The 287,534-nt window shown below is 45.0% G+C and overlaps 3 protein-coding genes, 1 non-coding gene and 2 pseudogenes across 4 annotated transcripts; 3 read left to right on the forward strand and 3 right to left on the reverse strand.

Moving 5' to 3' along the window:
* Window positions 1-76,456: 76,456 nt before the first annotated feature.
* On the forward strand, window positions 76,457-119,176 carry Kcnk12 (potassium two pore domain channel subfamily K member 12). Its single transcript, XM_003473076.4, has 2 exons — window positions 76,457-76,857; window positions 114,297-119,176. The coding sequence occupies exons 1-2, from the start codon at window positions 76,473-76,475 to the stop codon at window positions 115,181-115,183; spliced, it is 1,272 nt and encodes a 423-aa protein (XP_003473124.2). The 5' UTR covers window positions 76,457-76,472; the 3' UTR covers window positions 115,184-119,176.
* A 3,001-nt stretch (window positions 119,177-122,177) lies between these two features.
* On the forward strand, window positions 122,178-122,307 carry LOC111757788 (small nucleolar RNA SNORA2/SNORA34 family; annotated as a pseudogene).
* A 17,482-nt stretch (window positions 122,308-139,789) lies between these two features.
* Msh2 (mutS homolog 2) lies at window positions 139,790-222,636 on the reverse strand. The gene is made up of 16 exons (XM_003473075.5): window positions 222,327-222,636; window positions 217,675-217,829; window positions 208,468-208,746; window positions 207,832-207,978; window positions 205,464-205,613; window positions 204,811-204,944; window positions 177,720-177,919; window positions 169,929-170,038; window positions 154,222-154,345; window positions 152,161-152,311; window positions 149,940-150,037; window positions 147,777-148,022; window positions 146,562-146,766; window positions 145,007-145,254; window positions 142,874-143,049; window positions 139,790-140,496 (listed from the first exon to the last, which is right to left on the reverse strand). The coding sequence occupies exons 1-16, from the start codon at window positions 222,535-222,537 to the stop codon at window positions 140,326-140,328; spliced, it is 2,805 nt and encodes a 934-aa protein (XP_003473123.1). The 5' UTR covers window positions 222,538-222,636; the 3' UTR covers window positions 139,790-140,325.
* LOC106028304 (E3 ubiquitin-protein ligase RING2-like) lies at window positions 208,884-209,904 on the forward strand (annotated as a pseudogene).
* A 12,633-nt stretch (window positions 222,637-235,269) lies between the features above and the next one.
* On the reverse strand, window positions 235,270-235,406 carry LOC111757748 (small Cajal body-specific RNA 11). The gene has a single exon (XR_002792042.1). It is a non-coding gene; the product is annotated as a small Cajal body-specific RNA 11 (non-coding RNA).
* A 13,114-nt stretch (window positions 235,407-248,520) lies between these two features.
* Epcam (epithelial cell adhesion molecule) lies at window positions 248,521-261,268 on the reverse strand. The gene is made up of 9 exons (XM_063229058.1): window positions 261,089-261,268; window positions 257,799-257,903; window positions 257,292-257,532; window positions 256,521-256,586; window positions 254,305-254,368; window positions 253,623-253,724; window positions 252,900-253,100; window positions 250,227-250,271; window positions 248,521-248,969 (listed from the first exon to the last, which is right to left on the reverse strand). Exons 1-9 carry the CDS (start codon window positions 261,162-261,164, stop codon window positions 248,928-248,930), a joined length of 942 nt encoding a protein of 313 aa, XP_063085128.1. The 5' UTR covers window positions 261,165-261,268; the 3' UTR covers window positions 248,521-248,927.
* Between the last annotated feature and the right edge of the window lie 26,266 nt (window positions 261,269-287,534).

Consider the following 287,534-nt stretch of genomic DNA (forward strand, 5'->3'; position numbering starts at 1 on the left):
GCTAAATCTCCAGGCCCCCAGGATCATATGTGAATGTGCTTGCAGTTTCCACTTAGAAAACCAAATCAAGAGCTTTTGCAAAATTCCACCATCTCAGTCCCTAGCAACCCTTACTTAGGGCCATGTAGTGGTTGATTAATTGTGTCAACTTGAGACATTTAGAAGCTTAACTAAATGGGGTTAGCAACTCTACACCCAAGAGGGGAGAAGACCCACCCTAGGGTGTCTCATCACCTGGAGGTATAAAAAGGAAGGAGCAAAGACCAATGCATTCCATTCTTTGGAGAAGCTCCAGTCTTCGCCTTTGGTTTGGACCTTGTCTCCTGGCTTCCAGTGTAGACTCTTCAGTCTTCCATCGTAGAGCCTTCGGCCTTCTGTCACAGACCCGTCAATCTGCTGGTGTGAACTTGCAGGAGACACAGGGTGAACTCCGGACCTTAGATTGAATCCTTCAGCCTCCAGTGTGTAAACATCCTCTGCACGTTTCCTCATCTGACTCTGTGGCTGACCATCGTAGGCCAGTCTTGTAATTTCTGGTACATTTGCATATCTCATGTTATATCCGTTTTCTCTAGTAAAACCCTGACTAATACAGGCCAAAAACTCTGTCCTTCTGTCAGCGGCTACAGATGAATCTCCTCAGCCTCTACAGGTCCGCCTCATCTGTCCTTCCCATTCATGTCAAGACCCCCGGTTCCTGTCACCATGCAAGCACACAGCAGCTGTCCTGCCTCACTACAGTTCCTGCTGTACGGGAACCTGCACAGAGGTCGTGCTTCCTCTCACCTGAAATGTTTCTTGATCTTGTCTCCCCTTTCAGCCCATTTCCTCTTTGTCTCTGTAATGAAACTCTTCAAGAATTGTGTGTACTCCCCGTTACCAAGTCCTTGCCTTCCACATCTTTTGAACCCTGTGATCAGGTGAACGCCCTGCCTGGTGTTACGCCTGCCAGTGGCCTCTGTGGTGCCAAGGTTCAGTTTTCTCAGCCAGGAGTAGGTGCTCTCTGCCACTTCCAGCCAGCCCTTCTGCTTCTGTAAACTCCAGTTGTCAGAACAAGGTTCTTTGTTTACACCTGGTCTGCAGTAGCTCGATGGAATTGAATAGACCAGCAGCCTGCAAAGCTGAATATACTTTTCTCTGGTCCTGCACAGGAGAGGTTTGCAGATTCCTGGTCTAGACAGTGGGGTGCTCCAGGTTCAGGCCTTGTCTTCTCAGACCACCTGGTCCTCTCAGGTAACCCCATCCAGATCAGGCCTTAGATGTCAACCTGAGGCTGACATGGTGCACTGTCCCCAGCCCAGAGTTTTTTTTTTTTTTTTTTTTTTTTTTTCTGAATTCCCAACTGCACTTACACCCAGCTCCCTTGACACCTTGGACCCAGTACAAACTGAACAGTGCCCGGCACAACTCCTCCCCTTCTTCTAGCAGGAAAATAGCATTTCTCCGGCATGCTGCCTACATCTCAGCAAGTGGCAGGTCCATTCTTCCAAAACTCTCTTGTGTAGAGGAAAAGCTGCTTCAGAAACTTCGGTCTGAAAATGATTGTGGCCTCCGTATCAACAGGAAATCTGCAGAGTAACAGGAAAGAGGACACTCAAGTGTAGGAGTTGCTCAGAAGTGTCTGGTTGGGACCTGGGTGTCCCGCCTGAGCCCCCCACACACAGCCGTGGGGCTGTGGAAGGTGATCCCATTGTGGAGGTGCCACAGCTGGCTTGCTATCAAGATATAGGGTCTGGTCAGAAGAGGTGGTCCCCTGGGGTGGACAGGAAAGGACCTATCTGCCCCCCTAGCTCTGCCCTCCACTCTCTGCTTCCTGGCAGCCATGAGGTGAGTGGCTTTTCCTCCACCATTCCCCACAGCCATGTCATTTCTTCTTAGGAGACAGCAGACCACGGGCTGCAACAGGAGCCAAGATAAATCTCGCTTTAGATTTGGGGTCGGTATTTTGCGCCAGTGACAAGGAAAGTGACTAAGATGAGGAGCGACTGTCTGAACAGGCAGAGGTAAAGGATTTTATAACGTATTACCTAACAGGTGGGAGGGACACAAGGACAGACTTGGAGGGAAACCACAGACAGGGCTCTGGATGCACGACTCCCAATACAGCGGCTTGGCAGGTTGGGCATTTCAGGCTGAAGGGATTTGAGAAACAATACGTGCAGAAGATACAGCAGAAGTTAAGTAACAAGTGTGGCTTGAATTATGACCCTTATACAACCCCAGCTATCACTATTACCCTCAATAGGGGTGAAACAATGGAATTGTGGTTGTGTAGCACAGACAAAAAAATGTGAGATGCACATTTAACTACGTAGGCATAAAATAACATGATATCCAAAATTTTCTTTAAAAGGCTTAAGCAAAGAAAAGAAAATGATAAAGCAAATCTGACAAAATCTTGCTAACTGTGGAATCTGGGTACATGGGAATTCATTGTGTTCTTTATTTTTGATTAGTTTGAAATCTTCATACAGCATTTTAAGTGATTAGAAACGTAGGTTACATTGCTTCCCTGCTCAAAACTTGCACAAGAACTGTGGCCGCCTCTCCTCTCTGCTCCCCAGGGCTCTGCTCCTGCAGCTCCTCCTACCCAGCCCTCTCCTCTCATCCACCTCATCCACGTGGCTTACCCTTTCATCCCCTGCAGGCTGCTGCCTCAGAGCTCCTTGTCAGCCACGGGGTTCTGGACACTTTATTCCCAAACTGGGCTTGTTGGCGTTTGAGAAACAGCAGAGGCAGGAAGAATGCCCTAGGCCAGGGGTGGTGAAAGGTGGAACACATGCCTCTGCGGCTCACAAGCTGAGTCTCCCCAGCAGCCGAGCATCGGAAAACAGTTGTTTTTTCTAAACTAAAACTGTCGTGTTCAGGTTTAATTGCAGTGTTGTCACTTTGCAGTCCGTAAGGGTTTTGAGCAACAGTGTAGGTGCTCAGTCTCTAAAAGTTTCAACATCACTGCTCTGCGAAGGCACTCTGACCTAGGAAGGTCACTCTGACCTCCTCCTGTCCTCCTCTGAAGTGGATCATAAGACTCATTAGCATCCATGTCAACAAGGCATAGTGACCCAAGCCTGTCACCTAGCTACTTTGGAAGCTGAGGCAGGAATACAGTGAGTTTGAAGCCATCCTGAGGAGCTCAGTGAGTGTCTGTCTCAAAATTTAAAGGGAAAACAGTTGAAGGCATGTGGCTTGGTGGTCGAGCACCCCTGAGTTTCCAGTACCACAAAACAAAACCACCGCATATTTTGAAGATACAGAAGAACCGTTACCACTCAACTCAGGACGGTGCGGGCTCATCCAGCCAGTCTTCCCCAAGGGGTCAGAGGCTCCTGCAGTCGCCCTCACTGGGCACTGTGCCTCTTACCCTTCCAGCCTCAGTCCAGACCTCCGGGTCCCTAAACCACCCATCTTCAGGTTGAATCAATACACTCTCTTTTTCAAGAAGCTCTTGTTTATTGGGAGGGTGAGGGAATAGAATTGTAAGCCCAGTGTGGGTCATTTAGTGATTTAATGAGACCTTGTCTCAAAATTAAAAAATTTAAAGGGCTGCAGTCAGGAATGGTGGTACATGTTTGTAATTCCAGTACTCTAGAAAGCTGAGGCACTGGTATGACAAGTTCGAGTTCAGCCTGGGCAATTTAGCAGTTTATCAAGACCCCGTCTCAAAATTTAAAAAAAAAAAATTTTTTTTTTAAAAGTCTGGGGTAAGTAACTCAGGGCAAAGGTCCTGGGTTCAGGCAATCAGTCAATGGTTAGAAAGATAGATAGCTAGGTAGATAGATAGTTATAGATAAACAGAGGTCAAAATTATATACATATATATATGTTTATATATATATATATATATATATATATACAGATCAGAGATAGGTATATAGTAATCATGGCGTTCCTGTTCTGTAGTGCACCACAAACCTCACTCCCCTGCATTGTCAAAATGATGATGATGATAATAGAAATATAGATGTTGAAATGATAGATAGATGGGTAGATAAATAAATAGATAGGCAAAAAGCTAGGCATAATGGTACCTGCCTATAATCTCAGCACCTAGGAGGCTGAAGCCAGGGAATTGCAAGTTTTAGCTGGACTACATAGCAAGATCTTGCCCCCAAAACAAGCACTAACAATGACAATGACAACAGCAAACCCAGGGCACCCAGAGCTCAGCTGTAGCTCAGTGGTTCTTTACTTGCTTTTAGCATGTGAGACCCTGGGTTCCATCCTCAGCAAGCCTGGCCAATCTGCACTACATGGTGAGACCCTGTTGCAAACAAACCAACCCGGCCAACTAAACAAATAAACCAAGAAGAAAAGACTCTTCGTGCTGCTCTCAACTCTTCTGCTTACACAGCATTGGTCAGAACCTTGCCACTGATGGCCCCCAACTGCAAGCAGGGCTGGAAAGTGCAGTTTCTTTTCTGGATGGCCATATGCTCAGCCATATGCTCAGCCAGAAACAGGGCTGCGTCACCTCAGAAGAAGGGGAGTGTGGATATTGGAGAGTAGAGATGCTGGCAGAGATCCAGTTTGAGCATGGCTCCCTTTTCTGCAGGGCTTGGAGATGCCAGCTTCTCGACATGCATCATCCTCTCCTCTCCAGCTGTCTTACCCCACGGTCAGACCCTGCTCCACACTCCTGTCACCTCCCTACTGCAAACACAAAAGGACGCTCACCAGCTCTGGCCATCTGGGACATTAAAATTAAAACCACAAGATACAATTATATACCCACTGGAGTGGCTGAAAAACAGACAATGAACAATGTGGTAACAACAAGTGTCAGCACTCAGCAAGGCTTTCCTCAAACACCCACAACAACTGCTTCCTTTCCTTCTGATGTAGTACTGTAGCCTGACAGGACTTCATTGGTTCTAGGCACAGATCTCTCCCCACGGCCTGACTTGGGGACATTCAGGAATGGATGAGAACCCTTCTAGGCTCACCTGAAGATTCCCTCCTCCTGGAAGCTCCAGCATCCAGCCTTTTCTGGGTCTTGTTCTTCTCTTGCACATTGTCCTGCATGTCGGAGGTGGACATGCGTACACACACCTCCTTGAGGGCAGGGCCTGTGCCTTTGCCTCCCCTGGCATCTGGCACAACTTAAAGGATGCTGGATGTCCAGGAAGCACTCACTTCTGGTTTCTTGGGGAAGGGCACTAGACAAGCCTTGGTGTCAGGGAGAAAAAGCATCATCTTTTCCTCGCCAATACATAGGATCATGGCTGAAGCTCCCATCTCAAAACACAGCTCCACATCTTGTAACCTAAGAGCAGAATGTCTTCCTAATCTAAACTTGCTTGTTTGTAGGGTAACAATTTGCTTGTTTGCAAGGATGTGCCTTCCCCAGAGGATGTTTGCCTAATCTAAACTTGCTTGTTAGCCCACCTGAACCTTGTGATTCCCAAGAAATGTAATCATGGCGTTCCTGTTCTGTAGTGCGCTGCAAACCCCACTCCCCTGCATTGTGAGACCAGCAGCTGTTTGCAATTTTACAGGATAAAAATCCTGCCCTTTAGCTGTTAGGCGTGCAGTTTTCCATATTGGCTACTGGAGGCTGCGTCGCTAGGCCTGTGCTTTAAATAAATAATTTTTTTCTTTCCAAATTACTTTTTCTGGCTCCTTCATACCTCAGGAAGGGACCACCACACACAATTTCTTTAATATGAATTTTATGTGACATGGAGCCTTCAGAAATTAGGATGCAAAGAAACAGGTAAAACTGTCTATGTTTATGATTAGGTCTAATGAAGAATGGGCTGTAGAAAGAACTATGATTCAAAGAACAATAGAGTCTGAGCTAATGGCAATAAACTGGTGGTGGTGGTGGTGGCTGTCAGTTCCAATTCTTGGCATCTCTCCATGACACTCCCTGTGGGCAGGACAGGAGTCTTCAGGGAGAAAGGGGAGAAGGTCAGAAAATGATCATTAATCTTGATATGTCAAATTCACTGGATGAAGAAATGCTTAGCAGCTTAGTAAAGCAGCTTCCTGGGCATGTCTGGATGTGGTCATGGAGACGTGATTTTGGGGTATTAAATATGATTCCTGCTTTTTCCTCTCTGGCACTGTTCTCCTACTCTGCTTCCTGGCTACCATGAAATAAGCAGATATAGCCGGGACAAAAATACCTGACATTCACAAGTTAAAGGAGGAAATGCTCACTTTAGCTCCCAGTCTATAGAGGTTTTAGTCCATCGTTGGCTGATCCTAACTAAAGCAGAGTGGCAGGGCAGAGGGTTATTGCAGAGGAGAAACAGTCCATGGCATGGCAATCAGAAGGCAATGAACAGCACACAGCCAGTATTTTATCTTTTCTTTTTATCTATTCAGGCCACCAGCTTTTTGGGTGATGCCACCCACACCCAGAATGAGGCTTGCATTACCCACACCTTTAATCCCGGCATCATGCACCCTAATTCATATTTACACACTCATGATTCAGCCACCTTCAAAAAACCCCACTTATTACTGAAGTCCTAATATTATAATCCCAACAGTAATTCCTTATAATACTGTGATTCAGGTATTATATCTTTTTTCTTTTTTTTTTGTCTTTTGAGTCAAGGTCTCTATGCAGTTCAGGTTGGCCTTGAACTCATTTTGTAGCCCAGGCTGGTCTTGAACTCCCAACGATCCTCCTGCCTCAGCCTCCTGAGTGCTGGGAAGTATTGTATCTTATGATAGAAGTATTGTAATCCCTTTTCCAATCCTTCTCATAATCTTGAAAGTTATATTTGTAATCCCTTTGAAATGTTATTGGAATCCCAGCAAGTTAATTCCAATCTACCACCTCCAGTGCAATCCACAGAGAGAGTAAAGATACTAAGATTATTCAAAGTTATGGGCAGCCACGGGGTCCTAGATCTGATCCAAGTGAAGATACACAGAAAAAGGCCTTGATACAAGGCATTTCCTAGAATTTATTATCTTGTGAAGAAAGGAGTGGTTCAAAGATGAGTGACAGTGAGTACAGTGGGAACTACATGAGTAACTTGAGCTGGCTAGGTAAGGTGGGGAGAAAAGCATCTTTGCAAATGTAGGAAGAATGACATGCAGAAGGACTAGTTTGCATAACTCAATTGGAGTAGCATTTGAGTAGTTTTAGGAGGCTGTTGCTTTAGTTTATGATATATAAACTTTTTGCCCTGGGGAGTCATAGCCTCTTACTTTGAGGCTTGTACCCAGCTGACATTGCTGTAGCTGAGTGACTCTGCCATCGTTCTGCATCCAACTATTTAACAGGGAACACAATGCAAGGAAAATGGTTGTCCTTAAAGATTACTGTCGATGTCCGCTCCCGGCCGGCAGGAAGGACACACGACAAAGTCTGGTAGTGGACAACCTTTTCTTTTTATTTTCCTTCTCCGTACAGCCTGCCCTGGGTTCTCCCAGCTGAAGCCTCCTCTGGTCCGCTCCCCGCGGCTCCTTTTGTGCTTCAGTCTGCCCCAAAGCCTCTACCGGTCCGCTCTCCGCGGCTCCTTTTGGGCTTCTACTTCCGGGCTTCTACCTGGCTTCTTCTTCCGCCCAGGGGTGGCACCGGTATATATACGGGTACAGTGTCCAATCATGTTAAAGTAAGCAAGGCAAGCTGATTGGCTAACATCATCAGTTGCCAGGCAGACTATATTGTTGAGCGGGTTGTTTACGCGGTAAGCAGGAAGCTAACATATTCGATGGGAGGGGTAATCTACCTCAGGCTTTGCTCTTTCCTACAGGCCTCACATCCGCCAAGTGAGGCGACCGGGCTCGGGGCTGCGGCTCCCAACATCTCCCCCTTTTTTATTTTTTATGAATGTGCGCATCGTAGCCCTTCCTGGACTGGGTGCAGAGGCTTATGCCCTATGCGTAGGCCCACCGTAGGTCCTTGGCTTAGACCCTGGTCGGCCGTCCCATGGTCTGCCAAGGCCCTGAGGCCCTCGTCCTTTTTCTAGGGCCAGGCACAAACTGGACGGAACCTGGATGCACACAAGCTTGCACTCATTTTCTCTCCGTAAAGAAATCCCCTCGGAGAGAAATTTAGACCTGGGCAGCATCTAACAGTCCAGCGGCTTACGTGCAGGATGGGGTAGGGCCTGGCTTAGGTCGAGTCGTGCTGGGGAGGCACGCTCTTACCCGTCATTGACTCACCTACCCTGCTGTGTATTGTCACCTTATGGAGGAGAATGAGGGATGCCCGCCATATCTAGACTCGGTCGTGGGCCAATTGAGCAAGCCATGCATATGCCTGAGGATCTTCTTGTCCATTTCGGGCTACCGCTATTTCTATTCATCTTGTTGGTTGGTCTGTGATGGATCTCCGGTAGGGCAGGTCTGATCTTCAGTCGAGGGCTTTGTCGCCCGTGTCAGTCTCTCCGGTACCCACAGTGGTTCTCGTCCCGATTCCTGTGGGAAAACACAAACCGCGCCTCGGTTCCAGCTGACCACTGGATCCGGGCCCATCCATTGTCCTGTCAGGACATCTTTCCACTTCACCCACCCTTTATGGTTGGGGGAAGGGTTGCAGTGCTCCACAGCTGGGGAGCGATTATCATTATTTAAATTTAAAAAATTGTGTGTGAATAGTGCCATGGATAATCGTGCCTTTGGAGGCAGGCCTTGGCTTACTCCCCCTTTTTGTTTTTTATTTTTTATTTTTATCTTTTTCGTTTTTTTTTTTTTTTTTTTTTTTTTTTTTTTATTGGTACCAGGGATCGAAAATCCCCAGCCCCCGTTTATGCCGCTGAGCTAAATCTCTAGCCCCCGTTTTTTCGACCGGCGTTTTTCTCAGCCTGCTCGGCAGAGAACTCTGCGTACCAGGCTCGCCAATCCAGGTAACTGCCCGAGGGCAGACACGCCTTTGCCAGCTGAATCCAGTCCGCGGGGGTGAGGGGCCCAGAAGACAGGTTCTCCAGCATGGCAATGGTGTAAGGCGCAGTCGGCCCAAAGGTTGTAACTGCATTTTTAAGTTCTCTAATCTGCTTTATCTCAAAAGGCTCCCATGCATTGCGTCCCTGGCCCATAGCTACTTGTACAGGAAATATCCCGTAGGGGCCACTATCTATCCCAGGTGGATGTACCTCATGAGACAAGCGTCCCCCCTGCCAAAGCCGCCTGTAAAAATACCGACCCGCCGGCGGCGGAGCATAAGACAGCGGCCGTGATTGGGCGGAAAATGGGGGCCCGTGCATCACTTCCTGTTCTGGCAAAAGGGGAGGGAGCTCCCAGGCGGCCGCCTCGTGGCGAGGGATCGCCTCCCTCTCGCGCCGGGGAGCGCTCAGGAGCTCTCTACTCCTCCGCAGACCAGGTTGAGCAGAGCGCAATTCGCGGGGCAACGCTGGAAAAGAACCCTGCGACTCCTTATTGAGCGACTTAGGCTCCTGACAGCTGGTCTCTTTGGCCTCCTTGCCATTCAACTTTTCCTCGTCCTCGGAGTCAGACGACTCCGAGGCTAGAGCCCTGTCCTCCTCCTTAGCATCCTTGTTCCCCTTGACGGAACCCTCTCGGGAGCTCCCTGACTGGGCCTGCTCAGATACCCTGCGTACTTTTGTAAGCTCTTGAGAGCTTTCTCCACAACCACCCTCGCTCTTAGTGTTGCTACCTAACATGTTTCCCATCTTTTAATATGTTACTCACCGCGTGAGGCCCAAGGAATCCGCCACTTACGCGTGAGCCTGAGGGGAGTCTAAAAGCCCTGTAGGTGCGCGCCACCCAGAGCCCAGGCTTATCCCCAACTCACCTGTCTCGCAGCTCTGTACTGGAGCGTTGTCCACTTCCACGTCTCGGGGGTGATCAGTCCCCGGGCGGGCCTCCAAATGTCGATGTCCGCTCCCGGCCGGCAGGAAGGACACACGACAAAGTCTGGTAGTGGACAACCTTTTCTTTTTATTTTCCTTCTCCGTACAGCCTGCCCTGGGTTCTCCCAGCTGAAGCCTCCTCTGGTCCGCTCCCCGCGGCTCCTTTTGTGCTTCAGTCTGCCCCAAAGCCTCTACCGGTCCGCTCTCCGCGGCTCCTTTTGGGCTTCTACTTCCGGGCTTCTACCTGGCTTCTTCTTCCGCCCAGGGGTGGCACCGGTATATATACGGGTACAGTGTCCAATCATGTTAAAGTAAGCAAGGCAAGCTGATTGGCTAACATCATCAGTTGCCAGGCAGACTATATTGTTGAGCGGGTTGTTTACGCGGTAAGCAGGAAGCTAACATATTCGATGGGAGGGGTAATCTACCTCAGGCTTTGCTCTTTCCTACAGGCCTCACATCCGCCAAGTGAGGCGACCGGGCTCGGGGCTGCGGCTCCCAACAGATTACTTATCAGTACCTCAGCTAGCCTTATTTGCATTACTTATAGCCAATTGAAGGGAGAAGAAAATACCATAGCCAGCTCTGGACATATCAGTGCATGGGAATAAGACTCAGCTTAATGCTGAAGCAACAGTTCTGCATTCAAGGGGAGCTGCTCAAATTGTCTCTTAAAACCGATGAGCACATGAGGTTTGGGGGACATCTAAATATAAGCCATAACAGATGGCTTGAGGGCATTTCAGAAATCAACAAGATTGGTTCCACCCATCACAAGCTCAGGGGTACAAAAGTAAATACACTTTTCTTTTGAGAAGAGAGCCCCTGGACCTCCTGCTCAAGAAAGACTTCCTAAGGAATGAGTTCCCTAGGATTCATTTCACTGTACTTAGCCTTATAAACACACAGAACCTCTGTAGCCATCATCTATGGGGACCTGACTACTACCCTCACGACAGCAGACCTTGGCATCATCCACATACTCTGGTTTTACAGGGATGCAGGATGCAAGAGTTGTGGGTCAGGGAAGCTTTTACCAAGATTTCAGAGGAAGGCCTGGAAGGCCAGGCAGGAAACTCATGAAGTTGTGAAGATAAAGTCAAGTACAGTAGAGACCCTAGGACAACACAGGTACCAGGAACATGGGATGTCTACTGAAGGAAGCCTCAGGCAGTGAGTAGAACCAGATGAAAGAGAGGCCATGCGGATTACAACCAGCAAGGGCACCTAGAGGCATGGCTGCCCAAGCCCCTTGGAAATCACATTTTATCACCATGTACCCCATAGTCCAGATATAAAGCTGTAGGAATTAATGTTTGTCCTGCTGGGTTTCAGTCTTGTTTTGGTCCTATTTTCTATTCTCCATTCCTCCCATTGGGACTGGGAATATATACTCCATGGTATTGTATTTTGGGAATATGTAAACTTGTTTTTGATCTTCACAGAGAGGGTTCACAGCTAAGAGTTAGCCTTAAGTCTTAGAAGACACTTGGACTTGGACTTTTGAAAAGTGCTGGAGCTGTTGAGACTGTAGGGAAGGGATTATTGCATTTCCTGCATTGATTGTGTGCAAAGTAGTTGTATTATGTTAGGCATAATTGTGAGCTTTCTATTTTATTCATTTGGAAATTAAGCATGGTTTAAAGAGATGTGTTTGATTGAGGCTGGGGATGTAGCTCAGTTGGCAGCATTTGGTAGCTGTGCAAGCTAGATTTGATTCCCTACCAAAAGCCTCGAAGATAAGTAAAACTTGCTCCTGTGAGTCTGGGTGGGTCATGGAGGCAGGACCTCGAGTACTATACATGGTCCCTTGCCCCTTCCTCTCTAGCACTATTTTCCTTTTCTTCCTGGCCACCATAACTAAGCAGACCTGTCCTTCTGCATGCTGATCCTGCCTTAGAAGTACTGTAGACTGAATTCATCAAGTTCAATATCCTCTAAGTCATAGGTGTTGAGTGTTGTGTCTTGGCCACAAGAAAGGTGGATAATACAGGACTTTCCTGATGTTATGGCATGTTTTAGGGCAGAGGGGCGGGAGAAGATGTGAGCGGCCTCCTGCACCCTCCGTTTCCCCATTCCAACAGTGCCATGTTTTCGGGTAGCGCTTTTTGCATCCCATCACTGTGAAATCCCACTTTAGTTAGACAGTTGCACCTTTGCTTAAAGCCTTGGCTGCATTTGCTGAGAAAGACTATATACAGGCCAGTGACGTCAGTTAGTCCTTTCTGAGGAAGTGGTTCTTAAGTAAAGGAGAAATTGAAAAGGAAAAGTTAATTAGGGGTGGAGACGGCTGCTCTGTTTCTCCCTTCACTCAAGTGGGTTTTGATTTGCCTGGCCTCTCCGAGCTGGGGCAGAATCTAAAGAAGTCCATTTTTCTTTCTTTGCAAGGAGTAGTGTTTGTGGGAACAAAAGAATGGCCTTTGGCTCTGCATTTCTGAAAATGTGGCCTTGGGGATGAATGTGCAGTAATTATCCTGCAACCAGAGTCCTTTTTGAGAAGGACAAATCCCAGATTAGTGGTTAATGCTGAATCTCAAGGAGCCCTGCCCTGAAGTCAGAGGAAATCACTCCAGTACAGTGGTATTTCCAGCTCAAGCCGGCTGCACTTTCAATGACAAGAGAAGAAAGGAGTGGCCTCTTTAGAGGGGCTGGTGGTCTGTCTTTTAAGGGTAGTCAACCAGGCCCAGGGGTGTAGCTCAGTAGTACAGTATATATCTTGCATGTGTAAAGCCCTGGGTTTGATTCCTAGCACTGAAAAGAAAGTCAGCCGTGGGCGGCCCCTTGCTCCTGTCTCGGCCTCCATGGAGTCAGGAGGTCTGAGGCCCTGCTGCTCTTGCTATCCAGACTCCACGTAACCAGGGTCAGACCCCTTGTGGCTCGCTGGGTGATCTTCAGGTCAGTTCCCCACACCACTATAACGGTGACTGCCAACTTGCTGGCTGTGTTCTCTTAAGGTTCTGGAGGCCAGAAGTCCTTAGTGACAGTGCCGGGGCTCGGGCTGAGGAGTGGAGAGGTGGGGTCATTGAGTGGTCTTGCTTCTGTCAGCTCTGGCAGCATCCTCCTATCTGACAGCCACAACATAGAAGATGCATAGAGGGCGTCCAGGACCATCTTCCACTTCAAGTGGGCCCCTGGCTGCTGGGCAGCCCTGCAGCTGACCAGGTCTCAAGAGTGGTCAAGGTATAATCTGGTTTTCAGTTAGGACACAGAAAGAAAGCTGGGGAGTGGGTGGACCCTCCACCCAAATTCCAAAATTGGTTGGAGGAAGGGGCCAGGCCTTGGACCTCTGATACCAAAGACCACTGTAGATTCTTCCACCTGATTCTGCAAATGGCCATCATGACTGTGACTCATTATCTCTGATCCTGTAGCCCACCTCATAAATCCCTTCCATAATGATACAGATGTTTTATATGAATTCTATCCCCGGTGAACCCTAACGAATACAGCCCTACTACACACCATACAACTAGGGCAGAGTTTCGAACCTTCCTATGAGCTGCTTCTAAGGTCTCATGGGAGAGGTGCCCTTCTGAATCCCAGGGGAAAGCAGATCTGTGTCCCTGAAGAAGGGAGAACAAGTGGACGTGAAGCACAGGCCTCACTCACCAAGTGCCTCACACATGCTCACCGTGGGGTCAGGCTATGACCTCCGGGTTCCCCACGACAAGTTACCCTTTCTCAGACCCAGATAAACATATACAGGTTGAGCCAGGAGCATTCCTGTGATCTCAGGAGGCTGAGGTAGGAGATCACTGCAAATTTGAGGCCAGCCTGGGCTTCATCACAATTTCAAGGTGAGACTGTGTCTCAGAACCAGCCAACCGACAAACAAAACCCCACATAACTACAGGGTCATCTGGGGTTTGACTCAGTGGTAGAGCCCATGCTCAGCATGGCAAAACCAAAAACAAAACCACCCAGGAAGAAAATGGTAGAGATTAGGAAGGAATCTGGGGGAGGAGGAAGAGGGGACAGCAAGAGGATGGGAGAGGGGGGAGAAAAATGATCCAAATGTGATAAATATATGTACAGTTTCCCCAAGATGAGTGTAATTACTGTTTTACAAATATATATTAATAAAAAATCTAAAAAATATGGAGCTTCAAGCAAATTATATAATCTTTGAAGAAAACCAAGAAAATCCTCCAAAATACTGAGACCAGCAGTAATAGTGAATGCCTATAATTCCAGCACTCTGAAGGCTGAGGCAGGAAGATCTCTGAGAGTGATTTAGGGAAATGAGACTCCTGACCTACTATGTGTGCGAGTTCATGTTCTCTAAAAGCAAAGAATGAATTTTAGGAACAACAGAGGTGAAAAGTAGAATATATTTATTGAGAGAAAGCAAGCTTCTGTCTGAAGAGAGACAGAAGGGGTTCCAAGCGGGTTACCAAGGACTGTCTTTTTCAGGGACTTTTGTAGAGTAAAACCATGGGTTTAAGGTGAGGGAAAAACTGGAAACTCACAAGGCAGATGGGCATGAGGTGGCACATAACTATTGTTAGCCAATAAAAGCAATAGTTCAGGTAAAATTGATTACATTAGGGACAAATGGGAAAGCAAGTCACGTAGGAAGCCGGCATTCTTAGAGAGCAGTGACTCCTCCCTAGGGGCTGGAAAGGTGACTCCTGACTTCAAGGTGATCCAGACTTAATCCCTCAGGATTATACTTAAGGTGTGGTTGCATTTGTTTTGCCTTTTGTCTTGAAATCTGGCCCACAGCAACAGGTGTGTGTCCCCTCCAAGGTCATCAGATACCTGGTCCTCTTCCTCGAGGGCCTAGCCCTGTCTGACTGTCTATAATATTTCTAACTGGCTCAGCTGCCTGTAACAAGATTTCAAGGATATCCTAAAGTACACATGGAGATCCTGTCTCAAGAAACCAAAAACCCAAGCAAAACACAAACCAGAAGCAAATGCACACAGAAACTTTATGGTATGTATACTCATGCACATGGGGAGATACCCAGGGAAGAGAGCAAATCACGATGAAGGCTCTTGAGATCCGCACTGTGCCTGGACAGATATGACCACAGAGGACACCTGTGCTCCCAAATCACTCTCCTGTAAGCCACCTCTATCCTAACCCCTAAGGGAGTAGAAGTTAACTAATTTCCCTGCTTGGGCACTCCCTGCCCCTCCTGAGACACCCCCAGCACCTTTCTCCACTGTTCAGCCTGTGGACAGCTACGGAAGCCTGGAGGCAGAATCCAGCCCCCCTCCCCACTTTCCCTCTTCTCTTTTCCTTTCCCACATTCCTGATGGAGCAGCACACCTAACTTCCTCTGCCTCACCCCAAATATTACTGGTTGGGCAGGCTGGCCACTCCCACCCTGAGTGCCTGAGGCGAGGGGTGGTGTAGGGAGGGCTGGGCTGGAGACAGATCACACACTGGGCTAGAGCAAGCCCAGCCTGAGCACATGGAGCTCCAGAGGTGAGCCATGTGAACGAGTCATTGGGATTAGAGCCAGGCCAGTCCAGCAGGTCTGTGGCTTGGCTTTCCTCCCCGTTACCTGCAGCACAGAGCTCTGAGAATGCTTCGCTTTCAGTGTTCTCAGCAAAACACTGAGACGTCACACTTTTCAGCCCATCATGCACTTCCCCCTTTTTATTGTGTAGGCATAAAGACGCAGGCCGTGCTGGACTGTCACTGCCTCTCCAGCTGAGAGGTCAGGTCCCGCCCAGGCCCAGCTTTCCTTTTATTATGTGCCAGGTTTTTTCTTGACCACTCACACCCCCTCTCAGGACCCCACCGGCCAGGTAGGTGGCAGCAGGCGGGGGCCCTCCGTGCTCAGTGCATCCAGAAGGAACAATAAATATTTGTTGTTGAACTAAAATTCGCAGCAGAACTTGACTTAGACCCCCACTCTCCTATTCCTTTACTTTCCTCTCCTTTTTCCCGCCCAGGTCATGACTATTACCAATTCCGAAGAACCATGTAAACAGAACAGATCTTAATTCCTGGCTTTGCTACGAGAAAGCTGCATGATGCAGGGTCAGCTCCTTAACTGCTCTGGGCCTGCATTTCTCATCTGAAAACATTGTTATGTGGATGACAGGGATGTCCAGCTGCTCATGCAAAGTGCTGCAGAATTCCTGGCACAGGGTAGTAACAGATAAACACAAAGTCCTTTTCAGGTTATCTGGACTGCAGGTGCCAGGGGCCAGCAGGTGGGTGTTCTCTCCACGGCATCCAGCCCACTATAGGACACCTAGTGGGTGCTCAGCAAATCTTGAGTCAGAGCTGCCTAGGGTTGGCCTGGGACCCTCTGGGCACCCAGCTAGCACAGTAGCCTCTAAGCACTGTCACCAGCTCTAGGTCCTTGTCATCTGCAGCTTGAACAACACATCCCCAAAGGGTTTAGCTGTGAGAGCTTGGTCTTCAGTATGGAGACATGGGAGGTGGGGGGCTTATTGCAAATGTAATAGGTCCCCAGGGGCTGCTGCAGGAAATGACCAGGACAGGTCCCACAAGAAATCATTGTTACCAAAGTGGACCCTGATCACAAATCTCTCTTTGGCTTCCCGCCATGCCAGGTGATCCTCTTGCATGTGCTTGCACCCTGACACCTTCTGCACAAAACCCTCCCCAGAGCAGAGCTGGAGCTCAGGTGGAGTCAGCACCATGACCTTGAACTTTCATCATCCTAGACTCTGAGCCAAATAAACCTCTTTTCTCCAGTCTCAGACATTTTATTATAGCAATGCAAAACTGACTGAATCATCACTTGCAGGGACATTTGCAAAGGTCACTCTCACTGCCTCTCCTGGGTGTGGAGATCTGTTTCCCCAGACCTCCACCACAGGGCCTCACTGGTTTCTCTGCCAGCCTAGGGCACAGTTCCAGGGACAGTCCTGCACCCGTCTTGCAGAGGATGCTGCCTGGGTTATGCCAGGTGATTCTTGAAGACAGCAGCTGCAGTTGAGCAGTTGCCCTGGGCTCCAGCACTTCTCCTTGAGAGACTCCCAAGTTATCAGCAGCAGTGAAGTCTTTGTGGATCTAGAGGATGGCAGGTGTGGTAGATTAATTAATGGTTGATTTAAGTGGGACTGCACGGCTGAACTGAGTCAATGTGGTTGTGGAATGGAAGACCCATCTGAGAATTGTTGTTAATGGCATGAATAGAAGAAGGGAAGATTGCATGCTGCTGATTTTCCAAAAGATATGTTGTGGCTGGTTTTTTTCAATACAAACTTGGCTGTTCTTGTTGGAAGAAGATCTCAGGTCCCTGCTGTCACAGAGGATGGCTGCTGTTCTCTTCCGGGGAACTCAAGGTCTTCACCTTGAGCCTTGAGCATTGTTTCCTGGTTCCAGTGCAGATTCTTCAGGCTCCTGGCACAGATCCTTCATCCCACTGGCACAGACTTTAGAGCTTCCACCACTAACCTTTGGGCCTTCCTGGTGCAGATCCTTGATACAGACTTGCATGAGGCATTGTTGTGGGCTCTAAACCTCCAGCTGGACTTGTGGAGGACATTGCCATGGGATCCAGGTCCTTGACTGGATTTTTTTGGTCTTTGGCACAGAAAGATCTCTAGCATTCTTCTGCATTTGACTTTTTTGGGTGAATATTAAAAATAATCCTAAAAGTTATGGGTCCTGTGTAAAATCTCTTCCCTTGCAAATTCTGACTACAATAGAAGAAAATCCAGAACCCAACAGTTCTTTGGGTTCTGGTAGTCAAACTCTGCTGCAAAGAAGGGAAATAAAGCAGGCTATATTGATACACAGTTGTAATTCCAGTATGCTGGCAGGAGGATCACAGGTTTGAGGCTAACCCTGGCAAATTAGTGACTTAGTAAGACCTTGTCTCAAAATAATGGAAAGAAAAGAAAAGATGGCTAAGAGGATGTAGCTTAGTATGAAGGCCCTGAGTAAAAGCAAATCAGAAACAACAAACAAAAACCACATCTGTTAGAATTATTGAACAAGTGATCTTAAACCCAGCCTGGCAGTATGTGTCTACAGCTCTTGTGATGGGGTGTGGTGTGGAAACCCTGTCCTCCTTCCTGGCCATCATGCACTCACCATTATGGGTTAGTAAAAGGGAGAGGAAGGTGCAAAAGACAGGCGACCTCGGCTGCACCCCATGGGCCCCCTTAACTAGCTGAGGCTCATGACAGAGCATTTGGTCTTTAAGGGGGTTCAGGGGGTCACTGACTCAGGAGCTCAGTGGTTTTGCAGCGTGTTCTGCAGTGATTCTGAGTCACCCAGGAGTGACCTACATCGGACACTATCAGTCAGAAAGGACCCTTGCCTTGGTCTGTTCGCTGTTGCTGTAAGATCATGCTCTAAAATGCTCCCTCTGCTATGTCACAGCCTGGGGAGGCAGCTCACAGGCAGACACAGCAGGCCCACTCTTCCACTTACCTTCCCAAGGCCCCACTTCCCAAAGCCCCACCACCAAGTACTATTAACATGGGAATTTGGAGATTAGGTTTCCAACTCACGAACTTTGGGGATCACAGCCAAACCACAGCACCCTACCTCGGGATTTAGAGCTCACATGCCTGGGCAGATGGGGCGGGGGAGTAAGGGCTGGGAGAGGTCAGAGGTCAGGACCGCCCCCTCCTTTCACCCCGTGCAGCCCCTGAGATACAGGGATGTCAAGCTTCTGGTGTCCCTCAGGGGCCAGTGGATGCCATTGCCCCATCTTTGCCTGATGTGAGCACTTGGTGTGAGCAGAGCTGCTTGTTCCTCCAGGGTGGGAGATAAGGTCAACTGCTCTATCCTCTGGACCCTAGCTGTTCAGTGCCCATAGTAGCGGGAACCAGCAAGAGCTGTCCCCAAAGGAAGAAGATATCCACTCCTGCTCAGGCCTCATGGGGCTGGAGTGCAATGGTAGGATGTGGGGGGGATGAGGGTCCTACTCCAGAACAGGGTCCAGAGCTCTGAGGTTGTCCAGAAAGAGCAGAACCCCTGGCAAGCCAAGCCTGGGCAGATGGCCCCTCCCATCAGGCTTTCTATTTGGGTCCTCAGCTCTGCCCGTCCAGCAGGACAGGGGCTTAAGGCCACCATGGGCTTCAGCTCCTGCCTTTTGGTGTCTCTCCAAAGGCTCATTATTATGGAAGCCATGACTACAGATTTGGACTGCAATAAACTAGGCTCAGAAAGCACCTGGTTATCAAGCTGAGCTAAAAAAAATTGCTGACAGTCAGTGAAAATATGTGACCTTTTCCAGCAGGAGCGGTCCTGTGGCGTATACAGCTGTCAGCAGAGTGTGTGCCAAGGGACTGGAGGAGGCTGAGGGCTATGCAGAGCAGGCCCTGGATGACAGTCTCTGGGGAGGGGCACATCCCAGTTGCTGGGTCTCTGGGTCTCATATACCAGGGAGGGTAAAATTCCTGGGCTGGGGGCAGGGCAGGGCAGGGCTCCCAGCAGCATCCCCTTCCTGGCACTCTTGACCCAGCCTTCTGGCATCAGGACTAAGCAGCTCCCCGATGTGTGCTCACTGAGGTCCTTGCTGCTCCTTATCCAGGGGTCCTGTGCAGTCTGGAGCTGACTCCTAGCTCCCACTTCTGTGGTACCCCTTCCCTCTGTCATTCTGGCACTCCTGCCCCCTGGGAGGACCCTGCTGTTTGGACAACACTTTGCAGAGCACAGATCTTTCCCAGAGGTTCACACATTGAGCTGAGCTAACCAGGCAGACTGAGGCTCAGCTGCCCAAGCCCTGTACCACCTGGCTGCAGGCAGGTGCAGATGCACCTAAGGCCACCCGCAGGTGGCCACGGGCATTAAGCTTCTCCCACAGCCTTCTCATGCCTGGCTACCTAACCGACTCCCCTGAGAAGCTGACAGCTACCCGAGACTTCCCACTGCCTCCAGCTGAATTTGAGTTGCTGGCTTTAAGGCACAGTATTTTGTCACAGTTGCTTAGGTGTGGGGGTCTTGGGGCCAAGGAGGCAGAGCCTGCTCCTTGAAGAGCAGCCCAGGACAGCAGCATCCTCAGCCCCGCTGCTAAAAAATGCACCAGAGCATTGGGGACTGAGTGGGTATTTTGACAAGATACTTGGCAGTTCATACTGATGAGGAATTTCTTCCTAATTTAGTTGTCTGTAATATTATAGCCAGTAAAGTTCCTGGTGCATTTATATAATCCCAGCACTCTGGGAGGCTGAGGCAAGAGGATCACAAACTTGAGCCCAGACTGGGCAGTTTAGCAAGATCCTGTCTCAAAAAAAAAAAAAAAAAAAAAAAAGTAAGAAAAGAAAAGACATCTAAGATGAAACTCAGTTTCACCAAAACAGACAAATGCACGTGCCAGGAGCTGTGTCTGTGTCCTGTTGGGCTGGCCAGGATGCTGGGCCAGGCCTTTTCTCACTCTGCCTCTCTGCTGCCAAGTCACCTGCAAATTGCTCTCTCTACCTTGGCACATGCAGAGGCTGGACAGTGATGCCTGGGGTCCCTCTAGCTCTTCCATTATCCCCAACACATCAAACCTTGTCCTGAGGATCAACTGCACCCAGTGTTGGGCAAAGCCCTTCAGTGCCACATCATTGTCTGAGTTTTGCCAACACCCCACTGGCTCCTCGAGGTGCCCCTACAGCAGGCTCAGTCATGTAGTGCTGGCCTGGCCACGCTGCCTCAGCTGTCACCCACGTCTCTCTTAACATCTTGTTTCTACTGAAGACCTCTAAGACGACTAAGTATTTATCAAAGGAAGCATTGTTTTTGTGTTAAAGGGGCCATGTGACAGCGTAAAGGGTGTGGACTTCAGTACAGTGTGTGCTCTGGATCCGATCTGCCCTCGGTACCCATGGGCTCAGTGCTGGGGACACAGGGCATCACCAAGACCCACAGAGGGCCTGTGGGCTGAGGGTATGATCTGAGATGTATGGATTGTTACAAACAGCTGAGTTAGGGAGAAATATTACAGGCAGTCAGACAGGGTTGGGCCCTTGCAGGAGCCAGTACAGAAGACAGATACATTACAGCTGTGGAGGAGACACAGACACATTCACTGAGTGCCAGCCGAAAGATGAAACGATGCACCCGCGTACTTCCCCTCAGGATAAACAACAGGGATTGATGCTCTAAATAGCTATCCATCACCTTGGAAGGCCAGGAAGAGCCCCTGTTCTATTCCCTGCACACTTGCTATGTGACTTGTTCCCCACTTGATTTCCATTTAATCAATATTACCTGAGCAATTATGCTCAAAATCTTATTGGTTGACCATAGCTTTATCCCACCCCATGCTCACCTATAATTTCCTACTTTCCTCCACCTTGGCCCTGCCTCACCTCATGCTTTTGCTCTATAAAAATTCCTTGAAAAGGCAGGGTCCTCAGCAACCCATTGGGGACCCCTTCTGTCTCTCAGACAGAAGCTTTCATTCCTATATATATATTCTGTTCTTAATGCCTGTTGTTTCTAGAATTTGTGCTTCACTTTTAGTGAACATGAACTCGTACCAGACTTCTAACAGGTTGGGAGATTCCTTCCTTAAATCCCGGTAGCTGTGTGAGGGCCGATGGAAAGACATAGGTGGCCTTGATTCGTGCTCAGCTCCCACTTCCCGCCTTCCTCATAGGCAGGCAGATGCTTTTGGTGACCCCAAACCACAGTGGGCTGTACAAGGTGGCATGACAGCTGCTCTTTTCTGCCCCCTCCTCAGGACTGAGGACACCCGCCACGGTGTCCAGGGGCAGGTTGGCCTCCCGCTTTGTCCCTCCTCCCTGGTGGTTGAGGCACAGGGTCTCTGATGAAGGGGCGCTAATGCTACCGTAAGAGATTTGCAGGAGCGGCACAGGGATGGGTCCATTGTGGGAGAGGGGGCAGTTCAAGGCAACAGCCAGCTTTCCATCTGGCATCTGTGTCAGGTTGGCTGGGCCGGCTGGCTGTGGGATCGTGTAGGGTCCCAGGCTGAGTGTCCTCCCTGTCCTCCCTTCATTCCTTCCTGATTTCCAAGCTGCAAGCTTCACATTTATGGCAATTCTGCGAGCTATCTCCCCACAGATTCTTTTTCTGCTTAAATCTGTGTAACCAAGACTTTGATGAGAGCACATATTAATGGAGAAATGGATGAGAAAGCATTTTGTAAGGTGGAAAGCACAAGGAAAATGTTCCTTGTTGGGATCTGAGGCCTTGAGACAGAGGAGCCTCAAGATATCCCCTCCCCGGCCCTGGACGCTCCCTGGATCTGCCCTGCCTGGAAATGTGTGCCTTTAACCTGTCTTTCTCTCAGAAAGTCAGACACAGAGATGGATGCATGTACAGCAGAGAGAAGGGAGAAATGGGGGCTAATTTCATACCAGAGCCACTGTTTTTAATGGTTACTGAGAACTATAGATTGGACCAAAGGCCTTTATACTACATCCCCAGCCTGTTTTAAAAATTTTTATTTAATTCAATTTAATTTTTGAGACAGGGTTCTCAGTGAGTTGCTAATTGCCCAAGCTGGGGAGGACTTTCGATTCTCTTGCCTCAGCCTGGAGTGCTAGGATTACAGGAGAAAGCCACAACACCCATTTATTTTTAATAAGGAGGATGTGGTATCAACTGGGAGTGTGGTGTGCGGTGGGATACGTTTTCCTATCCACCTCAAGTCTCGGAGAAAGAGAGTGACAGGGATTAACATCCCTCTGTCTCAGAGACGGTGAGTGTCTTGCCAAGGTCTCAGGGGACAGAGCTGGAGGAGCTGAGACCTAATCCCTGCAGCTCTTGGCCCCAAAGATGTTGATGTAGATCAAGCACAGAGGTAAGGCTCTTGTGCCCAGCAGATTTAAGAACCGAGGCATGGCAATCGCTGTACAGGGTATCACATCCGAGTTCACAGGCTGCATTGGCAACCACCACATCCAGCTGGGTTTCGCAGGTCCACCTGCAGAACACTCATCAGCACCATACAAGCTCGCCAGGAGCTTGAAGATATCATTCAGCCCAGGTTTTGAGGTTTGTTGCTTAGCAGGAAGCCTGCAATGCCTCTTCCAGCAACACACCCCATGCACCTATTTCCACACGTGCCTGGCATGCTGCACACACATGTGTCCCCTCAGCCTTGTCTGCAGCATCAGGAAGCTGATGCTTCCTGCCTCTCTGTCCATCAGCGGAGGCCAGTACTGCTCACGGGACAATGGATTACCACCTAGATCACCAATGAGGACTCCTTCAACTTAATAACAATAGGCTCACTGGGACTGATAGGGGAACTATCAGGAGGAAGAAACAGCAAGTTACACAACACAGTATAGTAGCTCCCAGTTGTCCCCATATTTCCTGAGAATACAAAAGACCAGAGATGGAGACATCCCCTGTGGCAGCTTCGGGGGGAGGTAACCTGGGTGCTTGGGAGACAGATGAGGGAGAGAGAGTTTTCACAGAATAGCCTTTTGTTCTGTTTGAATCTGAAATAATGAGAATGTGTCACCTATTTAAAAATACACATGACAGTTTTATGGATTTTTTTGGTTTTTTTTTTTCTTGGTTTGGTTTTGCACATATATATTGCAGTGGTGGAAATCAAATCCTGGTCCTCATGCATGCAAAGTACCACTATACTCTCAGTCTTGCCCTTGAATATTATGTTAAATGAAATGAAAGCAAGGACTAAAATAAACAGATTTCAGAAGATTAGACTGCAGCCACCAGCGAGGGCAAGGGGACTTGAGACCCTTCCAGAGCTGTAGGTGGCTGTCTTGTTTGGGAGGACAACCTTCCCAGGACCTAGGAGCCCCTTCCTATCCTCCTGGCAAGTGAGCTGAACCAGCAGCAGGGCACCTAACCCATCTCCGTCCTGCCTCCAGAGGCAGGAGGCCCCACCTGTGCTCTGCAAGGAACAGAAGGGAGTGTGGGAGCCTCGTGCCGAGAGAGGGAGGTGGGTGTGCCTCTCCTCACAGGAGAGGTCACAGGTCCCTGGGTGACCACCATGCCTGAGATTCCACCATGATCAGGGCTGCATCTTTATTGGTAAGGCATTGACTTGTCCCCAGCTCTGCTTTCAAAATGTTGGCTGTGGATTAACAGTTACCCTACAGACTGTCCTAACAGCCCAGCCTCTCCTCCCCAACAACAGGAGCCTAGTGACAGCACAGGTCCCTACGATGGATTGGACAGTGGTTCTCCCAGAAACGCGGCACCAAGAACCACAGGATGTGGTCTTCTTTAGAACAAGGGTCTCCTCAGATGTAAGGCAGCGAGGTTCTCACAATGAGACTGCCCTGCATGGCAGGTGATCCTAAACCCAGAAGAGATGGGGCTGCGGGACTTAAAAGCCACATGGAAATGGAGGGAGAGGTTGGCGTGATGCATCTGCAGGCCTAGGACACCCACTAGGAACTAGGGACAGCCACAGAGGGGTCCTCACTCTGAGCCTCCCGAAATGAACAGGCCTGCTGATACCTTGACAGTGGACTTTGGCTCTCTAGAACTGAAGAGATTCTGTTGTCGGGCACCCAGGCACTGGGATTCTGCTGTGCCAGTCCCAGGACCTGGATGAGGAGGAAGAGGGTCCCTTCAAGAGCTTTGCAAATTAATTAACAGCTGGCCCTGCTCTATGTGACATGAGTGTGGCCTGGTAGGTTGGGAAAAAAAAATTGTTCAGGGAAGGCTGGGTCCCACCGCGGGTCTGGCGCTCTGGTTCCTTTGCAGTGTGTGGGCCCAGGGCCCTCTGCAGTTGCTGAGTCTCTAACAGCGAAGGTGTGCCTGCCCTTCCCTGTCGCTAGGCGACAGGGAGCTGGGCCTGTGGGCTCCCAGCCTGGAGCGCAGGCAGATGGTGACAAGATTAAATAGTGCCTTTCATTTCAACATAGGAAATGTTTTCCGTTCTCCCTTCATGTCTCTAAAAAAAGGCAAGTGGCGGAAACGTCCCACTGGAAATTTATTAACAAAAGCCCAAGCAAGCCCAAAAAAGCAGACTTTTTTCTTTTCAAGTGTCTTTCCAATCAGCCGACAGGAGCTGTGAAGGTGGGGGCCCTGCCTGTACAACGCGACCAGCCAGCCACTCCACCGAAGTGTCTCAGTGAAGTGTCTCACCTCACCAAGGAAGGAGCTCCAGCCTACAGAGCAAAGGATAGGCATCCCCCTCAGCTTGGGGTGCATCCCGGACCACCAGGGATGCCTAAAACCTCAGATGGTACCAAGCCCTGTACATACAGTATACACCAGTTTCCCTGTACACATTGTGTTTGTTTGTCCCCTCCTGTAGCTGGGACAAAACACCCAGCATCCACAGCTTAAGGAGGAGAGGTTGATTTGGCTCTCAGTTCACAGTGGCTCAGTCCATGCCCAGCAGGCTCCAAGACAGAAATGGCATAGTGGAAGGGCATGGCGGCCAGGAAGCAGAGAGAGAAGAGAGGAGCCAGGGGCGAAAACACACCCTTACTGGTCACCCAGCAGTGACTCACCACTAGCCAGGCCCTATCTCCCAACAGCACGCTCAGCCCTGTACTCACCAGCACAGGAATTGGTGATCTAGTCATCTTTTAAAAGCCCCACCTCTTAATATGAGATGTTTGGAGGACATAAACTAAAATACCCACATATCTATGATAAAATTATATTATAAATTAGACACAGAAATCAATAACTGTAATGAAACAGAACACTTATAACAATACACTAAAATAAAATTTATGTGGATGCGGCCTTCTATTTTGCTCTCTTTCAAAATATATTATTATACTGCACTCACCTTCCTGTTCTTGTGATGTTGTGTGAACGGGTACAAAGTGAAGCCGCACTTGCCTGGTGTATCCACTCTGTATACACTACCCACCCACCAGCCTTGTGCTGGCCCTCTTGGTTAGCAGTTTGCCTGTCATGGCATTTTAAAAGTGCATGTTCTAGTGGCCCTCAAAAAGATGTATAATTTAAAACCTTTGCTCTGCTTTTTTTCTGGAATTTTCCATTTAATATTTTCTCTCTCTTTTTTTTTAAGGATACTTATTAATGCTTCTTTATTTAGTTCCGTTCACTCATGCTCTTATACTCTAGAGTTCTAGCCTACAAATACATGGTGAGGATAGGAACTTTCCTTTTCTAATTAAGCTAGTGTTTCCATTCTACAAGAACATGCCCCTCTAGCAAATGTTTATTTATTTTTGTATTTTTGATTAGTACATGTTTGTAGTACATAATGATTATGTTCATCATGAAGAATTGGTAAATGTACATAGCAGATCTTAACTTTCTTTCTTTTGTGAGACTGGTCCTCATTATGTAACCCAGGTTGGCCTCAAACTCATAGCAATCCTCCTGCTTCATGTTGACTTTTTTTATGTTCCCTTTCACTCCCTTGCCTCCTGGGTACATTTTTTCCCTATCCTAAGCGATAACAATCTTGAAAGCAGCTGGATGTGATAACACCAACACAAATCCAGAACCTCGTTAGTATCAACCTGTCTCAGCCTGCGTGGCCAGCTGTAACAGGATGGTGTGCACTGGCTGGCTTACAGGCAACAGCATTTATTTCTCACAGTTCTGGATGCTGGGAGGTCCAGGATCAAGACTTAGCAGCAAATAGGTGACCAGTGAGGGTCTGTGCCCTGGACAATTGTCTTTTATTGTGTCACCACATGGCAAAAGGAGGCAAGGGAGTTCTCAGGGCCTCTTTGACAAGGCCACCAATCCCAGTTACGAGGCAGTGGGCCCCAGCTCCTCGCACATCACACGGGGTAAGGGTGGGGACGTAGACACACTCGGCCTATACCACAGGATAACTCAGGAAATAGCTTTGTTTCTCTACAGATTAGCTCGGGGGAAGGAGCATAGTGGACGAAGAGAGTGGACAGATGCAAAGGTCAGATCCTGCCGTTCAGAGCCCGCTGGCTGCCTCAGTGTCTCTTCTGACCACGTCATTTCGGGTACAGCTTCAGGCTCCATCTGACCTAGTCTTTCGGGCTGGGCTGACCACAGTGGACTAGAGCAAAGGCTATGCCTGCACAGTCTTCTGACTGTGGTGTTTGCAGCATGACAGAGGGAAAGGGAAAGACTGTGGGTCCCCCAGACACCTGGTGTCCAGTGTCCAGACTGAAGCTGGGCAACTGGCTGCTCATTTATTTAAAAATATGTTTGGAGCACTTAGGTTCAGGGTTTTGTGTTTACCAAAAGGAGCAAAGGAGAAGCTTGTGATCTTACCTTAAACAAGTTATTACAAAGATATATAGGTGGTCACCATGTAAGTGCTATGAATAAGCACTACAGGTAAGAGAGAAAAGGAATCTTGTGTATACGGGGAAGGGAGTGGTTAAAGCAGCTTCTCTGCAGAAGTGACATTTAAGAAGAAGCCTTAAGAATGCATAGCAGTCACCCAGGTACCAGAAAAGGAAACAAGAAGCATTCAGGAATGTGTGGCTGTGACAAGGCCCCAGGGCTTTTGTAGGAAGTAGAGTGAACTGGGTGTCACTGGCATGGGACAGGATTGGGGAGGGGACTCTGGGCCCGATCGTCTGGAGTCTTACAAACCATGTTAGGCATTCTGGGTTCTGTCCCAAGTGTATGGGGTGTCACGGGAGGCATTCTAGGCAGGGGTTCCCTGTCCTTAGGAGGGGTTATGCCGATGATGTTCAGAGATGGTGAAGAAAGAGGCTGCAGTGACAGGGTCAGGAGTTCTGCATCATCCTGGGAAGGATGACAGTGACCCATGGCAGGACAGTGACAGTGGGAACCAAGAGAAGTGGACAATTGTGGGAGATATTTTGTAGCAGAATGGACAGAAAGACAAGAGAGCAAGAAAGCCAAGTTATTGATGGGCGCTGTCCAGTCCTGCAGCAGATGGGCTACAGAGCACACCACGGCTGGGCCCTTCTCATCCTGGAATGAGGGCTGACCCCTCCCTCTAGCCAGGAACCCTACCTGCACTTCTCTGAGACTCCTTCCAGTTCCACGAAGTTCTGTTAGCCTCTGCCCAGATCTCTGTCTGCCCGCCAAGGGAGGGAAGAATACACGGTTTTACTCATGATCATATGGCCAGGGACCAGCCCAGTGCCTGGGGCGACGGTAGCTAGTTACCACTGGGTGAATGAACGTTCGCTGAATGAATGAGTGCATCTGTGCCTTCTCACCTGCACCCCAATGCCTCTCCCTTTGGTCCTGTCATGGAGATTTAATTCAGCTATGAAGAGCTCCCAAAGGCCAGAACACTGGGCCTTGAGGACTGGCTTGAGAGAAATAAGCAAAGTCTGGAGGAGAAGGGTCACAAGTCCTCTGTGGCATTTCCTGACATCTCATCCCTCCTAGACCTTGTCCTTGGATCCTGGTTCTGGCCTCAGCCCTCTGGTTTCATATCCTGAGATGACTTCTCACCAGTTTTGCTCAGCTCTTTGCAGGACAGGACGCAGGGTCTGTGGAGCTCTGGTTCAGACGCCTCATTGTGTATTGGATCACCAGGAGCTTATGGACAGCACAGCTTCCCAGGGCCCTTTCCCAGACAATGTGACACTTATGCCCCATGGCTCTGGCAGTTTCTCTTTATCAAGCACCTCAGATGTTATACTGGTTGCTGGATGGTGCTGTACCAGGCTATGCTATGGAGCACAGGTGATGCCCAGATCAGACGGGCACAGCCAAATGCCCTCCAATACGTGGTAGCAGGTGGATGGGAATCATCTAAGGATCAGGATCTTCATGGATATTACGGGACACCTGGAGCCAGGCCTGGGGCTGCTGACCTGGAACTTCCTACATCAAAGCAAACACCCACAGCCCATAATACATGCATCTCTTTGATTTAGAAAACTGGAAAAGCCTTTGGTATTTTTAACTTTTTAAAAATAAATTATCCATATTATTCATATAATCCCATGTAACTATTATAACTACATATTTATTAGATATATAACAGAACAAAAGAGTTGAATTGGAGGTGATTGTTGATATTTTATGGACATTTGAGTGACATTACTAATTTCAATTTAGAAATTTTTGTGTCTTTGAGCCTCTACATTTTCAATTCCAGCTCAGACATTTTCTGCAGGCTATTAAAAAGCCAGCAGGCCCAGGGCCTGTGCCCATATAGAGGCACAGTGGCATCCAAGGCTGCTTCTCCTAGGCCATCTGGGTTAGGGAGGGAGGTGCCAGAGTTGGCAGGGGGCAGCTCCCCATACCACATGAGCCCTCAGGGGTTGTCCTGACACACTGCGGTGGTGAGCATGGCGCTGGGCTCAGCATGGCCAGGGTGATGACCACCCATCGCCCAGGTGCTAAATATAGACCTGCACAGAGGCCTCTCCGCCTGAACCTGCAGCGTTGGCTTCACTGAATGGAATTGCTAGGGACAAGCTCTGCTAAAAGGAACGGAAAGCAGGCTTCTCCAAATTCAGGATGCTGAGGCACAGAATTAGACAATGGATTTTTCCTGCCGGCAACACAACATCACTAGTTTTAGTCACTGAGAGCTCTCCGGCTTAGTTGCTTCAGGCCTTGAGGCCAGGCCTGGGAAACTCTTTCCCCAGTGACTCCAGGAAGCAGGATGCTGCCCACAAGGTAATGCTCCCAGCGTTGGGGTGGGATGTTTGTGTCCACCCCATCCTAGTCCCCAGTGTGTCTGTATGGGGAAAGGGGACCTCTGAGGAAGTAATTAAGGTTAATGAGGTTGTAAGAATGAGGCCCTGATCTAACAGGGTCAGCGCTTTTTTTTTTCCAAGAAAGGACCAGAGGGCTTGTCATTCATCACCTCACTCACACAGGAAGCGAGGCGCACACATAGCAGGCCTCCGAAACTGTGAGAAATGAAATTCTGTTGTTTACGTCAGTATGTGGTATAAGATATAACAGAAAATACAATGAATATTTAAAATTTTAAAAATGCATTACAGTAAAACACGTTACCATTGGTTTCCCTCGAAGCACTCCTCCTTGCTTCAAACACACTTGTCACGCTTGCCACTTTCTTTTTTATTTTATTTTTTTAAGTTCCTTTTTATTGCGTTGGTACATGTTAGGTATACATAGCGGTACCCTTCACTGTGGGGAATGTGCACTTGAACACGGTGTGTCTTGCTTCTTCTTTCTTTCCCGTTCCCCTCCCCTTCAGCCCCTCTTCTCCCCTTTGTTTCCAAAAGCTTTGTCTCTTTTTTTCTCTTGTCCTTTCTTTCCCTCTTGAGCCACTTTCTGGAGCAGTTCTAGAAGTCCACTCTCATGAGTGTTGTACTTGGGCTGCTATGGCTGTCTCCCTATCCTGAATCCATTCAAAATGTTTGCCTTTTATGATTGTTTTGAATTTGGGGAAGAGCCACAATTTGCATGATGCCAGCTGCAGTGAATCAGGTGGATAAGGGTGCACTGTGATGTTTCTATGAGCCTGCTTTTCCACTGGACAGCACTTGGCAGGAGCGTTCACCTTGTTTTTGATCACACCCTGTAAAGACACTCACAAAAGGAGGACTTATGGACCTGCTTCACAAAGTGACAAGAGCAAGGGAATAAGTGTGCTCAAAGTGAGAGGGAGTATTTTGAGGGGGACTAATGGTAATGTATCTTTTGCTGTATTAAATATTTTTATGTAAACATTCATCATATTTTGATCAACTCTTATCTTTTGTTACAGCAGCTGCTGCTGACTAATACACTTTGCTTCTCCAGTCTGAACCAGAAACACCAAGCCCAACTCCAGGCCTACCCGTCCCAGCCTGCATCAATGCAGGGTACCCGGATGATTCACAGGCTTAAAAGGTGTTAGGCCTTCTAAGGAGGGTCTAACAGACCTAGGGATCATTTATTCAGGAGTAAAGGCTACTGAATACCATAGGGCAGGAAAAGAAACTACTGTAAAACTAAAAACAGTTGCCAGCTCTCAGTCTTGCCGAAGAAAAGTCTTATGTGACCCTGGTTATGTGTCAGCTGGATGGGGGCTCTGAACCCAGCTACCCTGGCTGGCACAAGTGGGGATGGGGAGTCTTTCAATGTCCTTCGTTGATATGGTGTCACAATCTTTTCCAAAGGAGGGGCAGCCATGCTCAAAATGTGCATCCTGCCTTGCTTAATAACTGGTAACTGATTCAGAGTCCCCTGCCTTTCACCGCCACATGACAGGGATGGTTGCTGTCTGGGGTGTGGTGAATTTAAGCCCATGCACCAACTCTGATCAAATAGCCACCTGGGAAGCTGTGTTGAGAAAGAAAACTCCTCCAGTACCCACAAAACCCAAAAACTTGATAGATTAGCAATGTCTGCCAAGAGCATGCATTGGGAGGACCACCAGGGATTTAATTCCACTCCTACAACTGATGCATGAAATAATTAATCAAGCGGTTAGATCTGGTTCTGCTTATGTTGCTATTATCATTCATTTGCCATTTATTGATATTGGTCTATTGATTTAACTAATCATAAAAAAATAAGAAAAGCAAAACATTTTGGATAAAAATGTAGGGCAAGCTGGCCAACCACAAATTACCATACTTACAACAGCCCTCTTTCCGCCCCTTACATTTCATCCAAGCTACCTTTCCTTTAGGGTATGGCACCCTTAAATCCAGCATTGCACCACTAATCCCAGCATCCCATCTTTAATCTCTAGATGCAGGGAACCTAGGTCCAGCCACCTCCAAAAAGTCCCACTGCATGAGGCAGATTCAAATCATAATGGAGCATGTCCTGCAGAGGAAAGCAGGCTCCTTTAAGAAATTCTAGAACATCAGGGACTTGGGGGTAGCTCAGTGGTAGGGTAGTTGAGTGCTAGGGGCTTGCCTAGCATGCTGGAGGCCATGAATTTGATCCTTGTGCTCTCTGCCGTATAAAAAGTAAAAAAGTAAAACAAAACAAAATAAAATAAACTTGTATCATCAAACTAGCACTCTTCAAGACACAATATAGAGAAACAAAGGTGTTAATGCTCAGAATCAAAATATGATTCAGCAGAGGCAGATTCTGAATTTTGGGACTATGTATGCAAAATAATTTGGCTTATATTTTCCTGGTATGCCTAAATGTCATATCGCTATGTGATATCTATGTCAATAAACATCTCTGTCTATATCAGCCTAAAAAAAATTTTTTTTCCAATGAGCATAAGACAAAATTTTACATGGTAAGAAAGCATTATGCCCCGGCTTGATTTGCAACAGTTTTTTCTTTGTTTGTTTTATTTTGTTTTAACTTTGTGGCACTTCAAATGTAATGAAACTTTCAACCAATGATATTTGGGTTAAACAGAAAGTAGGTATCATAAAGTAACAACAAGGCACAAAAATTATCACATATGGTAGAGATGAGATTTTGAACTTTGGACTCCACATGCTTCTATGCCATCACTGCAAGGAACATTTATTCACACTGACAAAGATACATAGTAGGTGTGGTGGCTCAATGTAATACGTGCACGTTGGGAGGCTGAGGCAGGAGGATCGCAAGTCAAACCCAACCTGAGTAACTTAGTAACTTAGCTAATTAACAAGATCTTGCTCTCAAAACAAAAAACTAAACTAAAACAAAAAAGGTGGTTGTGCTCAGTGGTAGATACCCATGGGTTCAATCCTCAGTACCCCATCATCACCACTACCAAGGTAAACTACGCAACCACAGCTCTGTATCTTGTCAAGGCTTTTCACGGAATCACTCCAGTCCCAAATCAGTCTGGCTGTCCTGCTGCAGAGATCTCATGGAGACCCCATAGGTTAAGCCTCTGGAATGATACTGAGAGACCCGGTCATCCTGGGATCCCAGTGGAGCCGGTCTTGCCAAAGAGCCAAGCCTGAGAGAGAAGCCACCGCCAACACGGGGTCCACACTGCACCTCAGTGCAGCCACTTGAGGGAGCCCCAAGCAAGAGCAGCAGATGAACCATCCAGCTAAGCCTCAGGCAGCTCAGAGTCCTGAGCAACAGGGTAGTGGTGCCTGTTTTAAGCCACCGTGTGTTGGAATGCTGTCTCTGCAGCAATAGGTAAGGATAAGGTAAAGCTTCTTTGGAACGGTGGCATCTTAGGTAGGAGCTGAGGAGTTGAGGCGGGAATGGGGCCCTGGGGAAAGCAAGCCCGGGGGAGGCCCAGAAAAGATCGCAGCACCCAGGAGGAACTGAAAAGGGAGAGCGGCACAGATGCTGCGGAGAGAGAGGGCAGCAGGGCCCGCATCACACAGGACCACAGAGCACACGAGGAACCCGGACTCTAACTGCAATGGACACCACAGAAGGGTTTCAGCAGGTGGAATCCATGCACAGATGACTCTCTGGGAGAGTGGGAGGAGGGGTTCCACACAGGCAGGAGGAAGACCAACTAGAGGACCATCAAATGGTCCCCGGGAGGAGAGGAGCCGGTGATGGGAACAAGGAAGGCAGACAGGAAGGAGCCCTGTGCACACGGAGAGCAGAACGCACAGCACAGGGCGATGTGGGCTGTGAATGGAAAGGAAGTGCCGAAAATGACTCCCAGACTCCTGCCTTGACAACTGGGTGGAGGCTGGTGCCATTTTCTGTGATGGGGAAACCGTGGGAGGACAAGATTTGGGTTAGAGGGTGCAGAGCAAGAGTTCACTTGCACACGCGAAGCTGGAGATGTCAGGCAGATATCAGGCGGAGGTGTGAGTGGGCAGCTGAATACACAAGTTTACATTTTAGAAAAGCGGTCTGGGCTGGGGCTGTGTCTTCGGCAGTCATCCGCCTAAAGATGATATTTAAAGCTGGGAGAAGGATGAGGCTGCCTAGGAAGAGAAGGAAGAGAGAAAAGGCTCCAAGGAACATTAATGCTAAACCACTAGACAGAGGAGAAGGAGACCCCAGTGAGTAACCTAGCGACCGCTAGGGCTTCCCTGCAGAGCGCCAGGAAGCAACTCGAGGGCTTCTGCCCCGTCACCCTCTGGGCACTTAGCAAGAGGGGCCGTGTCCTCAGGAGGCTCCCCCTCCAGGTTCCCCTCTCCACCTAGTGAGGCGTGTTTAGAGTCTGCCCCCATGGGGGTCATTCGCCTCCCAAAGTTCCTTTCTCTGAGCATCACACTCCAGGTGGGGCCGAGCAGCCCAGACTAGAAAACGCCTAGCTGACCAGCGCGACAGATCCTAAACAGAGAGCAGATGAGGACAGCGCGGGATAGTTGAGCCCACTTTGTGTTGCTAAGAGATTCTCCATTGCTTGTCCCATCTGTAGGGGAGGGGGTGGGTTTCAGAGAAAGCCTCATAAACAACTGTGTGAGCTCAGATACTCCCGCACTGCCTGGCAGCCTTGGGGGCAGAGAACGAGACTGTTTCCCAGAGGAAAAGATAAATAGTGTAAGATTTCCAACAAGATGTGCAGGACAGAGGCTGTCACCTGCTCTATGATGAGAGCTGGAGATAGAGTGTTTGGGAAAAGCCAAAACCTATAAACACAGAGCAAAGTTCTCCACCTTTTACTCATTTACTCCCCAAACTTTTTTTTATTGTGGAGATGCCAGATAAGTTTGTGATCAGTGCCATGTTGCCTGCTGAGTCCTGGCTGGAACAGGAGGCCGGTGTTCTCCACCACACTGTGCAGATGCACCATACGAGGGGGTTTGGCTGTGTTTTGATTTACTCCTTTTCTGTTGAGCTGCAGATTGAACCTGGGCCTCGTCATGCTAGGCAAGCACTGTCCCACCAAACCGCATGCCCAGCCCTAGCATGTGAGCTCTCTACCACACACACACACACACACACACACACACACACACACCCCTCCTGGTATGCAGTGTAAGAACATGTGTCCAATATTTCTTTCTTTCTTCCACTTTGCTTCCCTTTTCACTACCAGCTGGAGTGGGTGGAGTCTGCCCAGCCCAGACACAGGCCGGGTCAGCAGAATAAGGCAGTGATTCCCCAGAGGCCTCAAGTGCCATCGAAACCAAAGTTGGCTTGTCTTGTAGACGCTCCCGTTCACGCCGAGAGGAGGAAGCTGTGTGGGTCCAGCAGCAGAGAAAGGCTCAACGCTCCCCGAGAGCACTTCGTTTTATATACTTTTGATTTATTTATTTACTTTTTCTCTCTTCCACGGCTGCCCTCAAGCCTCTAGTTTGCTGCCACAGCAACATCAGATGCCCCACAGCAGAACTGGGAGACATTTGCTTCTGTTTCTGGTCTGTCCCAAATGACTCCACCTAAAGCATCTCTGGACAGCTCTGCCCCCTCAGCCGTCCTCCATCAGCTCCCTACCTGTGACCAAACAGAAGCTGACACTACCGTGCGGGGTCTGCCTCTCCTGGCTCTCCCCCGTATCCCCAGGCCATCAGTCCATGCACTTCTCCCCCTTAGGTGGCAGTGTGAGTCCCAATAAAGTTTCTTTCAGATGGAGCACAGCTGTCTACTCATGTTTTCTTCTTTCTTTCTTTCTTTCTTTCTTTCTTTCTTTCTTTCTTTCTTTCTTTCTTTCTTTCTTTCTTTCTTTCCTTCTTTCTTTCTTTTTTTCTTCCAGTACCAGGAATCAAACTCATGCCCTCCCTCTTGCCAGGCAGGTGCTGTGCTGCTGAGCCATATACCCAGGTCTACTCATGATTTCTATCTCCAGTAGAGCAAACTGAGCTGGTAACACCAAAGTGGTCAGGAGCAAGAGCTGGTAACACTGAGGGCAGCAGAGGTGATGACAGGCAGCAACGGAGAACTGCTGGGCGCTCCTCTCCTGGGTCACCTGAGCAGTTCCGAGGCCTCTCCATAGCTCTCAGCTCCAGCAGCAGGATAGTGGCAGGGGCCTGCCAACACTATGAGCTGATAGCTGCTGGCATTCAAAGCTCAGGGCTCTTAACAATAAAAGAGCCATGATTTTACCCACTTGTGATTTCTCCCTGATGTGAGCAAAGAACCCTACGTGCTCAGATTCCTGAGGACCTGGGTGCACATCTGTCCACTGAAAGGCCCATCCATCCTGACTCTGTAGGGGGCAAGTGTGAATGTGATTATTCAAGGGCAGTGACTCTCCAATGGAGCTTCTTGGCAGTGGAATTTCCCTTCTGCAATAAGCTACCTTTATACCATTCCAAATGCCATCTGCAGGTAATTTTTAATTTGGAAAATGAGGGGAAAGCTTTGCTTTTGTAACACAAACTACAGACCACTTGGGAGGCCAAAAAGAGGGGAAACAATGGCACAAGAAAAACTCAGAGGTTTCTGTTCACCAAAGTGAGCAAGGTTTGAAAAGATTGTAGAACACTGATTTAGAGAAAGGAAAGAAGATGTCTCTAAAGCGGGCTGTGGGCACTTGGAGCACAGGACTTCACGCTGCAGGACAATAGACTTTGGTACACACTACCCCTAAAGACGGTCCTTTGATGTTTGAGGAAGCAGCAGAAACAGGAGAGTCTCTCTGCCTTTCCCTGCCCTTCTGCCCTGCAGCTGACCCTGGAAGAATTCCCACTCTCCATCCAGAGGCAAAGGGCATCTGTGTCTCTAAAGACAGGGGGACACAGAAGACTCTGAACAAGTGGGCTGCTGAGCGCCCCAGCTCACCCTTAGACCATGTCCTTTATGTCTGTTCACACTTTTGCATTACACCAAAGCAGAAACACACAGGTGTCCCCGTTTCTTTGGGTTTTTGTTTCAGAAGCCCCTGTTGTCACGTACGGCAGTGAACCTTTCAGAGCACTCAGTGATGATAAACAGCTGGCTGTGGCATGCTTGCTGTGGGTTCACTACCACTGGCTGGGAGTATATCGGCGTATTAATTCATCTCTTATTAAAGGTGCCTCAGCAGTAAATCTAGGGATGCCGTGGAAAAGAAACCTCCCCTGTCACCCACAAGGACTCGTGAGAGAAGACCAGGCATTCATCCCTGGCCCATGACCTGGGAACAGGCTTGGAAGTCCAAAAGCAAGCTTTCCCTGGGCTAAGGACCTTCTGAGCAGGTGGTATGTGCCGTGGGTATGTAACTGTGTGTACACTCGTGTGTTTGTGTGCACATGTGTGCGCATGTGAATGGGTGCGTGCACACACAGGTGAGGTCAGGAGAATGGGAGAGAATGGGAAACATATTTTCACTCTGCTACCACCAGCTCCCAGCATCCTGCTCTTAGCCCCAGGGGTAACGGGTGATGCAATATTCCTGAGACCTGGGAATGCATAAAAAAAAGTGCAATTCTGGTCTCCAGGGGACCCTGGGCTGTGTCCTTGCAGCAATTCAGTGTACCTCACCCAGAGGCTCCCCCTCTATGGGCCTGCCCCTGGGAAGACTCCTGCCTTTGAATGAGCCCTTCCCACTGGGTTACCCCGACAGGAGCTTTCAGGCTGCACCTTGGATGCCCGCACACAACTCTTTTCTTGTGTGATGGTGATGCTGGGAAGCATGGGGTGGCCTCAAGGAGGAAAGGGGAATTCTGGGACACCCACAGACAGCGGGAGAGCCCAGTGCAAAAGGGTGCAGAAGGCTGCAGCCAGGGGGGTACATCAGGCCAGCTGCTGCTCCTGGGGCTGCAGTTGCCCAGCCATCACCAGAGGCCATGCTCTTCCCAGAAAGGAACTTTTAGCATGGCCCGAGGCCAGTCCTCAGTTTGGGAAAGAAGCTTGGGGAATGAGCATTCGAGGCCTCCGAGCATCAGACAGGTAGGAAAGTACTGTGGATCCCCCAGGGAAGGTTGATAAAGTCACCAAGAGAGCCAGGACAAATGTAGGTGTTTTGTCCCATGCTGCCCCACAAGGCAGCCAGCAGCCACAGGTGGCTCTTGAGTTCTGGAGACGTGGCTAGTGCAACTGAAGAGATGGGGTTGTTTTTATAGTTTTTTCTGGTACCTGGGGTCAAACTCACGACTTACTGTTTGTCAAGCAGACACTTATAGCACTGAGCTAAACCCCCGGCCCATTGAAGAGATAGGTCCCCCCCACCCCGACCGGGGATCAAACTCATGACCTCGTGCTTGCCAGGCAGGCACTTATGCCACTGAGTTAAATCCCCACCCCTGAAGAGATAGTTTTTAAACTTCACTTTTCAGTACACTGTTTTTCTTTGAACTCACTATGCAGTTCAGGCTCACGTCAAAATCACAATCCTCCTGCCTCAGCCTCCCAAATGCTGAGATTACAGGCATGTGTCACCATGCCCGGCATTACTGTTAATTCATTTACATTTAAGTTTTAATTTAAGCCACAGGGGGCTATGACAGGAGGCTGTTCCAAATAACCAGCCCTACTGAGACTCTCTAGTTCTCCACCTGGTCTCCATACTGGGACACGGACAGCTCACCAAGGGCTTCCTCAGGTGGGGGCATCGCCCCGTGCCATGCCAGGCAGGAACAGAGGCAGACGTGCGGCCTCCCGGCGGTCTGGCTCTGCCCTGCTCTGGTGGCACAGCAGCCCCACTCACTCCCGGGTGAGCCTCAGTTATTCATTCACTGCAACACAACAGTGCCAGCGCCTTCAGCCTGGCACCACTCAAGGTCAAGGGCTTCATCCGCAGCCGGCCGGACCTCAAGCCCAGCTCTGCAGCTTTGGACAGAAGGTGCCGGCAAACTTGGGGGAAAGGAGCTGCGTAGCCCTTGCTTGGGGCACAAGCAAACCCCACAGTAACCCTCACACTGCCCTCCCCATTCTCTACTAAAAAGATAGAAAGGAGTAGCAAACATATAAGAGGAGAACACCACGTAGGGCTGTTTTGTTTTGTATTTCGTACTGGGAATTGGTCTCAGGCCTTCACATCGAGCTGCTGCTAATTTCCCAAGCTGAGCTGAACTCTCGATCCTCCTGCCTCAGCCTCCCAGAATACTGAGATAACAAGTGTAGGCCAGGACCCCTGGCCTGAGGGCATTTTGCAAAGGTGGTGCACAGATATTGCAAACATCCAGTTTTGGGAAAGGCAGCCAGAGGGGCTGCCCAGAGGGTCATGCGGGCCCTCGGCTACTGCAGACGCCACACTCCTCTGACCAGATTGGCAAAGGCCTCCAACATCAGCCTCCAACATGCAGCAGAGGGTGGGAGCAGATCCCAGGAACAGAGTGGGTGCCGTGCTGGGTTGGGGGACAGTGTGACCAGGAGACCACAGAGCAAACTGAGGAAAAAGCGGCCCAAACCTCATCACCCATAGCAGGGCCATGTCCCACTACCCCTGGGAGGGTAAATGGTGCATAAATACAACGCTGTCCCTGGGCTCTGGAGGGTCTGAGGCCAGCTCAGCTTGATGGCTTGGTGCTCTAGGAAGGATGCAGGAAGGTACTCCCCCAGCCCCAGCCCCAGCCCCAGCTCCAGCATCCCTTTGAAGGGCTCTGAGGAGCTGCCCACCAGCTGGTGGTGGGCCTGGGTCTTGCCTGCAGAGCAGGAAAGGCCTCCCCTCTGGTAGCAGTCCTTGGCACAGGCCATAGGTCCCCTCTGTGCACAGGCAAACAGGCTCTGGAGCGAGACAGACTGCTGTGGACACAGTGACAGAAGTCCTGCCTCCCTCTCAGCGTCACACAGCAGCCCTGCCGCCTCACACAGAGGAGCCTACGAGATAGGTAGCTCCAGGGCCGAGGGTGCTCTGCTCCCATCACTGTCGGAGGACACAGCCCTGCGGTTCACAGTGGGGCTACTGGGGCTTATGAGTAGCAGAAGGACTGTGAACAGAGGTCCCAAGCATGCAGCTTGCAAAGGATGATAATGACAGATGACAGCGTTCTCAAGCCACCGAGACAGCCTGACATTTGGAGCCCCCGGTGCCACCTCCCTTTCTGCCAGGGAGACTGGGTGCTGCCAGGTCAGTGTCTCAGGGGTGACTCATGTCTCAGCCTCCCTGCCGGGGACACTAGCAGCCACCCCCCACCCTCACAGGCCTGCAGGAGACACGTCTGCCTGCTCTCTGTATTTATTCCGTTCCTCCAGCTCTCCTCACTCCAGCCCATGACTCACGGGCTCCCGGCACCCCGGGCAGGATGGGCGGGCATTGCCACCACTGCAATTATCTAGATCATTCGAGCTATAGAAGTCGCTCCACCTCCACCCCAGCAGCAGCAGTGCTCCCACATCATCTGCATAGCCCCGTGACTCAGAAGCATGGTCTACACCTGAGAAGAGTGCCCAGCCCCAGTTGGGAGGGCCTGCAGGGAGGTGGGGAGTCCTTTATGTCGGCTGTCCTGCCAGCTCCTCATGCCTCAGAAACATGGTCTCTTTAGAGTTCAGGGGACCCTAGAAGTGGATTAATCCAGTGAGGCATGTGAGGCCTGCCTGGGCCCTGCCCCAGGGAGGCGCCCCAGCAGGACAGTTTGGAAGGAGAGTGCTGTTCAAGAGCATCCTGTCCTCCTGGCTGGGGACCTGTGTGTGGTCCAGTGGAGTCGCCAGGCAAAGGCTCAGGCAGCAGTGGCAGGGCCAGGTCAACAGTCATCTCCTAACTCACTGGACAGGCAAGAGTGCCAGATCCCCAGCCCCTGCCAGGCCCAGCCACTGGGTCTCTGAGCCCTCCCTCGTCCCGCCTGGGATTCCTGCTTTGCCCTCAGCTTCCTGGGTCCCAGCCAGCAGCCCTTCAACCCTTCCTCCAGCAGACCTCCCTGTTGCCCAGGGCACTGCAGCTCTGTGATGCCAACCGAGGGATTTCACAGGCTCTGAATTGGTTGTTTTATTCTGGGAGCTCCAGAGGGCAGAGAGCCTCCCTACCTACTGGGCACTGTGCCCCAAGGGTGCCAAGTGGGTGTGAGGATGCAACCTATATGACATGGTGACACCCCACTCCGGGGAAGCTCACTGCACCCACAGATGTTTGCTGTTGGAGCACCTGACCTGGACCACTGGACAGATTGCACGCTGACATTTTCTGACAAGGGCTGGGAGTGGGGGGAGGTACACAAGGACTGTGTCACCCGGCAGCACAGGAAAATGGTGATTTTCAGACATATCGGAGGCCCCGCTGGGAGCCTGCTCCCTCCTTCTGCCGGCTGCATCTGCGCAGGTGCAGGTGGCCGGGCCCAGGAGGCCACCTGATGAGAACGCTGGAAGGGACACTGCCAAGGCGCACATCTGAGAGGGCACTGCCAGTCTGGCCAGCTGTCCGGGGGAGGCCAAGCCCTGCCGCCCTGCCCCGGGGCTCAGCCCAGTGATTCCCTCTCCAGGACTCGGTCCCCAAGAGCTTGCTGGGAGAGGAGGGGAGTGAGGCTAAGATACAAAGCGGCTGCCTGCCAGCCAGGGCCATGAGGCCACCTCCTCCACACGCCTGTGGGCCCCAGGACTTGGCCGTCATTAACACCTGCCTTTGCTACCACCAGGGAGCCCTTTCCTCCTCCCTGGCCTGTCCTCAGTCTCCCAGCTGGCTGGGCACACTCTTGTCTTTTCCCCTCCCCCAGGGACAGCTTCCTGTCCCAACACAAGCCTCTCTGGGCTTACCCAGTGCCTTTGCTTCCACTGTTCCCTCCACCAGCAGGAAGTCTTCCCTAGTGCCTGGAAAACTCCTAGGCATGCCTCAAGACCCAGCTTAAATGTTTCTTCCCCAATGAAGCCTTTCCCCAACTCACAACACAGAGCCAGTTCCTCCATCTGTGTACCTGATTTTGCTTCTATCGTGGTACTTACTGAATTTTTTACTATTTGTTCATCTATGCATTTTATTGTTTCCCTCTTTTCTCCCCCCCCCCCACTTTCTCTCATCTCATTATATAGCCCATGTGGGCCTCCAACTCATGGCCATCCTCCTGCCTCAGCCTCCCAAGTGCTGGAATCACAGGTATGTGACACCATGCCCGGTTCTTTCCTTCTTTTAAATAGTTAAGTCCTTGGAGGTAGTGATCATGTCTCTAAACCCACTACACGACACAGCGATTGTTTGTAAATATTTGTTGGGCAGAGGGTGTAGCTCAGTGATAGAGAACTTGCTTAGCATGCGCAAGGCCCTGGGTTTGATCCCAAGTGCCAACAGTTAAATAAATATACAAATAAGTAAATGAATGTTTGCTGAATGAATGAATGCAAGTCCTGGCCTTCATTATGCCAGCTGTTACTTGACAACTGTCAGTGGGGCCCTCTCTCTGGATATGAACTTTCCAGCAACTCGCTCCACCCCCTTCCTGTGTACATGGTAATTTACTCTCCTGTTTGGCATTCTAGAGAAATACAAAGAACCCCAATGGAGCCCTGAGGTAGCCAGAGGGGCCCTGGAGTCACAGATGGAGGGCAACCTGGACTGTCTCCCAGAGGCTGGTCACAAGCAAGCCTCTCTGGATGCCCCTGGAGGAGGGAGGCAGGCAGGGGACAGGGCTGCATGTGCCAGTGGCAGAGTGTTTGGGACATGTCCTGGGCCTGTCTGACTGGAGCGTGGACCACAGGAGCGGCCTGTGGAAGGACAGGGCTTGTCCACAGATAGCCATGGAGCTGCCCATTTCCACAGGGTCACAGTGATTCTCATTGGGAGGGTGAGTTCCCAAGGGACCTTCTCAGAGCTGGCAGCCACGCGCCTCTGAGGCCTGGAGGGCACAGGACTTCCTAACCCACGCCACGTCGCAGCCCAAGCAAGAGTGAGTGACAGGAGCAGGTGGGCCAATGGTGAGAGTCCAGACTGTCGGAGTTTTTCCACCTCTCACATGTCTGAAGCCCATGCCTCAGGAGAGCCTGGCCCAAGAGGGGTCTTAGTCCACCCCACAGCAAGCAAACCCACCGAGCTCCCCGAGCTTTTCTCCCTCGGTGGGTTAGATTCTGTGAGCTCTCAGCCTTGGACAGCTCTCAGGTGCTGTCTCAGAGCAGTGTCCCCAGTGGAGAGGACCCAGGCCTTGCATCATAAGCCTCACACCGTATAGACATCCGTGGAGCCAGGCCAGGCCAGAGTGCTGAGCATCTGGGGAACACAGGAGCTAGCATTCTCCTCGCTTAGGTGCCTCAATCACTGTCCCACCAGGACCTGTGAGCAGCAGAGCTGTAGTGCCCACACCGGAACTCTAGCAGGGCATGGCTGTTTCTGCCCTCCAGGACGGTGCTACCCACCCATCCACCTCCTGAGCCTCCCCATCTGTCTCCAGGCCTTCAGCTAAGTCTGCTGGCTACTTCTGTTTTGATGTCCTGTGGGCTACTCAACCACAATGCATCAGACTCTGAAGTCTCTGCCCAGGTGCCCATCCACCTCCACTGGACCACAGGCGGTCCTCCCTGCCCAAGCTACCCTGTCATTCTTGCCACTGACTCACTTCCTGGATCTCTGTGGCTGATGGCTGAGGGTTTTACCAAGAAACATAACTGCTCAGACAGAGAAAGCAAATGTGACCCAAACACTGTGATCCATTCGTCTAGGTGAAAGGAATCTAGCTGCTGATTGTACCACTCTTGACACTTTTCCATGGACTTTAAGTTTTTCAAAATACACAAGTACATTTGAAAAAAGAAAAGAGCCAGGGGCCGGGAATTTAGCTCAGCAGCATAAGCACTTGCCTTGCAAGCACACAGTCATGAGTTCGATCCCCAGTACCAAAGGAAAAAAAAAAAAAAAGAAAGAGCCAAGTGTGGGGGTTCATGCCAATAGCATTCTCCTCACTTAGGGTGACTCAATCACTGTCCCACCAGGACCTGTGAGCTCTGCAAAGAAGACTGCCAGGAGTTGAGGCCAACCTGGACCACACAGTGAGTTCAAAGCCAGCCTGAGATGCCCAGCAAGACCTTGTCTCAAAAACAGGAAGAAAAAAATGTGGGCTCACATAGTAGAGTTAATTCAGGCATAATGTTTACCAGCGTCCTCAGGTTTCTGTTATAGTTCCGTCCTTACTGCCAAATTCATTGTGCTTAAATTGAAACGTAATTAATTTTGGAGAAAAATTAGAAAAAGTCAGATAAACACAAGACAATAAAATCACCTAAAACTTCACCACCCAGAGATGACAGTTCTAATGATTTCAGTGTATGCCTCCTAGACAATTCTGATATGTATTTCTACATACTAAATGGGTGATGCTGTATTTTTAACCTGCTTTTTATCTTCCATGTATTATAAACACCTTTTATTTTTATTTTTATAAACACCTTTTCATATGGAGAAATACACTGACATTTTAATAGTGACCCTGCTTCCCCTGGAATAGGGTCCCATAATTTAGGTACGCCTGTGATCTTTTCCCTATGTGTGTTATATCAGAAGTCCTAACTCTGATTCTGGCACCTTCCGTGCTGCTAATCAAAGAGCAGAATCAAAGTCACCGCTGGCCCTTTGTTTAGGGAGGTGGCGCACTGCTCTTTGAACTTCAGAGAAAACAGTGAACACTGACAGGTCAGAATTAGCTGGACCACGCACTTTGTCTCAAATGCCACGAGCATTTCAGCAGGTAGCAGCACTCCGTCTGCCCCTCTGTCCACGGAGGCCCACAGAGTTTTAGGCCACACCTGGGCCACTGAAGTTTGAGAGGAGCTAAAAATGGACCCAGAATAGAGCAGAGACTTTTCTGAATTCATAGGCACAGGACTTTGCCAGAAGGACCTGCCTCTCCGGCACTTTCTGCCTAAGGGCCATGGCTTCTGCAGGCCCTCAGAAAACAGGCAGCCGTCTTGGGGGAGCAGAGCAACTCCCCCCTCCAGACAGAATAGACCGAGCTTTGTTTACTTTGGAGTCAAAGCAAGGGCTCCTGTTCTGGGCCTGTGCATCACCAGCTGTGTGATCTTGGGTCAAGTCCTCAACCCCTCTGAGCCCTTATCTGCACCAAGGAGCCGCCTGGCACCTCACAGGGTGTGAGCTGGCAAGGGATGAGTGCTGGAACAGGCACAGGAGTGATGGCTCGATGCTGCTATGAGCACTCAAACTGTTTCCCAGAGTAGCTGGTGGGGCTCAGAGAGAGCTGAGGCTTGCAGGAGCTGAGCTTCACAGGGCAAGATGGCGCCAAGCTGGGGGCCACGCCTCAGCCATCAGCAGTCACAGATTCCCGCAGCGCCGAGGGTTCCCTAGTCCTCCCTGAAGGCTCAAGACCTGTCATAACTTGCTAAGACACAGAGCACGTTCATGTCATTTAAGTGAGTGCCATGGGATGTGGCTGCTTTTGCCTCCCTATGGTGTCCTGTGGCTGCAGAAATGATTCTGCAAATTCGGTGGCCCCAAACTAACAAAGGTAACACCTTACAGTTTTAGGGACTGAAAGTCAGAAGTGAAGGTGTCACAGAGCCACCCTCCCTCTAAAGCCTGCCAGGACAGCAGGCGCCAGGCCTGTTCCCACTTCTGGTGCTACTGCAGTCCTTGGCATCCTTGGCTTGCAAAGGCATCACCCCAATCTTTTGTCTGTGCAGTCACAGGGCTAGCTTCGGCCCGTTGACTCTGTTCTTTCATGAGAACACTGGTCATCTTAGAACAATGGACCCGCTCTATCCCAGTATGACCTCATTGTAACTAATTACACCAGCAACAACCTTATTTCCAGACAAGGCCACATTTGGAGGCACTGGGGGCACAGCCAAGCCCCCCACCTCAAGTCTAGCTTAGTGGCAGTAATGGGCTCCACAGCCCCACAGCTTGTCTGGGACGGACCTCGAGGTGAAGGAACACAGACAGGCACTGTGCCCTCCCTATCCACTCAGCCCTCTCTAGTCTCTGTTCCGCCCTGTCCTGGGTCCTCTGGGTGTGAGGCCCCAAAGTCCTGCCTTCCACACTACAACAAGCACAGGGTGGGGGACATAGGGAGTCCCCACCCCTTCTCCTGTCTAAAGTCTGCAGAGCCAGGCTGTGCTCTGAGGGACGCAGGGCAGGCCTGGCACTTGCCAGGGTTTCCTGATCCAGTTGCTCAGCGTGTGCGGAAAGGGAAAACAATGGTAAAGTCATTTCTTCATGCTTTTCAAACCCTTACCACGACAGCAACCGACCTGAATAAAGCAGCTCGCGATGCTGCCCGGAAGAGGCTTGCAGGACAGAGCAGCAGTGGGAGGGGTGGCAGCCAGGGAACCACAGTCCCCTTGCCACAGTGCCAGCTTCTCCCCACCTCCTGTTTATGAAAGCAAGAGAATTAGAACAATCTGTTTGATTAACAGCTAATAATCGGACCCACTTATGAGGCACAGTCGAGTGTGTGCTGACAGAATCAGAGTGGTCAGCGTTTCTGTCTCCTCTTCTGTATGTTGGCTTGGGAAGGGGGCACAGAGGGCAGGATAGGAGGTGGGATGGTGGCACCAATACCTTTAGAAGGAATGTGTCCTAGTGTCCCTCAGAACAGGGGGGTGGCAGCAGCTGACAAGCACTTGTGATACACACTATGAAGAGCAAGTGACTTCTGAGCAAGGCCCCTCTGTCCAGGCTGAGAGCTGGTCGCGCCAGCGCCTGCAGGCAGGGGGAGGGTCCTCTGCAGCCAGGTGTCCCCCTCATCCCAAGCAGTGCCAGGCCAAGCCCTGGCAGTGGGCCCTCACCAGCTGCAGGGCCATGGATAGGCTGCTGCCCCAGAGAGCACAGAACAAGGACCAAGGCTGGCTTCCCTCTCCCAGAGGCTCAGGAAAGCCAGCCTCAACATCACCCCAGAGAAAGGGTCACCTCTGAGGCCTAGGGGAAGCCACTGGGTGATACACAGGGAGCGGAACTGACAGGGCTCAGCCCAACCCTCTCATCTGTGACCCTTTTGCAGTGACAGCAGCAGAAGTGGGGGCCCTTCCATCATGGATCACCACCCCCCAGCTCAGCCATGGCTTCTTCCCTAGCCCGGACCCCAGAGCTCTAGTGTATGTGCTGACATGCAGGCTGTAGCTGGAGGTGGGGGCGGGGTATGAATGGGAGGCTGAAGTTAGGGGTATCCAACTCACATCAGGACAAGATGGACCATGGGCACTGAACTAGGGCGAGAGGAGGGCTGGTGTGGTGCGACCTGTACCCTTTGGCAGCACTTCCCAGGACTTCTGAGGACAGCCTGCCCCACCCTGGAGCAATAAGGCACCATCACCTGGGCACTGCAGACCTTCTCTGCCTGGCCCGCCCATGCAGAGGGAAAAGCCCACAGCTGTGTGTCACAACCAGAAGGGAGATTTCATAAGGAATTTGTGACTAACCAAAAAAAAAAAAAAAGGAAGCTTAGAAATTATTTGCTTTTTATTGAGTCTGTTAAAGGTCATCCATATCATGTCACTTTATCTCACATCCTGCTAAGCAGTCTGGAATGGGAGAGAAATGACCAGGGTAAGCGTATTTCGTGAAACCTGCAAGGTGGTTTTTAAGCAGTGCCATGGGTCAGTGACAGTGCAGGGTGCCCCGGGCTCCTTGTCTACCTGAGGGATGATGCTTTGAGGGTCTTCATGGCCAGTAAATGGCTCACATTTGCTGTCCCCTTTGCACAGTTCTGTGACACAAGAAGTCTGGCCACATTAAAAGTCACCAGGGAAGCACCTGACCCGCTGTGGTTGTGTGGCCACCCCTAGAAGGTCATCTTAAGGCACAGTGCATGTTCTCTAGTTCTTTTTTCTTACTTCTTTTTGTCTTCTGCAGTACTGGAGATTGAACCCAGGATGTTCACCCTGAGCTACATCTCCAGCCTTTTAATTTTTTTTTTTTTTTAATTTTGAGTCAGGGTCTTGCTATGTTGCCCAAATGAGGCTCAAACTTGGGATCCTCCTGCCTCAGCCTCCCAGAGCACTGAGATTACAGGTGTGTACCACCACACCTACCTTCTTTATACTCTCTTTCCCATCTCCACAAATGGGAGCAAAAGAAGCCTGAAGCCTGGCTTCAACCCAGAGCAAAGCCAGGGTAATGGTAAAGAAACAAGATGAAGGGAACCCAGTCTCTCTCAGTGAGAGTCTCACACAGCAACCTCCCAACCAGGACCCTTGCCCGTATCTCAGGTCACTTGGCTGGGAGCAGACTCCATCCTGAGGCTCACTGGGTGTCCTGCAGGCCATGAGGCAAGCAAAGCTGACCTCAGTGAAGCTGGACAGAGTCTCTGCCAAGCGGCCATGGGGAGCCTCAGCTGGGGTGGCTCTTCTCTGTCATCCGGAAGAGGCAAGGGGTGGACTCCTGGCACGCCTGGCCCTAGGCCGTGGATGCAGCTGTTTGCTGCTCAAAATGCAGGACTTGGGGGGAGGCAGCTCGCTTTGCCCAACAGCAGCTCCCGGAAGGGACACAGCCAGGCCCCCGGCTGTCTCAGTCTTGCAGAGGGCTCTGCATGGTACGTGGGGAAATCCGCCGGGGGCTGCTGCAGGAGGGAGACACTTTCTCTCCCCTAACCTGGGATTTACTCTTGGGTCTCCTCTTCGCGGCGGCTTCCCCTCATCTCCATCTGACAGAGCTCCTGCACCAGAAGGAAATACCCTGACACCAGCCCACTGGTTCAGTGGCTTGCAAAGTGCACCTCCAAAGCATCAGTGTCACCCAAGAAAGAGTCTTTACTGAAAATCTCATCCCTACCCCAAGACCTGCTGGCTCAGATTTTTTTTTTTTTTTTTTTTTTTGGTTGTGTGTCTTTTTGAGACAGGGTCTCGCTATGCAATTCAGGCTGGACTTGAGCTCACTTTGTAGCCCAGGCTGGTCTTGAACTCACAGTGACCCTCCTGCCTCAGCCTCCTGAGTGCTGAGATTACTGGCATGAGCCACCATGCCTAGAGAATTTTTTTTTTTTTGTACTTGGAATCGAACTCATGACCTCACGCTTGCCAGACAGATGCTTATGTCGCTGAACTAAATCCCCGACTCTGGGTCAGAAATTTTGGAGATGGACCCAACAGTGTCTCAGCAAGGCCTGAGAACACCCATGATTCTTAGGACACTGCGTAGGTTTCTTTTCTTCTGCACTGAGCTCTGACCGCTGTCCCGAGTGCTCGGCAGTCTCGACCATGGTTCGGAGCATGCGCACAGCCTGCAGCCAGCTAGCCTGCTGCTGCATCCCCTGTTCCTGCTCGCCTCTCTCCTGGAATCTCAGAGCCTGAAAGGGAGGGACTTCAGTGACACCAAGGGGATTTTCCTGGTCCCCAACCACCCTACTAGTCAAGAGGGTGACATTTCTACTCTGCATCTGGAGCACAGGTGCCCTAGGAAGAGGCCAAGTGACTTCCATTCCCATCAAAAATGAAGTGACCTAGCCAAGTGTGGTAGTCATGCCTACAGTTCCAGCACTCTGGGAGGCTGAGGCAGGAGGACTGCTGGTTCAAACCCAGTCTGGGCAACTTAGTGACCTAGTGAAACCCTGTCTTAAAATTTAAAAAACGTTTCAAAATGGGGCTGGGGATGTGCCTCAGTGGAAAGGCTATGGATTCAATCCCTAGTTGGGGTGTGGGGGACTGACTGACAGCAGGCCTTTCCCAAGAGTTAGTTCTGGAAGGTGGGAGCTCTGGGCAGCTGAGGGGGAACAGTAGCCCGGTCAAACCAGTCGTAAGTTTGGGTTCACTGATCCTATCTTGTCATCTGGGATGATGCTAGCATTTCACCCCAACTCCCGCTCCTCTGAGGTCTATGTTAACTCCAGGTGCTGATGCCCTGTACTCTGTCAGGCTGGTTACAGGAGCAGGGCATTCTGGTCGCCATGTACACAGCCCACCCTGACCACGCTGCTCTGAGATCCTGCATGCCTGAGCCGACTGAGGGGTGTGTGGAGGAGTCTGGGTCCAGGGCAGCACAGAGGTCAGCTGAGAACGCTCAGGACCTGCTCTGTGCAGTGCCCCAATGGGGAACCTAACACCTTGTTCTGAGCCAGTGCCATGTGTAGCCTGAGTTCAGACAGAGCACGGAAACCCATGCTGTTTGCTCCTGGGTCACCTTCTTGGGTCCATCTCAACCCTGGGAGGCGGAGGAAGCTGACTTGGGCAGGGAAGCTGGCTCACCCCACAACATAGCTTGGGGTGACTTGGTGCATGTTCCATTGTTCAAAGAGCATGATAGCAGCGAAGCCTAGAGCAGGTCTGGACATTCCCATGTGTGACCAGGACTGCAAACTTATCCTCTCTTTATCCCTTTATTGGAGACTATTATTTTTGAATTTGACAGTCTTGACCTAGAGGGGAAAAAGCACCTAGCCATGGAGGTCACAGCCTCAAACCTGGGGTCCTCAGGTGTCCACAGCCTGACAGTGGCAGAGACCCTGACTAGGTGGCAGCAGGCAGGGCCCTGTCCTGGGAGACCCTCGTGGAAGTGTGAGGCATGGACAGTGAGCACAGTGAGAAGGGTCCCCTAAGTGTCCTCGTCTCATTGGTGTCTCTTGAGGCTGCTGCATTGAGGAAACTGAGGCAGATTAGAAGGTGGGCTGCCTTTGAATGCAGCTGATTCAAGGCTGCTTCCCAGGGGACAGGGCATCTGTTTGGGCCTGGAATGGCTCCCAGTACTCCCTGCCTTCCTGGACCTTTGGTGAGGGCCCTCTTCCTTCCTCAAGGCTACACTGAGGCATAAGTAGGCTTCTGGTAGTGAGAGAAAAACTTCTAGGTTTGGGACAGAACATGTTTTCTTTTTCTTTTTCATATTGAGACAGAGTCTCACTATGCAGTTCACTTCATAGCCCAGGCTGGCCTTGAACTCACTGCTATCCTTCTGACTCAGCCTCTCAAGTGCTAGGATTGCAGGCATGTGCCACCATGCCTGGCTGGGACAGAAAAAAAAAAAATCTATCATAGAGTGGAAACTTGTATTTAAATTTCAAAGCATCAAGGCTTTACTAGAGGTATATTCTTTAGTTATTTTGTGTCCCCTTTCCTTCCTTCCACTTGAGGGAGGAAAAAAAGAAAAGATCTTTCTCCTTGTTTTCTCAGAGAAGCTGAGAAATAACCCCGTAAAGCCTTTCAATGCATGGGGGCTGCTATTCTGCTATTACTGGTTCTGTGGATAAAGCTTCCCTTTCTTTGCATGCACGGGGCAAGTCCACACTTAAACACTGAATGCTAGGTCTCCAGCTTCTGCTGGATCAGAACAAGTCACAGCTCAGTGAAGGATGATTTTGAGACAGCCACAGGCACATCCCCAAAGACAGGAGGGATGTAAGAGGAAGATGTGCTGGGTCTTGGGGCTCCACTGATCTTGGGCTCACAGCTTCTGCCATTTAATGTTCCCTACAAGGAACTGAGGTACCATTTCAAGTAAACTGGGTGATCTTCTTGCTGGGCTGAAGCTGCTAACAGATCATATTTTTGGCTGGGTCATGGGATCTGGAAATAGAGACACCAATGGTGATTTTCCTCATGATGATGATGAACGACTTGAGACCCACTATATAAAAAGTCTGCTGAAGCACAGCAATTCCAAGTCATAGCTATACCCGCAGCAGGATCTCAGCCTAAATCCTGGACTATCTCTGCCTTTATACTTTCCACATCTTCTCTAAATATCAAGTCCAATATGAGTTTGCAGCCCATTACTTCAGTGCCTCAGTTGACTGCTTGATTGTGAATTCCTTCCATGCTCTTTCAATCTGACTGGACTGCATCTCTTGAATATATTTCAGTCCACTTGGATTCTGAGCATCCCTCCTGTCTGGCTGGCTCCCCATTCAGGTCACTTCAATGACAGACAGGGAGCACAAAGATGATCCCTGTAGCACCAAGCCTACTGTAACAGCCTACCAAAGGGAAACAAATGCAGTGGCTGGGGAGGAGGTATGGCATCCAGCCATGCCAACTCAGGGCCAGGTGGCAGAGGTGGAAAGCACCAGGTGCCCTCTAGGCCTAGGAAAGCCCAGAGATCAAGCTAAGGCCCCTGAAACCTTTAGTCAAATGCAGCTCTTGGTACTGAGACCACATAGCTCTTTGAACCTAGTGCCGCCCATGGTGAAGTAGAGTCTGGAAGGGTACAGATCTGCCTGCTGGGTTGCACCCAGAGGTCTTGGGAGCTAGTACCCAGAGCTGGAGAAACGTATACCCCATTGCCACAGAGAGGCTGAACCTGGGTCTCCTTGGTGTGGATAAAGTCACAGTGAAGGGTGGCAGTGGGTCTGGTATGCCTATTTACACAGGCTTTGGGGAGGGTACCAGGATTGTTATGATTTATATCTAGAGGCCCCCCTGAAGCCTCACGGTGACTGGATTATGGGCACTCACAGCTGACTTGCTGTTAAAAGGTGGGGGGTCTGGTGGGAAGAAGGGTTCACTGCAGGCATGGCCTGGGAGGGTCCACCTCCCTTCTTGGCTCCACATTTTTTTTTCTCTCTGCTTCCTTTCTCCTCTTCTCTACTGTGTCCTTCTGCCATGCCTGCTGTTCCAGGTGCCATGTGAACTGAGGTTGGAGAGAGGCCTGAAGGCAGAGGCCCCTGGCACAGGGCTCAGGAAAGCCATGGTCACACTCAAAGCACTGGGCAGGCAGTGAAATGGGTTTTCTTGGCCTCTAGCTATCAGGAAACTGGGGTTCCAGGCCATTCTGATCCAGCCTTTTGACACACGATGTTACACTATGACAGATAAGACATCTTAAGTTGCCCCAGTAAATGAAAGGGTGCAGTGAAAGAACCCATCTCATGCAATTTCACATCTTTGAAATGTCCAGAAATGGCAGATCCAAAGAGGCAGGGAAGGGGTAACAGGGATGGGCTGCTAAGCAGGACAGGTTTAGCTCCTGGAGTGATGGACATGTTTCAGAACCAGATGGCGGTGATGGATGCCACCGGATTGTTCACTCTAAAACGATTAAAATAGCACATTTTATGCTAGGTGCTTTTCCCATATATTTTTTTAATGGAAGTGCTCTTGGTTTTCCTGTGAGAGCATGAAGGGGCCTCTCTGTGCTTCAGTCCTCTTCCTCCTAGGCAGTCAAAGAATGGGAGGGACACAGGTGGGTGCCCCAGCCCCTCCTGACACTCAGCTGCCATGGGGCGGGGCACATCTCATGCTCCTGGTTTCTGTAAAAAGAGGGCTGCTGGGGGCTCAGGCTTCGGATGTTTGAGTTAGAAATGACTCTCCCAAGGCAACCAACTTCTCTAAGCCAATCAAAATGTGGAAGTGTGTTGGAATGGGGACACACATTTGTGTCTGGTGTCTAAGATACACAGACTCATTAAAACAGAGCTAATACAACTAATAACTACTAAAGAATTACTAGAGCTAATAAAAGCGAAGGCAAATTATAAAATAAAGTCTCTGGGATCACATGCCTGTGATCCCAGAATCCAGGAGGCTGATGTGAGGTCAAGGTCACCCTGGTATACAAAATGAGTTCAAGGCCAGCCTGAACTACATAGTGAGACCCTGTCTCTAAAAGACAAAAATAAAAATACAAATAGCCTCTGATTTAACTTATGAAACAGAAGATGGGGCTGTAGAGATGGAGGGAAGGAGGGGACAGGGAACAAAAAGAATTAAGATGTCACGCACATGTACCTACTGCCCACAGTGAACGTAATCATTATGTCCTAAAACATGTATGATAAAAATACTTTAAAAGGAACAGAAGATGGCCAAGTGACGCATCACTGTCAGGAAGACTTCACAGAAAAATGGGATTTGAACTAATCCTTAAGGAGAGGTGTGATGCAGGCAGGTCAGTGTGGAGAGGGCCAGGAGTGGGCACAGGGGAGCCACAACATAGAGGGTGGAGGATCCTTGGGCTAGGGGAAGACTGCTCTGGCTGGAGTAGAGGATTTGGGGTGCACAGTGAAGGGCCAGATTTGAGGCTCTCTTGAATGCTAGGCCAAGGAGTTTGAAACTTATCCTGAGGATACTAGGGAGTCATGGATGGTCTGTGAGCAGGGCAGCAGTATGATGAATCTTGTGACATGAGAGAATAAATCTATCCCTCACTGTGCAGAAATGATCTGGAAATAAGGTCTAGAGGCAGGGAGACCAGCCTGGCTTCTACGCCCTTAACCCAGCACAAGGTACAGGTGAGGAAAAGAGACCAATCTTAGAAATACCCAGTGGAATAATCCATACATGTTCTTCCCTGTTCCAGACTTACCCGACACCACTGGTCCTTGGCTTTTGGCACTAACAACAGTTGTGCAATTATTTCTCATCTGTGGGTATTTTCCTGGAAAGACTGAGGATGGTGGCCAGGAAAGTGACCCAGGAGACACCTGAGACAATGAGCCCGAGTTGGGGAGGATGTGCACAGGGCTGGGTGAGCCGCTTGCTGGGCTTTGGGACACAATACCCCAGAATGTGACTGCCTGGCACTTCCAGAATCAGAAGCAGGCAGCCACGCTCAGCTCCATTAGGACTCTAGAAGAAACGCCCAGGACCTAGGAGGGAGTTTTCCAACCTGGCCCTAAAGCAGGTCTAAAAGAAAGAAACATCCCATCCCTGAAGACACGGGTCACACAGGCATCTAACCCCGTTTATTACCACTGGATCAAGCTTGTTTATCCAAACGTACTTCTGTCTCTACTTTTCATCAAACAGTACAGAAACTACCCAGGTTTCCCTGTTTTGTGGGCTGAAGAAGTCCCTCATGTCATGTAGGACTTGTATGAAATACACCGTGCCTTTCTCTTGCTAACCTGTCTCCTCTTACAGGGGCCTCAGCCACAAGCCTAAGATTTGCAAGGGAGAGATTCTTCTCCTTGCCTGCTGGCCCAGCCCTGCTTCCATGGAGCTAGGTGCCAGGTCAGGGATGGCACGATGCTCCACCACGCTTGGCCTCCTCTGCAGGTCTGCGGTGTAGCAGCCGGCAGGCTCATCGATCCCCAGGTGGCAGTGCACTGGCAGGGGAAGCCAGCAGCTGCTGACACTACACACTGATCACTGCCTCATGTCTCTGGCAAGTGGCCCTGGAGAGAGTCCTTGCTCTGTCAGATCACTTGTGCAACAGGCTTGGAGCCCACCCAATCTGTTCTATTCTAGGGAACACAAAGATATCCCGCAAGGACTTGCAAGCTGGATGCCACAAACGTGGAGAGCAATTAAGGAAGACCTAAGCAAATTGGAGAAAGGCTGTGTTCATGGCCCAGAAGGCTTGGGATTGTTAAGAGGCCGATGAACCCCAAATTGTTCTATAGAGTCCATGCGATTCCCATTAAACCCCACAATGCTTTTTCTGTAGAAACTGCCAGATCTAAAATTCACCTGGAAGGCCTAAAACAACTTTGAGAAAGAACCAAGTTGGAGAAACACTGACTGAATTCCAGGTTACAAAACTAAACAACAGAGCGGCGCTTGTAGGACGACAGACAAATAGATCGATGAAAGAGGGTGGAGGCCAGAAATAGAGCCCGCACAGGGGAGCAATTGATTTTCAACAAGGTGTGAAGGCAACACAGTAGAGAAACAAGTCATGTCACCAAATGGTGCTGGAACAACTGGCAGAAGAATGAACTTGAGTCAGGCATGGTGGTGCACGCCTGCACTCGGGAGGCTGAGCTCAAGGCCAGCCTGGGCTACATAATAAGACCTTGTTGCAGACAAACCAGAAAAAGAAGAAAAAGAAAAGAAAACGTGCTTCAATCTGCATCTTCTGCATCTTACCACACACAAAAACTAACTTAAAATGGGTCATAGATCTGATTAGAAAGCATAACTATAAAACATAAAAGAATATAGGACTAAATCTTAGTGGCCACAGGGGAGGCAAAATTCTCTTAGCTACAACATCAAAAGCATGACCCACTAACGTGTAATTAACTTGTCTGTAATTCCAGAACTCAAGAAGCTGAGGCAAGAGGATCAGGAGTTTGAAGTCAGTCTAGGCTACATAGTAAGTTTGTGGCCAGCCTGGGATACACAGCAAGACCTTGGCATGCTTCAAAAAACAAAGGAAGAAGGCAAGTTCTCTGCTGGTACCAAACGGGGGTCCTACAATGTAGCCTAATTCTGATCCTAACTGGATGAACTGCCCAGGTTTTTACATTTTTCGGTGTGTGTGGGGGGGTATGCTAGGGATTGAACCCCGGGCCTTTGCACTGAGCTACATCCTCAGTCCTTTTTTTATTTTTTATTTTGAGAGAGGGCTTTACTAAGTTGTCCAGGGTGAGCTCAAACTTGTGATCCTCTTGCCTCAGCATCCCAAAGTGTGGGATTACAGATATGTACTACTACCATACCTAGAGGGGTGTGCGTGTGTGTGTGTGTGTGTGTGTGTGTGCGTATTTTGAAACAGTCTCACTGTGTAGCTCAGGTGAGCATCAAACTCTCCATTTTCTGTCTCTGTCTCCTGAGTACTGGGATTATGAGTGTGTATCACCATGCCTGACTCAGTATGGCTTCTTTAGCTTGGCATAATTATTTTGAAGTTCATCCACATCGTTGCTCGTGTTAATAGTTCATTCTGTGCTGGCTATGGTGGTGCACACCTGTAATCCCAGAACTCATTCCTGTGTGAATTTGTATCAGGAAGCTGAGGGGTCTGCACTGGAAGCCTGCAGACAGATGTCCAAGGCGATGGAGAAGACTGGAGCTCCTCCTAAGAAACAGAAATGATACTTCCTCTTCCTCTCTTTTTATTCCATCCAGGCTACCAGCCTGTTGGTTGGTACCACCCATACCTGGCTGGTTCTTCCATCCGTCACTCAGTCACACCTGGAACTGGGCAAAGTCAGTCAGAGGGCACTGAACTGTCACACTGACTGTCCAAAGCCAGTGCCAGTCATGCAGGGTAAAGGTGCAGGCCATAACCTACCCCCGCGCCAGAGGCCCACTTGCAACTTCCAGGTTATCACCTGGACCTCTGACCAGCCAGCTGTATGTGAAACCCTTGTGACCACACCAGCCCTGTTTTCATCTCATAGGCTGTTAATCCTTGAAATCCTTGAGTTTTGCAAAATTCAAAGGTTTCATTTGTAGAGAAGCCAAGGTTTGAGACTGGAGAGCGTGATGAAATCTGCCTCCTTAGAGACAAGGTTAAGGAATGGCTGTGGGACACAGAAGCAGGGGGCCAAAGACACAGGGAGCAGTGGCTGGAGGAATGGACAACTGAAGGAAGCAACGGTCCGCACGTGCACAGCCAAACTTCCTGCCTCTTCATGGGGAGCACAGTCAGAAAACATGGAGGCCTTACGTTGACCAGGGCACGGTTTCTGACTCTCCGACATCAAAGAAGTCACCACGGACACTGGCACAGGCCAAAGTGGCAAACGATTTGAGCTGGACAAAAGCTGCCTCCACACTGCGGAGGACCACTGAGGCAGAAGTGTCACCTGCAGCAGGCTGCGGTAGCTCACATGAGGCAGTGGAGAAGGCAGTGCTTCGGTCACTCTCTGGGCATCCAACCCCCATCTGCCTCTGTGTGTGCACGCTGGGCAGCCCTCCAACGCCCAGTGCTCATGGGTAATGGAGGCGCTAGCACATGGGTATGACCGACCAGGTCAGTGGCCAATAGGGACTGAACTCCATCTCCAGCCCCGCTGCTGTCCAGAGGTTGTGCTGGGCTAGAAGTTCATCCCTAATCACAGGGCTGGTTCCTCCGGCTAACACCCCTCATCCTCCAAGAGTCAAACATTAGCATCAGCTAGGGTGTGTTGGGAAGAGGATTATTATCAATAACAATAAATGCCCCAATCACCCCAGCCTCTCAGGAAGTTGCAGGGGTTCTAGAAGCTTGGTGCCAGGAACAAGAAACAGAAACAAGTATCTATTTCTCATTAGGTCACAAGTATGTGTTCTGATCCAAGCCTTTATCAGATACACGACTTGCAACTGTTATCTCTCAATCTGACTTGTCTTTTAATTCTTAACAATGTCTTTCAAACAGCAGACATTCTTAGTTTACTGAAGTCCAATTCTCACTCCTGGCTCTATTCCCAAGAAAAACAGGAGCACTGGTCCATCCATACAGAAGCCTGTTCACAACACCCAAGGAAGAAATGACCAAAGGGCCATCAACTGATGAAATGATAAACAGCACAGAGGCAACAGGACATAGTACTTGGCCATAAAAAGGAGCAGAGTAGTGATGGTATTGTGTGCACCAGAACACGTGTGAACCTTGCAAACAGTATGTCTAGTGAAAGAATCCAGTCACCAAAGAACACATATGCAGCCAGGCACGGTGGCACACGCCTGTAATCCCAGCACCCAGGAAGCAGAAGCGGGAGGATCCCAAGTTCAAGACCAGCTTTTGCAACAGAGCAAGTTCCAAGACAGCCTCCACTACATAGATAGACCCTGGCTCGAAAAACAACCAAGCAAAACAAAACAGAACACATGCTTATGAAATATCCGGAATAAGACTCAATGGGGTAGAAAGAGAAGCTGTGGCTCCCAGCTAGGGGTAGCAATGGGAAGGAAGCAGAGGTAACAGTTAAAGGAAATGGGGTTCCTTTGTGGGAGAAGAAACTGTTTTGTCATGCGGCATTGGCTGCATCTCTGAGCACCCTAAGAACCACTGAATCATACACTTTAATCAGGGGTGAAGCGTACATTATGTGAATTGTGTCTCAACACAGCTGTGTTAGGAAAGGAACAACTCTCACTCAGAGGAGAGCGGTGGGTGCAGGCAGTGCCCTTCTTCTGTGATTTTCCCAGCGTGGGTGAGACCTTGTGAGGATGCTGGTAGGGGGTGCCCCCTTCTTCCAGGCAGTGAAGGGGCTACAGGCCAGAGAGCACATGGGCTTGCTCCGGTCACCCCTGGGTGGGCTCCTCCTGGGACAAGAAGAAGAGAGCTGAGCCGGGAGCCAGAGCTGGTCCCGCAGCTCTGCAGCCCAAGGCTGTGGTTCTGGCTGTGTCTGAGCTACACTGAGCTACACTGAGCTGGGACGCCTCGGCTGATAATACCTTCTATTTATAACAAACACCTCTCCTCCCAGGGGAGCCTGTGTTTTCCCAACACTGATTCAGCAAGTCAGACAGGCTGAATTGAATTAAAACTCACAGCGGCCACTCACACAGCACACCTGGCCCTTTCCCTGCCTGCCTGCTCCTTGCAAGACTGTGGGAGTACCAGGCTTCCACAGGTCTCCAACTGCAGGCTGCAGGATGGGGCAGGGACACCCCCCCACCGTGGCCTTTTTTTTTTTTTTTGAGAGGGTCTCACTTGGTAGCCCCAGCTGGCCTCAAATTCATGGTTCCTGCTCAGTGCTGGGCCCCTGTATCATGCAATGCAGAAGAGCAGGGCCTTCAGTGTGACACTCTCCTTTCTGTAAACATGCATTAAAACTCATTAAGACTCACAGTGAGAACTGCTAATGAACAGATCTCAGTCCCAAGAGTCACACAGAGCGAGGCACTGGCTTCTCTTCCCATTCTTACATAAGCCTCAGAGGCAGCCATTTGTCCTGCCTCTGCCAAGGGCCACAGCATGGAGGTTCCCAGGGCAGAGCCTGGCTCAGGGCAGGGATGAGAAGAAAGCTGCATGGGGCTGCACCTGCCCTTTCCCCTTAGTACAGGCAGTGGTGGCAGGGTGCCGATGGGCAGAGGATCCCAAGTGCCCACTCCCCACACAGAGCAGACAGCGGCCCCGAGGCTGAGGGCTCCTACATGTCCCCACTCCTCACACGCCAGTGTCTGGTAAGGGAGTGACCTTTGGAGGACATTGGGTGCTGCTGTTTGTCACCTTCTATGGAGAAGATCATCCCTTGTCCCAGCTTAGAGGGGAAAGCCAAGAGAACCTGCCTGGCAAAGTGACCCACATGGCACCAACCCTCAGGGTCTGGGTCCTGGAGAACCTTACTTAGACCCCCATCTCAGGGTGAGGCACTTCTTAGGGATCTGCCCCCACCTCACCCCATCCACCACTGCACACCCTCAGTGACTCCCATAGCCCTTGTAGAGCAGGAGGCCACTGAGTCACCCTTCACTGCCTGCCTTCCTTACCGGTGCCCTCAGTGCTGCCTAAACAAAGCCTTCACCCTGCAGCAGCTATGGTTACCTTGGCTCCTTGAGAGGCACCAAGTGATGGAGCTCAGAATCCGTGGAATTACACAAAGGCCATCCTTTAACAGGACAATTTGCTGGTGCTTAGAAAAGCAAGGGTCAGTGACATACGTAGAACATTCCACAAACTACAGGCTGGCTCCACTCCCCTAGAGAGGGAGCTCAACACTGGCCTCTGTCAGTCATATTTAAGAGACCAGCTCAGGGCTGGTGGTGTGGCTCAATGGTAAGTCACCTGCCTACCTGTGTGAGGCCCTGGATTCCATCCCCAATCATCAATCAATCAACCAGTTAATCAACTAAAAATACCAGTTCAAAAGCTAGGTGTAATGATGGCACATGCCTGGAATCTCCAGCACATACTTGGAAGGGACTGAGACAGGAGGATGGAGAATTCAAGGCTCATCTGGGCAACACAGGAAGACCGCTCCCATCTCACCTCCCACTCTAGCCTCAAAACGAAAGCCAAAAATGAATTAATACCAGTTCAAGAATATTAGGTTTCCCGAAAGAAACGCCAAGTATTTAGACATTGAAACTCCTCTTGAAATCACAATCATATCTTGAAACTCATCTTTGCAATCCTTGGATTTGCAAGAATTGGGCAATATAACAATAACTACAATAACAAAACACCTTACTCTGGCATTTTCAGCACAGGGAGTGCATTTATACATGTTGCACACCAAAAGCACTTATACGCGTCACAAAGCAGAATGAACACCTGATCCAGAGACCTGAATGTTAAGAAGAGACATTCTCAGGTGGTACTTAGCACACAAGGAGCAGGCTGCATGATGGCTGTCATCGCTGGAGGTGACGTGTACCCACTGCAGAAGGACACCAGGGCCCATGAAAACATTCAGCTGGTGAAGCCAGCAGTGTGCATGAGACCTGTGAAAGGAATCCATGCAATGGCCTGCATTATGCCCTGGGCTCCACAAGCTGCAAGACCTTAGACTTTCATGAAGATTCGGGAGGGGGATGGCTTAGAGCTTGGGAGCTAAGGTCAAATGAGAGGCTCCCAGGAGACTCTCAGTGTGGTCATTTAAGAGGCCCTTGATTATTTGACACTTAGGAAACTGAGCCCTAGTGACAGGAAGAGACTGCTTACAGTCACATGCTGGGCAGGTGAACCCTCAGTGTCCTGGCCCTAGTTCGGCTCTCTGCACAGGTGCTCAGCGTCTCAGTCCATGAGCTGGGTATTTATAAACAGCAGACGTGGTTACAGTTCTGGAGGCTGGGAAGTCCACAAGTCTGAATAGTCAGCATCTGGTGACGGCTGTGTTTCACGGGTGACACCTCCCTGTGTCTCACACAGTGGGAGAGGCTGGTAGCTCTCTGAGGCCCCTTTCAAGGACACTAAACTCATTCAGAAGGGATCCACCCTAATGATCCAAGGACCTGCCAAAGACCCCTCCTCATACGATCACCATGAAGGCTAGGATTTCAACACATGAATGTTAGAGGGACTCACACATTCAGACCACGGCACCTCTATCAGGATTCCCACAGCCTGTGATGGATGAGTAGCTGTTACCATGCCAGCTCAGCCCCCAAGGCTGGATCTGTGGGAAAATGTCACCCTACAGCTTTGTTCTGATCTAAAGCTCAGCCCTAAGCAGCCTGCAACCTCTCAGTCCAGCTCTCTGGGAAGCTGCTGAAGAACATTTTGTTTTGGGACGTGACTCCTGATCCAGGATCACTCTGGGGAGATGGACCACACCACCACTGACCAGCCCAGGAACTATTCCAAACCATCTATTGAAATGCATTCCGCTGGAGGCTCTGGGGCAGTAAAAGGTACAGCTTTGCCCAAAATGTGTAAATATTGTAAAAAAGAGAGGGGAAAAAAAAGTGCTCTAAAGGATACAACTGCAAATGTGTTTAGGTGTGTTAAGATAAATGACCATATTGCTAAGTTTTTGTTGGATCATTGAACACAACTGTGTGCAGTCTCACTGTTTGAATGTCTACTTTGTATGCTTTAATCCTGTAACTTGAACAACTATTTCTAAGATGGCAATATGTAATCTATTAACTAGTGCTTTCTTACTTTCTTTTTTTTAAAATTCTGTATTACTTGTACCCTTATACTGTTTTGTTTTGCTTTCTCCTTTAAATAAAAAAAAAAAAAAAAACGATTAAAAAAAAAAGGTACAGCTTTGGCACAGAGCAGCCTCGTTGAGTCAAATGGGACAATAAAAAAGGAATTTGTGCTCAGCCACTGTGGAAAAAAGGCTGGCAGTTCTTCAAACTCCTGAACATGAAATTATGGCATGGCCCAGCAGTTCTATTTCTAGGGAGGAGTCCAAAAGAACCGAAAACAGGTGTTCAAACAGGTACTTGCACAGAAATGCACAGAATGGCCCTTTTCATGAGAGCCAAAAGGCAGCAATAACCTGATACCCATCATGCAGATGAATAAGCAGAATGTGCTCTACACACAGTGCAAGAGCATCAGTCATACACAAGAAGGAAGAACTGACATGCGCTACCGTGCGGACGAGCTGCTGAAACACTGCGCTGAGTGAAAGAAGCCAGCCACCAAGGGTTACATACTGACCGATTCCAGTGAGAGAGACATCAGAATCGCAAATCCATAGAATTAGAAAGGCGACTGGCGGTTCCTGGCATTGGGGGTAGAGCAGTACCGAATGTCACATGGTTGGGGGAGTGTTTCAGAACCAGGTGGACATAGTGCCCACAACATTCTGACTGCACTGTCACTGATTTATTCTCTAATTGTTAACTTAATAAAGAATCCGTGGATTTGCATAACTGAGAAATCCAGGCCCTCCGGGGCTGAGTGGTCAGCACCCTGCCCCTTATGGTTCTGCTTCTCTTCAGGAGGCTTGGCTACATGCTGGTTCATCCCAGGGTCCCAGGTCCAGGGAACCCACTGAACGGCAGCACCACTTTTCCCTTGAGAGCCATCAAAACTCTATAACTGAGTCACATTCACCTGAACCAGTCCCTGAGGCCAAGCAGATGGCACCTGCAGACTGGCCAGTGGGGTCTTGGCCCATCAAGTAGCAGGAGGTGGACCACGAACTCCAAGATCTACCCCACCCAAACCAGAAGGATGAGGTGGGGAGGAGGCATCCCCCCACCCCAGGCAGTGAGCTCAGGTGGGCAGCGCTCACCAATGCCCCCTCAAGGACCCTGGAAGGACAACGTCTCTTCCTGTCCTCACACTGGACATTCTGAAGGGCACAGCATATGGGGAAGGGTGTAGACCTGGTGACAGAACTCGGGTGCCCTGAAATACTGCTCTTTCCCAGCACCCCGCCCCAGTCTGCAGATCAGACCACATGTCTGGATTTCAGCTTAGAAAACATGGGCAGGGCCCTAACAGCTCTGCCAACTGCATGCACCTTCCCGGTTCCCTCCCCTCCAACCATCTTGCAGCCTTTGCCATGCCACGACAAGCCTACTCTCTGGAGTTTTACTTGGAAGATGAATAATGAATTTTAAACCAGAAGACTAGAGCTAAATAGAGCTGGAGAGAGAGGGAGGGGAGGAGAGGGTGGAGGCCAGGGGCGAGGGTTGCGACAGGGACCGACAGAGACAGAGACAGAGAATCTGCTCCTTCCTCCCAAGGTGCCATGGTGACCCAAGTCCAGCTCTCATGGACACCCTTCCACAGTCTATCCCAGGACCTGTCCCCCCCAGCCCTTGTGCAACACGGTTAGGATCTCCACGGCCCAAATGAAGGTAGCAGTGGGTTGACTGGGGAATTTGACTAGCGGAAGACAGTCATTCCCAAAGGCTTGTGTCCTCTGAGGTCTGTCTCAAGTATCCCCTCTCCCTCAGACTCTAGGTGGGGATGAAGGATGACTGAGCTCAGAAAGTGAAGACGTGGGAGTGGGGATACACAGAAAAATGTGGGTACCAGGCCCTTTGTCCAGGCCCAAGTCAGGCAAGATGCTACTTATATTCAGAATGTGTAGTTTTGTTTTGTTGTTGGTACCAGGAATCTAAACCAAGACCTCATGCTTGCCAGTCAGGTGCTATGCCACTGAACCATATCTCAAACTCTGTGGTTTGTTTTTCAAACATGATCTCATTACATACTTCAGGCTGGTATTGAACTTGCTATGCAGCCCAGAATGCTGACCTCAAACTTGTAGAGCTCCTACTGCCTCAGCCTCTCCAGGGCTGGGATTACAGGTGTGCATCAACATGTTCAGCTTCCAACACTCTCTTCAAAGAATCAGGACTGATCTCACACCAGAGAACTAAGGGAACCTCACCTATTTACTGGCAAGGTCTAACTAACCCTAAGAAACACAGCATGTCCTCTTAGAGGACCGGGTGACTACTGTCCTGGGGAAGGACAAAGGTCAGTGATGGGCAGTCTTGGGAGCTGTACTTAAGGGAGGGCTGCCCTTGTCTCCTGCAATCCCCTGCCAGCACCAGCCCCAGCCACAGCACAACCGAGGTCTATGTAAGACTGTTTCCTCCCCAGGGAACTAGCCAGCTGCAAAGAGAAATCAACAGGGCTGGGGAGGCAGCTGGGTGGTCGAGCACTTGGCTAAGATGGAAGGGGCGCTGGGTTCCATCCCCAGCTAGCAAAACACACAACAAACAGACAACAACTCTTCCTTCCGGAAAAGCCTACCACACGCAGTCCATCTCTGGCTGCAGCCTCCTGCCTCGGTTTCGGCACCAGTGGCACTCCACTGCTTCGATGTTTCAGCATCATGCATCCGGAGGCTCCACGTTTGCACTGACTCCAGAGCCAGGCTGCCTGCTCCCAGCTCTGCCATTTTCCGGCTGTGTAACCTGGGACAAATCATCCAGTCTCTCTTTGCCTCCATTTTTAAGTGGGAACGACAGCATTATCTTCTTAGAGTTATTGTAAAAACTAAACAGTAATTTTCCCTTCCAGTTGTGCATGCAACATAGTGTGTACTCCGAAAAACGTTTGTTTACAATAAATTACTGACATAATTTGCCCACAAACAATGTTATTGAAACCCTCTGTGTAAGACAAGTAGCTTTCTTATTAAACTGCAGGAAGGTAATTACAAAACTTTTCAAAATTAACTGGCTTTCCATCTCTAGAGTTTTACTTTCTTTTTTAAACAGGGTCTCACTGTGCAGTTTCACTGGAACTTGCTGCCCTTGTCCTGCCTCAGTCTCCCCAGTGCTGGGAGTACAGGCGTGCGCCACCACTCCCGGCCAAACTCCACTGTTCTCTATCAGGTCTTAAACTTATTATCTGGGTACTCTCCAAGCCACAGAATGTTCTGGAACATTTTGGGGTGAAGGAAGGGTTTCATAGGTCTCTGGGGCTGAAGATGGAGACAGGTCCGAGGGTCCCTGTGGCCCCTCAAGCCACAACAGGTCACAGCTTCCTTTCTCTGTCCCCAAGGGCTTTTCCTGGTGAACCCATGAGTCCCAGGTGTGTGAAGGGCAGTGAGAAGTTATTTTTGTCTCCAGCTCTTCTCCAGCTTCTCCCCCGGCTGGTTCTGTGTTGCAGGCCCAAGTTCGAATGTGGTCGAGGGTGGGGGATGTGGGGGTAGCCCATGGTATACACAGGTCTAGAGACCCCCTCGGTTTGGTGATGCGAAACTTTAGCATGTGTGACTCCATTTCAGTTTACTGGGGCCTGGTACAGGAGCTCAATCCAAATCAATGGGTTTTTTAAAAATTTAATTTAATTTTATCTTGACTTATTTTATTTTATTATTTACAGAGTCTTACAATGTTACCCAGATTGGCCTCAAACTCATGGTCCTCAGGGACCTCAGCCAACTGAACAGCCAGCATTACAGGTGGGCACCACCTTGCTTGGCCTCCCATATGTTGTATTTAACATTTCTTTTATACAAAATATTGAGATAAAATTCATATAACATAGAAGTCAGTGTTTAAATTATTATAAAGTATACAATTCAGTTGTTTGTAGTATATTCGTAACACTGCGCAGTCCTGACTGCTGTCTAATCTCAGAACATTTCCACTGTACCAGGGAGAAAGCTGTGCCTTCCAGCTCCTTCTTCCCCCGGTTCCTCGTGACAAATGGAAGACTAGCGTGGAGGAGCAGGACGCAGAGGTCCAGGGCAGAGAAGGCCAGAACTCGGGCTCAGGGAGCAGGAAAGTCCAGGTGGGAGGAGCGTCAAAGGTGGAGCAGACAGGAGGTGTGCACCAAACTAGACGCGCAGACACAGGAGAGAGAGTGACGGGATCCGGACCTCAGGTAAGGAGACCTCGGGAGAGGCCTGTTAATGCAGGGCCCTCTGCTCAGAACCCAATGGCTTTCCTTCTTCTTAGGATCCCAAGGGTTCCGAAGCCCTGCAGGGCCAGGCCTCTGCCCGTCCCACCCACTGGCCACGGTCTCCTTCGTCCTGCCTTCTGCCACGCATGGCCCCTCTGCCACTCATACACCCACCCTGGCCACTGCCCACTGGGTCAGGCCTTTCCGCATGGATTGCCCCAGAACCCTGGGATCTCCCTTCAGTGCTGCCATCACAAGTTACTTGTGTCATTTTTGGTTCTGAGGCACTGTGAAGGGAAAGGGGGGCCAAGACCATCTTGCATCCACATCCTGCATGTGGTCACTGTCCCATTCTACTTGTTGGAAACAGGAGCAAAGCTGGACTCTTCCCAGCAAGCCGAGGGCCCTCCGAGAGCTGCTGCTGTTGAGGGCAGTGGAAAGATCGTTGCTGGAGCCAAGGCACTGTCTCTACCCCTGCCCCAGCTCAGCCCCAGCCTTTCTCCTGATGAAATCTGCTTATAAAGAATGCCACAGGCAGCCGCAGCTCCCAGGATGTGCCAGCTGGTGCTTGGCTGGCACCTTACCCTCTGGTTGCAGTGTGCTATGCTTTTTTACATTTAACACAATGGGGGCACAATGAGCAAACACTTCCCAGACTGTAACTGTGTTAAACAGATAATTCATTTAGCACTTTGCTTCCTGCACATGCTTGGAAAGACTTCACTTTCTTCACCTTTCTGGAGTTGGTCCCTCTGGTCTCCCTCTTCATCCTCCATCTCTCCAACCTGAGGATTCTCCTGCACTTGATTTTAAGACAAGGGAGCAATTTACTGAGGATGCTCCAGGGATCCAGGATGTAGGAGGTCAATCCTCTCCAAGCCCTGCCTCCCACTCAGTGGACACCCGATTTGTGAAGACCGCAAATGAAGAAAGACAGGGTGGCTGCCTCTGATTGTGCCTCTGGACGTTGGTATCCTTATTGTGAATCCAGCTGCCACTGATGACACACCTACCCTCTCTCTGATCCAGTCATTAAAACAAAGGCAATTTAAGCCTGGCATGGTAGTAATTTTATCTACTTGGGAAGCTGAAGCAGGAGGATCATAAGTCTGAGGTTTCCAACAACATAACACAAAGGCTGAGTCTGTAGCTCAGTGGTGAAGTGCTTGCCTAGCATGCACAAGGGGCTGGGTCTGATTCCCGGCAGCAAATAATCAATTTGTAATGTGCTTGATTCCTTAATAGCACAGTGTGTGGCACACAGTAAATGTATGGAGACACAGGTTAAAGCAAGAGGAGGGAGTCATGAACCGCATTCTGCTCAGCATCCAAGCAGACCTCCTGCTTCAAGGAGCATCACCCCCGGAAACCCCACTGAGTCACAGGACACTTAGAAAAGCATCTACGTCTCTTTCCCTCCAATCCCACTTCTGCCTCCACCAATCCTTACCCTACAGACCCCTCTCCCCCTCTCCCCCAGCCCTCAAATTTCCCCAATCCCAAGCTCATCTCTGGGCTATAATCCAGGAGAACAATAGCCCCGGTTTCCCTCTCCAGTCTTTAACACGATGTTCCGTGCTATGATCTCTCCTCAGCCTGGAAGTGCTAATTAATGTCTAATGAACACATCTCTTGTCTTTGCACAGGCTTCATAGCCCACAGCCATGCTGATCGTGCAAACACGATTTGCTTCCACGGTCTCTGCTCTGCAGTGGCAGCTTCCCTTCCTTCTTCCCTGGGCTTTGTTCCTTTCTAAGTTTTCCAGCAAAAAACAGATGCCCTATGACTCTACAAAAAACAACAACAACAACAACAACAAAACCCAGTCTTCAATCTTCAGACCTCCAACTTGTTCCAACAATGAGATATTAGCTAAGGCAATCCCAACACATCTCTCTCCCTCGCCTTCCTCCTGGGCTTTGTTTGCTCTTGGTTCTGAGAGCCTAGTATTTTAGATTTAAAAAATCAACAGCATTCACCTCTTCTGATTGCAAGCATATGGAGGAATCAAGGGGCTGTAAACCACAGGAAGATCAAACAAGAAAACGGAGAGAGCCTAGAAGACTGGGCCATGAGAGGGAAAACTTCAGGCAAATAAGCAGGTAGGCCTGTTGGATTTAAATTTTCAACTCCTACATCAGAAACTTAGAACATTCAGAATAGTAACTAGTAAAAAAGCCTGGGCCACAGTGGGTCAATATATCAAGGTTAATTCTTTCCTATAAAGGAAGTAACTTATCACTTGCTCCTCTTTGTGGGCTCACATATATTTCCAAACCTCTACTCATGATTCAAGATGGCAGCTGGAGTTCCAGCCCTCACACTCGCATCTAGGAGGCAGGACTGAGTAAAGAACAACGGTATAAGTAGAAACCACCTCCAACCTGGCCCCTACAGATGCCCCAGTGGAATTTAACTTCCTTCATGCAGCGTTACTAGAAATCTCATGTTATTTTGCTGGAATTTAAAAATACAGTCTCACCTCGAGGAAGAGGGTGTACCCCAGAAATAGAGTTTGGACTTGGTAGGCATCAGAAAATAATCATCTAACTCTGAGGGAGGCCGGAAAGTGGGGTTTTTATATTAGGCCAATTGACACCCAAATATAACAGGCATCTCAGACTTGGCTAGCAGTAAGTTTCACTAAGAAGCTGAACTCAGCATCCACTAATATTTTAATGAGGAGGAAGAGGGATGAGGAAGGACAGCAGGGAGGAAAAGAAAGGAACCTAAACACTGCGGCCAGCCCTGCCAACATGGCTCCCCTGGGTGGAGGGCGCCACTTGGTGAGCAAGCACGACTTCCTATGTGTGTCCTGACCGGAGAGCACTGTGAGCACAGGGTGGGCTGAGTGACTCCAGGTCCCTCACACAGTGCTTGGTGTGCGGCGGGGGTGCAACACATATGTTTGAGCTGCAGTAGATCTGAATCGCCTATAATAAATTTTTAAAAAATTAAATAGCATGAAAATATCACATAATTTTATTTTATTTTTATCTTTTATTTTGGTACCAGGGACTCAACTTATCCCTTAATTTTAATCCAATCAAATTTGTGTGTAACGAGGTGCGATGGCACGTGCTTGTGGTCGCAGCTACCTGGGAGGCTTAGGCAGGAGGACTGCTCACACTCAGGAGTTCAAGGTAGCTAGGTGACACAGCTCTGTATGTTGCAGAAAAGAAAATAAATTTGGGTTCAGATTTGTATGTGTGTAGATAGTTAGATCACATAAATGATAAGTTATAGCCAGCCAACCAACCAGGTACAAGTCATTAAAATGACTGATACAGGAATTACCCCTAGATAATGAGATAGAATTTGAGGTGGTTAGTAGTTTTTTTGCTTTTCTGAACTTTCCAATTATTCTAGGTTAATTACACATTATTTAAATGATCTTAAAAGTTATAATAAAATTCATCAGGGACAAACTCAACACATGTATTACAGCCTCACCCATGAAACATCATTCTGGTTCAGGTTTTAAGAAAAGAAAGTTGAAATCAACATTTAAAAGCCATTTCTCAGCCAGGCGTGGTGGCCATCACATTTGTAATCACAGTACTCAGAGGCGAGGCAGGAGGATTGTTTCAAGTTTAAGACCCACCTGGGCTACAAAGTGAGCTCAAGGCCAGTCTGAACTGCATAGTGAGACCCTGTCTCAAAAAAACCCACACACAGACACAAAAAGCCAACCAAACAAACAAAAAATCCCCCACTTCTCTGTACGGAATGAGATGAGGTGGGAAAGGAGGGCTCCACAGAGCTGTTCAGCCAAGGAATTCTGCTTTGTGAACAAGACCAGCTAAGCATACAGAGAGGCTGAGAGTTCAGCCAGTGGGGTCACAGTAATAAGGCAGAGCCTCTTCCCTTTCTTCTCTTACTGAGCTCCTGAATACAGTGTGCTTTTCACCACTTCCACACTTACACCCAGGGCAGTTCTGCTGGCTGGAATGTTCCTTCTCTTCCAGTTCACCCAGGTTCTCGCCCATCCTTTGTCCCACGACCAGCTCTCGCCTGCAGTCCAGGGCTTCCTCTGCTGCTGCCCTCACTGTGGGCTCCCTGCTCTGCCCCAGCCATCAGCAGCATACAGTCAGCTGCCAATTGTGCCTGCCATGTCACAGCACTCACTGTGCATCCCATGTGTATCTTGTCTCTCTCATAGAGCAGGGTTCATCACACATAAATACACACTCAGGATTCCTCACACACTACATTGCATCTGGTAGGTTCTCAACAAATGTCTGCTCATTAGTTATTTATAAATATACCAGGATGCTATTATGGGTGAGTTTGCATGGTAGCCTGCACCACATCTGAACACAGCACATACAAAAAAAAAAAAAAAAAGAAAGAAAGAAAGAAAGAAAAAGAAACATAGCAGGAGATAGCCAAACAACCCAGGAATTATTTTAAAAGTTGGGTTTTAAGACAAAGTGACTCATGGTCCAACTACTTGTGTTCTATAAGAGAAGCACTTAATATCCAAAAACACGTGTAGGTTGAAGGTGAAAGGGTTGGAAGGGCAGTCCTCGCAGGCAGTAATCCAGAGTGTGGGGTAGTTTTACTGCTTTCAGTCAAAACAGACTTATATGGAGACAAAAAAGGAATATTCTACATGACTAACAGGGTAAATTCATCAAGAGGCTGTAACAATTATAAATGTATATGCACCAAACAACAGAGCTCCCCTCTCCTCATATATGAGTTAAACACTGATGGGTTTGAGGACAGAACTAGTCTCACAATGGCAGTTGTGCTATAGGGAAATGCTCAGATATGCTGAGCTGGTGTTCCCCAAAGTCAAAGAATTAATTCTAAGGAACAACAGATGTTAAGAGTAGGAAAATGTATTGGGAAAAGGGATGGGGAACAAGAATAGCTCCTAAGGGACAGGAGAGATGCTAAAGGAGAAGCCAGTGAGCTCACTTCTCAAAGGAAGTCCTGTAAAGCAAAATCATGAGAAAAGTAAGACATGAGTCAAAATTAGGATTAACCAGTAAGATTGCTTAGTTAATAGTAAGTTGCTTAGATAATATTGACCCAATGGTGGCGAGGGCATATGGGTGACATTATTAACATTGATAGATAATCTATCATCTTGGTCTTGTCTTTAGTCTTAGCAGCTTTAGTCTTAAATCTTAGTGTCCTTAGTCTTAGTCTTACTGGGTGGGAAAGGATGATTCACCCCAATGGGATAATTTTAAATCTTAAAATGGTGATACCAACAACCTCAAATTTCTGTTTATCCCTTAGGGGAGCATGTAAACTAGCCATTGTGACCTTAACCTTCAGATGCATCTCCAGCCACAGTCTTGTTGGATTCTTATATTCTGCACTGACTCCCTTGAGGGCTCAGCTCTGTCTCTCTGCCTACTATATTTCTACCTAACTTAGCTGTCTATAATAGTTGGAGATGTCAATATTACCCTTTAAAAATGGATAAAACACCTAGATACAAGATCAATAAGGAAATAGAGGTATATTTTCCATGGGGTTTATTCTACCTAAAAGAACCCCCTCTTTTAAGTAACAATTGGAGAGAAAAGGTGCAGGGTGTGTGCTCTGGTCAGCAATACCGCACCATTTAGACAGTGTCTGTCTGTCACCATTTAGATGCACTTTCTGTGTGAAGCTCCACTTTAGACAACAAGGTTGACCTCGTTTCAAGTCATAAGCTCAGGCTTCAGCCGGTCATCAAACCCCATATAGTTTGGAGAGATGGGCATATGGGACCTCGTATGCCCTGTGCTAAGCCTGAACTTCATGAAATTCCCTCTTCCTCAGGGTAATTTCACTTCAAAGGATATTTTTTCCCATGGCCACACACACAGACACTCCTGCTTTTCTTAAACAAGAGTCCCTGGCCCCAAATTAGATCAGATGTCTTTTTCTTCCACCCCAGAAGGTCCTGGGTAAAAGTGGTTCACTCCCCCTCAGCCACCAATTCTGTGAAACATGGTGTGGGAAAACCCTTGCCAAATCACTTAACACAAAACATTTTAAAAATCCTTAATTCAAAGAGAATGGAAGAGGGCTGCTGCATTTTGTACAGTGGAGAAGGCAACTAAATTGACCTCCCACAGGATAGAGATGATTGACTTTCCCAGACATTTTAAAAAGTTGTTACACAGCCAATTACCACCAAGTAAGACAGACAGCAAGCAGAAAAAGAGTTCTGAGAAGAAGAAAATCAGTAATTAAGAGGCACCTGGCCAAGGATTTAGCTCAGTGGCATAAGCGCCTCCCTGGCAAGCTTGAAGTTGTGAGTTCGAGGCCCGGTACAAAAAAAAAATCAATGTTAAATCAATAGGGCCAGGGATTTAGCTCAGCAGTTCAGGTGCTTGCTTGGTAAGCACAAGGTCATGAGTTCGATCCCTGGTACCAAAAAAAACAAAAAAAATAGACAGGAGGAAAAGCGGCACCTGGCACATTTTGAATTTGCTTCTTGGAATGCAGAATTGTTTCTAAATTTACCAATGCAGATTACGATTTAATAGGAAGTATTTTCTGGAACAAAGTCCTTTATTGAAATCCAATTTCATAATCAATTTTCTCTTTAGCACAGCTAAACTGGTTCCCCTTTCCCTCATCATCTTGATTTAAAGACATTATTTTCTTTGAGATTAATTATTTCAAATTCTATTTTTAAATAAAGATTCACCCAATTGTTGCATTTGTACTTTTTTAAACAGCAATGTTGAGAGGCAGTTCACATTCCGTACAATTAGGCCATTTAAAGTATATAATTTGAAATCAGGCATGGTAGTGCCTGCCTATAATCTCAGCACTTGGGAGCTTGTGGCAGGAGGAGTCCATTAAATCCAAGGCCAGGCTTGGGTATATCACAAGTTCAAGACCAAAATGAACTACACATCGAGACCACATCTCAACAAAACAAGAAGACAAAAAATACACAACTTGATGCTTTTTAGCTTATTTATGAGCTGTACGATCATCACCATGGCCAGCTTCAAAACTTTTTTTATCAACCTTAAAGGAAACTCCATATCCATTAACAATCATTCCCATTTTTCCTCAACTTCCACAGCTACTAAGTCCCTTCTTTCTCCCAATTTCTCTGTTCTGGACAGCTCGTTCAAATGGAATCACATACCACGTGGCCTCCTGTGACTGGCTTCTTTCACTTCGACATTCAAGATTCCAGTGCGTGGATCAGCACTGCACTCCTTTCTACAGCTAAATACTTCACTGCAAGATGCACTGCATCTCACTGTCTCATCCACCAGTTAGCAAACCCATTTGCTCTTTTGCTTCCCTGCACATCAGACTGCAAGTTCTGTGTGGACGCTCATTTTTGTTTGTCTTAGTTTATATCCAGGAGTGAGGCAGCCAGTGGTTGCCCATGACCTTACCTAATTTTCCTGGATAATACTCCTGCATTCTATTTTCTTTCATAAAAGACAGAAGTGGGGGAGGGGGAGAGAGAAGGAAGCTATACCAATTCAAGTGTCTTGTATGAAGTTTTCTAGTGCATGGCAGATTCAAGAAGCCTGAGGCTGAAATGATGGCATGAAAGTAATTGGGTTAAAATAGCCCACAAAGGAAGTATTTTCTAGAAATAGTGTAACCTGGGTTGAGCTGCATATATGAGGAACTGGAGGAGAAAGAATTGGAGAAAGAAATGAAGAATGGAAGAGAAAGATGTCCTTCCAATAAGGGCCTGTCATGGCTTGGGTCTAGATGTGCCTCCAAAGCCCTATGCAGTCATAGGTAGGTCTTTTTCAGAGGTGGTTGGATCTGGGACTGACTCAAGGTACAATGTGAGGATCGAGGGCATGAGGATTAAGACTGAGAGTGTCACCTGCCCTTAGCAGCCTAGATAAGATATAAGGGAGAGAAAGAGGTGGTGTCACCCCTTGTTGCTTTCTACCTTCTTCCTTCTAGGATGCTACTCCACCGTGGAGTCAGATGATTATAGGCAGAAACCGCTACAAACTGTGAGCTTAATCAATCTTTTCTCAGTTAACTTTGCTTATTGGGTATTTTGTCTCAGCCATGAGAAAAATAATTAAGACAGGCCAGTAGCACCATGCAAAGGCCTGCTGGTTGGGTGGAAATGGAATACTTCAGAAATAAGTAAGAGGTTGTGAGCAAGACTTGAACAATTTAGTGGGAATCACTTCATTAAGAGTTTGAATGGAGGCCTGGAGTTTAAAGACTAAACTTTTACAGTTTGAGGAAAGCCATTAGAGACTGTGGTTTAGACACAGTAGTACATGATGAGATGCTCACAGCAGTGACTGCCAGGCAGTCAGGATGGACCTAGCGGGCAGAATCTGGAATCGTGAGCCCTATCCTATCTTCAGGAGGCTGCTGCAGCAGCTCCAGGTGGGGGTAAAGGCTGTGAAGCTAGCCAGCTGGCAGTTAATAGCTTAAATTATTTATTCAGTGGGTAAAAGCTACATTCATCACAGGGTGAATTTCCTAAAAGACCCATGCCTATGTGCAGGGAAGTCATCATTTCCCTATTACATAAATTGATTAGGTCATTCAGAATTGATTGATGTCAGAGGTTTGCTGCTAATCAAGCTAGGATAACAAGCTGGAGGACAAGGCAGGCCCATTGCCAATTGGGCAGGAGCTGGACCCACAGGCATGGAACACTGCAGAGAAGCAACCTGTCTCTGTTCTGAAGTCTGGGCAAAGTTAGCCATACAGAGGCCAGGCAGTGCCCTTCAGCTATATGTAGAGGTGCCTGCATAACTCCTGAAATGATTTCTGTCTGGACTTCTTACAGAAATGACCAGCCAGGTGGAATTCAGTCCCAAAGGTCCATGAATAGGCTGTCCTCAGAGTAGGGCCTGGAGCAACACTCTGGAGAGCCCAAGAGAAGAAACTGGATAAACAGCCTTGATAACAGTGACAAAAGTGTACAATGACAGCAGTTCACATTTGTATAAGGTTCCCACTGTGCTCCAGAAATGGGATGGTGGACAGATGTCAGTGGATTAGAGGTCCCCCACAGTTACACGCAAAGCTTCCCCATCCCCTTCTAAAAATCACTGCAGAACTCACCACATGCCCTCCCTCCAGTGCCAGGAAGCCCAGTTCTAAGTGGTGGTGGTGGTGGTGGATTTCTCCCCTTCTTCAAAGACACGGACAGGAATGCACGGACACAGGAGCAGCATTTCCGGGAAGCCCCTGGGGCTCCTGGTTTGGCATAACCCACATCCCAAGTCAGATGCTGACATTCTGCTCCTCCCTAAGTGGGGCTCAGGTGCCAGGTCAGACAACTCCATACTCAAAGCTGTGAAAGGCCCAGGGAGAGATGACTGCTCATTCAGGACAATGCTGAGCACCCCAATGCATAGGAGACTGACACTGCCACCCCACTCTGAGCAGACCTTAGCTTGGAGTTCTACAGTGGAGTTTAAGGGAGCTTGGGGTTGGGGTGGCAAGGCGTGGGCAGTCTGACTTCACCACCTCCACCTGAGCGCTTAAGCACCTGCCCACCATCATCTTTATTTTCTGTCCTCTGTACTGTATCATGATTATCACGGTCCTCCCGAGGCTCAGAGAAGGCAGTCAACGGAGGTGAGGCGTGGGAATGGAGAAGGGCGGCTACCCAGAACGCAGCTGTCTCTTGGGATAGAGGATGTTTCTCACCTAATAACTTTGTGCCCCAGCTCGGTCCGGTGGAGAAGCGCCCTCCGCAGGCGGGCCACGGCTCATCCCCGCTGCGGACCATCTATCTCCTCCGGACTCGCCAGCGCACACCCTCCCTGCTTCTCCTGAGCCTCTTCCACCTCCGCCGCAATGGGGTGCGTGCAGCCTCACTGACCCGGGTGGAGGTCTCAGTGCCCAGGGGCGACGAGAGGAGACCCACAGCCCCGGGTTCTGCGCGCCCACGGCCCCGGTGACCTCAGCCCCCACTGCGCTTATGTCCTCTTCTGGCTCTGTTCCGCATTGTCTCCACCCTGTCAGAGCGCTGCCTTGGCAGCCGCACTTGCCTCAAGAAGAGGACAGCGCTCAGAGGTAGAGCTGAGCGCGGGGCGCGTGGGGAGCGAGGAGCTCTGCCAGCAACCCTGCGGCACGGTGCGCTGTCCACGGTGCTGACGCCACCGCTCAGCGCTGGGGTGGGGGCAGCGGCCGCCTCTCCCCGCTCCAGAGCGCGCAGTGTTCCCGAGGGGCCCTACTAGTGCCGGTGCTGCGGGTGGACGGTGGACGGAGGACCCAGGACCCAGGAGTGGGCGAAAGCAACTCGGAATTCGGGCTGGGGTCCGAAGACCGGTGTCAGGGTTTCGCAGTCTGCAACCCTCCGGCCTCGGAGACCTCAAAGAGCTGCCAAGTTAGGCAAAGTTTCCCAGTGGCTTGAGACGAGCAAGGAATTCCAGAACCAGAGCGCAGAGAGGAGCAAGACGGGGCTCCGGAGCGCGGTGGCCGCCGGCGCCGCAGTCGCCGCTCGCCCAGTACCCCGCCTTGGGGCCGCCCCCTCTCCCCCCCTCCCCCAACACCCCGCCCCAGGCTCTGCTGGCTCCGCCTCTCGGCGCCGGGCGGTTCTCCGGCTGGAGCTGGGGAGGCAGCGCGCGCGGCGTCCCCGCACTCGGCTCGGCTCTGCGGCCCCCGAGGCCAACGCCGCGCGCCCAGCCCCGGGGGCGCGAGCAGGACTTCCCGCGCCGCCTGTGCCCAGGACCTGCCGGGCCGGGGACGCCCCCTGCGAAGCCCCCGGGGCCCTCTGCGTGGCCGGCTACCGCACCCGATCCTAGGCGCCCGGGCTCCGCGGCCCGTCCCGCGCGCAGCCCGCGGCCTGTGTGGGGAGGAGTATGCAGTCCGGGGCCCCGCGGACGCCGGCCACAGGACGGCAGGGGCCTAGCTGTGGAGCCCCGCGCCCAAGGGCGGCGGGCCGGGAGCCTCGGGGACCGGCGAGGCGTCGGGGCGCGGAGGGGAGCGCCCCTGCCCTGGCGCCCTCCGGCCGTACGCCCTGAGCGCCCCCGTCCGGGCCCCGGGGAGGCGGCCCTGACCACGGCAGCCCGCCTCGCGTCCTGCTCCCGCGGTGGGATGTCGCGGCCCGGGCTCCGCGCGCCGCCCCAGCCCCGCGGCTGAGCTCCGGACCATGTCCTCGCGCGGCCCCCGGCCCCCGCCCCGCCGCCGCCGCCCACCGCGCCCCTCCTGCTGTTGCTGCTGCCGCCGCCGCTCGCACCTCGACGAGGACACCGGTCGCTTCGTGCTCCTGGCGGCGCTCATCGGCCTCTACCTGGTGGCGGGCGCCACGGTCTTCTCGGCTCTGGAGAGCCCGGGCGAGGCTGAGGCGCGCGCGCGCTGGGGCGCCACGCTGCGCAACTTCAGCGCGGCGCACGGCGTGGCGGAGCCGGAGCTGCGCGCCTTCCTCCGGCACTACGAGGCCGCGCTGGCCGCCGGGGTCCGCGCCGACGCGCTGCGCCCGCGCTGGGACTTCCCGGGCGCCTTCTACTTCGTGGGCACCGTGGTGTCGACCATAGGTGAGCGGCGCGCCTGGCGCGCTTCCCGTCGCCGCCCTTCCCCGGCCGGGGGCCCGGCCCTTGCCTGCCCTTTCCGCGTCCCGTTGCCTACTTCGACCTCGCTCCCTCCTTTCCGCGGTCCCCTCTTCCTGCTCCTCTCTCTTTTCTGACTTTCTGCACGAGAAGTACCCTGAGCTGCCTGTCGGCGGGAGCCCATTCAACGGGGTCCAATGGGCAAGGCCTGGCCCGTCAGGCGCCTTGTCCTAACGTCTCTGCGCCTTGGGCGTCTGTGTCCCAGGGGATTTGTGAGGATATGGATCAAGGTCCGCGGGCTCCCTCCTGTTTCCCACCTCAGCCCTGACCGATGATTTGGAAAGCGTTTACCTACCCCGACTCTGCGCGTTTTTTGTTTCTTCTTTCGCACTTTCTTTCACCCAGCATTTTTCCTCAAGCAGCCTTTGCGCAGGGTAGAGTGACCACTTTCCCCAAGTCACTTTCTCTAGGTCCCCTTCCCACCACCTTCTCCTGCAGTTTCCTTAGTTCTGCAGCCCACCTCACCCAGGGTTCTCTTCTCAATCCGGCCTCTGTTTCTTGACCGCTTTTCTTTTCTTTTTGTTTTGTTTTTTGGTACCAGGGATCGAACTCATGACCTTGCACTTAGCAGGCAAGCGCTTGAGCCGCAGAGCCAAATCCCCAGCTTGACTTCTATTTTTTGTTCCTTCACCACTTGCCACTTTTTCCAACCAGTAGCCGTGTCCAGGCGTAGCGAGAAGCAGGGACATTTTCCCTATATTCTCCATTACCACTTCTCATTTTTGGTATAAACAGTTTAGTTTTTTTTAAAAACCAAACCATGCCTCCATTTCCCCTTTTTGGCGTGTTTGTAGTCTCTGAGGCCCTCCCAGGAAGAGATTCTAGAACCACCCTGGTATGTCCACCCCACCTCTTCTACCTTCCTGCCTGGCCCTCACCTTTCCCTTCCCTGGACTCCGGTGAAACAGCCCACCCCACCCCTGTATTCACCTGTACAGAGCACAGAGAAATACAAGCTTTCACTTTGTCAGGACTTGGTGTGTGTTCCACCCACTCCAGTACCAGTCCCGGGATGGGAGAAACTTGACCCATCAACTAGTTAGGCACTATCTCCCGTGATGCAGTTTGGGATGAGGAGTGTACTTACTGGGCTGAGCAGTGAGGGATTTCTTGGACACACCTTCCCTCGGTGGGTTCTGGGGGTTTTGCTGTGCTAGCCCAGAGCCTGGGCATTGACCAACTGCATGGGGCTGCTCAGAGGCCTGTGGAGTGATTGTGTCCATGTGCAGGGATGAGCAACTGGAAACATCTCTCTGCATGGATGTGTACGGTCTGTGAAAGGGCTTCCTTGTCTTCAGGGATGCTTGATCTGATGCTTTTAAATAGAAAAGGCAAATATGGCCTGAATCCAAAGTGTACACAAATTGGATAAAAATACCCTTTGAAAGCTATATCGTGTTGTTATGGTGATTGAAGATATAAAATGACCCCTCAAAAAATCCCCCTTTAAGAGCTGCATCAAGTTGCTATAGTAACTAGAATTTCTTTTAAAAGTGCTTTAAAAGTACTAAAGATGCTTAATGCTAGAGGGTGACGCCATGCTTTCATAGCTCCTCTGTCTCTTGTCCACATTCCCTTCTACTTTTTGTCGCCTAGAGCCACACCTGTGAGCATGTCGGTGGTCACAGCCTTTTTGTCCCATGATGTGGTGTGAGTTCCTAATGGAAACCACAGGCCAGAGAGGAAGCTGTTGGCAGTGTCCTCTTCCCATACCAGCTGTGAGCGCATCCAGATGGGACCCCATTCGAGTGATCTGTGGCCTCTGTAGCTCCCTGAAGAGCTCCCATCGATCTCGGGTTCACTGCCTCCGTGAAGGTAGTGATTTTGAGCTTAATCATGGTTTTTAAAGCTTCTCTTTGAGCTCTACACAGAATTAAGTTGGCATGTTGGAAAACTGTTCCATGCCCCAGCCTTTAATCTGCTGGCAGAATTGGCTATTTTTTAGCTAAGCAGAAAGAAACTATGTTCTCTTTCTTGATTTGTGTTTTTAAATGTAGGCAAGCAGTGTAGGAGGGCTACACTGAACCATGTGGCTGTGTTATGAGTGACCCAGCACATTGCTTCCAAAGTCTGCAGGATAACATCAAACCTGTGCATGGCCAGCTCTGGCCTGAACTAGCCCTGTGTGGGTATCTCTGCCAGGTGCCCAGATTCTCGGGTAGTGGTTTAGATTGTCTCTTTGGTCAGCAAATGTGTTCTGCTAAATCCTCAAGAAGCACAGTTATCATTTCAGCCTTCTCTCAGTAAAATGCACTTGGATGAGATTTAAGTAAAGACCTATATCTGTCAGTTTCTCTTCTGCTTAGGTAGTTCCCTCCCCTTAAATGTCCTGAATTTGCAGAGACCATATTATTACTGATGCTATTATGGATTCAGCAACTCAGGGCACCAAACTTCTGTCCAAAACGGGCAGTCAAGATTCTCTATCTGCCACCTCATTTGGTGAAAAGGAAAGTCAGCACATACTCAGTTTTATATAGTTCAGGCAGCAATGTGGAATTCTGGAGACCAAGATGACTTGGTTCAACTGTTTATACTGCCTAATCAAGCAGGGTATTTCATTGTTCTGTTATGTAAGTCCAGCTAAATTATTCATCTAGTCTTTAGTATAGAGAAAATACAAGTATGATGTATTTTTGTGTGTATCAGGTCCAGTGTTATGTGTTGAAGAGTTAAAGCTTATAATGTATGGCAGAGGTCAAAGCATATCCTCACATGGACAGCTGGATTGTACCAATTATGAGCAACATTTCCTGACCATCCTGGCCACAGATGATTAGGGTAGGAAGGGGAGCCTTGGCCTAAGGCCATGTGACACAACCTTAGAGAATTTGTCCAAGGTCATACAGTTAATGAGGGGTTAGCTAGACCCCATTGATCCAGAAGCCAAATTATACTTTCTATTTTCCACCAATTTCATGCATTCACTGCACACATTCTTTTCTGAGACTGTAAGTGTTTAATAAGGGATATATGTCAATCTAGGGTCTGGATATGTGTGCCTAACATCAGGGCAGGGCTGTGTCAGGCCAGCAGCTGGTTCAAACCAGAGAACATTGAGGGACCACACAAGTTAATATAGGTGAGACAGGGCAGAAGCATTTGTCGACCATGGCCACTGTGCAGGCAGGAACCAGGCTGAAAAAAGTCAGAGGCAGGGCCACTTGCAAGTAGAAGACATTCTGATAGACTAGGTCCCAGGACAAAAGACGCGTTCTACCTTCGTGTGTGTCTGTGCACTTGCATTCTGGATGGCCTGTGTGAAGGGGAAGGAAGAAAGGGTAAGAATAGGCCTTCAACTAGTAGGGATCATGGAGAGGTTGGTTTGGTTGTATGTGCTCACGGTTATAGGGACCATCATAATGAGACGGATTACTGGTGCTGACATTTGGGTTGAAGGGGATCCCACATCCAGAGCTGGACAATTTGCAATTGTCTATGCACAGTGTGGTCACATAGCAAGACCTGGTGGGGCAACTTGCCTGTGACTATTGAGCAGTAGTTGAGCTGTATCGAAAGTCAATCTGAGTAACTCAAACAGAATAAGAAGTCCACTTAATTGGTGCTGTAAATTATTTATACTGATTGCTTACCCTGTACTGAAATCCTGGATAATTATTATGGCTCCCATTTATGCTATGTGACCTTCCCTGAGGATTGAAGTTTGTTTTAATGTGAATGCATCTGAATATTTGTTCCTCCATTTAACAGACATCCAAGACAAGCATAGCTTGTTGAATGTGCATGTGTGGCCTTTGGTGTGTCATTATATCTTCTGTGATCACATGAACCAAAGGGAAAAACAGAAGTTTGTGTTCTGGTTCTGAATAATTTTATTGGAGGCAGCACTCTGGCTCAGAGGTATTCAGAACAACCCAAAGAGTGTTAATCCATCATTTCACATCCTGAAGGATGTTTTATTGTTTTACTTCGAAAAAATTAAAAGGAAGCTCTCCATTGGGGTTTTAATTATGCATCTGCTGTCAGATTTACACATAGGGAAGAACATATTTGAAAGTCTTTCTCAAATGGCAACTTGATGGAAACAGAAATATTTTTGCTTCCTTTTGTTAGGTTTTCTGGCAGCATATTTTAGCTGTAGAGCTAAAACCATGCCGGTATAGACGGGATGGTGTAGGTATGAGAGTTGTTGCTTTTGGCACTGCATAATTTAGCTTGCTACTTTCAGAATTAGGCATGCTTAATTATTCAGCCACGAGATTAGTAACAAGTCCTAACTTTTTTCCTCTTTTTTAACATGCAGAGTTTTTTTTTTTAATGCTCTTGCTGCAGAGGAAACTAAGACATTATAAGACTGAAATGTCACTACTGTATTTGCATTAGGGTTTTTTTCTAACATGTGTGTGACCTAGCTGGAGGTGGCTCCAGTACCTGGAATGAAATACATTACCCAGAAGGAGCCAGGCACAGTGGCACATACCTGTAATTCCAGCACTTGGAAGACTGAGCCAGGAGGATCACTGCAAGTTCAAGGTAGCCTGGGCTACATAGTGAGTTCAAGGACATCCTGAACTTCATAGGTAGATCCTGTCTCAAAAACAAAACAAACACCACCCAGCAGGAGGGGAGTACTCTTCCTGGTTTATCTCTCTTGGTAACTTTTTTATTGAAATATGATGTTGTAATAGGCTTGAAGGACACACTGGGTGGAGGGGAATGTATCACTGGGCTTGAAACTGGAGATGGAGAGCAGGAAGTGCATTTCCATTCATGCTGCATCCTGAGTGCCAGCACCGGTCCCGAACAGTGTAAACACCCAGTGATTATTTAAGCCAATCAGAGAACAAATTGCTCATCAAACCATCACCCTAAAAACTCTTCATTTCAAAGTAGCTTCCCCTGTACTTTCTTGTCATACTTTTCAAAGAAGGGGAACTAACCAGTATGGGCCAAGCTGCTTCCCCTTCGTTAATATTTTATCATCTATGTTGGTTCTTTGTTTCTGAGACAGCCTTTGCATGCAGATTTTAGTGGGTACATAATACTCCATGTAGCCTGTGTTTTATATTTCAGTCCCCCATTGCTGGGGAGCTGAGTGGTTCCCAGTTTGGTGCTATTTTGAGTAATGCCGCGATGATCATCTTTATGCATATGGCTTTTTCTGTAGTTTTCCTTGGGACAAATTCCCAGCAGTGATTGCTGAGTCAGTGGTACTGCTGTCTTCCCAGTGCCTGGGTCCAGTCCTTTGGAGGGACTGCCTGGTCTCTCCCAAGCTGCAGTTCTGCCAGAGAAGCTTCTGAGAGGTTGCACAGCTACCTAGCTAATTGTTCCATGGAAACTGGTTGTGCACCCACTTGGTTTTTCCCAGGATCACACTCAGATCCTGGTGCCAAGCTGCCTCTCGATCAAGCCTGTGGTTCTGGCATCTTCAGTCACCCTGCCTTTAGTGAGAGCTGCTACCTCTGGGAAGAGGGGCCAGGAAGAGGAACAGAGAGAGTAGCAATTGCAAGGCCAGCAGAAACTGAGACAAGATGCCTGGGCCCTCTTCCCTGTGTCCTCTGGTCTCCCTCCCAGGAACGGCTCACCACTGTTCAGGGCACAGCCAGCTGGGGGAGTCTGAAAAGCAGCACTGACTGTGCTCAAAGGGCCCTCATCTTGAAGAACCCAGAAATGGGCCACATGGAACAAAGGTGCATCCTTTGGGAGTCCAGCTGGGAGCACCATAAAATTCCAGAACCTTCCCCAAACATTCAGTCCATTTGCAACAAAAGCCAGTGGGCAGCCTTTAGAGAACACAGCAGCAGAGCTGCTGTGCCTGGGAAAAGGTGGGAGCCCCAGGCTTTGGGCACCACATATGCATCCATCAGAAGGCTTTTCTGAGGCCCTGGTGCTCCTCCAAGACAAGCCTGGGGAGCACTGACTGAGTTCACTCCTCATGAGGCCTGGAGCAAGGCAGGGGCTTCCTAGCCACTCAGCACCTCAGAGGGGCCCTAGCTTGAGCTCTCACTCTACCCTGGAAAAGTTTTGTCAGGGTTCCTAAAGGTAGATGGATATGTACATGTACATGCACACATATGCACACTCTGCTCAAGGGTAGGACCTGAGCTGTCAAAGCCAAAGCCCTGGGGTACAGTCAGTACCGAAGGCAGACTGCTTCCTAGCTCCCTAGCTGCTTCTCCCACTGCTTCTCCCCTGAGGAACCCAGGTCTCCAGCAGAGCAAAGGCGATCCTTCTGCTCTCTGTCTCAGGGAAAGGGCAGCTGGGATGAGGAGGCCCTGGCCCCGAAGGGCAGGGAAGGAAGCCAGGGACGTAGAGGGGCCTGGCAGGGAAAAGCTTCTGCTGGTTCATGTCAGGAGTAGTTTATTAAGTGTCCCTGTCCCCAGATAGATTCAGGGAAGCTGGGAGACAGCCAAAGGCCATTGGTCTGTTGGGCCTCAAGCTTTCAGGCTCTTCCCTTGCTTCTGTCCAGCTCTGCTAACAGCATAGGAGCAGAACTGGGGTGTAGAGTGAAACCAGCAGCCCAGGATATGTAGAGCCCCGGCCCCTGATGTGAACTTTCTGTGCAGGGGGTACTGGGGGAGGCAGGAGCGTCACTTTTTCCATGAGAGCCAAATCAGAGTTGGGAGGTGAAGGAGGAACTGAAACCCCTTGGCCTTCACCTGAGCCTACTCTTGGCTGCTGCTGCTGCTGTAAGTGCTGGCCCCTAGGAAGCTAGGCCCCAGACCCTGCCACCTCCGTCAACTGCTGGTCTAGTTCTTCTTGAGGGCCATCTGGACCCCCTCTAGTTGCCACTGGCTGAGGTGAACACGCTCTGGCTGTGCCTGCAGGTGTCCCCTGCTGGGCACAGTGGAGGCAGCTTGACCCCACTCCCTCGGGGGACGCATCCCTGGTGACTCTGGTGAAGCATCCAAAATTGCAATTTCAGGTTTTATGTCAGTGTGCAGTGTCTGCTCACAGTGATAGACTGCAAACGCCAAGGGCAGGGCCGCCATGCAGTGCCCCAAGGCTGGTCTGAGCCCGCAGGTTCCCTGTCATACGGCTTTCTATGCAGAAGGTCAGGGGTGGGACCTGGATTCTGATTCCTCATGAGCTCCCTGCTGTGCCCAACCTCCTCTCCCAGACTGCAGTGCAAATCACAGGCCAGGGAGCCTGGGACCTGCTCATTGGCTGGTGGCTCTGGGGAAGACACATCACCACCAGCTGCTTTGGTTTCCCCATCCCTTACAGGAGTACCCAGGGTCCCCCTTTGAAGCCCCCATATATGGGGGTCCATTTACTCCATCTCCCAGTGTGGGTTGGTGTGCATCCTAAACATACCAGCCCAGCACCTGCTGGCCACTTCCTGAAAGGCACTTTTCTGGCCTCAGCTTCTCCTCTAGAGTGAAGATAGTGATGGCTCTTGCCCCATGGAGTTACTCCAGGGGTTGAAGGAGCCTGGCCATGTGTGCCCACCTGGCAGACCTGCACTAGCACAGCTCCTAGAACAGGGCACATCTTGCTGGTATGTGGGTGTGCAGTGGGAGACTGAGGCACTCCCTGACTGCACTTAGCCTGGCCACACTGCCCTGCAGTGGGGCATCTGCTGTGCCCTGGTTGGCCACTGTTTCTAGACACACTGCTCTCCTGGGCAGTTACAGAAGTAGCCTACAAGGGTGTTTTAAAAATGTGTTCTCTCTGGTCCTCAACTAGAACATCTTAGTCATTCCCCATGATGTAGTCTTCTCTTCTCTTCTTCTTTTTTCTTTCTTTCGTTCTTTCTTTCCTTTTTGCACCAAAAATCAAACTCATGACCTCACGCTTGCCACACAGGACCTTATGCCACTGAGCTAAACCCCCTGCGGGTGTGGTATCCTCTAACCATGGCAGAGACCTGCTCAATGACAGCAACTGGGTGGCCAGTTAGACCAAGCACCCCCAGTGCCTCTCTCCCTGAGCCCCCGCCATCCTCACCCACCACCCTTTGGCTCTCCAGCTGAGCCAGCTCTTGGCTCTGCAGAGGAGGCGGCTGGGCAGAGGAGCTGGCCCTCTGCTCCCCACTCTGCATAGCAACCCCTCCCCTAGGACACTGGTTGAACCTGGTGATTCCATCTGGGGCTCCCCTGGCTGACGGTGCTGTCTTCCTCATCTGGGGCTCCCCTGGCTGACGGTGCTGTCTTCCTCATCTGGGGCTCCCCTGGCTGACGGTGCTGTCTTCCTGGCTCTCTGAGTTAGCTGACACTGCTGGGACCCTGCAGAAGTGACAATGCTGGCTGCACAAACCAAGTGATGCAAACCAAACTGGATAATCTCAACCTCAGCCTCTGTTACCACCGGGATGGTGGACACAGTGCTGAACAAGGAGATCTGGCTCCAGGTCCTGCTTCTCTTACGGACTTCAATTCTCCCTCTGACCGTGGTCTTTGCCCTGTCCCCAGCCCTGGGGCCCCTGCTGGATTCTCCCCACCACTCCCCCAGTTCATCTCCTTCAGCTGCCCTGGACACAACTGTTGGAAATGAAAATAAGATGTCAGCACACAAACTTGACAGAAGTTTCCTCAGTAACAAAGTGCAGTTCCACAGCCCAAGAAAAGCCACTCCCACCCACGTAGCCCAGCTCCTCCACAATGCCTCCAGAAATACTTAGGGAGCTTTTATTGGAATCGGGTGTCCCAGCTTTCTGAAAAGATAGTTGAGATCAGCGCACATCCCCAGTCCTGTTCCATGTGACTTCTGCATTCTTTCCAAGTGACCGCCAGCTCTTTGGTGCTACCAGGTGTTCTGAATTCTGAGTGCCTCTCTGGAGGCTACTTCGCTGCTAACACTGGGACCTGCCAGAGCGGCTGCAGAGTCAGCCCAGGCCCAGGGAGAGAAGACACGGGACTCTGCTGGTGCTGCACTGGTTTGCCCTTGCGTGTGGGGAGAGGGCAGTTCTGGCGCAGGCTGGGCTTTTGTTTTTGTTTTGTTTTTTTTAGTCTCACTGGGGATATAGTTCAATGGCATAAGCAACTGCCTGGCAAATGCAAGGTCATGAGTTCAATTCCTGGTACCAAATAAAAATAATGTCTCGCCATGTAATCTAGGCTGGCCTTGAACTCACTATATATCCCAGGCTCAACCGTGTGATCCTTCTGCCTCATCCTCAATGTTGAGATTATAAGTCTGAGTCACTTTCCTGGCTTGGAAGTAGTCTGTGATTGTTGGAGTCTCTTCTAATGTGGCAAATTGAAAGAGAAAGCTGCGGTGGCCTGGGAGCCTGTCCTGAAGGAGTCTGGCACACCTGGTGGTGGGCAGAGAGGAGGCCCTGCCCATGTCCACTGGACGTGGAGTACCGAGCCGATCCTGCCAGTGCCTTCCTGTCACCCCCACACTTCCTGTTGCATGGCTTGTGCCTGCCGATGGACCTTAGCACCTGCCTCCCCTTGCCAGACTCTGAGCTCCTGGAGAATGAGGACCCTGTCTCTCTGCTCTCTGCTCCGCCACCCAGTGGCCTGGCACCCAGCATGGCACATAGGGTAAATTTCAATGAATGAAATGAGTATAAATTTCAATGAATGGCTGAGGTTCTCAACTCTGCTTAGGCACCTGTTTAAGAAAAAGTGGAATACAAAAACCTCCACTTACAAACCAGCCGATGATTCATTTTGTGAAAGGAAGTTTCCCGTTTTGAGTAATTCCCTACCTCCATAGCTTCTGTACCTGCCCAGGCGAGCCAGCACATGCACAGTGAGATGCAGTGTGTCATGAGCTCAGCCCTGGCAATGTCCAATTTATTGCCGTGCCCACCTTCACCCAAGCCCCTGGTCCTTAGCCTCCATCGCTAACCAAATACACAGGGCACTGGGTAGTTTGTGGCAGACTCAGGGAGCAGTGTATGCATAGCGTGGAGATTCCTTTTCAAAGCTCCTCAGTGTGCACCGTGCAAGGGGCAGGTGTGCGTCATTCATGTCACTATAGCCTGAGCCCTGGGTTGGAGCCTCAACTCTGACATTGGGGTGCCCAATGTCTTTCCTGCTCATCCACCAACGTCTCTCCTACAGATGACCTACCCACCACCCGGGCTCCTTGACCATCTTACCTGCTGGGTTTTCTTCATCTCACCTGCGTGCATCCTTGCAGTTACATCATCTGCACTGTCTTCAAAGGTTTTGACTGCAAACATCCAGCCCTCTAACTTTTGTCCTTTGTGTCCCCCAGTACAGTAATCCTGAGTGCAGATCTGAGTTGTCTGAACTCTGATGGTTCTGTTGTCTTCCTTGCACCCTCATTTCTTTTCTGATCCTGGGTTTGTTTTTTTTTTGTTGTTGTTGTTGTTTTTTTGGTTTTTTTTTTTTTGGTACCAGGGATCGAACTCACAACCTTGCGCTTGCCAGCCAGGCGCTTTACCATGGAGCTATATCCCCAGCTTCTATCCCAGTTTATATTCCCTCCCAGGATCTTAACTTGGTTGGCCCTTGTTTTATGTGTCATGCCCACTCTGCCACCATTAAAATGCCAACTTCCCATCTATAAAACAGTAGCTCCAGTGATGAAGAGTTGGGTGTGGTGGCGCACACCTGTAAGCCCAGCACTCTGAGAGGCTGAAGCAGGAGAATCAGAAGTTCAAATGCAGCCTGGGCAACTTAGGGACTTAGCAAGACCCTGTCTCAAGTCATTGAAAAGGGGCTACAGATGTACCTCAGTGTAAAGGCCCAGGTTCAGTTTCCAGGACTGTGAAAACAAAACCCAGAGGGGTCATTTTCAGGGCTGGAAATGTAATTCAGTGGTAGAGCCCATTCTTAACATGTGGGCGGCCCTTAGTTCAATCTCTAGCATTAACAAAAGAACAGGTAAGAAAAAAAAAAAAGACAAGTCATTCTCTTCTGGTCCAGGAAACCAGGGAAGACACCTTGACAAAAGGCAAATTATACCCTACCCTGCCTTTAGGCAGATAGCAGAGGATAAAGCATAAAGAACTTTGTTTTGCATCTGCTGTTTCTCAGTTGCCTGCTGCTCAGAATAACCGTATACCTCAATGGCATATTGGGGGTGGCGTGCTCTGACCCCTTCTCCATGCCATGGCTTTGAGCCCCATCTGCCTGCTGATGTGTAACCCAGGCTCCCTCACGAAGCTCAGAGCATAGGTCCAGCCGGCTCCGTGGCATCTCCACACAGGTCTTGCATATGAATCAAAAACTTTAAGACCAAAATAGAACCTTTGATGCCTGGCCTGTTCCACATTTGACTGTTCCCCTTCCAATCTTTTTTCAGTTTTTTTTCCCCCCAGACCTGGGGGTTGAACCCAGGGCCTTCACACTGAGCTATATCCCCAGCCCTTTAAAAATAAAATGTTGAAAAAATTGAAACCGGCTCTGACTGAGTTGCCCATGCTGGGTTCAAGCTTGTGATACTCCAGCCTCAGCTTCCCAGAGTGCTGGGGGTTATTGGGCTGTATTACCACACCTTACTCAAAGGAGATTTTTAAAGATGTGAATCAGGTCAATTATTTCTTCTCTTTGTTTCCCCCTCCCTCTTCTCTTCTCTTCCTCTTTTTGTTCACTGTTATTTTCCCTTTGCCTAAATAAATAAATGACTTCCAAAGCTTTGGTTTTGACATCTAGGAAATGGAAATAATAATACACCTCTCAGCCAGCAATGGTAACACATCCCTGTATCCCAGAACTCAGAACGCTGAGGCAAGAGGATTGCCATGAGCTTAAGGTCAGCCTCACCTACAATAGTGAGTTCAAGGCCAGCCTGAACTATGCACAGCAAGACCTTGTCCTCAGAAGAAAAAAAAAAAAAATAGTACCTGTCTCACATGGTTGCTGGGAGAAATCATGAGACAATGGGTGTTTTCATGTGGTCTGGCGCTTGTATTTAGTGAGCAATCTGATGTAGGCTCGTGGTTTTATTAATAGCTAATTTAGCATCCGTCACACGGTAACAAAGCTGGCCCTGGTGGAGGTGCCGGATACATGTCTTGCTGACTGCTGTGTATGTTGATGCCACCCCTCTTGCTCTAGGATGGATGGGCCTGGGGAGCAGCGTGAGTAACGTCAGAACCAGCCTGCCTTCAGCGTGTTAAGGAACAGTGACAGGAATTTGCTTTAATGGGTTGTATGTGATATTGGATGGCCTCGAAGGCCAGGCACAAGTGCTCAGCCCAGGAGTCGAGTGATCAGGAAGCATTCAGAGCGTGTGAGCAGGAGTATAATGGGATGGCGAGTGTTTAGAAGAGCTTTCTGGCTCTGCAGGCACCATGGAGTTTGGCTGTTGTATCAGGCAGTCCAGTTAGCCTAAACGTAGCCTCCAGCCTGCCTGGAGACAACCAAGTAATTGTAAAGTCCCTTGTTTTGACTGTTCACCTCCAGTATTTAAATCAGCCTGCAGGCAGCTGCCCAGTTGCTTTGTCAAGAACGTGTCTCTCCAGTGGCAGTCCTGGAGGACTGAGTATGTGCTTGGCTTATACATTCATCTCAGAACTGCTGTAGGTCTCTGCTCATTCAAGAGGATTGCAGTGGGTATAGTTCCGTGCGCTCAGTGGCTCAGGATCCACAGCGGTTGTACGATTACAATGGCACGCATTTTGCAGAGAGGATTGGCAGGATCTGACATGTTCAGCTCAGAAGTTACATACAGGTCTTTCTCACAGCAATGCCTCAGGGTCCTGGGGAAACTGCTCATGTTTCCTGGGGATCAACATGTGTTTCCTTGCTTCTGTGCAGAGGGAATTGGGTGGAGGGGAACAGGGGATCGTGTGGCTTTTGGAAAGGAGCAGGGGGAAAGAGTAAAAGATGTTTTCAGGAGCCAAGTGGCAGGATTTGCAATTCCACGTGGCCTCCATAAATCTGAGTCCTGCTCCGCGCACCTCTGTTTCTAAACATCCAGGTCACACATGCAGAGAAGGGACAGGCAGTAACCTGGGAGGTCTCTGCAGTGCAGCTGGAGCCACATGCGCAGGGCTCATAATGGCCTGGAGGCAGCTGAAAAGTGCAGCCCCACAGGAGGTGGGGAGGAGGGAGCCCTGCACTCCCCTCCATGCCCAGAGATGTGGCGAGCAGTCTGGGTGTCCTGCAGATGGGACAGGCACTGGGGCCAGGCTGGGAGGCAGAAGTTGGTGTGCAGCAGTGGCCTCATTAATTCATGGCATCTTTGTCCCTAGAATCTTCACTTCCTAAATCCCTGCTTTCCTTTTTAACGTTTTTCCATAAAACTTTTTTTTATAGCCATTTATGTTTGAAGGGCACCCTTGCTGCTGCTGACTGCAGACTGGCACTGATTAATTCTACCCCAGCTCCTGGCCCTGTTCCTGTGCAGGGCTGAGCAGGAGGAGGGAGGTGCTGCAGGGCAGGCAGGGCCAGCCCTGCTTCCTGGTGATGGCCCCTCACAGCTCCTCCCCATCCTTCTGACCTCTGCACAGGGCAGTATGAAGCTAGAGCTGGACCTTAAAGCAACAGCTCGCCTTCCCTAGAACTGGCACTGGAATGTTTTCATGGCTCAGGAGTCTAGAACTAGAACATTCCAAAATATCTTGAGTCGGGGACACACAGCGTGTGTGCATATTGTGCTGACCACCCATCCACAGTTTGCAAACACCTAACCAGGCCTGTATTCCAGTTCAGCATCCAACATGACCCTCACTCATTTCTTTATTCAGCGAATATATGCTGGGTGCCTACTACATGCTTGAAATTGCTAAAATCTCCAGGGATATAGCGATGCATGTATACATGAAGTTCCCTATCCTGTGGCGCTGACGTTCTGATTGGAGGAGGTAGTAAACAAGGGTTAGGTGGTGACAAAGACAGGGCAAGAGTGATGGAAATGAGATCCTTTTTTTGATAGTGTGATCTGGACAGTGTCTGATAGGACCTTGGTGCAAAGGCTGGTTGTGGTGGTGCACACCTGTAATCCCAGCACTGGGGAGGATGAGGCAGGAGCATTGTTGTGAGTTCAAGGCCAGCCTGAGCTACAAAGTGAATTCCAGCATGAACTGCATAGGCAAACCCTGTCTCAAAAAGACAAAAAGTGAAAAGAACGTTCTGGCAGTGCCAGCATCCTTAAGCAGCCAGTGGGGCTGGGAAGCAGATAGGCGAGTGAGAGTGTTAAGGCCCCCCAAGTCACAGGGGTCTCCAGCTGGGACCAGGCCTTTGACTTCACTGTGTGAGATGGGGAGCCCCCTCAGGAGGGTCCTGAGAAATGGAAAGATATGGTCTGACATGAATTGCTGCAACCGCTTGCTACTCGCAGACAGATTATAGGATGGTTACGCATAGAAGCAGGGAAACCACTTCACTGACTTTCACAGCATTCCTGGTGAGAGGATGGTGGCCTGGAGCAGGGTGCGATTGGTGGAGCCAGGAAATAGGCTGCAGGCTTTCAGCAAAGATCTCTTCACAGAAAGTGGAGCTCTGGGTTGCAGATGCCTTGTGTTTTGTGTGAGCACCTTATACATTGTTTTCTGGCTTGCATCGCTTTCAAGAAACCTGTGGCTATTTTTATCTTAGTTTATCTGTAATGAATGTTCCCTTTTCTTCAGATTTAAGATTTTGTCTTCATCATTGATTATCAGTAATCTGATTTTTATGTGCCTGTGTGTGTGTGGAGAGAGAGAGAGAGAGAGAAAGAGAGAGAGAGAGAGAGAGTGTGAGAGAGTGAGTTTGTCCTACCGGAGGCTTAGTAAGCTCATTGGATTTGTATTTATAAATTTTCTCAAATTTGGAAGAATTTTGGCCATTGTTTCTTCGAATATTCTTTACGCTGCTCTCTTTCTGGGCTCCAGCTACACGTTAGACTCCTCTATGCTGCTGTGCAGTACCGTGTTCCTTTCCCTTCTTCTCCTTTCCTTCTTCACTCTTTTTTCCCCTTCACTGTGCTTTAGTTTCGATTGCTGTATCTTTGAGTTCAATCTTTTTCCTTCAGTCTTCAATCAGTTATTAATCCTGTCTAGTAAAACTTTTATTTCAGATATTCCCCATCTCTAGAAACTCTACTTGACTCCTTGCTTTCTCCACTTCTCTCCTCATGTTTGTCTTTTTCTTTAAATCTCTGGTGCATTTAACATGTTTACAACAGCTACTGGAGTGTCTTTGCTTATTCTCTATATATCTCTGGCCTTTCTAAGTCAGTTTCTCTTTGTTGTTCTTCCTGTTGTTGAAGGTTACATCCTCCTGCTGCTTTGCATATCTGATAAATTTTTATTGGGAGAGAAGCACATTATGAATTGTGCATTCTTTTTTTTTTTTTTTTTGGTACTGGGGATGGAACTCATGACCTCGCGCTTGCCAGACAGGCGCTTATGCCACTGAGCTGCATCCCTGGCCCCTGTTTAACAACAGATCTAAGGAGGCTGTTTTTGGGGCCGGCTCAGCCATACTTTAAGGTGTCTGAGGAAGCTTCTCAGGCTTCTCTGGTGGCCACCCGGATGAGTCGTGCTCTGAGTGCCTTAGGAATTGTTCCTTCCTAGGACTTGATTTTACCTGGTCTGAAGAGCTTTAAGAAGCTGCATGGATCTCTGGGACTTTTTCTCGCAGAGTTTCCCTCTGTTGTGGCAGGCTGTGGCTGCACTGTCATCTCTGGGCTCCAGTCCTGGTCTCTTCATTCCCCTGAACTAAAGGCTGCAGGGCTCTGTTCAGATCCCTCCTGTGTCTCTGTCTGAAAACGCCCTCCAGTTAGAAATTTTAGGGCTCACCTTGTTCCTTCTCTCAGGAACCACAGCTCTGCACTGCTGTTTTTCATTGTCTGGAAATAAAGAATCCTAGTAATTATGGCAGGAGAGAAGCCTGCACACAGCTCCTCCGTGTTGGCCTGAGGCATGTCAGTAGTTAGAGTCTGAGTAAAAGCAGAGAATTAAGACTTGTTAATGGTCAGATGTAGGAAGAGAAAACAAAAATAGCAATCCAAAAAGGACTCCAAAATTTCTGACCTGAGCAACTGGAAGGATGGATTTGCTACTTAGAGAGACAGGGGAAGTACAAGTGGGGCCAGGGGAGGGGATGGCTGGGAAGAACCAAGAGCCAAGAGCTTAGCTTGCAGAATTTTGAGAGGACTCTGGGGCTTTCCCGCTGGATGCCAGCTAGAGAGTTGGATATGCAAGTCTAGAACTCAAGGGACAAGTCAGGACTGAGTCACAAATTTAGGATTTGTCAGTTATGGGCCACTGGTTTGTAATCTAACAAAATCAGGCACGTTCAGGGTGATAATTGCCTTTGACAGTTTATAATCTTAATTCTGGTTATAGCAATATTAAAATCACTTGAGGAATATTAAAAAACAAAGCAAAATAACATACTGACCTGAGTCAAGGCCAATTTAATCAGAACCTCTGGGCATCAGGCCTAGGAATTGAAATGTTTAAAAGCTCTTCAGATGATTCTGATGTGCAGCCACGAGTGGGAACCGTTGGACTAAGTGTTATTTAGAACCTGTCATGATCAGGCAGCACAGTGAGTCTTATCTCCAGCTGTGTATTAAAACTACCTGGGGATGGTTTTGCTCTTTTGTTTTTTGCAGTTTTGTGAATTAAACCCAGGTCCTCACACATTCTTAGCAAGTACTCTACTGCAGAGCTAGAGCTACACTCCCAGCCCTTACGTGGGGAGCTTTGGTTTGGTTTTGGTTTTGGTTTTTTAATTTTGGGCTTCTTGTGTTTTGAGACAGAATCTTGCTGTGTAGCCCAGGCTGGCCTTGAACTTGTGTTATGTTCCTGCCTCAGCCTCTCAAGTGCTAAAATTATAGGCATGTACCACAATGCCCAACTTAGGGAAATTTGGGTTGTTTTTTTGTTGTTGTTGTTGTTTGGCTGGTTGGTTTTTTGAGACAGGGTCTCAGTATATAGTCCTGGCTCTCTTGAACTTACTGTGTACCCCAGGCTAGCCTTGAATTCATGGTGACTTCCTGTCTCAGCCTCCTGAGTGCTGAAATTACAGCTTTGTGCTACCTTGCCCAGCTGGGACATTTTAAAGGTCTTGATGCCCATCTATATGGTTCCCTAGCCCTTCCAACTAATTGAGTCATTCTCTCTGTGGAATGAGGCTTAGGAATTCCTATTTTGTACAGCTTCTTAGTGGATTCCACTTGCAGTTCAGTTAGAACCATTGAGTCCCAGGGTATGAAAGCCAAACGAGTCAAGTCCGAAGACTGAGCCTCAGAGCTGTCGAAGACAGGGAGCCTTAGCTAGGAGGAGAACAACAAGAGGACAGATTGCGGGGTTTCCTTGAGAGCCTGAGCATGGCAATCTACTGTTATTTAAGGCTTAAAAGTCTGCCCCAAAGCTCAGGGTGCCCGGGCTATGCTTGTGGAGCACCGGCTCTCTCTGGGTCAGCTGCTGGCTCCATGGCTGTGCCTGCCCTGTGTCACTGTTGTTGCTGGTTTACACCATTGTATCCTTTTACCATCATTTAATAAGGGGTTTTTTGTTTGTTTGTTTTTGGGCATTTTGTTTTGTTTTCTTTTTTGTTTGTTTTTGAGACAGGTTTTCACTATGCAGTTCAGGCTGGCCTTGAGCTCACTTTGTAGCCCAGGCTGGTCTTGAACTTGTGGAGATCCTCCTGCCTCAGCCTCCTGAGTGCTGGGATTACAGGCATACACCACCACCCCTGGCACATTTAATAAGGTGTTAAGAGGAATAATAGATCAATTCTGGACGTAGAGGATCCCCTCAATCTTTTATAAAGCAACCATCACTGTAAAGGGTAGACTTGCACTATAGCTCCATGGTTCAGCCTTGCCTAATTTGTGTGAGGCCCTGGGTTCCATCCCCAGTATGGCACGCATGCAAAAAAGGCTGGAAATATTTTCACAGAGAACCAGATGGTAGAAATTATATATACTTCCACTATCCATTAATTAATAGGGAAAATACATATTGAACCACTGAACACATACTGCTCCTCTGAATTAATTCAATAACACTTTTAAGGACATATTTTCCTCACCATAAAACAATTTACATATATTTGGAGATTAACAGCTCAAGCATGCAGGAGAAATTTAAGGCTGCAGGCCTCCCAGTACTGGGAGAAAAAGACACTTCGTGCATCTCTACACTCGTCTCCAAGCCAGGTTACGGGGACTCACAGCCCCAAGCTCTGGGAAGCCAGTGGCAGGGTCTGCATGGGAGAAGGACTGTACCCAGGTCCTCGGGACACTCGTGACATGACAGCTTCCCCATCTATGGCTGTCTCTGTCTCTGGGTAACAGCACTATGAGCCAGGTGAGTAACTCCCCATCTGGCCTCAACCCTGTGCAATTTGCTCAAAAAAACAGTAAAGTGAAATTTAAGTGTTTTTTTTCCTACCACCTCCTCTTTCCAGTTCTTCCAGTGCTTTATCTTTGGGAATTCTGCTCCTCGTTCTCCATCACACCTGGGCCAGCACACCTGGGCAGCATCTCCAGGTGTCGCTTTGCTTCACTGTCATGTGCAGGGTGACCTACCTGCTGCCCCCGCTAACCCTGCTCACATCCTGTGGGGAAGTACAGTTCCCATCACCAGTTACAGATACAGAAACTTATCCTTTCCTTGGATCAGATTTGCAGTGACAGAGCTGAGATTTGAACCCAGCTGTCCCTAACCCACAGCTGGCCTCCCCACTATCTCCCCAACATTGGTGCTGCCTGAATGAATTCAACACATAAAGCTGCTTGGACACGATGGAAGTGAGGGTGATCGGTGTCCAGGTCCCCTCTGATGGCAGCCTCCCCGGCTTCCCCTCGAAGAACTCACCTTGCATTTCAGGCTTCCACAAATGACCCCAGCCCGCCAGAGGGTAGGAAGCTCTAGCCATGGGCATCAGACCTCATCCAACACCCCCTAGGGCTTTCCCACGGCACGGCCTGCGCACTTTCCTGCCCTGCCACACAGCCAAAATCCACACCGTGCTCCAGGCCGCTTCCTCTGCCCAGTGCACCTGTCATCCAGGCTGCGTGACCCTCCTGCTGCGTTTGGCTTCTGCCAGTGCTCATCTGACCTTCCCGCATCCTGCTGCCCAGCACACACGTGTGGCTTCCCTCCCTGCCCAGACTGCGAGGCCCTGCCCTAATGTGATGATAAAACGAGTTACCTTCAATTCGTTAAAATAACATATGCTTATTATGGAGCATTTTAAAAAGAAAGAAACAAACATGAAAGGGGAAAAAAGCCCACAGGTTTCTACCACTAAAATAATATGACTTAGATTTGCCTTCGAGTCTTTTTTCTGGATAAAAGTTTGGTGCCTTGCTTGTCCTTGCTTGCCATGTATTGACATGCAACATAGAAATGCATTTAAAAAGCACCCTTGTTGTTGAGCACATAGTATTCCTTGGAAAGGATGTGCCATAGTTTGTCATAAGCATGACTAGATCTTCCATAGACCCTAGCAAGGGGACGGGGGGAGAGGGGGGGTTTTGGGGAAGATGTGAGTAATTGGGTTGTCTGGGAGACAGAAGGTGGTGGTTTTTGTTTGGTGTGTGGTATGTCTTAGCTACAGGGGGCCTATTTAGAAGGCTGGAAAATTACTGAGTGCTCATACCAAGCCCACGTCTGCCAGCAAAGGGTACTTCAAACAAACCCCACAAAATTACAGCTTTTGCAATGCATGAGTTACTCAGACAGGAAAGTACACAGGACCCATGTGTTTTAATAACTCTGGGGACAATGGTGCTGGCCGTCACCAGGACCAGGGAGGGAAGGGAGTGGGGAAGGAGCATGGTTTTCCTAGTTGCTGTTTGTAGCTCAGAGCTAGCAGGGCTTCCATGCAGGGGGCCAGGCACCCAGCGTGAGGCCTTTGGAAGAGAGATGGCCAACGCCAAGGCTGTCTCAAGGGCTGATGAGCGTGATGAGTGTTCCTTTGGCCTAGCGTGTGCCTGAGACCATGGCCTCGTGGCAGTGGCAGCAGAGGCCCAGGTCAGCGTGCGATGCAGGTGTTCACATGTCTGCCCCACGTCTGAATGGACCTCTGTCTCCACCTTTAGCGCTCTGCTCTGGCAGCAATGCCAGCACTGTAGAAAGAGCCGACGTGAGGACGTGTTTCTAGGATGTGTTGGCCTTTTGCTGCCAAGAACTGACCAAGACATGCCCTGGGACCTCAGCACACCACCCCCATTCCCAGGAGCAGTGACCACCCGCTGCCAGTAGGGACTGAAGCTGGGTGGCTGATGCCCTCCCTCCTTGGCAGAGGGATGGGAAACAGGGACTGTAAAACCAGGGCTCCAGCATCAAGGAAGTGAGCTGAGCAGAGGAGTCCCCCCGCCTGGACCAGCTGGTGAGCCCAGTGCCCAGAGAAGCAGTCCACCAGGACCTTGTGCCTGTCCTAATCCTGCCTGTGTGCTCCCAAGGAGCCCACGGAGCCCACACCTTGGGGACTCACTCTGTTGTTATCCTGGGTGTCCATCACAGAGCAGAAACACTCAGCACCCCGAGCCACTTCTGACCCCACATCACTGCTCACTTACCCAGTGACCTGAGACCATGCTTTTCCCAGCCTCAGATCATGCACCTGAAAACCGAGGGTCCCCCACCTTTGCCTGGTGACTAAACCATGTGTGAAATGATCATGAGCCTCACGGGTCAGAAAAGCATCACAGGACAGTGATTGGAGCTAAGGGAATAGATGCAATCTCTGTCTGCACCTGTAGCAGTGGTTGCTGCTGCAACAGGGTCAGTGATACGATGCCTGGTGGCTTTTTTCCCCACAGTTGCATGGACGAAGCTGCTCAAGTAAAGCTCCTGCCCCCAGTGACTCCTTTAGAAAGCAACCCCTGTACCCGGCCCCGAATACCCTCTATAAAAATGAGATCTGACCAGTGTTTCCTTAAGCAGAAACGTCAAGTGGGTTCCCACTGGTGAGCCCCTAAAGCCTGAAGCCTGGCTTGTCACCTGTGCAGTGGCTTCTTCCAAACCACAAGCCACACACAGCCAAGTGACACCCCCTGGCATTGATACTCCCACCTTATGCCACCCACTGAGCGTCTCAAGAGTCACAGTGCACAGTGATTTCTCTGCTAGGATGAAAATCTGTCCAGAGAGGCTGAGGCCCAGCTGAAAACTCTTGGGGGCAGCAAGACCCCAGAGGAAAAAAATTTTTTAAATGTTTAAAAAATGTGGCTGGGGATTAGCTCAGCGGCGTAAGCACCTGCCTTGCAAGCAGGTGGTCGTGAGTTCGATCCCCTTTAACAATAAAAAAATAAATAAATACATTTTTAAAAAGACCCCAGGATAATCCCAGGGTTGCCCACCCACACATTCAGGATCCTCCCCGCAAGCATCTAAGAAGAGCGAGGAGAGAGGATAGGGAAGGGATAGAGGCAATTTAGAGGTTTATCAGCATGAGTACGCTTTAATTTTAATTTGTGTGTGTGTGTGTGTGTGTGTGTGTGTGTGTGTGTGTGTGTGTGTGTGTGGCTGCCAGAGCCAGCCTAAGAAGTGCACCACCAGAACCTGGGTGAACCCAGCAGGTCTGGGAGAAGCAGCAAGTCCTTGGCTGTCCTCTTCACAGGGGAGGTTGCTTCTGGGGTGTCTCAGGAGTCCCCTGTAAGTCAGCAGAATGAATATAAACACAGCCCAGGATCCAAACTTTGCATCTGAAACCCTGCCCCTCTGGGGCTGTAGGAAACAGAACCAGTGAGAGGATGCAGTGCATGGAGTTTCTGCTGCCAGACAGGCGGATATGCAGGGCTCCAGCACAGACAGACTAGATCGTCAGGCTGCAGGCATTTGTTTACTTTGCAGTTCTAAGGCAAGAAAGTCAAGGTCAAGGTATCATAGGACTGGTTTCTTTGGACACCTCTCCCCGTGGCTTGTCGGTGGCCATTTCCTGTATCTCCTCACCTGGTCCTCCCTCTGTGTGTGCTGGTGGTCTCACCTCTTTTTGCAAGGACACCAGTGGGATTAGATTAAGGCTGCCTTGTAGAGGAGCTGCATTTCCAAAGCAGTCACGTGCTGCATGTCAGGACCTCCACGTGTGAATTTGGTGGGATGGGGGGCCACAATTCAGCCTGCAACAGGAGCCCAGGGGGCCACAGAGGCCACCCCTTGTTTTCCGACTGAAGCACATCAGCACTCTCCTGGCAGCAGGAGTCAGTTTGAGTTTGAAGGCTTCCTTAGAAAAACCATTCCATGTCTTTGGTTGGACTTCTGTGACTCGGCGAGTTTTAGTAATCATTAATGTGTATATGGCTGAAAGCCAGGTGCATCCATGAAGGATTCTGATCCACTGCAGCAAGAGGTCTGGAAGAAGCTGGGCATTGCCTCCAGGAGGACAGGGCAGGGTCAAGCCCAGGGGCGTCCTGTGGAAAAGGGGATGGGACCGAGGGAAGGGAATGAGGAAGGACGCTAAGAGACGGCAGCAGGTGCTGGGGGAGAACCCACAGCCATTTCTGTGCTGGCTCTGAGCTTCCCACAGGGGTGGTCAAACTGGACAAGAGGGAGCCAGGTTCTCTAAAAGGAAGCAGGTGAATAAGCACCCTAGGAAACCAGCTTTGGGCACTGGTTCCAGGAAGAAGAAATCTAGAACTTTAAATGAGGGACATAAGCAAAGACTGCTTGTTTTGGTTTGGCTGAAGTCAGAAATGGTCTTGAGAGTTTCTGTTAGGCTTTCCTAATGGCAGAGAGGTATTGCTAAATTAGAGAGAAGTTACTTCTCTTTGATTTGGGCAGGAGCAAGGACACCAGTACCACAGTTGCTATTTTTTGATTACCTAGCTAAATATAGAGATAACATTTGGAGTCCACCAGTGGAAATTGGCAGCCTACAGTCACCTCATTCCTGTGCAGACTCCAAGGAGTGAGTGTTGGCCCTCTCACATCCCAGGCCAGATGCTAAGCCTCACCTTGTGATGGGCACATAAAACCCTTCACAGTGCAGAAACACGACTAATGGGCAAGTGTCCATGTGAGGAAGTCAGCAAGCTGGTGGCCATCTTCCAGACACAGGTGAGGCCTTCTCCTCCCGGCTCTGCCCTCTGTGGAGGGAGGACCTAGCCTTCGTGGGTGAGGCATCACACTGAGTGTTCACTCTGTGCCAACCACTCTGCTAGGTGTACTGGCTGTCAGGTCTCTATGTGCTCCCTGTGAGATGACACTGGCTCCATTTACACGGCAGGACACTGAGGCCTCCTGAGTAACTTGCTGAATGTCCTGGTGAGGAACAGGCCCTTGGCTAGGCCCAAACCTGGACTCCACCAGAGTGGTACAAGGGCCAGGTACTCAGCCTCTCTGCGGTGAAGGAAGGGAAATACCCACCCTGGCTCTGAGCATCCCCAAAGTGGAACGTCCTTGGCTCCCCACCAGCATGCTTTCTTCTCTCCGCTGCACACAGCCAGCTGTCCACAAGGCTGTGCCCACTCTTCCCAGACCCAGAGCTCACTTCCAGGTGCCAGACCCCAGTAGACCCTTCCAGAAGCTTTAGCCCCCTTCTTGATCAGTCTGCCTTCTTTGAATGCCCTCTCTCGTGTTTGCAGCTGCCCTGTGGCTCTCTTCCCAGCTGCTACCTTGGTCTGGGCCATCTCACTTGTCACTCTGCAGCCTTGGACCCAGACTCCCTGCTCCAGCCCCTGGTCTGTTCTCAGCAGCTGAGACACACACTGTTTTGTTTTGTTTTTTAACTGCCACATAAAAATTTTAACATGTAAACCTTGGTTGAGAGCCTATAAACACCACATGCAAAATACAAACTGATGTTCCTTCAGACAGTTCCCTTGTTATGACTGTACTATCTCGGAGTAGAGAGATGGTGAGGAAAGGGGAGCGTGGCGGAACACAAATGTTGGCTTAGAGACAAGGAAGTCAGATGTCCTGTAAACCATGTTATTTCTCATGGATTCAATTTCCTCACCTGCCAAATGGGGACAATGGGGACGTTGTCTTTACTGGGTTATAACGATGATTAGATTAGATAAGACATTCGAATTTGCTCCACACTGTCCGAGCTATTAAATATGTTGATGGCTGTTCTTTTAATCTAATTTTCTCCTAAAATTGCATGAGATTCTGCTGATAGAGGAAAAAAGACAAATATGTCAGATAATCAAATATATTCGGCATCTCCGCTTGAAACCAACTTAAATATTTATTATATTTCTGCTCTTGTAAAACTGTTGGTTTATCTGTTTAGCCTTCATGCTAAAAACATTGAGAGTGACAGTTTTTTTCATCTTCTGGACATCTGTGTTACCTGGGCTTTGGTCTGGGCGTGTGGGGCGGGGATTTGCCAGTTGTCTTTTTGTCCACTGTTCTCTCCCTTTTCCTTCTCCCTGTCTTCTCAGTCCCCAGCCCTTCGAACTGAGTGAGCACTCTTACCCAGATACCCCTTCCACACCCTTGATCAAATGCCGTGTCCTTCACGAGATCTGACCCAGGTTATTCTGCAGGCCACCTCCTCTCACCCCGTAACGCTGCACCCTCCTTACCTGCTCTATTTTTTATTTTCTGTTTTTCCATAGCACTTTTAACACCTTCTACCATGCCACATAATAGACACACATATTGTTTTGGGTTTGTTATTCATCTTCCTTGCTGCACTATAAGCTTCGAGGGGGGCAGAAGACTTGGTATAGTTGGGTTGTTGGTGAATCCCAAGGGTCTAGCTCTGTGCTTGGCACATCGTTCTGCAGGAAATATGTTAAATGAATAGCATCTCTTTCATAGGGCTCCACCCTTTAAATATCGGGGTGCTAAGGGCCCTCACTTTTATACTATTCCCTGAGAAGTCTTATCCATGTGATCCCAGAATCCCTGTCCAATTCAGACCTCCCAGACCCTATCCCCCTATCTCCACCTGCTTGGCAGAGGTGTCTTCGCTACCTGTCTCCAGCAGCACCTCCTTTGGGAAGTCCTCCTGGCCTAGCAGCCCTGACCATTTGCCTTACTGCTGTTTCCATGGGACATTATGGTCACTGCTTGTCCTCAGCACAGGACCCTTATCGTGTTCATTTTTACTAATAAGCTTGAAAACATAACAGCATTTGTTGGGAGTGAACAGCTTCAAAAGTAGAAACTACCCCATTGGCACCCCAGAAAATGTGAAATGTTTATGAAAGCTCATGAAAGAAACTTAAAAACTATCACATTGGGCTGGAGGTTTAGCTCAGCGATATAAGCACCTGCCTTGGAAGCAGGCAGTTGTGAGTTCGATCCCTGGTACCGATAAAAAGGAAAAAGTCAAAAAACAAAACAAACAAACAAACAAAAACCTATCACATTAAAAAAAAAGGGGGGGGGTGGCTGGGGATTTAGCTCAGCGGCATAAGCACCTGCCTTGCAAGCAGGCAGTCGTGAGTTTGATCCCCTGTACCGATAAAAAGGATAAAGAAAAAAAAATTAAAATTAAAAAAAAACTATCACATTTCCACAACCCAGAGGCAGGCTCCACATACAGAGTCAGGTGTGCACATGGATGCATCACTGAGTAAATGGGAAGACTAGAGAGAATTTCTTCTACAGTAACAATGAACAGCACAGTGAGAGGCTGTGGGGGACACTGAGTGTGGGGCCATTCAGAGAGAGGCTAAGGCAACCCTTGAGAGCCAGGGGCTGGTCCAGCGCTGACCTGCTGGACATCGCAGTTCCCCAGCACCGACAGGGTCATTTTTTTTTTTTTGTCTTTTTCCTTTTTATCAGTACAGGGGATCAAACTCAGCACTACCTGCTTGCAAGGCAGGCGCTTATGCCGCTGAGCTAAATCCCCAGCCCCTGACAGGGCCATTTTATAACCACAAGGAGAGCCATGAACAAGGCCACTTCCCCCACGTCAAGTCCAAACAGAGATCAAAGCAAGGGCATCGCTCAAACCAGAATGACCAAATACCCCATCTCATTACTACAAGCATCTGGCTGCTCACCAGTGCCTCCGGTTTTGAGCTAAGGGATATTAAGATGCCCATCCACATCACCCCTCCCTGGCAGCCTTCAACCCCAAGTATAGCCCGCTTCTGTGAGCTCTCCCCTGAGCCACCTGACTTGAACCACCTCATGCAGGTGATTCCTCCTGGAATCCACCAACAGAGAAGCCCCACAGCTCCCACGACACGGAGTGAGCCAGTAAGCCCACCAGTGTCCAGCTCCGCGCGTGTTCCCAGGCGCAGTGTGCAGATGGTGTTCTGCATTCCAGTGTGCATTCTTTGCACCTTGTCTCAAGAACCTGTTATACTTGACTTCCCCATGTCAAAGGTATAAAACCAGCACCAAGATGGAAGCCATGGTTCTGGCATGCTGTTGCTGGGGAGCACTAGATAAGGAAGGGGTCAGTCTGTCCGCATTGTAGTCCTTGCATCACAGTGAGCATCAGAAGTCTGAAACATGGGCCTTTGTCTTCCTGGGCAGAGCAACATGGAAACTAGCAGAGGGTTAGGTTAATTAACACTGGGATAGTAAGCATAGAAGGGGCAATCACAAGGCAGCCAGAACCAATAGCTGAAAGCACTGCTGGGTGATAAGCAGGACCCAGGCAGGTGAAGGGGAAAGGATGTAAGTCACTCCAGATGCTGAAGGTAGCTCGGGGGGCTCAGGGGAGCTGGAGAAGGACGCTGACCAGCTAGCCTTTAGTGACACAAATTGTGGGTGGCTGTGTGCAGCATGGTCCAAGAGGAGACATGGTATTTCCAGGTCCCCAGAGAGTCTGGGTGCCAGCTCTGCGGGTCTGTCTGCATGTGGAGAGGGTAAGGAGGCAAGGTCTCGAGGTGGCAGGAGTGTGGACAGGAGTTGGGCAGACCTGCATTGCGATCCCAGTGGTGCCTTTTTGCTGACCTGGAGAAGGTCGTTAGTGTCTCTGAACCTCAGCTTCTGCCTCCTGTCGTGCAGTAGCGGTTCAGACTTGTATGTCAGACCCAGGGCAGGCGGTCTGACCACAGCGAGCCCCTCGGCACGGTACCATTGGGTGCACATGTCAGAGAAGAGTTTCAGGGTGCTCTCGACCTACAGTTCAGTGAGGCCTGGGAACAGGACGGGAAGAGCAGCCTTTAGGGGCCTGGGCCTTCTGCTGGTCTTGCACTTTTTACTCCTGTTGCCCTGCACCATGACACCTCCACAAGCCGCTCTGGGGACTGTGCCTTTGAAAGCACCAGCAAATGCCTGCCGAAGGAGGGATCTCATTTCCTACACAGAGCCACCAGCTGTCCATCTGTGGTGGTAGAGATGGAGGTAGAGTTAGGAGCATCAACTGTGGGTTTTTCTTCTGCCCTCTTTGCTCTGTTACTCTTCCGAACAGCCAGCCAGGTCACCTGCTGTGGAAACAGGGTAGAGATGAGGGGACTGTGGTAGAGACACCTCAGTCAGGACTGGCTTGGTAAGTAGCCTTTCAAGGGCAGTGCCCACCCAGCCAGACAGGGAGGCCGTTAAAGGCAACTCGAAGCTGCAGGTAGTGGGGAGGGAGAATGAAATGTGTCCCAGGTACATAACTGGGACCTGACTGAGGAGCTAACTGTCCACTGAGAACAGGAGCCTACTTTCCCGAGTGACCACCTGTTTCCTTGAAAACCTGCCCTTTGTGTAGGCCAGGAGGTGGAATGTGAGACCAACACTCCGAGCAGGGCAGATGTGACTGTCTTCTCTTGCAGCCTTCATGATCCCCTCTTCTGGGACTGCTGGATGGGGCGCTTTTCCTGGGGCAGCCCAGGCTAGGAGAACTACTTCTCCTACAACTCTACAACTCTACAGTTGTCACCTCCAGGGCATCTCTGGGTTTGGACTCCATCTTCTCCCAAAGTTCTGGCCTGAGGTTCAGGCTCTGCTCTTTTTGTTGGGGGCAGGAGGGGGTGATCTCATTCCTGGAGCAGATTAGTCATCAGAGAGACAGGGCTGATCTTGGGGGCAGGATGGAGCCAGCTCTATGTAAATGAGTCATCTTCCCGCCAGCTCCACGGGGCCTGGCTTGACAGCTGCTCCCCAGGAGAGGTTGTTAAGCAGGAGCTTCCCAGAGGCAGGAGTAGTTAACTGGCTTTTAATAACTCATTTTGCTGAATGATTTCTGGTGAGGAGAGAAAAGTTTCATCCCAGAGATGAAGGCAGGTGGGGGTTGAAGCTGGCCCCAAGCAGCAAAGCTGTGCCTGGCGCAGGTGACTCCAGGGCAGCACTTTCCTTTGCTCACAGATCATCAAAACCTTTCTGTGTTAAGAAGCACTTGGCTGCTTTGCATGCACAGGGCCCAGGGATCCATCCCCAGTGTCAAGGGGAAGAAGTTACTGTCCCACACCTACAGGGTTCAGCCCTATTTTCCTAGTTCCGTGCCGCTCCAGGATCCCGCCCTCCTGTCATTAAACAGAGAAAGTTGTTCCAAAGGCTCCAGAGATCAAGTCAAAGGCTGGCAGTGAGCAAGGGAGGCTTTCCCATCGCCTTGCTGACTGGGCTCTTCATTCCGAGTCACTGGGCATCTGTGGGGAGATGGAGGTCTCCTTACACCCGCACCTCTGCCCTTGGGAAGCTGATCATCTAATTCTACCCATACACTGCACTTTCCTCCAGCAGTGCTGTTTTTAAATACACAGACACTGGACTTCAGGACTGAAAAGATGGTGCTTACCTCCAGGTGGGCTTCCTACCCAAGGCAGGGACTTCGGTGAAGAAACTGAAGTCAGGTTAGGTGGAACGACAGACAGCAAGTCGCTGGCAGCACCAGCTTGAGCGCATACACAGGGCCTCTGCCCTGCAGCTCCGGGGTGCCACACGATTTGCTCTCTCCTTGCCTGCTTTACCTGGGCACCTCTGATGTGATGTAAGGGCCTTGCCTATGGCATTTCCCAGTGAAGCTTGGTGCTTTGGGCAGTGCCTATGACCTGGGAACCCCTTCCTCAGTCATCACATCCCGAGGTCAGCCATGACTCTGCACCTCAATAAAGGGAAAAGCCCCAGCTCAGTTAGTGTCCATGTGGCTCCCAGCGTCCCTGCTCCTAGCTGCCCACACTGTTGAGAAAGGTGGCACTGGCCCTTCCCACACCACACGGAGTAGAGACTCCCGAGTTGCTCTCCTGAGCCCCAGCTGTCACAGGCTTCTGGTTCCTTCCCCCTGAGGAAGGGGCCACCCACTTCCACTGGCTGGTGCGAGGTGGACAGAAACTTCTCCCAGGCCTTTCCTGTTCTTTCTTTCTTACATTCACTTGAACAGCCAAGCAGGCACCAGCAGACTGAGTCCCACAGGTGTTCCAGGCCCTGTGCACCCTCCACTGGGCCTCTGCTCCCTCCATTTTGAATCCCCAAGTTCAAGACTGAACACAACGACCCCTTCCTCTGCAGGCCTCCCTAGTGCTGCCCTGGGAAGGCCTCAGCTCTGGTCAGCACCTAAGTGGCCTGGGCGCACCTGGAGGTGAGATGTGTTCTGAGCTCCCCCAGGTGATCCTGCTGTGCTGTGAGTGGAGCCGTATGCTAGCCAGAGGCAGCCTCCTGCCTGTCCTCACAGAAGCTGGTGATAATGACATTCTCCTGTCTGTCAGCCATAGCAGAAGTCAAACCTCTGAATTGAAAGGTGGCACTATTTTCTAGACACCAGCATCGCCAAGTCTAAGTCACAGTAGGTTTAAATCACGGTAGGAAAGGGGTTCAGGGGCTCATGCAGGTAGTCCAGAGGTTACGCAGGCAGCTTGGCTGCTTTGATTGGATGAAACTGGGGATATTAAGACCTCCTTTTTCCCACAAAGCCTTCTGTAATGTCAGCTTCATGCAAAAGCTGGCTCTTCTGTTTCCTGACAGCTGCCAGCCATTCCTGGGACCACCTCTTCCCCTAGGTTCCCTGGGCAGCTCTTCTAAGAGGAAGAAGCCTTTAACTCACAAACACCTAAAACTCCTCCCATCGCATCACCTTGAGTGAGGCCACAGGCCAATTACAGAGCCAATCTCTGTAGCCAGGGAACTACCCTACCCTGGTTGTCCTAGGCCACCTGTCCTTCAGCCAGTCATGGTAAAGGACTGGATTATCCTTGGCTGGCAAATAGAGCATATCCCTGGTGTTGGATCAGTTTTGCAAGTAGTCTAGCTGCAGCTCAGTGCATAAGACAGCTACCGTGTCCACCAGGAGAGCGTCAGGCTAGTGGAAATTCAAATCGAATATTACCAGTTGGGCAAGCTTCCAACCAGGAGGGTCACCTGGGATACTTTATTAACTTTGTATCTTAAATGACTTTGGTCCACATCTATCTGGGAAATTAACCCAATACATGAGGAGGCTGAGAAAGGAGAATCATAACTTTGAGCTTTGACAAGTCATCTTATCCAGATCCTGTCTCAAGAAACTTAAAAATGCAGGATGTTGCTTAATGTGAAGGCTCTTGGTTCACTTCCCAATGAAAAAAAGGAAAAGGAAAAAAGCAGGTTTCTGTGTCCTGGATCACCATTCTGAAAATGTTAAATAAACCCTGTGAAGTAGGCAGTTAATCATACGTCCCAGTATATTGGGCCAGCCCAAGCTATACTGCTTGTCCTGAGGTAGTTATTAGCAGTGCCATTTTTGCTCTCAAAGTATCCCAGGTTGGATTACAGATGCATCCTCCCAACCCTGTGCCCAAGGTGACACTGCACAGCCCAGCAGGAGGTGCCAGAGGGCCATGAGCAAGTCTTCCCATCTGTCCCGTGCAGCGGGAAGAGCATGGGCTTCTGAGCACTCCAGCCTCTGACGAACTACCAGGGGCCTGCATGAAGGGGCAACAGGGCCTCCTTCATGGGGCAGCTGCAACCCCCCGGGAAGGGAGCGTCACATGCCCACCGGAGGCTGCCACCATGCAGAAGCCTGTTGCAGATCCAGGCTCCCCGTGCTGCACCCTGAAGCCCTGTCTCCTGGCCCTATTTGCGAAGGCAGCAGCAGACAGGCTGTGGGATGAGCTTTGCAACTTTCGTCAAGTGGCATAATAAAACCCGCAAGTGTCTGCTCCCTGCAAACTGAGATCGCAGATCAATTGTGGCATAAACAAACTAGCAAGCTGGGTGCAAACCTGGAGCTGGATTACACCTCTGTAGGATGTGACAGGGAGGAGGAACCAGGTTTGCCTTTTCCCTGGATGAAGCTTCGAGAGCTTACGAGCACTGTTCCCCAGCTCTGGAAGCAGCTGCTGGGCAGCAGTGCCACACCTAGGCCTGACCCGTGACCTCAGCCTCCCCCAGCCCCTGATCCCCCGATGGTGATGGAGAGCAGACCATCCGTGGTCCCTTGGGCAGAGCTGGCTGGTCAGCAGGGTGGAGGAGAAGAGCAGGCAGGAGCCAGAGCGTAGGACTCAGGCAGCAGAGGGACACTTTCAGTGACTGCCCTCTGTGCCAGCAGAGCTATCCAGACCTGCCTGGCCCATTTCCTGGGCCAGGGTGCCACAGAGCCAGTCACATACCTAGTGTTCATTTGGGACCCGAAGGCACCACCTGACAGAGTGACTGTGCTGAGTATTGGCTGAGCCCCGTACCTCAGATGTTCATGGAGGGGCGAATGGCTGCATGTCTGGTGCTGGCCACCCTGCTGAGGCCCCATCAGAAAGTGTCCACCATGGGAGGCGGAGGGATGAGCCTCATCTAGGTTCTGTCCTCCAGCAAGGCAGATCCTCAGCCCAAATCCCAGATTCCCATGGAGGCTCTGGGCAGACAGAGGAGCAGCCAGCCTGAGGGCCCTGAGGGTGGAGTAATGGCCTTGGCCATGTGGAAGAGGCCAGCAGGGCAGGACTGGGAACCAAGGAGCAGACGCATGCCCCGCCTGGGGTCAACCAGACTGTTAGCCAGAGGCAGGACCCGCTCCATGTCTCATTCTGCGTGCCACCCCCGAGCCCCAGGTCCAGGCCTGTCTAGACATGCAGACAGGTGATTAAGGGAGAAATTGAAGCCTCTCCCCTCTCCCCAGGCCAAAGAAGCAGGGATAATCAGTGGAAGAGAGCCAGGGGGCAGACAGCCAACCCTTGGAGATAAGCACCCTCGAGGGTAGCCCCTCCCTATGAAAACACTCTCGGCTGCAGCCCTGAAGGACTGTGGGTTTCTAAGAGCAGCAGAGGTCCCTGTGGGCTTCCCGTGTATCCTGTCAGGAAACTGCAGAGACAGCACAGACTTCACATGCCAGCAGAAGCAAGAGATGGTAGTTCAGCCTGTAACCCCAGCACTGGTAGGCTGAGGCAGGAGGATCAGCAAGTCTAACTAGCTTGGGTAACTTAATGAGACCTTGTTCCAAAATAAGAATCCTAAAAGGTACAGCTCAGAGGGAAGGCCCTGCATTCAATCCCCATACCTCAGAGAAGAGGTGCCACTAGACATGGGGTTTAGTCTGGGCTCCATTTCCAAGCTGGGTGGTCCTGGCAAGTGCCACCCTGGACCCTCAGTTCCCTCCTGGGAGCTTGCAGAGAAGCGAGATGACACCTGGGACTGACACTGGCACAAGGCTGGCTCTGTTCATTGGTGGCCCTTTCCCGGTGCAGAGCAAATCCAGTTTGTCAAATGGACCAACATGGGAAGCTGCATTGGCTCTTCTGCCATCTGAGAACTCTTGTGATTTCCTTAGCAGTATCTTCCATAAGTGTCAGACTTCCAAGTAGTTTGGTTTTTTGGAGGAAAAGTGTTAGTCTTGAATGTGAATCTTTGGTACCGGGGATCGAACTCACGACCGCCTGCTTGCAAGGCAGGTGCTTATGCCACTGAGCTAAATCCTCAGCCCCTGAATGTGAGTCTTATTGTTGGATGTTAAATCCAGGCTTCAGGAGCCGGGGATATAGCTCAGCAGCATAAGCGCCTGCCTGGCAAGTGCAAGGTCTTGAGTTCAATTCCCCATACCTAAAAAAATAAAAATAAAAAATAAATCCAATCTTGAAATTCACTTCTCTCAAAGTTTATCCTCTTCCTGCAGCTCTTGCCTGGCCCGTGCCTCAGGAGCTTGCGGTGTGGGCAGGGGACGTGGCAGTGTTTGCCTTGGTCTTTCATTACGGGGCCACATCCATTTTTTCTTAGCTTTGCTGGTGGTACTGAGATGTCCACAGTTAAAACAGGCAACTCTTTCATGGAGCTGAGCTGAAATCCTTCAGAATCCCCCTCCCCGAGTGGGTGTTCCCCCTCCATCTCCTCTCTGAGTTACCTCTTATGAGGTTCCCAAACCCCTGGTCCCCAGCCTCTGACTGCTGTCACCTCAGGTTCCAGAACGTGGCCCTTTGGGATGTTCCCCAAATCTCTCCTTTCAGGTCCACCTGACCCCTGTTACTCCCCTATACCCTGAGGCTATAAACACGATGCATTCGTTTCCTGTCACATAATGAATTACTTGACAGTGAACTTACAAAGGAGTATTATTTTAGCTCACGGCTTCAGAGGTTTAAGTGCATGCTGTTTGGCCCCATTGCTTTGAGCCTGTAGTAAGGTAGCAGATAGGAGGGGATTGGGGGAGCAGCCCTGCTCCCCTGGGAGCTGGGGGTCCAGCTTGGTGGTGGAGCCCACAGTTAGCAGGTACAAGATCTTGTGTTCAATCCTCCCTAAAGAAGAAAAGAAAGATGCAGACTACAACACTCTAGAGGGTAGAACACCCCCATCGCTGCCCTTCTCTGCTCTGCTGTGTGACAGCCCTGCGAGCCTCTCACCCTGACAGCTCACCAGCACAGCTTCAGGCGTGTGTCAGAGGACCCTGGCTGGCTCACAGGACTCTCCCCATGTCCCAGCCAGCAGCTCAGCAGCATCCCACTGGGAAGTAAGCCTGGACTAACCTCTTGCTGCAGCCCTGCAACCATGACATGGCCTGGCACAGGAGGATGCATCAGCACTGCACCTCATGCCCATCACCACCAACCCCAGGACAATTTCCAGCCTCCAGTACAGCCTGGGGAGTCAGAGGGATGCAGGTGACCAGACGCACTTTGCTGATTCTTGAGTCCCACATGGATGTGTCTAGAGCTTCTCTTCACAATGGGGAGACACAAACCATTGTATTTGTAGCTTTAAAACTTTAGCTAAAAATCCTGAAGAGTAAGAAAGTCCCACTCAACAGTTTTTAGCAAGACAAAGCATTCATATTGTGGGGTCAGGATTTTCAGTTTCTTTAGGAATTTACAAAATCATCTGGCTACTGGAGGTTTTGATTCCCTCAAAGGATAGAAGCAGTGTTGTGTACATCAGCCTAAGGCACCAGGCTCAAAACTAGAACCAAGAGATCCCAGTCTGTCCCCAAGCAAGCTATGAGGCATGTCCCTTCTGCCCTTCCTCACCAACACAATGAAGGGGAAAACTGAATTAAGGTCTCCTGCACTTTTTAACAGCCTACAAATTTAAGCCATTTTTATCATCAGACTACAGAAAACTCATGAAGCACATAATTTGACAAATCCTACACAGCTGGCTCCTGGTCAAAAGAACAGTCCAGCACCCCTCAGGCCCCAGGTACCCTGGCATCACCCAGAGGAAATCCCAGCTCTGACTTTCATCAAAATCACTATCTCACTTTTCCTCATAATTTGATCAAGTATATACATCCCTAAAAAGTACTGTCACTTGTTTTTTCCTGATGAGATTTTCTGATAATGGAGCAGTGCAGAATGTATCACTTTGTGTAGTTTCTTTGTTTAACATTCTTTGGGGAGACTCACCCATGTTGTGAGTAGCTGTGGTTCATGCTTTTTTGTTGTTGTTCTTGCTTTTTCATACTGTGTAGCATTGCTTTATAATGAATAGACCATGATTTAGTTATGTTGCAGGACATATGAGTTCTCAGTCCAGTACTTTTAACAAACACACTCCCATTCCACGTACAGCCATATAAATTCAATGCTGATTTCTTTATGAACTCAAGAACTTTTTTTTTATTTAAAGAGAGAAGAAAAAAAAAGAAAGGACATAAAAAACAATGCAGTAAAAGGGTACAAATAATACAGTATTTCTAGAAAAAAATATATACAGTACGAAATCACCAGTTATCAGGCTACACATTATCTTCCCAAAAACAGTTGTCCATATCACTAAATTAAAGCATATAAAGTAAACATTCATACAGCAGAATTGGAGACAGTTCCGTTCAATGATCTAACAAAAGCTCAGTTATATGGTTTTCTGTCCCACACTCTCGAACATACCTGCGGTTATATCCCTTAGTCCACCTTACTTTCCTCTCTTTTTTTACAGTAACAATTAGACTTTTAGGGTTTTATTACTCTCACGGTTCTTATTACTTTTTTGAAGAGAATAAAAACAAATGTGACTAAGCAAAACAGAGTCAGTTAGAACAGAAGGGTGGGCATAGCACATGATGCAAAAATAGAATACCAGGTGATCAAAAGTGGTTACTATTGTGCCTCTTGCTATTTTCAAATTGAGTTGTCTATATCATCAGGTATAATAGAATTGATCAAAACAATATGGAACAAAACCAATAAAATCTACACTGAGGACCTTACAGGACTTCAAAAAAAAAAAAAAGATGATAGTCAATCCATATTGGGCATCATAATATATCTTATTCCCTTCAAAGTGATTGCCTATACCCTTAAACTTGATACTATCAAACAAAATAGAATATATAATAATCAGACAGAATAAGATGGGAAGAGCAATACTGGGGTTCAAGTCAGGTTAATAGGACAACAAAAAGGTTACTATAATATGTCTCATTATTCTTTAATTTAGTTTTCCCTTAATTAAAAAAATGAGAGAAAATAGATTAATTTAAAAATAGGGGGAAGATTGAGATAAGAGAGGACATTGTAATAGAACAACACAGGGCAGAACCGAGCAATTCAAGCATCATTGTGTTTCACCACCAGATAATCTAACATAATAGTAGTCACCATAGTGCCTCTTTCCTTAAATTATTTGAGTGTAACTTCGCGTGCTATAATATCAAGCGTATCTAGGCAGTGTGAAGCCTTTCAAGAGAATGCAAGAATTACAGAATATAGAACCTGCTAAACTCAAGAACTTGAGTTTGCCTTTCAAATAGCCAGGTATAGTGCCATATGCCTGTAATCTCAGTACTCAGGAGGCTGAGGCCAGAGGATTACCACAAAGTCATCCTGGGCTAAATAGCGAGGTTCAAGGCCACCTGAACCACATAGTGAGAACCTGTCTCAAAACAAAACAAAAAACAACCCATAGGAAAATCTCTTTATCAAGTCTCAGGGTGACTGCTAGTTTGTTGTTTTTTCTACTCTTTTTTGGCAAATTCTGATTGTAGGGACATAATTCATGTTCCTCAACATAAGTAATAGCTTAAGATTTTTCCCCAGACTTGGGTCATTAAACAAAATGAATACCATGGTCAAACAATTGGGCGTTTTCTGCAGGTTATCTAGAGAATGATTAAACATATACATCTTAGAAATATACTCTGAAAGTATAGCATTATAAAAAGTGTTTTCTGGGGCTGGGGATTTAGCTCAGCGGCATAAGCGCCTGCCTTGCTAGCAGGCAGTCGTGAGTTCGATTCCTGGTACCGATAAAAACGAAAAAGACAAAAAAATAAAAAAGTGTTTTCTTTTTTGGCCTGTTTAGGCAAACTCTTCACGCCTTTTCTGGGGCTGGCTCTACCCAACTGGCAATGCACAGGTATGAATTAAGCAGGAATGACCCTAAAGTTTTGCTGCCAGAGGTGTTGAAAGGTGCCACAGACTGCTCACACAGGCCCACTTTCAGCCTAAACAGCAAATGAATTCCCCCATCCGGAGATTAAATCCCCTCCATAACCTGTAAAACAACCCTGGGTCCCACAAAGAGACCATAGCAGGCAGTGGGCAGTGAGCTCAGGAAGGAAGGACAGGACCACCCCTCTGCAATGCCCTGAGTGGCACAGGCAAGCACTCCTGCAGAAATCAATTGATACTTTTAAAGCTAATGCTTTAAACATGTGTAGACTAAGGCTTAACTATAGATATTAAAAAGTATAAGTAGCTGCCCAAGCCCAGGCAGCACTGCCCAGGATAGAACCTCAGACAACACCAGCTAAGCCAAAGCCTTTTTCCCTGGGCCAGTGTGAGCATGGGGCATTGATGGAGGTCCTTGAAGAAGGGACTGACACTCAGTGGCAGAGTCACAGTCACACTCTGAAGGCTGTTGGTGGACTCACTTGCAGTCCTTTTGTCGACTACATAAAGCCTTTTTCTGGAACCATGGACAGTGGCCACTTGATCCCACTCTCTAGGGTCCTTGAGTGAGCAAGCCTAGCTAAGGTGAAAGTTTTATGGAATTTTATCCTAAGGAGGCTGTCCGATCAAGTGTTCCCTGGTTACTTTTAAAAGTCTGTTAGGGTGGAGGTGCAAAAGCCCCACCTCCCTCGTTGACTTTGTGGCCATCTGAGGGTATGTGCCTGTGAATAGTTTCTGCTCTTTGCATGCCGCAGGGCCTTTCGGGTGACCCTCTGGCCCCATCCTTGTTGGTTGATTGGACACCCCCACCCCCAACCCCAGTACATCTCCATCAGTACAGAGGCAAGCAAGAATAGAAACATATCTAGTACCATCTGGGGATGGCTAAGTCCCCACTTCCACCCCGCCTGCTCCACCCCCGTGCGTCCTGGACACTCCGCCATCGCCGACCCCATGTGTCTGTGTCCCCGCAGGTTTCGGGATGACCACGCCTGCCACCGTGGGCGGAAAGGCCTTCCTCATTGCCTACGGGCTGTTCGGCTGCGCGGGGACTATCTTGTTCTTCAACCTCTTCTTGGAGCGCATCATCTCGCTGCTGGCCTTCGTGATGCGCGCATGCCGTGAGCGCCGCCTGCGCCGCAGTGGGCTGCTGCCCGCACCGCTGCGCCCCGAGGCCGACGGGCTGGCGGGCTGGAAGCCCTCGGTGTACCACGTGCTGCTCATCCTGGGCCTCTTCGCAGTGCTGCTGTCCTGCTGCGCCTCGGCCATGTACGCCAGCGTTGAGGGCTGGGGCTACGTGGACTCGCTTTACTTCTGCTTCGTCACCTTCAGCACGATCGGCTTCGGGGACCTGGTGAGCAGCCAGCGCGCCGCCTACCGCCACCAGGGCCTCTACCGCCTAGGCAACTTCCTCTTCATTCTGCTCGGCGTGTGCTGCATCTACTCGCTCTTCAACGTCGTCTCCATCCTGATCAAGCAGGTGCTCAACTGGATGCTGCGCAAGCTGAGCTGCGCCTGCTGCGCGCGCTGCTGCCCGGCGCCCGGCGCGCCCCTGGCCCGGCGCAACGCCATCACGCCGGGCTCGCGCCTGCGCCGCCGCCTGGCCGCGCTCGGAGCCCGCCCCGTGCCGCGCGACCCGGACGCCGAGGGCCGCCGCCTGTCGGGCGAGCTCATCTCCATGCGCGATCTCACGGCCTCCAACAAGGTGTCGCTGGCGCTGCTGCAGAAGCAGCTGTCGGAGACAGCCAACGGCCACCCGCGCGGCGCGTGCGTTCCCGCGCGCCAGAACGGCTTCTCGGGCGGCGTGGGCGCGCTGGGCATCATGAACAACCGGCTGGCGGAGACCAGTGCCGCCAGGTAGAGCGCTCTCCGGAGCTGGCGCTTTCTTAATCTTTATCCAATAAAATGAAACCAAAAAAAATTTTATTTTTAAAGAAATGCTATTTGGCCAGGTCCGATGTTATGAAGGGCAGATTTTAGAGGATCCTGCCTCCCTCGTGAGTCCCCTCTTGGAGAACCGCGGTCCCCATCCAGCGGGTTCTCCAGGGAGAAAAAGTGGCACCCCAAGGCGCCCACCTGGCGGGAGCTGCAGCAGGGAGAACGCCACTCCCGGGCTCTGCAGACTGGCACCAAACCCTTTCTCATCCTCATAAGCAGCTGGCAACCCCAAAGCATATGGTGCATCTTTTCATGGCTCCGAATTACCTCCGCAGCATTTAGAATCCTGGCCCAGCCTAGCAGCTTCCTTCTGGTCGTCAGAAGTGAGATAGTCACAGTTTTGACAGGTGGGGGTGGGGACAGCCATATGTTGCCTCCCGTGTGTGTATATATAGAAGAGCCACTACACACAGAGAATGCTGTAGTATTATGCAAGGAGATGAGGCATAGCACCCACTTGCGGACTGTGGCATTTCCCCCACATTTGGAAATTGCAAATGGTAAGGGGCTTAGCTGGCCTTTCCCAGCCCAGAGATCGCACGATCGGCACAGCACACAGGGCGGCAACCAGCTCAGGAGGAGAGCGAGTCCTCAGGCACAGGGTCCTAGCTCTGCTTCATCCAGAGCCCCCCAGTCCCCCCACACTTGCGAGATCTATCCACGCGCAGGAATTCTCTGCATTATTGATGAAACTGTGTGACACGTCTCGAACAAGAGGGTTTTTTTTTTTTTTAACTACTGTTGATCAGTTCAACTTTTTTCCTTTTTAAAGAGCACAGCCCCCCACCCCCGTCCCTGTGAGTCAGGTTGCTGCTAACTACACCAGGAATCCAAAGCAGCCATCTACAAATATCAGGGCTTTTGGCTCCAGAGCCTGTGGAGGGCACGGAAGGACAGAATCAAGGAGTGCATGTCTTCAGTGCAGTCTGCAGTGGGGGTGGAGAGAGGTAGGAGGCAGGGAGCTGGCAGCCGGGAAAAGAACTTGAGGGTTATCGTCATGGTGTGTGTGATCCTTAAGCTGAGGGACAGATTCTCCTGGACTCTGCAACTTGTGGGTCTAGGGATGGAGAATGTGCTTTGAAACAGTGCTTTTCCACTCTTGTTTTTTACTTAAAGAAATGTTGACCCAAAGGACACGATGTGACCACATTTGACATGAAGTGTTAGAAAAGCACCAGCTTGCCTGTCTCCGGCAGTGCCGTGACCCCTCCCTCATTGGCACTGTGTCTGTAGCACACACGCACATGTCCACACTCACATGCGCGTGCTCACATGCAAACAGTATTAAGAGTCGTGCTTGAAAGTCAAGACTCCCAATTTACAGCAGGAGGGAAAATGAGTTGGAGTCTCTGGGACTCTCAAGCCCCTTGGAGATAATTTCTAAGCAGGTTGGGATTGTGTTTTAAACACACGATCTGGGGTAAAGCCAGTGAGGGGTAGGCAGTAGGCTCCTGGGGGAGCTGTAGCTCCTGGACTGTGAACCCCCGTCTAAATGGTGGCTGCAGTCACACGAAAGGGGCACACACCGGGGAGCATGTGTCTTTAGTACAGGCCCTGTCACAGGACTTAAAATCAAGTTCCAGATCTATCCCTTTAAAAGCAGGAACCACTGAAAAGCATCCAATTAGAGATATCACCTAGGCAACAGAGAGTGACTGGGGATCTGAGCCATCCCAAAGGGAAAGTGGAGATCCCATGGTAGGGGTATCTGGACCTTGAGGACTTAGTCTGCAGGCAAAATAGCAGCCCACCCAGGGGAAGAGAGTTGGCAACGACACTCTAGGCCTAAGGCCGAGCTCCAAGACTCCACAGCTAGACCGACATAATGAGGTGTTTGTGCTGCCCAGCGAGCAGCCAGCACGCATGGCAGGCTGAGTCCGTGGGGAAGACCAGGACCTGCCTCCAGAGAAAGGCAGCATGTTCCTTAGCTGTCTCCTCTGTCTGCCCTAAGTTGCTTATGCTGCAACCTTAGCTGTTTTTTATTTCCTTTCCTGCACCCTGGCTTTGGAAGGTAGCAATGATGGGCAGTTTGAGCAGGCTTCTAACAGAACCATAGCATGGTTTGAATCCCACCTCCCTTCCCTTTGACAGTTTCCTAGAGAAATGCTAGTCCTCTAAGACAGAATGATGGCTCAGGATTCAGGGTCACATGAGCATTTGTGTCTACATTCCCCTGGTCCCCACCCCAACCTCAGTGGCACTGCCTACTACAGCATACTGTCATCCTTCCCAGAAGGCCTGGGGTACAGTTCCCATGAACCCTGACGTCCTGGGTCAGGAGACTTATGAGCTATAAGGGACAGATAGTTTGGCCCATGCGTGAGGGTAAGCACTGAGAAGGGATAGGTCCCTTCCAGCATCTGGAGACCAGTGACATTGACAGAGACCCTATGCAGGTCCTTCAGAACCTCAGGCTAAGAAGGCCTCCATTTTCCCAGCTGCCAACGCCTCCCCCACCACCAGGGAGGCCTCTAGTTGACCACAGCTGGTAGCTAACTGCAGCCGGCAAATTGCTCAGCTCGCAGAGCTGCTCCCCCACTTCAGGCCCATTCCCTACCACATGCCGAGCCTATGGCTGCCATAAAGCAGTGTGGTCCCAATGCGCTCTTACCACCCAGCTGCGGCTGCACAGGAGCCAGGGTGTTCAAACTAGGCCTTTGCAGGGTTGAGCGGGCAGGTGAAGGGTCAGTCTCCTCAGCCTCAGAGTAAAGCCTGAGGCCCCAGGCCTGGGGAAGGATCCAAAGGCTCAGGAGGTCTTAGGCCCTCAGCTGGTGGAAAGTATCACAACCAGGCATTTATGCAGCATCATGGACAAGCATGCACACGTGCACACTGCAGCCTTACCAAGAGCTCCCAGGCCTCTTCCCCCTAGACAATCCTAGTCCAGGACACTTGAAGAAGAAAGATGCCAGCCTTGTGTATTGGTGCATGCCTATAATCCCCAACTATTCAGGAGGCTGAGGCAGGGTATCACAAGATGAAGGCCAGCCTGGGCAACTTAGTGAGACTCTGTTTCAAAATAAAAAGCAAAAAGGGATGGGAATGTGGCTCAGTAGTACAGTGCCCCTGGGTTCAAACCCCAGTGCCACAAAAAAACAAGAAAGGTTTCTCATGTTTCACTTTCCAGAGTTTCTCAAGGGCCTTGGGGAGCTTTTGTGTTTTACCTAGAAGCCATCAGCTGTACCCCAAGTCCAACCCTGAAAAAAAATCACTGCTCCAGGCCTCAGGAGCCTCTGTCCCTTAGACAGACCCCCAGAAAACCCCGCTTTCCACAGCCTCTGGGGCAAGGAAGGGGTGCTAAACCCCCGACCTGGAAGAAGCTTCCAGGGAGCTGAGGCAGACCTAAGCCCCCTGAAGGGGCGGCCACAGGAGGTGAGAGGTGAGCTTTTCTGTCTTACTGTAACTTTTTACTCTTAAAACACAAAAAGCACAATTCTCCATTCCATCTGGAAATCATGTCTGGATAGCACCTTGGGCCCTTCTGGGTCCTGAAGAGGCACCAGGTCTTTGTCATCTGTCGCAGCAGTGGTTGTGTGGTGTAACTACAACCTAACACTCCTGAAGGCTGCTGTGCTGGGTGGGATGGGGTGGAACCCTGCTGATGCCACTTCTGAGCCCCAAAAGGCTCAGCAACATGGATTGGGGCCTGGACTCTTGGCGTGGAGCAGCTGTCCACCCTCAGACTCCTGGAGCAGCTGTGCCATGGAAAACGAGCTTGGGCACTGACCTGGCCGAGCCTGCCTCCCTACAGAAGCTGGTCCTGGCTTTATGACTCTCACTCAGGATGGGGGCTGGAGCATGTGGCAAGCCTGCGGGGGTTCTGGAATGGCAGGTGGTTCTTTTCCAAGTGACCCTTCAAGAGAGGGCTGGAAGGGTGATTCAACTAAGGATGAATAAAATGCAGCCTGCCACCCCCTGCACTGTTTGCTTTCTGTGTGTGACATGCCACCTCTTTCCTCCTTCCTGTTCCATCTCTTTTCTGCAGTGCCTGGAAGCTGATGGCAGCCACAAGGAGCCCTGCTCCAGAGCCAGGGACTCCAATCGAGCCCAGGTCACCCAGGCCAAATGATGGTCGTGGGCTCCGGGCTGGCTGTGCTCTTTACTCTCTTCAAAGAGCACAGAGGCCCCGGCCCACTCAGAGTTTCTGATTCCATGGGTCTAGGAGAAATGAGACAGCACTGGGCTATTATTATAATTGTTGTTTTTGTTGGGATATTTACTATTATTTTTGTTTTGAAGTTGCCCAGGTGATTCTACGGGTCAGCCATGGTCTTGAACCTACACTATCAACAAAGCACTGTATCTGGGTGTGGTGGCACACACCTGTCACCCCAGCCCTTGGGAGGTTGAAGCATGAGGACTGCAAGTTTGAGGCCAGCCTGGGCTGCATACTAACACCCTGTTCCCAAAATAAACCCAAGATAACACAGAACACATTATTGTGGGCTGAGAAAAGCACCTACTTAGAAACAAGGAGATCTGGACTCTGGTTCTGAACCTGGCAGTCACTGGACTGGTGCAGCTCCTCAGTTTCCCCATCTGTGAAATAGGCTAATGATACCACCCACACACTTCCCAGAAAACTTAGGAGAAGTGAACAGTATAACACGCTCCACAGATGAAGGTTTCAGTGTTTTGATTTCATGAGGACGAGGGTCCAGGTAGCCCCTCTCACCTTCTGCAGACCTCTGCTTCAGTGCCATCTTAACCATCACCCTAACAGTACAAGCACCACTGATGCTTCTTGACCCCGTCCACATTCCCCCACCCAGGCACCCTTTCCCTTTCCGTGTCCTCTCAAGAGCTTTTCTAGATGAAGCTAATGTTCCAGCCCTGCCCACCACAACCAGAAGCCCACTGCCCAGCTCTGTGCTCCCCACTGCTGGCCACATCTGCCCAGATGCACAAGCCACCCCAGCTCAGTCTGCACCAGGGGATTTCATGATACCATGTGATAAATGGAACAAAACGTTTCCTAAAACCACACTGTTCAGGCAGTGGATTCCATTATTCTCTATTCTGGTGTTTTGTTTTATTTTAATGGTAGGCAAAGCTACCAAACTGACCTCATGATCCACCCACAATTCGCACCCAGTAGATGCAGACCACCGGCCTACAGCAGTGCTAAGGAGGGGCTCCCTGTGGCCTTGCTTATAGCCAAGACCAGTGAGGCCCCAGTGAGGCTGGGGAGTCCCGAGAACTTCGGTTCTGTTTACCTACCACTCTCCTCCCTGTTGGAGTCTCCAGCTGTGGCCCAGCTGTGTTTTATCTCCATCAGCTTGCCCTTATCTTCCTTTCAGTTTGAAAGGCTGTGAGTCCTAGGATGTTTTAGACCCCTAGCAGGCCAGACCCGCATGGACAGCCACCCTCTATTTGAATATCTGCTTTTCTGACAAGGAGAACTTGTGTTTACCAAGCCAGGCCCATGAACAAAGCAAGTGCAAATCAACCTCACTTACAAAATAAAAATAAAAAAGAAAGAAACCCTGGGAGTTTTGGCTTCTATTTCATCATAGATCAGATGAGGTAAGTAATGTGTCCAGTGGAGGCCACACACCCTTGAATTAGGGGCTGCGGAGACAAAGGAGAGGGACGGGACACTTCTTGCAGTCTCTGCCTCCAGAAGGGATAAGGTTCAGTCTCACTACTGCTTGTAGATTAGAGTAGTTTGCTTAAGTTCCAGGAGCCTGAGGAGCAGGTCAAGGAATTTGTGCTGCAGAAAAGTGACTTGGGTCACAGGAGTGGAGAAGAGGAAATGAGGGGTGACAGAGGCAGGAAGGGAAGGGTGACAGAGGCATGGCAGACCAGAGAGCATCTCTCTAAGACAGCAGTCAGCAAAAGCTGCCATTTGCCTGGAATAAGCAGAAGACTGACAAAAAGCTTTGAATGGCAACAGGTTTCAGGTTGGCCCCCTGGGATGGGGTTTCAGTGAGGCCGCCTCAGAGTCCTGGAACCCAGGAGGAGGAGAAGGCTGGGATGGGAGAGAGGATGCGCTCAGCAAGGAGAAGATGGGTTTCAGGGCCCCTGAGGTGTCCTGGGTGGTTTCCGCCAGGCAGTGGTCTTCGGAGTCCAGAGCTCAGAGCAGTGCCCTGGGCCGTCCTGAAGTTCTCAGCCTCCGGATGGTGATGAAATACAAAGCCTACAGAGCTGGGCATGTAGAAATATAAGAAGAGGATTGGAAACAGGACTCAAAGGATGGGCAGAAGAAAAAGTAAAATAGACTGGAATGAGGGTGAGAGGTAGAGGCCCAGGGTGTCAGGGTTCTGAGAAGAAATGAGCTCCAAGTGCCACCAGGAAAGAGAAAAACTGGACTGAAGGAGCACCCTGGATTTAGTGGCAGAGAGGACATCAGTGGCCTCAGCAAGAAAGCTGCAGAGACCCCTGGGCTCCTTTGGACCAGGCCCACGCTGTGTCACACCTGAGGGATATTCCTTAGGGTACAGGCTCAGCTCTGCTGACGGAGAAGCTTCAGCGGGTACAATTTCATGCTCTCCAAGAGTCCAGGCAGGCGTCTGGTCACTTCTCCTTTATGGCCCCAGCAGCCCTCATGGTGTTACCAATGTCCACTGCTCAAGAAATTGCACCGTTTCATGCACGTTTCAGCAAAGGAGCTAGAAATGAAACAGTGCATACATCCTGCCTGTCCGAGGACGTGGCCCCCAGAATTCCACACTCACATTCTCTCCCAGTGGCTGTGGTTTGTCACATGACCCGCTATAGTGTTACAGGGATCTGAAAACACAGTTTTTTCTTCCAGGTAGCTGTGAGCCAGGTGGGCCTAGGGCTCCTAAGAAGTGGAGCAGCAGCTTCCGTTGAAGCCACACAGGGGACATTGTGAAACTGCAGTGATACTTCCGGGGCTCACAGGACGCCTGGCCGGTGACTCAGACCTCAGCTGGAAACACGAATGGAGTCCCCTGGCCCTGAATCAAGACCAGCAGTTCTTTTGTAGCTGCTGGTTTCAAACAGGAGCCTAAAGAGAAGTCTTTCTAGGGTCTGTTGGCCATTTCAGGACCTTGGAAATGTAATGGTTAGAAAGAAATAGCTTAGAGCCCAATGCCAGCCCCGAGAGGAAGCCACGCCCAGAGGCGCCCCTGCCCTCAGGGGAGCATTAGTGACGCTCCACCCCACAGGAAACCTGGAGCAGAGGAGCCAGGTGCCTCTTCCAATCCACTGCACCTCGCGAGGGACCGGCAGCCAATGTAGGAAGCACCCGGGATGCAGCGATGGGCTGATGTAGAGAAACACAGAAAAATTTCAAGATGAAGGAGCAAAATACAATGTCAGACCCCAGCACACACAGAACAAGTTCAGGAGACATAGACAGAAAAGAAATTAGAAGTCAGACACCTGAAATTTCTACTTAATTCTTGTATTGTTTGGTTAATTTTATGTGGGTATGTCTGATGGTCTGAAGAGCTATTTTGAAGACATGAGGCAGTATAGTAGCCATTGTTAATTTCCTATTATCTTGTTTTGAAGTCCTGTGTCATTTTCATTGTTTTGTTTTGTTTAGGTTTATTCTGATTTGTTTTGTTTAGTTTTATTATGTCTGATTATCTGAACAGCTATTTTGGAGATAACAAGATATATTATGATAGCCATTGTTGGTTTCCTATTGTCTTGTTTTGAAGTCCTGTACTGCTTTCATTGTTTTGTTTCGTTTGGTTTGGTTTTAATCTCTTTAAAATAAAACATGAATAAATAAAAAAGAATTGAGTCCTTCCCTTCCCCTGGCTCCCCCTGCCCTGGCTCCCATTGGCAAATCTATTTGGAAGGAAACTGGCAAGGAATTTTGGGAGATGTAGTTTCCAGGCTTGCAGCCTCAGTAAGCACAGAGTGAGTTCAGAGGCTGGAGGTATAAAACAACACACCTCAGTTATGACACCTGATCACCGTGAATTTCCCAGAAAATGCCTTCTTATTAGAAGAACTGGAGTCTGGGCCAAGACACTTAAAAGTCCTTTTTTGTTTTTTGCTTTGGTTTTCATTTTGAAGTGGGGTCTTGAGATGTTATTATCCAGGCTGGTCTCAAACTCCTTGAAGTGAGCCTCCTGCCTCAGCCTCCTAAGTAGCTGGGACTAGGCACATGCCACTGTGCTCCATGCTGGTCCACTTTTTTTTTTTTTTTTTTTTTTTTGATCTTTTTCCTTTTTATCGGTACCAGGGATCGAACTCATGACCGCCTACTTGCTTAAAAAACAAAAAACAAAGAAGAGTCCCACGAGCTGGAAATGGAGCTCGGTGCTTTGTCCTTGTCCAGCAAGCTTGACGCCCTGGATTCGATTCTTAGCATCACATAAAGCAAACAAAGAAAGAGCTCCACAGAGATTTCCATCAAGAGCCACACATTTGCCCAGCACCTGGCTCCGGGTGAACAGTTGGCGCCAAATCTTTCTCTGTGGGATGGGTGGAGGAGGCCCAGCCACCTGGACACAGGAGGGAGGAAATGTCCTCACCCAGGAAGGGACAGCTTTTTGCTGGGGCTGTGTTTCCAGTACACATTCCTGTCCTGGGAGAAGCTCTGCAAACTCCAGGTCCTTCCTCATCAGTTTCGGTTTCCTGGAGGGCATGTACAGGACGTTGGCTAGATTTGCGCCACCAGGGTAGCCATGCACAGCCATCTGAATTTAAATAAAAAGAAGGAGACTGCCAGCTCTTTAATCACACTGCTCACATTTCCACGATTACTGCCGCATGTGGCTCAGAGCCACCATAACAGAGAGCACAGACATGGAGCAGAGATGTCGATGACACTGCGTTGGTTACAGAGAGCCTTAAGAGCAGAAAGCATGAACTCCAGCGCAGCCGTGGGTCTGGAGGATTGAGGCAGATGGCTCTGTCCTACCGCCATGCCCTGCTCAACCGACCTCTTCTTCTATCCCTCTGGGATGTACCCCCATTGTTTTTCACCATGAGGCACCCACCATCTCCCGTCCCCTCAGGGAGAGCAAGTGGTTACCCTGAGCCTATAACGGGTGTGTTACCGTGAGTAACGGCCCTGTAATTGGTCAGCTTTCCTATCACTGTGATATATTACCAGACACCCCCAGTTTAAAGGAGGGTTTTAAGGAGGGGTTCAGTCCATGGTTGACTAGCTTCAAGGAACAAGCATTTGGCAGAAGGGCGTGATGCAGCAAAGCTACTCAGTTCACGGCAGCTGGGAAGCACGGCAGGTAAATGGTGACAGAGGAAGGGGAGAGGAGCAGACACAGACCCCCAAGGCCATACCTCCGCAGCCCACCCAGACTCACCCGGAAGTGTGTCCACCAACCTCTGGGGCAGATCCCAAGCCCCAGTGGACCCTCCACCCTGACCTCCACAGCCTGTGCTCTGTAGACATCTCTGGGTGAAGTGGGTGCCCTCACAGCCCAGCTGTGCTAGCCTCAGGGTTTAGGTAGAGATTTTTGGAATACATGAACTTCATACATGAGAGTGCTGGTCCAAATAGTTTTCCAGGCACACATTTATATTATATTAAAGACTCCAGTTCACGAACTGCATGTATTCCAACACTAAGCGAAACTTGCTGGGGCTGCTCCCTGTGACTCACTCACTATGCAGTGCAGTGGAAGGGGGGAACAAAGAGAGGACAGATAGGTAGACAGATAGATACAAGTGAGCAAGGAGAAGGTCACAGCGCCATCCACCAGCCAGACGAGTAGCGGTCTCCACCCAGAATTCCAAGGTCAGGCTGAAGGGCCTTGAGCCTGCAGCCTTATGGGAAACTTCACCTGACCAACTCCCGGGGGGTGGGAAGAGGCATCTCTGTGTTCTGGGACCCAAGCACCCACTCCAAGGCCCACGAGACCCTGGAGGATCCTTGAGCAAATATATTTTAGTGCTGCCTGGGGCTGCCAGAGCCTGTCGCTCCCATGAGGATGTGAGTAAAACGGGGCTGTGCTCATCCATCCCCAAATGACAAAATATGTAAACAGAGATCATCGGCTACTGGAAGCCATAGAGACAGAAATGAGAGAGGATTGCTGAGTTTTGTTTTGTTGTTCTGTGTTGTGTTTTGTGTGGGTGTTGGTTGGTTTGTTTTGCTAACAGAAACTTTTCCCTCAGGGCATGACTTATGGAATAAATGACAAGGGAAGGACACACCTTGGTCCACTTATCCTACACTGCAAATGGCTAGTAACAGAGCTGCTGATGACAGGAATAAAGGAAAACACAGGGGGGACACAGGCAGGGAGGACGTGGACTAAACGGCTTTGCGGTTTGCGAGGAAGGACAGAGCAGTCACGGTGGTTTTTTCTGTCAGGGGGGGACACCTGCAAATGGGTGCCTCGCCTCGAAGGTCACCTGAACAGGGCTTCTGTGAGAGACGCCTGCAGCCCGAGTGGGCAGTCACACCCCCAGATTCAGTCTCCAGAACCCAGTCCGTACTCTGGGCTCCCAAACCGCTGCTCCTGCTGGCTTCCACACCTAATCCAGGCCTGGCAGATGTGGCTCTTGGGCAGTCTCGGCTCCAGCAGTGTGGCCCCTTCTGTCCCCAGCGAGGCCTCTCCACCCAGCTGACCCCTGCTTTCAGCTCCCATGGGAATGTGCAGAGAGCGATGGTGGCTGACACGGTAGACAAAGCACGCAGCTACACCGGTCCTTGGACATCGCTCAGATGACAGGAGAGGACATGTGCCTGAGGCTGATATTTGCATCGCCGCCAGGCCTTGGGGGCGGCCAACTGTCCCTCAGCTCCCACTGCAGACCCTGAGTCACCGCTGAGCCCGGCCAACGCGCTCCTGCTCCACTCCCCTTCTGCGTCAATGCTCTGGGTATCAGCACCATAAAAGTCAGTTGTTCGGTGTCTGCTTGGTGCCGGGCTGACCTGTGGAGTGTGGTGAGTACTTTCATCCGCACTGACCTTCGGACGAGGTTTCCATCATGCACATTCCTTCGCCTCTCTGAAAATCAGTTGCAGTCTATCAAAATGGGAAAACAAATCCCCTGACTACGCAGTGTGAAGATGATCGGAAGCGAGGTTTATAAAGTGTCAGACACGATGTCTACCACACTCAACGAGTATCAGTTCCCTTCTTCCCTTCTCACATGGGTCCATAATTTAACTTTTCTTGTGTCAACCAGACTAACCGGGGTCACCCATCCATCCACCCCTTCCTCTCAGCTGCCCAGCCAGCTGGGCATTTACATCATGACTATGCATTAACAGCTGCACGTTTTCCACAGAAGTAGGCACGGGACAATGCAGTGCAGAGCACAAACTAAATATCCCGAGCTGGACATCAATAACATGGCAGGAAATGAAAGCTGTCAGAAGAGAAGCGCAGGGAGAGTATTCGGAGATCACCCATCCAGGCCTCTTCAAGCTCCACTAGAAGCAAGGCCAAGATTTCATTTTATTTGATAAAGCATTTTCATGTTCTTAATGAAGACCACCAGGATGCTTTTTTCCTTTTACACGAGGAAAATGACTCAAATTCTAATTATCTTAAGCTAGGCAAGGGCCCTATCTCGCCTTTCATTTGACTGTGCTCATTGCTTAGCTGCTCCACTGAGGACAATAGACAGAGCCCAGATTCTTCCAAGATTTTAATTGGCCCTTCCACGGGGGACTTTGCAGCCCAGGGAAGGACGGAAATGAGAAGGTCATGGGTACAGTGCAGGCGGCTCCTCAGCCTGGGGTCCAGCACAGCCGCGTGGGGGCAAGCTGCAGGCAAGGGACCCGAAGCCTCAAGAGCTCCCCCTCCCCGTCCTGCCCACATCCCGAGTCACCCCCAAGAGGAATGCCAAGGAAATATGTCCCCTGTAACTCCCTGATGGGTGGCTGTGGCCCCCAGGCGACTACAAGCCTGTACTGAGGACGAGGGCTCAGAGCTCAGCCCTGCCCCTTGCAGAGTGCGTTTGGGTGCCGCCCCAGCTCGTTTCCAGTCCCCCAGGAAATCGTTGCCTTGCCTACATGACCAGCTTGCTCTGACTTTCTGAGTGACAGCCACAGGGCTCTGTGGGCCACCGGCAGGAGGGAGAGGCTCTGCGGAAGGCCAAGCCTTTCTCTCCCTCACTCAGAGATCTCAGGTGAGCACTCAGGGGTCACCGAGGCTGCACCTGCACGATCCAGGTTCTGGGCAGCTGCATTTCCTAGGCAAGGCATGAGCGGCTGGGTCTCCCTATTCTTCCCCCACGATGTTTGCTGTCCACACTCCATAGAGACCCCTGCCTTGGAGGAGGACAGGAAGTGGGGCTGTCTGCACTCACAAGCTAAGGCTGACAGGACGTTAGGGGTGCCCAGCCCCACTCACAGGCCAGTCCTGCTCAGCAGCTTCTGCCTCCTAGTGAAGGATTTCCCAAAGCCCTTCTGCATTGCACTATGCTGTCAGCCACAAATTCATGCTTCACTCTGGCCTTCCACCCAGCACATGGGAGGCTGAGGCAGGAGGACTGAGAGTTGGAGCCCGGACTGGGTAAAGGGGGAATTTAGAATGACCCTGTTTCAAAACAAAAGATCTCAAAGTGGAGCTCAATGTGAAGGTTCAATCCCCTGTACCACAAAATAAAAACAAAAACCTTCCCAACTCAGGTCTTTGGTGGGCTTAGGGATTTAGCTCTTTGGGTGTCAGTCTGAGCAGACCAAGGCCTACACCCAGCGTGCAGCCCAGTGAGGGCTGGAATGTAGCTCCACTCAGGCAGCGACTGGGTACAGAGCACACAATGTCCTACACCCCATCCTGCACTTCTCCTCACCTTCATGCTGTGCGACATCTCCAGGCCTTTTTATAATTTTTATTTTTGCGACAGGTCTTCACTAAGTCCCTAAGTTACCCAGGTTGGACTCACACCTGTGACCCTCAAGTCTGCCAGAGGGCTGGGATTACTGGAAGGAGTCACTCAGCTCCATCTTCAGGCTTTGGATCAGGCTACTGTTAAAGAGTTATCACTGACATGTGTTGAAGACTAACAACAGGCAGACATTCAAGGGCGCCCTGGTCATACGGGGAACCGCGAAGGGGTCTTCCTGCAGAAGAGAGGGCATGAACTCACTCGAGCACAATGTGAGCAAGGGGGGATTTGTGCCAAAGGGCCCAGATTGGGGGGGGGGGGGTCACTGGGTGCAAACATGGTGAGTGGATTCTTCTGGAAGCCAAGCCAGGGTGCTGGGGGATGGCTCTGATCAGGAAGAGGTCAGGGATTCCCCTCACCTGGTTTAGCAAGGCTCTTGCTTGAACCACATTCTCCAGGAAGAGAAAGAGAAGCCTGGTCAGCCTGGGCAGAAGGCAACTCGTGGAGTTCATGGAAGCTTTGGTTGAGGAGTGGTTCCAGTGTCCTCACCTCCCTGAGACCTCTCCTCCTGTCTGCAGAGATCTGCTCCTGCCATCCCAGGGGCCCTGCCTCCGGTGCCTGGGATCCTTCCTGAGAATTACCTGTGGGGAGTTGGCCTTGTTGTTGTCTGTTGGTGGGCAAGTCCCCTGTCATGTGAAGGGACACAGATAGATAAGGGTGACACCGAATAGGCCAGAATGAGAGAGTGACCAAGGGAGGAGGACACCATGGGCCATTGCTCTGGCCCCTGAGCCCCCGGGGCCTGAGGTCAGTACCCTGCGCCTGCCCCGAGCAGTTCTTTTGATCTAATTATGGACTTTCTTTCAATTGAAAGTAAGAGTTCTGATTCCTAACAAACAGGTAATTATGCAGATTCATGTCTTGGAAAGCCCGTTAGGAGTCCATTGTTAGGGGTTGCATTTTGACTCAATCAGTTCCCGAAGCACCCAGGGATTCTTTGTAGTAGCTCTGAAATAATACAGAATTTATTTGGTCTTTTGTCCCCAGTGTTTGACAAAGAGCTCCTAAAACCCTTCAGACCAGCAGTGCAGGGGCTGGTGCAGGAGGGCTGGCCAATGGCAGGTAGAGGACAGGCCTGGCGGAAGGACTGAAGGAGGCCGAGCAGAGGCAGAGCCAGGCAGCACCTGGGCAGGGGCACAACAGGTGAGGAGCCAGGCCAGGAAGGAACCGACACCAGCATATTCCGAGAGGTAAGGCTGCCATCATCAGTGATCTCAAGCCCTGGGCTGCAGGACCACGGGGCAGGGCCAGTGAGATAACAGTCCAGAACAGGCACCGGAGATGGCCAAAGCTGAAGGTGCTGGGTATTTCTCATTCAGGACCCAGGTAGGGTGCACGGGAGAATGAGGTAGGCTGGGGTGCAGCTCAGTGGTGCATGGGTGCAGTGGTGAGCACTTGCCTAGCATGTGAGGCCCTGGGTTCCATGCCCAGTGTCACAATGGGGAGAGGGAGAGACAGACAGACAGACAGACAGAATACGAATCGAGACATCACCTCCAGGGAGGACAGCGATGCTCCCATAAGCTCACGGTGGGTGGTGAATCAAGTGGAAGGAGCCACTCGCTGAGCCCTGAGAGGCTTGGAGAAAAAGCTGCCTTGAGACCCGTGCAGGCCAGCTGTGGAAACGTAGGGGACTCCGCCACCTGAGGACGAAGCAGGAGACAGCCGTGGATTGATTCCAAGAGGGTCCCAGAGAGAAGGTCTCTAAGTGAGCCACCACAGTCTACTGAGAGAAATCTGAAGAAAGCGATAATAGCCCCAAAAAGTTCATGACAGCTAGGTGCTGAGATGCATGCCTGTCATTCCAAAAAACTAAGAAGGAAAGACCTCACGATCAAGCCCAGCCAGGGCAACTTGGCAAGTCTTGTCTCAAAATAAAAGTAACAAATGTTGAGGATGTAGCTCAGCATGAAGACATGGGTTCAATCCTCTGTACAGGGAGAGGAAGGGAAAAGCCCCACGCCATGACCTGGCTCCTCTGGCAGCAGATTCTGGGCAGGAAGGAGTGTGGTCAGTGCTCACCTGCTAAGTCCCGCACCGCCATTCTTCCCCGGGCTGGCTGCTCTCCCTGAGGTGTCTGGGAGCCAGTTACTTCCCTGAAGAGAGGACAACTTACAGCACTGCTCGTTAAATATGGAACACACCGCTTGACATGGTGGTACACATCTCCCAGCAGGGGGGAGACTGAGGCAGAAGGTGAGAGAGATGAGTTCAAGGCCAGCCTCAACTACACAGCAAGACCCTGCCTCAACCCCATGACTCCCCTAAAAAGCAATATTATTCCTAGGGAAAAAAAGCAGGGAGCTTTACTTCCAGCCAATTGCTTTTCTGCTGGTCAATTCTCACACAAGGGAAAAACAAGAAGAGGAGAAGGAGAAAAAAGGACCCTGTGACTGAGGACCACACACTGCCAAAGACAGTCTATAATAAGGAGCTCGCCCAGGAATTACCACCTGGATCTGGTGCTCAAAAACTCAGTTCAGGTTCATTATTTCCAGTTAAGATAATCAACCCCAAGAAGAAGGGAAGAGAGAAAGTTTCTGCATAAAAATTAATTCCTCCTTTTTGTTACTCCTGAGCCCTGAGGGAGGAGGCTCTGCCTGGAGATGATTGTGCTTAGCTCTGTGGTAGGAAGACGTGCTGGAGGGCTGGGATGGCCGCCAGCCAGCAGGGCCAGAGGCCTTGGGCACATTGACACCCGAGCATTCTGCCTTTGACACTCTGCGGGGACAGACTTGTGACTTAATTTTCCCAGGGTAGGAAGGGCATCCTTGTACTGCTCTCCTTCCTGCAGCGCAGCCCAAACTATGAGTGCAACTGTTGGAGTCATAGCAGCAATGTTGGCCAGGAGGGACGGACATTGGTAGGAGAAGCCATGCAAAAGGACAAGCAAAGGAGGCAGAGTCCCTGGTGCCCACCGAGCCACCCCCTAGCCCTAGACTGCCACCTCCAGGTCTCTTTTGTGTGCAGGAGAAATGCCTTTTATGCAATCTATTCCTGAATCTTTTTTTTTCTTTTTTTTTTTTTTTGTCTTTTTCATTTTTATCGGAACCGGGGATTGAACTCATGACCTCCTGCTTGCAAGGCAGGTGCTTATGCCGCTGAGCTAAATCCCCAGCCCCCTGAATGACGATCTTAGGCAGCCACTTAGCTTTTCTGTGCCCCAGTTCCTTGTCATAAAGCGGGGTAATAATAGTGTCTACCTTATAGATTGTTGAGAATTAACCAGGTGCCAGACATACAGCACTGGTGTAAGGGGCTGGCCATCATATCTCATCTATGCTACTATTTTTCAAATAACTTTATTGAGACATGTCATTCACATACCATATAGTTTGCTATTTTAAATCTATAATTCAGTAGTTTCTGGCATTTTATAGTTTTGTGATTATCACCATGATCCAATTTTATAACAGTTTAGCATGCCCCAAGGAAAGCCCGCGCTCATTACCAGGCCCTGCCCTCCTCCCAGGAGCAGGTACGGGGTTTTGTTTTTGTTTCTTTGCTATGCTGGGGGGTCCCAGTTCCTCAGATATCCTAGAATATCCAGCTGTAGTCCTAGCCCAGGGTTTTTTTAAACAGTAAATTCCCTTTAATCACAATTTTTAAGTGTGCTTGAAGACACATAGCTCAATGGTAGAGCACATATTTTCACGTGCAAAGCCCCCAGTTCAATCCCCAGCACCACAGAAAAAATTTTTTCTTCCCCAAGAAAAAGAACTTGCATTAAAATACAAATTTATTCTTATGTTGTGGTATACCAGGTCTTTCTTAATGTGTCAATGTGCAAAATGAATATCACTATTTAAATAGTTTAGGTAGTTTCCTATGTGAGTTTTCCATCTAACACTGATTACGATATACTATCGTAGTATATATATATATATATCCCTTTAAAAAAACTGGAGTTATGCTGGGGATTTAGCTCAGCGGCATAAGCGCCTGCCTTGCAAGCAGGCAGTTGTGAGTTCGATCCCCAGTACCGATAAAAAAGAAAAAGACAAAAAAAAGTAAAAAAAAAAAAAAAATGGAGTTAGGTTAAGTGAAATAAGCCAGATATGGAAAGACCAGCACCATAAAACCTCACTCATATACAGAATATAAAAAATTGATCACATAGCAGCTGAGAGAGGAAGCCAGGCAGGGTGGCACACACCATGTACTCTGGGAGACTGAGAGGCAAGAAGAGTTCAAGTCTGAGTCCAGCTTGGGTAACTTAATGACTCAAGGGGATCCTGACTCAAGATAAAAAAGGGGATATAGTTCACTACGAAGCCCCAGGGTTCAATCTCCAGAAATGCAAAAATAAAAGAAAAAGATCAAAGCTGAATGCATGGCAGTGAGAGGGGGGTGGAGAGCAGGCAGGAGGGAGCGACGGGCAGGGACGGTGAAGGGCACCAAGTTCCGGCAAGGCGCAGGGAAGCCCTCCCGGGGGGCTACTGGACAGCAGGCAAACCGCAGACGTCCGTAACACAGTAGGTATTTCAAAGCCAGCCGAGAGGACTGCGAATATTTGAATAAAGAAATGATAGGGGTTGAGTTGCAGCTCAGTGGTATAGACTGGCCTAGATGTTCAAAGCCCGGGGCTCAACCCCCAACATGGAAAAAAATGAAAAAAGACATACTTTTGAGGGGACAGATACAGTTCATTTGAACACTACACAACACTACATGTGGTGTCAAAAACATCACACTGCCCTATAATGTGGATAATTTTTATGAATCAGTTAAAAGTAAACTTGATAATGAAACGTCTCCCTAATTGCTTTCTCTTGTAGTGGTTCATTCACCTCCAAACTCCCCAGTGCAAATGGCAGCACCATCCGTTCCTTTGTCCCCCCGGCATGTCTTCCAGCTGGCTGCTCTGCAGGCTGCGAGGGCGGCTGGTCCTGAGTCTGGCAAGTCACCAGTGTCACAGGACACAGCTGACTTGTCACCTTCGCTGATGAACTTCCCCCAGGCCTAGGATGACGCAGGCCCTGAGTTCCAAAAGCCTGAAAGGCCACTTGGCCCCACCCACCTCTTTTCTTTCTCCAGGGGTCCTTCGCTGGTTCGTTCAGTCCGTCCGATTGGGATGCCTGAGTCCACTTGTTCCTTTCCCGCGAAGTGGCCCCCAAAAGGGTTTCAGGGAGAGGCACCATCAGTGAAGGTTTCCAAGCCCCAACAGCCTCAAGCTGAGATCATGACTAATAAAATCTGAAGCAGACAAGTGCTCCTCTGCTGATGACACACTGGTGAGCTGTGCTGCTAACTTGACTCTTACACAAGGGTAGTTCAAAAAAAAAATGGTAGGTTGGGGTGGGGACCACTGTGCAGCGGTTTTGGGATGCTGACATAGACCCCATGCAAGGGGGGTTGAGCTCCTTTTCAGGGTGAATGGAAAGTCATTTTGCCAAACTATCAGCCATCAGAAAACACCCCAGGGAATACAGATTGGGGGCCCTCACCCGAACTCAGGCCTCAAGGCATAGTAGCATGGCCAGTGATGTTTGAATGCTTTTAGTTTGGGGCATTCCCTAGCCCCACTCTTCTCTGCAACCCTAAAACAAACACAGACACAGAGAAGGATACAGACCAACCTAAAGCCATGGCTGGATGGCAAAGCAAGGAATACTGGCCCAAGTCATCCCTGATACATCACCTCGCCACCCACTTTAATCGGCTGAGTCTACCAAAGCCGACTCGGAGCAGCAAGAATCCCAGGGTTTCTTCTTTCGGGCCAGCATCCTAAAGCATTCCTAGATGTAACACATATACCTTACAAAGGACTGGAAAATTTGAGGACACCAGCTGCAGTGTCCCCCTCCAAACACCGCTGACATTTTATTCTGGCTCCCCACTCTCCATGCTTCTGGCTGATCATCGCTTCTCTAAAAACAATTGTCTGTCCAGAACAAATGGTATCCCTGGGCTGGGAATCAGCAGTTGGTGTCCAGGAATCTTCCAAAAGGATGTAACTTCCCAACTGCTCACTTTGACACTCATCTTGACAATGCTATTTAGAAGCACTGAACTCATCACAGCTCAGATGCCAACTATATTTTAAGTTTCTAAATAACAGCAGCAAAACTACGGATTCTGGAGGCAGGATGCTGGAGTCCAGAGCCCAGCTCCACCACTCACGGTGCATGTGTCGCAGGTGCATTAAGTGACCTTCTGGATCTAACTTTCCTCATCTGTAAAATGTAAATAATAAAATACAAAGTTTTTGTTTGTTTTATTTTTTTTTTAAGAGACAGGGTCTCACTATATTGCCCAGGCTGGAGTGCAGTGGCTATTCACAGGCGCGATCCCACTACTGATCAGCACGGGAGTTTTGACCCGCTCCATTTCCGACCTGGGCCAGTTCACCCCTCCTTAGGCAACCTGGTGGTCCCCCGCTCCCGGGAGGTCACCATATTGATGCCGAACTTAGTGCGGACACCCGATCGGCATAGCGCACTGCAGCCCAGAACTCCTGGACTCAAGCGATCCTCCCACCTCAGCCTCCCGAGTAGCTGGGACTACAGACGCGCGTCACCACACCGGGCGGTCCAGCCCTTTTTTTGAGACAAAGTCTCATTAAGTCACTAAATTGCCCAGGCTGAACTTGAATTTGTGATCCTCTTGTCTCGGTCTTCCAGAGTGCTGGGATTACAGGTGAGCACCACCGCGGTCCAGCTGCATTTCATCAAATTCTGGATGTCGTGTGAAGATGTAGTTAATACTCAAACAGGGTGTGATGAGTATGTGGAACACCGAGGTTTGCAGGGCAAAAGTTACCCGTGAAATGCAGCTGCCCAAGTCATCCAGGTAGCTAAGCACGCTCTTGTTCCTCCAGCGAGGTGGCAGAAACTGCTGGGGAAATGCTCCTCATTTCCCTCCTCTGAGAGCACAAGTCCTTGTGGCAGCTAAACAGCATGCCGGCCGCGCGGGGTTGCTTCCTCTGCCTTGTCCTGGCACCCAGAAGGGTGTTCACAGCCCACAGCCCACTGTGGTGGGGAGCTCACCCGAACCCGTCTGTTAAGCAGCGTGGCGTGGGCACAGACGGGGACAACAGCAGGGAGAAAACTATTATTTTAAGCTGGGCTGCATTTCTAGTTTTAGTGTGAAATTATGTGAATCACTGTGGGCATTTCACCATCTTTGCCAGCCACACTCCATCTCCTTAACCCAAACACTTGGAATCCACAAGGGCAGTACAATTGCTTTTGGATATGAAAGTTCTTTACTCATTTGTTCTTCCCCATAAGCTAATTAACAATGTTTAATTTATTTCAGACCAGGGACTGGCTTTTCCTGACTATTCTGTGCATCGTTTTAATCAACAGAATGTAACCAACAAGCCTAAAGAGCCATTCAATACTGAATCAGCAGCTCATACCATATGCTGAGGGTAAAAACACACTTCCCCAAAAAAGCTAAATACAGAAAGACCAAGGATAGAAGATGTATTTAATACTCAAGAAGTCTAACAGGATGTGCTTAGTATGTGGAACACTGAAATTTTAAGGGAACAAATTATTCCTTAAATATATCTACCCTAGTCACCCAGCCAGCTAAGTTGGTAGAGGCTGAGACTCTTAAAAATACCCACCCTGACACATCTTTCCTCTACCTGCTCTGTTACTATTTCAAAGCACAAGACAACATTTTACAGGGAGGGGGAGAAGACAAACTAATTACAAAAGTGCTGCATCTTGGATGGATTGTGCTTTAAAAAAAAAAAAATGGAAAAGCCAAGTACAGTACTTTCTCCAAAAATACATGGCCAACAGATCTTATGATTAGCAATATGGTTGGCTTCCAAACTTGGGTCTCACATATTCAGTTTAATCTGGTATTATCCAGGTTTATATTTGAGTGGGGACAAATAACCGAAGCATGTCACTATTAACACTGTTCAATGTAACTGTCTTCAATGGGTCGGACATTAGTTTGTATTCAGCTTTACATGTACCATTCCAGAAGGAAGGGGACTCTTAACTGAAAGCCAGGGTGGTCTCATTAGCATATTCATGCAATAATCACAGCCTAAATTTGAATCATCCTAAGTAGATCTGTTATGTCTTTCATTTTTTCCAAAACGCCTTAGAACTAAACACTGAACCTCTTTTAGAGAGATGAAAGTAGCCTGATTTTCTGGGCTTGATAGACAACACATTTTCTTGGAATCAACATGGCTGCCCTATTTCTTATAGCCGTAACAACTGAGACCACCAACTGATTTCCATTTTAAACATGCTTTTGTGCAGCAATCCTAAAACACTCTTTCACAGCCAACCAAGGGATGAAATATTTCATTGGAATTTGAAAACTGGTTTTTTAAGTTATGTAAAGTTTTTTCCACTTGTTACTAAAGGATTTTGCAAACCAATAAAGATAGCTACATTTAAAATTTCGTTCTGTTAAGACTGCCTTCTTTCCAAGTTTTTGGTATTGAGAAAAAATTAATACAAGTCATTCTAAATTATCGATGAAGAAAATACAGTAAAAAGAGCATTTAAAAAGGCTTATTAGGATTAAATTTCTACTTGTTTCTCTGTGTACAACCATACAGCTTGACAGTAACTGTCAAGAAAGCACTTGTACCAATGCTGTGGGGGGCAGAAGCAGGAGGATCATAATTCAAGTCCAGCCTGGGCAACTTAATGAGACCCTACGTCAATGTTTTTAAAACGGTGTGGAGTGTGTGTGTGTGTGTGTGAATTTCAGTGCAAAAGCCCTGGATTCAAACTCCAGTACTGGGAGGAAGGGAAGGAAAGGAAGAAAGGAAGTTCCTGCAAAATGTCTGTGATCGTTAAACCTAGAAGCCTCTACAGCCCCTAATCTGTGACCTCCCTATGTGCTTCCCTGCCACCAACCACACCCCTCATGTACACACTCATGGTTTTCACACTTGCCGCTTATTTTAGGTGAAGATCACCTATTTTAAATTTTGCACAATAGTGGGATTGCACCTGTAATCTCAGCACACAGGAAGCTGAGGCAGGAAAATTACTGCACGTTCAAGACCAGTTTGGGCTTTATAGTGAGATCAAAGCCAGCCTGAACTCAAAGTGAAACCCTGCCTCAAAAAGACAAAAAACAGGGTGTCAGGAAAACCAAGTGGTCTAAGGTGCCAGACTCAAAAAGACGAAAGACCAAAACCAAAACCAAACTTTGGATGAATGGGAAAAACCTGCATCACTCTGGTGCAAGTTCTGCTTAACAGTTTAGGATTCCACTGGCATCATTCTGCGTAGCAGCAGACTGGTTCATCACTGGAGCATTATGAGCACTCTGGTGTATATACAGTGTACACAGCATCTCTGGAGTGCGTGCCCGGGATTTTAAGTGCTTGATTGTAGGCATGGCCCCAAATCTACCAAGCATATGTTTACAGTCAGTTTACAACCCTACCAAACACGGATACTTGTAATGGTTATCAGTGGTTATCAGAGGGGTGTTAGCAAAGGATTGAGGTGGCCTAGGACTTTTTTTTTGAGATAGGGTCTCACTACGCAGTTCAGGCTGGGCTCGAGCTCACAGGGATCCTTCTGCCTCAGCCTCCCAATAGGCATGCGGCATGGTTTTTATTTTTCTGTCTGGTGACCAAACACATTTTCATGTTTATAGGCTACTTACTTTTTTCTTCCAGGTGAAGTGTCTGAAACTTTCCAAAATGGCCTTAATGTAATTCATGTACCATGATTATCCTACCATGTAAATTCAGTGAGTTGGTATATTCACAGATTAGCACAACCAATACTGATTTTATAGCTTTCACCACATAAGGACTACCTGAGCTACCACTCCATCTCTGAACCCTTTTTCTAGCTCTACTATAAAATATCACACAAATGGAATCAAGTTATGTGTACCCTTGTGACTGATTTCTCACTTTAGCACGTCTTCAAGTTTTACCTTTTGAGACAGCTAAAATGCCCAAGCTGAGGTCACACTTGCAGCCCTACCCAGGCCATCAGACTGCACGCTTGCAGTCCCCAGCTTTGCCAGGCACCACCATTTCACTCTCCTCAGGGCAGAATCATATACGCTGCATGAATATGCACACACCCTCCCACTGGGGGACTTCTGGCTTGTCTCCACCTTTGGATACTGTGAATGACCTGCTTAAACACTGGTGTGTGGACATAACCTTCTCTTATATGTACACAAGGGGAGGAACTGCTGCACAGCACAGTGACTGGGAACAGTCAGACTGTCTCCCAAAGCTGTACTTTTCATTAAGACAAGGTGTCTCTATGTAGCCCAGGCTGGCCTCAAATTCTAGATCGCCCTGCTTCAGCCTCCTGAGTGCCAGGATTACAGGTGTGTGCCACCTCCCCACCACCAGCCTGTACCATCTTATACTCTATTAGCAGTGTATCAAACTTAAAATTTCTCCGCATCCTTGCCAATACTTAACATCTGACATTTTAACTATCCTAATTGACTGTTGTATTATCAGTATTACATTGATACATTATATGTCTTATGTATCATGCATTTCCTTGACTTGCATCTTTTAAAATGCTTATTGGCCATTTATACATCTTCCCTGGAAAAATGTTTTTCCCTCGTTTTAATTGGTTTTCCTTTTGTTAAACTGTAGGCTTTTAAATGACTCTTTTTCTTAGTGATTTTATAGTTCTTTATTCTACGTATTTATCTTTCAATATTTTGTGGTGCTAATGTTTTCCCACAATGGATATTGTCTTTTTACTCTTTGGTGACTTTTAATGAAAGAAGTTCTTGATTTCAATATAGCTGTGTTAAACTTTTATAGACAACTTTTTAGGAAGCGCTGGGGATTCAACCTGTGACAATTAACTGACTGTGTCAACTTGAGTAAGAAACTCCCAGCTAAACCGATCCAGCGTAGTTCTAGGTGTGGTAGACCCACTCTAGGGAAGCTGTCACCAGAATGGTGTCTGAAAAGGAAGGGAGGAGGAGCCCCAGTCTTCACCTGCCCCTTGGAAGTCTTCAGCCTGCAGGACGGACTCTTTGCCTCCTGATACGGACCTGTGCAGGACACCACTGTGAGCGCCAGGCCTGGATCAGATCCTTCCCATCTCCAGCCGGCAAGCAGCCCCGCACTCTTCCACACCTGACTGAGCGGCCACTGTGCACCGGTCCTCTAAATCCTTATACATCTGTGTATCTTGCATTAAATCTGTTTCTCTAGCAGGCACTGATTGACACACAAGTCATGCTAGGCAAGCGCTCTACCACTGAACTTTAACCCCATCCCTTACCTTTTTTGGGGGGTTGGGATAGAACTCATGACCTGATGCTTGCCAGGCAGGCACCTTTGCCCCTGAGCTAAATCCCCAGCCCGCCTTCTCACCTTTTTAGACAGGGCCTCATTACATTGCCCAGTTGGTCTCAAACTTACGAAATTGTTGCCTGAGCCTTCCAAGCAGACAGGGCCCAAGCCTATGCCACCACACCCAGCTCAAGGTGTGTGTGTCTCAAGGACTTCTTTCCAAAGCCAGAGACATAGAAATACTCTTTCTGAATTATCTCTAGAACGATGAACACTAGTTTGATAGTTTTGTCTCATATATTTGGTCTAAAATTCACTGGGTCTCATAAATTTTGGTCTAAAATTCACATGAGATGGAGTGGGGGGGGGGGTTCAATTTCACCAGTTTCAATATGGATAATCCACTATCCCATTGCAAAATACTATCTTTTCTTTCCATATCCTGCAGAGCCAGCCATCAAATCTCATCTCTTTCCTATAAAATAAGACAGGTAGACTAAATCAGTGTCCTCAAAGTCTTTATTAAAATCAAGATTTCTAAGTCTCACCACAGATTATGGGTAGACAGAGATAGTAGATGGTGTAGAGGATCATACTAGGACTGTGGGTTAATAAAATTCCTGGGCTAAAAAACACAGCCAACCTGGCTCCTGTCAACAAATGGACCCTATGGTTAACATTGGAAATCTCCATGGACCCCTCTAGCTAAAAAAATTCTTTATTTTTACAAGGTACTTATATGATAAAAGTCATACTGCAAAGAAATATAGTACATCTCACATTCCACAAACTATATAAGCTTTATTTATAAAGTTCAGCATATTGCTTACTATTGCCCAAATCCATTTAAATTGTCATCAGTTACACTCAATTTTCAAACAGCTTTGAAAATGTACTCAGATAAAGTATTACTAAATATTTCAGTTGATATCCCAGAGCCACTGGTAGTCAACACTATGAAAAAGAGTTAATATAAAACAGTACAAATGCGTAACAGTTAGCTTATCAATACTGCCTTCAATGCACTGGAAGTTTTCTCACGTAGTAACCTTTATTCGTGAAATGATTTCATTCACAAAACTGTTATTCTGTGCCATCACTTCAGCTTTCAGCTGCTTTAATTTTTTTGTGATGCTTTCTTCTGACATTTCAGTGAAGGGAACTTGCTTCACCTTGGTCAGAAACTCCTGGATGATTCTTTCACCTTGCTGAAAAACACAACACCCCAACAGTCACTAACATGGCTTCTAAAAAGCAATGAATTGTTTCATTAAATTTCAAATTAAACCTGCTACTCAGTAGAGAAAATTTGTTTAAACATGAAGTGTCTATAACACATAGCAAAGTTCTTAGCTGTTACGAATTTCTTCATAGCAAATCATTAAAGACACTTACAAATTCACTTCTGACTGCTAATGACATAGGAACTGAAATTTTACAGGTTCTCAAGTCTTTCTACTTTTATAATTGATATAAACAATCTCAGGGGAAAAAGAAAGAATATTGCAAGGCATAAACAAGCCAAGAGTCTTTGTGTCTCATACACACACACACACGATATGTTTCTGTTTTATTTTACTACCCAACTACTACTGTTCCAAAGAATATAGTTATTAGTTGCAATGTGAACATCAGGCAGATTCCTTCACTTGAATCCTCGTGTACAAAGTGGGGATATTAATATTACCAACCCCACAAAGATGTGAGAATTAAGAGACACTGTGTAATTTGTTTGGAATATTTTCCAGCAAAGAATGAGATGTATGTAAATGTTTATTGCTGCATGTGAAACACAACTAAAGAGCCTTAAGCTCAAAGGCAGACATTCAATCAAGAAATACTTCCTTTACTAAAAAGCAAATGTACTTCCCTCCAAATAAATATTTAAATTCAGGCTAATATCATAAATAGTTGTGTTTGGTTCCTTCAGCTTCAAAACTTTTCAAGATATAGTCTAATTACCAAAAGAACATAACCTCTGTTCTGACTGCAAATCAGGGATTACACAAAAGAGCATTCTGATCCCAGATCACCAAGAGCTGTGAGTTTGATATGCTACAGTGCTGATCCAAAATCATCTCATGTAAGACGGCAACAGTCCACAGCTAGCAAGTTATGATGTGTTTTTCCTGCTTGTACAGGTAGAAAAATAACCTGTATCTTTTAACTACAAAATCCACACATCATCTGTACTTCAAGTAAGAAAAAAAAAAAAATGACTGAGTAAAAGTTAAAACTGTAACAAGTAAAAAGGTGTCACAACATACCACAGTAAATGCTGCCAAGGCCAAGCAGTGCATGAAGATGCTCTTTAATTACTGAAGAGCAAACCTTTAATTTTTTTAAAAAAAAAAACAAGTACCCAAGTGTTACACCTTTCTGTGTGAAATCTAAATTTGACCTATTATTCAGAGAAGGCCCAATGTAAGAATCATTTCTCCAATGAGAATAAACATCCTGCCCACAACTTCTTTAAAAAACAGTCACATATCTTATTAGATCCCAAGACATATACATTATTACCTCAACTACATTCTAAACAAGTGGAAAACAGAATTATAATTATGCCTTTTCACTTCTTCGTTACCATTCTACCTAAGTGTACATGCAATTTAACTGGACACCTATAGCTCCTCTGAAGATCAGATGCTATTTATTGATTTTCCGTTTCTCCCCCCCCCCCCCCCGAGACAGGGTCTCACTATGGAATTCAGGCTGGCCTTGAACTCCTGATCCTTTTCCCTCACCTTGCCAAGTGCTGGGATTATAGGCGTGTGTCACCATGCCTGGCTGAATGATTAGTTCTAAACCTAAATTAATATTCCTTTACTGCTACTTTTAAAATCTGGTACATGAAATGCTTTTTTTGTGATGGAGACCGAACCCAGAGCCTTGTGAATGCTTAGCATCTACTGAATTAGACCCCTAACCCCAAAATGCTACCTTCTTACACAAATAGATGTAGTATAGAAATCAGAACAGAGTGGGCTGGGGATTTAGCTCAGCGGCATAAGCACCTGCCTTGCAAGCAGGCGGTCGTGACTTCAATCCCTGGTACCGATAAAAATGAAAAAGACAAAAAAAAAAAAGAAAAAAAGAAAAAAGAAATCAGAACAGAGCCAGGTATGGTGGTGCATGCCTATAGTCCGAGCACTTGGGAGGCAGGAGGATTGCTATGAGTTCAATGCCAGCCTAGACTACAAAAATAGCTTAGGGCCAGCCTGAACTACACAGTGACACCTAGTCTCAAATTAACCAAAAGACCCAAACCAAACCAAAACATAAACACTAGAACAGTGGTGCCAAACCTATAGTGTATATGTTATTGTGTTTTTCTTTCAAGATAAAAGATGTTAATGTGGAGTTTTTTCTAAACTAAAACCTCAGTATTCAGGTTTAATTGCAGTGTTGGCTCTCTGTGATAGTGAAGTGGATTTTGGGCTGCAGTTTGGCATTGCGTCTCTAAATGACCAAAGTCACTGCACTAGAATCATGCAAGGGGGAAAAAGCCCTCTCACGGTGGTGACTGGTTTGTGTAACATCCTGGCGGGCATTTTAAATAATCACCAACACAAATGGCCGAACCTCTCTCTCCAGGTAGCACTTCTTGGCGGCTGGTTCCCTGTCGTTGCATCCCTGTGAGGCGCCGATGCTCTGGAACTCTTCAAGTTCCAGGGCTTTCTGTTTGGCACACTCTACCACATGTCGAGGGAAATTAGCGAGCTCCGCCACGTGAATCCCGAAACTCTGATCGCAGACACCTACGAGAAATTTGGGAAATGTGCACAGGGACAAGGTAGAAAGAAACAGCAATTTATGTAGATGGATTTATACTTTCTTGTAATTAGGAAACTTAATTTTAGATTATTTCAAATACATCTGTTAAATGTTTCGGAGGAACTTAGATAAAAGAATTTTAATTAAGCATCTAATGAAAAGTGATTGTGATTTGGCACACAATGCTGTACTTTATTCTTGAAAAAAAAAAACAGTATAAAAATTAAAAATAGCATAAGAAAAGGTTGACAGATAATCCTCCAAAGTCTACTATCTTAAATAAAGCACCATCTCTGCAGTTTTCTTATAGACTAAAGTACTAAGGAAAACATACAAATTAAAAGCAGCACTGAAGTCCAGATACACTGACTTGTTACTAGTGAGTGGAGTGGCCTCTGGATCTATCCTTGTAATTTTCTACAGAAGGTCACTCAGGAAAATCAGCTGATGCATTCACAAAAGAACTGGTAAGCTGTCTTTTGGAAAATTATTTATCATTCTTATGTAATCTTATTCTGACTGTGAGGTATGGCAAACAAATGAAAAGCAAAAAATTTTTTTGTCTTTTTGAGACAGGGTCTCGCTATACACTTCAGGCTGGCCTTGAGCTCACTTTGTAGCCCAGGCTGGTCTCCAACTCACAAGGATCCTCCTGCCTCAGCCTCCCGAGTGTTGGGATTATAGGCGTAAGCCACCACGCCCGGCTTACAAAAAGAAAATTTTTGACACAAATAACTAAGACTAAATTGACAGACTAGGTAGTTTATCTTCATGCTCATTTGCCAGGAGAAAAAACTGAGTTAAGACAATCTTTCCAAGTATTTAATAAAAATGACTGCAAAGTTAATGAACTGTATCAATTATAAAATAATAACAATAATTATTATTTTGTGGTGATGGGGAACTCAGGGCCCACACACAGAAGGCAAGGGTTCTACCACTGAGCTATATTAGCTTTGTAAAAAATATTCTGGCCTGATTATTTATCCCACACAGTCTGGAGCTGGACACCACACATTAAGAGAAGTAAACAATAATAAAGTAGAAGCATGCATCTTGTATATATCCACAGTAGAGGATAAACATATTTCTTTTCTTTTTTTGGTACAGGGAATCAAACTCCTGACCTTGTGCTTACCAGGTAAGCACTTAAGCCATTGAGCTAAATCCCCAGCCCCAATAAATGTATTTCTACCCTCTCCATACTTCATCTGGCCTGTTAAAGATACTCTGAACCCACTTCTATCACACACACACACAAACATGATTTAAATCCATACAAGAACCTGTATCCTGCAACCACAGCAATAATAATGTCAAATACTGTAACTAAAAGGACTGCCACCAGAGCATAAACAACAAAGAACCAAGAACTACGCCTTGGGTTCCCCATCACCACAAAATAATAATTATCGTTATTATTTTATAATTGATACAGATTATTACTTTGCAGTCATCATTTTTATTAAAGACTTGGAAATACTGTCTTAATTCAGTTTTTCTCCTAAGAAATGAGAATGAAGATAAACTACCTAGTCTATCAATTTAGTCTAGTTATTTGTGTCAACTGACCTGTTCCTATAACATAAGCTTAAAAACATAGTCAAATAATTACAGTAAGTATTTTATTAAGTAATAACATCTAGGGCTTTGGAATTTCAAAGCACGTTAACTATTATTACCAAGTAGCTAATCTGACAAGAAACACACTGCCATAAAGATAGGTGAGAACCTTGCGTAATTGTTTCTGTGACAGCTTCAGAACTGGCCCTAGTACAAGACACGGAAATATCATGTACAGTGTTTCCTGCCGTCAGACTGGAAAGTCAAAGGTAAATCTGTTCTATGCAGTGATCTAAGGGAATTAACGGTGAGTTCATATGCACTAAGGTTCCCACTGCCACATTTTGAAATTATCGCACACCCATGGTACAGACTCACCTTTCTTCACCTGATAAAGCATAGTTAAGGTCTCAGCAGTGGTCAGGGCTGTGACATGCAGATTATTAACAGTTGGTATCTGATTGGCTAATGCAGTAAGTTCATGAAAATGAGTTGCAAACATGCAAAAAGCACCAATCCTTGTTGCAATGTAATCTGATATAGCCCACGCTAACCCAAAGCCATCATAGGTAGAAGTTCCTCTTCCCAATTCATCTATGATTATTAAAGAATCTTTGGTTGCAGACCTGAAAACACAAAATTACATGACATATGTTGGGAAAGACATGCAACAAATAACAGACTAATTATCTTTATTTATAAGAAATTCAACAGAGTCAGCAAAACTCTTATAGAAAAATGGACATTAAGGCTGGGGATTTAGCTCAGCAGCATAAGTGCCTGCCTGGCAAGTGGCGAGGTCCGAGTTTGATCCCCAGTACCGGGGGAAAAAAAGAAAAAGAAAAATAGACACAGACATGAAGAGATGGACTGGGAAATAAATGGTGAGTAAATATTTTTTTAAATTAACAAAAAAACTAAAAGTAAAAATGAAGCAACGATCAATCATGCTACACCTATTAAATCAGCCAAATAAAGTAATCACACATAAGGATCACATGGCTTCTCTCATATGAGAAACCCACAGTATAAACAGTTTAAAGAGTAAAATAAAGAAGATAATAGAAAACAAGGAGATCTTTTGCAGATGGCGTGGGGGTTGGAGGAAGAGGAGGGGGAGGAAAAATAAGATGTATTATGTCCATGTACCAACTCCCCATGATGAATGTAATCACATATTACAAAAATGTACTAATCGAATTGTTTAAATAAATAAATAAATAAGAAGGATCAATCTGTACTGAGTGTGAACAGTGAAAGCAAAAGCATGAAGTGAGAAACATTTATAAGGTGGGCTATCCTCAGAAACCTTACAAAATAACAAGTTACAGAATTTGAGCTGGGAATCTAACTCAGTGTCAGCATGCTTACCCAGCAGCCAGTAGGCCCTGGGTTAAAGCCCCAGGACCCCACCAAGACTTGTACAGCTATCACCAAAACCCACCCCACTCTCCACTTTGATGTGGTACTGGGAATTGAACCCAGGGTCTCACACAGGCTAGGCAACTGCTCTAGTACTGAACTACATCTCTGGACCACACTCTTAAAAATTTAAGATGGAGTCTTGTTAAGTTGCTCAGGCTGGCCCTGAAGTTGCAATCCTCTTGCTTTAGCCTCTCAAGTAGCTGGGGTAACAGGTATGCTCAAATGCACCCAGCACCTCCCCTTTTTGAGACAGGGGTTCTCTGTGTTGCTCAGGCTCATCTTGAGCTCCTGGGCTTAAGTGATTCTCCTGCCTTACCCTCTAAAGTAGCTAGGAGTACAGGTATCTGCTGCTGTGCCCAGTTCCAGTGACCCTTTAAAGTATATAAAACTTACAGGGAAACAATTATTAAACCAAGCCAATCAGTCTTAAGATGTTTCATGGATGAACTTTCAAATGTACTTCGAGAGATGGGACACTTCCATTTTCAGGACTGGAACATGCACTCACCTGAGGATGGATGCAGTTTCCAGCATTTCAGCCATGAATGTGGACACTCCTTTCAGCTGACTGTCACCAGCCCCTACCCGAGCCAAGATGCAGTCCACAATGGACACTTCTGCTGACTCGCATGGCACAAAACAGCCTATTTGGGCCATAAGTACTATCACCCCAGTCTGGCGAATATATGTTGATTTACCTCCCATATTGGGGCCTATAAAGCAAACATATCAAAAGGTCAGGTCATTTTCTTTCTAATAAATGGACTGCAAGTGCTAAACTGTACAAGGATGAATGATTATCGAAATCACACTGATACACCTAACTAGAAGCAGAACCTAAGGCCACTGAAAGACATGAACAAAGTCACTGCCCATATCTGCAACCCCTCAAGCAGACAAACTTGTACTGGGCCTTTCAACAGGCTAAGTCAGAAAACAGTGTTTACCTGTAATTTGACTATGCCCTCCAGAGTACCTGAATGACTTTTAGAAAAGTAGTACAGGCCTAATTGATTCCCTAATTCAACGTTCTTAATCATTAGTAATCCTAATTATGATGAATGGATCAATACAGTCAAATTCTTCAAATTACTTAAAAGTCTACAATGAAGTCTTAAGACATGACACTCATCTTGGCAAGTATGCAATTTATTTGTTGAGTCAAATGAAATAAAACAATGAAACAGCAATTTGAAGAAACAGAATATAATCACAACTATTTCCCAAATATATAATACTTCTAATTCACTTTTTTTCCTAGAACATCATTAAGAACCCTCAAAACACCTCAGCTATGATATGCTACATCTATATGCAAAGCTACTTTACAGAGCTTCACATGAATATAATGCCATATCTGAAAAGAACTGCTATCCTAAGCTGAAGTTCTTCTAGAAGCCAGATTTTGCCTGTCCTTCAGTGACCTCAATATTGAAAAGACTGGCTCCCAAGTAATCTACGAGAGTGAAGTGAGGTAAATCTTTACTGGCCTCGGGAAAGAAGTTCCACATGAATACAATATTCTCATAAGCTTCATAATCCCTCTTCCAAATCTTGCTCTATTTCAAATCTGAATATATTATAAAATAGAATGAATGACACATTCTTTTTCTAATCTCATGGACTGAGATTTTTTTCATCCACTTAAAATACATTTCTAATCTAACAAAAGAAGGGTATGTTATTCCTGCAAAAGATCATAATTAGTATTTGTTTGTTTTACCAGTAATGATGTGAAACATCTGTTTGTCTTTTTCAAAATGCACATCATTAGGAATAAATGCAACTTCATCTTGAACTTCGACACAAGCATGTCTGGATGCTTTCAGTATGATTCTTCCTTGTCCTTTCTCCAAAATAACTGGTCGTACGTATGGAACAGGTGCGCCATTTGACACATGAGCAAAGCTGACAACAGCATCTAGCTGAGCTAACACATCATTCAGTGACTGCATTGGCTCTACATAGCCTATATGAAAATAAAAACAGAAAATGTGAATATCAAATAATAACACACAAGCTTTAAGAATAAACTTAGCTTCTTCACTGGGAAATTGCTATAATGAAACTCACGGAAAAAAAAAAAAACCTCCAAAATTCAATGTGGGGTTAAAATGTTTTACTGTATCCTTTCCCAATGTAAACACTTTTCAAAGACAGACTGATGTCTTCTCTTACAAAATCAAGTAAGACAGCACACCCTGCATTTCTGAAGCACTTCTCAATGTTAAGAATCTGAAAACTGGATGCACCTCATTATCATCACAAGAAATATGCAAGCTGTAATGAGACTGCCAAAGCCTGTGCATGACAAACTGTAAGATTGTTAGCTGAGCTTCAGTTTTTTTTAATCAGTACCACATGCTGAGAATTTCACCATAAATTTAGATCTCTAATTGCCACTTAAATCATTTTATTCTGGTAGAGCATTAGAACTAAAAGCTATCACATACATTCCAAAGCCCCTGGACACAAGCTACACAAACCATGTGAAGAGAGTAATAATTACCAAAGTTATTAGAAGAGATTCTAAATGTTAACAGGTTTTAGGGGCTCGTGTAACAGATCATGGACATCAATCATATCAAATAATTCACTGGACATTCAAGGGAAAAGTGTTTTATTTTAGGAAAGCACTATGACAGGTTTAATCAGATGGCAGAAATGTGACTCATTTTTGACTCCTTTGTTCTTTATAAAAGTGATAAAAATGTTTTGACAATAAAAATTAACTATGAATGGCCAAATTCACGGTTCTCTTCTTATTTCACTATACTTTAAAAATTTCTTTTTTTTTAACTAACAAGTGTTTTTTTTTTTGTCTTTTTGAGACAGGGTCTCACTATGCAGTACAGGCTGGCCTTGAGCTCACTTTGTAGCCCAGGCTGGTCTCAAACTTGCCAACGATCCTCCTGCCTCAGCCTCCTGAGTGCTGGGATTACTGGCGTGAGTAAACACTACACCTGGCAACAAGTGTTTTTTTTTTTTTTTTGTCTTTTTCCTTTTTATCGGTACCGAGGATCGAACTCACGACTGCCTGCTTGCAAGGCAGGCACTTATTGCCGCTGAGCTAAATCCCCAGCCCCAACAAGTGTTTTTTTTAAAAAGGAAAAGAGTACCCTTGCAGCAACAGGAACTTCTAGAAATTAATGAAACATTGAGTGCTTATCATAATTATTTATTTTGTAGTGCTGGGGATCAAAATTAGGACTCTGTATATGCTATACAATTCTCTGCCACTGAACCACATCCCCAATGCTTTTAACGACTGTACTTGAAAATTCCTAACAATTCCAACTAAACAAGGCCAGTTTATAACTCTTCTCAAAAAGCATCTTAATTAAAAGAGCTTATATAGTTCTTAGCATTTTACATTGTGGTACATTAGCAGCAATAACAGGAGGTATGTAATGTCATCTGTCCCATGACTAGGGACACTAACCTTGATCACTGGGTCATTTCTAAAAGGAAAAATAGAGGTTATGGTCAGTATACATATAGGTAGTAGCCTTAGTTTTTAGCTTACCACATTGGCCCCTACCCTGTGCTAAACAAACATGTATCCCATTCTAAAAGCAATACCATGGCAGTCACGCGGCCCTTTTAATTAAAAGAAAATAACTTCAAAGGGTGGACCCAAAATAGACTCCAAGAATCTATAAGACAACACCCAGAACTCAAAACTGCTAGCTTGCCTTGTGAGTAATTTATATCTGCTTTTTAGTTATTTTCTTTTACAACCTACTGCAAGAACCATAGATAATGAAACAATAATCACACACATACTTTAAAAGAAAACAGTCCTAAACACCCTCATGCTTTTTATATTAGTAAAAAAAATATGTCATACTCAGCACATGTAATGTACAGGTTCTAGTGAGTTTACCTGAAGATATATTGACGATTTCCTTAACAATGGCATCCTGGGCTTCCTCATACTCGCCTTTATTTTTAGTATACTCTTCATTCAAAGAGGACAACTTACTGCAAATCAAGAGATTATGGTGCTATTTAAATATATCAAAACATCTACTAAAAGTAGTATGTATTACATAATATCTCAAGTATTTTTGTCCAGTTAAGCATCAAAATGATAATTAAAAATGGAAATACAAGTAGGAAATGGGAACAAGGTCACGTGACTGGAATTCAGTTCATTAATATCCTTTTATGCTGTTATACAATTACTGCTGTGACGATTATTCCCTTGATTAAAATTTGAATCTGTGACCTTTTATAAAATATTTAAATGAGTTCTTATTTATGATGGAAGTTGACTTCTTTTTAAAAAACAGATAATTAGTTTTTCTCATTACCACACCATAACTGTCTTTTGACAGTGAAAACTCAAAAAGGGAAATGTTTTGAAAATTCAAACAGAAAATGAAAATTATAGCTTAAAATAAAAATAACGAAGATGAGAATAAAATGAAGAAAAATTCACTAACATGAAAGGGAATGAAATCAAGAAGAACAAAAGGAAGAAACACAAAAAAAAGAAGGAAGAAGAGGGGGAGGGAGGAGGAAGAGGAGGAAACAGAGAGGTAAAGGATGAGAGGGGAGAGTAAGCATCCGAAGTAAGAGGGAACCAGTTACCCAAAACAATGCCTGTGAACTGGGTCCATGGCACAGCAGATACGGACGACTCAAGAAAAATGCAAGAAAGAACACAGAAAAGACAGCTATGAAACAGGCAAAGGGCAAGAAGAAAAGGAAGAAAAACAAAAGGCAAATATATTGTAAAGTGGGACTAATATGTGAGGGATGAGCTGCAAGACAGAAAACCAAGGTGGGTGGAGACCAGATTATACAGGCACTGGAGGCTTCTGAGGAAAATATCAGCAGGGTGGGAGGGATTATATGCTCACAGAGTCAAATGTACAACATACAATTTGTTCCCAAAGTCAAGCAATAAAAGTAGTTCCTACAACTTTCGGACCATGTGGATGGCCCAGTCCAATCTCATTTCCATCTGTTAGACTGACTCAGGGGTGATTTAAAGATGATTATGATACCAAAATTTCATTTCATGTAAGCTAACATATTCTTGAAAAAGGGCAAATGAGCCCTGGGATTCCTTCCAGCTCACCATTCTAACACAGAGTTACCCTGCTCTCAGGGCCTGATTCTGTCCTACAACTTAACTAGGAAGGATACAGTATGCTGAAAAAACAGTAAAATTATATTTAGCAACACAGTATCACTGATACTAGCTATTTAACCCGTGGGAATTGAAATCTCAATTTCAAAAGGGATAAATTAACTACACTGTTTTCATTATTAGCATGCCTAAGGACTCAACAATGTCTGCACTTGACAGTTGATGTACTCGTTAAGTAAATCAATGAACTGGGCCTGTTGCTATAAATGCCCCTGCAGTAAGAAGGCATGAGAGTAGGCCAGACCATAGGTTCTGAACAGCAAAGAAGGAGAAAAGACAAATGCCATCCCTCTGTAAATCACAGAAAGATTTTTAAAAATAATTTTTCTTTAACCTATAAATAACTTGCACCAGGAACTTTCCAAGATCAGCAAGGGAAAAGGCAGAAAAAAACTTGTTAACCCTTTTTACATGACAAAAAAGCTGTAGCTGGCCTCTTTTTAAAGCCGTAGTTATCTCCCTAAACTGACTTACATAGCAGAAAAAAATTTTTAAATTTGATAAACAGTAGCAAATTCTACTTAGAAAAAAATAAAACAGATCAAAATAGCTAACTAAAAAAAAGAAGACGATGCTAAAGCAGAGACAAAGAACTAGCTCTAATGAATATGGAAATATAATATAAAATAAGAAATCCATCTATTTTGTATTTATAAAAGATAGTGAGATAGCTAAGGGAATAAAAAAAAAAAAAAAAAAAAAAAGAACAGTCTCAAAAAGACCCAAAATTCCCACTTCAGTCACTGAGGAAGAGATGGGTTATGTAACAAACGGGGGTAAGACATCTCAATAGTCTTGGGGAAAAATTAAAGCGTGACTCTTGCCCAATGCCTTATATTAATGAATAATATCCAAGACAAAACTCTCTTTCTCATAGAACATTTACATTTCACAGAGAAGTCATGGGAGTACTATAGGCTTAAAAATACAATACGGATGTGCAAACCTGTTGGTGAATTTAACACCATTTTTCTGGATATCCACAGTACTGAAGTTTTTATTGTTACGAAGGACTTTTTCTTCCTTACAGGTTACCCGAAAGTAATATCCAAACTGTGCACTGGAGTCCAATTTAATCTGCTTGCCAGGATCCAATCCTTCATGATCAGAAGAAAATAAGGATGTTATAAATATCTATAGTCATTTTCAATGTAAGTGTTTAAAATCTCTAAATCTTGTAAGCATAAGCTTCAGATAGAGGCTGTGCACCCCACACAGGGCAGCAGTCCCATATGCAGTGGGCACCTGAAGATATAAAGTACAGGTGCCCACACTGGGTGGTCTCACAGGAGGACCCCTTCCTTAACAAAAGTCTTACTTTAAAATTAATTAGGGTAAAAAGTGACCAAATGCAATTTCCAAACAGAAACTTGAGATTTTGACCATCAAAACTGCTACATATAAAAAAATTTCACAAAGCAAAATAATCTTGGCTAACCAACTATAACTTCTGCATCTAAGATGTTTCCATCTTCATAATTATACCCTTTATTCATAATTTGAGTTACCACGTTCTTTTTTTTTTGTTTGTCTTTTTCATTTTTATCGGTACCAGGGATCGAACTCACGACCGCACACTTGCAAAGAAGGCGCTTATGCCACTGAGCTAAATCCCCAGCCCCAGTTACCATGTTCTTTAGATCACAAAGTAGAAAATTATTTCTCAAATTTATTGCTGAAGACCAGTAACCGAATGATAGTAGTGGCAAACAATTCAAGATAGGCCTCAGCTTCCCCAGGGAGGAAGGCAGAGCACTGCCCCATCCAGTGGGGCAGTGATTGAAACACAATCACACATTAAACAGTGAGCAGAAGTTCACCGGGAAAGAGAGCAAGCAATTGGCCTCAAAGTCTCAAGCCAGAGGAGCACTCTTGAGGGTGTGAGAGCTTGCTACACGTACATGCAGTTCGGTGTCATGTGAGCAGTAGCACCTCGACACACTGAGAAACAACAGGATTGCATTTACAAAGAAATACTATACTTCATGTTACACGTGGAATTTTAACTCCATGACGACCACTTTATTTAAACGAAGATTATGTACTCAAAGTATTGAGATTATTACCTATTAATTTTATTCCTCCTCAAAAGGCTAAAGATTAGAGAAATTAAGTAACTTGTACGTACTTTACAAAGAAGTTTCAAATCAAAACCTGAACTCAAAGGGGCTGATCCCTGGTACTGATTAAAAAAAAAAAAAAAAAAAAAAAAAGACAAAAAAAAACCTAACTGAAGCTTCCCAATTCCCAGTCTAACGCTTCTTATACTATAGTCAGTGTCTTTTCTTTTGGTGCTGGGATTGAGCCCAGGGCCTCCAACATGCCAGGCAGCACTCTAACCACTGAACTCCACCCAGCCCGTGTTTCCTACTCATGGTGGATACAGCTCACAGTGCTTTCAAAAGAATTTTTAACAAAACAGATACATTCATTCAACACTAAAATGGAATTAAACAATACAAATGCTTACTCACTAAGACAGACCAAGAACAGGCAATAATTAACATAATAAAAGGAAAAATTTCAACCAAATTAATATACTCTGAATCTGTAGGTACTGGAGTTTACTAGTAAGTAATACAGTAACTTGGACTCCATTTACTTAAACTCTTGAAGTCCTGTATCCTTAAGTACAACATGAGGAATACAGCTTGACACAGTACGGATTGAACCCTGGGACTCTGCACTGTCCTTCATCCGAGCCCACTTTTAATATTTTAATTTTGAGATATCTAGCCAAGTCACTCAGGCTTGCTTTGAACTTGCAATTCTGTCTCGGCTTTAGAGTGCTGGGATTACAGGCATGAAACACCATGCTTGGCTTGAGAGTGTATTTTAAAGAAACCCAACGCAAGGTCTTAAAGATACCATGCAGTGGGCCTGTGGCACAATTTCCATTTAGCAGGTGGGGTCATCTTGGGGATGGAAAGTTAGTAAAATAATTCTGGCACCCCTGTGAACACTGCAGACAAAAGTATTATTCAACTGTCCAAAGATCCACTCCTACCCAGGTCTCGAGCTGCACTTATTAACGTGGACTGCATCTTCTTTTCCAAGTCATCCATTACTTCTCTTAGTTCACTCAGATTCGGATCAAAAGAAGGTTTTACAAGGAATTCATGGTTTTCTACCTGTAAGTAGAGTAAAGAACAGCTAATTATGTAAGTAATGGATAGCAATAACAATGGTGAAGCAAATATTTTCGTTTTCCTCCTCCCTCTACCCCCTTTTCTGAGAGGTAGTCCTGGGGATTGAATCTAGGACCTTTACTTTGAGCTACTTCTTCAGCTCTCTTTAAAAATCGAAATTCTGAGACGAAGTGTCACCAAAATCACCCAAGCTGAATTCCAACTTGCAATCTTCCTGCCTCAGCTTTCCAGAATGCACCACACCACACCCAGCATCTATAACTTAAATTTGGCTAATATTTTAAGCTCAATGATTTACTACTTACAAATCAGTTGTAACTATTAGAGTTTCTATTTATTAAGATATAAGTTTCTCTTTATCAGGTCCTAGAGTTCTAGATGTACAAAAGTTGTTCATATTAAGTAGATGGTGTTAATGATGCATATGCCTCCAATAGTATTCTTTATTCTTATTTTCCCTAAATACCACTAAACAATGTTTGATAGTCAAAACCCTAATAGAATGTGTGGCTTTAGTAAAAAACCAAAGATCCATCTTAGAAACATAAAAAAGTTACCCCTGAAGAACTATGGTGGGAGGAGTACTGGTGATTGAACCCTGGCCCTCTGAATGCTAGGCAAGCAAGCACTCTACCACCGAGTAACCTCCCCAGCCCTAGAAGGTTTTTTTTTCCCCTCTTAAAACAGTGAGTTCATCAACCTCCCATGATTTAAAAACACACACTTAGTCAGGCAAGGCAACATACCCCTGTAGTCCCAGTGAGGCAGGATGATCCAGTGCCAGCCTAGGCTACACAGAGACCCTCTCTCAAAAAACAGATGTTTTACTAAGTTCTCACTAGCATTAACCAACAAGAACCCTTAAGAAAAATAAGTCTCACTTAAATAGAAAAAACACACACAAATATGTAAAAACAAAATCCTGATTATATAGACCCTTTATAAAGCAACCCATTAGAAGATTTAAAAGAAATACAAAATAAAGAGTTAAAATATGAAGAGAAATCTAAATCAAATATTAATAGTTCTTCATGCTCAATAATTATTCAACAGGAAACTTTTTTGAAACAATGACTAAAATTTAAACAAAGTTATAAAAGATCATTAAAGAAGAATGAAATCTATTTTTACTAGGCATTAAAATTATTAAAAACAATTACATACAAAAGCTTATTATGAGTCAATTTTCTAAAACAAGATGACATTTTCAGTAAATGCAGTTAAAATACACTGCTCCTAATTATTATCCACTTAATCAAACCCCATATTCACATACCTAAACGACACAAATGATAAAGACTTAAAAGTCAAATCACAGAAAGCTAATAAAAAAAAGAAGCAAAATATATAAACCAACAAAATAAAAAGGAGACTGAACTATTTAAAATGGGCAGGCATAAGCCTCTTAAATACATATGAAAAAGTAAGTAGTAAAGTAACCCATAGGAAAATGCTCTAATAAAAAAAGACATAAATATTTAAGTATCTTGAAATATTATTCTATAGCCAATCCCGTATAGGTAATGATTCTACTTCAGCTATTTTTTTTTTAAAGAAAAAGAAACTGTCACTAAGTTTTAGTGAAGTTTCACTGAAGTTAGTATATTCATTCATGTTTTGATAAGAATCTAAGTTGATGTAACCTTTAAAAATGGAAAAAAGCAATATATTAGGAGTTGCAGATATGTTACATTATTTGACAGGGTTTCTACTACTAGAATTTCAGTCCAAGGAAATAATGTAATAAAGACAAAATGACAACAGGGCAGATCTATCTATTATGCAAAATTTGAAGATGATAAAACACAATATTTATACAATGGTTTATTACTAGAATAGAATGTGTTTAAATAAATAATACAGATTACTTAGAAACAAAGACCAAAGATAATTCCTGGTGAAAACCACAATGCTACAATGGTGGATTCAAACTACAGTGGGATTTAGATTCACAAACCACTCTCTCCATGATTCTGGTCACAAACAAGGTTTCCATAAGGGTGACACAGAACCTAACCACTGAATTTGATCAAACCTAACCCTCTAAATCTTTGCTAGCTGCCTTTCCAACAGCACCACATGCCTAGGGACTAGAAAGGCCCAGGCAGTGAGTGAGACTACATAAAAGGAAACACAACAGAAGAAATAAGCTTGGAGCTCAAAAAATGGGATGATGAATGAAACAAGAAACAAGATGAAAAGAATGATAGAAAGTAAAGTCTTAAGCAGTGTCATTAAAGAATTAATACATATAACACAGCAAAGAAAAGATTCTTTTGAAATCAAATTGCCTGTTCTGGATCAGAGTATAAAAACTTTATATAGAGAGAAAACATATCAAAGATGTAGGGATTAAAATAATTAGAAAAGAGAAAATAAATATAGAGGCTACTAAATATCTTTTTAAATGATTTTTATTTTTCTTTTGGTTTTGTGAGACAGAGTCCCATTAAGTGGTTCTGGCTCACCTCAAAACTCATGATGCTCTGTCCTTGGTCTCCCAAAGGCTGGGATTATAGGCCTGAGTCACCATGCCCAGCTACTAGATGTCTTTAATAATTATTTTAAAAGCTCCACTACCTTAGAAATACTAGATAAATATTATAAGCAGTTTTCTAAGTAAATGTACAATTGAGTTGAAAAAACTACAGCTCTGAGCCCTTATACAAAGCACAGAATATAATAAGACAGAAAGCCAGAAGGAAAATTTTTTAGATCCATTCCACAATAAATGGTAGCCAAAAGGAAACCTGCCTGTATCAGCCTGGGCCCTTGGGGAAGGATTGACGGGGCAGAATCTCCTCTTTGCCAATTTGTGAGTAAAGGTCTACCAACATCAGGATTTGGGTTTCAAATATCTACTATTTGTGCTGCAGTTAAAAAAAATGCTAGTTGCTGACTGTTCCTATTATGCCCTCCTTCAGCAGTGATTAAAAGTGGCAATTTTTAGTAGGGAACATAACTAACAACAAAGAATACATTTCTCAGCTTCCCCTGCAGCTAGATGTTGGCTTCTGAATAAACTTTGGTGAACAGAATGCAAGCAGAAATGATGCAGAGCCCTTCTAGTGTGTGGTCTTCTTTGGCTCTCTCCTACTGGCTGGAAAGATAAAGTAAAGATATCACCCTGTGCTTTGAAAAAGACAGCAGAACCTGTTCTCTGATAAACCAACAGCAGCCACGTGGGCCAGGAGAACCAAAAAGCCAACCTGTTCCTGCCATGACCCTGGTAGGTGCAAGGGCTGGGAGACAAGAGCACCTCCACCCCCACCCTCACCCCAAGCCACTGGTTGATTCAGAGGAACACAGGCTGCGATGATAGCAACTGAAGTACAAAAAATAATGCTTGTATTGTTTGACTGACTTTGCAGGCCTAAAGTTGGTAGTCTGAGCATCTATTTAGAGGACAAATATATGCAATATAGATATGAGGGATTTCATTCTTTGTTTTTGAAATTAAATATTGTTCACCATTTTATTTTATTTCATTCCAAAGGAAAAAAAAAAAAAATGAAGAGGACAGCAAAACCCTCAGGATGGCAGAGCAACAGGGGAGGAGCCCAGCCCCAGACAGAGGAGCTGCCTGCTTACATGCCAGCCCAGTGCTGGTGACTTTTATGAACACTAAACCTCTAATCTTGCTTAAGCTGCTATTACGTATCCTGAGTTTTTCCCCTAGTGGCTAAACAGTAATAAATCTGGAAAGCTCCATATTAAAAAGCAAACATCTTCCTAGCCAGATATGGTGGCACATGCCTACAATTCCAGCTAATGGAGAGGCTGAGGCAGAAGGGTCACAAGTTTTAGGGTAGTCTGGGCAACTTGGTGAGGCCCTATCTCAAAATAAAATCTTTGAGAGGAATTGAACTCAGGACCTTGCACTTGCCAGGCAGGCACTAGGCCACTGTTGAGCTATATCCCTGGCCCCAATAAAACATTTCTTAATAGAGCTAGGGGTATAGCTCAGTGGGTTGCCTCACATGTGTGGGGCCCTAGGTTCAAACCCCAGTATTAAGAAAAAAGTTGCATTGCTGGGATCTGTCATTTTCTCTGGGATGGTATGTATAATTTGCTGTAAAATTGACATAAAATTCACCCAAAAAAGAATTCATAATCTAAACATACAAAACCCAAGAGAAACAAGCCACCAAGAATAAAGCTTCCCCTATACTCCCAAAGTTTCAACAGATACAAGGGGCAAATTAAACCCCTAGAAAGAGCTGGAGGTGGAGGTGGAGCTCAATAACAGAATGTATGGTAAGCATGCACAAGGTCCTGGGTTCACCCCCAGCACCAAGCACAAACAAAACACCTCCAAATTTAGAAATTGAATAAATATGTATGTTTAAACATTTAAAGAAGAGGGAACTACTTTTTTAAAAAAAAACTAAGTAGAGCTAAAATTAAGGCAAGTAACTTTTATAAATAAAAAATGTAATTGCTGGGGTTAGAGCTGGAGGATAGACTAGTTAAACAGCATGTTAGACCTGAGAGACTCAATAAATCATAACATCTGGAGTAATCCCAAAGAGAGCAGCACTGGGACACATGGCAGAAAAGTCCAACATATGTCCATTCATAGTTTCAGGAAATGAAGAAGAAACACAATATTCTAAGAGACAATGACTGGTAATTTCCAAAATTGGTCAAAGACAGGAATTCTGTTATTAAGAAAACACAGTAATGTGGAAGGAAATCTACCTTCAGACCTAGAGAAGCAGAAATAATCTGTATCTGGAACCAAGACCTCTAAACCTTAGTAATGATACAAACCAAGGCACAACACAATGTGCTCTGATAAGTGTTAAGGAAAATAACTGTCAACCAAGAACTGTGCAGGCAGATAAAGTATCCCTTACGAAGAAGGTGAAAAGTAGAAAGATTGCTTCTTTAACAAAAAGTGCTAAAAAAAACTGACTCTGCACGTGTCAAAGATTAAAGACCCTCATCTTTCACCATGCACTAAATCTGGAAGAGGAAGGGGAGTATCAACAATAAGTACCGCAAAGTTCTTCTGAAATAAAGGAAATCCTGAAAAAGCAGACAGAGCTACAGATAGTTGTGGGTATGACTAACCTGGACAGAGAAAAAGCCAGTTGTTGCATTCACTTGCTTAATGACAATGTCCTGTCACACTGCAGAACAGTGCTGAAGACAGATACAGACCACCTGTTAGTTTTTAATTCTGAAAAAGCTGAGACCCAGTGACCCCGAAGCACGTCCTAATGGGCTACAGACTCTCCCAAGGAGACAAACGACACGATTCCTGGTGTTCTAACGGAAGGGGACTCTCCCTCCAAATAATAACCATCCTCCCTTCCTGCATGCCAAACACATCAACCTGAAAGTTGAGTACACTATAAAATTGATTCTGGTAAGTTTCACACATTATATAACCCTTTTTTTAATTATGAAAAGGCTAGTTAAGGGGCGTCTTGGAAGGTTCAGAATGCATAATGGGTATTTTCATTATTTAAGGGAAAAAGTCTTAACCTGAGTTACAACCAGCCTTGGCAAATGAACTGAGTTCACAAGTCAAGGGTCCACTGTAATTATTGGCAAAAATATGGAAGAACTGGAACAGCTGCCATATATCAGTTTGAAAATTGGTCACGATTTGAGAGTGGTGATTAATAATATACCATTCATGAAAAGACAACACTGTAATGACGTCAATTCTCCATGAATTAAGCTTTAAATGTAATTTCTTTCTTTCTTTGGCTGTTTGTTTGTTTTGAGTTTTTTGAGATAGGGTCTTACTATGTAGTGCAAGCTGGCCTTGAACTTGATTATGTAGTCCAGGCTGGCCTCAAACTCAGGGAGTTACTCCTGGCTCAGCCTCCTGACTACTGGGATTACAGGCATGTACCACCATGCCTGGTTAAATGCAATTTCAATCAAAATACCAACAAGATAGTACCTACAAAGTTAACCAATAATTCATGCTACAGTAATAAAATACATTAAAATTATAGCACTCATTTAGGATAACATGAATTTCCATGGAGACTTTCACACAAACTCGATTATGTAGTGAATATGCAGTCATCGTATGACAAGTACTTTACAATCTATGTTTTTAAAATTCATGACACCCCAAAAGAGGGAAGTGGGTAGTGGGAGAAGCCAAGCCCAGAAGGCCACAGGAAAAGGGAGAGTTAGTAAACAGTATAATACCAATACCTGGCTGAGTCAGGAATATCAGTGAGTTTGAGGCCAGCCTGGGCTACATAGGAAGTTCAAGGCCAGCCTAAACTGCACAGGGAAACCCTGTCTCAAAAACAACAATGACAAATAAATAAATACATAAATAGCAGAGAGACCAAAGCATGAAGAAAAGCATATAGGAAGAGAACAAAGAATTCTTCAGATCTAGGCAGAAAAAGCCAATCGCCTGAAGGAATGTTAAAAAATCAAAGTGGTAACAGGATGTTTCATCAATACTTAAAGGTAGAAGATAATGGCACATCGCCCTCAAGTTTAAGAAACTAAATTACTGGATCAAGATTTATTCAACAATAAAGGTGAAAGGCATATACCATCATCAAGCAGAAATCAAAGTCTATAATGAAGTTCAAAACGTGTTACTCCCTAAAGACTAAGAATTCTTTTTATCTATGTGTTTGTTTGTTTGTTGTCATACATGGTGATAGAATCCAGACCTTTACGCTGAGCTATTCCTTCGGCCCTTTTTATTTTGAGACAGGGTCTTGCTAAATTGCTTAGGTGGGACTTGAATTTACAATCCTCCTGCTTCAGGCTCCCAAAATTCTGGGATTTCAGGCATACATCACCACACCTGGGTAGCATAAAGATTATCTCGAGCTGAGGGCAACTGAAAAACAGCCAACAGAGGAGGGACTCGGCCCTCTAATGCCAGTACTTGGAGGCTGAGGCAGGAGGTCACAGCAAGTTCAAAGTCATCTTGAGCTACATAGTGAGTTCAAGGTAAGCCTGAGCTATACAACTAGATCCTCTCTTTAAAAAAAAAGTAGGCCTTAAATTTCTTTTGTAAATGATCATTTCTTTTCATATAAGGAACATCATATGTCTATATAACAAACCTTACTAATAGCCCCTTGATTAGGTTTCTAGCAGTCAAACTCCAATACCAGAACAAAACCAAAACTTAGTAAAACCCTAACCTGTTATACATTTTTTCCTTAAATTCGTACAGTTCAGTACCCCAGGGGTCCAACCCCTTTTCTTCTGTAGGGTTACTTCTCCACATTTTTTTGTCCTTTGCTAAAGTAGTCTGTAGGTTAGGTAGGAAGTTTAGATAACAGCAGGCCTGGGGACAGGTGGCTGGGAGCTCCATGAAAAAGCAAAGACCCATTTCTGTTTTCATATTGCTGTTTAGCCAGACCTGGTATGTTCAGATCCTCCAAAGCCATGCTGCCCTGGCCTAGTTCTCCACTATCAATGCAGCCATTCTAACCCAAAAGCTCTAAGGAGAGGCAGTAGCATGTAAACGGGTAGCTACTTGCCTGATTTTCACAGCAGGGAAGCAATACTGTAAAAGTTTAAATATGTCATTTAAAGAAATTTCTAATCTCTATACATTTTTTCTAATTTTTTTTTCCTCTGCAGAGCAACCTCAGGCCAAGAAAAGTACATCCCAGAAAATGTGGGTGGGGTGTCTTAAGGGGAGCCAGGACAGCCATAATTATTTTTTAATGGGGACAAAGTTTCACATTTATTAAAGACAGGAAAAGACAGCGGAGGGGGAAATGGGCTCTGCAGAGCAGTCTGGGCTGAGGAAAAAGGTAAGAAAAGGAAATGCACTATCACCAGGCCTCGTGGCCCATGCCTGTAGTCCCAGCGCTCGGGAGGTTGAGCTCCAACTTAATTTTTTGACCTATATTTTAGATTACTTTTTCCCTCTTACAGTGTCTGTTGTGAAAAAAAACCAAAATCATATCATTCATTTGAAATTCAACAATGGCTTCAGTAAATTTTTCTTTTTGGTAGAGTTAAAAAACATTAAATGGAATTCTTCTAAAATTAGAAATACCACCTACAACATGAGCTCCTTTCTTTAATGTATCTATTCTCCTTGCATATACCTTAAAAAGATCTTTACAAACTACTACTCAACAGGGGATATTCTGGCATTTTGAATGAAATAATACTTTGCTGTAAGGCACTAAACCATTCATTCAACCACATCCTTGATCCCTACCTAGTAAAATCATAGCAATTTTCAAGACCTGTTCTCAGAATACTTAAATACTGCCCATAGCTGACAAAAGACTTCATGTTAACAAAGGTTATTTCTGGGTGGTAGATGTGGGGATTATTTTTAACTTTCTTCTCTCTTCCTTTCTGCATTATTTGAATTCTTTATAACTATGTATCTATTTTACTGTAAGTGTTCTATAATCTACAATTTGTTTTTAAAAGATTATAAGCAAAAACAAAGCAAAATAGCCATCATGTTAATTCTAGACAGACTATGAATACTACCTGCTAACACAAAAATCCTAAACAGTCACAAGGAGGGAGAATGGAGGGGATAAGAGCTAGGAGAGGTGAATCAGTTAGCAAGTTACAGGCAGAGAGAGAAGGGATTGTATAATCTGCAATTCAAAATTCATCACAGTCCCCTACATTACTGATGGGGAACCTTTCAGAGCTTTCAGTGGTAACAACCAGCTGCTACATGAGTGCCATAGATTCAAGACCACCGCCCTCAATATGATGCTCTTTCATCCTAACAACCTCAACCAACCGAAAAGCAACCATTACTTCTAGGAACTGTCCTATCTCAAAGCTTTCCTTGATTCTCCCGTTTCTGACTCTTTCATCTACAGCCAATATAAGCTCAATGGAAAGAACTTACATTTTTCTTCTCAAAACTTTCATTTCTGAAAAAAGCAGTTAGCTCTGGTTCAGTAGACATTTCCCAACTGTTCCCTACCACTGGTGCTGAGTCAAGGGATTTGTCCCTGAATGTGGTCCTTTCTGGCTGGCATCCGTAACAGCTCCATAGACTTTTATTTCAGAGATTCCTTACCAACAAGTTTAGTTGAATATGCTTTCTTTTTCATTTCTGAGAACAAATATTATAAAGTACTTATGTATTGCACCTTTACAACTTACTAATTCTCACACAGTAATGCCACGACACACCAGGACTGCGCAACAGTATTTTTAGGGGCTGGGAATTTAGCTCAGTGGCATAAGCACCTGTCTAGCAAGCAGGCAGTCGTGAGTTCGATCCCCGGTACCGATAAAAAGGAAAAAGACAAAACAAATGTTGGGAGCCGCCGACACCGGTAAATGGCGGACGTAGGGCCTGTGGGTGGGAGCGGAGCCTGAGCTAGATTGCCCCTCCCATCGAGTGAGTCAAGTTGGCGCCTGCTTCCTGCCCCCTGATTGCGCTGGCGACTTAAACAACCCGCTCCGTAAGATAGTCTGCCTAGCAACAACTGATGTTAGCCAATCAGCCCGCATCGCGCGCTTTGAACTGATTGGCCACTGTCACCCTATAAAAGTGAATGCCTCTCCCGCCACGAGACAGGAAGCACACAGGAAGCACAGAGAGAGATAGAGAAAGTCCACTGGCGAGAAAGGGCTGGTGGCAGAGAGGAGGCCTCGCGGGGCCCACGCGGAGACAAATAAAGGCAAGGTTGCACACCGCCAGACTTTGTCGTGTGTCTTTCCTGCCGGCCGGGAGCGACCCCGACAAACAAAAAAATCTGTTTTTTTAAAAATCCATCTTCTTGTCTCAGTACTTTCAATAAATTACTACATTTCCAGTAATAAGACAATAAAAATATGTAAAACTAATATTTAGGGGCTGGGGATTTAGCTCAGCGGCATAAGCGCCTGCCTTGTAAGCAGGCAGTCGTGAGTTCGATCCCTGGTACCGATAAAAAGGAAAAAGACCAAAAAAAAAAAAAAAAAAAAAAAAAGTAAAACTAATATTTAAAGATGGTTCAAATGCAGTCCAAAGTTCACTGAATAAACCAATCCATAAGAATTTATTTAATTTTTTTGAAAATTCATTGTTCTTTGAACCTTATATCATGGGACAGTTTTGAGCTATATTTATTTCTAAAATAGAAAAAACTTATAGGATTATGGAAAGCAGCTACAAAAGCATCTAAAACATTATACACATAACAATCTAAGGTGTATGGCCAGGGGCTAAGAAAGCCAGTTGAGTAAGTGACTGATTCTTCATCTCCTAAATGCATAGTTGAAAAAACAGTGAGGCTTTCAGATATTTTTTGTGAAACATTTGGTATTCCCTGAAGAGCTCCTCAAATCAGTCCTGAATCATGTAATTTAAATGCTTAAATTCATTACAAATACCTATAATGGCAGTGAAGAACTGAATTTACTTTATAACCTGAGACAAGTTTAAAAGTGTACAAATGAGAATAATAAAATTATACTAGGTTAACTCTAGAGAATCTAGAGTTGGTTTTCACTAAGAATCTAATTTATCGAACAGATTGTATCATACTCTAAACCAATTGAAGCCTATAGTTACAGGACACTGTCCTAGCAGACACTGCTGGTGGCCTATACAACAGTTCTCCTCTCCTTCCCCTTCTATTGTGGTCATACTTGGAATATTTTCTGCAGAGGAAAAGACTCCTTGGCCAGCCCTGGTTACTTTAGATCAATCATCCACTCTTATTTGCCTGGCAGCAATCACTATTTACATGGTTGGTCTCATCATCATGCAAATGACAAGAATGTTGTTTGGAATGTTGCTCCAAATGCTACTGGTAGCCATCCTAGGACCTGTATTTGACTTGTGCCCTGTATTTGATCCAGTAGAGTGAAAAATTACTCAGTGTACAAATCCCATGAGAAAAGTAAAATAAGCTGCACCCACGTAAGAAAAAAAATTAGTCTGCTCAACAAAGAAGTAGGATATAGGTGTCAACCAAAATTAATGTAAGATTCTAGCTAAATTGTTTTCAACAGGATGTCTTGCTTTGTGGTTTTCTACTTTAAATGCCCTGTGGGCCTTCAGCTCAGAGCCACTCGTTTTGACTCTGAAACAGGAGTCCATAGGTGGTTGCTGAGCTCAGCTAATAAAATTCCAAATTTATTAATTTGGCTGCTTGGACTCCTATATTGTTTAGAACCCATTTCAAGTATTAACATTGAAGGTGATCAGAATATATGATGCATAATAATTACTTTAAGTTGTAGGCATTTGAGAATAAGTTTCTTAAAGGCTGTTTGCCACCTCTGAATTTTCAGATATAAAGGAGAGGCTCTCGAACTTGCTGTAACAAGAAACACTGATCCTCTCACAAGAAGTAACTTAGCAAACTTAAACTCACAAAGCTATCTCTCTCCCTCAAACTCCCTCCTGTTTCTTCTTTCTTTCTTTTTGGTATCGGGGACTGAACTCACAATCTTGCACTTGCCAGTCTGGCAATTACACCACTGAGCTAAATCCTCAGCCCGCTCCCTTCTATTTCTTAAGGGCCCATTATTTTTCCTGAGTTATCTGTTTTCCTGCAAGGATCTTTTCTCCTCTTCTACCTTCCCCATTAAGATATCAGTAGTATTTAAACCCAAATTTCCAACATCTTTTTCTCTTACTAATTATCAATTTAATTTGCCCCAACCACTAAACCTGAGAGGCAGAATAACCTTTATTTCCTACATTATTATTAATAAAAATTCTGCTTTCAGATTAAGAATAGGGACTGAAACTGGGCATGTTGGTACACACTTGTAATCCCAACACTCGGGAGGCTGAGGCTTGAAGATTGCTGTGAGTCTGCGGCCAGCCTGGGCTACACAGTAAGTTTAAGACCAGCTTCAGGGGCTGGAGGTAAGGCTCAGAGGCAGAGTTTTTGCCTTGCATGCACAAAGCCTCGAGTTCAATCTGAAGTATCACACACACACACACACACACACACACACACCCCAATCTGAAATGCACAGTGAGACCCTGTCTAAAAAGGGCGGGGCGGGGGGGGGGCGCGGCGAACTGGGGCTGGTCAACTCTAAATTGGCAGCTCTAAAACGAAATCAAACTGAGATAGGTTAGGAATGAAATGAACTAGAAAACTAGCCAAGCAGAATGTTCCTAAGTCATACAAATTTAACCACTAACTGGTTGAGTTGAATATTTTCTGAAAAGACATGCACAGAACACAGGACAAACTTGTGCTGGGACTATACCCTGGACTCAATTTGTCAGTGCAGATAATAAGGTACTTGGTAGTGCCAAGCATGGTGGCACATGCCTGTAATCCCAGCACTCAGGAGGCTCAGGATCACTGTGAGTTCAAGATCAACCTGGGCTACAAAGTGAGCTCAAGGCTCACTTTGAACTACATAGCCAGACCCTGTGTCAAACAGAGAGAGACAAAAAAAAAAAAAAAAAAAAAAAAAAAAAAAAAAAAAAGGTATTTGGACCAAGAAATCTCAACAAAGCTTTTTAATTCTGCACAAAGGTAATAGCTCACTATAGTACAAGGTAGCGGACATATAATTACAGCAGCAAAATGTATTTCCTAAACTGTGAGAAGCAGCTAACCTTTCCCTACCTCATTGGCTGATTCAATGGTTCACAATCTATCCCAAAAGGGCTGCAGGGCAGGTTGCTAAGGGAGGGAAGAATGGAGTGTGGGGAGCTGAAGGTCCTTGGCTGCTGATATAGGTACCTTTGGTGGTCAGTTTTGTTCCCAGAATCTAAACCGAGCAGCCATTTCCCATAACCCTGGTGTAAGGCAGCCTAGGTGGTTTAGAGTTCATGAAAGAGACACTCTCAGGTTCATATTTTGATAGAAAAGACTTTGTTTCTTACACTTGCATACAAACTTAAATGAAAATTCTCTATGACACATGAAGAATATGATTTAATTGCTTGGAGACTAGCAATTAGTTTTAACAAGCCCTCAAGGAAAATCGATCATCAGTCTAAATTTGAGCTCCACAATATTAAGGCAAGATTACAGCAATTTAGAAGAACAAAGGTAAGCTAGCATGGTGATACATTCTTTCAAGAGACTGAAACCCAGAGGATCACTCAGGACCAGCGTGGACTACACAATGAGATGTTTCAAAATACACACACAGACACGCTCACATGCACACAAGTAACACCACCACCACAACTGAAACCCCACCACCACAAAAATAACCAGGATGACAAATTCAAATGCAGCATTTCAACAGAGCTATGCCTGGGCTCTGGGTTCCTTCAGGGATATATAGCTGCAGCAATCATGAAAAGTTCAATACTTGCTATTTACCTGTCTTATTAGGCCCTTTTATAGTCATTGTAGCAACAAACACCTTCACATGTTTCAAGTTGAAGGAAAGTTTACTAACATAACCACAGCAAGGCAGACATCTTCAGCAAGGATATAAAACACACTAAGCAGCCAGATGTCTCTCAGAAGCACTTCTCTGCCTCCAATTGATCTAAAAGTTAAACACTTAAAATCACTTATTACTGAAACGCAAGCTATCCTAAACAAGAGGTGAATGATGCAGGTGCAAGTGTTTTGGCTGCTTAACTGCCAAGTAATTTTAAAAAAAGGGGAAACATATCTATCACCAACATAACATATATTAGAAAGTAAAGCATTCACTTTTAAGGTCAAGAGACCACAGAGCAAATCTAAGTTTCAGATAGTGATCTGGTAAAAACAAAATAAATCAAAATTACATAGGGTGCATATTAACTCAAACCCCCAAGTGATGAGAATACAAAGGAATCTAAAATTTGGCAAACCAAACTAATACTATAATATGAATAATTCAAGTACATATTGCCTGCATGATTATTTTAACAGGAAATACGGTTTAAAAACTTTTCAAAATACTATTTTCTAAGTGAAACAATTTTTAAAACACAAATTCAATGGCTCTGAGATATCAACTTGTTCATATAAATAAATGTGTAACAGACACAAAACAAAACCACATTTTATAAATTTGGCTAACAAATATAAGGATATATTTTCCTACTTCCGAAACTTGTCCCACATTATACACAAATCAACTGCTTACCTCAAAGAACTTCCCTAGAAAGAAAAAGAAGTTTTTGTGTCCTGTATTTTTTCCTCTGCTTCCTAGCAGTTTGGGACTGAATCCAGGGCACTCACACTGAGCTGCCATTTCCATCCTCTTTTTTTATTCTGAGACAGGGTCCTGCTAAGTGAACCAGGCAAGGCTCAGGCTTGCAGTCCTCCTTCCTCAACCTCCTGAAATGCTGGGGTTAAAGGTACACACCATGCCCAGCCTACATTTAGCACAACTTGAAACAAGGGCTCACTGGTGTAGTTAACAGGCTGACCTTGAACTTATGGTGATCCTCCAGCCTCAGCCTCCTGAGAGCTAGGATCACAGGTGTGTGCCACTACAACCAGTTCCTATATTTACTTCTAACTTCTCTTTTCCAGTGACAATAATTTTGCTTCTCCTTTGGAATTAAAGAAAATAAAAGTCAACTGCATATATAAAATCATTTAGTTATATTTAGTTATAAGATTTCCTTTAACCAGGATGCTTCTATTCAATAAGTATTTCCAGTATTAATGTTTATTTTCATCCTCTAAAATGACTTTTTGGACAGAGTCTTGCTATTCAAACTCATGTGATCAACCTGCCTCAGCCTCCTAAGTGTTGAAATTACAAGTAGGCACCACCACTCCTGGCCTGACACTTTACTGTTCCTCATCTTTGTCTTTTTATTGAACAGTGTTCAGCATGGCCGCTCTGCCTCAGTGTGCCCAGAGGTGCGTGTGATAGCCAGGGGCCAGAGGGTCAGGATTAGAAGGGCACTCTGTGAAGTGAGTGAGAATGAGGGGGAACCATGGGCACAGTTCCTGCAGATCCCTGTTCTGTCAGCTCTACTGTGATTCCAGCTGGAACCACAGTGAGGGCTTGTCAGGAAGCCCGTGTAGAGACTCAGATACAGACAGCTGTCTCTGTCCTTTGACTTCCAGCTGGATCATCATTGAACTAAAAAACAAAGAAAGACAGCAGCCTTTTGGTCTTCAGTTTAATGGTGCAAGTACAATTTCACGCCTATTATGCTTGCACAGTTGCTTTTCAAATATTCCATCCCATACCATTAGAAAAACTAAATTAAAATGCTATTCTTATATCTTTCAACTAGTTTAATTGATAGGTAAATAAATAAATGAGTAGAACAGTATGAGCTAGGCATGGTGCCACACACCTGTAATCCCAGCACTTGGGAGGCTGAGACAGGAGGACTGGCATGAGTTTGAGGCCAGGCTAGGCTATATGGTCAACTCAAGGGCAGCCTGAACTGCATGGCAAGACCCTGTCTCAAAAAGACATTAAGAAAAAAGTGGCAAGAATGATGAGGTCAGTGGAGGAGGATTAGAGGTGATGTGTCTTTAACTATAATGCACTTTAAAATTTAAACATTTGCTGGATCTTTCATTCACACCTCCCACATTTACAAATCTGACATCTGGCAAAGGTGCCACACGAAAATGCCAAAAATTAGGTAACTGAAAATTTTTCATCGTAGTGTTCTTCTGTTTTGTTTTTTACTTTTCAAAAATATTCTGCTGCTTGAATTAAACTGTCTACTGCATACCTGATCCATATCTAAAGTTGTTTCGATCATTTCCTGAAACTTGGAGAAATCAGAACGAAGATCAACAAGAGGAGCTGCAAACACTGCCAACAGCAATGCCTGATGTCTTCCTAAATAAAGATAAGATAAGAAAGATAATAAGTAAGCAAAAGGTCTCACTTTAACAAACATCATTTGATCCAAAAATCACAAATAATGCAGCAAGATGCCAAAGTTTTATCTACTTAAATGTCTTAATTCAAAATTTGTACTCCATTTATTTTTATAGACAGGGAGCTGACATGAACTAGCACTGAGAATTCCCCCTAATAAAACACTGTCCCTGCATCTCTGTCACCTCCCTCATAGGGACTGTTAAGAGATGTAGAAATATGACAATAGGCCAGGGATGTAGCTTAGCAGCACAGTGCCTGCCAGGCAAGCACAAAATCCTGCGTTAGATCCCTAGTACCTCCCCAAAACAAAACAACAGATGAAACATGACACTAAAACCAAATGAATTTCATTTCTTGTGGATTGAATAACCTAGTCAACTGCATTCCAAATGTCTATTAATAAGTGTTCCAATTAATGGAGATTAAATCAAGTACTGTATTTACATACTAGAATTTTATTTAAGATTTAAAGAGTACATGACCAAGGGGCTAGGAATATAGCTCAGTGGCATAGCATCTGCCTCACAAGTGCGAGGTCCTGAGTTCAATTTCCAGTACAAAAAAAAATGAGAATCATGTGGGAAGCAGCAAGGGAGCAACAGAGTACACGGCGTAAAGAGCAGAGAGGAGACTAGATGCCAACAGCAGCTTTGCCACACACTTGCTACCACTGTCATCTGCAACATGCTGCCCAGAGCCCCCTTTCCTTGTCTGTACAATGGAGTAACAAATCACCCAGGAGATGGATGTGTAAGATGACTATATGCAACTCTTAGTACAGTGCTGGATACTGAGAAAAAACAAGTTACCATGCATTACTATCAGTGTAACACAAGAACTTCATTTTTCTGACCTCTAGTAAATTTCTTGGAGAATTTTCCCAGTGATCTTGCATTTTTCTCTAAAATGCACATTGCATTTCACTCTAGAACAGTAATTCCCAAACTTTCAGAAATTTCTGTAACTCTTGACTGAGAAAATGATAAAAAGCTACTAAGAAGTCAGCAAAATTGCTTTTAATATTCATGTTTCATTATTAATCACACGTTACACATACTGAGAAAACAGTTCATATGTGTGAAACATTTAGACAGACTATAAACAACACTTTGCCCACATAATGTCTGTTGTGCTACAATGCCTGGTTCTCCCTCCCAGTTAGCTTGCGTGCTACTGCTAAGTACAAGAATGGTGGCAGCAAATCACAGAAGTGGCCCTGATTCACGAATTGTTCTTCCCCCACCATAGTGTTTCCAAAGGACTAAGGGCAAGCTCTCCCACACAGCAGCAATAAGCCTCAGCAGCACAGACCTCAGAGGAGCCGGCTTAACAGCTGCTACACTCTACACTTTTCACTAGGTTAAGATATGTAGTGAAGGGTGCAAAACATTTGTCAGTGTTTTTTTAAAAAAGCACCAAATTCTATTCCTTGGTACAGATTTATAATTTCAATGATACTGACCTCCACTAAAAAGGACCTACATCTCAAAGAAGAAAAAAAGAGCCTTATGTTCTAAGCCTGCGAAGAGCTCTCTGACTCTAACACTGGGTGTACAGGGTCATGGGGACAGGATTTCTACTCAAGTTTCTCAAGGCTTTGTTAGCAGTGTTTTAAAAATGTCCAAGTATTTTGAGGTCTGACACAATGCTATTTTTTTCCGTAAGCTCTGCTATTTTTCTAACTCGTGATTCTGAAGGTTTCTGAGAACACTGTACACACATTATTATAGAAATAGCGTATGTAACAATGTCACCCTTGCTGTGTTCTCTCCCCTCCTGAACATACTGAGGCAACTTTGAGGCACGTCTTCTTGGAATCTATAAACCTCTAACTCCCTCACAAGTTTTTCTGCTCCCCTAACCTGCAAGCTTTTTACTAGCACTGTGGTGTTATGTGTTTTGTATTGGGGACTGAAACCAAGGCCTATGCACTAAGCAACATTCCCAGACCATTTCAATTTTTTACTCTGTGATAGGGTCTCACTAAGTCACCCAGGCTGGGTTTGAATTGGCAGCTGTCCCGCCTCAGCCTTCTAGAGTACTGAGATTATAGGTATAAGCCACCACATAGATTATCACTAGCACTGAGATCCTTTCCTGTAGTGGATTGATAACTGATAGTCAACTTCAGCTAAACTAAATCAGTGCAGCGCTGAACATGGATGGCTCACCTTAGGACTGTTGGCAGCATAAAAAGGAGACCTGGAGAGGAAGAGAAGCATTGTGGGTTCTCTTAAGCACTGTTGTTATTTGGAGCCATTGGTTCTTCTGGAGGAGCTTGTCATGCTGGCTCCCCTGATATGAATCTGGCTGCTATCATCGGAGGAGCTCAGGACCTTTGTTGCTGAGAATGGCTGCAGTTTACTTTGGGGGAGCTTTAGTCCTTACTTTGAGCATCACTTCCTGGTTCCAGGGGGAAGATGTATCTCAAAAGGCTGTTTAGCCTCCAGGAGAAGTTTGTCATGCTAGCTTCCTGATATGAACTCAGCTGTTCTCATCGTCAGAGGAGCTCAGGACCTCACTGTTGCTGAGGATGGCTATGGTACGTTTCAGGGGAGCCCTGTCCTTATTTTGAACATTGTTTCTTGGCACCAGTACAGAACCCTCAGCCTACTAGCACAGATCCTGCACCTTGCTGGCAGACTTTCTAGCTTCCACTGCTGACTGTGGGCCTTTCCAGTGCAGATTTGTGAAACAGACTTGCATAAGTCATTGTTGTGAGCTCTAGGTTTCCAGCTGAACTCAGTACTGCCATGGGATCCAAGTCCTCGGTTAGATTCTTCTGGGTCTTTAGTGTTGTAGACACATTTTCTGCACTTGCTATACTTAACTCAAGTGATTACTACAAAATAGTACTATACATTCTGTGTCCTGTATTGTCTTGTTCTCCTCAAAACTGTTAATCTCAGCACTTGGGGGATGAAGGCAGGAGGATTTGGGGAAAAAAAGAGTCAGTGATTCATTAAGAGCCACTCTTGGAATACTACCCAGGCCAGACCTATACCTAAACCATAACTGGTGCCTCATCTGTAGTTCTGAGACTTATTTTCTACATTTTCCCTATGTTCCTGCCACTTTTTTATAGGCTGAGAGAAACACTAAGACTGTCTTGAGTGCATTTAGAAAGGCCCATTTCTTCCCATGTCGTGCCTATTTCCCTGTTCCCCTCCTCTCCACGTCGTAGCCCAGGCTGCCTCAAACTTTAAGCAATCTGAGTATTGGGATTACAGGGGTGCACCACCACCCCTAGCTCTGCTGTACTTATGCTCAGCTCAAAAATACAGTTTTGGTTGACTTTTTGAAAGAAAAATTGTGAAATGATATACCAAGAAAAGGCAAGATCCTTTTTTTGGGTGATGCATGTGCCAAAGTAATTTTCATTGGTGTACTTGCCATTTGTAAGGAAAAAAAAAATCAGTACAGCAGTACAGCACCCTGCGTGGCAAGCACAAAGCCCTAGTTTAAGCCCCAACATTGCCAGGAAGGATAAACGGAATACTTTCCTTTGTATGATTGTTTCATATCTGTTTCCCTTTTACCTTTTTTTCTCTTTAGAGACAAGGTCTTGCTCTGTATTCCAGGCTGGCCTTGAACTCACAGCAGTCTTCATGCTGTGGCCACCGGAGTGCTGATACTACAGGAATGCACCACCACACCCAACTCCCCTACACCCTTTAAAAGCAGGCAAAGATAACTATATGCAATATAACAACCATTGTTAAATTCCTATCTTGTTTTGAAAACATACATAGCTACTAGTATTTGTTGTTGTATTTCTGGTCTGTTTGTATCTTGATTTTTGTTTTTTCTTTTTTCTCCTAAAAAAAATTTTTTTTTGTACCAGGGATTGAATTCATAACCTCCAACTCTCCAGGCAGGTGCTTTCACTGCTGAGATAAATACCCAGCATTTTCTCTTTAAAACTTAAAAAAAAAAAGCCAGGTGTGGTGGTACATGCCTGTAATCCCAGCACTTGGGAGGCTGAGGCAAGAGGATCATTGCCAGTTCAAAACCAGCCTGGGTTACAAGTGAGTTCAAAGCCAGCCCCAACTGCATAGTGAGACCCCATCTCAAAGACAAAAATCAATCAATCAATAAAATAAAATAAAATAAATGTTATTAATTTTTTTTAAAGTTAAAAACTAAATTAAATTTGTTTTAAAAGTTAAAAAAAAAAAAAAAAAAAAAAAGATGAGGTTTGGTCCCAATACCCAAACTTCATCAGTGACAAACTTTAAAAAAAAAAAAAAACCAGGAACACAGTAAAAATGTTGGCAGTTTTGTATGTGGTAAATGCTTGGAAATACGTAACTTCTATAATGCACCTTGCAAAAGATCTGAGGTTTGCTTATGGAAGTGGGCTTTGCACTGAGTAAAAAGGCAGTTACCTCGTGGGTGAAGAAGAGGTAACTCTCTACATAAGCAGGTGCAGTTGAGAGATGTATATAGCTGTGTACTTCCATGTATTCTTATACTGTGCGCTTCAGGGGGACGCAGTTTTCTGCATTCATCTAGTGTTTCCCCAGACAAATCACGTACAAGCAAATCTCAAGTGCATGTTCGCTCAACTTGTTCCCTGATGTATCAACTACACTGGAACAAGTCTATTTTCAAAATAAGTATTACTTATTTCAAAATAAATAGTAAGAATTGATTCTACATAATATTGTGCAAAGAATAAAACAACACATATCACTTTTTTAAAAAATCTGAGCAGTAGCCTTTAAACAGCACTAAATAAATATGGCCAGAGATGGTGGCACACACCTGTAATCCCAGCACTCAGGGGGACGAGGGAGGAGAATCACCGTAAATTTGAGGCCAGCCTGGTCAACATAGCGAGTTGAAGGCCAACCTGAACTACAGAGCAAGACTCTGTTTCCAAAAAAAAAAAAAAGAAAGAAAAAAAAGCATATTCCTTCTATTATCTATCTTTCCAGAAAGGTCAAGTAAACTGCATTTGTGTTTGTATCTTCCATTCCGAAGAAGCCAACCAATCAAGTAAAAATCATAATGATTTGTTATACTAATTTACTATGTTATTTAGAGATAAATAGCCGTGGAGAAGCACAGTGTTGTACAGTCTGCAGAATGAAACCTCCAACTTCACATGAGAAGAACAGGGACAGAAGCGTAAAGATGACACCTGAGCTTTATCTTGGGGAGCACAGTGGGGTTAGCACAGGTCCGTCAGGTGGACAAGGCAGTGAAGGACGCTGAGGATGAGGGAGAATGTACACAAGACCAATGGCCATGGCACACCAGGAGGTACCAGACTGACTCCAAGGGGATAAAAAAGAGAATGGAGAGGAGGGGAACAGGGAAACAGGCACGACCTGGGAAGAAATGGGCCTTTTCCTATTGATTATAGAACAAAACTGACAGAGCAGAAACGACACAATTAGATGTCTAATGAAACAAACGCTACTATGTGTTTAATGAGGGAGGTACACAAAACAGGGGAAGGAAAATTGCAATTGTGAGGTAATTATAAAGTATGTTAAGGAGAAACCCAGTATAGAGAGAAAAAGGTTATATATCTCAGTATAGTAGTTATTACATGAAAACTCAGCAACAAAATAATCTGGCTGGGCATGAAGGTGCATGCTGGTAATACCAGTAGTTAGGAGGCTGAGGCAGGAGGACGACTGTCACAAGTTCAAGGCCACTATAAACTATGCAGCAAGACCCTGTCTCAAAAAAAAAGTCAGGGATGTAGCTCAGCAGCACAGTACCTGCCTGGCAAGCACAGGGTCCTAATTTCAATTTCTAGTAACAAAAAAAAAAAAGAAAAGCAAAAGCAGGTTAAAAAAGCAAGAATGAAGAATGAATTATTTTAAACATTATCAAAAAGCTGCCCTAAAAGTAGAAGGTTATTTTTTTAGGTTTTGCCTCAGCTTCTTTTAATTTTAAGAGATAAGTAAAATAAAGGAGGCCAAGTATATCTTTACACACAGCTATTTCTGGCTACACCTGTCACACACAAGGCCAGGGCTGACATGCTCAGCTGGCTGGCCCTTGGGCGTCCCCTTCCCCTCAGCTCCTCCTAGCTCAGAGAGGCTGTCTTCTCCTGGCGTGTACTGCGAGAGGACAGCCATCCTGACAAGCTGACGGTGCACAGAGTAACTGCACACCCTGCTAGACTCTCCAAACAGTTATTTCTTACAGAAGAGTAGCACAAAAAACTTTTGTGGCCTGGTGCAAATGGCTTTCCAGACTGTTGCTGCCCCCTGCTGTTTGTGAATCTACTTCACATGCAGTTTTCTTCTGGAGTAACAAAGCTAAGAGTTCATAAGAGAAACAAAATATTGCAGGATGACAGAAAACATGCTCAATTTCTACAATAAATAGTCACTTTTAGGTCAAAATTTTGCTTTTAAATATAGAGATTTGTTTTACTGTTTATAAATTAGTTACATTTTTGGTTTTCTCTATGAAATTAATTTGCCAAATAGTTATATTGAGCTTGGCAAAATGTCATTCTGTTCTCAAAACAAAACAAACAAACAAACAAAAAACACACCTCACAAAATCTCAAAAGAAGCTGGTTAAGGTCTCAATGACCAGGTAACCTATGGCTCAAATACACTGTGAAACAAAAAGAGAGGACGGCTCTTACAGCTCCTCCCCCGTTTAAAGCCTTCTAACCTAGTGACTTCAAATACCTTACTGGGTACCAGCTGCCAAACCCATAAGGTGAAGTTATACTATCTCACAGGTCTAAAAAACTTTACTATGGAAAATATGGAAATTACTGACCCATTTCAAAGCTCAGAGCCAGGGATAAAGTACGAACCTGACCTGCAGCTTCAGCGACTCCAGTGCCTGGGTGAGAGACAACCACAGAGCGGTGTTGGCCAGGCATAGACCCCTTCCCCTCTGAAGTGTAAGCTCAGGCTCTAAGGGCACTGGCCCTGCCTCTGTAGGGAACAAGGCCTTACAAGCGTTCAACGGACCACTTGAACCCCAGCCCATGGTTGATGTCCAGCAGACACCAGGGGGCTGACTGTATTTCCCATCTACCTATCTATTTGAGCAAGGACACACCGGACAAAGTGAGCCCAAAGAAAGACTTGAGAATGATCAGGCTGTGACATCTGTCACCCCATTGACTGCCACGGTTGATTCAGCTGATCTGGCTAGGTAGTGGGTGTCCCCCTCCTCCCTCACTGCTACTGCTAAACTCCATTTTGGGTTTCCTGGCCCCAAAGTGCTTTGCACTCACACCCTAACCTGAGAAAGTGCCCCGCAACATAGGCTTAACCAAAGGAAAGAACCAGCTGTGATGCAAACTGTGACATATATTTTTACATTACATTGCTGCTGCTGGACTGTACTTTTCCTGTGATAAAGCACAAATTTGTAAGCACTGTCATTTTGGTTTCTGAGTCTTGTTTCAATTACAATTGAACCCTTTAACTGCCACTGTTAATATTAACCCATTAATAACAAACACACTACCTCATTTCTAAACAAGCAAATACCTTACCTTGTTTCTGCTATGAAGTTTAGGTCAACAGAAACCTATCAGAAGCCCTTAACATGTCTAAGAGGGAGACACTAGCAGCAATTTTTGGGAGGACAGAACCTTTGCCAAGCACATAGTAAGAGTGATGAAAAACAAAGCCGTTGTTACCTTCATATTTTTCCAGGGCCTGGATAACATTAGGGAGTTGATTTATGCCCTGGTAGAGTCGGTAACAATCTTGTAAGTTTGCAGCTTGTCTCTGAAATTTCTTGGCAAGACGGTTAAGATCTGGGAATCGACGGAGTAAATCCTCTTGTAAACTCTGCCGCAATTCTGCATCTTCTACAAAAGCCTCCACTAAATTTAATCTGAAATAAATTGTATTAGATGTTAAGTATATTTTAAGATAAAATTAAATCTGTCAACTGGAATTGAGGACATGGCCAAATGGCAGAATACATGGTTAGAATGTGCAAGGCCCTGGCTTGATCCCCAGCTCCATAATCACCTCCATTACCCCAAATGTCAACTATGTACACAAATCTCAACTAAATAAACTTAAAATTCTATTTAAGAAAACTCTACTGTGCAATGTTAGCTTTTTCCAGAGGGTGAAAAGCTCCAGAAGACTGTGAGACAAACATGTCCAGATTAGCCAACAGTCAAATTAATGCCAAGTACTTTCATAACATACCCAATTTTGTTTGATTTTCATCAAATTGGCATTTCTTAAATAGGAGAATTTCATTACTGGTACTTAATACTAACACACTGTTTTATGTGTAAATAGTAATGTTTAATAAGACAATTACAGTTCAACAATGTTACTGAATCCAATATTTATCCTATCGCAAGGTATTATAAATTTTTAGAATATTTTCTAAAATTGTACCTTGACATTACAAAGCCAAAAACTTTTAATTAAAAAGCTGAAGTGATTTTATTGCTTCCTTGTAGGGAGCGGCACAACAGCCCCAGTGCTGCCTCCCCGGGGCTCCCTTCTATGGGCACATAATGCGCCTGCCTACATTAACCATAATCCTCTCCTGCTTACGTCACATACCCGGAGGTGACGATGACCCATCAGAAACCACCCCATAGCCTCTTCCTGTCCCACCAGCCCACCGTTGGCCCATAAATAATCCGACCACTTCCTGAATAAACGAGACTTGATTGGACTCCTCAACTTGTCTCCATCTCTCTTTGTCTTCCACCCTGTTTTATTCATCCCTGTTCCCCCTCCAGGTATGTACCCCATGGATTGATCCGTGGGCTGGATCACTTTCTAAAATCAATAATAATCTCAAATTGGTTCAAGAACTATAGAAAATGTAGATTTTATTGCTTTTGCAGTTTACTGGAAACCAACTTTCCTCTTTTTTTCATTACAACCCAAAGCAACAAATGTTTTATATCAAGATCTAACACATGGTTTAAGATGCATTATGTATATACACTAACCCCATGATGAATATAATCATTATGTACTGCAAACATGAACTAATAAATTTTTTTAAAAGCAGCACATGCATACATATATGATTAAAATTAGTTTCACAAAACAATACTTATTTTACTATATGTGATGTGTTTTGTTTTGTTTTAGGTGATAAGGAGTCTTTGCACTGAGTTATGTACCCCTTTTATTTTTTATTTTGTAACAGGGTCTCATTCAGTTGCCCAGGACTAGGCTCAAATTTATGATCCTCCTACCTCAGCCTCCTAGCCTGCTAGGATTACAGGCACGTACCACAACACCTTTTTTTAATCTTTATTTTTAAAAATGCTTACGGCTGGACATGTAGTTCAGTGTTAAGTTCATGTTTAGCATACATAAGGCCTGCAGTTCAATCCCTACCACCAAAAAAAAAGGCTATTTAATCATCTACTATATCACAACCCACTACTGAGTCACATCTTCAACTTGAAAAACAATGCTGTAGATTTTACTGAAGTAATAAGTGCAAGGTAAGCTGCTAACAATAGAAAGTAGAAAAAAACATTCCTGGGGATGGGGATGTAGCTTAGCAGTAAAGCACCTGCCTAACAAGTGAAAGAAAAAAGCTGGTGGCCTACACCTGTAATCTCAGCACTTGGGAAGCTGAGGCAAAATGATCAAAAATTCAGCCTGGGCTACATATCAACTTTAAGGTCAGTCTAGACTACATAGTGAGACTATCTTGGATAACCAATAACAAACGAAAGGAAGGAAAAGAGGGGAGGGATGGAGTGGACGATAAAGTTCCTGTATATATATCTACCTCTAGTGATGGCTTTAGAGAAGCTTTTCTCGATTACAGGTGTGTGCCAACACCTAGCTGAAGTAAGTATCTTTCTAATATCTTTAACTATTGATCTATCAACACTGATAATTCCTGCATCAAAATGTCCACTCAGAGCCAGGTATGGTGGCGCACTGCTATAATCCTAGCACATGGAAGGCTGAGGCAGGCGGATCCAATCACTGCAAGTTCCAGACCAGCCTGGGCTACAAAGTGAGCCCTAGGTCAGCCTGAACTGCATAGTGAGACCCTGCCTCAAAAAGACAAAAAACAAAACAAAACGTTTACTCTGGAAAAATATATGCTATCCCTCTGAGTAATCACATTATGAACATTGGCCTTTAAAGCAGGATGTCTCACCTTTAGCAACACTGACACTCTAGGGGATACTTTGTTATAAGGGAATGTTCTGTGTTGAACAACACCCCAGCCTTCTCTCTACCCACCATGCTCTTTCCTGGAACCAATACAACAAAAGTATCTACAGACACTGATGAATGTGAGCCTCCCTCTTGCAGGGCAGGAACGGTCCCTCTAGGCTGACAACCACTGGTTTAGAGGAATCAGAATAAAAATTTCACTTTTTAACTGGGCCCAATCACACACACCTATAATCCCAGCTACATGGAGGTTGAAGCAAGAGGATTCAAGTTCAAGGCTAGTCTGGGCAATTTAATGAGACTGTAGGGGCAGGGTCATAGGCAAGAAAAATGATAAAATAGGATCTCGTTAAGTTTTAGTGAAGAAATTAACAGGAAATCTTACAATGGGCAGTTTTTTGCCTCTGCAGTTAACATTCCAATAATTAGAAAGGCAAAGGTAGTGAGAGACATATCAGATCTGTGAAGGTGCCAGGTAACACAATTAACAATTTAGCAAGAGTGACAGGCAACACAGGGATATAGCTAGAAACAAGAAAGGCCATGGTAACCAGCCCTACTTGATAAAATGCAGAGAAGGGCAGCCACTAAGGACTCCTCAATATATAAAACACACAGGTCCCCTTTACTTAATCATTAACTCCAAGTTACCTTTCCATAAGGCTCCCCTTCTACACTTATCCATCACAAAGGGACTGGAAGAAATCCAATGGCCAGAAAGAATGTAGACAGAGGTGCTCTGGTAACGATCAAAGACAGCCAGACGGTGACAATTTCTACGTGCCCACATAGGGGTTGGGAGAGATCATGTGTCCCATATAAAAAGGAGCTGCAAACAAAAATCTACCACTTCTGATGTTACTCTCTGAGGGTAGCTGTGTATCTTTTTTTTTTTTTTCGTTTTTCGTTTTTATCGGTACCAGGGATCAAACTCACGACTGCCTGCTTGCAAGGCAGGCGCTTATGCCGCTGAGCTAAATCCCCAGCCCCTGTGTATCTTATTTCTTTTACATCTTCTCTCCAAATAAACTGTCTTATTTCACGTTAACCTCTGCCTCTAACTCATTACTGAAGGTGAGAGTTTACAATCCTAGCAGTTTCATGTGACAGGAGCAGTGAGCGATGCATACCTCTCATTCTGCCCTAAGAGCTTATCTCACTGTACCAGAGATGTAGCCCAGCGGCTGAATCTGCCATGCATGAGACCCTAAACTCAAGCCCCAGTGCTAATGTGCTATCAAGCTTGGATTGTGAACCAGCTGCTAGGAATGTAAACAAACATCAAAAAGAAAAATTTTAAGTCTGGTCATCACAGTATCCACCTGTATGTAATCCCAGCATTCAGGAGGCTAAGGCAGAAGGATCACAAGTTCTAGGCCACTTGGGACTACATAGTAAATTCAAGGCCAACCTGAACTACATAGTGAGATCCTGTCTCAAAAAACAAAAATAATCGGGCATGCCTGTAATCCCAGCACTCAGGATGCTAGGGGTAGGCTGAGATAGGAGAATCCCTGTGAAGTTTTGAGACTGGCCTGGGCTACACAGCAAACTCAAGGCCAATTTAAACTATACAGCAATACTCTGACTGAAATAAATTAAGAAAAGAAAAAGAAAGAGAAGGAGGAAGTTATTATTATTATTATTATTAAAGGATTTAGTGCTTAAGAACACCTCAATGTCCTACAAATTACATACATACACACACACACACACACACACACACACACACACACAGCATCATTAGAGTCAAATCACACATTTATTCCTAGCTAAGCTTCTGGCTCTGAGAGGGTTTCAACAGCACCAAAATCATCAGAATTCTAGGGACTATGGCAATACTATATCATAGCTGCTCAAGAGCAGAGGCAGGAGGATCACAAGTTTGAGGTTAGTTTCTAGTTTGTGCAATTTAGCAAGACTCAATCCCAAAATAACAAAATAAAAATCAAAAAGGTTGAGGATACTGTTCGTTGCAAAGGGCCAGAGTTTAACCCCCGACACTGAAAAAAGGGGAAAAAGGAAAAGTCCTTGATAAATTTCAGATCAAAGGACAGGGGAGGAGGTTCTAAAGAACCAGCAAAGCACAGATACTACTGCTAAGTACCGCCACAGAGTGAGGACCCCTTTACACTGAAATACTATTTTCTTTTCTTTTTCCTTTTTATCGATACCAGCGATCGAACTCACGACTGCCTGCTCGCAAGGAAGGCGCTTATGCCGCTGAGCTAAATCCCCAGCCCCGAAATACTATTTTCCATCTCAGTCTTATTTCTCCAAAACCAGGCACAGAGATAGCCTCTCTGTATCAACTAGTTTTCTTTCTTTTCTATTTTTCTTTTTTGGTTTTTTAACACAGGTCTTCCTATGCAGCCCACGCTGACCTTGAGCTCCTGCAGAGATCCTTCTGCCTCAAGCTCCCGAGTGCTGGTTGAGTTTACAAGTGTACTATTAACAGGTTTTAAAGATAGCCAATCTGGTCCCAAATGATTTATATGCTTTAATCAAACAAATCTTTTTATCTTGAGCTGTTTAACTTCTTTTCTGCGAGCAAATTCTTTTTCCACAGTGGACTTCATATATATGATATTAAAATTCACTTTCTAATAAACTTCAGAAACAATCATCAACCTTCTCTATTTCCTAAACCCCCAAATTTGAAACAAAATACCTGGGATATTCAAAGGACTATGATGCCAAGCTTAATTGGTCAGTTCTCAGAAACTAACCTCAAAGAAGGAACATTAAGTAGTTACATAATTTTCATTTACTGTATAAAGTTCTAGTAAGAGATAAAGGGGAAAAAAGCTTCTAAAAAACAGTGCAAAACAATGCTCACTGTCTCCTCTGTCTTTGGTCCAGATAGCATAAAAAGCCTAACACTGTAAATTTCCAGTTTCGCAAGTCTATTTAGCATACCATTTCCAAAATAGTCAGTGTCAGTTTGTTTCTGACTAAAAGAAGAAAAAGTAAATGAAAAAAGATTCTGCTGTTTCCATGACAATACCACTTTTAAATCTCAATTATAGAAGTATCAAAGTTAACTGTTGGCATAACATAGTATACTTATCAATGTCACTCAAGTAAGCTTCTCAGCTGTACACAATTTGATGCAACATTAATTTGCAGATTGACTATAATACAAGATAAATATTTGTAGGGTCAGTTAATCCCTAACACGCCAACAAAATTTGTCATGAATCTTTGGGTCTTTTTAAAATCAACATTCAGCTGCTTCTAAACCCTACCCTTCCAGATCCCCCACAGCGAGAAGAGCTGCCTGTGAGTAGGTGACAGCATATTCACAAGGCTGAGCACTGGTGCAGTAGCCAGAACTACAGTAACACATGTCTGACTTGGCACCTTCTCCTGAGGGCATGCTATTTCTGACTGCGTCCACCGAAGCATTTTGATAATTCTTCTGTGACAGGAGTCAGCAAAGTTGCAACTTATTCCACAGGCTGGGTTAGTTAGGTTCTCCTCCTCCACTTTGGGAACCTTCTTGGACCCCACCCAGTGGCATTTTCTATTGGTGAGCCAGCAGCAGGCAGTAAGAGCTGTCAGGACTATGACTTTGCTTATAGCAAATGTATCTGGGACTACAGATGTATATACATACTATAAGATAAAATATACCACTATATTTACCACCATGAATATACCATACTATAAGACAAAATATGAAAAGATGATGGTTCAAACAACAGAACCCAAACCCACCTCCTCTGTCCCCTTTAAATCAGGCATGGGGAGACTTATGATATCTGGCTGGGCAGTATCAATACCCTTTCTCATCTTAAAGCAGCTATAAGAAAGAAAATGGGCTCTCAGCCTTTGAGAATAAGAGATCAAGGAAGCAGGAGTGCAGCCGGGTAAAAGAAACAAAGATAGAAGGCAAGGAAAATCATAACTAAAAAGCTACATGTTTAAGAAGAGTGTGGGGGCCAGAGGTTTAGCTCAGCAGTGTAAGCACCTGCTTGGCAACCACGAGGTTGTGAGTTCGATCCCCAGCACCAAAAAAAAAAAAAAAAAAAAAAAAAAAAAGTGCGTAGCTTGGGACACAAAATTACCCAAAATTACCCTTATCTGTATTCCCCACATTTGGAGAGGGTTTTCTGTTTATTCTTTTGTTTTTTGAGACAAGGTCTCACTTTGTAGTACAGATAACTCACTATGCAACCCCAGCTGGCCTCCAACTCCCAACCTTCCTACTGCCTCAGTCTCCTGTGCACTGGGATTACCCTAGATTTGTTTAAGTTTCATTTCTTCCAGCCTCATAACACCCAAAATCCCTTAAATACATTTCAAATCCATAAATTAGCATCACTGAGAAACTAGAGAGCAGAAACCTGATTATAAGGTAAGGGAACTAATTCAGAGTTCAAAGAGTGCTTTTAGCCAAACATCTCAGATCATCCATCTAAAAAATTAATGGGGTTCATGCCTTTCACCTGTGAAATGGACTACTTATTACCTTTCTGTCAGTGAAGACCAAGACACAAATTCCTACAGATTCACAACTTGACATTCCCACCAACAAAAGCAGGCACCATTCCGAGCTCCAAACTGTAGCATGCCTCTCTCTGGAAGGCCTGTATTCTATTTCTTAGCTAACAAACCCCTATACCACTTAAAAAAAAAAAGTGAACAAATGTTTGATTCTCTTTACTCTTCATATGGGCTAATGCAGTGAGAACAACTCATGTGTACATTAAGTACCAGATATTGTGCTTGACCTGTGGAATATTAAAAGACAGTATGACAAGATTTAAGAGAGACATGCTGTCAAAGACTATTATCTATTAAAACAGACAAGCATGTTATAATTAGGGCCATTTTAATAATTAGGGCTGAACAACAACTGAGACACACAATAGAGTGCTATATGAATAAGAAAGGAAGGAATTCCTATGACAGTTGAGGATCTTCAAGTTAAGAGTACTTCACTTGCCTATATAATCTGGGACTGTTACGAATACAAAAATAGGCCTTGGAAGAAAATATTTTGGGGGCTGAGGGAAGACAATGGCAGAGACTTTTAAGGGAGAAAAGTACAGGATGTAGGAAATCCCATTTATTCCAGCTATTCCACTTCTAGGCATATTCCCAGAAGAACTGAAAGCATCATACCACAGTGATATATGTGCACCTATGTTTATAGCAGCACAATTTGTAATCGCCAGATCTTGGAAACAACCCAAGTGTCCATCAACTGAGGAATGGATAAAAAAGTTGTGGTATTTCTATACAATGGAGTATTATTCAGCTATAAAGAAGGATCACATTGAGATATTTATCAATAAATGGGCGCAGCTTGAGACCATACTCATAAGTGAAATAAATCAATCTCGCATGTGTGAATACCGAATAGTTTCCCTAATGTAAGTAATGATTCAAATATATAAAAATATGTGGTAATCATGATTCCCCATTAGGTGACCTTGAAGCCTTATAAAGTTTTCACTCATTAATTAGAAAGGCTTTATTCTGGGCTTCTTGATATGAAAATATTTGAAGCTAGAGTATATGAAGTTTTATCCAAATATTTCAAGGAAAAAGACACTATGGTAACTACTATTAAGTCAGGTTATATGGTGGTGAAGTACTAGGTTGTTGAAACAGTCATGCTGTGACCTCTATTGTTATATTGTTATGTCCTGTTTTATCTCAATCTCCCCCTTATTGTTTTAAAAAAATTATTTAGTCATTTCTTATGTTTGTCTTAATTAAAGAAAAAATTCAAAAAATTAGGATATATAAATAGTAACTTTTTGATTTCCTATTAACTTGTTTTGAAGTCCTGTAGTACTCCCACGATCTTGTTTTGACTGATTAGACTCTGTTCCATTCTATATGATAGTATCAAGTTTGAAGACATAGGCAACTATTTTGAAGACAATAAGATTCACTAAGATACCCATTCTGGTTTGACTATTGTCTTCTTTGGAAGTCCTGTAATGTTTACAATGCCTAAGTTTTATTGGTCTTGTTCTTTACTGTTTTGTCCAACTTTATAATATCTAATGAGATAGACAATTCTTTTTAAGGAAACAAGGGACAACGTTGATAACCATTGTTGATAAACTTGTACTCTGTTCTACACCATGTGCTATGTCTATCCTTGGTATTGACTGACAGCTTTGTTTTGCCATATTTGACTGTATTCTTTCCCACCCCCAAAAAAAGTAATAAGCACTAAGGAGTAATAAAATCCAAAATGTGTAAATTTTGTTGTAAAAAAGAGAGGGAAAAAAAAAAAAAAGAAAAAGAGCTCTAACGGATATAACAGCAAGTGTGTTTAGGGGTGTTAAATAGCTGACTATATCAATGTTTTTGGATCATTGAACACAGCTGTTTGCAGTCTCCCTGTTTGAATGTCCACCTTGTATTCTTTGACACTGTGATTTGAGGAACTATTTTCAAGATGATAATATGTAATCTACTAACAGGTGATTTCTTACTGTTATGTTTTTTTTTGTTTTGTTTTGTTTTGTTTTTTTTTTTTTTTTTTTTTTTTGTAGTTCTGTATTACGTGTACCCTTACACCGCTTTGGTTTGTTTTGTGTTTTTCTCTTTTTCCTCTTAAATAAAAAAAAAAAAAAAAGAAAAGTACAGGATGCACTGGTGTTGGAGACTACTACAAAGCAGCTCTGAGTAGGATTTAAAATTAACTAATTAGCTTTCTGTGTTTATCTGTCAGTCTGCCCCAGGCCTCAGCCCCTTGCCTGGCGATGGGAACTGATTCATAGCAAGTGAACCTCTATGAATCACTGGTCCTGGCTGAGGCCTGTAGTGCCTGTGAGGCCAGAGATACCTCAAAGGGCAAGATACGGTCACAGCTGTGGACACCTTGGCTCCAACACTAATTATGTATATAGAGACTGCAGCTGAAAGGAATTTCACTCCTGCAGTCCCACTCATACCATAAATGTCACCTTGGAGATAAGACGTTTTCCTAAATTGGCATTTACTAGTTGGAAAAGTCTTTCAAGTGACTTCCAAGTTCCTGCTCATTTCCTGCATGTCCCCGTCCTTTGTTTTGACCTAATAAATATGGGTGGTCCAGAGAAGTCTTTGTCTTAGCTCTCAGAGTCTCAAGTTTAGCTAAAGAGTTATGACCCTCCTAGAGTCCTAAAATCGTACCACTTGCCTCATTTAATTTAAGCCTTTGCTGTACCCTCGTTTGGGAGATTGGGGATCTAGATCAGGACCCGATACACTGGGGAAAATTTAAGCAGACAAGAAATAGGGAAAAATAACTACAACGAAAGACTGGATATGGAAAGAAAAAAAGTATTTCTTCTAAGGAGTCAGAACATAAAGAACTACTACAGATACATAACAATTAACATAAGCTCAATCTGGACACAATTCCCAAAGTACCCAACCTGTCTGCCAGCAGAGGCACTGATCTTAGCTCAGTACCACGGCTGCCCTCAGCAAACACAGGATGTTGCAAAAGAGACAAAATTGAGCAGGGAATCTCCCCAACACCCAGACACCTGAAGACACCCAAACATCTACAGCAGACACCTCAAGGACTTTGCCAATGAGGCAAGACACATCCAAAGAACTCTGACCACTGAGGTTTACTAACATCTTTCCACCTAATGTCCCTTGCCTCCTTTAAAAAAAAAAAAAAAAAGCTTGCTTCATTGTTCCCTACAGATGGCCTTTATGCCCTCTGTCTGCCTGCATCCAGGCACAATAAATTCCATGCCATGTAACCTTTACACACGCCCAGTCTCAGCTGGTCTCTACTCATGCTATTCCTTTACACTAAGGACAAAAATCATCTGCTTAGAGGCAGAGAATACCTTAACACTTTCAGAAAAATAAAATAAAAGCCAGGTTTGAACATTATAATGGTCATGAAATAAGAAACATCAGCAACTGTAAGAACTGGCAGCACAAGAATGTAAAGGGTCAGATAGGTACTGTGTCTAAGTATCTTCTCCAGAATCTTTTGTTCTGTTCGGTATTTCAGAAAAGAGTCTCACTATGCAGTCTCAGCTGGCCTTGAACTCATGCTCCTGCTGCCTCAGGTTCCAGAAATTTTTAATTGAGGAAAAATGTGAAAAAGTTAGAGGGTAATATGACAAAGTGTCACGGGGTATGAAATTCTATGATCCCCATCAATGGACGGCAAACCACTGTCTCTCCCATGAAAACTGGACAGAGAAGCTAAGGAAACTCACAGACAGGAGTTCAAGGCCAGCACTAGGTTTAAAAGTACTACATTTTCAGTCAGACATAGTGGCACATGCCTATAAACCCAGCACTTGGGAGGCTGAGGCAGGAGTATCATTATAAATTCAAGACCAGCCTGAACTTCCTATCAAGACCCTATCTTAAAAATCAAAACAACACACAAAAAAAGGTACACAATTACATTTTCATCATTATTCCTGAACCTATCACAGGCTAGTATCCCCAGTACAAAAAGAGACAGAGACAGAGACAGAGACAGAGAAAGAGAGATCACTGTTTTCTCTAAAGTAAAATTCATGTCTTAAAATTAATTCTTCCAACTGTAACAGGGTAAAACAAAGAGACCTCTAAATCAGTTGTAGGGGCCTATGTCTGTAATTCCAAGCACTGAGGAGGCTCAGGCAGGTAGATTCCAAATTTGAGATCAGCCTGGGCAACTTAAGGAGACTATCTCAAAATAAAAAATTTTAAATGAGCTGGGGAGATGGCTCAATGTGAAGACCCAGGGTTGTCCCCAGTAGAGACAAAAAGAAACAGGAAAACTTGACTTAATGTATAATCTTAAAAGAAGATAAATCTAAACACTTATCTCCGGAACTCCCAGGATGGTTTAAACTAGAAGCAGGAGGCACCACAAGTAAAGTTGGACAGGAGGATTAAAACAAGTGCACTTTCCAAACAGCATGTGTAAAGGTATCAGTTATGTTTTCTTTCTACTCTGTAGAATTTTAACACATTGCCTAAAAAAATTACAGGGTTTCTTACTGCAACAAATCTGGTATCAGACCCACCAAAAATATTATCATCAAAATAAAAAAAATTATTTCCTCTTTCCCTACAGGGTGGGGTAATAAACAGATGAAATTAGGATTCATAAAGCTACCCTCCCAGGCATTAATTTCTAATATGTAAGTCTAGTAAGACTTCCAGATTTAGGACAGGGTAGAGCTAAGAAATACAGTAACTACCTTGTATGCATCAGACCCTATGTTCAATCCAACACTGTAAAAGCAAACAAAACTAAACAAAAACAACAAAACCACAAGATTTTGGAAATTACAGTCTTGCGTAAAAGTAATCTTTACTTACCCTCTGGAAAAACACCTAATTTTAACAGCTTGCCTTCTGAATCATTTGGTACTTTGATTATAGTGCGTAATGTGAGTGACAGCTCAGGTTTCTGATGGGTCTAAACACATACAAGGGGACTACTGACACTTGTCTCATGCTCCAAATGAAAGAAACCCAATGACTGCTGTGCGCGGTGACACACACCTAGAGTCCCAGCACTGGGAGGCTGAAGGAGGAGCACTGCTGAAAGCTGAAGGCCAGTCTGGACTATACAAAGGCAGCCTCAACTATGCAGCAAGACCCTGTCTCAAAAACCAAAACAAAACAAAGCAACAAAAAAAGGAACCCAACAACCTATAGTTTTAAAGTCTTTTAAGTTACCCATCATTTCCTTTAAAAATTAAAAATACAGCTGTGATACACAACGCTTGTTTGTTCAGGCACAAACTTTCAATAGAAGATACTGAAGAAGCTCCCAGGGTAGGGGTCCTTAACTCACCAAGGGTACACCAAGAAATGTATGTGCCCCAGAAGCCACACAACGCAGACCCAGAGGAAGGAACACAAGAGCTGGAGACATGGGGAAGAGACTTGCACTCATGTCCTGCTGATCTTTATAAAATTCTGACATATCCAATTACTTATTTGTGAACAATTAAAATTAAAAATAACAGGGGGCTGGGGATTTAGCTCAGCAGCATAAGCGCCTGCCTTGCAAGTGTGTGGTCGTGAGTTCAATCCCTGGTACCGATAAAAAAGAAAAAGACAAAAAAAAAAAAAAAGAAAGAAAGAAAGAAAGAAAGAAAGAAAAATAACAGGCTGGGAATGTAATCAGTGGTAGAGCAGAGACCCTGGATCTAATGCCCAGCACCAGTGAATTAATAAGAATTACCTTATCTGAATTATTTGATCAACTCCAATTTCTTACTGAGTCATTAAATCTCTTCTTCCTCAACAAATCTGTTATTAGAAAGTCACCCTTAGAATTATAACTTCTGGGGCTGGGGATTTAGCTCAGCGGCATAAGCGCCTGTCTTGCAAGTGTGTGGTCGTTAGTTTGATCCCTGGTACTGATAAAAAAAGAAAAAGACCAAAAAAAAAAAAAAAAAGGGAAAAAAGAATTGTAACTTCTGCATTTTCTATTCACTGCTGACATAGCCCAAATTCACAAACCTTGTGAGTTATTTTTATTGTAAGGCTCTTCAAAATGCACAGACTGAACATTCACTTTGAAATAATGTACACAGTATCTTACAATACAGACTGTTTGCCTGACAGCTTTCCAAATATCTGAAATCCAGAAGACCAACATTTATGATAATTATTTGTATACTTTCTTATAATATTAACTACTTTTGCCTGACATCTTGCCAAACAGTCAAAAGATTGTTATGCTTTCATATGCCATCAGTATTCAAATCATTTTTGAATGACTACACATCAACCCATAAAAATGTTAACTCTCTGTATTCATTTTGGCAATGTTTACCAACTGGAAAACACTAGATTCACAGTAAGATCCCTAACATAACCCAAAATTGAAAAAGGCTAGGTACTGTGAATGAAAGTACATCCAGTGAACAAACTATTTTGTATACAAAGTGCTAAATACGAAGACAAACAGCGACACCAGAAAGTTCTTATGACAAGGTAAGCATATACTGGGAAAAGATAAAGGATAAAACTATACTAATCAGGAATGGTGGCACATTCCCATAATCCAACACTTGGGAGGCTGAGGGAGGAGGACTGCCATGAGTTCAAGGCCAAGCTGAGCTCCACAGTGAATTAAAGGCCTGAGCTACATGGTGAGTCTGTTTCAAAAAAGGAAACAAACAAAGAAAAAAAGAAAGCCAGCCCACCCACCCTAAAGCAAGAGTGTACTACATAAAATGACTACATTCATACAAAGGTAGAAAACAAGCACAACAAATCAATCTACTGCCAGAATAGAGACAGTAAATATTCCTGGAGTGAGGATAAGGAGGGGTGGGAACCAGCTGTGAAGTGAGGGGAGTGCTAGCTGTGTTGTTTCTTGACTTCTGTGTTGTTGCAAAGATTCTTCACTTTGAAAATTCAAATACATACTTAGGATTTGTGTTCTAAAATATACTATAAAGCTGCATTTAAGTTTTAGAGATGGACAAAGTGGCACATGCCTATAATCCCAGCTAAGCAGAGACAGAGATCTGTCTAGCACATGTGAGGCCCTGGGTTCACTAAGTAGGGGAGAGAGAGCAAGCGAGAGACAGACAGACAAATAGAAAGACAGACAGAGACAGAGAGACAGAGAGAGAAAGGAGGGAGGGAGGGCAGGCAGGCAGGCAGACAGACAGGAAAGAAGGACAGACAGACAAAGAGGAAAGGGGCAGAGAGAGGGAGGGAAGAAAGAAACAGACAAAAAAGAAAAAAGTGTGAAAACTTGTATCTAAAGACTCAAAAATATCCAAATGCTTGTCACATTAGGATAACAGAAACTTATCTTTTTCTTTTATTTCTCATTTTCAAGGAATTCTTTTTTTTTTTTGCCCTAGTACTGGGAATGAAATCAAAGATTTAGGTCACCTTAAATCCTTTCTCAAATAATGAGGAATAGGGGAACTTCTGGGAAGATGGCAGAGCAGTAAGCTGCGGAGAAAACAGCCTCTCTAGAGTCACCATCTAGATGCTGAATACAGCATCATGAGGAAGACAAAGAAAGGAGTGGGTCCCCTGGACCCAAGAAGAATCTCAAGTGTGAACGGAAGTCCACAGAGAAAGCAAAAGAAACACCTCAGTGAAGGAGGAGGTAGCTAGTGGCACCTTGGGACAGAGTGGCACAATTTGGGACTCTGTCTCCACAAGTTGTCTACTAGGGAAACCAGAGAATCCTTAAAGTGAACTATTTGTTTTTCTTTTTCTTTTGTTTGTTTTTTCATGTCTCTTTCTCCTTCACTGTTTACATATGAATGTGAAAGTGGTTCCTAAATTCTTCGAGGATGTGATTCTGTTCTGTTCTTCCTTTTATCTCTTCCATCTCCCTTTTCCTTCAGTCTTCTGCACCAGTTTTCCCAAGATGGCATTATCCCCACTTTGTCCTCCAATCTTACTTCTAATCTCTTTCTCTTCTTCCCTTCTCTATTTTCTTCCTAACTCATTTTAAATTTTAACCCCAAGAGCAAAATTTACACATTATGGACTTACATAATTGTCTGGCTTGTTTTACATTTTGTTATATAATCACAAATCTAGTTCATACAGTTAAAAGTGGCAAATTAAGGGTTAGCTCAGTTTGTTTTCTAGGCTATGTTTGATGCTATTGGTATCACTACAGCCAAAATTGACATAATTGTTCTAAACGGCTGTTGGTCCTAATATCCATGACTGAGACTAAGGGTCACAGAAAACACAGTGGCACAGTGCCAAAGAACCAGGAACCGGGCCAAACAAGTAACAATTCTTCCAACAAATTGAAGAGCTAAGATCTTCCAATAGATTCAAAACCCCAAAACCAACTACACCTGGAAGATACCTTGGAGAAGTAGTCATCACCTAAGGGTCCTAAAAATTGGCAATAAAGCAACCCACGATAGGCAACTTACAAACATCACCCTAGGAATTAAACTAAAAAAAAAGACAAAAAATAAAATGAGAAGACAAGCAAAACGCAACGTCAGACATCCAGTTAAACAAAGGCAAACTGAGGGTGCAATGAGGTAGGACAACCTGAAAGGCCCTATCAAGTCTCTCTGAAACAAAGCAATTGAATGAGGCTTTGGAAAAAATGAAATCAGAAATAATCTCACAGATAACTAGAGATTACCAAAATACAAAGCATGCTTGGGGATGTTAGAGCAGATACAAACAAAAAAAAAGATAATCTTAAGCAAATTATGGAAGTTCTACATACGAAAGAAATCAAGTCCATAAAACAGATTCAAGCAGATATTCAGGAAAATAAAAACTCCACTGAAAATACTTGAAGATTAGGCCAATCTGAGGATAGGATCTTAGATAATGAACACAGGTTTGCAGTTGACAGCCAGGAAAAGATTTCTCAAGGTCCCTTGCTGGTTTTGAGAAATCAATCCAGCAACTGCTACATGACACAAAGAAAAATAACAAGGTTAACTGGAGTCAATGAACAAGCAGGAGATACCATAAATGACATTAAAAACATGTTCACAAATATCACGACAGAAAACTTTACTGGTAGAGAAAGAATTTGACATGCAAAGTAAATGAGGTATCCAGAAATCCAATTAGCAATGATCAAAAAAAAATCTACAGCCAGCATATCATAGTCAAGATCCCAAAAATTCAACACAAGGACAGAATCCAAAAACCTGTTAGAGAAAAGAAACAAATCTACTACAAAAGAAAGTCCATCAGAATTACAACTGGTATCTCAGCATCAACTCACAAGTCAGGGAAAGCCTCAAGTATTCCAAATTCTAAAGGAAAACAACTTTTAAACCAGATTGATGCACCCCACAAAACTATCTTTCAAAATTGATGGAGAAATAAGACATTAGCATGAAAAAGAACATCTGAGGAAATTTATTACCACCAAACCAGAAATCCAAAATGTTCTGAAGCACATTCTAGAAAGAGATAATAAGGACTACAGACCACTGAATCCTAACAGAAGGAATCCACCAGGGAAGGCAAACAATTAGAGGGATGAGAATACAATGGGGGAGCCAACAACAGGAAAATAACATGATAAGGTAAGTCAATACATAACAATGTTAATGGTTTCAATTCACAAATCGAAAGACACAAGCTGGCACTTAAAATCCAGGAATGGTGCCGGGCAAGAAATCCTAAGCAAGGGGAGATATACTTTGCCGACCTAGGAATGAACTCAACTAAGTAAAACCAACTGGAAATGCAATCCCAGTGATATAACAGGAACAGATAAGGTCTCAGCGCAGAAGCTGGATCCCGCGCCACTGGAAGCTGTGCTGCTGCTGCGTCCCAATCGGTGTGGCAAGGAGAGAGGTACAAAAGCTCTGAGAGTGGGAAGCGGTGAATGGAGTTGAGAGCGGGACTGGCCAGGAGCCCTGCACCGACCTGTGGTGAGAGAGCGGATCAGGGACCCTTCCATTAGAGTAGGAGGCTTCAGCAAAGGACATACTGGGACCAGGCAGACTAGCCAGAATAGGTTGTTGCAGTGACTTCAGTCACATATTCCCCTCTCAAGCGGGATTGGTGGGCAATGCCTGGCCTGCGTCATGCCGCTGACTAAGACCCAGTAGGCTAGCCCAAACCAGATCCCAGCACCTGGAGGTTGACCTGGAGGGGCAGGCCCAGCATAGGCTGCCCAGGTCCATAGGCTCCCTGGTACACTGCAGTGGGCAGGAACACCTAGCCGGCGCAATTCAAACAAACTGTAACTGACAAAGAAAGACACTGGGCCTCCTATATTCGCTTGAATAAAAGGAACAAAAAATATGGGAAGAGGGAGCACCAAGAAAGGGTCCTCGGTCCCCAATCCTGAGAAATATGCAATATCAGACACAGCACCAATAGACATAAAGCACTATCTCCAGAGCCTCATAGACGAGTTCAGGAATGAAGTTATTAACAGCCTAAAGCAAGATATATGTAGAATAGTTAAAGAAATGCTAAGCACCGCCCAAGAAAAAACAGATGGTAGAATGGAAGAAGAGGAAAAAAAGGGGAGAATTGTTTGATGGAGAAAATAGAGAAAACATAGAATACGTGAAGCAGGTTCAAAGAGAGTACCAGGAAACTAAAAACTCTCGAAAACTGGAATAACAGTTTGAAAGAAACTAAGGATAGATTATCTAAACTGGAGGGCAGATTTGTAATATGGGAGCATGAAATGAAAAACTTCTTAAAAATAACAAAAAAACTAACAGCAACAATACAAAGGCTAGAAGATGATAAGAGGATCTATAACTTAAGAATTAACAACATAAAAGAAGAAGTAAGGACACAAACAAATGGACTACAAAAGCTATTCACAGAAATAATCCAAGAGAATTTCCCTAATTTAGCAAAAGGTAAAGATACTCGGATGTATGAGGCATACAGGACCCCAGCAACCTACAACCCAAACAGAGCTACACTCAAGCATATAATAATCAAAATTCCAGAAATCCAATATAAGAACAGAATATTAAAAGCCATCAGAGACAAGAAACAGATCACTTACAAGGGAACACCCATCATAATTACAGCAGACTTTTCAGCACAAACCATCAAATCATGAAGAGCGTGGGGGGAAATAATTCAAGCTTTGAAAGATAATAACCTCCAGCCAAGATTGATATATCCTACACAACTGTCCCTAGAAATTGATGGGAAACAAGGTGCTTCCAGGATAAAGAGGAACTAGGGGAATTTGCAACCACCAATTCAACTTTACAGAGAATACTGCAGGATATTCTAAAAAAGAAAAATACCAAGATTCCAGAAATAGTGGCAGAGAGGCCACAATGAATGGAGCAGAAAGCAAAATGAAGAAGACAAACTGACAACAAACGAGAGAAAAAGATCTCAACAGAAATGAGGCAGAGAAGGTTGGATGGTAGCAACAGCTATTTTGGAGAAAACAAGACATCATAATAGCCAGTGCTGATTTAGTATCATTTTGTTTTGAAGTCCCATCAAACTTGTATTCTTCTGTCTCCATCTGTCTTAAAAGGTTATATCTTATTGGATTTTATTATATATGATAATATAAGTAAAAACTTGTATAGACAAGGAGATTATACAAAAACCATTGTTCATTTTCTGTTAACTGGTTCTAAATACCCTGTAATAATATCATTCTCTGTTTTACCATATTTGACATTATTCTCTTCCAAAAAAAAAAAAAAGTAATAAGAACTAAGGAGTAATAAAACCCGAAATGTGTATTTTGTTGTAAAAAAGAGAGGGAAAAAAAGTGCTCTAAAGGATACAACTACAAGTGTGTTTAGGGGTGTTAAATAGATGACTATATTAATGTTTTTGGTTGGATCATTGAACACAACTGTTTACAGTCTCACTGTTTGAATGTCCACTTTGTATGCTTTGATACTGTGACTTGAGCAAATATCTCTAAGATGATAATGTGTAATCTATTAACTAGTGATTTCTTACTGTTTTTTTTTTTTTTAGTGTCTAGTACTTATACCCTTACACCACTTTGTTTTGTTTTGTTTTTTCTCTTTTTCCTTTTAAATAAAATTTAAAAAAAAAATAATGTCATTTTCTTGAATGGTTTTATAGTGTCTTGATATTTGGTGCTACAGTATACGAAGTTATACTCAAAGATTTCAAGGAAAGAGACACTATGGTGACTATTTTTATGTCAGGATATCTTGTGGTGAAGCACTATTTTGCTTAAATGGTTATGTTTTGACCTGCGCTGTTCTGTTGTTAGGCCCTCTTTTATCTCAACCCCCCCCCTTTTTAATTATTTACTTTTTTCTCCTTTTAATTAAGGGAAAAATAAATAAAAAATAGTAGGATACATTATAGTAAATCCTGTATTGCCCTCACCATCTTGTTTTGACTGATTTTTCCCCTATGCTGCTTTGCTTGATAGTACCAAGTTTGAAAGTATAGGCAAAACTGTGAAGACAATAAGATTGATTATGACGCCCATTCCGGTTGACTATTATCTTCTTTTAAAGTCTTGTAATGTCTCCAATGCTTTGGTTTTATTCTTTACTGTTTTGTTCAATTTTATTATAACTGGCAATTCTTCTTAAAATAGCAAGAGGCAGTATGGTAACCATTATTGATCACCTTGTATTTTGTTTTTACATTATCTCTTATGTCCATCCTTTTGATTTGACTGACTCTGTTCTGTTATGTCGCATTTGTTTTTACTCTCTTCAAAAAAAGTAATAAGAACTGTGGGAGTAATAAAACCCAAAATGTGTAATTGTTATTGTACAAAAGAAAAGAAAGTGCTCTAAAGGTTATAACTGCATATATGTTTAAGTGTATAAGATATATGACCATATTACTGAGTTTTTTTGGATCATTGAACAAAACTGTTTGCACTCTCACTGTTTGAAAGTCCACTTTATATGCTTCAATTTTGTAACTTGAACAACTATTTCTAAGATGAGAATATGTAATATATTAACTAGTGATTTCTTTTTATTTTTTAAATTTTGTATTACTTGTACCCTTTTTCTTTTTCTCCTTAAATAAAAAAAAAAAAGAAGCAAAATCCAACAATATTCTGCATGCAAGAAATACATTTAATTCAAAAATAAATTCATTAAGTCAACAGATAGAAAACAGCTGGGCATGGTGGCTCATGCCTGTAATCCCAGCACTTGGGAAGCTGAAGGCAGGAGGATTGTTGTGAGTTCAAGACTAGCTAGCGTAGATTACAAAGTGAGCTCAAGGCCCGCCTGAAATGCAATAGTGAGACCCTGTCTCAAAAAAAAAACAAAAGATAGAAAATAATATTCCACACAACAGGAACCAAAAAAAAGTTGGGGTAGCTACTCTAGTGAAGATAAAAATAGCCTTTTTTTTTTTTTTTGTACAGGGGATCAAACTCACAACCTCACACTTGCCAGGGAGGCACTTATGCTGCTGAGCTATACCTTCAGCCCAAGACTGATTAAAAGTTCACTACATTCTCATAAAGGGAACAACAGTCCAAGAGAAAGAGGTAACAATCATAACTATATATGTAACAAATACCAGTACACTCAACTATATGAAATAATTACTAACACACATGAAAAATCAAATAAGCCCAAATATAATTGTATTGGGAGACCTTAATACCCCACTGTCACAAAAGGACAGATCAACCAGACAAAGAAATCAATAATGAAATATTAGAATTAAATCAAACTTTTGAACAAATGGACCTAGTAGATGTCTATAGGATATTTCACCCCACAATATCACAAAACACATTTTTCTCAGCTACACATGGGACATTCTCCAAAACAGACCATATACTGGCTCATGGAACATGCTTAAGTAAATGCAAAGGAACTGACATTATCCCATGTATACTATCAGACCACAATGCAATGAAATTGGAAATCCATGCCAAAGGAAACCAGAAGAACTTCATAAACAAGTGGATATTAAATAACACCCTACTGAACAACCAATGGATCACAGATGAAATTAAAGAAGAAATTAGACAGTTTTTACAGTTGAATGATAATGACAATATAATGTACCAGAACTTGTGAGACAAAATAAAAGCAGTCTTAAGAGAGAAATGTAGGGTTGGGGATTTAGGTCAGCGGCATAAGCGCCTGCCTTGCAAGCAGACAGTCATGAGTTCGATCCCTGGTACCGATAAAAAGGAAAAAGACAAAAAAAAAAAAAAAAAAAAGAGGGAAATGTATAGCAGTAAATACCCTTAGCAGGAAAACAGAGAAGCACATACATACACAACTTAATGTTGAACCTCAAACTTCAAGAAAAAGAAGAGCAGGAAATTACAAGGATCAAAGCAGAAATTAACACACTGGAGACTAAAAAAAAATACAAAGAATCAATGAATTGAAGAGTTGGCTCTTTGAATAATAAGATCAAATTGACAAACCCTTAGCCAAACTTAACAAAAAAAAAAAAAAAGAAAGAAAGAAAACCCTCAAATCACACAATTAGGAATAAAAAAGTGAATGAAATCACAATAGATCCTTGCAGAAATCGAGAAAATCATCTATACCCATTTTGAAAACTAATAAGATGGAAAATACAGAAGAAATGGACAGATTCCTAAATATATACGAATTACCAAAGTTGAATCAAGAAGGTATAAAAACTCCTAAATATAACCCAATATCAAAAATAAAATTGAAGATGTAATTAAAAACCTATCAACAAAGCAAAGTCCTGGGGCTGGGGATTTAGCTCAGCGGCCTAAGCATCTGCCTAGCAAGTGTGAGGTTGTGAGTTCGATCCCTGGTACCAAAAAAAAAAAAAAAAAAAAAAAAAGAGAGAAGTCCAAGACCTGAAAGATTCATTGCTGAATTCTATAAGAAATCCATAGAGGACCTAATACCAGGCCTTTTCAAACCCTTTATGAAACTGAACATGTGCCAGACCCTACTTCAAAAACAAACATAGGTGTGATGGCACACATCTGCAATCCCAGCACTCAAGAGGCTGAGACAGAGAATTATCAGGAGTTCGAGGCCAGTCTGGGCTACATAGTGAGTTCAAGATCTGCCTGAGCTACACAAGCAAAACACTGTCTTAAAAAAAAAAAAAAAAAAAAAAAAAAAAAAAAAGTCAAGATATGCTATGCGTTTCCACTGGCCTGACTGGACTATGCCTAGTGACCTTTCAATCGCGGAGCCGAGGCCACATGAATCCCAAGGGCCAAGGGCGCACAGAGGTGATTTCCAACACGCCTAGGGGAAGCACTGGAACATTGCTCAAAACTCAGAAATAAAGGAAAATGACAAGACAAAAGACCAAAATGCAATCTCAAAATGTGATCTCCAGCCCATCCCAACAGAACCTAGAAGCCATGTACATAGAAGAAAACATAAGCCATATACCTGAAATGTCTGAAATGATAGCAACTGAAATAAAGAAATAACTCTGGGAAACTATTAAAGAACTCAAATCAGAAATAACCTTCCATGTAAAAGAAGAAATATAAAGGTTAATTAAAGAACTGCTGAACACATCTGAAGAAGACACAGTTAAAAAAATTAGAGGAACAATGCAAAAAGACGGAAACCCTGAATGAACAATATAAGAAACAAACAATTCATGAAGAAGATTCAAAGAGATAAACAGGAAATCAAAAATTCCATTGAAAGTTGGCAAAATCATCTCAACAAAAGTGAAGATAGAATTTCAGACCTCAGGCTGGGGGTTTAGCTCAGTGGCTTAAGCGCCTGTCTGGCAAGCGCGAGGTCGTCAGTACGATCCTCAGTACCAAAAAAAGAATTTCAGACCTCAAAGACAAGATTGCAGCTAGTGAACAGGAAAGGAAAGATCTTTTAAAAATAACAAGGAATTAGGAAATAATTCAAGAGTTGCAAGATGATGCAAAGAAAAACAACATAAGATTGATAGAGATAAATAAAAAAGAAGGGGACAACTCAAATGATATCAAGGGACTATTTACAGAAATAGTAGCTAAAAACTTCCAAAACATGAGAACAGATACTGATATGATCAGTGAAGCATACAGAAGTCCAAATAGCCATAACAAAAATAAAACTACACCCAGATATATAATAATCACCATCCCAGAAATCCAACGTAAGAACAGAATATTAAAAGTTGTTAAGAGAGAAAAAGACAGATCACCTATAAAGGAAAACCTATCAGAATCACAGCAGACTTCTCAACACAAACAATGAAGTCAAGAAGAGCATGGAATGAAGTATTTCAGAACCTAAAAGAAAACGACTTCCAACCCAGACTGATTTACCCTGCAAAACTGTCCTTCAAAATGGATAGAGAAATAAGATACTTCCATGACAAAGAACAGCTGAAGAACAGAATGGAAAGGTAAAGATGCAACAGCAGAAAGATAACATGTCAAAAACAAACCAATATATAACAGTTATAACCACTAATGTAAATGGCCTCAACTCACCAAGAAACAGACTGGCAAAATGGATCAAGAAACAACATTCAACCATATGCTGTCTACAAGAAAACCATCTAACCCAAAAGGAAACTCACAGACTCAAAGTCAAAGGATGGAAAACAATTCTTCATACAACAGAACTCAAACAAAAGCAGAGGTAGCAATTCCTTACTTAAAAAAGGAAAGAAAAACTCAAATTCATGCAATAAAGAATGAAAAAGGTGAAATCACTACAGACTCTGTGGAAATACAGAAGATCATCAACACCAATTTCAAAAACCTCTACTCTCAGAGGTTCAATAACACAGAAGAAATGGAGATTCCTAGAAACATATAAATTACCAAAGCTGGGTCAAGAAGATGTAAAACTGCTGAATAACCCAATTTCTATTAATGAAATTGAAAATGTAATTAAGTCCTTACCAATGAAGAAGAGCCCAGGCCCAAATGGATTCACTGCGGAACTCTACAAGAAATTCAAAGCAGATTTAATTAATGCCGACACTCCTCAAACTCTTCAATGAAATCGAAAGGGAAGCAATTCTTCTTAAGTCATTCCTGGAAGCAAATATTACTCTACTCTAATACCAAAATCTGAGAAAGACCCAACTATAAAAAAGAGAACTACAGATCAATTTCCCTAATGAACACAGATGCAAATATTCTCAATAAAATAATGGCAAACAGAATGCAGCAAATCATCAAGATTATATACCATGACCAAGTGGGATTCATCCCAGGCATGCAGGGATGATTCAACATACATAAATCAATAAATGTAACCCACCATACCAACAGAGCCAAAAATAAGAATCACATGATCATCTCTATAGATGTAGAAAAAGCTTTTGATAAGGTCCAACACTCATTCATGATAAGAACCTTACAGAGAATTGGAATAGATGGTCTTTACCTCAGTATGATAAAGGCCATCTATGACAAACCAATAGCCAGCATCATATTAAATGGCCAAAAACTGAAGGCCTTTCACTTAAAATCAGGCACCTGACAAGGATGTCTATTACCACTACTCAACATAGTACTGGAAATACTAGCCGCGGCAATTAGACAAGAGAGAGAAATAAAAGGAGTAAAGATAGGAAAACAGGAAGTTAAATTGTCATTATTTGCAGATGACATGATATTCTACATAGAAGACCCCCAAAACTCCATTGAATAAATAAGTGTAGCTGGATACAAAGTCAATACTCAAAAATCAATAGCATTCCTATACACTAATAACAAAATTACTGAAAGAGAAATAAGAGAAGCCACACCCTTCACCATCCAAAAAAATGAAATACTTAGGAATTAATTTAATGAAAGAAGTAAAGATCTATTCAGGGAAAATTATAACACCCTGAAAAAGAAATCAAAGAGGACCTCAGAAAATGGAAAGACTGGGCCAGGGACTTAAAAAGTGTGAGGTTGTTAGTTCAATCACTGGTACTAAAAAAAAAAAAAAAAAAAAAGAAAAAGAAAATAGAAAGACATCCCTTGTTCATGGATAGGAAGAATAAATATTGTGAAAAGGCTATTCTTGCAAAACTGTTATATAGATTCAATGCAATCCAAATCAAAATACCATTAGCATACCTCATAGATTTAGAGAAATCACTCCTAAAATTCATCTGGAACCAAAAGAGACCTAGAATAGCAAAGGCAATTCTAAGCAGCAAAGGTTAAGGCAGGAGGCATCACAATCCCTGACTTGAAATTATACTACAAAGCTACTGTAATAAAATCAACATGCTACTGGAATAAAAACAGACCTGAAGATCAATGGGATAGATGAGATACAACTACAACTACAAACTCAACCACCTTATCTTTGATGAAGGGGCCAAACATGTTCACTGGAAAAACAATAGTCTCTTTAATAAATGGTGCTGGAAAAACTGGCTCTCCATATGCCGAAAACCTAACCTAGACCCACGCCTATCACCATGTACTAAACTGAAGTCTAAATGGATCAAAGATCTAAGTATTAAAACAGAAACACTAAACCTATTGGAAGACAAAGTAGGTAAAAATCTTGAAGACAGGGGTAGATAAAGAATTCATGAACAAGAATCAAACCACACGGGAAATACTTCCCAGAATCAATAACTGGAATCACGTCTTATTAAAGAGTTTCTGCATGTCAAAAGAAATTTCCAGCAGAGTAAAAAGAAAACCCACAAATTGGGAAAAAAATCTTAACTGTCCCTCAGACAAAGGACTTCTGTCTAAAGCATATGAAGAATTAAAAAAATTAGACCTCCAAAATTCAAAGATCCAATCCAAAAATGGGCATCTGAGATGAATACACAGTTCTCAGATGAAGAAATACAAATGGCAAATAAATACATGAAAAAATGTTCAGCATCATTAGTCATTAGAGAAATGTAAATAAAAACCACACTGAGATTCCATCTCACTCCAGAAAGAATGGCCAGGATCAAGAAAACTACCAACCACAAATGCTGGAGAGGTTTCAGGGGAAAAATGAATTTTGCACTGTGGGTGGGAGTACAGACTGGTGCAACCACTGTGGAGGTCAGTCTGGAGATTCCTCAAAAAGCTGGGATTAGAAGTCCCATTTGAAAAAGCTGGGCGTGATGGCTCACGCCCATAATCCCAGCACTCAGGAGGCTGAGGTGGGGGGATCATTGTGAGTTCAAAACCAGCCTGGGCTACAAAGTGAGCTCAACGCCAGCCGGAACTGCATAATGAGACCCCGTCTCAAAAAAGACAAAAAAAAAAAAAGTCCCATTTGACCCAGCTATTCCACTTCTAGGCATATTCCCAGAAGAACTGAAAACATCATACCACAGTGATATATATGCACCCATGATTATAACAGCACAATTTGTGATAGCCAGATCTTGGAAACAACCTAAGTGCCCATCTACTGAGGAATGGGCAAAAAGTTGTGGTATTTTTATACAGTGGAGTACTACTCAGCTATAAAGATCACACTGAGATATTTATAAATAAATGGATACAACTTGAGACCATACTCATAGGTGAAATAAATCAAATTCACATGTATAAATACCGTATAGTCTCCCTAGTGTAAGAAATGATGAGTACATAAGATTTTATAGTAATCATGGTTCCCTATTATATTGCTTTGAAGCCTTATAATGTTTTCATTCATTGGTTGGAATGGTTTTATTCTGTTTTGTTTGATTTTATTATGTGTGATGATATGAACAGCTATTTTAAAGAAAACAAGACATTATGGCAGCCATTGCTGATTTAATATCATCTTGTTTTGAAGTCCTACCATGCTTCTGTTCTTCTATTTCCATTGGTTCAATCATGTTGTGTCTTATTGGATTTTAATATGTGTGACAGTGTAAACAGTTTTTTAATGGAAAATGAGATATTATAGAAGCCATTGTTTATCTGCTGTTATTTGGTTTTGAATGTCCTGTAATACTTTCATTCCTGTGAATGGTGTTATACTATTCTATAATGTTTGATATTGTGTGTGAAGGTATGCTCAACTACTTCAAAGAAAGAGACATTATGGTAGTTACTGTTAATATCCGGTTGTGAAGTGCTGTGTTGTTTACATTGTTCTGTTCTGATTTGCTTTGTTCTGTCCTCTTTTGTTTTATTCTCTTTAAAATAAAAAAAAAAAGATGTTATGCACATGTACCAACAACTGAATGTAATCACTGTACGTTGTAAACATACTAATAAAATTTAAAAATTTAAAATATCACACAGAAGAACTGCAAATTACTTAGAGCTGACAAGAGTACACATTAGTACTGTACCTCTCCTCTATTCTGTTCTTATCCATGAGAGGCTGCTTAATCCATTGGTGAACTAGCCTCTGTCCTTGAGGAGTTTTGCATTTATTCAGCAATGCAGCCAGAGACTGAGAGCCAGTGGTATCTTCGACAGAACCCTAATAAACACAATATTAAGCAAGAAACATTGCATACTCATTAACAAAACCTTACGATGCTACTTTAAAAATCATCAAGTACTTTTGGGAAAAGGAACACATAAATATTCTTCAAATTAAAATGAGAAATTTTCATTAAAAAAATCCCTTTTATTAAGCTCAACTTTAACTCTGATAATCTACACTTTTAGCTATATTTTTTTCCTCAAGCTAAAACCACATTATAATTACTGCAGTTGATGTAAAACTCCTGAAAATGAAGCTTTAAAATACTGTTCATTTACAAGACTACTCATAAAACCAGGACAAAGTTATGCAGAACTAAATACAGCTTAGAGCTAGATAAATGAAATACAGCTATTCAAAACTACTTATCTTAAAAAAAAAAAAAAACTACTTATCTGTTCTAAGTATAATACTTCAAGATATTTAATAATGTTCTTCAGTATATATCAAAGAAAACATTTTTAGCTACTCAAAATTTTTAACTCATGTGATTTGTTTTGTTTTGTTTTTTACCTGGAATAGATTAAGGGCTTTAACTGCTGCAATATCCAATTTCATGTATTGGCTGAAGTCAAAAGTAGTCAGTTCAAACTGCCCAAAATTTGAATCATCAGATAAAAGGTCTAAGAACTTGATTACTGCAGACAATGATGAAACTGCAACCTAAAGTTAAAGATTTAAAATCAAATTTCTGTATCACCAATACTAGAGTTTAAAAAACAAATACAACTAAAAACTGTAGTGTAATTTTTCTTGCTGTTCCTTCCCCTTTGGAATCAAGAAAACAAAAATTAATCTCAAGATTACAAAACAAGTTTTAGAAAGTTTAAATTACCCACAAAGGCAAACACTACTATGAAGAATATGAATAAATCTTACAAACATAATAACATTGAATGGAAAAACTGGGCCCAAAAGTATATGGTATATAATTCTATTTATCATTTATTATAAACTACAAAATCAGTCAAAACCAACCTACACGGTCAGAGGTCAGAGGTCAGAACCATGTTACCCTGGTGACATAATGACTGTAAGGAGGTGTGAGAGAGGCTTAGAGGTCCCGTAATGTTCTGTTTCATGGACACTGATTAGGTGGGTATATTCAGTTAGTTAAAACTCTATTATAGACTTATGCTGTGTACACTTTCCCATATACACTTTTAAACAAAATAACTTTAAATTATATATATTCTTATTGCCTGTTGTTAACTATAACAAAAATAAAAGTCAAGACATCAAACTGTTAGCCAATGATAAATTACACAGTGGTGGGGCTGGGGATTTAGCTCTGCGGCATAAGCACCTGCCTTGCAAGCAGGTGGTCGTGAGTTCGATTCCCGGTACCGATAAAAATGAAAAAGACAAAAAAAATAGATAAATAAATAAATAAATAAATTACACAGTGGTACCTTGGTTCATGAAGTTATTTCTTTCCGTGATTCTGTTTCTAAACCAAATTGGACAAGAACGGAATCAGATTTCCCCAGGTTAACATTAAATCTTTAATCACTGAATTTGTTTCAATTCTTGTCCCAGAATTGTGGAAAGAATTAAGTTCATAAACTGAGGTACCACTATATTAAAGTACACATGGATGGAAGCCACATAGGGCCCTGGGGCAGAGAAGCCAAATCACCCCTCCCATGAGCTGACCAGCTGACCTCACACCCCCACCAAACCACCAGCTGGTTCAGAGGACAGGCTAAGGTACAAAATAACTGAAAGCTTGAATTGCTTAACTTTACAGGCTGAGGCCGGTAGTGAGTAGCTATTAGAAGGTAACAGTATACAACATAGCTAATAAGGAGACTTCCTTCTGTCATTTGTGAAATCCAATATTGTTCAATATTGTTTTGTTTTGTTCCAATTTATTCTTTTGCTTTATTCAATGTTCTCTTTTTATTAGTTTTACTCTGCTTTGTTTTATTTCATATTACTATGTCTGACGGAATAGACAACTATTGTGAAGATAACAAGATATACTATGGTAGCCATTGCTGATTTCCTATTATCCTGCTTTGGAAGTTCTGTCCCACTTTCACTGCTTTGTTTTGACTGGCTTTACAATTCTGTATTGTTGGGTTTTATTTTCTTTAAAATAAAAAATAAAGTGTACTTGAGGGGCTAGGGATGTAGTTCAGCTGTAAAATATGTACACAGATGCACACAGTTCAATCCCCAGCATCACAAAACAACAAAATAAAATATACAGTACTTAACATTATGTTCATTGTGTGTCTCTTTTCCTTATTTGATAATATAGTAAACTACTCTACCCTTGCCAAACCACTAGCAATCTTTTAAGGCAAATACTTTTAGCTTTATTTAACAGATAATGAAACCACCTCTAAGAAAGACAATTATTAAAGTTCCCCACAGCTGACAGATAACAAAGCTGAGATAAGAAACAATTTCCCCCACTCCAGTCACTATGCCACGCTCCACTGAAGCGCCAGAAGTCAGGTTCTCTACTGTGAAACAGCAAATACGCTGTTGTAAAATATGCCATGTAAAATATGCATTATGTTTAAAGTTATGTTTAAGATTCTTCAATCGGGGGCACATCCCTTGATTATAGCACCCTAGAGGATGAGGAAGGAGGATCAACAGGAGTTGGAGGCCAGCCTCGGTGACATAGATAAGTTCAAGGTCAGCGTGGCACACAGAGCAAGATCCCATCTCAAAAAATCATAAATAAAATAAGATAAATTTTTTCAGTCATACCCTTAAGGTTTTATTTCTTTGTTTTTAAACAAATGTCACCATAGATAAAAGAAGCTTAATATTACCAACCCAGACTTTAGGTTTTGAGATAATACAGAAATGCCTTTTAAAAAGTCATTATTTAAGAATAAATTCACATTTCTATTTCACATACCTGGTTTTCCATTTCTGGCAAGACAGCACTATTCATCTGTTCTCCTTTTTTGCCTTTCAACAACCGGTTGAGGTCCTGGTAAATGTCTTTTGTGGAAAACTCAGCTCTTTTTCTTTCTGTGATCAGAATTCCTGCTCTCTGAATAATCTATTTTACAAGAAATTTTTTTAATTACTATTAAAAAACAGAAAAGTATAGCTGGATTTGACAGCACATATCTATAATTCCCCTTGAACTACCAATACATAATTCTCAGTATGAGCTCAATGGCTGAATACACACTTAGAAATGCTCCAGGACCTGGGCTGATCACCAGATCATCAAAACCAAAAAAATCCCCAAAGAACTTTACATTATTTGTTTGATGAATCATGCTAAAAACAGTAATATTTACTATAATAATTATTCTTTTGGAATGAAGGCACAGAGAGGAGAAAAGATCTAAGGTACAAGTCTTACACAAAAACAACTTATTCTGATGTCCTCTTAAACTGTTTCCGTCAAAGATGAACACCAACACATTCTTCAAAATAAACCATGATTTTGATTAGATGAAAACTGATTTTAATTTTTCCATAAATGAAACAGCATCATTTGAATTAAAGAGCTTTTCCAAGGCCAGGATCACTCCCTTACCTGCCGCAGCTTCCCCATGTCTCCAGCAGTCTCTCCTCCTGGTAAGACACATTCCTTTGGTCCAATCTGAATCAAGAGCGCCTCGAGATTGGAGAACTGATCATTATCAGGGAACTCACATAGTCCTAGCTTCCTCTGCGCAGAGTCAACATACCCAACTCCAACCTGTCTTTGACCATCAACTGCAGACATTTTAATGCCCACAACACCAATGGAAGCTGCCATATCATTGTTACCAAAGAGAATGTCTTCAAACTGAGAAAGATTGCCAGGAGAAGCCTACACGAAAATAAAGAAAAACTTTAAGAAACTGTTGAACATACTGTTATTTTACTACTAGCAAACAAGATTTTTAGTAGTTAATTGTTTTCTTACAAAAATAATTGCTTGTAGTATGTTAGACCGGGCCACCAACCAGAGTGCTCAAGTTCACCAATATCTCAGCTGCACGGACAAATGGAATCTGACTATTAAGCCAAACATAGGAAGCGAGCTTATATGAATTACAATGAACACCTCAGGAGGCAGTAACAGATGGCCTGGAAATTGTGGCTTCACCTAGAAGTCTACACAGTGTATCAATGTGCCCAATTTGTTTGGATATGCTGAAAAACACAATGACTACAAAGGAGTGTTTGCACCATTTTTGTGCAGATTATACAATCTGCAGCCCTAGGAAGTGGCAATAATGTCCTACCCGTTGGAAAAATCAGTTTCCAAAAGATCACTGAGGCCAGACCCAAACTTTGATGTACTACTCATCTACAAAATTTATCCAAGTCGTGATGAATATGAATCTCATCAAGACAGAGTATTAGCCAGGATCAATAAATGCAGGCATTCAATCATAGCACTGAAGGTCTGAAGATCCAGGCCATGAACAGTTATAGTGGGGCAAGAAATAACAGATTGAAAATGGCAGTGGAGCAGAAGATAATGGTGACAGTTCACACTGTAGTAATGCACCCACATATAGCAGTCAGGAAGCAGGCCCTAGTAACAGATGGACCAAAATATCTGATGATTCTGGGCTTGAACCTAATAATAACAAGGCAACAGTAGCAACTGATCCAGTTATGGATGGTGCTAGTGAAACTGAGTACTCAGGTCTCATCCCGCACTTATGGGAAAAGATGACAGTGACCAGACAAGACACATAAAAAGACTTCAGGTAGTGCCACTGTCAATCACCTATCAGAAGTATCTGGCTGTGAGGTTAGCTTTAGAAAACTGCAAAGCAAAGGAGAATCAAACCAGATGAACCTTGAGTGAGCCTCAAACAGCCACTGAGAAGCAGTACACCACTGATATAGCAACAGCCAGCGGCCAATTCACTGAATTAAATGGCTCTTTTTCATTGGAATTGGTCAGTGAGAAACACTAGAAGTGAACAAGCCCCTGGAACTTCATTATGTACCTACCAAGGAGCACAACTGAGATTTTAAAAACCAGTTCTGGACTAAAACTTTTTTATAGCCTAACTCTTTAATAATCATGACTTTTATGGATGGATCTTGGCAATGTTGTTTTCTGTTTCCTTTCTGAGCCAGACTCATTTACACTATTAGAATTACTTCCCCTTAATTTTTTTTTTCTTTCCATCTGGAAGCAGGAATTTTTCATAGTTAAACATTTTTGAGTAAAGATTCAACTTGCTATCATTTTCCCTCTCCCCTCAAAAGTATTCTAGACCTTTGGATGTATAAATACAGTAGTATGTACAATACCCTTTTTTCCTCTTAAAATCTTGTATATTTACTGTTTTCCATATAAACTGTATTATCTTCATGAAGACCACGGTTTAAATTTACTGTGCTTAAAAACAATTCTCATAGGATTATAGTTTTCATGTATTTTCTTCCATAATAACCCACTTAAAAGGTTAAGAATTTGGTGTCCATTGTCATACAATGTTATTTTTTTCATTTTTTCCCTCTGTAAGTTTACAATTTCTGATCATGGGCAAGAGAATCACACAAAATCTTAAGTTCTAAGAGAAAGAAAAACTGGTAGTAACCTATAGTCCTCAATTGTGTAACAGTTCTTTTTTACATTCTGTTGTCATTTCCTCTCTTATATGTGTTTGATATTCATTTCCTATTAAAATATCAGAGATAGATCTGCGCCATGTTGGAACTTAGGATGCTGCGAAACCAAGCAAGCAGCTACCCTCCCTGGTAAGTGGCTGCAGCATGACAGACTATGGCCCTCCAGGGGGAGAACCACCAGGGTCTTCTGAGATCCACACCATGCTGGAACTTACAAAGCTGGGAAACCAAGCAACCAGCCTGCCTCCTTGCTAAGCAATAGTGAACCTACTGGTGAATGGCCTAGAGTCAAACATCCCACTTCCCCTACCCACCTTCTCCTGTCCCCGTCCCGTCCCCCGTGTTCCCCCCACCCCCCGCCGTTAGCAAATGGGAACCAGAAATCTGAGACTATTTTACTCTATTCTGATTAATGATACTGCTCTATTCAATATTGTTTTGATAAGTTCTATAATGTTCTGTATTTCATTTTATTTTGATATACATGATTGAAAGAACAACTATTATAAAGATAATGAAATATACTGTGATACCTATTACTGTTATCCCGGTAACCTGCTGTGAAGTTCTGTACCAATTTCACTGTACAATCTTAGCTGGCTTTATTCTGTCTTGTTCTGTTGTATTTTACTACTTTCAAAATAAAATTTTAAAAAAATCAGAGATAAGGAGATATTTTGCACTTTAGCCTTGATGAAAGTACAAGATATATTCAAAGGTTTCCTAATTCATTTCTTATTGGCAGTAGTCAGATAAGTTTCAAGAATTACCATGGCACATACAACTAACAATGGGGAAATATTATGTATGTTTGAAAAGTGTGCTCATCATTTACAGATGCCATATCAATTTGTAAATTTGATGCCTCTACTAATTTATACTCTGTAGAAGCAAGTTAATGGAGTTTGAGCCCTGGTTGGATAGTGAAAAATAAATCTGTAGAAAAATGTCAACCAATACAGTAAAATCATTTTACTCTTAGTTTTATATTGAAGTAGTATTGAATTTTTGCAAGCCAGGGGGTTTATGCTGACAGGTCAGAAATAAGATAGATTTAGGTATTATTTTTCACCCCTGTCATGATTCTAGGTATATCTCCAAGCTTATATTACCAGTATTTACACAGACATGTTTGCATTGAGAAAATGACCCTAAAGGGTTTTGATAGGAGGGAGTTAGACCTCCCATATCCTTGTGACTAAAGTCTATTTACTGTAAATATTTATCTGTCGACATTCGCTGACTGCAAAAGGAGAAAACTAGGCCTCACAAGGTGACCCTTGCCTGGAAACCAACACTATGGGCTGGCTGCTGCTGAATGGGGTCAGCCACACCCAAGCCTCTCTCTCTGTGGAGGGAGAGAAGCAGGCCTTACCAGAAGGCCTTGCCTGAAACAATATCATTTTCATTGTTTTGTTGGATTGGGTTTTATTCTCTTTTGTTTTGTTTATGTTAAATCTGATGTTATGAGCAGCTATTTGAAAGACAGCAAGACATATTATGGTAGCCACTTTGGATTTACTACTAGCTTATTTTGATGTCTTTATTGCATTCTTTGTTTTGTTTTTATTGTTTCTATTCTATTCTGTTCTGTTCGATTCTTATTGTGTCCAAAGCTAGCTATTTTGAAGACAACAAAAGGCATTATAGTACCTATTATAAATTTCATAAGGCTTTTAAGTCCTGTATCACTTATCTTATACTGGGTTTTTTTTTCAACTGATTTTATTCTGCTTTATTTTCCTTGGTTTTATCCTCTTTAAAATAAAAAAAAAAAAAAATGAATCCATCAATTTTGACAGATTGGGACCAGTTTGATGTTTTAAATCTTAAGCCAAGTATAAAAACTTAAAGGCTTCAATTGTTTACTATTTTACTGAAAATATCTGGAATCTATTTTTACAGGTTTTGTTTTGTTTTGGTAATTAGTGCCATGAACTTTGAAAACTATCAAAAATTACAGTACTTTTACATTTCATTTCTTTTCTAGCATACCGCTGAACTGATAGATTATTAATGCATGTCCATTGAATATAACCCTGGGTTTATGATAAAACTGTTTAGATTTTATTAGTGATATCAGATTAGTGGTTGCATTAAATAACTAAATTCCCATTGTGGTTATTAATTGAAATTTTGTCTTTAAGCAGAAAGTTATTTGTGAATATAAGCTTTTTGTATGTGTTTTTGTCTGTCTGTATGGGAAAATACAAACTGTCTGTATCATTAAAAAATATTGCTTAGTTCAATCCCTGGTACAAAAATAAGTAAATAAATAAATAACTTATCTCTATATGTCCAAATTATTATCACATTTTCTATAAAATACCCACCCTCCTTTTCCAATTGTTTTTATAACCCTTTTGCACATCTAAAATTCTGTTGTCAGGAATAATGGCACATGCCTCTTATGCCAGAACTCAGGAAGCTAAAGCAGGAGGATTCCATGTGCAAAGCTAGCCTTGGTTTCATAGCAAGACTGTTAAATAAATAAATCTGTCAAAAGTGATTTTCAGTTTTAAATGAGGCAGCTGGGCTTATACACACATAATCATTTAGATACTCAAGCTAGTAATCTTTTAATGATGTATTTAAATTTGTACATTCTGCCAAACTATGTTTTAGTTGAATACAAAGTATAGCTAGCTTAGCAGGGCATGGTGCTACACAGCTGCACTGGCAGCACTCAGGAGGCTGAGGCAGGAGAATCATTACGAGTTGGAAGGCCAGCCTACACTATATAAATGAGTTTAAGGCCAGCCTGCACTACATAGTGAGACCCTGTCTCAAAAAAAGGAAAAAGTATCACTAGTTTAAACAATAACCTTGGAAAGTAACCTCCCATACATGTATCTATTTCAAAAGAGGTTAAAAACCTAGTTAGGAATAGTCATGCATGCCTATAATGCCAGCACTCAGTAGACTACAGCAGGGGGATCTCCACAAGTACAAGGCCAGTGCGGACTTAGCAAAGTCAGTTCAAAGCCATCCTGGACTACATACTGGGACACAAAACAACCCCAAACAAACAAAAAGGTTAAAAAGTCTATAAGACTGTACAAGCTAATCAAATGTTCAACTTTTTTGCCAGTAGGAAATATTACATGCTTCAACCCAATCAAGAGCTTATGATAGGGGCTGGGGATTTAGCTCAGCGGCATAAGCACCTGCCTTGCAAGCACGCAGGCGTGAGTTTGATCCCTGGTACCGATAAAAAGGAAAAAGACAAAAAAAAAGAGTTTATGATAAGCTGCTGTAAGGCATTTCGGGGACAAATGACCAATCATGGTACAGGTTTAGCATTCCTAACTACAACAGTCCAGCATCTCAAACATTTTGGACACTGTCATGTTAACACAAATAGAAAATCTCACACCATGACATTTTGTTTATACACAAAATTATTTACAAATTGCACAAAAAGCCAGATACAGAGGTAAACACTTGTAATCCCTGTACTAGAGTAGCTGAGAAAGGACTGTGTTCAAGGCCAGCCAGAACTTCATGATGAGACTCTCTCAAAAAAAAAAAAATAATAATAATAAAAACAAACTTTAAAAGTTAGGAGGGGACTAGGAATATAGCTCAGGAGCACAAGTGTCTGCCTGGTAAGCGCAAGGTCCTGAGTTCCATTCCCAGCAAACCCTCCCCGCCAAAAAGTAAAAGCTACATAGGAGAGGAGATGAAAAAAGAAAAAATAATTAAGATATGTTAAGTACATTTACCACCTCCCTACAACAAATATCACTATGTACTGCAAACATGTACTAATAAAAATTCAAGAAAGTGAGCGAGTGAGCCAGGCATAATAACTTACACCTACAGTCTCAGCATTTGGGAAGCTGAGGTAGGAATACCAGGGCTCATGACTAACCTGGGCTACACGGTGCGTTCAAAGACAGTCAAAATTATACAGTAAGACTCTTATCTCAAAACACCATATAGGGGCTGGGGATTTAGCTCAGCGGCGTAAGCGCCGGGCACAGTGGCACAAACCTATAATCCCAGGGCTCAGGAGACTGAGGCAGGCAGATCACCAGGAGTTAGAAGCCAGCCTGGATGAGTCCAAGGCCAACCTGAACCACACAGGAAGACCCTGTCTCAAAAACAAAATGAAGCAAAACATTCTACACACACACACACACACACACACACACACACACACACACACACGGTATAAAATTACCTTTAGGTTATGTATATCAGGCATATAGAAACATAAATCAATTTGGTACTTAGACTTCGGCCCTATTCCAAAGGTATCTCACTATATATATGCAAATATTCCAAAACCCAAAACATTTCTGGTTCAACACATTTAGGTAAGGAATACTCAACCTGTATTACACATGAAATAGTCATAAGACATAAATAACTTTCCAAACAAGCATACGAGTAACCAGTTTCAATGTCTAGCATATCATGAAAATCACTTATCTGTTCATAATTGTAAATACTTTATAACTACAGATTAATGATTAAAATCTGGATCAAAACTAGTATAAAAATATTGCTGATGGTCAAACAAAAAAAAGTACTGATTTGATCACTCACATAAACACTATGTTCACATACAATGTACAAAGGATTAACATGTCCTTATGAAGTACACTTAAAAATAAACAAAAATAAAAACAAAAACAAACCCAGCACTGGGGATGTAATTCAGTTTAAGGACTTGCCTCCCATATGAATGGCTCTGGCTTCAATCCTTAGCACCACAACAAACAGAACAAACCAAACACTCAAAAAGAACCTATACTAAACCAGGCATGATGGCACACACCTGTAATCCCAGTACTCGATGGGAGATTGAGACAGGAGGATCACAGGTCCAAGCCCAGCCTGGGCAACTTAGAGACCCTGTCTCAAAATAAAAAAGCACTGAGAATATAACTCAGTAAAAAAGCCCTAACTTCAATCTACAGAAATGAAAAAAATAAAGGAAAAACAAAGTAAATCTGTAGTCAATGCACATAGGATTTAGAGGGTCCTTAAAAATTTATATAAGGATGATACTCTCTGAAATAGATGTTAAGCCCCTTTCTTGATCTGAACATACTATTGAGAACATAGGGAAGAAACATAACTTCAAGTATCACTAATAATATCCAATAGAATCAGTAAGTTAATAAAAGAAAAAAACATTTTTAGCAACTAACAGGAACTTCTTAAAATGGGATAAAGACACTATCAAAAGACATCATCTTTTGATTTGGGAAAAGATACATAAGACTTTCCAGCCTGGCCTGGTGGTACACACATGTAATCTTAGCTACTTGGGAGACTGAAGCAGGAAGATGCCAAGTTCAAGGCCAGCTTGGGCTACTTAACAAGACCTTGTTTCAAAATTTTAAAAAAAAAAAAATTGGGACCAGGATATAGCTCAGCGGCACAACGCCTTCCTGGCAAGCACAAAGTCCTGAGTTCAATTCCTAATACCAGAAAAATTTACAAATTTGTAAGTGTTGGGAATATTAGCTCAGCACTCTGTGATTTCAACCTTTTACTCCATAAAACAAAACAAACCTTAACCAAAAAAAAAAAAAAAAAAGCTCTTTCCCCTGTCCTTAACGGTGAGAGGTAAAAAGAATTCATCTTTAAAACTTCTGATAAAGCCAGGTACAGTGGTGCACACTGTAATCTGGCACTCTGGGAGGTTGAGTGAGCAGATCACAAGTTTGAATGTGGCCTGGGCAATTTAGTGAGACCCTGACTCAAAATAAAATGTTTAAAAAGGGCTGAGACTATAGCTCAGGGTGAAGATCTGGGCTCAATTCCTAGTACTAAAAATAGAAATTTTTTTCAAAACAAAGGCTGCCATGCCTGTGATCCCAACACTCAAGAAGCTGAGACAGGAAGATCACCTCAAATTGTACCCTGTGGTACAAAGTGAGTCAAGGTCAGCCTGAATTGTATAGTGAGACCCTGTCTTAAAAACACACACACACAAACAAACTGGCTAAGATTATATATACTACTTCTCTCTATACAGTAGCAATGAAAATTAGCAGCAAAGTCTACAATATGCATTTCTAAATTTATAAGAGGATAGGAAGAATATGGAATAAGGACAAGAACATTATTTGAACTAGCTACATCAAATATATAAATATTATACCTCCCAATAAAGAAAAACCTCAGAGGATTTTAGTCACAAAGCATCTTAAAAATATTCTAATTTTACTATTTATGAAAAACAGACATAGAAGATGGCTGGGGAGTTTGCCAATGTCACCCACTGGGGACAGAAGAGACATGAAGTCTACAAAAGCACTGCCTACCTTACCAAATATCCATCCCCTCTCAAAAACAAGCCTCATTTCCCTGACACCTTAACCATTAATTTATGCCAATACTTTCTGAAAATGGATCTTGCGCAAGGATTATACAAACAAACAAAAGCATGACCCGAGCAGCTAGTGAGGAAGAAGAGAGCCATTAAAGAAATAAAGTCAACAGCACTGCTTCTCTTTGAAGGTGTCAGAAGTGCATGAGAACACCAGGAATGTGACCACCATGAATAATACTGCATGTTTCTATAAAGCCATACTCCCATCAAAAAGGTATACACAGACACAAACATGTGAGAAGTGAGTACAAATGAGACAAGGGGAACAATGTAAATTGTCTGTTATACTTCAAAAATAGTAAAATCAAGTGTTTCCTTAGAACTGGCATTCAAATGTGCAGATCAAAAAAAAAAAAAATCCATAGTATATGTGTTCATTATCCACGGTTATGTTTTAGGAACAGTAACAGGGCTCAGAGTATTCAAATTCATCTCTTAGTGTGGAACTACAAGTATTCTTTTTTTTCTTTTTTTTTTTTTTGTCTTTTTCTTTTTTATCCGTACCGGGGATTGAACTCATGACTGCCTGCTTGCAAGGCAGGCGCTTATGCCGCTGAGGCTAAATCCCCAGCCCCTGGAACTACAAATATTCTACTGTAAGTCGTAGTAGTGCACATCTGTATGAGTTTAAGGCCAGGCAGGGTACACAATGAATTCAAGGCCAGCCTGTATTATGGGGCAAAACCCTGTCTCAAAGAAAACAAACAACAAAAATAAATTAATAAATTTTTAAAAAATTAAAACATACCACTGAATTCTTCATTTTTTTCCTACACTTTCAAAGAGTAAATTTTAAAACATTATTACCTTAAATGCTAAATACCAATCGTTTTCCTTGGATGCCTTATTTCCAGCTTTATTCTTATAAACTTCAACTCTATATTGACGAACCAAAAGAAGATCTTTTACAAAAGACTCAAAATTCATTTTGCTAAGCACAACACTCTGCAGAGTCTTCGCTCCTAAAACAGAAAAATTTTAAGTATATTAATAATTAATTTGGGGATTTGAGGTAGTAAATCTTGAAGCACCTAACACAATCTTCCCAACAGTGTTTTCCCATTAGTTCAACCTTCTATTAAACTATTTATCAGCACTGATTTTTTTTTTTTTGTCCCACATACTATGGAATATGAGAGGTATAAAATGATTAATGCCCAGGTATGGTGCACACCTGTGGTCCCAACACTCTGGAGGCTGAGGGAAAAGGGCTACAGTGAGTTCCAGGCCAACCTAGACTGTATCATAAATTCATTCACTCTTGCTGAAATACACAGCACGACCATGTCTGGGGAAAAAAAAAGCCCTCAAACTGGGCATGATGGTACACATAATCCCAGAACTCTGGGAGGCTTAGGCAGAATGACTGAATTCAAGTCCAGTTTGGAAAATTTAGGAAGACTCTATCTCAAAATTAAAAACAAAACCAACAAAAACTCAAAATCTGAGTGTTTCAAGAAGTTTTGCCAAGGATTTAGCTCTGTGGCTCAAGTGTTTGCATGGTAAGCACAAGGTTGAGAGTTCGATCCCCAGTACCAAAAAGATAAAAAAAGAAATCTCCCAATTTTTAAAAAACAGCCAGCTGGGTGTGGGAGTGTGGATGCTGCAATCATAGCACCCAGGAGGCTGAGAAGGACAGCTGTGACTTGAAGACCAGACTGGGTTACACAGTAAGACCCAGTCTCAAAAATCCTAAATAAATAAATGACAGATAAATTGGGCATGGTGATGCATGCTTGTAACTCTAGTACTTTGACAGGTCAATTTAGGGATTTAGGTCCTGTCTCAAAATAAAAAAACAAAAGGTTGGATTAGCAGCTCAGTGCAAAGGCCCCCGATTCAGTTCCCAGTACAGGGAGGAAACGAAGGGAGAGGAAGATGGAAATTGGAGGGAAGGGGAAGGGAAAAGAGAAAGGAGGGGAAGGGGAAATGGAGGAAGGGGAGGGGAGAAGGGAAGGGAAGAAGGTGAGCTGTGGTAGAAAGGGCAGAGACAGAAAAATACAAGTGGTGATGTATGCCTATAATCTCAGTACTCTGGGAGGCTGAGGCAGGAGTGAGGATTACAAATTCAAAGTCAATTTGGACAATCTTTAGTCACTTAGCAAGACTATCTCAAAATAACAAAAAAGAGCCAGGGATATAGGTCGGCGTGAAGGTCCTGGGTTCAACCCCAGTACTACAAAAACATACAGATAAGTAGTTCAAACTTTTTTTGTCTTTTTCTTTTTTTGAGACAGGGTCTCACTATGCAGTTCAGGCTGGCCTTGAGCTCAGCTTGTAGTCCAGGATGGTCTCAAACTTCCAATGATCCTCCTGCCTCTGAGTTCTGGGATTACAGGTGTGTACCACTGTGCCCAGTTCACCACTTTTCAACTTAGGAAATTCAGCACAGTGACATTTCTTGGACAGATTGCTCTGTCTTTTCTGTCTTATGTTTGTCTTTCTGGTTTTTTTTTTTTTTTGTCTTTTTCCTTTTTATCGGTACCAGGGATCTGTTTTGATTTCTGACACAGGTCTTGCTGTATAGTCCAGGAAGGCCTTGAATTCACTATGTAGCCACCTTGGGTCAATCCCCAGTACAAAAATGGGAAAAAAGTGTAAGTCCAAGCATCAACTAATAAATGGCTAAACATTGTATGTAGAATATACACACAACAAAATAATTCAGCAGTAACCAGGAATGAAGTCCTAACAATGGAGATGAACCTTGAAACAAAAGACCACATTTTATTTGATTCCATTTACATGTCACATCCAGAATAAGCAAATCTAGAGACAGAAAGTAATGTTAGCCTTGGGCTAGGGAGAAAGCAGAGGAAAGTAACAAATGACAGATACAGAGCTTCTTTTTATTTGTTTTGAAACAGGGTCTCACTTGTAGTTCAGGCTGGTCTTAAATTTACTACGGAGCCTAAGCTGGCCTCAAACTCTCAGCAATCCTTGTGCCTCAGTCTCTTGAGTAACTGCAATTACAGGTGTACACCACACATGCACTCAATGCTTTTTTTGGAGTGACAAAAAATATTCTAAGTGGCTGGGGATTTAGCTCAGCGGCATAAGCGCCTGCCTTGCAAGCAGGCAGTCGTGAGTTCGATCCCTGGTACCGGTAAAAAGGAAAAAGACAAAAAAAAAAAAAAAAAAAAAATCTAAAATTTCTTGTGGAGCAGAAAAGATGACTATTATCAAATCAGCCAATATCAAATGCTGAAGGAACTGTAGGGAAAAAGGAATCCTTCTCTATGGTAGTGGGAGTGTAGAGTGGTGCAACCACTGCGAAAGTCAATGCAGAGATTCCTCAATAAACTAGGACTAGAGGTCCCACTTAACCCAGCAATTCCCTTTCTTAGTATCTTCCTGAAAAAATTAAAGGCATCGTGTCACAGCCATATATGTACACCCATGTTTGGTGATCATATAGCAGCAGTTTGCAATAGCCAAATCTTGGAAACAGCCCAGATATCCATCAACTGGGGAATGCATAAAGAAAACAGTTCTTTCATACAATGAAGTACCACTGTGCAATAAAGGGTAAGCTCAAGACATTCTAGCTAAATGGATGCACTTTGAAACCATTCTCTTACGTAAAATAAGTCTGACATATATGTAAATATCACAGTCTCTCTGGTATGAGAAACAGTGTAAATAAGGACCAAAATGTGTAATAGGTATTGTGAAACAGGAAGAAAATATTCAAATAATAAGGGAGGGAAAAGGGAAAAAAAGAAAATTTGTAACGAAGTTTTTGTAAATGGTGAGAGGAGGAGGTACAAATTACATGCACAGGTACAAATCCTTTATGATGAATGTGATCATTATGTACATCTAAAATGTACCAATAAAATCTGTGTGGGGTTGGAGATTAGTTCTAACAGTGGAACACTTGACTCCTGGACCAATTGTGTGAGGTCCTGTGTTTGTTCCCAGCATCACCACCACCACCCAATTACTATTGGGTGATGTCTGCTCAACTGTAATATACTAAAAGTCACTATGAATCTAAGTGAACATATTGTATGTGCTATCTAGATAAAACTTTTTTTAAAAAAAATAGAAGCCAGGCACAGTGATACATACCTATAATCCTAGCAACAGGCAAGGTTGAGGCAGGAGGCAAATCTGAGGCCAGCCTGGACAATTTAGCAAGACCTTCTTACTCAAAATAAAAGAAATTGCCTGGGGACATATCCTTAAAAAAAATTCTGACTTAGCAGGCCCAGGAGTGGGGCCTCAAAGATAACCAGATTGCAAAGTTCTAACAAATACACAAGTTTGCCTACCATAGTGAAAGAAAGGCTCTAGGAACTACGGGCTTTTAAAAACAAAACACCACCACCAACAAAAAACCCACAAAACCAGAACAAAGCATAAGCTTAATGGCATATACTTATAATCCCAGCACTCAGGAGGCTGAGGCAAGAGGATCGCCGTTAAGTCTGAGGCCTATTGGGCTACACAGTGCGTTCAAGGCCAGACTGAACTACAAAGTGAGACCCTGTCTCAAAAAAATAAAAAACAAAACAAAAAGAAAAGTTGAAGAAGTAACATGGAAAGGTTGTCTCCTGTTAAAAATGATATGGAAGGATCTTAAGTGTTAGTGCTGTATCTCTAGAAATATTTCCTTCTGCTCATCTTAAATTGCCTATGTTTAAGATATACAGCATATTTTGATATACATAACCCATGAGAACTGATCACAACAGTCAAGCCAATTAACTCATCCATTAACTCAGTCATCTTTGGGACAGGATAGCATCTAAAAATCTACTTTTTTAGCCAGGCCTGTTGGCGCATGCCTGTAATCCCAGTAACAGTCCCTCTGCAAGCGGCAGCATCTGGCCGCACCTGGCCCAGAATCTCCAGTCCCTAAATCCTACAATGCCCTTTCATTATCGCCAATTAAAGGAAAAGCAATAGAACCAGGGAAGAGAGATCAATAGGAACTATCTAGAGCACTTAGCCAAGCAGGGTGAAAAGTCTATAGCTTTCCTGGGAGGAATGGTGCTGGACAGGTGGGGCGAGGAGACAAGGGTACTGAATGACGAGTTGAATTTGAATGATTTGATCGGCCCCAGGCTCCAAGGTAAGCAGGTGAGAGAGTCCCACTTGCATCTGGCAGCCAAGCTCCAGGATGGGCGCCAGGTCCTATCCACCTGACCACTGCGTCTCGCAAGCGAAAGAGTGGAAAGAATACGGGGTCTCCTGGCCGCGGCACCTTCCACCATCCACCCTTTCCCCAGAGTTTAAGGAGATTCGTCTGAAAATGAAGCACAGGACACAGACCGCCAGGCTCTGCAGACTCTGCGCGGAGCTGAGCCCAGAGCTCAGGTGCGGGCACCGGGGCTCCGAAACCGCAGCGCGGACGGAGAGAGCAGGACCCCACTCCGCACCCAGGCCGCGCCCCCGGCTCCGCCCGGGAAAGCCCCACCGCCCGCCGCCCAGGGCCCCGGCCCGGCCCGCACCTGCCGGCCCTAGGTACTTGATCACCCCCTGCGTCTTGAACACCTCACGGGCGGCCAGCAGCGCGTCCTCGCCGTGCGCCGTGTAAAAGTCGCCACGGTCGAAGAGGCGCACAGTGGTGGTCGGCTTCTCCGGCATGGCCTGGAAGAAACGCACGAAGCCGGCCTCGGCCACGCTCTCCAGCTGCAGCGTCTCCTTAGGCTGCACCGCCATTTCCAAGCCTTTCCACAGCCAAGCTGAAGGAACCTCGCGACCCCGCACCACCTAGATCCTTTCCCGCCACCCCTCCTTCGCTCCTCCAGCAGCGTCCGGCCTCTGCCGACACACCCAATCAGCGTGCAGCGCTGCGTTCTGGTGGGCGGGAGTCCGCTGCGACAGCAAATCAGAGAGGGACGCGGCCCAGTTTCCCGCGCACGCCGGGCCTCTGTAAGCTACTGCGCATGCCTGAGGCTGGGTCGCAAGCTGACCCTGCAGACGCTCATCTTTAAAACAGATCAAGTCTCTGTGTTTTAAACACTGAGCCAGTTGTGACTGGATAAGAGCACGACCCGGGTAGGCGTCAATCAGGTGGGAGGTCCCGCAGGTATTAAATTTTATCCGCTGCCGGAAGTGTGAGGGCGGGACCACGAAGAACCTAGAAAACAAAGGAAACTATTCAATTCGTGTCCATCCCCTCTTGCCTTTAAGCAAACTGCCAAATTCAGTATTTCAGGGTTATCCTCCCCAACCTTCCTGCTGCTCCCTACCAGCCAGATTCTCATCCGTTCGGTTTATCCGTTTATGCAAACACATGCTTAGAGGCTGAAAGTGTAGCTCAGTTGGTAGAGCACAAAAAAGAAAAACAGCCTTTCTAATGCTTACATTCTTTTTTTTTTTTTTTTTTTTTTTGTCTTTTTCCTTTTTATCGGTACCGGGGATCGAACGCACGACTGCCTGCTTGCAAGGCAGGCGCTTATGCCACTGAGCTAAATCCCCAGCCCCCCTAATGCTTACATTCTAATGAATGGATTCAAGTAAGTATCATAAATAACAAAAATTATGCCTTAGATGATGTGTGAGAGGATGAAAATTCTTACTTTAATCTTAAGGGGTATTTTTTAAGTATATATTTATTTATTTATTTATTTTGTGGTACTGGTGATTAAACCCATCCCCAGCCCCCCCCCCCTTTTCCTGTCTTTTTGAGGCAGGGCCTCCTTACGCAGTTAAGGCTGACCTTGAGCTCATTTTGTAGCCTAGGCTGGTCTCGAATTCGCAACGCTCCATCCTCCTGCCTCAGCCTCCCGAGTGCTGGGATTACAGGCTTTTTTTTTTTTTTTCTTTCAAGACCTGGTTAACACTAAATCGTCACTAAATTGCCCAAGTTGAACTCCACTCAAACTTGCCATCCTCAAGCCTCAGCCTCCCAGAGTGCTGGTATTACAGACTGGGTCACCACACGTGGGTAAGAGGATGAAACTTTGAAAACACTGAGCAATGACAGGAGGCGATGACTCCATCCTAAGGACTCAATTCCCTTAAGGTTATTACATTCTTCTGTTTGGCTCACTCTTTGCCCATGGACATGGCCACAAAATTTCAGCATTCAGCAGTACAGACCTGTAATCCCAGATTTTGGGAGATTGAGGCAGGAGCATTACTGTGAGTTTGAGGCCAGCTTGGGCTACATAGTGAGACCCTGTCTCAAAAAAAACAAAAACAACAAAACAAAGCACTCAAACATATTTCTGGGACTCCACTTACATATAATGAGTTGTGATTTGAAGAAGGTCTTGCACTTTTTTTTTTTTTTTTTTTTTTTTTTTTTTTTTTGGTGCCTCAAGGTCTCACTATGTTCAGAGTGGCCAATTTACCTTGTAGCCCACACTAGCCTCTGGGACTGGTGAATCCTGCTGCCTCAGGCATAAACCACCTTCACCACACCCAGTTTCAATCTTTTAAAATACAGTTGCTTCCTAAGTATTCCTGACAATCAGCTCAATGTAGACATCAATGGCCTGCAGGCTAAAATTCAATTGCCTTAGATGCAAAGAAAATGTGGACAATCTCACTGCAGAATACCTTCCCAGAAACCCTCTCCACTCTCTCCACAACTCTGATCTGAGCTCTGAACTTTTCCTTCTAAATTCATAAGCTGCTGCACACTTTACCCTCTACTCCCAACAGATTTTTTCCCTTCGTGTTGCAGTCTGGTTGCCTTCATCTGGTTGCACAAATCTCTCCTCTGGAAAGCCTGTTTGTTTTCCCCAGATGTAATTAGTTGCATTTTTACCTGATTATGTCTCATATTTAGCACTATTATCAGTTTACGTACCTCTCTTACTAAACCCATGGAAAGTAGGTAATACGTATTCATAGTTAATAACATGGGGTAACGTGTTGCTGGTTGTCAGATATTTTTTAAGTTTTTACATGTGTTTGTTGTTTTGGGACGTTATTACCATTTGTGATAGACTTTAATGGGCATGGCTGACTTGGCAGAGGATAAAAATATGTACCCTAAAAGAAGGAGCCAGGCATAGTTGTGGATGCCTGTAATCCCAGCACTCAGAAGGCTGAGGCAGGAGAGTCATTGCGTGTTTGAGGCCAGCCAGGGCCACAGTTCAAGGCCAATTTGTACTACATAGTGAGACCTTGTCTCCAAAAATAAATAAAAATGAAAAAAACAGTATAAGAAATGATTTCACTTGTCCAGACCAAAAGAAAAAAGGAAATAAGGCTCCAGAGGCAGCAAAAGTGAGGCTTTTAATCCAAACTCTAGCAAGAGTGGTTCTCATATAGATACAGGCACATGCCAGTTGAAAAGTTGTGTGTTTTTCCCAAAATGTGTAATAGTCATTGTACAAAAGAGAGGAAAAGAAAGTGCTCTAAATGATATAACTGCATGTATATTTAAGTGTATAAGATAGACAATGATATTACTGAGTTTTGTTGGATCATTGAACAGAACTGTTTGGTCTCACTGTTTGAATGTCCACTATATAAGCTTTAATTTTGTAACTTGAACAAATATTCCTAAAATGACAATATGTAATCCATTAACTAGTGATTTCCTACTGTTTTTTTTCTGAAATTCTGTATAACTTGTACCCTTTTTCTGCTTTTTTTTCTTTTTCTCCTTAAATAAAATTAAAAAAAAAAGTTGTGTGTTTTTATTCCTAACTGTAATTAGTTGCAAAAATGCAACTAATTACATTCCTAACTCCTGTTTTTATTCCTAATCCCTTCCCCCAACCCCATCCCCACCCCCACCCCATCTTCCATGGCCTGGATCTGGGGTTCACAGTCTATCCAGAGCAATCTATTTCATCTTACACCTGGTGTTAATGACCCCTCCACCAATATCACCCCTTCTTTGCTTTTTTATCCCTTCCTCCCTCTGTATTTCTCTCTCTCTCTTTTTTTGTACTGGGGATGAAACTCATAACCTTGCACTTGCCAGGCAGGCCTTATGCTGCTGAGCTAAATCCCTGGCCCCACTGTATTTCTCTTCGTAATTATTTTTAGCCTATTGGCTAAAGATTTAAGGAGACTCTTATTTCTGGAGTGAGTCTTTGTACATCCTGCATGTATTTGTCCACTGGATGACCATACTAAGTCAGAATAAGGGCTGATTAGAGTGGTTAATGTAACATGGACCAATTAATAGTAGTTTTTACCTCTTACAAACGGCTGGGAATATAGCTTTGGGTTCAATTCTCGGTACAAAAAAAAATGAAAATAAAAATAAGTTGGTTTTAGATATTCTTTGTCCAGACTAATAACAATGATCTTAACATACTTTTTTCTAAAAAATGTCTTTGTGAAGAAGAATCTTTGACCTGTTTGGAGACCACCTTGAAACTGAAATTGGATAGTCATTTTGTTTCAGCAATATCTTTTTCTAAACATGTACATTTATCAACTTTTTGTTTCTTTTTATGGTACTGAGAAGTGAATCCTATGGTCATCTACCACTGAGATATATCTTTAGTCCCTTTTAATGTTTTGTTTTGAGACGGCATCTTACCAGGTTGCCAGGCTAGCCTGAAACTTGTGATCCTCCCACCTTAGTCTTCCAAGCTGGGATTAGAGCCACCACCATATCCACTCACATATTGACCTTTGATAGTAAATTTCTACATAAATATATGTCGAATAGTTGTGTCTTTCTGAAATTTCTTGTATTTTCCAGTCCCACATGGTAAACTTAAATTCTAAAAGTAACCAAATGTTGTATTCTAAGAAAAATAGCTTCGTTATATTTGTATTATAGCAAATTACCTGTCACATGGCCATATGGTATATATGTGTTTTCCTTCTCCCTCTTGGTGACCTAATTGATAATCAATGCTCTCCTCTGTAAAGAATTGTAAAACCTTACCTAATTGATATGTTAACCATTGTTGCCCTCTACAAATAACAGATGCGGTGCCAAGATAAGCTATAACAAATTACTCCTAGGCTTCCCCATTCTCAGCTGAGGAAAACAAGATTTCTTCTTATCTAAACTTGCTTGTATGCAGGGAGACTTGCTTGTTAGCACAACCCTTACCTGACCTTGCTCTCCCCAAGGAATGCAATCTCACCATATTTTCTGTTCTGTAATGCGCCGCACTGCCTTCCCCCTTTCCCTACCTGGTGGTAGTCTGTCATAAAATGTGCTAATTGCGCTGTTCTTAAGAAATGCTTAGCTTCAAAGAAATTACAGGAAGAATGTTATGGATTAACCCCAACCAATGCTCTCCTTTTGTTCTGTATGCATCAAAAGGGTTAAGTTTCAAATCCTTGCAAAAACTTATGTTTCAGCTTCTTGTAACTTTCAAACCCTTCTCACAGGTTAGCGCTAACAAGCTGTTCTGCGATAATTAACTTTCTACTTTCTTCTCCAAATGTTATTGTAGATGTGCTATTCCAAGATAATGCTTATCTGCAGGATGGGAGTAACTTAAAAGGCACCAAAGGCTCCCGATGTTATCAGAACTAAGTGGACAGCTTTACAGTTTCCAGATTTGGGTCAACAACCTAACAGCTCTGTGGGTTTCTTTTGTTCCCCGCCCCCTACCCCCTTTCTCCAGCTTTTAAAATCCCCTTTTCCAGTCTCGGAGGCGCACAGTCTCCAAATTGGCTCCTGGAGACTTGTCGCCAGGCCTGGCCTAAATAAAACCTTTGCTCCCCAAATTTAATTTCTTGCTTCCTTGGGTTTTATTCTGGGGTCCGAATTATCACACCAACAAGGAGCTGGGGATATAGATCAATAGCAGAGTGCTTGCCTGGTATCACTGAAATACTGTGTTTGATATCCAAATGGAAAGGGGTTTTGATTAATGAGGCAAATCATTTTGGGGTCAGTGTGGTGTTTGGGTGGGGGAAGGAATAGACTGGTGGCAAAGAGATCAGTGAATGTGTAAGAGAAGCTAGAGGTCATGTGAGTGATAGGTTCCTGCCCAAGTATAAATTGATGACTATTATGGTGATGATCTTGTTATGGCTTAACTCTAACCAATGCGCCTGCTCTTGTTCTGTATGTGCCGATAGTATTAGGTTTCTAATCCTTGTAAAAAACTTAAGTTTCAGCTTCTTGTAACTTTCTCCCCTTTCCACATGTTAGTGCTAATGAGCTGTCCCCAGATAATTTACTTTCTACTTTCTTCTCCGAATGTTATTGAAGATGTGCTGTTCTGAGATAATGTTTATCCAGAGAATGGGAGTAACAAAAGGCACCAAAAGCTCCAGATGTTATCAGAACTAAGACGACAGCTTTATAGTTTCTAGACTTAAGTCAACAGCTTAACAGCTCTGCGGGTTTTTTTTTTTTCTCTCTTGCTTTTAAAATCCCTTTCTTCAGTCTCTGCGACACACAATCTCTAGGACGATCCTAAGGGGGCAGTGTCACCAGGCCTGAAATAAAAGCCTTTGCTCCAAATTTCTTAATTCCTTGCTCCCTTGGCTTTTATTCCGGGGTCCGAGCTATCTCAACCTAACATAGCAGAAGGCCAAAAAACAACAGCCTATCTCCCCAATGACCACTTCCTCTTCTTTCTCCCCTCAGTCCTGAATACAGCTTTCTCTTTCCCTTCCCACATCTGCAAAGAAAACTCCAGTCAGTTCCTAACATGTCATTAATGCCCGCCCTTTCAACTCTGCCTCTAGCCAAAATCCATACAAACCCCAGCTCACTTTGTCTTAGATAAGAAGAGCCCTGTGAGTTGTGCACTCCTCTTTGGATCTTCAACAAAGGACTCTTTCTTTTTGTCTCTCTATTATAGCAGAAAGCCTAACATTTTGGTGCCATGACTTAGATTGGCAGGGCGTGTGACTCCTGGGGGGTCACCCCTTGTTCTGAGCTCCCCTGCCTATGAGCCACACTCCTTCCCTTCAGGACCTGCCTATTTGCCATTGCTATCTTGCATTCAACACAGATCCACCGCATTTCTCATGGGTAAGCTACCCCTCAATTTGAGGTTTCCTGTCTCAGTTTCTCAGTCTCTCAGTCTCAGAAACACATGGGCCCACATCAGGAGACCTCCTGCATGTCCCTTGGACAAGAGTAACTACCCTCCCACACCTTGGGCAGGCTACTCCCCTTAAGTCCTAAGGCCGGGCTATTACTCTCCTGTAGCACTCAGTGATGGCTGATGAAAACAGGGGATGGGGTTTTCTCTCTATCACACTCTTAAAACAAGTGACAACAGGGCTGGGGATTTAGCTCAGCGGCATAAGCACCTGCCTTATAAAGCAGGCAGTCATGAGTTCAATCCCCAGTAACAATAAAAAGGAAAAAGACAAAAAAAAAGTGACAACTTCTTTTGATAAGTGTGACCCAGGCTATTTTAGCCATAGCTCTTAGCTGACCTCTAATTCAGTCACTATGGGAAATACTTCTCATCCTCAAAAAGCCACACCCTTGGTGCCTTGTTTGTAATCTTGGCCCCCCTTGGTCTCCAGGAGACCATAAAACCCAAAAATCTGTTCTTTTACTGCTGGACAGCTTGGCAGGCTTATGAACTTGACAATGACAGCCAATGGCCTGAGCAGGGGAGCTTCTAACTCCTCAGTCCTTCAAGATCTAGATAATTTTTGTCATTGCAATGGCAAATGGTCAGAGATATGTTATGTTTAGGCCTTTTTCAGTCTGAAGATGCACACATCTCTTATTGAGTCAGATAAGGTGGCCCAAGTACTTCTGGCCCACACTACTCCACCAGATTCTATTCCTTCATCCCCATTGGACCCCTTAGACAATGTGCCTGCTGCCTTTATTCCCCCTCCCCCATATCCCCAAGTCCAAACTCCTCAGCCTTCTTGACCAGAGAGGTTCCTGAGCTTCCTATCACACCCTCTTCCCTTTCCTCATCCCCAATAGCCTCTAGCTCTTCCTTTACTTTCCTCCCCCATTCTCAGATTCCTCAATCTCCTCAACTTCCATCTATCCTGCTTAATGGTTCCTCTTCTTCCTCCTCCTCTGATCCTCCATTGCCTTTCCCCTTCCCACTTACCACACTCGATCTCATGTCTCTCAGCCATCTAATAAATCAGATGGCATTTGACCACCATATCATATGGTCCTTAGGACCTATCTTGCTTCAAGTCACATGGAAAGTTGCTGCTGTCTTGCAATCTCTCACCATGTGACAGCCTACCACCATCTTGTGACAGGCCACATGGTAAACAGCCATCATCTTGTAGCCCCCATCATGTGATCATTAGCAGCCATCTTGTTCCAGGTCACATGATGACCCACCGCCATCTTGTGATCCAACAGCAGCCATCTTGTTGTGAACCACATGGTACCCAATCAGCATCTTGTGCTTCCCTATCACATTTTGACAAGTGACAATTTTATGCCTGATCACCCTATAATTGCCCACAGATACCTGTTGGGTGATTGGCTGTCCAATGGCCATCTATACCTCCCACTCAATAGTCTTCTCAGCCCCAATCCCTACACCCTCTTTGGGAACAGACTGGTCCCAAGGAACTAGTTCATATGCATGGTCCCTTTTTCCTTGCCAATTTTATCCCAGATTAACCATAAATTAGGTTCCTAAACCCACAAACCTATATTAAAGATTTATAACTAATTGTTATGACTTACATTTCAAGGATGTTTATGTGATTCTAAACACCACCCTCAATCACAATAGAAGACTCAACTATGGCAAGTGGCTCAAAAGGAAGTCAATCATAGTCATAAGACAAATACTACTGAAAATGACTTTGGGTCTGTTATGGTGCCTGAACAGGACTTTAAATGGAATTATAAAAATGGAGAGGGCTCTTATAAAGTATATAAGATGATTTACTGTATAATTATGGGACTTAACAAACGCACTAACTACAACAACCTTTTGGAACAGATCCAAGAGGCTAAAAACCTGCTGTGTTCCTCACACATCTTAGGGACACACTGATTAAGTGTACTAATGTATACTAAGACTCTCCTGAAGGGACAGTTGTTATTCCTATTTCCCAGTCTGCCCCTGACATTTAGGCAAAACTACAAAAGGCTGAGTTTGGCCCTTGAAGCCCACAGGGAGACCCCTTAATAATGGCTTTCATGTTTTCAATAATAGTGATCAAAAACAAAAGGAGGAACAAGAGGCACAAAAAAAGAAACTTGCTAAATATAAAACTGATCTCTTAGCAGTGGCACTTGGGACTCCTAAAACGGGTAAAGCAAAGCAAGGTGGAACTGCCCAATCATGCGTTAAGTGTGGCAAAGAAGGACACTGGACATGAGAAGGCCCCAACCCATGACCTCCACCAGGGCCTGACCCCTCTTCAAACTCAAGGGCCTTTGGAAGTGTGACTGTCCTGGCCACCAGAGAGCGGGTAAGCTATCCACCAATTCCTTGCCCTCACAAAAGATCTCATCACCACTGGACTCAACTGGCTGATCTATTTGGTTCTGCGGGGTTCTGTTTTGTTTTGTTTCAGGGATCAAACTCACAACTTTGTGCTTTGCCATGCAGGCACTGTGCCACTGAGCTAGATTCCCAGATGGCTGATCTACTTGGACTTACTGCTGAGGAAGACTGACAAGGAATTGCGGTTCATCGCCCCCACTACACTATCCTTCTTGGAGCCCCAGGTCTCACTGGAGATCTCAGGTAAGACATGCTTTACTTGTAGACACAGAGACCACAAGCAGTATTCTTCCTGAGTTTTTAGGCTGTTATACTAGATCTACAATCTTTGTAGTGGACGTTGATGGCCAACTTGCATAGCCTCTTCAAACAGGGCTCCCCTAACCATCCAATGAGAACAAGCCAGATCCTCCCATACCTAATTTATTGAAAATCTTCCAAGTCCACAAGGTTGTAGCTGAAGTGAAGTTGGTCCCACCTGGTCTTCCTCACAACATCCCTTGCAGGTTCCAAACTTTCTTCTTCAACCATAGCTTTCTAGAAATACTGACATGTCCCACAACCCTTTTGGGTAGGGATCTTCTCCAGAAGCTCAACTTCTCCTTTATCTTTTCCCTCCCTATGGCTCTCATTCTCCAAACACCATCACAGCATGCCACCAATCCAATCCCTCCCCTCCCTCCTTCTCTTGTCAATCCCATAGTCTGGTACACCTCCAATCCCACCTGCACTACCCATGCTATGCCCAATTTACATTGCTTAAAGACAATTTAAGGGCAAAGAACCTAGCCAGATCTGTACATATCTATACATGGAGATAAGGCCAAGTTTATTCAAAATGAAGATGGTTGCTCTTCTTTTAAGGAAATTCAAGTAGAGTCATCTGGGTGGTTTCCCACATCTCCCAAAATTCTCCCTATTCTTGCTGACTATATTCCAATTCTCTTCTTCCTCTGACACCTGTTATGGTAACATGCTGATCTTACCTCCCCTAACCATCCAATGAGAACAAGCCAGATCCTCCCATACCTAATTTATTGAAAATCTTCCAAGTCCACAAGGTTGTAGCTGAAATGGAGTAGGTCCCACCTGGTCTTCCTCACAACTCCAACAGCAATCAAAGTCGCTGGGCTACCATCTTGGTTCCATGTCATTCAGGCTAAGTGGTGCCCTCCTAACCCTAGTACCTGGACTCTAAACATCCTGAATGGTCATGACATCTCCTGTCTCCCAAATGCCTACACCTCACTAAAATTCCTCAATAAACCTCCAACCTGACTAATATAGTGCTATTTTCTTGAGACACAACTCTTTATTCTCTTAAGAGTTTTCCTCTTTGCTGTTAGGTTCTGGGTAGTATTCCCAAAAGACTTTCATACTGTACACAAAGTAGCCTTTCTTTTTTCCTATGGGATAGTCATAGTGGGAATCTATGCTCTCACTTGCCTGATAAAGTATCCTGAGTCTCAAATCTACATTTTCCAAACATGATTCATCTCTTAGGCCTTACATTCCTCATGCTTCTCACTCCCTCCAGCCTGGTCCTTGGACCAATGTCAAGTCCTGCCCACAGTTTTACTCCTACATTATTGAAGAGGGAATAATTGTCTCTCACAGCTTCACTCCATCTAACTCTAAGCTCCCTACTGTCATCTTGTGTCTTATACTCAGACTTGGGACAAAAACAGAAGCCATGAAATGTATGCTGTAGTTGTCATATAGACATATGCTGCCATCAAAATGGCCTAGTTGTAACCCCCCGACTGTCTACACATCAACACTTATATGTGGGTCCCTATTGTTTTTATGTTGATAAATGGGGATGTGAAACCATCGGTATATACCCAGGAGCTAAGGGGACTTGGAAATGATCAGATCCATTTGTCTCAGTTTAGATTAGAGGTGTCAATGAAAACTACTCCAGATGAGTAATACTTACAATCTCAAATGTATAAGACCCACAGTATCTTCTGGGTAAAACTTGGGGCCTTTGGACCCATAATAGGGTAATTATCTCACCTTAAGGAGCAAACTCATAACCCTTTACTCACCATCAACAGCTCCATAAACCCAACCTTACTACTACATACCATCTTACAAAACCAACCGCCTCCTATTCCTCATCTTCTCACTCATGCATGTGACACCCTCTCTCCCTCCTCAAGCTTCAAAGAATGCTGGCTCTGTATTCCACGCAGGCAAGACCTTCACATGGCAGCTCCTACACACTGGGATATCTCGCACCTATCCTTTCCACTTAACCCAGCAATAATAGCCCTTTCTCTATTCACAACTTAGAACAATGGTCAACTAATCTTGTTTGTCTAATCTCTCTGTCTAAAAACTCCTCTCTTCAGCTGGAAGAGCTTCCCTACTATGCTCATTACATTGCACACACATGAAGGGATGGCTTCTAGGCTGCAAGACAGGAGTTTACACTTACTGTTATGGTTTATGTTCAAATGCCCTCCCCTAAGCCTCATGCAATCATGGACACAGCCAAATCTAGCATCTGTGATTGATTCGTTGTCTAGTGCTCGGATTGATGGTTTGAGTGCTACATCCACCCAGGGGTGGAGCCAGCATACAGTGTACAGGCGGAAGAATGCATGTCTTTTTTCTCTTTCCTGGTTCATGCTTTGCTGTTTGCAGTGGCCATGAACAGCTTCTTCAATCATTGCCATTCTGCCTTGGAGCTGATTAAATACGTACTGAAACTTCTAAAATTGTAAGAAATAAACCTTTCCTTGCTTCACCTGGGGATCAGGTACTTTGTATCAACAATGAGAAAAAAATAACTAAGACACTTGCCTTCCTCCTCATTTGACAGAAACCTGTACCCTGGTTCTTCTTGTTCTGGCTCTGACAGTAAACTCGCCAGTCTCTATGGAGCGCTCTCTCTTATCTCAATCCCAGGACGTGCATCTCATCAGAAAGACAAAGGTGGCCCACATCTTAGCCCTAATTGATGTGGGTGTCCTTTCTGTAGTCTGAGCTGGCTTCAGGGTAGGAGGAGGTAGGCTCAGCTGTACATACTGTTCATCTTTACCACCAGCTGTCTTTGGAACTTCAGCAACAGTTAGATGACATATCAGTAACCACACACACCCTCCAAAACCAAAGTAATAGCCTTGCAGCAGTTCTCCCCAAAACCACCATGCCCTTGATGTCCTAACTGCTGAAAAAGGTGGCCCTTGTGCAATGCTAGGAGAAGAATGCTGTGAACTTTATAAATGAATCAGGGATCATCACAGACAAGGTAAAAAGTCTCCACAACCACTTAGACAAAAAGCACCAACAGCTAGGCTATGGATATTCCTCCTCCTCACCATGGTCTGGTGGAATGACACATTTGGATCATGAGTTCCCTTTCTTCTACCTCTTCTGGGTCCTTTAATTTTGATTATGAACTGCCTCCTCATAGCACCTTGTATTTTTAAACTTTTTTCAAGATTTCTGCAATCTAGGATGTGAGTCTTCATGAAAAATGAACTCCTTGTCTTGGCTGAAACACCTGGCACCAACTTCTACATGGGCATTAATTGTCATCCTATCTCCTAACCTCCAACATGATGCCCCTGTCCAGCAGGAATCAGTCTGAGAGAGTCATCACCCTTTCTTAATGATAGAGGTAAGTAAATGATAGGTTCCTGTCAGAGTATAAATTGCTGACTCTTATGGCAGTGGTCTAACATGGTGGAAGGACAAAAAACAACAGTTTATCTTCCCAATGACCACTTCCTCTTCTTTCTCCCCTTAACCCTAAATACGACTTCCTTTTTCCCTTCTCACGTGTGCAAAGAAAACGCTAATCAGTTCCTAACACATCATTACTGCCTGCCCCTCAAACTCCACCTCTAGCCAAAGTCCTGACAAACCACAGTTCCCCTTTCCTCAGATAAGAGGAGCCCTGTGAGTTGTGCACTCCCCTTTATGTCCTCAATAAAGTCCTCTTTTTCTTTTTTGTCTCCTTATTGTGTCAAAAAACCTAACAGTTAAGTCTTCAGGTTGATTCCTGGTACCAGAGAGAGAGAAAGAGAGAGAGAATGGCTAGAGGAGCATTTCTTTCTTTCTTTCTTTCTTTCTTTCTTTTTTAATTGTCCTCTCGTGCCTTTAAGAGCCAGCCCTATTCTTAGGACAGCCCTCCTAAACTGAGAGGGAAACTGCTGTAAGTCCTGCCAGACTACCCTGTGACAGCTGAGCACAGGGGAGCACAAACATAGGCCAGGACACAGAGGAGGGTTTATTTCTGAGTGAGACTCACAGGGCCTGATAACTGAAAGAACAGAGGTGAGAGGCATTTGAGATTTGGTTCATGGTGAAGCCATTGACAGATCCTTAGAACACAAGAAATGAGGTGGGGCTAGGAATAAAGTTTAGTGCTAAGTGCCAGCTTACTACGTGAGGCCCTGGGGATTCCCAACACTGGTTGGGGGAGTACAGGATTGGGGAGGAAGATGCTATCACTGAAGCCCAGTTTCATGAACTTATAGTTTAGTCTAAAACTCAGGATGCTGGGTGTGGTGGTGCTTGCCTGTAATCCCAATACTCGGGAGGCTGAGGCAGGAAGGATCGTCTTGAGTTCAAAACCAGCCTGGGCTACAAAGTGAACCCAAGGCCAACTGAGCTGCAGCATAGTGAGACCCTGTCTAAAAAAATATAAAAAGCAAAACAAAACAACCTCAGGACGAAGGGCAGAAATGGGGATGGTGCTTCTGGTCTCCTCTTGTCGCAAGAAAATTCTCAAATCAAGCTGAAAGGAAGAGATTTTGCACTGTAGAGGTAAGAAGCCAGCGTTTAATCTTTATGCCACAGACTGTTGCAACATCACTCCCAAAGGCAACAGCACTGAGTTTACAAAGAGTTTAGTCCATATAGCGTTTAGAAATGGGAAGAACAAAGCAAGTGACAAAATGTTACATAATTTATTGTGTGCATTGAGTCATATACTAACAAGCAGGCTAGTCTGGAACAGACTTGTTGAAACAAAGGCGTTGTTTATCACAATATAGAGACATTCTGGGAACAAGCAAAGGGGGCCCTTACAAGGCGAGCATAGTTAAAAGTGTCCTTGACCAGCCCAGAGTGCCTTAAGGTATAGACAGTTACTCCAACTCAGTGCTTATCAGAGGTGTTCATCTGGGCTTTTGACACTGCCAAGGTCAACTGAATTCAGCAGAAGCAGCAGAAACTTGGTCAGAGACTTCTAATTGCTCTCTAATTTGTATTATGAAATATCTATAAATTTGCTATTTTACAAAAATCTATAAATTTACTATTTTACATTGTATTTGTGCCCCAACACTCTAGATGGCAACTAAGGCCAGGGAATGGATGAAATTCTCTAGGAAGAAAAACAGAATGGAGAACAAGTCCTGGAAACATCTGTTTTTTTCAGAGCCAACAAGAGAGAAAAATAACCAGGAGAGAGCAATGAAAATAATTTAGGTAATAGGGAGCAGTGAGTGGGCAAACATCACGGTGAAGGGCTGTGGGGGAGAATTCCCTGGCTATTAGGATGTCGCCCGTGACTTTAGCAAGAATAGCATCAGAAGAGCAGCTAAAATGCAGAGGATTGCACGTGTATCTGTTACTGGTTTAGTCTCCCTTTTAGCCTGCTGCAACCAAGTAGAGCTGAAGCTTTGCCAGCAGAGGGCACTAGAGAGGCGTTGCAAGAAAGAAGGGTTGTTTACAGGTTGAGGTGTGCCAATCAGGCAGGCTCGTGTAGGCCCAGGCTGCGCCATCATTGGGTCCTAGCAGCTTGGGTGATGTCCCCAGCACACTGCCACGACTGCAATAGACAGCAGCTTGGTTGAGCGCCTTCCCACTCCTGCTCCTACTAGGGGAGTTTCTCAGAGGATTTGGGGTGGCTGCTGAGACACTGTGTAATTAACTTTCTCCCTGGAGTATGGCCCAGCAAATTTACCCTGAAAAGAACTGAGCTAGGGCCAGATATGGTGGTGCACACCTGTAATTCCAGCACTTGGGAGGCTGAGGCTGGAGGATCATTGCAAGTTCAAGACCAGCCTGAGCTACCAGGTGAACTCAAGGCCAGCCTGAACTGCATAGGAAGACCCTGTCTCAAAAAGACAAAAAACTACAATAGATGTTGTGAGTCTGTCCTAACTTCTCAGCTCTGCTAGTGTATTAAAAAGGAACCAATTTGTAGCTGTTTGAAAAAACTTTATTTATGGATGCTTAAATTTATGTATGAATCCTGAAATTTATACTGAAAGTATCTCAAAAAATACTCTTCTTTTTTTTTTTTTTTTTTTTTTTTTTTTTGTCTTTTTCAGTTTTTATTGGTACCAGAGATCGAACTCACGACTGCCTGCTTGCAAGACAGGCGCTTATGCCGCTGAGCTAAATCCCCAGGCCCAAGAAATACTCTTCTTTTGATTTTTTTTCCCTCAACTATTTGAAATTGCAAGTGTCATCTTCACGACTCCTGGGCTATATAAAAACAGGTGGTGAGCAGGCTACTTGGGAGGCCAAGGCAGGAGGACTGGAAGGTCAGGGCCACCCTGGGCATCTTAGTGATATTGTATCTCAAAATAAAAATTATCAAGGGAAGCTGGGGATGCAGCTAGTGGTGCAGAATTTGCCAGCATGCAGCAGGAACTGGGATCAATATATAGTACTGCACACACAGAGACAGGTAAAGTCCCCACAAATCAAGTGTTGGGGAATGGCAGGATAGAGAGGGTCTTTTCTTTGGGGTTGCTACCTCAGCCCTAGGGGAACCACTTGAGAATAGCTACTGAGTCTGCTATTAAAATCTTTTAAATTCCCACTATTTTTACCAGCTGCATTAATTTCTAGCACTGCATAAAAAAATCACAGTGAGTTTTCCATCTTGAAAGAGTAAATGCTTCTTATCTGTTTCCATAGGTCAGGAGTCCAGGTGTGTTAACTGGTCCTTTGCTCTGGGACTCACTGCAATGGTAAACAGAAGCACTGAAACAACATCCAGAATTTGCAGGCAGTTTTTTTTATATCAGTGAGCAATGATTGGGATTGTTCCCAAAATATAAGGCCTTGATTGGGTGGTCTAGGGTTTATACGGGATAATCAAACGAAGTACAGAAGCAGAGTGGCTTATCAATTGGGAATTGGTTCTCACAATATGCATCATAGTGACCAGTCATTTCTAGGGGATAGAAGCAACTGGAAATGCAGCAAGAATTATTACCTGGGCAACTGAGAAACTGAGGTGTACTGGCTGGGGAAGTGCATTTTCTGTTATATTTCCCTCCTCTTTTAGTTTCTCCAGTAAATCTTTGCTGGGTATATTACATGTGATCTTCTGAGACAAGGCCTAACAAGAAGCAGTAACATTAGGATTGTCAGCAATCCTAGGATGGGCCCTAACCAAGGTCCCTAAGATTATCTTATTATAGAGATTTTTCTACAAATTGCTTTTAGGAAGAAACATAATTTAGGCCTCTCTGTTCTATAACATTACTTTTTCAAAGTGGTGAGGGAGTTAATCTGATCTCAGAGAGTGTCCCATGTGCCTTGAACATACATCAAATCTTGGTCAAGTATTTGATTGTTCCATTCTTGGGGCAATTGTCTATAGTGTTTAAGGCAAGAACCACAGCTGTCAGATGCTCAAGGATAGACCTGTTATCAAAGCAGACCTCTACAAGCTTTTGTTGTCTTTTTAATGCAGATGGGGAATGTCTTGGGCCAGCCTGAATAGGTGCAGATGAGGACTAAGTTTATCTGTATATATTTAAATGTGGGCGGTCAGGGCCAGTGACACAGACAGTGAAATCTGAGCTGGCTGCAGGGGTACAGTGCCAGTGCTGATAGTGTTTAAGGCAAGAACCACAGAGAAGCAAGGACTGAAGTAAGCAGATAAAAAGGCACAAAAATCAAGGGGAATAGGTGTGGAGAGTCCTGTGAATGATGTCTACAGGCTTCAGCCATGTGTGGACTGGTCCGCATCCAGAGTGACCGGAGCAGGGCTGAGTGCCTCATCTCTTCACTGTGAGTACTGGAGTTGTCCAGGCAAATTTTTAAGCAATCATCTGGATGGGCCCTTTTAACTCTGGAATAGTAGATCTAAAGCTGGATTTCTAAAACTTGTGGAAGTAGTTAATATGTACCTGGGTTTTATGTATGTGCAGGAATGTCTTCAGGTGTAGCTGGTAGCTAGTTACAAACTGTTTTTGTGGGGTTATATTTTACTTTCTCAACTTTTTAGAGCTTGTGGCCTGTATGCTATGTGTAGTAGCTTTTATTTAGTTGTCTCTGCTACACATGCAGGCCCATGGTTGCTGCCGATGCTCAAGGATAGACCTGTTATCAAAGCAGACCTCTACAAGTTTTTGTTGTCTTTTTAATGCAGATGGGGAATGTCTTGGGCCAGCCTGAATAGGTGCAGATGAGGACTAAGTTTACCTGTATATATTTAAATGTGGGCGGTCAGGGCCAGTGACACAGACAGTGAAGTCTGAGCTGGCTGCAGGGGTACAGTGCCAGTGCTGTGGCTTGAGCTTGCAGAACATGCAATGGGGATAGGTCTGCCTCCAATTAAAAATTTTTCTGATTGGAGTAGATGTTTCAGTCAATTGGATCCCTGGAGGGGGCTTAGGAGCACAGGTTTGACATCACTGGTGGCAAGTGTCCAACAGCAGCAGTAAGCATTAGAAGGAGAACGTTGGCCAAAATAAGTTTCTTCAAGGTGACCACAGCATACCTAACCTGTCAGACTCCATTCCTAACAGAACTACTTTTACCCATAAACAAGTGTACTCAGTATCTGTCAGGGAGTCCAAAGTCATGTGTGGTTGGCCCAGCTTGGTGGGCAGATATTGAGTAGTCCATGGTTATTCAGGAGGTCCAGTACAGCCTGTGGCACCTGGACCGCTAGGTTTCAGCTTAAGATGAGCATGTCAGCTTTCTTGATTAGAAGGACAGTGGCTATTTGAATGTGAAAGCAAAGTGGGGAATCTTATTGACTAGATCCAAGTATTTGCACAGGTAGGCCACTGGGTGCTCCCAGGGACTGACAGTCTGAGTAGGCATCATTGTTTTTTTTTTTTTTTTTTTATCAGTACCAGGGATCGAACTCACGACTGCCTGCTTGCAAGGCAGGCGCTTATGCCGCTGAGCTAAATCCCCAGCCCCAAGCATCATTGTTTTTGTGGACTCAAGGATCCAGATTCTACTGAAGCCAGCAGCTCCAGGACATTTGTGGAGTTTCTTTCTTTCTTTTTTTTTTCCTTTTTATCGGTACTGGGGATTGAACTCACAACTGCCTGCTTGCAAGGCAGGCGCTTATGCTGCTGAGCTAAATCTCCAGCCCCCTGGAGTTTCTTTCTTATAACCGGTTTCTGCCAAATATTGTAGCAGAGCTTTTTATGTCTTTCCAGGGGGTAGTTCGGGTGTAATTGATCAGAAATTCAGTGATAGTTTGTGCTGGAAAACTAGCAAGGTGAGCTATGAGAAGTTCTCCAAAAAGTTTTTCAACTTATAGGCAGTGGAGCCCAGGTCAGTTGACTTTCAAGTCCACAACTGGGGTCTTTTCATTTAAAGGCAAAGGGGACTGGCTGACAGGCGCCATTCAAAGGAAGAAAAAGGCATTTTAGGCTCAGCAGGTATGCCAGCAGGCTGTGGGCTGCAGAAGCCTGAGGCAGTGTATGTGGAGGGCAATTACAGGGCACTGGCAGCTCAGAGATCTTGAACTGGCTTTATAGGAAAAGAGGTCTATTTTAGCATTTTATTAACAGTCTACAAACATTTTGCAGTTTTGAAGCCTCGTTTGTTTTCTTGGGGGACTGTGATGGATTTGGAAGGGACAAAAGCCAGACTTTCCCAGAGAGAAGGTGATGGGAACTTAGCCAGATTTTTAGGTAGAGCCTTCCTGAAAACAGTGGGAGGGTTCCCCAACCCCTCTGGCAATTGCATAACAGTCCAAGGTCGTATGGCTTGGGAACTGTAGATTAACAGCCTATCGGGATCCCACATTGTTTTAGGGCGTAAATTTTGTGGCTGGACACCTGTTTGTGCTTTACATGACATCTGACATGGGAATCACAATGAGGTGGCATGGTTGACAACCAGGCCTAGAGGCGAGTCTTTGTCTCATACCTCTAGGAGGAGAGTTTTCAGAATTTCAGGATTGCAGGTATCTGTCTCAGGCTGATGCAGGTCTCATCTTTCTCTGGAGGAACAGTTAAAGTTGAAAGTGCAGGGTTACCCGAGAAGGATGCTGACTGGTTTGGTGCGCAGGAAATGGTTGCTTGTAACTTCAAAAGGAGGTCTTTTCCCAGAAATGTTATGGGGACTGGTGTTGGGAGCTATAGAAGCTGGACCACGCGAGCAAGGCTAGATCATGAGCATCCCAAGAACAAAGAGTGCCTGGGGCAAGCCACTTGAAGAAGCTGCTTCAGCCAGGAAAATGCCCACTCCCAGACAATCTGAACAGTGGGTTTCTAGGACAACAGGGTGTCATATGACATTAAGTTGCTAAAAAGTATAAATAAATGCCCCTGCAGTGAAGGGCCAGTAACTTTCCTGTCATCAGGAGAATGAGGATTCCACCTGACCCCAGCTTTCTCTCTTATTTTTTTTCATCCTTTTGTGGGCCTTAACCCCAAGAACCTCAGGAGCCTCATGGATCATGGCAGACTGGCTTATACAGGAATTCATGTTTGGTGAGCTGTCCTCCCAGGCTATAAGTTTTTGCCTGGCAGAAAGGGTGAGAGGCAAGAGTTCCGGGTGCCCTGCTGATGGTACCCTTTTGCCAGAGGGAACTGTGAAAGCAGAGAGTTCTGTTCCATTGTCTACCAGGAAAGTCACAGGTTTTACCCTAACTTTTGTAGTGACCATAGGCTCTCTGGGGCCCAGTTTAACAGAGCTCAATCTGTCCTGTCCCTCCAAGCCTGACAAGATGAGGAGAGGTTGAGATGGCCCTGGAGAGTCAGGTTTCTTTGTGTCTCACACACAGTAGGGGGCATTTATTTTTTGTGTGCATAGCCCTCATAACTCGTAATCAAAAGATACAGTCATGTGTGCTTGTTTTAATCCCCAGCACTATGGGGATGGGGTATTGTATCCCCAACCCTCTTCTATTAGCCTATTACTCTGATTGTCATTTGGTACCTTTAAATATGTCAGTCCTATGACAAATAATCCTCAAAACAACCTGGCAAACTTTATAGCATCTACTTTACAGAGAAGGTAATTCAGAGCCGAGGAAGTTTGTGTCTGGTTATGCAATGGCAAGCAGAAATAATGAAACAACACCCAGGATTTGGAGGCAGATTTTACTTCAACGGGCACTAACTGAGATCATGCCCAAAATATCAGGCCCTGATCTCTGGTGATCTGGGGATTATATGGAATAAGCAAGCAGGAAGTACAGAGGCAGAATGGCTTATCAGTTGGGGATTGGTTTTTTTTTTTTTTTTTTTTTTTTGTCTTTTTCCTTTTTATCGTTACCGGGGATCGAAGTCACAACTGCCTGCTTTCAAGGCAGGTGCTTATGCCGCTGAGCTAAATCCCCAGCCCCTTAAAGGGCAATTTTTTTTTGTCTGATTGGTTCTTATATACATCACAGTGACCAGCTGTTTCTAAGAGACAGAAGGAACTGAAACTGCAGGAGGAAGTATTACCTGGGCAAATAAGTAAACTGGAGTCTACTGGCTCAGGCAGTGCACTTTCAGTTATATCACAGCTGCAATGAAGGTGTGGCCAGGACTTCCATCTTACCAGGACCCTGGAGTTTTCTTCCAGCCCTGCTGATTGCTAGCAAAACTCAAGTTCCTATGGTTGAGACCCAGGCCCTCAGCTCCTAGGGCTCACCTCTGTTCTCAGATACCTAATCCTCCCCACAACATGGTAATGTTCTCCAGGGCCACTAAGAGAGCACCTCTGCATATTTGCCCATCTTTAGATATTTCTGTAGTGCCTGGGATTGAACCCAGGCTTTGCGCTTGCTCATCAAGCTTTCAGCCACTGAACTACACCCTTCTAAGAGGCTCACCTGGTTAGGTCAGGCCCAGGGTAACCCTTCAATTCAAAACCAGACAGTTACAGATCTTAATTACATCTGCAAAATTCCTTCACCTTTCCCATAAAATCTTGGCGAGTCTTGCCACAATTGGATGTGAGGATTGTACAGGGCATTTGCACCAAGGGTAGGAAATCTTGGGGGCCATCCTGGAATCCTGCTTACCATAGAAGGAGTAAAAAACGTGACTGTTTAAATCTAGCTTTCCTAATTTAAAAAATTTTTTCATAGTGTTTTTTAAAATTAACTACTGAGACTTCTGGGAGAATGTGGCGGACAGATAGCAGCAGCTATGGAGGCTCTCTGAAAGAACCAGCTTGGTGCGGAGTAAGGAGTCGTGAGCAGGTGGAGATATGCCCTGCTGACCCAAGAACGAACTGGGCTGAGAGAAACCAACTTGGAGTGCAATCCTGGTGCTATAACAGGAACAGAAAAGCCTCAGTGTGGAAGCTGGAGCCTGCGCCATTGGAAGCCACAATTTGGGTTTCCCGCCACACGGCGGCTGCATCTACATTGGCTCGGCAGGGAGAGAGATGCGCGGAAGATCTGAGAACGGGAATCGGCGAATGGAGTGGCGGTGAGGTGAGTGAGAGAAACTGACACTCTTCCCATGGTTTGGGAGACTCCAACAGAGGACATTCTGGGACTGGGCAGACTTGCGGGAACAAGGCGCTGCGGCGACTTCAGCCACCTACCCCCCTCTCGAGCGGGATTGGTGAGAAGTGCCTAGCCTATGTGACACTGCTGGCTGAGACCCACTGGGCTAGCACAACCCAGATCCCAGAGCCTGAGGGTGACCTGGAGGGGCGGGCCCCGCATAGGCTGCCTGATCTGCAACTTCCTGGTGTGCTGCGGTGGGTGGGAACACCTAGCCTGCGCAATTCAATCAGACTGTGGCTGACAGGAAAGGAAGCTGGGCCTCCTATATATGCTTGCATATACAAAGAATATGGGAAGAGGGAGCAACAACAAGAAAGGCCCTTCGGCCCCCAATCCTGAGAAACAGGCAATAGCGGACACCGCACCAATAGACATAAAGCGCCATCTAGAGAGCCTCATAGATCAGTTCAGGAATGAAGTTATTAATGACCTGAAGCTAGAAATAAGCAGAATAGTTAGAGAAATGCTAAGCACCACCCAAGAAAAACAGATGGTGGAATGGAAGATCAGAAAAAGAGGGGAGAATTGTTTGATGGAGAAAATAGAGAAAGCATAGAATATGTGAAGCAGGTTCAAAGAGACTACCAGGAAACTAAAAACTCTATCGAAAACTGGCATAACAGCTTGAAAGAAACTAAGGACAGACTATCTGAACTGGAGGGCAGATTAGTAATATGGGAGAATGAAATGAAAAACTTCTTAAAAGTAACAAAGAAACAAACAGCAATAATACAAAGACTAGAAGATGATAAGAGGATCCATAACTTAAGAATTAAGAACATAAAAGAAGAAGTAGGGACACAAACAAATGAACTATAAAAGCTACTCACAGAAATAATCCAGGAGGATTTTCCTAATTTAGCAAAAGGTAAAGATACTCAGTAGTATGAAGCATACAGGACCCCAGCCACCTACAACCCAAACAGAGCAACACCCAGGCATATAATAATTAAAATTCCAGAAATTCAATACAAGAACAGAATATTAAAAGCTGTCAGAGACAAGAAACAGATCACTTACAAGGGAACACCCATTAGAATTACAGCAGATTTCTCTGCACAAACCATCAAATCATGAAGAGTGTGGGGGGAAATAATTCAAGCTTTGAAAGATAATAATCTCCAGCCAAGATTGATATATCCTGCACAACTATCCCTGGAAATTGATGGAAAAACAAGGTGCTTCCAGGATAAAGAGGAACTAGGGGAATATGCAACCAGCAATTCAACTCTACAGAGAATACTACAGGATATTCTAAAAAAGAAAAATACAAAGAATCCAGAAATAGTGGCAGAGAGGCCACAATGAATGGAGCAGAAAACAAAATGAAGAAGACAAATTGACAACTAATGACAGAAAAAGAGCTCAACAGAAATGAGGCAGAGAAGATTGAATGATAGGAACAGCTATTTTGGAGAAAATGACATCTTAATAGGTAATACTGATTTAGTATCATCTTGTTTTGAAGTCTCATCAATTTTTGTTCTTCTGTCTCCAATGGTCTAAACAGGTTGTATCTTATTGGATTTTATTATGTATGATAGTATAAGCAAAACCTTTTTTTTTTTTGTCTTTTTCCTTTTTATCGGTACCGGGGATCAAACTCATGACTGCCTGCTTTCAAGGCAGGTGCTTATGCCACTGAGCTAAACCCCCAGCCCCAGTATAAGCAAAAACTTTTAAAGACAAGGAGATTATACAGAAACAATTGTTCATTTTCTGTTGGTTGATTCTAAATACCCTATAGTGCTGTCATTCTCTTAAGTGGTTTTACATTGTTTTGATATATTTGATGCTACAGTATACGAAGTTATACTCAAAGATTTCAAGGAAAGAGACAATATGGTAACTACTTCTATGTCAGGATTATCTTGTGGTGAAACACTATTCTGCTTAAATGGTTATGTTTTGATCTGCGCTGTTTTGCTGTTATGCCCTCTTTTATCTCAATCTTCACTTTTTTATTTTTATCCTTTTAATTAAGGGAAAAATAAATAAAAAATAGCAGTATATATTATAGTAACCCACTTTGACTTTCCATTATCTTGATTTAAAGCCCTGTATTACTCTCACCATCTTGTTTTTGACTGATGTCCCCCTATTCTGTTTTGCTTGATAGTACCAGGTTCGAAAGTTTAAGCAACAGCTGTGAAGATAGTGAGATTCCTTATAACGCCCATTCTTGTTGACTATTATCTACTTTTGAAGACCCATAATGTCTCCAATGTTTTGGTTTTGTCAGTTTTGTTCTTTACTGTTTTGTTCAATTTTATTATAACTGAGGATATAGGCAATTCTATTAGAGATAGCGGGAGGCATTATGGTAACCATTGTTGATCACCTTCTATTATGCTTTTACATTATCTATTGTGTTCACCCTTTTAATTTGATTGACTCTGTTCTGTTATGTCACATTTGGTTCTACTCCCTTCCAAAAAAGTAATAAGAACTGTGGGAGCAACAAAACCCAAAATGGGTAATTGTCATTGTACAAAAGAGAGGAAAAGAAAGTGCTCTAAACGATATAACTGCATGTATATATAAGTGTATAAGATAGATAATGATATCACTGAGTTTTGTTGGATCATTGAACAGAACTGTTTGCAGTCTCACTGTTGGAATGTCCACTTTACAAGCTTTAATTTTGTGACTTGAACAATTATTTCTAAGATGACAATATGCAATCATTAACTAGTGATTTCCTACTGTTTTTTTTCTGTAAATCTGTATAACTTTTACCCCTTTTCTGCTTTTTTTTTCTCCTTAAATAAAATTAAAAAAAAATAAAAAAAAATTAACTACTGAGCCAGGGATACAGCTCAGCTGTACGGCACCTGCCTGACAAGTGTGAGGTTGTGAGTTCAATTCCAAAAAACAAAACTGTCAAGGGTAGGTCGATGGGGAAAATCATGTACAGGTACAAATTCCCTATAATAAATGTGATAATTATGTACAGTTAAAATGTACCAATAAACTTAGTTTTTAAAATGGCTTAATAAAAGTAGAGAAAGGGGCTTGGAATATAGCTCAGTAGCACAGAATCTGCCTTATAAGCATGAGGTCATGAATTCAATTCCTGATAACAAAAAAGAAAAAAAACTATTAAAAGTATGCTGCACACATGCTCAGTAGTCGAGTGCTTGCCTAGCATGCATGAGGCCATGGGCTTGACCCTAGTATCTCAAAACTAGAAGAAAAAAATTTTCAAGATTCTTTAACTTCAGAGTGATGTATCTGAGCAACTGAAAGTAAAATGCATTTGCACCATAATTGTTAAGGCATGTATTGAACAGGGCCGAACCTCCCAACAAACATATTTTGCCAGTATTTGTCAAAAACAGGACCTTTCATTTTGGAGGGTCTGATTGAGTCAGGGGGTTGCAATCTTGCCCAGACTGGCCTTGAACTACAGAACTCAGCCTCTTAAACTGTATGAATTATTGCCTCAGTCCCAAGTACTGGGACTAAAGAAATACACCACTCCAGCATTGTAGCACACTGCATCCCCAGCAACTTGGGAGGCCCAGAAGGATCAAGTGTGAGGCCAGCCCAGGCAACTCAGGAAGATCCTGCTTCAATCAGAAAAGAAGTGGGGTACTGCAGACACAGCTCAGTGAGAGCCTCTGCACTTGATCCCCAGTACTGCCCAGCATGTAGGTACCCCCATACGTATCCATCACCATGCTGCATGTACAGTTCTGTAGCACTGGTGGTGAACCTATGGCCTGCATGATGCAGTAGGCTGTATCACTGAAGGTTCTAAAAGTCTGCCATCACTGTTCTATTGTAGATTATATAAATGGAAATGATTGTGAACGCTCATGCAGAATTCTAATTTGTGATTAGCATTCAAAGCCCTTTTGGTTTTGTGTCTTAGGGATTAACCTACTTTTTACACATGCTAAACCATTATGGTGTGCCAATGAAGCACACCTCTACCTCTCAGAGCATCTTTTCTTTAGCTACATCCCATTCCCCATCCCGCCCCCATTCCTCTTTTATTTGTGAAGTACTGGAAATTAAGCCCAAAGCTTTCTTCACACTGAGCCCATCTCTAGCCCTTACTTTTTCTTCCTCTCTTTTTTGTACCAGGAATCAAACTTGCGCTTGCCAGGAAGGCACATAAGCTGCTGAGCTGTATCCCTGACACAATTCATTTAAAAAAATTATTTTTAACATTTTGAGACAGGGTCTTGTTAAGTCACAAAGTTGCTTGTGGTGGGCTTGAATTTGTGATTCTCGTTTCCTCCACCTCACCTTCCAAAATGCTGGAATTACAGGTATGCATCACACCATGTGTTTTGTGTGTGTGTGTGTTTGCTTTTTGACGCAGGGTCTTGCTATGTAGTTCAGTCTTAAACTCATTATGGTCTTAAACTCATTATGTAGGCCAGGTTGGCCTCGAACTTGAAACTTGCAGTGATCTTCCTGCCTCAGTCTTCCAAATGCTGGGATTACAGAAATGCATTACAATTCCCAGATCTCCAGCATTTTTCTTTCTTTTTTCAAGAGTCTAAGTTGCCCATGCTGGGTTTGAACTTGCGATTCTCCTGCCTCAGCCAAGTGAGTAGTGGAATTATACATATGTACTACCAACCCCTCAGTTTCTCAGTTTTTAACCTATGATGTATATAGTAGGAAATTTGATTGAAAGTTAAGGAATTCTGTTTAAAAATGTTTTATTTCATACTTCATAAAAAAGTTTGTATGTACAGTACAAGTCTCAAAGTAACTAGAAAAGCAGCTTTCAATCACAAACAAAAGACAGTGATCTTTTGGACTCTACTGTGGAAGCATATTGAACATACTCTTCAGTATTACACGTATTTTAACTATGCAGTCCATGTTCTGGGCTTTAATATTAAATCTGCACATATAAGACACTTATGGTCAGATTTTAAGACTGATATTGCCAATTTCAAGCTGCTTATATTTTGAATACAAGTTTCTCTATTACAAATATATGTTAACAACACAGCAATACTCAAACATCTTTTTGTTCCACATTCATGCATTTGTAATCTTCTTGCTAATTTCCCTTCTTGTGGTGAATCTTCTGAGTATAGCAGTTATGCATTGAGTTCTCTATGCATCTCACCCATCTCCTTTATCTGAAACACAGAGGGAAAAGTACAGAAGAAATCTTAAAATAATTTTTCAATCTTTTGTTCATTCTGAAAAATTTCTAAAAAACTAAAGAAGCAAGATGAATTTTTTTCACATTTTATAAAACATTTAAGTAGACAGAAGGTTTTATGACTAGGAAACACATTGAGTGCAGGATCCAAGCTGCTATTTGAAACCGAAGGGCCAAAGGGATGGGGAAAGCAGCACTCAGCCAGATCTTTAAGAACAAATTCATAGTAAACGCTTACTTTTTTATAGCCAGCAAGAACAAAGTCACTATGATCAATGTTTTACTTTACAGGTGAGGAAACAAGTTCAGAATGAGAAACCACATCCCACAGTTGCAGGTGGAACTGAGACCAGCAATGACTACTCTGCTGGCAAAGTTCTCACCATGCGGAACGCCCGGGACCGACACTTGACACAAACTGCTTTGTTTAATCCCTACAACAGGCCTGCACTCTTATTTCCATTGTGCAGACATGGAGGGAGGTTTGAAGACGCTGTATTACTTATTTAGCTAATAAGTGGTGAGACCCAGCTCTATATTGCCCTTAACTCTAACACTACATCAGCATTCTCCCTGTCCATCACAGTTCAGCTCAGGGGTGGGCCCCTAGTGTTATGGCCGTCAAATCAGATAAGCCAGATGATCTGTGGAATGGGAAAAAAAGGTTAAGACTTTCTCTATTAAATTTTTGTCAATGTTCACTTTTCTCTTTATTTTTTTTTAAATATTAGTGGTACATACACAATTGTAAATAAATACACATAAAATGCTGAGTATATAAAAATGTTATTGATAAAGTTCAGGACAAATGTGTTTATATCCAATTCTGGGTGACTTACACATACCAACAGTCTAGCACTGATTTAAGGCCAGGATATACAAGTTTAGAGGCAGATGTACTGTGACAAGTTGCATTCACTTGATTCTTCACTGGCAGAGAGACGATTACAACACTTCACTAGTCCGCCCGAGTTTCTCTACTATGACTCCACTAAAGTATAGGCCCCTAGAAGATTCGCTACATGTTGGGATTCATGAAGCATGATTCAGTATAAGGTAGCCCACCATGGGACTCATGCAGGAAGTTAGGCAAAAGCCCATTCGAAGGCCGACCCTAAGACCCCGGGACTAGAATGTAAAGGGGCTTCAGTACAACTGGAACCCATCAGTGTCCAATTACCAGGAGTAAGATATTAAACAGAGCCTTTTTCTAACGTATGCTATCCATTACCTCAGCCTTCTCATACTTCGTTGTTTTCTTCTTTCTGGAAATAATCTGAATGGAAGAAAAATGAATACTATTTTAGAACTGCAACTCAAAAAAGTGGCTCTAGTTGGAAAAAAACGAAGTTGCTCTAAATTGACATACATGCTTTTAAAGTACATACCTGTTTTAGGTTTTTTTTTTTTTTTTTTTGTACCAGGGATTGAACTCACTACTATGCACTTGCAAGGCAAGCGCTTATGCCGCTGAGCTAAACCCCTAGTCCCTAGGGGTTTACTTTTGAGACAGGGTCTTGCTATGTATTTCAGCCTGGCCTTGAACTCACTATGTAGCCCAGGCTTGCCTTGAAAGCATAGCAATCATTCTGCCTCAGCCTTCTGAGTGCCAAGGTCACAGAGAGTGCCACTGTGCCAGCAAACGTACATATCTGAACAGTTTTAAAATCTATCAACATTTAAACTAAAATTTCACTGCTAAACTAAAAAGTCCACCACGGCCAGTAAACTTTAATTTTACCAGGCATGGTGGCACTTGCCTGTAATCTCAGCATTTCAGAGGCTGAGATAGGAGGCTCACCTTGCATTAGAAGCCAGCCTGGGCTATGCATACTGAGTTAAAGGCCAGCCTGAAATACAAGGCGAGACCCTCTCTCAAAAGACAAAATCAAATCAAAACAAAACAACACCAAAATCAAGAAATTTAATAGCCAGTCATGGTGGCATATACACCTAGCACTCAATCTAGGAGGCTGAGCTAGGAGGATCACCATGAGTTTGATGCCAGCCTGCATTATAAAGCAAGACTTCGTCTCAACCAAAAAAACCAAACAAACTCCAAATCAGTAATGAATAATACTCAGTGCAGTTTAACAGCTTGATGTGCTTCCTTTTTCCCTACTTACGTATTAAAGTATGCAAACAAATGTAATATCAATTGCATCTTTAAATAGCCATGTCAACATCATAGGAACCATTCTACATGAAATACTGATTGATCAAAAACTTGACATGGTGGCACTCCTGAAATCCCAGCTAGGCTGAGCCAAAAACAGCGCAAGTTCAAGGCCAGCCTGGGCTACACGGCAAGTTCAAGGCCAAGTGTGAACGACAAAGCAAAGCCTTACCTCAAAACAAAGAAAATAAAAGATTGAACTTATTCAAAATACCCCACATAGCAGGGATACACTGCTCTTTGCTCATTATTCTCCAGCTAATGTACATTCCACACTGCGATCCACAACCTTGAATATGCTTACTTTTTGCACCAGTGCTTTCATTTTCATGGGACAGTTAAATTTTCCAGTTTGTCATCTGAAACTTTTCTTCTGTAAATCATCTATCCCCCGCTACAGCTATTCTGTAGGTTCCTCATCAAGTTTTAGGATCTCTTTGTATTATTATGCACAATATCCGTTTTTATTTTATGCATCATGAATACTTTTCCCATTATATAATCAATATTTTTTGCTTTATGTCTTTGCCATATAAAATGTTAACATGTCTGATTTTGGACAGATGTGGTAGCTCACACTGATAGCTCTGGCAAGACAGAAAGAACACTGGAGCTCAAGACTAGCCAAAAAAGAAAAACATGAACAAACAAACAAACACACCCCAGCTACATGGGAGGCTGATTAAGATAATCCAGGCAAGCCTGGGCAATTTAGCAAGACTCTGCCTCAAAATCTTAATAATTTTTTTTTTTTTTTTTTTGTCTTTTTCATTTTTATCGGTACTGGGGATTGAACTCACGACCACCTGCTTTTAAGGCAGGTGCTTATGCCACTGAGCTAAATCCCCAGCCCTCTGCCTCAAAATCTTACAAAAACACAAGGGATGGGGAACATAGCTCAGTAGCAGGTTGCTGACTAGCATGTGAGCCCTCGGTTCAAACTCCAGTATGCTTCCCCCACTCACAGAAAGGTTGTTTATATTATTTTTATAAGTACACTTGTATTTATACATATACTTAAATTTTACATATATATTAATATATAAATATTTGTTTATATACTTAATATACATTAAACTTTCACAGAGTTGTAAAGCCATTTCCTATATTAATTTCTTTTTTCTTTTTTGTGGGGGATAGGATCTTACTATGCAGTTCAGGCTAGCCTTAAACTCACACGATCCTCCTGCTTCAGTCTCCCAAATGCGGGGATTATAGGTGTGTGCACTATCACTACTTTTAAAGCACTGCTAAACTCCATTTGCTTATTTTAATTTTAAAATTGTTGTTTCAAATATACCACTTTTAACTCTTCTCTGCTAAATGAAATCTTGTGATCCGGGGCTGGGGATGTGGTCAGGGACAGAGCATTTGCCTGGTGTTGCCAAGGCCTTGGGTTCATTTCCAGCAACCACTCCACCCCCAACAACAACAAAAACGCAGGTCCTGTTGTTCTACCTCACTGCATGCTTCGGGAGCTCAGGTGTTTTGCACTAGCCCTGGTGAGAATGTTTGTAGTGCAAGAGAACTGAAGGGTATTTGCTGCTGTGGGTAATGTGAGTGGCCCGTGACAGGAGCTCTTTCATCCTTTTTTGCCTTGAGTGCCTGTTTTGTAAAAAGCAACTGGAAATGTGGTAGATTAATTTGCTATAGTTATATATAAAAATGAAGATTTTGCTTCATTAATGTTTTGGAGCATGGATCCCATTTCCTTTGTTCTGTACTCACCAACACAACAATTCCAGCAATAATTGCTAGTATCACAACCACAATGACAGCAATAATACCAGCTGTTAGACCCTGCATTGAAAATTCGGGTGGTTTTTCATCAACATAGTAAATTAAAGTTTGAGCAGGATCCAGATCCAATGGTTCCCCATTTACTCTCAGGTCCATCTTCTTAGAAGAGAACAAGGATTCACCTTTAACCTATGTTGAAAAGGAGAAAAATCACTTAAAACATTTAAGAAAAAGAACAATGTCCACCTATAATTAGACACTGTCTCAAAAAAATAAAAATGAAAATGTGAACCCATTAAGCTACATCTCCAGTACTATAAATTTTTCCCCCATCCCCAGTTGTGAGACAATGTCTTTCTAAGTGGCTAAACTGCCTGGGCTGGGCTGGGCTATGCTGGGCTGTAACTTTCCATCCTCCTGCCCTAGACCCCCAGAGTGCTGGGATTACAGGTCTGAGCCACCACTCCTAGTTATAAAGGACAAACGTAATTACAGAAGCACCATGTAGAAATATGGTTCATCTGTATATAAAGAATAAGAGGTGAACACAGAATAAAATAAGGAGATTTAAGCTTGGAATGGAAGTGTAGCAAACACCTGTAATCCATCCCAGCACTTGGGGGCCGAGGCAGAAGGATCAAAGGTGAGTTCAAGGCCAGCCTGCACTACACAGCAAGACCCTCTCTCAACAAACAAAAAGTTTATACTTACATCTTTTTCAAAGTAATAAGCTACATCAGCTATGTCCACATCATTCTGAGTCTTCTGAGAAGAATTTTGCATCAGATCAATAATGATAACATTATTCTCATACTGGGAGGGGGGATGAAAAATACAAATTAACATCATTATAACCAAAATTAAAATATCATTGTTTAACAGAAAATTCAGTTTTACATTTTCTGTAGTGCACATGCATCAGTGTTCTTTTATATTACTGGTAATTAAATCCATCAATAATTAGTGAAAAATCTATCCAAGGTAAAAAGAGAGCAATGCAAACAATCTTGATGCATTAAAAAAAAAAAAAACTGAAATGGAAAGACAAGGGCTAACTGGGTAAGGAGGAGCACCTTAACCCACAGAAATGGAAGCAAGAAAAGCCAGCCAAAAAAGAGGGGTGAGAGGAAGAGCAGCATCCTAGAAAATGTGCAACACAGAGCAGTTCTTATGGGCACAGAGATGCCTGTTTCAGGGACACGAAGAGAGATGCTATCTCTTCTTATGGGCAGAACTGGGGTTTCCAAAGGCTATGAAGGAAAACAGGGATTTTGCACTAAATGCCAGAACTTGCGCTTTTACTAAAATGCATTTAACTACTACTAAAATCAATGGCTTTGTTTCTACCCTGTCCACCAACTTCCTGCTCAAGCTTATTTACCAAAAATCTTACCACAATATCGGTGATAAATTTTGGATTCAGCAGGTATCGTTTTGTGAGCACCTCCTGAATGGCACTGTAAGTAATTTTAAAAATTAGAGTTTAAAATATATACCACATAACAGTAAGAAGCTCTATTTTTATTTTACGATAAGTTGTCACATGCAGCCCACATTGGTCTCTAACTCACCATCCTCCTGCTTCAGCTTCCAGGATGCTTGGTCAGCAGGTACCCACCACCACACCCAGATAAGAAACTACTTTTTAACAAAGCAGATGGCTCAAAGTCTAGAACTGTCAGTTCTAAAGCTGTTTTTTTTTTGGTTTTTTTTGGTACTGGGGATTGAACTCATGCCCTCACGCTTGCCAGGCAGGCACTTATGCTGTTGAGCTAAATCCCCAGCCCCTAGTTCTAAGGTTGTTAAAAAAGTTCTTTTAAAATATGGAACACTTAAAAAAAAAATATGGAATGCTTCACAAGTTTGCAGGGACCATGCTACTCTTCTCTGAATTGCTCCAATTTCAAGACTGTGCTGCCCAAGTGGAACTGAAGTTGTTAAGATGTTTATGCACTGTGCAACCACCATAGTAAAAAAGTTGCTTCAGGTTACTATAATTCATTGATACTAAAACTGCTGGATGCCATTTCAATTAGAAATAGAATGTTTTGCTGGGATGGTAACACATGCCTGTAACTCCAGCACTTAGGAGGTCGAGAGAGGAGACTCACTGTGAGCTTCAGGTCAGTTTTGAGCTATACAGTGAGTTCAAGATCAGCCCAAATTCTACAGCAAGACCCTCTTTCAAAAAATAAAATTAAATTAAATTAAAAAAAGATCACTGTGAGTTCAAAGACAACCGGGGCTACACAGCAAGTTCAGCAAGATCCAGTCTCAAAAAAAAAAAAAAACCACAAAACAAAAGAAAAAACTGCCATTAGTCCCTCTCAAAATCCTTTCCTTCACTTTAAACACCCTTATCCCATCATTCTTGCCACTTTCTTTTTTTCGATTTTTCTTTTTTTGAGACAGGGTCTCACTATGTTGCGCAGACTGGCTTCAAACTTGTGGCAATTCTGACTCAGCCTCCTGAGTGCTGGGATTACAGATGTGCACCACCACACCACACCCAGCTATGGCATTCCTGCTGTTTTCTGCAGAGTTATAGAAGTCCTCTTTCATGAGTATCTGTTTTCTTTTGGTACCAGGAAATGAACTCAGGACCTTGTACTCATCAGGATTCATAAGTATCTTTATGAGGTGTGATAAAAAAATATGGTGAACGCTGCTACCAAGTGCCCTCCAATGGAAAGGCAGGCTTGCGAAAATACTAGGGTGTGTCCTCGTCTACCTACTTCACCAGAATGAGGAGGACCGTTCCTCGGTCAAGAGTATATGAGTAGCTGCGCTCTCCTGGTAGCACCTCCAAACGAGCTCTCAATGGAGCCAGAAGAGCACAACTAAAGACCTGAGAGAGGGTTCCCAGAACTGCTGCAGAAGGTGGTAAGAACAATGGGTGAGGGGCCGGGGATACAGCTCAATGGCACGCACCTGCCTGACAAGGGTGAGGTTCTGAGTTACTTTCCTGGTACCAAAAAAACAAAAACAAAAACAAAGAAACAAAGCAAAACAACAACGGGCGTGTTCAAAGCAAAAAGTATTTTGCGGGGGTTAATTGCAATGTGCCTTTCACTGTAACACATTTTTTTTTTTTTTTTTTTTTTTGTCTTTTTCGTTTTTATCGGTACCAGGGATCGAACTCACGACTGCCTGCTTGCAAGGCAGGCGCTTATGCAGCTGAGCTAAATCCCCAGCCCCTATAACACATTTTTTAAAAATTAACATTCACACACACAAACACAAAGAGAAAATATAGCAAATATTAACTAGTGAATCTGAGAAGGGGATACACAGGAATCATTGAGAGTTTTCTGTTTGCTTTTCCTATGGTCTCACTTTGTAGTTCAGGCTGACCCTGAGTTGATCGATGTAACCCAGGCTGGCCTCAAACTCATGCCAACCTCCTGCTTCAGCCTCCCCAATGCTGGAAATATAGGCATATGCTACCAGGCCTGGCTCATCGTACTGTTATTACAACTGTATTATTTAAAAAAAACTATTGACAGATGTAAAAAAATAGCATTTTAACTTAGTTTTTCTAACAGTGCAGGATGGAAGGTTTGAAAAGCAACTGTGCAAGGATAATACGAGGCATGGTATTTTACTTACGCCTGTAAACTCTGAAGGTCAAAAGGCTGCTTTCTTTCTTTGTGTTTTAGTTCAATGATGATCCAGCTGGAAGTCAAAGGACAGAGACAGCTGTCTGTATCTGAGTCTCTACACGGGCTTCCTGACAAGCCCTCACTGTGGTTCCAGCTGGAATCACAGTAGAGCTGACAGAACAGGGATCTGCAGGAACTGTGCCCATGGTTCCCCCTCATTCTCACTCGCTTCACAGAAAGCGCCTCATGCAATCCCCGGCACTATTACACTACCCCCCTTACTACTATTGAGCTACAGCCTTGGCCCTCACATCTCTTTTAAACTCGTGAAGTAATCCCAGCCCTCAGGAGGCTGAGGCAGGAGCTCAAAGCCAGCCTCAACTATATAACAAAACCCTATCTTAAAAAAGAAAGCAAAACAAAACAAACAAAAACACTAAGCAAATATATATAAATAGGTTAAGTTATTCACATACATTTAAAATACTGAGTCTTTAAGTAAATATATGAAAAGAAACTTCTATCTAGTATGCTACTGGGTATATGAAAAAGAATATCTGTACGCCGTAAATTTGTAACATGCCCCTGGAAGGTTATGGAACAAAGTGACACCATCAGCGTTACAGAGGTACACTGCAGACTGGGGGACTGGACAGAGACTTTCACTGCGCATTCTTTCCTTTCTTCTGAATTCTAAACCATCAATGATATTGCTACCCCAAAATAAGTCAAAAGGAATCTGAGAAGCATGCCAACAGTAACCCTGGAGGCCACTCACTAGGTCTGCACGGTCTCGGAGCACTGGATCTCCGAATCCTTGTTGGTCCTTCGGACGCCGGCGCTGTTCACGCACCAGCACGTGGACGTGCCGTTGCATTGCTTGGCTTTGAAGCGGCCGTGTTCGTCACATTCGGGGTCGTACAGCCCGTCGTTGTTCTGGATTGCTCCTTCAGGCTTTGCTCTTCTCCCAGACTTTGACTGAGTCATCTCTGCCTTCATCACTAAACATTTGGAAGCCACTGAAAAGAAAAGCTCAGGGTCAAACTGCAAAGTGACTGCAGTGTCACGTGCACAGGGGACACTTTCAACTCCTTCCATTCCAAACATTATCTCACACTTTCATCTCCCCACGTTATTAGTTGAAGGAGCCTCAGATGTGAGATTATTTTGACAACATGATACGATTCAGATTTGGGCCAGTAAGACCCTTCTCAGTTCAGGGCACATCAATTAAAAGACAACTACCAAGAGACAAGTATAAAGACAGGAAGAATATTTCACTCACATGTTGAGCAAAGGACAGAGTTCTGTGTGCCATAGGCGGTGCACTTGCACTGACCGTTGTCCAAAAAGCAGTTTGTGGTCATCCTGTAGTTTTCACAGATACATGCTAGAAAATCAGAAGTATGTATATTTGAAAATGTGGATCCAATCATCAACTCTGATGTCCCTGCTAAACTATGTTCTGATAATAATGCCCAAGTTACAAAGACACAAAGCCTTTAAAAGTGGTCCTGAATGTGTTTTCAGCCGTAATTTCAGCTGAAACTCACCTGCCTGGCCCTTGCTGAACAGCGTGCATACATTACGTAGCCACACGGTCTAATCTGTATCCATTTAAATTTTGATAAGCTTTAAAAAATGTGGACATTGGATCCAAGATTCCACATGTGTGCTCTACCACGAGCGACACCACTCCCGACAGTGTATGTGACGCTGGCTCTGCCTCTGTGACACTCCCTCCGTTAGCTCTTTTCCTCCTCTGCACAACAGTGACAGCCTCTTTTCCAGCAGTTCCAGTTCTAGAACCTGTGACTCCTCAGGTCCTTCCTTTCCTCCTCCTTTTTTTTTTTTTTTTTTTTTTTTTTCCTGTTTCTTTTCTGTTTTGTTTTTGGTTGTTGAGACAGGTCTCACTATGTAGTCCAGGCTGGCCTCAAACTCACAGCAATCCTCCTGCCTCAGCCTCATTACTGAGATTATAGGTAGGTACCACCATGCCCAGCTTCTCCCCATTTCCTTAAGGGGTGCTTGCTTTGTGGACTAGTAGGGACATACTGACCTTTAGAAGATATTGTATCTTTCATTATACATACTTTAGACTGAATGTGGGGACATCTCTGTATGGTTCCTAATTCTATCAGATAATAAAATGTGATTTTGAAAATGATACTAAGGAAAAAGTGATACTAAGCACTTATTTGGAGTCCTGGTATCAACTTAAAGAGTTTCATTTTGGACTACTTCAAGAGTATTTTAACTTCAAATTGACAAGGCCATACCATCCCTTTTATCTAAGGAGTGAATCCAGAGCATTCGTAGTGACCTTTTAATATTTTTATTTTGAGACAGTTTATATTGCTAACTTACCCAGAGTGGGCTTAAACTTGCGATCCTCCTGTCTTAAGAGTCCCATATCACTGGGAGTCAAGAAACAGTGCTTTTGTTTATTTATTTATTTGGGTTTTGGGTTTTTGAGACAGGGTCTCACTATGTTGTTCAGAGTGGCTTCAAACTCACAGCGATCCTCCTGCCGGCCTCAATCTCCCAAGTACTGGGATTACAGGTGTGCACCACTATGTCCCACTACTAGAGTGTACATTTTGTTTTTTTGTCTTTTCCCTTTTTATCGGTACCGGGGATCGAACTCACGACTGCCTGCTTGCAAGGCAGGTGCTTATGCCGCTGAGCTAAATCCCCAGCCCCGAGAGTGTACATTTTTTAAAGAGTGCAATTATTTAAAAAAAATTTGATTCCCAATACCAAAAAAGACCAAAAAAACCCCAAAATTAGCAGGACTTCAAATGAGAAGAGAAAAAAGGGGGAGAGAATGGGGAAAAACAAAACAGAAGAAAAACTGGAAACAGCTTTTATAAATAAGGAGGGGGATGATCAAACAGGATATATCACATATAGGTACAAATTCCCTATGATGAATGTGATCGTTGTATATATCTAAATTGTACCAATAAACTTATATAAAGAGGCTGGGGATTTAGCTCAGTGGCATACGTGCCTGCCTTGTAAGCAAGCAGTCGTGAGTTCAATCCCTGGTACCGATATTAAAAAAAAAAAAAAAAAAAAAACTTAAAATAAGAAGGCAAAGAGGAATTGAAGGGGAGGGGATTGGAGGAAAAAAGAATCAAGATATATCATGTACGAGTACAAATTTCCTATGAGGAATGTGATCACTACGTATATCTAAAACATACCATTAATTTTTAAACGAAAGAATTTTTATATCGATCTGTTTTTATGTACCCTTAATTGGCTTAAAATTTCGTTTACATTCCAATTTAAGATTATGTGTTTAGTTTGGCACTTGGGAGGCTGAGACAAGAGGATCACTGCAAGTTCCAAGCCAACCTGGGCCGGAACCTGGGCTACAAAGTGAGTTCAAGGCCAGCCTGAACTGCATAAAAATTAAGTATCTGGCCTCAGATTCAAGCTAGAAAATACAAGCCGACTAGACTTCACTACTTTGAAAGTGTAATGAATATAGGCATCCCCCTGTTAGTGGGAGTAAAAGCCTTTCCAGAGAGCTTGGACCAATTCTCTCCACTTCTGGATACCTCCTCACAAATTAGTTAAAAGGCCACAGTCAAAGTGTCTAACCCAGAGTAAGAAGTGGTATCAAACCACTGTTGTTCTTTGGTTTGGTTTGGTTTGGTTTGGTTTGGTGACATAGTGTCTGGCTATGTAGGCTGGTCTTGAATTCACAGCAGTCTTCCCCCGTGTGCACCACCACTACAGGCTTTCTAAGTATTTTTTAAAACAAAAGGAAGGGTCTGGGGATATAGCTCAGCGGCACAGCATCTGCCTGGCAAGTGTAAGTCCTGAGTTCAATTCCCGGTACTAAATAAATAAATAAAGTAAAATAAAGGAAATGTAAAGTTCTGGATGTTCTGCAGGAGGGAAAAAATAAGATACAAGCCTACACCCCTAGATTTACGGCGATGTTTAGAACAATGTCTCAAAGAAAAACCGGGCGCACACCAGTAATCACAGCACTCGAGGAGGCCGCGGCAGGAAGATGGTTGTGAGTTGGAGACCAGCGTGGGCTACAAAGTGAGCTCAAGGCCAGCCTGAACTGCATAGCGAGACCCTGTCTCAAAAAGACAAAAAAAAAAAAAAAAAAGAAAAAAAGAAAAGAAAAACGGACCAGCCCTTAAATTGGGGATTCTGAGAGGGTGGATTACGGAATTTTTCCTCCTCCGGCTGTCTTTATCCCGTGTTCCCAGCCTTTTGCCTTTCGTGACTCACGATTCTAGGAGAAACCCAGGTCCGCAGCGCGGTCACCGGAGGGCGGCTCCCGCGCGCAGGTGCGAGGCGGCCGCCACGGCGCCCGCCCAGCTACCTGTCCCCGCCCGCGGCCACATCCGGGGCCGGCGCAGGTGTGCGGGCCGGGCGGTCTCCGCCGCGGAGACTCCGCTCCTGCCGCCCCAAGTCGGAGCAACCGGGAGGAGGCGCGGGCTGTGCCCCGGAGCCCCGAGGTGGCCACTCGGCCCGCCGCCCGCGCCTCCGCGCCTCGGGCCCTGCCCCGGAGCGGCCCCCGCCCGCCGCCGCGCGCGCCCTCACCTTCCTGGGCTGTGCCCACCGCCGCCGTAGCCGCCAGGAGCAGGAACCCGCACGCGAGGACCTGGGAGGGCGCCATGCCGCGCGCCGGGGGCCCGGGAGGCAGGGGTCGCGGGGCCGAGAGAACAGCGGGTCCCGGTGCGCACTCGCCGGCGGGCTGCGCGCTCTGGACACGGCGCTGGCCCGAGAGTCGACCTGGCCGGCCGGCCCCGCCCCGGCGCCGCCCCAAGGCGCACCTCGATCCGCGGGGGCGGAGCGGGGCAGGGACCCGACTCCCCCTCTTCCCCCCATTCCTCCCCCGCCGTGGTTCCCCCTGCGGCGCTTACGGACCCCGGCTCTCGGCCGCCCAGTAGGTTTGAATATACTAAGCTTTCTATTTTCCCTCAAAGACGAGGTGAGGGGACTTGAACAGAACATGGAAGGTAAAGTGGACCATAAGAGGAACTTGTTGGACCTAGACCATCTGCACAAAGCGCGATCGAAAGTAGCCTTTGAGCTTTACAGGCGGTTTAATTGCAATTCTTTGCAACTGGGCAAAAAAAGAAAAGAAAAAAAGAAATTTCTTTGACTATGGGGAAAAAAACAAGTTAATGTGTTCTTATCTCCTTTGCATAAGCATTTTTGGAGATTGGTGTAAGAGAAGGTGTTCCCTTGGAATGTTTGGAACCGAAATTAAGTTTTGGTTAATATTAGAGAAAATGTTAATGAATCGACATTGTATTAAAATTTAGCAAAGTAGAAACAAAGGATAATTACTTTAGAACAAATAAGTATGACAATACACTCAGTAGTCTTATAATAATCATAATTGAAGCTTTCAGTGACAAAGTATTAGGTGTCTTGGGTTTGGAGTTTTGTTTTGTTTTGTATTGTGTGGGAGACAGAGTCTCATTCTAACTCCACGTAGTGCAGTCTAACTTTGAACTCCACACCTCTGCCTTATGTTTTTAATGCTATTTTTGTTAGCTTTAAAACTTTAACTGGCTTACCTTGCTTAAAAGACAATATTTGGGCTGGGGATAGAGCTCAGTGGCACAGTGCCTACCTGGCAAACGTGAGGGCCTGAGTTCGATTCCCAGTACCAAAATAAATAAATAAAAGATGATGTGTATCTGTTTATATCATAGATGTAAAGGTTCAAAATAGGAAACGTGAAAAACCAATTTTGAGATGCAACTAAATTTCTCTGGGAGTGATGCAGATGTGTGTAATTCCAGCCCTCTGAGGCTGCGACAGAAAGTTTGTTAAGCTAGAACAGCCTGGGCTGCATAGTGAATTCAAGGCTGTGTCTTCTAAACCAGGCAGATGGCCCCATGCCTGTACTCCCAGCACTTGGGAGGCTGAGGCAGGAGGAAGACTGCTTGGTCAATGTAGCAAGACTGTGTCCAGAAAAAAAAAAAAAAAAAAAAAGTTCAACTGCATTAGATTAACTTTATGAATACATGTCAAATCAAAGATTATATTTTTATGGAACAATAATTTCAGTGTGCCATACTCTCCTAGTGAAGTGTAAGCAAATTCATTAATGTGAAAAGAGTATCACTAACAAATCAGGAGCCAGTTAACCAGATTTTTGTTGTCTGCTGAATTTAGAGCATTTTCAGGAAGTTGAATTTTTCCAGCCCCTGAATTACACATATTTTCCCAAGAATAATCCAAATGGTTATTGTGGCTTTATTTGCAAAATATTCCGTTGTCCTGTGTAAACCTACTACCTAATCAGGAGGACCTCATCTCCTGTAACTTGACAGTTGTTTGACTAAGATGTTCATTACCATAAAGTGAACTGAATGAAGATGATTAAATAAATGACAAAATGCCTCACTAATCTGATTCATAGCATCTGAGTATATGGTTCCAGGTACTGTTTATTTTTTATAGCCCTTTAATGCCTTCTTGATTTGTCATTCACTGCTCAAAATTACTTTCATTTTATGCTTTGACTGTGAATCTTACGTAGTTCCAGCGTCATATTTAAACATTTATTAAATTTTTTTTAAGATGTCATACCCAGGACCAGGGATGCTCAGCGGCGCAAGCACCTGCCTGGCAAGTGCAACATCATGAGTTCAATCTCTGATGCCAAAAAAAAAAAAGATGTCATACCCATGTATATTCCTAAAATTATTCTCAAATTTCATGAGTAGTTAATTTTAAATTTTGATAGTAGGCAGTTTGAAAAATCACATATATATATATATATATATATATTTTTTTTTTTTTGTCTTTTTCCTTTTTATCGGTACCAGGGATTGAACTCACGACTGCCTGCTTGCAAGGCAGGCACTTATGCCGCTGAGCTAAATCCCCAGCCCGAAAAATCATATTTGACTAAGAAAAAATATGATAAGATTAGAACTGTAGTGAAACTTTTCTAACCCAATTACTGCAGTCCATCAATACAAACCCAATATTGTGGCCAACCCAGAGCCAAAGAAAGCTGGACAGAAGAGAAATGTTAAAAACAGGACACGGGCAGTGTAAAGATGTCGACAGACTGGGGGTGTTGGTTATGTTCTTTCTCCTGAATGTTAAGGAAATCTTTAAATTAAAAAGATAACATTTTAGTACAAATCATACTGGGGAAAGCATCCCATGCTTTAAAAGGAAAAATTAAAAGCAGGCATAGTGGTGCACACTCAATCCCAGTCTTTAGAGGGGCTGAGGCTGGAGGATCATGAATTGGAGGCCAACCTAGGTGAATATCAAATTCAATTTTAAGGTCCTCCTGGACTCCATAGTGAAACCCTGTCTCAAAACAGCAAAGTAAAAAAGTAAACAAAACCCCCAGCAAAAGAGCTGGATGTGGCGGCACACACCGTAATCCGAGCACTTGAGAGGCTGAAACAAGTCTGAAATAGGAGGGTCGTTGCGAGTTCAAGACTAGCCTGGGCTACAAAGTGAGTTCAAGGCCAGCCTAGGGAGGTCCTGTCTCAGAAAGACAAAAAAATAGATAAAGAAGGAACACGTGAATATGTCTTTTTTTTTTGGTTGTTCCTGCTATGAGTAATTTGTATCATCCTGCCTTTATTATCAGACTAGCTGTATAGTTATAAATTTTATTGTTTTTTTGATTTTTGCTTTGTTTTATTGAATTTTCTTGAGAGAGAGAGAATGTGTGTGTGTGTCTTTTATATTTCACTGATTTTTTTCACTCCATCTCCTTTTGGTGCTAGGAATTCAACCTAGAGTCCTCCACATGCTAAGCAAGTGCTCTACCACTAAACTACACTCCTACCCCCATTCCTATTTTTATTATATCCTGTCTTTTATTTACTCTGGATTTAACTTTCTCTGATTTCCTAAGATGAAAGCCTATGTAATGTTTTTAGACTTGTCTACTTATCTTCCCTTGCAACCTCAACAGTTAAGTCTATATCACAGCTTTAGCTGCATTCTATAAATTAGGTATGTTCTTTTATAACTATTCTATTCAGAACACTTTTTTTTTTTTTTTTTTTGGTCTTTTCCAGACAGGGTTTCACTGTGCAGTTAAGACGTGAACTCACTTTGCAGGCCAGGCTGGCCTTGAACTCACAGCAATCCTCCTGCTTCAGCCTCCTGAGTGCTGTGATTGCAGGCATACAGACATGCGCCACCGCGCCTGGCCAGAATATTTTTTTAAAGTGTCCCGTCATATGAATGTATCACAGTTAGTTTATCCATCTTCCTGTTGATGAACAACAGCTTGTTTCCACTTGTTAGCTATGATGAATACAGTTCCCAGGAAGATTTTTTTCTAGTTCCTGGGAACCTTCTTGCCTGAGGCTTTTTTGGACACAAGAATGCCTTAGATGAGATGCTGTCACCTGGACAGGGTACTCTTCAGAACACTGCAAGGAGGTCCGTCTTCCCCAACTCAGGTCCCCTAGTCACTACCTTGAGAAGCTCCACCACCTCAGGCCTCTGGTGAAGGCAGTGTCACTTCCAGTTGATTGCTGCCTTAGATAGCAGCGTACGTTGATGTCAGGAGTGTGTTTGACTTAAGATCTCAGTACTGCCGTTGAGAAGAGAAAAGTGTGGAGCGGGTGCACAGCATGCTGGGAGGGCAGAAGGCGGTCCGTTCTGCCAGATTTGATGCAGGAGAGGGAGGAATTGGAGGCAGGAGTGAGCTCTGGCAAAGCCAATGTAGGGAGAGAAGCAAGGGAGAGAAGATCTGTGATGTAGAAGATCACTTCCCAGGCCCTTGTAGAGAATGAGCATGGAGATGCACCAAGAGGGCAGTGCTGACTGCTGTACTCCAAGGGGATGTTGGGGTAATTTGTACAAAGAGTGAGTCTGTGAAGATTTTTTTTTTTAATCAGTACCGGGGATCAAACTCACCACCATGCGCTTGCAAAGCAGGTGCTTATGCCGCTGAGCTAAATCCCCAGCCCCAAGTCTGTGAAGATGAAGAGGCAGCAGTGCAGCAGAGATGCGGCTTTGGAGTTAGAGCAGATGAGCCTCCCTGCTACCAGTCTAAGGGGTTAAGAGGAGAGGAACCAAAGATGATGTGTAGATTTTTAATTTGCACAGCTGTGGGAGGACACTGGCATCATGGGCTGACATGGGGGGGATCACAGGAGGAAGGGACTACAGGGCAGTTTGGTCCCTTAATCATCCTTGAAAAGATGTCAAAGGAAGTGTGGTCCTTGTATGTTCAAGCCCCAAGGAGAGTCAGGATAAGTGGGTAGCATTCTACTCATCCATTTATCTATTTTTTTTTTTTTATCGGTACTGGGGATCGAACTCACGACCGCCTGCTTGCAAGGCAGTCGCTTATGCCGCTGAGCTAAATCCCCAGGCCCCGCTCATCTATTTGGTGATAGGGATTAAACCTAGAACCTCACACTTGCTAGCCAAGAGCTCTGTCGGCCCCTTTAGATAGAACTGTAAAACTAAGGAAGGGTTTGAGGTAACTGGGAAGAATGTGTAGATAGACAGGGGCTGGGGATTAAGCTCAGCGGCATAAGCACCTGCCTTGCAAGCAGGCATCATGAGTTCGATCCCTGGTACCGATAAAAAGGAAAAAAGACAAAAAAAAAAAAAAAAAAGAAGGTGTAAATAGAGAAGAATTCAGGAGAGAGCCAGAGCTATTCCCTCATCTATAGGATGGAGGAGGCAGGAAAAGAAAAGGATCAATAAGTAGCTGTAAAAAAAGACGTTTTCAAAATACCTCTGAAGCCAAGAGAAAAAGCAGTTTTAAAAATTCAGTTAATGGGGCCGGGGACTTAGCTCATTGGCATAATCGCCTGCTTGGCAAGCACAAGGTCACGAGTTAAATCCCTGGTACCAAAATAAAATAAATGCAATTAATGATGGGCTGGGAGTTTAGCTCAGTGGCCTAAGTGCCTGCTTGGCAAGCATCAGGTTGTAAGTTCGTTCCTGATACAAAAAAAAAAAAAGCAGTTAATGGTCAGTGATGCTGTACACTGCTGATAACCAAGTTAGATGGCATTTGTCTTAGTTACTTTATGCATCTCTTCATGCAAAATACACTTAGTGTATTGTTAGAGTTGTCAAAGTCCTGACAGTTCCAGCACTGCTGAAAAATTCAAGTCCAAAGTCTCCTCTGAGACTCAAGGCAGACTCTTAGCTGTGAAGCCCTGTAAAAATCAATGTTAAAAACTGACAACCTATAAAGACACAGAATAAATATTCCTATCCAAAAGAGAGAAATAAAGGAATAGAAAGCAATGAGAGCAAAGCAAGACCAAAATCCAGCAGAGCAAACATTAAATCTTATAGCTCCATGTCCAGCAAGGTGTCAAAGATGTGAGCTTCAAGAGCTTGGACAACTTTCATGACCTTCCTTATCGCTGTGGCTTTCCTCAGATGTTGGGGGTTGTGGGGTGATGCTGCTGGGGATTGAATCCAGGCCAGGCACGTGTTAGGCACACACTGCCACTGAGCTATGCCCACAGGCCACAGAGTTATTATTTTATTTTACCTTTTGGGGGAGCACAGGGAATTGAACTCAGGACCTTACGCTTGCCAGGCAGGCACTGTGCCACTGAGCTATATCCCCAGCCTATATATAATGTATCTTAATTCCATTTTCTTTCTAATTTTTTTTTTTATTTCTCCTTCTGCTCTCTCCCCTCATTCTCCTTTCTCTCTGTCTCTTGGTCCCTTTTCCATCCGGGCTGTTATCATTTTAATTTAATTTTTTAACTGTTTAATTTAAACAGTTTCATATTTATAAAAGAGTTGGATGAACACTACAAAAAGTTTCCAAAAAAAAAGTTTCCATATGTCTTTTAAAATCTTACATGGCCAAGCATAGTTGCACACACCTGTAATCTCAGCGCTTGGAAGGTTGAGGCAAGATCACTGCAAACTTGGGGCCAGACAGCTACAAAGTATGTTGAAGGCCAGCCAGAACTGCCCAATGAAATTCTGTCTCAAAAAGACAAAAAAATAAAAAACAAAATCTTAGATGGCCTTGATACCTTTATCATTACTAAGATAATAGCTGGGCTTGATGATGATGCATATCTGTAATCCTAGCACTCTGGGAGGCTGAGGCAGGAGAAGTACAAGTAGAGTCCATTCTGGGCAACTTAGCAACTAGTTCATGTGGGTTTGTTTATCTCAAGCTGTCTCAAGATAAAAAATAAACCCACATGGAATAGCTCAGGTCACTGCGACAGGAAAAGGAAGAGACAGGTTGTTGAGGAAGGTAATTCCTGAAACAGGATGAAAGTACTGGGTCTGGGCCAGCAATATCATTCAGCATGATGCACAGCGCCTACCTAGCAAGTGCAAGGTCTTCAGTTTGATTCCCAGGACCAAAAAACAAACAAAAGAAAATACTGGGTCAGCCAGATGTGGTGACACACACCTGTAATCCCGGCACTTGGGAGGCTGAAGCAGGAGAGCTATTGTGTTTCAGGTTAGCCTGGGCTACATGGTGGGGGGAGGGCAGGAGAGAGAGAGAGAGAGAGAGAGAGAGAGAGAGAGAGAGAGAGAGAGAGAGAGAGAAATGCATGGATGCTAAGCACGATTTGGAAGTGAAAAGGGAACTGGCAGCAGTGGGGTCAGATGGAGTTGAAGAGTTGTGACAAGGTGTCCTTGAGTTAGCTAAAGGACAGGAAGTGACCACAGGGCTTCCAGAGGAGCTGGGTGTCAGAAGGTGGGAAGAGAAGATATCACTGCAAGTGGCGAGCAACAGAGCTCCCTGAGCCCCTGGCCCCAAGCGCCACCCTGTCCTGGAGAGGGCACTGCAGGCGGAGTTGCCAGGAGCCGGATCTGGAGTGGATCTGGGCACAGTGGAAGTTTGGGGAGGGGAGACAAAGCCTTGATCAGGGGAAGCAGAGACTCAGTGTCAGGATGGGCACCCCACGTGCATGCTGAAAGAACTAGAAGGCTCAGTCCTTCAGCAGCTCCTGAGGCAGATGGGAACAGGCTGTCCGGGGGCTGTGGACAGTGGCACTCAGCCCCACTCATGTGAACTCCAAGGGGTTGGTGGCAGGCAGGGCTCACTGTTCCTTTCTGAAGAAGGTACGGCTCGGGACGGTCTCTCAGGAGCACATGTAACGTGGGCGCCATGGATAACTGGCCTGGCCTTCACAACTACCAGAACGGCTGAGTGATGATTGTTAATGAATACTTATTGGGCATCTATAATTTAACTACTTAACAGCGTAAAAGAAGGGAAGGGGGGTAAAAATGATCAAGGTGCCATATGGTGTACAGACCAGTTCCCCAATGGGTGTAATTAATATGTATTGCAAACATCTAATGACAGTAAACAAACAAAAGACCTGGAGACTTAAAAGCAAAAACAGGAAAATTTTTTTCGATGCAGTGTCCTTTGAGCCTGCTGAGAGAAGAAACAACCTGCCTTAGAAGGAAACTGTGAGACAAGGAGAGCCAGACTTTCACCTTTGTGTTATCAGGATTGGAGGAGGGTGCGCCTTTATGATGGGTCATTTAAAGTTTGTGCAACAGCCCTCAGAAAGCATGAGAGCTTTTTTCCAACATGGCAGTGTTTGTGTTTAATAACACCTCCAAAGCCACTAAGTGTACATAGCTAATTATGAGAAAGTTCCCTTGCATGGTAAGCAGGTGGGGTGAGTGCGGTGTATATGGGTTGTTGGGGAGCTAGTTTGTTGAAGGCCAATGAACTCATGGCTTGCAAGTCATGATACAAAAACAAAGTGAAAGCTATACCCGAAGATGATTTTCCTTTCTGAAATGATCTGTGTGTCCCAACTCTTGAGCGGTCCCTGGCCTCTCAGGGTGTGTAATTAGAATGAACCAGATGTCACACACTGAATTACCCTGGTGCTCTTACTCAGGATGAGTGACTGATCAGATGTCATAGTCCAGCACAGGATCCATACACAGCATCTCCTCCCAGGACGTGAACGTGACTCACGGTGTCCCCAGCTGATACTGTTCCTGTGCATCCCGGCTGTCCTCGTCCTCTAGCACTAAGGGTCAGCCATTGTGGAGGACAGGGTGTGTAACAGGAAGACTGACTGCAGTGAATTATTCAAGGAAGTGAAAGAAGAAAGAAACCAAGGATGTGGATGCAGGTGCTGGGGAGGACATGTCATGTCTTGGTTGGTTCTGTTTACAACTAGAGGGGGGAATTTCCAGCAGGGAGGTCTTGGGGACAGACACAGTAACGACCACTTTTCCATTTCCATGCAGGGGGACTAACAGTGGTGGTGATGGCACGATTTAAAGGCCTGTAGAAAGTAAATCTATAGTTAGCAAATCCCCTCCTGCCCCGTCACCTTGCAGAACTTGCTGGAATTCAGTTAGCAGCAGGCACTGAGTAGGGTCACTTACACAGTGGGAAGAATGTGAAGAGCCAAGTTTCTACCTCTTCTTTCTTTTATCAAAAAGGCCAGGAGAATTAGCCTGTTGGTCTAAATACTACAAATAAGTCAAAGAATATGTCTGGTGGAGGGTTAGCAAGCTGTAGACTTGGAGAACATGGCAACTCGACTTTTATTCCACAGTACAAAAAAATTGTAAGAGAGGGCCACTGATAGGAGACCTTCCACTGGGATGGACATATGCAGGTGTGGATAAGGACCTGTACATTACACGGCAGCCTCACACTGAGGATATATTCTGCTGAAAACACAGGTAGCCATTCGGTGGACGTGGGTGAGAATGAAATGGAGCCAAAATGTGGGCGCTGCTCTAGGCATGGACACTAAGAGGATTTAGAATTATCTAAGAAGGCTAGTCTTTCTTTCAGAGCTGGTTGGCAGGGAGCAGAGTTTTTTTGTTTTGTCTTGTTGTATTGTGTTTTTGTGATACTGAGGAGTGAACCTATAGCCTTCACATTGGCTACAGCCCCAGCCTTTTGAGACAAGGTCTCACCAAATTGTCCACACTTGTGGACAATTATTAAAAGATTATTATAAAAGATTATTTTTAAAGATTCTTCCTACCCTGAAAGGTTTTCAGAGCCTTATTTGACTTCTGGCCAGAAATCTTCCTTAGTGATTAATTCAGCAGATCATTTATAAAGAGAAAACCGTATGGTAAGCTCTGATAGCTCCTTTCGGTCACATCTCATGTAGTATTCACAAAGACTATTGAGCTAGACGTCACCTGTTTCCAATGAGTTACAAAGAGCAGCCTGGTTAAAAGTTCAATAGTCCTGAGATCCTACTGCTGGTAAATGGTGGCCAGGAGGCTTGATCCTAGGTGAGAGGACCCAAAGCCTGGATTCTCATGGCATGCCCTGTAGCCTCCTGCACCCTGAACCCTGCAGTTGATGTCTCCTAGTCAATACTCAGAGAAATGCTTATTTGTGTGCCTGACACACTCTGGCCTGGAACACCCAGCTGATTCCCAGAGGAGCTTAGAGGTTGCGGTCTTTACAGGAGCCTTCATATTTCCTGTGGTGTCAGTCTCTCTACCCAGAGGGCTATAAAACCATAGGTACTTGGCTTAGATCAGGATGAGAGTCATAAAGCAGCCACACCCTGGTAACCATAGGAACCTTCTCAGTTGGTTCTGCTCACTGGGGGTTGCTGGAGGGCAGAAGAATCCTGCCTGGTGATCATGTCACCCCATTCACTTTGGGACCCTACTGACCACTGTGGCCCACCCATCAGCCTAGCAAGCAGTGTGTAGAAAATCACGCTTTCTGCATTTGGAGGCCCTTCCCATGTAGCACTGGCACATGTGTGTTTGTATACAGATCACTCAATTCAGAAGCTCCACTGGCTGTAAGTCAAGGTCCATGCTACTGCAACCCATTTAGTTGAGAGGCTGAGACAGGAGGATTGCCATAAGTTCAAGGCCAGCCTGGGCTACACAGTAAGTTCAAGATCTGCCTGAACTACCTGGTGAGACACTATCTCAAAATAAATACATAAAATTTTAAAAATTGTTTTGTTTATTTTTTGAGACAGCGTCTCACTGTGTGTAGCCCAAGCTGACTTGAACTCGTAGCAATCCCCTGCCTCAGCTACCTGAATGCTGGTGTTACAAGTGTGCACCACCACATTCTACTTTTTTAAAATTTTAAGATAGGGTCTCACTAAATTGCACAGACTGGCCTGGAACTCGTGATTCCTGCCTCAGAGTCCCACACAGCTGGGAATATAAGTGTGTACTACTGCACCCAGCTCCAAATGATTCTCAAAAGCAGTTCCAGCAGAGAACTTGTATACATAAAACACTCTGGTGATCTCAAAAATTGTTTCTCTCTGCCTCCTGTTCTGCTGTCCAAAACTATCCAGAGACTGGAGGAGATGGACTCTCTAACTTCCCCAAGTGTCTTTCTAGGAAACTAACTGCTTTTCTTTCAGGAATCAAAAGATCAGTTAGGGTACTGATCTTTTCCTGAACACTGAGGAGAATGATTTTTATTTAAAAGCTTTCATGGCAGACCAATAAGTAAGCATTTAGCACATGGGCTAGTAATTAAGCATCATTATTATTATGTTTTAATTTTTTATATATCTACTCTTAGCAACTTGTAATAATTTGGACACAAAACTACAACATTTCAATAATTTATGAATACCATATATTCATTAACTATCTTTTAAATTTTTTATTGTTGTAGTATTGAGGATTGAATGCAGGGCCTTCACACTGAGCTACATCCCAGCCCCCCCCCCCCTTTTTTTTGGTACCAAGGATCAAACTCACAACTGTGCGCTTGCAAGGCAGGCATTTATGCTGCTGAGTTAAATCTCCAGTCCTTATTTTTATTTTTTGTCTTTTTCCTTTTTATCGGTACCGGGGATTGAACTCACATTGCAAGGCAGGCACTTATGCCGCTGAGCTAAATCCCCAGCCCCTTTATTTTTTATTTTGAGACAGGGTTTCACTAAGTCACTAAACTACTCAGGCTGCATTTGAACTTGTAGTCCTCTTTCTTCACCTCCCCTGCCCCTGCCCCCAGAATGCTGGGAGTACAGACATCCACCATTACACTTGCTTTAGGGGTCTATTTACAAGAGACCCTCATTATATTGGAGATGAATATTTTGTTCAACGATACTAGAAAAATAACGTTTTTTCGTATAGCCCCCCCACTTTTAGCTCTCAGTGACCTTTGAACTCACTACTGTGTAGCCCTGGCTGGCCTCAAACTTGAGGCAATACTCCTGTCTCATCCTCCTGAGTACTAGGATTACAGGTGTGCACAACCATGCCTGGCTGGAAACCTAGGTTTTTAATTTAAAAAAAAACAAACTTTTTTGTTTGTTTGTGGTGCTGGGAATCAAACTCGGGGCCTTGCACAGGTTAGGCTACATTCAGCCCAAAATGCGTTAGTTTTTAAAAGCTTTAATTTAAAGCCCTGATGTCATGCACAGGTATCTATCTCATGGTTTCTCTTATATATGAAAGCCAAAGGCTAGGCATAGTGGCACTTGCCTGTAGTTTCAGCAAGTTCAAGGTTAGCCTGGGCTACATAGGCAGTTCAAAATCAGTCTGAATGACATATGAGACCCTATTTCAGAAAACTGAAAACTAGCAAAGAAAATCTCTTGACTAGGCTTCCCCCCAACTATTTATTTTCCCAATCCGTGTTTATTGGATCAGCTGCAGAGCTGGACATTGAATCTTTTAAGATGGCTAGGATAAGGTGCCTCTGCTTATGGAATTCACAGACCAGAACTCAAGTAGGAAGTGAGAACCACCGGAGAAGGTGAGAGAGTGGTGTAGGGGTTGTCCAGCTGCTGAGAGGACACAGGAATGGCGAAGCAGAGTGGACAGAGGAGGGGACCTCACTGCCCTGGCTGTGCTGAGGAATCCAGGAAGCCAACAAGAGGGAACAGTCATTCGTATGTAGGGAGCAGCTTAGATCATCTCTGAACATGGGTGAGACAGGCGGGACCTGGAGGGTGGAGTCAGAACGCTGGAGGCCATTGGCAAAGAGCAGTAGAGATGACTCCAGCTTTGTAGGCTTGGTGACAGGCCCAGGAGGAGAAACAAGAAGCCAGTTTGTCCTTCCTGTGAGCCAGCCAGCATGCAGACTGGGAGAAAAGAACAAGCAACCAGCTGATTCAGAGGAACACAGGCCGAGTTGATAGCAACTGAAGTACAAAAACAACTTAATGCTTGTATGTGTTTGATTGACTTTGCAGGCCTAACGCTGGTAGTCTGAGCATCTATTTAGAGGATAACAGTGTGTAATACAGCAATTATGGGGGATTTCCTTCTGCCTTGTTCTTGAAGTCCAATATTGTTCTCATTGTTTTGTTTTGCTTTGTTTTATTGTTTTGTTTTATTCAATGTTCTGTTTTGATTGGTTTTGTTCCGTTTTGACTTTATTATGTCTGATGGTATGGGCAGCTATTTTGAAAATAACAAGAGCTGGAGATTTAGCTCAGCAGCCTAAATACCTGCCTGGCAAGCACTAGGGCATGAGTTTGATCCCAGTACCCCATACCACCAAAATGAGGATAAAAGTAGCCGTTGTTGATTTCTTATTATCCTGTTTTGAAGTCCTGTATCACTTTTGCTGTTTTGTTTTCATTGACTTTATTCTGTTTTATTTTGTTTGGTTTTATTCTCTTTAAAATAAAATTTTAAAAAATAATTTAAAAAATAAAGTAGGCTTGGTGATGTGGAAAATCATTGTTCTGTTTCCATATGGGGAAGGGAAGGAGCAGGTTGGCCAGTGGATTCAGAGGGGGAGAACAAGTTCCTTCTACCAGGGGCTTGTGGTTCACTGAGGAATAAGCATTCAGGACAGTGCTGAAATGAATGGGACACTGTAGAATGTCCTAGGACAGGATGTCTGGTGTTAAGACAGGGTAGCATGAATATATGCACAGCATCAGATTCCTTGATATCTAAGGTGGTAGTCAGAATTTTATTTATTTATTGTCTTTTTGAGACAGGGTCTCAGTATGCCCTTGAGTTTACTTTGTAACACAGCCTGGTCTTGAACTCACAACAGTCCCTCTGCCTCAGCCTCCCAAGTGCTGGGATTACAGGCGTGCACCCAAATTTAGAATTTTAAATGTATTTGAATTAACAACCCAGGAAGAAAAAAAATAATGAAACAGAATTTCTGGAAATCCCAATATTTGAGGAAGAGCTAGAAGAACTAAAGCCCTTAAGATATTGAGAAGAAACAACTTGCTGGGCACAGTGCTGTGCACCTCCAATCCCAGCCATCAGGGCTGAGGCAGGAGGATGGTAAGTGTGAGTCCAGCCTGGGCAACTTAGTGAGACTCTGTGGAAAAATAAAGTATTAAAACGGGGCTGGGGATGCAGCTCGTCGTGGGGTGAGGCGGGGCGAGAGAAAACAAGTAGAGAGTTAAATTATTAGAAGAGAGTGGGGCTTGGGAAAGTAGGGGAGGGGAGAAGGGAGGCAGAGTTAAAGGAGGCAGGGTTTAGCTAAGGCGAGAACTGACTTGTTTGGGGTATTTGACCCCCACCTTCTGGAAGTGCCCTGCGGATGAAAGAGACACAGTCACGCGCTACACAGGCTGGCGGGGAGGCCGACAGGGCGCCTCTGCAGAGCGCGAGGGGGAGAGAGTGGGGTGAAGGACTGGGCTGCGCGGCTCCCTGCACACCTGGCCCCGTGTCCAGTCTGCACCCCTCCTACGTCTCTTGTTATCCGGTGTTGCCAGCTCTTACCCAACAGCCAGGGAGATGTCCTCAAAACAAAAAGCCAGCCAGCCTCTCCACGCCCATGGCTCCTAGGATGCAAATCCCCGACCCCGCACGGAGCGCTTGCCCAATCGGGGGCGCTCGTGGCCCCTCCACGCCCCGCTGCCTTTGCTCCAGCTCCACCCCAGCTGGAAGGTTCTGCCCCTTGGGTTTGTTTCGCTGTGCCTGTCGTTCTTCAGCCTTCAGCATGGCGCTGGTTGCCTTGGGAAATATTACTGTCCCTACCAGAACCTCTGAGAGTCTAAGTAACTCTACTCATTGGGCTTTTCGCACAGGAACTTTTTTGTTTTTTGTTTTGAGGTAGGGTCTCACCGTGCAGTACAGGAGGACCTTGAACTCACTATGTAGCCCAGGCCGACCTTGAACTTGCAGCAATCCTCCTGCCTCAGCCTCCCAAGTGCCGGGATAACAGGTGTGCACCAGCTTCACACATGTAATTTAGCATTGAGGGTATTTTTTTTTTTTTTTTTTGGTCTTTTTCCTTTTTATCGGTACCAGGGATCGAACTCACGACTGCCTGCTTGCAAGGCAGGCGCTTACGCCACTGAGCTAAATCCCCAGCTCCTAGTATTGAGGGTATTATTTGATTAATAGGCATCTTTCACACCACACTACCGGCTGTGAGGCAAGGTCCTGGGCTCTGTTGCCTATTACATGTCTAGCATCAGGGCACACCCTACACAGACAATAGATATGTGATGCAGGAATCAATGACTAAGTGAACAGAAATCCCCATAGGAACACAGAGGGCTAAGGCAGCAAGGGAATACTTTGGTACTGATGAGACTACGTTCGGTCTTAAAGCCCGGGGTTAGCTGGGCATGGCAGCACATCACTGTAATCCGACCACTTGGCTGACTGAGGCAGGAGTATTGCAAGTTCAGGGGCAACCAGGAAGCTTAGAAAAGGACAGGGCTGTAGCACCGCATTGCAATGCTTGCTCAGTGTGTGTGAGGTCCTGAAGGATGAAGGGGGTGGGGTGGGGTGGGGTGTCCCTCAGATCCAGCCAGCAGAGTTAGACAACAGGACGAATTACTTTATCCTGAGTAGCAGTCACCTAGGCACAGGAAGCAAAGCAGATCTGCCCCCTCCTCCTCCCCAGTTTCTTACCCACACCGTGGTCTTTCCACCCCTATGAGGGAAACAGCAGTGAGTGAGCACCTTGGTCAAAGCAGTGTCTGCCCCCTGCTTGGATGCTCTCTGATCAAGGGTGATGCTTGGGCAGGGGTGGTGGTGCATACCTGTAATCCCAGCTCTAGGGAGGCTGAGGCAGGAGGACTGCAACAAGTTCAAGGCCAGCCTGGACTACATAGGGAGAACCTGTCTCAAAAAAAAAAAAAAAAAAAAAAAAGCTTTTTTTTTTTTAAATGATGCTTTTTTAAAGGAAGTAAAATTTTAGCACATTTGCAAATCTGGAAAGAGATGGCAAATATATACAAGGGAGGGTAGTTGAAGAAGCTATTACAGAACATCCATAATTAGTCTGGTCCACATCTGGCTTTATGACACTGTAAGGGGCCCGTGTCACAGCCCTATTCAGCACAAGAGGCTCCATGCATTCAGGGGGGTGGGTTGTAGAGCAGGCCCTCCAAAGGACACGGAGTGAAACTTTTGTGTATGTGTGTGTGTGTGGGGGGGCCAAGGTCGTAGTATGTACCTCAAACTGGCTTCAAATTTGAGATCCTCCTGCCTCATCCTGCCAAGTGCTGGGATTACAAGCATGTGCCACTATATTTGGGAAGGAAAATATTACTAATGTACAGTTTTCCAAACAAAACTTAAATGTTATTCTACACAGATATGAAAAGAACATGTGTCAGAGATTTTTTCAATTCATTAACAAATGAATTGACTGGTTCCAAGGGCACTGAGAAATGAGGCATTTAGCATATGTTTGCTAAATCCGATGCAAAACTGGTCAAATCCTGTAGGGTAATAAAACCATGGCTCCTCATTCCTACCAGAAAGAAGTTGTCAGCTCTGTTGGTTGCGAATTAACATGCTCCTTTGAGGAGCCTGGACTCTAATCAATAAGGAGCAGTCAGGCTTGGATCCTTTCTTCTAGATCATTAGTAACACCTGGTAAGCCTGTTAAACTTGGCTAAGCAACTCTGACAGACATGTAGTCACCCCTCGGTTTCTTTCCAAGGTTTGGATGATTTTCTTACCAGCACTGAATGCTGCTAAGAAGGTTGGCATGGTGATATTTTATAAACTGGAAGATGGAGAAAGGGAGCCAGCAGAAGGCTAGCGGTGATCCAGGGAATACTAAGAAAATGAAAAGAACAGGAAACTGCTGGGAGAAAGAGACAGTGCAGTGCCCAGGCTTCCAGCACCCGGGGAAGGGCTGCCAGAGGCTGCCATAGCGGAAGCAGACCTTGAGAGGGGTCTCGAAGCTGAGGAGCCCAGGTTGGATGCTGGCTGCCTTGATGTTGGACGTGGGCGTTGCCCTCGCTGCTTCTTGGACCGGTCAGGAACTGCCAGACTAGCAGACACATTGTGAACAACAGAGAACGAAGGATTTTTACAGGGGTCCTGTCGAATCATAAAATTGGGGGAACTGCTGAGTGTGGTGGTGCATGCCTCTAATCCCAGCACTCAGGAGGCTGAGGCAGGAGGATTGCTTCAAGTTGGAGACCAGCCTGGGCTACATAGCAAGACCCTGTTTCAATCAGTGAATCAATCAATCAATCAATCAGGGAAAGTAAAGAGAAATGGTGACCATAAAACACAGTGGAGGAAAGGTAGCCTCTTCAACAAATAGTGCTGGAAAACTGCTCCACCACAGCAGAAGATTCAGACTTGTCTCTCTCACCTTGTGCTTTAGCACCTTGTGCTAAACTAAAATCAAAATGGGTCAAAGACCTGAACATTAAAAGCAGACACGTTTAATCTTGTGGGAGATAAAACAGATAAAACTCATGGGCATAGCTAAAAATAGAACCCAGTTGTATAAGAAATAACATCAAGAATCAACAAATAGGGTCCTATCAAATTAAAAAGCTCCTGCACAGCAAAGGAAACAACCAACAACATGAAAAGATTACAGAATGAGAAAAAACTTTTTCCAGCTACTCCTTGAACAGAAGACTAATATCTAAAATTAATGTAAATGATATAGGAAAGTGCCCCTCTAAATAAAAAAACCAAATTTAAAAAAAAGAGCAATTGAATAGAACTGGGCATTGTGGCGCGCACCTGTAATCTCAGCACTCAGGAAGCTGAGGCAGGAGGATTGTTGTGAGTTCAAGACCATCCTGGGCTATAAAGTGAGCTCAAGGCCAGCCTGAACTGCATTGTGAGACCCTGTCTCAAAAAGACCAAAAAAAAAAAAAAAAAAAAAAAACCCAAAACTGAACAAACAATCAAACAGAAATGAAAAGAAAGAGAATAGACATTTCTTACATTTTTTTAGAAGTACAAAAAACCATACATACATGAAAAAATAGCATCATTAACCATGAGAGAAATGTAAATAAAAACAACACTGAGATTCCATCTTACTCCAGGAAGAATGACTCTTATCAAGATAGCAAATAAAGCCAAACATGGTGGCACATAGCTAGAGTCCACCACTGGAGAGACTGAGGCAGGCGGATTGCTGTCAGTCCCCGAGGCAGCCTGGGCGACACAGTGAGTTCAAGGACAGTCTTGAATACTAATGAATGAAGGCTGCAGGGGAAAAGTCACTTTGACATTGTTGGTGGGAATGTAAACTGGTATAACCACTTATGGAAATCAGGATGGCAGTTCCTCAAAAAACTAAGAATAGAAATTCCATTCAACCCATCTGTTCCTCTTCTGCATATCCTTCCAGAAGAGAAAGACATCATAGTACAGTGAGACAACGTATCAAACTCATAATACCATATTCATCTATTAATGGCTAAACCTTGGAAATGGTCTACACGTTCATCAGCAGAGGAATGGATACAGCGAATGTGGTGTATACATGATGCAGTAGCATTCAGGCATAAAGAAGGATAAATGAGTCGTTTGTACGAGGATGGATGCACCTTGAGACCATAGTGCTAAGCGAAGTAAACACACAAGTTTAAATATCTTACAGTTGCTGGAGATTTAGCTCAGTGGCTTAAGCACCTGCCTGGCAAGCATGAGGTTGTGAGTTCAATCCCCAGTATAAAATTATATATATATATATATATATATATATAAAATCTTACAGTTTCTCTTACATGAGAAAACCGAAGGTCAGGCATGGTGGTGCACACCTGTAATTCCAGCACTGGGGAGACAGAGGCAGGAGGATCACTGTGAGTCGGAGGCCAGCCTGAGCTACATAAGTGAGTTTAAGGCCACCGTGAACTACACCCAAGTATAAATAATTGAAAAAGCAAAATAAAATATAGCATGAAGTAGGGAGCTAGATCTCTGCAAATGGGAGGACAATCCCGGCTGCAGGGAGGAGGAAAGGGGCCTCCATCAGAGAAAGGAGAGGGTTACAGTGTGTCACCTACACATCCCTGCGCCTCACCCCGAATGCAGTCATGTGCAGCAAACACGCACCAGGTTTCCCTGCAAACAGAACTGGGCCCTACGTTAATTTTTGCTCCAAAAGACACAACAGGGCTTATTTTCAGGGATGTCTTATTTTTCCGTGTACCACAATCTACATGTATTCATTTATTCATGTACCAAGATTACACTGATTTATGTACAAAAGTCTACATTTATTCAAATACAGTCAAGACATCTCCGGAACACAGTCGTGACTTCAAACCTCCAATTCCAGCCTGAGTGGCCTGCATTCCCTGTGGACCCTTTGGCCACAGTCTCCGCTGTCCGGCACCAGAGCTCACCTTAAATGAGCATTTCTTATCCGTGTCACCAGCTCGGGGTGCCTGGCAACACAGCTCTCCGTGATTTTAGCCCATGAATTCTTCACAAGCCACAGTCTCCCGCAGGCAGGGCTTCCTTGGGGGAAATTTCCATTAAAGCGAGCGTTCACTAAAGGCTCAGGAGAAAGGAGGGCGACAGAAATGATGACAGTTAAGCCCCCACAAACGCGGTAAAAACGGCCAGCACCAAAATCCAGAAAACGCTATTTCGTTACACTTAAGTGCGTTATGTCCCTTACAACACGCGACATATTGAATTATGAAGATTCCATTAGACTCGAGGACCTCTGAGCGCATCGAGTGTGCACGTCATCCACGCGTTCAGGCTGCACTCTCATTGGTCAGTGGGCCACAAGTCTCGGGTTTATCTGTGTACGTAGGAGTTCACCTGTCTTTCAAAGGCACTGCCTTGAGTATTTACAAACAATTATATATATATATTTTGTCTTTTTCCTTTTTATCGGTACCAGGGATCGAACTCACGACTGCCTGCTTGCAAGGCAGGAGCTTATGCCGCTGAGCTAAATCCCCAGCCCCTACAATTATAATTAATATTGTAACTTTTTAAAGTATTAATATTATTAATATTACTTATTTACACACTAATATAACTCCATGTGTCTGTCGCACGTTGCAGTGGCTGTTCTAAATGCGCCTGTCTGACTGATGATCTTAACTGGGCTTATTTTGGGGGTAGGGCTTATATTAGGAGAAGTCTGAAAATAATCATGGTAGGGCTTATTTTCCAGATAAGTATTTTTAGGGAAATACGGTACTAATAAAAATACATTTATTTTAAAAAAGGGACACGGTGCTCTTAAAGCTAATGACAGATTAATAAGCAACCAAGGAAAACAAAATCTACTTTTTGTGACTTTGTATTTGCACAGCTGACCTTTCCTCCTCCTCCCTCCCTTCCTTGCTTCAGGGTTGGTTTTATAGGTTGTAGACAACTCCTCTGTCACTGAAGGACACCTCTGCCTTTTCTGGGGCGCTGTTGTTGGAGCTGTAGTCTTCTTATGTAGTTTGGCCTTAAACTCACGATGTAGCTCAGGTTTCCCTCCCACTTCCAGGGAGTCTCCTGCCTCAGCCTCCTCCTGAGTGCTGCAGTTACAGCCATGTGCCACCACCCTGCTCACTTGGCCTTGTTTTTTTTTTTTTTTTTTTTTTTTTTTTTTCCTTTTTTGTTTTTATCGGTACCAGAGATCAAACTCAAGATCGCACACTTGCAAGGAAGGCGCTTATGCCGCTGAGCTAAATCCCCAGCCCCCACTTGGCCATTTTTAAGAGATCGATCCCCGGGACTGATTTAAAAAAAAAAAAAAAAAAAAGACTGGCCTTGTCAAAGTGAATAGTGAATCCTCACTCTATTGAAATGGATCCACAGGGTCCGTAGGAATCTCACAAAAGCCTACAACCCCAAGATCTGCCCCTCAAGCAGGAGAGGGCTCAGGATAGTAGAAGCAGGTACAAGGCTACTGCTTTTTATTATTTCCTGTTAATAAAAATACAGAGATTTTATTCCTTTCATACAAAATGTAAGTTTATAGATGTGTATGTGTGTATGTGAGAGAGAGAGAGAGAGAGAGAGAGCAAACAAAGGAAACTTCCTAAAAGGAAATCACCCTTCTCAGAAGACACAGACCGCACAGCCTCGCAGGGGCCTGGTTCTGCTCTGCCTCACTGGCTCATTCTCCTGCTCTTTGCATTTTTCTAGACAGCATCTCTTGGTGACGCCCACTAGCTGGAGAGCAGTTTCTCCCCTCTAATGCATGCACCCCCTCTGGAGAGGGGCAGCAGCTTAAGCTGTAAACTGGGGTGAGGCAGAGAGAGGAGTCCCAGCCGTCTGCAAGGCAGACCAGGCAGGAGGGGCTGGGCTCGGCTGGGAAGTCTCTCTCCTCGCCTGTCAGCGCGGGGCAGCCCGGGAAGCAGGTGCCCTGGTGGCCTGGTGCCCCTCTTCCTGAGTCCTTTTATAGCTCGGGTTAATTTTTAATATCCTCTGGCTGAGATGAAACACCACGGCTGAAACTCAGACCTGGGTAACAGTGGCATCCTCACCCAGGGGTGGTTTCTATAGCTTTTGATCTTTGTCCCCAGTGTCCTCCCCACTCCTTTGTCTCCCGGTCCTGGGAAGGCGACAGGAGGTCACGTGGCCAGGATGTGGCCGAGTGCCAGGGCTCCCTGCTGGGTCCAGGCTTCCTTGGGCTCCAGGAAGCTGTCCCATCTTGCTAGGTCCCTTGCGTTTCCGTTTTTGCTGTGGCTGTGTGTCCACAGCTCCGGGATTTCCTCACCTTCCAACTCCGAATCCAGTTTCGTAGCTCGAAGTGTTTTTCAGGTCAGTGGAAACTTTTCAGAAAACAAAATTAAGCTAACACATTCTTACTGCAGAAAGGGAGCTTTGTTCCGTTCTGCTCTAAAATGGATGCTCCCCGTACTTCTCAGATGTCGAAAGAAAGGAGTCCTATTTATTTGTAGAAAATGCAGCAGGCTGAGATGTTTGTAAAAACGTCCAGTCTCCTCTCCCTTGCTCTGTTGAGAACCTGCTTTCCAAGGGATCCCTCACCTAACCTACCACTTTGGTAAAATTATGTGGCAAGCATTTTATTAATCTCTCTCTCTCTCTCTCTCTCTCTCTCTCTCTCTCTCTCTCTCTCTCCCCCTCTGTCTCTCGGGCTTTTCGAGACAAGGTTTCACTATATAGTTCAGGCTGGCCTTGAACTCTCAACAATCCTCCCAAATTACAGGCATGTGCCATCACGCTCAGCCCAGCCCTCTTCTCCTTTTTCTGACTGCTAAGTTAAATTTTGGAGTCACCTGACTGATACTGTACAAGAAAAGGGCTCTTCACGGCTGTGTGCGTGTGCTTGGTACAGGACCTGAGCTCCTACTGATAGAAAAGAGTATTTGCTAAATTTTAGAAAGGAATAAAGAAGAGTCTGAGAGAAAAGAAGCTGCAGACTGCCAAAATGGGAGAATTTCTACCCCAAATTTACCAAGAATTGATTGCAAAGTAAAAACACACTCCCAAAACAAACAAACAACACTATGCTCTTTATTCTTGGCTTGTGTGCTGCGGGATTGTAGCGAGGGCCTCATATATGCCAGGCAAGGCCTTTACCACTGAGCTACATCCCTGGCTTGTTTTGTTTTGCTTTTGGTGGGGGGGGGCGGTCCCCACTAACTTGCTCAGGTTGGCTTCCAACATGTGATCCCCCTGCCTCAGCCTCCCAAGGAGGCTAGATGAAAGAGTGTCTAAGGGCCACGGGGGCATTTCAGGAGTAAAACACTTGCTGACAAAGGCCCTGGTTTTGATCTAGTTTTAAAAAAAATTTAGTTTAAAAATCCTTAGTTTAAAAAAAAAAAATAGGGGCTGGAGATTTAGCTCAGTGGCATAAGCGCCTGCCTAGCAAGCATGCAGTCGTGAGTTCGATCCCTGGTACCGATTTAAAAAAATATACACACACATATATATGTGTGTATATATGACAACGATGTACTCTTTTCCTCTTTGCTTAGCTAAGTATTGGGGAAATACCCCAGAAAAGAACCTTATTGGAAACAGAAGGACCTTTAATCCCAGAACTACTAAGGTCCTGGCTTCCGGATAGCCCAGCAGACTGAGTCATAGCCCCGGCCCTGCCTGTCCAAAGGCCGAGGGCAGACACAGCTCCTGGTTATTTTATGTCTGGAATAATTAAGTGATGATCCTAAGCTCAGCTTCAGAAGCTGAGGGCCTGGGGTTCGGGTGGAGGGAGACTGGCGATCAGAACACCCTGACTTTCTCTATACTGGGCTAGGCAGAGGCAAGGGATATTTGGGGGAAATGTTCGAGGCATCCCTCACAGGCACCCTGGCAGGTTGAGCATGGCCCTGGAGATCACACAGACCTACGTCTATATGGTCCTGAGTTGTCCAATCTGGCGAAGAAAAGCAGATGCTGAGGGGCCCGGCGAGTGCTGAACTCCAGGCTGAACTCCGAGCAGGCCAGGCTGTGAGCACAGGGTGGTTGCGTGGGGAGCTGTGCAGAGGGCGGAGGTGCAGGGGCTGGCACAGGAGCGTAAGGAGGAAGACCAGCAAGTGGGAACTGGCTGTGCTGGGGAGCCTGGCGCGCTGGTTGCTGGGCCCAGGCCCCTTTGTTTGGACCGGTGGGGCAGCCCATGTTCACTACCAGGTTGTTTTACTGCTGATCACAATTCACTTTTCTGAAAGCTCCAGGTCCCTCTTTGGGAGCCTTGAGTGCTTGTGGTCCTGTGGCAAACAGGTTAAAGCACACACTCCGAAGAAAGAAACTAAAAATTTAACCAGTCAGTAGCAGAGTCCTGTAATCCCAGCACTCCGGGAGTCTGAGGCAGGAAGATCACAAGCTTGAGCCCAGCTTGAGCAACTTAGTTATTGGGAATCATGGTGACTTTACCATCATTTCTTAAAAGAACACATTGCAGCTGAGTGATGGGTTGGTGGTGGAACTTTAACTCTCCACATTGTAAGCTATGCATAAGATCCATGTATACCTCACTGGATAATCTAGCCGTTTCTTCTCCTATCCTAATAAAACATCAAGAATCCCTTTCAAGTACACATATATAAAGTTTATTCTGATCTCCTTGACCACTAACATTAGCCAATATTTACATATTGTTAATTAGTTTTACCCAGAAGAACTGTTGCTGGTGATACCCAGAGCAATAGACCCCGTTGAACCAAAAAAGGTCAGTCTTCAACAATATCTGTTATCCTGAGACCTGAGATGGTCACTGTGACCTGATCAAAGGAGTCCTGGGATGGCATTCTCTCTCTCTCTCTCTCTCTCTCTCTCTCTCTGTCTTTGTGCCAGGAGTCAAACTCAGGACCTTGCGCTTGCCAGGCAGGCGCTATACAGCTGAGCCATATCCCCGGCCCCTTGGGATGGCATTTTAGACACTGCCCTCAGGTAAAAATCAAGTATAAAAATCTCAGCCTTCTACCCCGATGGTGTGGCCCTCCACCCGTGCAAACATGGCCGTAAGTAAGCACGGACCCAGGGGATGGCTGACAGGGAAGACAGATTGTTTAAGCCTCAGGATCGGGGACCTTGTAGGCCAGGGACAGATGGCTGTGTATCCTCCGACCCTGCAGAGGGCAGGGCCCCTTGGTGGGAGTCTCCCACAGTGTTCCTGGTGGGTCTCAGCCCTCGCCTTCCCTGGGCAGTGGACTCCACGGTCAGGTCTGGTGTTGTCACCGAGCCGCTGCCCCCCCTCCTCGGGGAGGGGCCTCAGTTTGTCCTCCCCAGTGGAATACACCGGGTCCCTCTTGATTTTGAGCCACACCTTGGCTAATGACTGGCTTCTCCCATTACACCCTCGAGAAAGTGACGATGTTAGAGGGCAGCTGACTCACGGCTTCCCTAGTGGGCCCAGCGCAGGGCCCGGTATGTTACCCAGCGTGCCTGCCATTCAAGCTGTTCCCCCTGAATCCATGAACTGTAAAATCCACCAGGCAGAGAGGTGGGTGGGGGTGACCACCTGCAATCCCAGCACCTGAGGCACGAGGACTGCAAGTTTGAATTCTGCTGAATAAGTTTGCAAGACTCTGCCTCAAAATAAGAAGAGGGCTGGGAAAGGAGCTCAGAGGTAGAACACTTCTGGGTTCATCCCTTTACCAGGAAAAACATTCAGCCTGGTTAAGATTAAAGTCATTGAGATTTATGAGAAAACCGGTCCAACCTGTTCTACTCATCCTGTTTTTTCTGGTTCACTTGGCTCCTGAAGCGTTTTGTTTTGTCAACTTAATAGGATCCTGTACTCAACACTCCCTTCACCCTGGGCACCTCATCAAGACTGGAAGCATCCAGAAAAGGGAAATTTTAGGGACTGGATGAATTCCCCAGCGCTGCTGTAACACATTTGGTGGCTTAAAATGACAGAAATGAGTTCTCTCTGGAGGCCCTTGTGTTTCCTCTACGGGCTGGAGGGGTGTTGGGCCCTTGCTGCCTCTTCCTAGCTTTTTATGTAGAGGTCGTGAGGTCCTGTCTCATCATGCGGCCCAGGCTGGTCTCCAGCTCCTGGACTCAAGCGATCCTCCTGGCTCAGCCTCTCAGATAGCTAGGACTACAGATGGCCCATCTAACCCAGAATGATGCGATTACTTTCCTAAAAACCCAGATTGCCTGCAAAGTCACATGGGCCTGTGGACATAGCTCAGTGGTGAAGGGCTTGCCTGGCCTGCCTGAGGCCCTAGGTTCATTCATGGGTGTGTGTGTGTGTGTGTGTGTGTGTGTGTGCGTGCGTGTAGGGTGTTAGGATTTGAACTTGTCTTTTTAAAAATATTTGTTCATTTGTTTTTGTTTTCCATTATTGTTTTGGTTCCAGGGGTTGAACTCACTACCTTGCACATACCAGGCAGGTACTTATGCTGCTGAGCTAAACCCTCCAGCTCTATGTTCCATGCAGATGACACAGTTCCCCCTGGGAAGCTTTGCAACGGGGGGGGGGGGGGCAGGTCCCCCAAGGTGAGCTATGGGGGGACTGTGGACCCCAGGGTACCATCCGTGCCACGCATCCCCTCACAGGGAATTTAGGAAGCTGCAACAGTGTGTTATGATTCCTGGCTTCCACCCTTTGTTGTTGTTTCTGAATCAAACCCAGAGCCTCCAACTGAGCTCCTTCCCAGCCCTTAAAGACTCACTAAGTCACTAAATTGCTCAGGCTGGACTTGAATGTGTGATTCGCCTGCATCAGCCTCCCAGAGGGCTGGGATTATAGGGGTAGCCATCTTGCCTAGCTTAGATTTTGAAATTTTTTAGTTATTTCTTCCAGTACTTTCTCTGGCTTCTCTCATTTTGTGGTGGAGGAGCTGTAATTGTTAGACAACCTGACATTGTCCAGTAAAGCTTTGTTCATTTTTCTTTTGTCTGTTTCCCTTTGGCTGATTTCTATTACTCTATTCTATTCCATTATTTCTATTATTGGCTGAATTCTATATCTCACATTCTCTTTTCCTCTAGTCTACTGTTAATCTCATTTTTAGAAGTACTGTTTGTTTCTTTCTTCCACCCATTATTATTATTATTATTTTTTTGCTGGTCATGGTGGCACACAGCTGTAATCCCAGAACTTGGGAGGCTGAGGTAGGAGGATTGCTGTGAATTCGAGGCCAGCCTGTGCTATATAAGTGAGTTCAAAACCAGTCAGCACTACATAAGAGCTGACTTTCTCAAAAAGAAAAAAAAAAATTTTTTTTTTTTTGTTTTTTATATCTCACTATGTAGGAATTCACTATGTAGTCCAAGCTGGCCTCAAACTTTCCATCTTCTTTTGTGTTTTTGTTCTTGTTTTTTGAGATAGGATGTGTCATGTAATCCAGGTTTAGCTCAAACTCACTCTGTAGTCCAGGCTGGCCTCTAAAGTCCACTGATCCTCCTGCCTCAGCCTCCTGAGCCCTGAGCTTCCCATCTTCTACCTCAGTCTATTATTTCCAGCTGCAAGGAGACCTGAGACTTCTGCCCTGCTTTCAGGCCA

The sequence above is a fragment of the Cavia porcellus genome, unplaced genomic scaffold (assembly GCF_034190915.1).
Source record: "Cavia porcellus strain 051 isolate PalLab524CR breed Dunkin Hartley unplaced genomic scaffold, mCavPor4.1 scaffold_1, whole genome shotgun sequence".
Lineage (NCBI taxonomy): Eukaryota > Metazoa > Chordata > Mammalia > Rodentia > Caviidae > Cavia > Cavia porcellus.

What these genes read in the sequence shown, in the direction of transcription:
- Kcnk12 (XM_003473076.4), top strand. Translation starts at nt 76,473, where the DNA reads ATGTCCTCGCGCGGCCCCCGGCCCCCGCCCCGCCGCCGCCGCCCACCG. An exon ending in CACCGTGGTGTCGACCATAG is followed by an intron (nt 76,858 to 114,296) that starts GTGAGCGGCGCG and finishes GTGTCCCCGCAG; the next exon opens with GTTTCGGGATGACCACGCCT.
- Msh2 (XM_003473075.5), bottom strand. Translation starts at nt 222,537, where the DNA reads ATGGCGGTGCAGCCTAAGGAGACGCTGCAGCTGGAGAGCGTGGCCGAG. An exon ending in CAACTTTAGATATGGATCAG is followed by an intron (nt 154,346 to 169,928) that starts GTATGCAGTAGA and finishes CTCTACTTACAG; the next exon opens with GTAGAAAACCATGAATTCCT. An exon ending in GCTTTATCAGGTGAAGAAAG is followed by an intron (nt 143,050 to 145,006) that starts GTGAGTCTGTAC and finishes AATTTCTCGTAG; the next exon opens with GTGTCTGCGATCAGAGTTTC.
- Epcam (XM_063229058.1), bottom strand. Translation starts at nt 261,164, where the DNA reads ATGGCGCCCTCCCAGGTCCTCGCGTGCGGGTTCCTGCTCCTGGCGGCT. An exon ending in TTGCTGGAATTGTTGTGTTG is followed by an intron (nt 250,272 to 252,899) that starts GTGAGTACAGAA and finishes TCTTCCATTCAG; the next exon opens with ATTATTTCCAGAAAGAAGAA. An exon ending in CGAAGTATGAGAAGGCTGAG is followed by an intron (nt 248,970 to 250,226) that starts GTAATGGATAGC and finishes TCTGTGTTTCAG; the next exon opens with ATAAAGGAGATGGGTGAGAT.